The sequence below is a fragment of the Lepidochelys olivacea genome (assembly GCF_965140295.1).
Source record: "Lepidochelys olivacea isolate rLepOli2 genome assembly, chromosome: 20".
Taxonomy (NCBI): Eukaryota; Metazoa; Chordata; order Testudines; family Cheloniidae; genus Lepidochelys; species Lepidochelys olivacea.
This window is the reverse complement of record NC_140430.1, coordinates 21,948,769-22,189,605: the sequence shown is the minus strand read 5'-3', so window position 1 is coordinate 22,189,605 and position 240,837 is coordinate 21,948,769. Positions and strand designations below refer to the sequence as shown.

Below are 240,837 nucleotides of genomic sequence, written 5' to 3'. Positions count from 1 at the left end.
AATCTCTCTGGTCACGCAATCACAGACATGAAGGTCGCTATCTTACAACAAAAAAACTTCAAATTCAGACTCCAGCGAGAAACTGCTGAATTGGAATTCATTTGCAAATTGGATACTATTAATTTAGGCTTAAATAGAGACTGGGAGTGGCTAAGTCATTATGCAAGGTAGCCTATTTCCCCTTGTTTTTTCCTACCCCCTATCCCCCCCCCCCACGTTCTGGTTAAACTTGGAGAGTAGTCAGTTTGGATGAGCTATTGCCAGCAGGAGAGTGAGTTTGTGTGTGTGTGTGTGTCCGTCCCCGGGGGCGGGGGGGGGGGGTGAGAAGGCCCACCTTGATTACCATGCACGTTGTAGGGAGGGTGGTCACTTTGGATGAGCTATTACCAGCAGGAGAATGAGTTTGTGTGGGTGGTTTTTAGAGGGGAGTGAGGGAACCTGGATTTGTGCAGGAAATGGCCCACCTTGATTATCATACACATTGTGAAGAGAGTGGTCACTTTGGATGGGCTATTACCAGCAGAAGAGTGAGTTTGTGTGGGGGGGGGGAGGGCGGGGGCGGAGGGTGAGAAAACCTGGATTTGTGCTGGAAATGGCCCAACTTGATGATCACTTTAGATAAGCTATTACCAGCAGAACAGTGGAGCGGGAGGAGGTATTGTTTCATGGTCTCTGTGTGTATACAATGTCTTCTGCAGTTTCCATGGTATACATCCGATGAAGTGAGCTGTAGCTCACGAAAGCTCATGCTCAAATAAATTGGTTAGTCTCTAAGGTGCCACAAGTCCTCCTTTTCTTTTTGCTAATCTATCTGGCCTGTCCCGGAGAGGGCTGGACAGCACACAGCATGTTTAGGGGTAAAGGTCAGGACAGGGAGTGTTGGAATCACCCTGCATGTGGTAGCCTAGGTCCGATGGAAGCTGAAGTGTGACTGGTGAGTGCTGACAAGGTCCTGGGATCAGGAGTCGTAGCTATACACAGACACTTGTGGGGAGAGCGGGGGAGCTGCACGCTGACAGGCTGTTTGTGAGCTACCCAAGTCAGAGGCTACAACAGCAAAGCATGGTGAGGCACCCCCCATTGCAGGTCAGGTGACAGCCCCCCACTAGTCAGGATTATACCCTGGAACATCATACCTGGCTCATAGTAAGAGCCCCCCAGCTGTTGTAGTGTTATAAAATGCTCCCCAGCAGAATCTGTTACTTTGCTGTTGAGGGTGCTGGAGCAAGCTGACCATGTACAGTAACAGGGGCAAAAGGAAGGTGAGCTGGGGGGGGGGTAGGAAGATCTAGACAAGGCTACTCTTCCCTCTCTGAAATGGAATAAGCTTCCAACCCCCCTCCAAAAAATACACCCCACTCTTTAAATACTCACAGTCTTCATTCCACACCTTTGGCTCAATAAGATTGGAGTTTGGGCCTTTTAGGTTCAACCTGTGTCTTCCCTTTGCAAAAGTAAGTTCTCTTTTTCCTCCTTGTCCTGAAGGATCAAACCCGGATTGCTTTTGCTTAACAGAATTCACTGGCTGATTGGGTGTGCTTTGGGTGTGCTTTGTGCACGTCTTCTCCCAGTCAGCAAGGTAATTTTCATCGACACAAACAGAAGCCTGTTTATCAGTTTTTAGATCCTTAACCGCTACCAATTCTAAGGCTGGACTGTCTTAAAGAGATACCATCCATTTTCACCAGCAAGCTAGACTCAAAGTTCTGGTGTCCTTCCCTTACCAACCTCCACTTCCACATGGAATCAGATGTTAAGTTCACTGAGCCCCCACTTCTGCTTCTTGTGAGCTGGAGGTCTGGAGTTGATGGGGTGCGTGTTCAGGGATCAATTTATTGTGTCTAGAGGAGATGCGATAAATCTATCCCAATCCGGTGAGTAATGAAGACCTGCCCTGAGAGACTACAAGTCATATCCGAAGTGTCTAGAGATAAGAGTATACCTGCCATCTCCCACATTCTCAAGAAATTAACTGCAGCTGTTCTGCTCTGCAGACTTAGCTACTCAGTCTTCCCTCTGAACCGGAGGCACAGACTACTCACTTACAGAATCAGCATGGAGACATTTCTCTCTCAACAACCTTGTCTCCCCAATAAGCTAGCCAAACACAGCCACTTAGTTATAGGGGCTGTTCAACAACAGCTTTTACTCCATCTGAGACCTTTTCAAAGCTATTCACACTGGCTCTTTCTAAAGGAGAGACAGTGGATCCATTCACCACAGAAAATTTCTTGCTGTTAGGAACTGAAACTTTCTTGATTAAATCACTTTCACACCCTTCAGTTGCAGTAAACTGCTTGCAAAGACTACCATGAGGATTCCTTTCCCAAGGAGCTTTTCTAATCAACAGTTCACCCCCTCACAGAAATTCTGCCCTTACTCTCTTCACCTAGGGCTTGCTCTAAAGCAGTGGTTCTTAACCTAGGGTGCACACACCCCCTGGGGGGCAAGATGCCCTTTCTGGGGGTGTGAGACATGCCAGATTTTTTTTAGAAGGTAAATCATCAAAAACACAAATTAAGCACATGCCCGTAAGTACAACTACTTTGTTTCATCAAACCTATGTATTTATTATACATTTAACGATTACTGTGATATACAAATTGTTAAGCTAATTGTAGTGAAAATATCTTGCTACAAAATACAGCGTACTGCCAGGTTGTGGGGTGTTTCTTGATGCATGCACAGATGACGATGGGGTAGCGCTGCACCTCTGTCTGAATTCAGTTAGTCACTAACTGTTCGCGTGCCAGTTACAGTTTACTTCCACAGCAAAACTCTGCAAGGTCTCTGGGTAGTATGTGCGTATGTGTGTGTGCCTATTGTACTGTTATTTGTGGTGAACAACAACACTATTTTACATATATTTAATATGCATTTAAAAGTGTATAGGCCCTCCTATCTCCAATTATATATTTTTTTCATTTCAGTAACCCTTGCCATGTCGAAGAAATGCAAATGGAACGAGGACTATATTCGTTACAGGTTCACTTGTACGACAGAGGATGGAAATCAATGACCGCAATGTGTACTGTGCAGCTCGTTATTTTCAAACGCCAATCTCAAACCATCGAAGCTGTCTGAACATTTCAACAAACAGCATGGGGGTGCAGCTGCTGGACATGACATTGACGCCTTGAAGTCTACAAGGGCATGATTTGATCGTAGCAGAACCTTGAGGACGTTTGGGTTTGCGTCACTTGAGAAGCCCTTGTTACAAGCATTCTATCAAGTTGCATATTTGCGTGCCAAGGAAAAGAAGCCTCATACAATAGCGGAGGAATTAGTGGAACCCTGTGCATTGGAAATGGCAATAGTATTGGGACCAGATGCACAAAAGCAGCTTCAGCAGGTTCCCTTGTCAAATGATGTGATCCGTTCTAGAATTCATGACATGAGCCAGGATATCTTGCAGCAAGTTATAGAAGATATCAAGGCCAGTCCTCTTAAAAAGTGTGTATTCAGTTGATTTGTCAAGCTGACATTGATGGCTGCAGTCAGCTGTTGGTGTTTGTGCAGTATGTAAAGGAGAAAAATCTTAGAAAAATTCTTGTTCTGTGAACCATTGCAATTAACTATGAAAGGAATCGATGTGTTCAATCTTGTCAAAGACTTCTTTTGAAGCATAACGCTTGATGTGTGTGGATCAATTTGCACCGATGTTGCCCCTGCCATGCTAGGAAAAAATTCAGGATTTGTTGCTTATGTAAAGAAATAAGTACCTCATATCATGATCACACATTGTATGTTGCACCATCGTGCACTTGCTGCAAAGACTTTGCCTACAAAATTGAAGGATACTTTGTCTACTGCGGTGAGCACAGTAAACTTCATCAGAGGACATAGTCTCAATCATCACCTCTTCCATGCTTTTTGAGAAGAAATTGGTGCCAAGCACACTGTCCTTTCCCATACAGAAGTGAGGTGGCTTACTGATATTTTTGAAATGTGTGAAGAAATAAGTCAGTTTCTTTGTAACCAAAGCAGTAATTTAGTTGATGACTTCGAAAATAGAGTTTATCCTTTGCCTTGCGTACATGGCAGGTGTATTCACACACCTAAATTAACTCAACACATCTAAGCAAGGAACTGGGATGAACACAGTAATGGTCAGCGAGACGTTATCTGCTTTTATTCGGAAACTTCCAGTTTGGATAAAGCGTGCTGAGAAAAGAAATTTCACTAACTTTCCTTTTCTTGAAGAAACAGTTGTTTCAGAAAATGAAGGAATGACCATCGCAACTGAAGTGACAAAAGCATTTGCAACAGTTGAGTGACTCTTTCCAAGGATATATTTCCACTGGAGAGCTTGATGTGGCAAAGAAATGCATACTGGATCCATTTCTTTTTAACCTGGATTCCATCAATGACAGTGATTTGATGAAAGATGAAGAGCAGAAGAGTCAGCCACACTATCAGAGGCTCGTTCACCTGCACATCCACCAATGTGATATATGCCATCATGTGCCAGCAATGCCCCTCTGCCATGTACATTGGTCAAACTGGACAGTCTCTACGTAAAAGAATAAATGGACACAAATCAGATGTCAAGAATTATAACATTCATAAACCAGTCGGAGAACACTTCAATCTCTCTGGTCACGCGATCACAGACATGAAGGTCGCTATCTTAAAACAAAAAAACTTCAAATCCAGACTCCAGCGAGAAACTGCTGAATTGGAATTCATTTGCAAATTGGATACTATTAATTTAGGCTTAAATAGAGACTTGGAGTGGCTAAGTCATTATGCAAGGTAGCCTGTTTCCTCTTGTTTTTTCCTACCCCCCCCCCCCGATGTTCTGGTTTAACTTGGATTTTAACTTGAAGAGTGGTCAGTTTGGATGAGCTATTACCAGCAGGAGAGTGAGTTTGTGTGTGTATGGGGGTGGGGGGGATGTGAGAACCTGGATTTATGCAGGAAATAGCCCAGCTTGATTGTCATGCACATTGTGTAAAGAGTTGTCACTTTGGATGGGCTATCACCAGCAGGAGAGTGAATTTGTGTGGGGGGGTGGAGGGTGAGAAAACCTGGATTTGTGCTGGAAATCACTTTAGATAAGCTATTACCAGCAGGACAGTGGGGTGGGAATAGGTATTGTTTCATATTCTCTGTGTATATATAAAGCCTGCTGCAGTTTCCACGATATGCATCTGAGGAAGTGAGCTGTAGCTCACGAAAGCTCATGCTCTAATAAATTGGTTAGTCTCTAAGGTGCCACAAGTCCTCCTTTTCTTTTTGCGAATACAGACTAACACGGCTGTTACTCTGAAACCTAATGAGAGTAATTTTTTATGTATTCTTAATTTTACTGCAAAATTAAAATATATAATTTTCTTTCATTCTATAGTTATGATATATCTAGGTTTAAAGAACTGACCTACTTCAATGATTTTTTGATAAGGGGTGCGAGAACATATTTTGAGAACCAAAGGGGTGCAGGCTGCAGTGAAGGTTAAGAACCACTGCTTTAAAGGAACACTTTCCTGAGCAACAACAGACTTTCTGGGTCTTACTCACATCCAGGATCACCTCTGGCTCATCAGGCAGATTTCTACACAATCCCCTTTCAGGCAAACTGCTAGATTCCATAGTCAAAAGGTTAGAAGCATTTCTCTTTCCTTTGCCACTCACAACCTTAGGAATCTTTTCCTTCTTGCTACAAATGTCCAAACTATCAGTAGGTAACAATTAAATTACCTTTATGCTCTTCTTGTGACCTGGCTAGGATATCACCCTGATTGGATCGAGTTGCTACATCCTTTTCCAACCACACATTAGTGACAGGCAAAATACAAGCATCAGAATTGTTTGGTCTCTGGGATTTTGCTATGACGCTAACTGGACGCAACCTAGTTACAGTGCCATTCTCCCTAGCAGACATAAGCTTAGGACCATTCCCTTCCTGGACTTTAGTTGAATCCAGAACCAACTCTGAGTCAACTGCACTACCCTCAACCATCACAGGGTGAAAGGCACCTTCTGTCTGCTTTACAGACAAAGAAGAGCTAGAGACACATTCTCCTTTATCAGCCACACAGTTTGGGATCTCACTTTCCTTGTCCTAGCACACAGGGCTGTTCACAGACAACTGCTTGGAGACCAGAGTAGCTCCCTCCATAGGCAAGTCAATATCCCCAACAGACACAGGCACATTTCCTTCACTGTCACAATTCTCCACACAGGGAACAGGTAAGGTATAGGGACACTCATTTTTCCACTATCCTTGCCTTCCCAAACTGCTGACTAGATAAAGCCATCAGCTCACAAGGCAGCCTAGACTCATCCAAACTTTCCTTACCAGGCACATTGCCACTCCCAACAGATAAACTGCTGCTTTTCTCACTACACTGAGCTACTTCCAGCAAATCAGAGTTACCCTTTTCAGGTTCACTTTTATCAGCTGTATTAGCCAATAATCCATCAGCCATCAAAAATCTACCCTTTCCTTCCCCAGCTAGGGCTTTAACTTGACCATCCACTTTACTCTGCTCCTGAGAAACATTTTCCTGACCAACGAGCTCTCTGTGCTTGACCTAATTCCAGATTCACTTCTGAGACATTAAACAGACATCCAGAAACTTCATCACAGACAAACTGCTTTTTTGCACAGAAAAACATTTGGAGAAACCCTCCCCAGGAAAATCATTGCCCATAATAGACACAGGTTTAAGATAATTCCTTTCCTGTGACTGGTTACCTGGACTGAGCAAAGCTTTAACATTTTCCCCAAGCAAAAGATCCTTAGGCAATAACTTCCTTACACCAGCTATAACTTCATGTTTAGTACCATTCCATTCAAGGTGGATTCTAGCTAAAGGCACACAAAGTAAACTCAGGACAACATTCACACCTTGATTTGGTAAGTAGTCTTCCTCTGACAAGATCAGCTTTAACAAAAGTGATGTTAGAAGCTATAATTTGCCCTAAACAGCTTTTACCATTGACTTTTACACTCTATGAATTTTCCATCATCACTTTCATAGATAGCATTGACATAGTTTATGGGGTCACCATCTACTGAATTCACAGTAACAGCATTTACATAAAAGGTGGCAGTGTTGGGATACGTTTGGTTACACCCAGACAACTGCTCAGTTATACAACATACCAACATTTTCAAGATGATGTAATTTCAGCTGTTCTTCCCCTGCTTTTTTGACTTGGAGCCTGTCTGGCAACCCTTTCCTCAGCAGCCAGTAGCTCAACATGCTCCCAACAAGCCCTTTCCTCTCTTATACCAGCTTCTTTTTCCAATTCAGCCAATCTTTCACAGCAGCTTCCTTCTCCAGCTGGGCCAATGCTTGCTCTCTCTCATTCAAATTTCTGTCAGTTTTTGTCCATGTTCAAACTGCAGGCTGTCTCTCAGGGCTGCAGTTTCATTGCTTCCGCTGATGCTTTCTGGCTCATGATCATTGATCTTTAACCAACAAAACTCCCAATACCAAAATTCAAATTTGGATAGTGTGGGGTTCTGACCCAAAGCTTAATTGACCTGGTTCTGTGGATCCTGCTGACTACGCCAACGTAATGATGCTGGCTTTGGTGGGACCTAACTGAGAATATCAATTCAGGACAAATTGCTTAGAGCAGGGCAGTTACAGCCCAAAACCGGAGTTCCTTTACTATTAAGGCAAACCAAACCAGCCAAACAGAGAGGACTTTGATTTTACCCCACTGGCTAACCACAAGTCACACAAGTAATTCCCTTAGACACTCCCGTTTCCCCAGTATCACCACCAGTGCCACTTGTTATGGGGATGGTTAAGAAAAAAAAAAAAAAAAAGGTTCTCCCGATCCCAAAGGACCAAGCCCCAGATCCAGGTCAATATACAAATCAGATCTTACCCACAAACCACACTGTTGCCAATCCTTTAGAATCTAAAATCTAAAGGTTTATTCATAAAAAGAAAAAGATATAGATGAGAGCTAGAATTGGTTAAATGGACTCAATTACTTACAGTAATGGCAAAGTTCTTGGTTTCAGGCTTGTAGCAGTGATAGAATACATTGCAGGTTCAAATCAAGTCTCTGGAGTACATCCACAGCTGGGATGGGTCATTCAGTCCTTTGTTTAGATCTTCAGTTTGTAGCAAAGTCCTTCCAGAAATAAGAAGCTGGATTGAAGACAAGATGGAGGAGTCTTCCAGGTCTTTTATATCCTCTGCCCTGTGGAAGATCACAGCAGCAAGATGGAGCCTGGAGTTACATGGGCAAGTCACATGTCCATGCATGACTCAGTTCTTTACAGGTGGCAGCCACTGCCCACCATGAACGTCCCCAGGAAGACTTCTTATGTGGATTGGAGCCTTCAAAGGTCTATTGTCAGTTAAGTGTTTCTTGATTGGGCACTTAACTTGCAAGTTCCTTTCTCAAGAAGCTGACCAAATGCTTTACTAAGACTACTTAGAACCAAAATACATTGATATACAACGTACATAGCCAATATTCATAACTTCAGCTACAAAAATGATACACACAGATAGCATAATCATAATTAGCAAATCATAACCTTTCCATAGACACCTTACATGACAAAATACATCGGAAGGACAGAACAGGTCATGCTGGTGGGGGAGTGGCACTATATATGAAAGAAAGTATAGAATCAAATGAAGTTAAAATCTTAAATGAACAAAGCTGGACCACAGAATATATCTATTCTATATATAGAATAGCAGTAGGGATATATTACCAACCAGGATGGTGATAGTGAAAATGCTCAGGAAGATTAGAGAGGCTATTAAAATAAAAGAATCAATAATAATAATAATAATAATGGGGGATTTCAACTATCCCCATATTGACTGGGTACATGTCACTTCAGGACGGGATGCAGAGAAAGTTTCTTCACACCTTAAATTACTGCTTCTTGGAGCAGCTAGTCCTGGAACCTACAAGAGGAGAGGCAATTCTTGATTTAGTCGTAAGTGGAGCACAGGATCTGGTCCAAGAGGTGAATATAGCTAGACCGCTTGATAACAGCGATCATAATAATTAAATTTAAAATACCTGTGGCAGGAAAACCACCACAGCAGCCCAACACTGTAGCATTTAATTGCAGAAAGGGGAACTACACAAAAATGAGGAGGCTAGTTAAACAGAAATTAAAAAGGGAAGTGCCAGAAGTGAAATCCCTGCCAGCTGCACGGAAACTTTTTAAAGACACCATAATAGAGGCTCAACTTAGATGTACACCCCAAATTAAAAAACATAGTAAGAGAACCAAAAAAGTGCCATGATGGCTAAACAACAAAGTAAAAGAATCAGTGAAAGGCAAAAAGGCATCCTTTAAAAAGTGGAAGTTAAATCCTAGCGAGGAAAATAGAAAGGAGCATAAATTCTGGCAAATGAAGTATAAAATATAATTAGGAAGGTCAAAAAAGACTTTGAAGAACAGCTAGCCAAAGACTCAAAAAGTAATAGGAAAAAAAAATTTAAGTATATCAGAAGCAGGAAGACTGCTAAACAACCAGTGGGTCCACTGGATGATCACAATGCTAAAGGTTCACTCAAGTCCCCCACCGAAGAAGAAAAATGGATACACATGAAAGCAGGCAGCCACTCTCTCCCTGTAAGAGGACAGCACAGCTCCTTTTCTAGAGGATTCCTCAAGCCAGCACAGTGGAAGCAGCACTGGAACATGGAGGCACTTCTTAGTGTTCTAGAAGTAGGTCTAATTACACTTCAGGATGGAACTGATTGGTTCAGTACTGGAAATGCCAAACAAGGGTTCAACCTCTCTTCTGGTCAGATACAAATGCACCCCAACAATGACCATATATTTATTAGTCTATGGGAAAAATCAGCATTCTCACTCCAGCTCCTAGGACAGGGACCCACAGTGCAACTGCCAGTACCACACCTCCCTCAGCAGAAACCATGGAGTGAAAGGGCCATGGGGAATCAGGCTCCACTCATTTCTAGGGCTCCTCCAGGTCAGGGAGGAGGTACATGGGTTAGGCAGTGCAAGCAAGTTTGTACCACTGCTGCCAAGTTGATCAAAAGAAGACTTTACTCTCCAGGGCTGTGAAGCCAGCACTAGATTACAATACAAGTTGGTGCTTGAAGAAGTCAGCTCTTGCTGTGCTCCTTCCCCAGCACTCTGGGCTGTTTGTGAAGAAGCAAGAGACAGTTCAAATCATAGCCAAAGATTTTATAAAAACAGGAAAAGTTTTGGTTTTACAGAAAGAGAAGACTTCAGCTTATATTAGGGCACATCATAAGCAGGAACTGCAGGATCTGGCAGCATTTCACCCCTCCTCCCCACATACCCCAAGAGAACATTCAAGGGTCATGAGCAGGGATCCCAGAAATCCATTTGCCAGGGAAAAAAATACATACTGTGTTTTTATAGAGAATCTTTGTTTTTTTCCTCAATGTAAAATTAACTAAATTTTACTGAAAGTACCAGTAGCACTTTTTCAATGTGCACAACCTCCCGCTCTTGTGGTTGATTTTTGAACGTGCTTTAAATACACATAGCTAAACACACTCCAATAAATGCTTGCGGTGTATAGAGGTTACTCAATGCCAAATAGGGTGTTGCATTTTAATGCATCTCAAATTTCACTTCAGCCTCCACACATGAGTAATTAAAGTTATAAAAAGATGCTAAAAACTTTAAAAGTCATCCCAAAGACCATGTCACTGAGTTTGGTAAGGACAAATTTAATGTTGATGGTAACCTGCTGTTCTGTACTGTATGCAGCAAGGCTGTAGGTGAAGTTTGAAGGCAGACAATCACAAAACACATGGAAAGAGCTAAACTGACTGAAAAGAAATGAAAGGCTGAAACAGCAGGGCCCTTGACAACAGTAAAGAAACAATGCACTGTGACTGGATCATTCCAGTGTTTTACAACTGTAAATATATCAATAAAACATTGTGTTCAACTGATACCTATATATTTTGTGGCTAGGGAAAAGAACGTTAAGTGTTTCATTTTAAAAATCCATGCCCCCTCCCCCCCCCATTATGGTTTTTTATTGGATAATTTTTTTGTTTTTTTAAATCAGAGAAAACTAGGATCCCTGGTCATGAGATACATTCCTAGCACAGATACACACATGGCAACAGAGGCAGGAAGACCAATGTCTTATCCCGTTTCAATTTCCTAAACCAAAGAATAAAACTTCTCCACTACAACGAGCAACCGTGTAAAGATCTGTGCTGAACCACAGAGCAGTGGCTGAATTGAGGGACAAGGCAAACCTGACTTTCTCCAGCATTCTCTCTCACACAGAGTCCTGCAATAGCAGAGGTCAGCAGGTCTTCAGCCATGACACTCATTGGCTTTGTCATCTAAGTGACTTTACCATTATATTCTTGGACAGAACGAAGCCCCAGTAATCCCCAGGGAAGGATGTTGCTATACCCCTTTCCCTGCTTTCTACCCCTGCTCCAACACACACCCTTCCTTATCACGGTCAGTCCCTTCATCCATTTCCTAGAAGGGGCCTGCTTTGGTCATAGCTCATCCCGGGCTGTACTGTCAAGAGGTGATTGGAGCACATCTGAGTTCTTGGCCTCCTTGCTGAGCTCCTGCTGTTCTTTCATTTTCTGGGATTTGGCACGGTCCCAGTCAGTTTTTACTCTCTCATTATTCCAAACCACAGAGGTCTCAGTGTCGCTGATGTAGCCATCATCACCAGTGTAATGTGTTGGGTAAACCAGCAGTGGTTCCACTGAAAAGGCCAGCAAATTCCGGTTTTCAAAATGTTCCATGTATTCAGAGCTGTTCAGAAAAGGAAAAAAAAAGTGGTGGTGGTGGGGAAAGGTGTCATGTCTTCTGCATTTACCCTACAATCCATCTTCAGCCTCCCGCACCAGTGCATTAATCCCTCCATCTACCCTGCTTCACTCCAGACACTCCTCATCCTCCCACTGCACACTGTGGCATTCAAACCACACATCAACTTACTTAATCTTCTAACCCACAATCCTTCCAGCCCGCTCCCAAGAGGGGGACATTCATCTTCCAGAAGTGTTTGTCTTTCCCTAAAAGAACAGCAGCTGTGGAAAAACATGGCAGCTCCAACAATTCCTAAGAAATGAGTGTTTTAGAGCCCTCTCCAACCCCCACCCAAGTAGCTCCAACCAGATCTCAGCCTCCTGGGGCATAACCAGGCTACAAAAGCCAGAAGCCATCTTGTTACTACTGTCATGTGGGAATGAGCCTAGGATAGTCAGGAAAAATACTGCTTGAACCAGGCAGTGTTGAGCAAGATGGTCTGAAGGTGTGATGTCAGCTCTCACTGACAGGGCTGGGTGGCCCATTTGATCCTCAGTAAAGTGGCAGATTTTAGAAGCTGTATCACGGAGCAGACTGGACTGCAAGTCCCTTCACAGAAATTCCAGTACGGTGATCAAGTCAGTCAACAGTAAAGGGCTACAGCAGGCTCGTGCCCTTGCTGTGCAGGAACCCCAGTGGCCTCCTTGGATTAGAATTAGAACCAGCCAAAGTTTTTGGCATTTAACAAATGGCTTTTTTGTCAAAACAGAAAATTCTGCAGGAAGTGTCTGATTTCACCCACGTTTCTCAGGTATTCATTAAAAAACCCCATGGGTGCTGAAGACAAACATTTCTGGTTGTTCAATAAAAATATCAAAAAGCTTTAAGAAAAATTAAGAAAAAATATAGGTATGTCAATCACAGTTAACTCACATGATTAACTCAAAAAAATTAATCACAATTAATTGCACTTGTTCTATAATACCAGTTGAAATTTATTAATTTTTTTAATCGCATGACAGCCCTAGAAAAATGTTTTCATTCAAATTTTTCATAGGAACGGTGATGTGTCATTCCATATTCTTATTAAATTATGCTTATGATACAAATATGACATAACTGAGATACACTTTATGTCAGATGGCTCATGTGAGATATCATTAGAGGTTATGATTTATTGAATGCAATTATCCAATCTGTATGCCTGTATCATTTCTGTATCTGAAGTTAGGAATATTGACTATGTATCCGTATTTCAACCATGCTACTTTGGGTGACACTCACTGCTAACAGTTCAGATACAACAATGGAAAAGCCAGACAGGGCAGATGGCCCATCAGCAAGGGCAATAAGCTGTGAAAAACTTGGCCTTCCTGTGGATGTTCCATACTGCCATTGACTCATGGACGCTGTGATCCTACAGAGTCAGGGGGTCTTGCCGCCGATACTAAACATTACCTGGGACGACTTGTAATTTTTCACTGTAAGGGAAGGGGGTGCCAAGTTTGGGAAAAAAGGATTCCTGCCTTATGTAAATCCTATTTAAGGGTGGGGAGGAAGGCAAACAAGACTCCTCCCCCTTCATGGCCTGTCTGCCCAAGAAGAAAGACTGCAAAATGTAAGGCAAGGTGGGAGTCCAGACTGAGACAGGGGTCTAGTCTGAAAAGAACTATAACTGGAACTCTGAACCACAGAAGCTTTGCAAACTGCCCGCAACAATATCTAGGGTGAGAAATACTATTTGTAACCAATTTCTTAGTGAAACTAGCTTAGTTTGCGTATTTGATTTCGTTTGCTTATTCTACTTTGTTTTGTTTGTTACCCCTTTTAACACTTAAAATCTGCCTTTTATAGTTAATAAAATTTGTTTATTATTAAACCCAGATTCTGTAATTTCTAACGGGATGGGGACGGGGAGAAGTGTGCACATCTCTCTCCACATTGAGGGATGGGGCAAATTTCATAATATATCTTTAGGTCTGCACTCCAAGGGAGGTTGACATCTGAGTACTGGAGCAAGTCTCTTAAGCTCATCTTCCTAGAGCTGATCTGCAGCTGTGTGTGAGTGACACCGACAGACACGCAGTTTTAAGTTCCTGGCTCAGCAAGACAGGCTAAAGGGGGCCCATGCTGGCAGAACAGGTAGACTCAGTGGTTTCTAGGCACATCAGGTGGCTTCCCAAGGGGTCCAACCCATCACAGGAACAATAACCATTTCCTCAATCAGCTCTAGTTAGAATCTCTCATAACAAGTTCTCATGCTGCTTCCAGGGACAAGCAGGAAAGCTCTGCAGTACCCTCACACCCACTCCATATGCTACTACTGGGATAGGTGAGGCTTCACTGCCAAGTTCAGAACACAGGGGTTATTCCCTGTTCAGCTACAGCAGCTGACTACAGACTCCATCTCCGACCACCGCTGAAGCAGCAGCAAAGAGTTTTTTCAAAGCTCTGCCTGCAACAGGCTTCTCACTTCAGAATACAATGCTTCAGGATCCCTTCCCCCTCGCACCCACCCTTCCTATAGGCTGATACACCCTTCTTTCCACAGCACTAGGCCCCAGAGGATGCAGTCCAGACTCACACAGGGTGTTTGTCAAACATGACAGGAAGAAATTCATCCACCGGTAACATCTTGGAGAGTGGCTCAGCCGCCAGCAGCTTCTGGGCACCCTGCAGTGAAATCACATAGGCTAGAGTCCAGTAGGAATAATCTGCCTCCACCAGGTTCCGCACGTGAGGCACAGACTTCTCTGGATGCTCCACCTGCATTCGCTTCCTCCCAATGTAACTGGGGGAGACAGACAGCAGCACAAGATTATCTTTTAGAAAGAGACTCACATTCTAGCTCAGGGGTCTCAAACTTCATTGCACTGCGACCCCCTTCTGACAACAAAAATTACTACAGGACCCCAGGAGGGGGACAAAGCCTGAACCCATCTAAGCCCCACCACGGGAGGGGAGGGAAGGGGGCAAAGCCAAAGCCTCACTACCCCAGGCTGGGGGGGCCAAAGTCCAAGGGCTTCAGCCCCAGGCAGGGGGCCTGTAATCTTAGCCCTGCCACCCATGGCTGAAGCCCTCGGGCTTGGGGCCTGGGCCCCAGCAAGTCTAAGACAGCCCTGGAGACCCGATTAAAATGGGGTCCCGACCCACAGATTGAGAACTGCTGCAAGCAGCAGTTAGGGTGGAATTCTCTGGTCAGCTTTATGCAGGAGGTCAGATCAGATGATCTAATAGCAGTGGCCTTAAAAAAAAAAAAAAAAAAAAAAAAGAAAAGAAAATCTATGAAATCCCCATGCCTGGAATCAGTCAACATAGGTGGAGAGCAGAGGTGGCAGGTATCCTTGTAGCATAGGGCAGCAACTTCTGGCATAAAACAAACCCACTGTTTGGTTAACATGGTACATGGTCCTCTCTGATGTTGTGTTTGTGCATGGTAGAGAAATCTTGTGTAGTCATTAGTGGGTGAGCCTATGCTCTGAACAGAGTGCAGCTCAGCCTTCTCACCAGCACCCAGGCTCTACCAGAATTGTTCCATTGGAGCTGTTGGTAACAGGGAAATCAATGACCCCTCTGTTCCCAGTCTGCCAAGTCATCAAAGTATCACTCTCTCCTTATTCAAATCCCTTTCAAAAAGCCACTTCTTCCTAATGCCTACAAAAAGCAAGTTTTTAATAATCAACGGGTAGGTTCTCGCTCTTTTAGACTGCAAGCTCTTTGGGGCAGGATTTATGTATTGTATAACACAGTGCGTACTGCCAGAGATAAACAGATAATTAAAGACAAGTGCCCAGGGAAGCTGAGTAGAACATCAGTATAATGTTCTGATCTTCTGCACTTACATCAAGTCCCAGTCCAGACCCTCTTCTTCGAGGTCATACATCAGATTCATTAGCCGTCGTTTAAAGAATATTTCAAACCGCAGGTCATCCTCAAACACGACTGATTTCTCCAGCCCTCTCTCCACAATCTAGCAGAACAGAAGCCAAGTCAGAGAACCTGAAATGCCTGCCCCTCCTTCGCACCACCCCCCGTGACATGTAATTTATCTCCCCTTCTTTCACAGCACTGGTATCTATTTTAGTGCTGAGGAATTAGCTCTCTTTTGCCCCCCAACCTCTTCCATGTGTATTCCCTTTTACCACCTCTAGGGCACATCAAGGCATCAAGAGGAAGGTTCAGATTGTCAGTTATTTTTAGTAAAAGTCACAGACAGGTTGTAGGCAACAAACAAAAATTCACGGAAGCCCGTGGCCTGTCTGACTTTCACTAAAAATAATGGGACGAGGCCTGACGAGGGGATGACTGAAGCCTGAGCACTGGGGTGGGGGAAGAAGAGATGAGAGTCTGAACCCCGCTGCAGGGCCTCCTGCCACTCATGGTGGCTGAAGAGGAAAACGTCATGGAGGTCTCTGAAAGTCACGGAATCCGTGACCTCCATGACATAATCTTACCCTTAATCATGAGATCTGCAAGACTGCTCCCAACCTGATGTGTATAAATATACCCATTGTGGCTCACACAGTAACCCAAAAAACTAGAGGAGGGCACCACCCTGCTACCTACACACTCCTCTCACCCAACTGAACAGCATCAGCATGTGAATTCCTGCTCAATGCAGGGGTTATGCAAATCTCTGGATGGTCCTGAGCATAAATCCCCACCACCTCCCACAAGACTGTACGTCCCTGCTTATCTTTTGTGCAACTGAAAACCCCCTGCCAAGAGCAGTGGGAATGCTGGAAATGGTAGAACCATGGCAGGAGCACAAACTGAAAAGGTTCTTGTTTGGCCATCACACCCACACTGAACAAGTGTTCTGAAGGGGTCAGAAGCACCAAGATTCCTGGAGCTCTCCTGAGAATGCAGACTCTCTCACCTCCTTCCAGATCTTGTAGTGACTGAGGAAGCAGCCCAGCTCCCCTTTGGTGAGTGGACGGCCGTGGTATGGATCCTTATATCCTGGCAGCATCTGAATCCCCATGGCTTCCACCTCACTGCTGTTCATGGCTCTGCAAACAAGCACAATGTGGTTAATGCCTCCGTCAGCACAGAGCAGCAGCTGGCTTTGGAGTCTCTGCTAATGCTCATAAATGCAGCTTCTCTCCCCAAGAAATCTCCAGGCCACTTTATTTTAAGACTCTCTCTTTGCAGAAAAGATGAGAAACAGAACAGAAAATGCTAGGATTACTCATTCTCACAGTCATTTTAGAAAGAATGCAGGTAGTTTAGGTCAATACAACAGCTGTTCTGGCAACAGCTCAAGGCACTAGACAGCCATTGTCTTGTTTCCTCACCCTGAGGGAGCTTGTGTCCACATGCAGGGAAGGCATTATTAGAGGAACTATACAGGCTATTCACTCAGCAGCCTCTTTGTCCATTGACAGGGTGGGATGAAGGGAGACAAAGCCTTACAATCCACAAGGGGCTTCTGACAGCAGAGAACTTTGGGTGTCAGTGCTTCCCAGTCACTTCATAGAGAGTCTAGCTCCTCCTTCTTCCCTCCACCAAGCAATGGAGTTGCCCTACTTCCCTGCATCTCCAAGAGACAACATCAGCTCCTCCCAATAAGTCCACCCTCCAGGAACCCTCATTGGAATATTCCAGTTCCTTATTATCAGGTGCTGGACTGGGCACATGCGTGTTCTCTGGATGCACTCACTTTCCATCCACAGCCTCAATGATTTTGCAGTCGATCTGCTGCTCGTACAGCGTCCGCAGCATTCGCTCTCGTCGATCTGCCCTGCGCTTTAAGTTAATCATGAAAACCTGAGGAAATAAAATCCATGGCCATGATTGTGCAGGGAGGTCCCTACCACACCCAGGGAGGCAAGAACTCAAGTGCAACCTTGCTGCATCTTGCACTGAACACAAGGGAAGAGATACCCTGTGCTTTATTAAGACCTAGCAATGAAGCTCAGGCATTAGAGAGTCTGAAGTGACCACAGGAGGAAGCTCAGCTTGTGCAAACTAAACACTATTCTTCATCTCAGTAACGTGCCTGTATGGAGCAAAGTCCTGACTCACCTCATCAAAGCTCATCTTGTCAGGGACCTTGGGCAGGACGGACAGGTATTGTGAAGGTTCCACCGGAGGGTTCTTCACTAAGGGAAAACCGAGAAATGGAACGTAAATGGGTTTCTGTAAGACATTATCTTCCAGGCATAAGGCCAAGGGAACCCTCTTAGCCCCCACAACTCCAAATGGGGCACAGCTACTGCCCCACTAGGAACAGCCCTCCAAACAAACCACCACAGAGTAACCAGGTACAAACAATCCACTGAGGCGTGAGAAAGAAAAGGATCCTCTAATTTTCTGTTCCACGACTGATCTCCTATATCCCTTCTCGCTGCTAGCCTTTGGTCAGTGCCCCACAAGTGCCTGACATGGATGTTTACGCTTATTAGTCCTGTTGACTGACGTGTTGCGCTCTCGTTTATTATTTACTTCAGGTTTTTGCTCTTGTTGGGAGGAGATTCTCCAGCCTCAAGGAGTGAGCAAAGAGTACTCAACAAATTAATTAGAGAACGTTTGCAGGCAGATCTGAACAGGAAACCACTGTCTAGAGCTGCATTTACAGAAATATTCTGCCTCTAAAGACAAGGAGAATGCAAGCTTGTGCAGCTGAAGCCATGCTCTGTGTGCAGCCAATAAAAAAAAAAAAAATCAAAGGAATAAACCTCTGGCATCAAACTCTCAGATACATAAAACTATTTTAAAACAGTTAGTATTATCCTATGATCTGGGCTCTCCCTCTTGCATTACTCAAATTTACAGAGATGTGTTTTTAAATGGCTAGGAATCAGTCCCCATCCCTTTAAGTGTTGATAGGGAATGGTCAGTAAAGGAATCTCTGTGCAGCCAGGACCAATATAGAGAGATACTGTGAACCGTACCTAGGAATATACCCAGGGGAGAAAACATGGAGTCTAACACACTCCCTATACCATACACACCAGAATTCAGACCACCACACACACACACACACACAGAGCAGAGTGGCTGGGCACTGCCATACAGGCCTTGCAGACACCAGAGGCCAAGAGGGGGAAAAACTGAAAGAGGCCTGTGTGGCAAACTGCAGTCACAGGAGACGAGGGGCCCTAAAGGTTAGTGGAAAAAGCAACATAGTCAAATCAGGAAGAAACGCTCTCTGTTTTTAAGTGGTACAAACAGCAACCACAGGAGCTGAACAATTTACCCAGATGTCAACAGGCAAGACACCATGCTGCTCCCTCACTACCTGCAGCTCCAAGCATGGCCAAGGGAACTGTGGAATCATTTGAGGTAGAGCTTCCATAGAAACTACCATTCTAGCCATTCTGCTTTAACAATTCCTCAATACATTTTCCTCCTTCCATCCAACCACCAGCTTTGAGGAAGCTGTGGCTGAATCCCCAGGACAGAGACAGGTCCCAAATTCAGAATGTCAGAAGTAAGAGGGAAGAAGGAAAACTCTCTAAGCAATTCCCAGTCCAAGCCTATGAATGTTCTGTTTCTGTTGGCATCCAGCACTTACCCATAATCTCCAGCTGCACGTGCATGAAGCTTTCCACCTCATCCCGCATGGTGCTGTGGGCTCTCAGTGGCACCGGCAGGAAGCCATAAACCTCTTTGTTGCATACAAACATCTGGACCTCTGAAGTTAATATACAGAGAAGATGCTAGTAGGACACTGCTCGAAACCCACTCAGTGGCAAACCCAGCCCACATCATGGAACTGCATAAGGCACCCATGTCCCTGGCTTTCATAAGTCAGCCCAATAAGACCTCACATGGTCTGCATGAGACAACTGCATTAGAGGGGCATATTGTGCAGTGGCCTGTACTCTAAGCTGTCCAAAATAACAAAAATGCCAACCCAGTCCATTATATACAATTGTTTACATAAGTACAAGAGAATGACACTCACTGGATTGTTAAACTGAAAGAGCTGTGCTAAAGTCACAGGGTGGCTTGAGTTAGGAAAGGAAATGTTTGCAGTTGAAATCACTTAAATGGGGTTTTCTTGGTTACTGTATCATGGAATGATGTCTCCTTTCCTTTTTGAACATTGCTTCTTCACTATGTCACTAAAAAGGTCAGGGGGACAGGGGAGCAAGCTTCTCCATCCTGGTTGCAGCTCCCCTACCATTTCCTGGAACCCTGGGATCCGCCATGACACCATTGGGCCTTTGTCATCTTGATCCTGAAAGATGATGTGACCAGGCCAGGCCAGAGAAAGGGAACCAAATGACATCATCCCCTCCATCGGCTTTGCCTAAACCTTGAATGTCTGAGATGTGAGCATTGGGTTCCAGCTATCGTTCCTCCCTCATGTCATTTTCCTTCCTTGCCTTATTTCTTCTGTTTCTAACTTCTCTTTTTGCCTTTGGCCTAATAAGAGTCTGGCTTTAGCTGGCCAAGACAACTCCACATTTGCACACTGGTATGACAGGAGAAGCAACTAAACGCAATTCTTTAAACAGACCAACACTGGTAAAAGTTTGCCATGTCTCAGAGTAGCTGATAAGATCATTTACTGGTCCTATAGTTTCCCAGCAGCAAGGTTGCAAGCCAAAAACAAAACCCTCACAAAACCTAGCAGAGACAGATGCTGTATTTTCTATCTTTTCTACTCTTCTCTTTCCATTTGTGTGCATTTATCTTGTTTGGTATTAAAGGAAACAGGACTTTCAACAGCAGCAGCTGCTCCAGACCATCTAAACTAACTTTCCTCTCTTCTCCCTCATCTCCCGACAAGAGGGCAGCTAATACCATCTAAAAAACTATAAAGCAAGTGTTCCCCCCCCCATAAAATACTCTATACAACTAAAAGGAATAAGGAAAGCTATTAAAATGAAAGCCTGTGTTAATGCAGTACATTTCAAATCCTTCAATTGTTTTTAATTCTTTTTCTGACTTTAAATGGTTAAAAAGATTTTATAATGGTGAGCATTACAACAATAGGAGTCATAGCAATTACTTGATATGAGACGCCAAACCATGCCTAACTGAACTATTGAGCACTGCAACAGTAAACAAGGATTTTGTTTATATCTTATCCCTTGTTGGGCCCAAGGCATCCCCTTACCAACACAGCAGACAACCTAATCCCCCTTCGGAAAAGGATGGCTGCAGGCTCCTCATCTCTCAATCCAGAGCAGTGCTACAAACCCAGCCTATGCTAGCAAGAAGTGCATAAGCAGCAATATCCATTAACTCACCTGCCTGCTTGCAGGCAAATGCAAACACAATGATGTCATCAAAAGACCAAGTGTAATCTCGGTGTGGTGGGTAGAAGGCAAGGTCCTGGGAGGCCTCTTTCCGCAGGTCAATCAGGAAAGTGGAGTGCACCATGGGGACAGCAAAGCAGCCACGGCGATCTCGTTTTCGAATGGGAATGTAGGCAGGAGTGCGTTTGTAATAACCCTAAAAAGGGAAAAAGGAGCCTCTTGCAGGAGCCTTTATGAGGGGGGCAGCTGGGAGCTGCTCATGCACACAATGGATCCTGTATGCAAAGTCCTACTGTACACAGGGACTGGAGGAGGAACGTATGTCAGAACCCCAGGCCTCCTCCTACCTGCGAGGTCATTCCACACCAGAAGTTAGAATAGGCAGCACGAGAGTCCAACATGGGTGCCACTACAGTCTTGTTCTCTGCCATCAGCAGGCCCAGGGTGTCTGGGTTTGTCAGGAGATTATCTGCATCCACAAACTGCAAACAGCAAAGAGAGACAACAAGTACAGTCAATTCCAATGCAGCTAGTCCGGTCCCTGCGTCAGCCTGGTGTGCTCCACCCTGAGCCATTCCTATGTAAACCCTGTGAATGCTTTCTAACTGCTCCCAAAGACACTCTCAGAATGTCCACTGACCCTAGGAGCTCCACACTAACTAGATATTATTGCTTTCGTTTTGATAAACACAGGTATTTCTGTTCCTCATTCTCAGTGCTGACAGGCAGGATCCATCAGCCAAGCCTGGAAACACATGGACTGCTGAGCCACAAAATATCCCATGCCAGCACATCAGTATAACACAGGCAGTATTTGAGTCCAAATGGATTTCTATTACCTAAAGCCCAGTCACAAAATTCTCTTAAAGGCAGCTGCTATTCCAAATAGAGAAAAAGAGACCCCTCTCAGAAGAAGTGCACCCTCAAGGGAGAGGTTCCTTAAATTCAACTACAGTCCTTCCTGTTTGGACGTGAGAAACACAAAGATAGGTTTCAGAGTAACAGCCGTGTTAGTCTGTATTCGCAAAAAGAAAAGGAGTACTTGTGGCACCTTAGAGACTAACCAATTTATTAGAGCATAAGCTTTCGTGAGCTACAGCTCACTTCCTCAGATGCATATCGTGGAAACTGCAGCAGGCTTTATATATACACAGAGAATATGAAACAATACCTCCTCCCACCCCGCTGTCCTGCTGGTAATAGCTTATCTAAAGTGATCATCAGGTTGATGATCACTTTAGATAAGCTATTACCAGCAGGACAGCGGGGTGGGAGGAGGTATTGTTTCATATTCTCTGTGTATATATAAAGCCTGCTGCAGTTTCCACGATATGCATCTGAGGAAGTGAGCTGTAGCTCACGAAAGCTTATGCTCTAATAAATTGGTTAGTCTCTAAGGTGCCACAAGTACTCCTTTTCTTTTTACAAAGATAGGTGTGACAGACATTTATATGTACATTAACTACATTCATACCTAAGCCAGTTAGATCATAAAGCTACTAAAGAAGGCTACAGCCTCCAAGCCCTCCTGGTTTGGAGCAACATCTTCACAACAGCAATATTTTAAAGATGCTTCCACTTCTCCAAGCAGGCAGGAAAATACTCATTTTCATGCCACTGTCACCAGCATAGTTACTGCATGACACTGCATTGATAGCAATTCATTGGTCAAAGAGAGGCACCAGCAGAGCCCAGCTTCATGCATCTGAGGGACACAGAGTGCTTGCAGGGATCCAGTCAAGGACATCATATGGATTATTCCCACCCACTAGGTTATCACCATATATTGGTCGCTGCCAAAAGCGGAACACCGAAGTACGTAGATAATGGGCCATGGACTGCCTGGATGCAGTCTGGCTATTCCTGTGCTGATGTAGCTCTGGTGTGCAGGGCCAGGCTAGTGTAATCAGCAGCATTAGCCCAGGTGAGAGGCAAACAGAAACCTGCACAACTGATCTTGGATTTGGTTTGAAAATGGAAAATGACTGGACATAAACATAGCATCTGCCACCACAGTACCAAAGGCAGGGAGATTTTCTTACCAAGATGTAGTCAGCCCACATGTCCCTGGCAGATTTCAAGGCTGCTTGTCTGAGCTTCATCACGTGCTCATAGCGAGAATTTGACCAGTGCTTCAGGCCTTCCTCATCCAGATAGGACCTGCCAGGGATTAGTCTTTGTTAAAGTCCCAGCTGGGTTTATCCCTCCTTACTGCTTTTCCCAAAAGTTACATGATGTGAATATGTAGCTGGAATGAACTCAGCACAAGTGTCAAATCTGAGAGGTGAAAGGCAAGCTAGTTGCAAAAGCCGCCCAGCCCTCCCCTTTAGCCACACCACAATCCAAGAGGTCAGTAATGTCATGGAGGCCCCGAGACTCTACAGAAAAAGGAAGGCATTTGATAGACAGACATGTCTTGTTGGTCTCTATGGACTCAATTAAACCCTTGGGCTAACAGAATACCCTCTATATGTTGTGGAGACCATTGATGCAGCAGAGTCAATTGCTCTGACACACCAGTTTATGAGCATCTCTGAACAATCTTGTCTACAACTGCAGCCAATCCAATCCTGCCACAAACAGTGACTTCTATCAGAACCCTGACCTGCTCTCCAGCACACTGCTCCCAAGTGACAAGCATGCTGAATGGTCTAAAACAAGGAAGATCAGATAAGGCAGAATTTAATGCTGTCTCCTTGGTGTCTGCAGATTTTGAAAGGGAAACAGATTTTTTTTTTCTTATACATTCAAAAAATGAGAATATTGAAGAATTTACATGGGATTCTCGATAGCACTTGGAGACCAGCTCTGTTCAGTAATTTGCAGGTAGGTCTGCAAGGCTGTATGACCTGGGTGAGCTTCTGACTGTATGACCTGGGTGAGCAGCTTGACTTTCCTATCTGGAGCAAACACTGCAGCAATCATCCTCCCATCCCTGGCACCCCCTCCCACCATTTGAGTGCATGTCTGTGAGGTCAAGGGAGGTCATTGATGGGAAGGAAGCCAGTGCTTAGAATGGAGCCAGTGCACTTGCTGGGGGGAAAAGGGGTTCAGTCATTCACCCATCCTCACTTTGAGAGTTCAGCAGGGCTAAGATGAAACTTAACAAAATCACATGCCCCAGAGAAACAAGGATCATCAATAAACCCTATCTGCTCTCTGGCCCTGGGACAGTCTTTTACAATGAATGCCTACCCCTCCCACAGAGGTTAACTCCACCTTTAACCTTTTAATTTACCCTTTTACTGAGGAAATCAATAAACCTGAGCAGCTGTCTCTCTTCCCACTGAATGCAGATTCATTGGCAGGCAAGTTTAGCCAGGTGCTGGTAACAGTCTCTGAGGCAGGGTCTCACCTGGGCTCCTCCATCGGCCTCCACTCCACATAGTGATACAAGGTCTGAACATTTATCAGCCATTCTCGTAGCACAGCCGTTGTGTTGTCAGTGTTGTGGTCTGTTGCCACCCTGAAAAACACCCAACAGTGACACACTGCTAAGTAGGGACATGAACCCTCCTGGCGCTTTCCCCCATGCCCTGCAGGGGAAGCTGGAGCAATGCTCTTGGTTAAGGCTACGATTCAATTGTGAGTATTTTTAGTAAAAGTAATGGACAGATCACGGGGGAGAGGAGAAAATCACAGTCCCATGACCTGCGGGCACTATGGGGGCAAAGCTGGGAACCCGCCACTGCCAGTGAGGGGATAAGGAGCCCCATGGGGGGAGAGGCAGGGAGGACACCGGCGGAGAGGGGGGGAAGCCCTGCAGGGCATCGCTCTGGCTGCTACCCAGGGGGTGAGGGCATGGAGTCCCGGGAGGCCCACTGCTGCTCCGGTCACCGCCAGGGATGAGGGAGCCCTGGGGCCAGACACATTGGCAGCTACTCAGGCGGTCCCTGGGGCCAGCTGCCAAGGGCCACCAGAGCAGTGGCCAGTGCCGCTGGCTGTAAGACTGCCCAACTGCCTGACTGCAGAACTGCTATAGCAGTGGCCAGTGAGGCTGACCCAGGCTGCCTGAACATCTGGCTCCGGGGCCAGCTGCATGGGTGGCCCTGGGGTCAGCAACACTGGCCACTGCAGAAGTCATGGAATCTGTGACTTCCATGACAGACATGGAGCCCTACTCTTGGTCCATGCTGCCTCCCGTCACACCCTGCAGGAGAGTCTGAGGTAAATCCCACCATCTCATATAGTTTTGCATCTGCAAAGCTGCTCATTTCCCCTCTAGGTTCCACTCAGCCCACAGGAGACACCCATGTTCCCAGAATTCTGGGCTCTCCATTCTAACCCTGCTCCTCCTCATACCCTATTGAATCAGGAGCCTCTTGTCCTCTCTCATCCTCTCTAGTGCAAGGTTTTGCTCTAATGTAAGAAAACCAGGCAATCAGCATCCCAGACACCCTATTCTAACCCAGTCTCGTTGAGAATGGATCCCCAACACAAGAGGCACAGTTGTCTTTAACCATAGTAGCAAACAGGGGTGGGAGGTGGGCATACCTTCACTCTCCACTTTCTAAGCATACAATTCACCCACCAGGGAAAAGGGGCTCACTGAGCCCTGGGACCACTCCTTCAGCCACCATGAGGTGGCAGGAAAAGTTCTCTTCCTCAGTCTATACTTAACTCAAAGTGGTAGAGAGTCTGCAGTAATGCCTTTCGTTCCTGCTGCTGTAACGCAAGCTCCAGTGGGAATTTCAAAGCAGGTACTAAATCCCTTGGGTAAGATACCTTCCCTGTTGACAACACTACCCACCCAGCTCATCCATGTAACAGCCACATTATTTCTCTAGTCGCACAGAGTGCTGGCTACATGCACTTGAAGCTGTTAAAGCCCAGACACTTGGGGCAAGTTGGCAAGTATTTCATTTGGGCCAAGGTGGCTTTAAAGTGCTAATCAGCAACCTAGAAAAGGTAACAGGACTCTCCCATCCAACAATACCCAGATTGGCCCAGGGTCTCACTAGAATCCTGTCTGTTCTCAAGAAAGGCCCCAGGCCCACAGCGTGGGACTGCAGGGAGCAGGCAAAGGGAATTGTCTGAATCTCACCAACCCCCAGAGCCACTAAATGGCCCGCAGTGCGGCAGTGGGAGAAAATCACAGGCGGGTCCCGAGCCCCATCAGCTCCTTCCGGGGCCAGGGAAGGGAACAAATATGTGTGGAGAGAAGCCAAGATCCTAAGTACCTGGGTGGGGAGGGAGAAAGTCCTGCGGTGGCAGGGTGGGTCCTGGTAATGTGTGTGAGAGATTCCCAGAGATAGGAGTCCTGCGAGGGCTGGGCAGGGATGCCCGGGGCAGATACCAGGGGGGATGCCCGGGGTTGAGGGGGATGGGCAGATACCAGGGAGGATGCCATGGGGACAAGATGCCCTGGGGCAGATGCCGGGGGGCAGGGGAGAGAGGGGAATGCCCTAGGCAGGTGCCGGGGGCAGATGCTGTGGGGGGGATGCCTGGGGATGGATACTGGGGAGGATGCTTGGGGTAGGGGGGATGGGCAGGTCTCGGGGGCAGATGCTGGGGCAGGGGGGAGATGCGCGGGCATGGATACTGAGTAGGATGCCCAGGGGTAGGGAGGGCTGGCCAGGTCCTGGGGGCGGAAGCTAGGCAGGTCCCGGGGGCGATGCCTGGGGGTGGGGGGCTCAGCGGGGATGCCAAGGGACAGATACCAGGAGGGATGCCTGAGGGTGAGGGGCTGGGCGGGTCCCGGGGGCGGATACCAGGAGGGATGCCCGGGGGTGGGGGGGCTAGGCGGGTCCTGGGGACGATGCCCAGGGGCGTGGGGCAGATACCAGGGGGGCAGGTCCCAAGGGCGATGCCCGGGGATAGGTGGACTGAGTGGAACCCGGGTCGATGCCCGAGGGCGGGAGGACCAGGCAGGGATGCCAAGCGACAGATACGGGGGGGTGATGGCAGGGAGTATGGGGGCGATGCCCAGGGGCAAAAGGACTAGGCAGGGATGCCAAGGGGCGGACACGAGGGGGGGCGATGCCTGGGGGTGGGAGGTCCCGGGGGCGAAGCCTGGGGGTGGGGAGAACTAGGCAGGGATTCCAAGGGGCAGATACGGGGGGGCGATGCCTGGGAACGGGGGGGGGGGGGGGGGAACTAGGCAGGGATGCCAAGGGGCAGATATGGGGGCAGGGATACCTGGGGACGGACTAGGCAGGGATGCCAAGGGAGATACCAGGTGGTGGGGGTCCTGTGGTTAGCAGGGCTGGGCAGGTCCTGGGGACAGGAGAACTAGGCAGGGATGCCAAGGGGCAGATACGGGGGGGGGGGGAGCGATGCCCGGGGGTAGCGGGGCTAGGCGGGTCCTGGGGGTGGGGAGACTAGGCAGGGATGCCAAGGGGCAGATACGGGGGGGCGGGGATCCCGGGGGTAGCAGGGCTGGGCGGGTCCCGGGGGTGGGGGGGACTAGGCAGGAATGCCAAGGGGCAGATACGGGGGGCGGGGGAGGATGCCCAGGGGGGTGGGGAGTCGCGGGGGAAGGGGGGGGACTAGGCAGGGATGCCAAGGGGCAGATACGGGGGGGGGGACGATGCCCGGGGGGCGGGGAGTCCCGGGTGGGGGGGACTAGGCAGGGATGCCAAGGGAGATACGGGGGGGCGATGCCCGGGGGCGGGTAGGGGACTAGGCAGGGATACCAAGGGGCAGATACGGGGGGGGGGACGATGCCCAGGGGGCGGGGAGTCCCGGGGGGGACTAGGCAGGGATGCCAAGGGAGATATAGGGGGGCGATGCCTGGGGGGCGGGTAGGGGACTAGGCAGGGATGCCAAGGGGCAGATACGGGGGGGCGATGGGTCCCGGGGGGGACTAGACAGGGATGCCAAGGGAGATACGGGGGGGTGATGGGTCCCGGGGGGCGGGTAGGGGACTAGGCAGGGATGCCAAGGGAGATACGGGGGGGCGATGCCCGGGGGGCGGGTAGGGGATTAGGCAGGGATGCCAAGGGGCAGATACGGGGGGGCGATGCCCGGGGGGGGACTAGGCAGGGATGCCAAGGGAGATACGGGGGGGGGCGATGGGTCCCGGGGGGGGGGGACTAGGCAGGGATGCCAAGGGAGATACGGGGGGGCGACGCCCGGGGGGGGACTAGGCAGGGATGCCAAGGGGCAGATACGGGGGGGCGGGGGTCCCGGGGGCGGGGGGGGATTAGGCAGGGATGCCAAGGGGCAGATACGGGGGGGGAGATGGGTCCCGGGGGGGGGATTAGGCAGCGATGCCAAGGGGCAGATACGGGGGGGCGGGGGTCCCGGGGGCGGGGGGGACTAGGCAGGGATGCCAAGGGAGATACGGGGGGGCGATGGGTCCCGGGGGCGGGGGGGGGACTAGGCAGGGATGCCAAGGGGCAGATACGGGGGGGCGGGGGTCCCGGGGGGGGACTAGGCAGGGATGCCAAGGGAGATACGGGGGGGCGGGGGTCCCGGGGGCAGGGGTGGGGACTAGGCAGGGATGCCAAGGGAGATACGGGGGGGCGATGCCCGGGGGGGGACTAGGCAGGGATGCCAAGGGGCAGATACGGGGGGGCGATGGGTCCCGGGGGCGGTGGGGGGGGACTAGGCAGGGATGCCAAGGGAGATACGGGGGGGCGAAAGGTCCCGGGGGCGGGGGGGGGACTAGGCAGGGATGCCAAGGGGCAGATACAGGGGGGGATGATGCCCAGTGGGCGGGGAGTCCCGGGGGGGGACTAGGCAGGGATGCCAAGGGAGATACAGGGGGGCGATGCCCGGGGGGGGGACTAGGCAGGGATGCCAAGGGGCAGATACGGGGGGGCGATGGGTCCCGGGGGGGGACTAGGCAGGGATGCCAAGGGAGATACGGGGGGGTGACGGGTCCCGGGCGGGGGACTAGGCAGGGATGCCAAGGGGCAGATACGGGGGGGCGATGGGTCCCGGGGGCGGGGGGGGGGGGACTAGGCAGGGATGCCAAGGGGCAGATACGGGGGGGCGATGGGTCCCGGGGGCGGGGGGGGGGGACTAGGCAGGGATGCCAAGGGGCAGATACGGGGGGGCGATGGGTCCCGGGGGCGGGGGGGGGGGACTAGGCAGGGATGCCAAGGGGCAGACACGGGGGGGCGATGGGTCCCGGGGGCGGGGGGGGGACTAGGCAGGGATGCCAAGGGGCAGACACGGGGGGGCGATGGGTCCCGGGGGCGGGGGGGGGGACTAGGCAGGGATGCCAAGGGGCAGACACGCGGGGGCGGGGGTCCCGGGGGGGGACTAGGCAGGGATGCCAAGGGAGATACGGGGGGGCGATGGGTCCCGGGGGCGGGGGGGACTAGGCAGGGATGCCAAGGGGCAGATACGGGGGGGCGGGGGTCCCGGGGGCGGGGGGGGGACTAGGCAGGGATGCCAAGGGGCAGATACGGGGGGGCGGGGGGGGACTAGGCAGGGATGCCAAGGGGCAGACACGGGGGGGCGGGGGGGGACTAGGCAGGGATGCCAAGGGGCAGATACGGGTCCCGGGGGTCCCGGGGGGGGACTAGGCAGGGATGCCAAGGGAGATACGGGGGGGCGGGGGTCCCGGGGGCGGGGGGGGGATTAGGCAGGGATGCCAAGGGGCAGATACGGGGGGCGGGGGTCCCGGGGGGGGACTAGGCAGAGATGCCAAGGGAGATACGGGGGGGCGATGGGTCCCGGGGGGGGACTAGGCAGGGATGCCAAGGGGCAGATACGGGGGGGCGGGGGTCCCGGGGGGGGACTAGGCAGGGATCCCAAGGGGCAGATACGGGGGGGCGGGGGTCCCGGGGGGGGACTAGGCAGGGATGCCAAGGGGCAGATACGGGGGGGCGGGGGTCCCGGGGGCGGGGGGGGGACTAGGCAGGGATGCCAAGGGGCAGATACGGGGGGCGGGGGTCCCAGGGGCGGGGGTCCCGGGGGGGACTAGGCAGGGATGCCAAGGGAGATACGGGGGGCGGGGGTCCCGGGGTGGGACTAGGCAGGGATGCCAAGGGAGATACGGGGGCGCGGGGGTCCCGGGGTGGGGACTAGGCAGGGATGCCAAGGGGCAGATACGGGGGGGCGGGGGTCCCGGGGGCAGGGGGGGGACTAGGCAGGGATGCCAAGGGGCAGATACGGGGGGGCGGGGGGGGGGACTAGGCAGGGATGCCAAGGGAGATACGGGGGGGCGATGGGTCCCGGGGGCGGGGGGGGGACTAGGCAGGGATGCCAAGGGGCAGATACGGGGGGGCGGGGGTCCCGGGGGGGGACTAGGCAGGGATGCCAAGGGGCAGATACGGGGGGGCGGGGGTCCCGGGGGGGGACTAGGCAGGGATGCCAAGGGGCAGATACGGGGGGGCGGGGGTCCCGGGGGCGGGGGGGGACTAGGCAGGGATGCCAAGGGGCAGATACGGGGCGCGGGGGTCCCGGGGGGGGACTAGGCAGGGATGCCAAGGGGCAGATACGGGGGGGGCGATGGGTCCCGGGGGGGGACTAGGCAGGGATGCCAAGGGGCAGATACGGGGGGGCGGGGGTCCCGGGGGGGGACTAGGCAGGGATGCCAAGGGGCAGATACGGGGGGGCGGGGGTCCCGGGGGCGGGGGGGGGGGGACTAGGCAGGGATGCCAAGGGGCAGATACGGGGGGGCGGGGGTCCCGGGGGGGGACTAGGCAGGGATGCCAAGGGGCAGATACGGGGGGGCGGGGGTCCCGGGGGGGGACTAGGCAGGGATGCCAAGGGGCAGATACGGGGGGGCGGGGGTCCCGGGGGGGGACTAGGCAGGGATGCCAAGGGGCAGATACGGGGGGGCGGGGGGGGGACTAGGCAGGGATGCCAAGGGAGATACGGGGCGCGGGGGTCCCGGGGGCGGGGGGGGGGACTAGGCAGGGATGCCAAGGGGCAGATACGGGGGGGCGGGGGTCCCGGGGGGGGACTAGGCAGGGATGCCAAGGGAGATACGGGGCGCGGGGGTCCCGGGGCTGGGCGGGTCCCGGGGGCGGCTCTCACCACAGCGCCGTTCGCTTCTTCGGGTGCCGCAGCCGCTCCAGGGTCCCCAGCACCGGCGGCAGCGCGTGCGCCGCGTTCCGGGCGAGCAGCGCGATCAGCACCCGGGGCGCCTGCAGCGGCGACTCCGGGCTCCACCGCTCCTCGGGGAAATAGGCGCCGCCCGGGGCCGCCAGCAGCAGCAGCAGCAGCAGCCGCCGCCAGAGCCCGGCGGCCGGGGCCATGGTGGGTCCGGACGACCTACACAGCTGCCCTCCGACAGGAAATGGAAATTAAAGGCAAAGGGAAGATGAGCCCGGTACTCGCCACAGTCTCCCCCTAGGGGCACCTCCCCTTTAACAAGCATTCTTACACGCCGACAGGAAAGGGTCCGAGGACGGACGGACACCCCCTCGCCTTTCCCGGCGGCTGGAGAGAGCCCACACGTAGCACCTTAAAGGGATGGGGCCAGGCTCCGCCCCACGTGAGCCACGTGCCGCTTCCGTGCAGCGCGCGCGGGCTGGCGGGTGGGGCACGAGCCCCCGCCCCGGCCGCTGCTCGGGGGCCGCTCCCAGCCCGGCGCGGTGCCGCGCCCCGGACGGCGCGCACGTGGCTGCCGCTGGGCGAGCCGCGCTCCCGCCCCGGCCCCGGCCCCGGCCCCGGCGTTTCTCTCCCGCGGTTCTCCATCGTGGGTCACGGATCCCGTGGAACGGGGGCCCCTGATCCCGCGTGAGACTGGCCGGTTCGGTTCCCTCCCTCCGCAGCTTCTGGCAGCAGCTGCCCGCAGGCAGGAGCCTGGGCTAGATGGAGGTTCGGCCTGACCCAGGCTCGCTCTTATGCCTAGTAAGGAATCCATAGGCCAAAAAACATTTCCTGGATCCTTCTTTGTTCTCCGTGTTGTTACAGACCTGCTGGTGGACAGGTATTTTGAAATTACCTAAGTAATTGAAACTGGCATGATTATATTATTTGGCAAAAAAATGTGGAATTTTAAAATAGCGTGCAGAATTTAATTTTGGCACAGCATTCCCCCAGGGGTACACAGTGAGAATAAAGCTTATCTGTGCAGGAGACAGATTTCTGGAGGTCCCAGCCAAGAGTGTAGAACAGGGGCTCTCAAACAGTGGGTCGGGACCCCTTAGGGCATCACGAGGTTATTACATGGGGGAGTCACGCGCTGTCAACCTCCACCCCAAATCCCACTTTGCCTCTAGCATTTATAATGGTGTTAAATATATAAAAAGGTGTTTTTAATTTGTAAGGGGGGAGGGTCGCACTCAGAGGCTTGCTCGGTGAAAGGGGTCAAAAAAAGTTTGAGAACCACTGCTGTAGAATTAACTCCCCCACAAACAAGGACCATCACAAACGGAGTACCTTCTCCAATGGCAAAGACCGTTTCTTTGTCCCTGCCTTCTCTGAGAGAATACAACCACCCAGGTGGTGCTTTGTTTAATTTAGATGGAATAAATGCACCAGAGATGTTAACATAACCCAGACAGTGTACAACATTAAACATGCTTAAATAGGTCCAGAACTTGGAAATACAGTCATCAGCCTACTTAGTACTATGGCAAAAACACCATTAAAAATCATGTTAACCTTTTATTAAAGCTAGAGAAAAGAAGAAAAAACAGTTAAAAGTATTTGAAATTTAAAATGTGTTAAGGGAGGCTTTAGTTTTAACAATATTCCCTTTTTCTTTAGCTGTATCTAGCGTTCAGAAGGAAAAAGTCCATGTTGCTTGACAGTATCTTGGATTTTACCAAAGATAGTACTGTAATAACTGTCCTTTTGAGGAAAAGAGCAGAAGTAGCTGAGATTGGCTGGAGATGTCTTTGCTGCTGCTGCTGTTAAAGTCCAATCTTAGAAGGAAAAGCCCCCTTGTTTGACAGCCTCTCCAAAGATGATGGTACAGTAACTGTTATCCGAGGTGGTGTTTGGGATTCATGTGGAGCTTGTTGGGGTGATGATCTAGGTCCCCGTCCCCCCCTCAGGATCAGGGTGACTTCCTGTTTGTTTTAAACCTGCTGCCTATTAATTTCATTTTGTGACCTTGTGGTTCTTGTGTTATGAGAAGAAGTAACACTTGCCTATTTACTTTCTCCACACCAGTCATGAGTTTATAGACCTATCCTATCGCCCCTTAACTTTCCAAGCTGAAAAGTCCTTATTAATCATTCCTCCTATGGAAGCTGTTCCATACCCCTGATAATTTTTGTTGCCCTTTTCTGAACCTTTCCCAATTCCAAAATATCCTTTTTGATGGGGTGACCACATCTGCATGCAGTATTCAAGATGTAGGTGTACTATGGATCTAAACAGGCAATATTTATGATTCCTTATGGCACCTTAGAGACTAACCAATTTATTTGAGCAAGAGCTTTCGTGAGCTACAGCTCACTTCATCGGATGCATACCGTGGAAACTGCAGCAGACTTTATATACACACAGAGAATATGAAACAATACCTCCTCCCACCCCACTGTCCTGCTGGTAATAGCTTATCTAAAGTGATCATCAAGTTGGGCCACTTCCAGCACAAATCCAGGGTTTCTCGCCCTCCACCCCACCACACAAATTCAATCTCCTGCTGGTGATAGCCCATCCAAAGTGTCATTTTGTCACTTAGGGGAATGAGGCTAGGCTTCACACACTTTGCACTGCCTGAGTCACAAAGGGAGTGGAACAGGACAGAAACTGTATCAGTGTATGGTGTTTGAAGAAACTGGGAAGGAGTTATTAGTGAAGTCTTTGTAGCTGCAGAATGTTTGTTGTCTCTCTCTGAAACACTTTTCCAGGACATCAGTACCATGAGAAAACCACAGAATACTGTATTGTGTACACACCCTGACTTGAAGGCCCCTTATAAACACCTTCAGTATTATCACTTACAAATAGAATGAAAAGCCACACCAGGACGAAGGGCAGAAAGGTGAGAATTAAGAGCCTAAGGATATTAAGAGTAACAGCCGTGTTAGTCTGTATTCGCAAAAAGAAAAGGAGTACTTGTGGCACCTTAGAGGTGCCACAAGTACTCCTTCTCTTTTTAAGGGTATTAAGATACACATAAATATTACGTCTTACATAAAATGTTCACAAAGGAGCAGTTCATTCCTTTCCAATCCCTCAGCTTTTTCTCAGTTTTCTGCTCTGAGAAGCAAGATCAATTCCAGTTCTTTCAGTTCACATTCGTAAAGCTTTGAGACTGAAAATCTCTGCATCTCCCACTAAGTCTTGGTTAGTGCTGCTGAACCGCCTGCCATGCAACTGGCAGCCCCTTCACAGCCTCAGTTGCCTTGGCACTCTCCATTATTTGCTAATATAGGGATATGAAATATCTATCATTGTATCAGGAAAGTTGAATGTGTGTATTAAGCTTTGCCATCCCTCTGCTCCATGATGGTCAATGTCAGTTAGATCTTGCTCCTCATACTTCTATTTCAGAGGTTCAGTTTGAGGACAACCACTTCCCTGGTCTCTGTTGTCTTCGAGATCCATTTCCAGCAGATCTGTTTGGAAGATTTCCATTTCAATAGCTATGGACAGACACTCTAGAAAAACAGTCTTATCTGTCTCATTGAAGTCTTCCTCTGTCATCTCCTCCTTGTTCATTTCTGGGACAGGACCCTCATGCACATCTTCGTGTCTCAGGCTTCCAGTGAGTAAAAAGGGAACAGACTTACCTTCAGCCAGTCCACCTACATGCCTACGCCCCTTGAATTCCTGCTGAGCATTGTACCCTAGCTCCAGCTGACAGACCTTTCTTTCCAGACCCTCCGCAGGAACCAACTTTTGGACATGTAATTCTGCAATCATTTCATCACCATGTTCCTGAAGTCGGTGTGTCCAAGTGGCATCCCCTGTTTCTTTCACAGAAAATGGACAGTGTGAGATCATTTGCCCATTGCAAGCTTCCCCCACCCTGCATTTGCCTTCACCCACTGATATTGTATGCATTTCCCAACTGCTCCGATTTTCTCTTAACTTGTCTCCATCCCACTCAATTGATGCCACATGATTTGTTGCAGATCTTTGTAATTTTCCCTCTGTTAAACCTCCATCGTCCCTATATGTATCTCTGTCCAAACCCATAACCTGCAATGAATTGGTATTAGGCCAACAGTTAGCCTGAGAGTTGTCAGAATTTGTACTATCTGGGGTTGGACTCTGGTTCTTGGACATGCTTGTATTTGCAAAAAAAAAAAAAGTATAGTTACAAGATTCCTTCCAGGGACTTTCTTGATCCTGCAATAACTCTCTGTATTCTTGGTTATTCTTACCACTTTGTCCTGTTCCTTTAATCCAAGCTAGATTTAACTCCAATTCTCCATCCTGCCCTTGACTGCCTTGCTCAAACATCACCCTCCCCCATTCCTCTTGTATTTTCTCTACAGCAACTTTGTCTACTGAATGTTCATTTATGATGTTCTGTGGCTCTTGTAGATCTTTGCTCCTTGCAAAAGGGCTCCATGACTTGTCATTACATTTGTTTTTATTTCGGTCTCCTGTGCACATATTGTTTTCAGCCTCAGACACAAATTCAGTCTTCTCTGCAACATGTCCTGCAGGTTCAGTAATACAGCTGCTTCGCATGTCTGGTTCCAAGGCCTTCTTGTGTCTCCAATTCCTACCATCAGGCAACACCCTCAAATATTTTTCTGCTTCTTTATGGCAATGGGAAGTTACTGGGCAGATTTGCCCTTTATCTTTGGGAGGATTTGCAGCCCCAGCTGAGCCTCCTTCATATTTCCATGCTTTCTTGTCTGAAATCGTCTCACTGTCTTGACAGGAGATGAGGTTCATGGTGTCTGATGTGGCATTGCAACCTAAGGCTCCTGTCCTTATTTCAGAGTGTTCCTGGGCTCTGTCCTGCTGCAGCAAGTTGTCCACACTATCCAGAACACAGGAGAAGCTGTCACTGTAAAGATGATGTCTGTTTTGACTTGAAGCCTCTTTCAAGGCTGAAACAAAGAACAGAAAGTAAGACAAAGAAATACCAAATCTTGCTTTGCTCTCTGTCCCTGTTCCCTCCCTACTGCATGTGTCTATATAGTCACAGTCCTTGTGCAGCACACACCCCTACATTAATATTCCATCTGTCCTGTGTCCTAGTTCTTATGAGCCCTTCTTGACATTTTTCTTTCCACGGCGGAAGCCAGGTTATCCCCAGTTCTAGTGTGGTAGCCAGGAGCAAGTCCCTGTGACTGTTCTTTGAAAGCTCTGTCACATGCTCCCTCTGGCTTATCCCCAACAAAAAAACATATTTGAAGAGTTAAAAATGGCCTTTGGGGCTGGTTTGATCAGAGGAGCCAAAGCAAGCAGATGGGCAGGATGCCTGGCTTTAAAATGAGCACATTAACGATTTGTCCTGAACATAAAAGCTCTTTTGTTTTTAACACTTGAAAAGCAACAACTAACATGCAGCCCTGAGATGACATCACGGCTGTAAAATGGGATTTTATTTCCACCACACTAGCCAGTGGGAAATGTTTGGCCTACAATCAGATCGGGAAGAGAGAGAGAATGCGGAGACAGGCAGAAGTAAGATATTTCAACATAGGAATACTGGAATTTACCACAAACAACATATGGAAAGTTGTTTGAACAGGAAAGCATAAAGATGCCTATAGATGTGAGAGACCATAAGAGCATTCCCATGCCAGAAGGCAACTGGCTCCCTGGTATCGAGCAGTGAGTTTCAGCTGGCCTCACCAGCTCAGGTTTACTCTAACTCTTCATTGTAATAATCTGTATCTAAAAGGTGTCACGTTATAGGTCATTGGAAAACCAATAACACTCTCATCACTAATATTTTTGCATGATGTTTGTAAAGTAAACCCAGAAAGGATTATTCAGCTATGCTGAAATTATGACTAAAATGCATTTAAATCAAGCATGTCAAGGGGAGATGAAAAACAGTTTTTTCCCCAGACAAAGGAATGCGGTGCCACTTGTTTGAATGCATCTCCCATATAAATTGAGCAACGTGTGACCAATGAAAAGTACATTTGTATGCCAGGCAAACAAAATCATCAGAAGAGCAAGTATGGGGGAAATGATTACTTAATTTCAACGAAAAGGAGTACTTGTGGCACCTTAGAGACTAACCAATTTATTTGAGCATAGGCTTTTGTGAGGTACAGCTCACTTCATCGGATGCATAAAGTGGGAAGTACAGTGAGATTTTATATACACACAGACCATGAAAAAATACACATTGTAAGGAGAGCGATCACTTAAGATGAGCTATTACCAGCAGGAGAGTGGGGTGGGGGGGAGAGAAAACCTTTTGAAGTGGAAAGAAAAGGAGTACTTGTGGCACCTTAGAGACTAACCAATTTATTTGACAGGTTTCAGAGTAACAGCCGTGTTAGTCTGTATTCACAAAAAGAAAAGGAGTACTTGTGGCACCTTAGAGACTAACCAATTTATTAGAGCATAAGCTTTCGTGAGCTACAGCTCACTTCCTCAGATGCATATCGTGGAAACTGCAGCAGGCTTTATATATACACAGAGAATATGAAACAATACCTACTCCCACCCCACTGTCCTGCTGGTAATAGCTTATCTAAAGTGATCATCAGGTGGGCCATTTCCAGCACAAATCCAGGTTTTCTCACCCTCCACCCCCCCACACAAATTCACTCTCCTGCTGGTGATAGCCCATAGTTGGGCTATTTATTGATAATAAAGTTCCTGCAGGAAATGGCCCAACTTTATTATCATGCACATTGTGTAAAGAGTTGTCACTTTGGATGGGCTATCACCAGCAGGAGAGTGAATTTGTGTGGGGGGGTGGAGGGTGAGAAAACCTGGATTTGTGCTGGAAATGGCCCAACCTGATGATCACTTTAGATAAGCTATTACCAGCTGGACAGTGGGGTGGGAGGAGGTATTTTTTCATATTCTCTGTGTATATATAAAGTCTGCTGCAGTTTCCACTGCATGCATCTGAGGAAGTGAGCTGTAGCTCACGAAAGCTCATGCTCAAATAAATTGGTTAGTCTCTAAGGTGCCACAAGTACTCCTTTTCTTTTTGCGAATACAGACTAACACGGCTGTTACTCTGAAACCTTTTGAAGTGATAATCAAGGTGGGCCGTTTCCAGGAGTTAACAAGAATGTCTGAGGAACAGTGGGAGGGAAGAGAGGGATAAAGAAGGGGCTGAAGACAACATCCCAGGAAGACTTTCTGCCTCATGAAGCAGGGTCAATGAACTTTGAGAGAGACTTTTCAAAGTTTTACTGGACTATACAGAGAGGTGAAAAGAGCCCCTAAGTTATTCTTCACCTGAAGAGACAAGGAAAACCCCAGCACCTTGGACTCTGTGGGGATCGTGACTAAGAGCTAGTGAGCTGTTGCAGGAAAAGGAAGACTGGTGAGAAAACTGGTATCAGGACTGTGAGCCACAGCAACCCAGCATTTAAGGCACGCAAAGTTCCAAGGCAGGCGGTAACAACCCCTTATTGATCTGGACTGAACCCCAAAACATCACAAAATGCTTTAAAAAAAGCCAACAGCAGTCAACAGAGGGGAAGTTACAGGCCTGGCGACTGTAAACATTTTTGGTGAAGATAATCTGTCCTCTCTTTAGTAGAGGATAAGGACCTAACAGTGCTGACTTTGGTCTGTTTTAGGATGGAACCCAGTTTCTACTCACCTTTGGTGACTGCCTGCTGCAGAACAGCCAGAACCATTTCTTCATAAATATTTTCAACATTGATGATGCCACTGAAGTCAGCAAACACGTAATTTTCATACTTGGGCAGCTCCTACCAAAGGAGGTAGAAGAGAGGGAAATCAGCCAGCATCAGTTACCACACACACACACACACACACACACAGACAGAGATAGGCAGGGCCAGCCTTGGATTACACAGCACCTGAAGTGAGCCAAGATATGGTGTTCTGCCCCCACCTCGGAATAAATAGTCACCTGAAATTCCAATGGCACCCTGTAGTTTCTGGCACCTGAACTGCCTGTCCAACCTTTAATGCTGGTCCTGCACAATGTTTTATGTGTATTTACAGGTTCAGAAGGAAAGTGGAGCCTCATGGTTAAACAGCCAGAATGGAAAGTGTTCAATGGAATTAGTTCAAACTCCCCAGAAGTCTGGGGGAAAGTTAACCAAGTTTAGGATCAAGCTTCCCAGACTCCTGATCACTAGAGACAAAGTTTAAATCTCATCAGGACACAGTGCCCTGTACCACCAATAGCCCACTGACATGCACCAGGACTACCTTCAAAGGGAGTCAAACTTACCATTGTCCTAGTACAAGGTACTGAGTTAGGCTGGTAGCAGAGCAGAAAAATGATAAAACGAAATGGAAAATTTTGGGGAAACATTTACATGGTAGTAAGAGTCATGATGTGAAATAAAAATAGATTCATGGCCCTCTGGAGGGAGTTTATTGGCTGCCTGGTGAGAGTGGCCTGCATTTTGGTGGCACTGAAGAACCTGTAATATTGCTTAAAGCCTCTCCTCTCTTTGGAGTCACAGTCCAGCCCTGCCACTCTGGAACGCTATAATGAAAGGTCAGACTAAATGATCTAATGATCCCTTCTGGTCTTAAATTCTATGAAAGTCACTGAGGGGAAGGGGATCTCCTATCAGCCCCCTGAAGTTCACTGAGCTAGCAAAGCTTTTCTGAAGAATAAAATGGAATAGTTTGATAAGATAAAATCAGCTCGTATGAGCTTCATCAGTTCACTATGGGGTTTGGGTCCCTTCACCTTCATTCAGAATCAGGCCTCACCAGTTTACATCTGGGCTCCAGATTCTTCAGCAGAAAGGGAAGAAAGATCTGAACCAGCCACTCTTGTGCAAACTGCTTCCTGGTGGAACTGCTGTCATAGTCAAATTTCTGAAAACCAACCACAACCAAATTGAAAAAGGAATCAGCGCAACAGTCAGGAAACTTCCCCACAACAACTTCTGCATTTGTCCACCTAGAGCAGCTCAGGACTGGATCATGTGAGGAACACAGTGTCCAAGGCAGCACACAGAGCAGAAAAGCCAACAAGTGCAGGGAGAATATGATCCAAAGAAATAGGACTTTATACAAAGAGAAGGTAAGAATATCACACACCTTACCTTCAGCACACGAGTTTTGATCTTTTCCAGAGTCTGGGTGATTTGGCTGTGGTTGGTTGCCAAGCTCAGATGTTGCTCTGAAAGCTGATGGAATGTATGGACCGAATTCTGCATTAGCTACAAAAGAAAAAAATTGTTAGATGAGTAGGGGAGCCAGCACATTCAGAGACCACAGTCAGGACTCAGTTCCACGTCTTCAGCAGCCACCCTCTGGATAATGCAGCCTGCTTTCTCTCTAAGATTGGTTAAATAATCTCTTCATACCCTGCTGATGCCCAAGGGAAAAAGCAGACCCCACACAAATTAAAGGTAAAAATAGATCAGCTCAGAGCTTAACACTCAGGGAATGAATGCACTGCCCCTTCCCTTCATCTCCGCTAAGAGGTTGCTTCACCCCAATCTGTTCTCTCAAAGTATCACCACTTACCTGCTGCATGAGGTTTTGGGCTCTGAGGACTAAACTTGCCACACCATGAAAGCCAAATCTTTCCTTCAGTCCCTGCAGACTGTCTTTGTAGAGATTAGCCTTCTCGTAACATGGCTCCATGAATTCAGGTTTCCAGGGCATTTCCCCAAGTGTGAGAATCTGCATCAGACAAGTAGTCAGCTAGTTAAGGTCTGTACAGTGCCTAGAGGCAGTGAAAGCTTACCTACATGCTAAGAATTAATATTTTATGGGAAAGGATCTGAGTTAAAGCCATTATCCATGTCCAAGCAATATAAAACTGAAAAGAAGGCATCTCTTTGCAGAAGGACATTGACTACTTGTCTCTGGAGCCATGTTTGTCCCACAAAACCTGTTTATGGGTGATCCATGAACAGGCAGTGGAATATCGAGCAGACTCTGAGACAAGTTCAGAAGCCATATTCTTGTCTAACAAAGTTGCCTCCCTTTATCAAGCTGCCTCTGTGGTGTAGTCACATTCAAAACAGCATGTGGCACTGACCTGAATGAATTGCACTGTGCAGTTACAACAGCAGCTAGGTGAAAGTTACAAGAGCTCACAATCTGCATAGTTCAGGGCATAATCTCCTCTCTAGCTGGGGGTCAGGGAGAATTTTCCTCCCATTGTACAGACCTGCACAATTCAGAGACATCATTGTGATGAGGAGATTACAAGTTATTATACATTGGTTACTGTTGGAGGCAGGATACTGGAGTAGGTGGATCACTGGTGTTCCGGGGTCTATGGGACAGATGGAATTAAGTTGCCATCCACAATACTGAAAGCAGACATGTAATGTGGTCTCCAGGGGAATAAGACAAAATGGTCCCTCTGTCATATCGTCTATATCTTACCTCTTCCTGGAAGACAGTGGTAGGCCAACTCTGCACATGTCTGATCATCTCATCAATTCTGTCTGTGAAGAGCGAACGCACCACATCAAATCCTAAACTGATGGGGCATATGAGCTCCTCCATCACACAGTCCAGGTCAGGCTCTACTCCTTGGCGACAGCAGGATTCCACTGAGCTCTGGACCACCACTGCCAAGGTAGAAACCCCTCAATTAGCCTGACAGAGTCACAGCGGAAATCAGGTTGCCCTGGATTAATCAGGCTCAAGGAGACAACTGCAGGGTCTTGGAATGTGAAATACTCATCCATCCACCTATCCTTTATTTTGGATGTGCCCATCCCCGCAGTTTCTGTGAATCTAGGGTACCCATCAAATAGCATCTAATCATAAATACTGTAATCAAGATTCACATAAAACAGTAAGACATAATGAACTCATCCCCCAATCCAACCTCTCCAGTGGCAGATAATGCTGCACACGCTGCTTAAAATTTCACATACAATTGAGAGAGTTAGAATTCTAAAGCAAAGTAAATCCCGTGGATTAACAGAAGAGAACCAAACACCCCATCCCTTCACCCCCTTTCCTCTAACCTTGGAGTTTTATAGATATCTGATCCTTTAAAATCAGCATCTGATCCAGATCAGGGCGAATCTTCTTTTCCAATTGAATGTGGAGTTTCTCATTTTCCCTCTGAAAATCCAGGAATTCGCTGGAGACCTGGCTGAGGACCAATGTATAAACCTCCTCTAGGAACTGACCACCCAGAGCAGGGACCAGATCAGCAAAAGGGGAGGAGAAAACAGGAAAAATAAGAGGCATCATACAGGCCAGGTGCAGAGATCAGGAGAAGTTTCTGGTTGTGCTGCTGGGTGCACAGTCTTTGTCAGGTCATTCTGCTTGTAGCTGATTAGTGCACTGTCTTCTACCTATATTACATCTGTAAGCATGGGGCTCTAATTGACTCTTACAGAGCCAGCTGACCCAACTCAAAGGCCAGTCCAATCACTCCTGGGGCATCATTTACTTGGTAGCTACATGTAGACAGCAGGACGCTCTTCACTCCCCACAAATACCCCGTTTAAATTTTGCACAACACACTACATCAAAGGCAGCAGTTTCACAGGATACATGAAAGGCAGAGGCTGTGGGTTGGATTTTGAGAGCAGTAGCTAGTGGAGCTGTTCTTTGTGTTTATTTGTCTGTCGCAGAGCAAAGTACAAACTCCTAATGTGCTCTCCGAAACCATAGTCTAAAAAGTTAGCTGAGTGTCACTCATTAGTTCCTGAAACATCACTGTTTGGGTTTAGATGTAAGCATTGCTCTGTGGACTTACCTGGCACCAGATCTGTTTCTTCCTACTTTCTGACCCTTTGAGATTTGGGGGGACCTGAGACTGCAGCACTGGAAGCAAATCCTCCATCAGCACATTACTGAGAATCTAAACCCAAAGAAAAAGACCATCTTCATCAAGTTACCAGCACAGAGCATGTATTAAATACTCCAGCTTTGGAATGCTCAGCACTTTACAAACCTCAGGCTCTGTTCCCAGGAGGAGATCCCCTGCTCCGTAACTACTTTTCTCTTGCCTATAAAATCGCACAGCTTCCAGGAAAGCCTCTACTTCAAAGGAGTCCTGTCTCTGTAAAACTGAACCCGAAATACAAGTTAGTCCCAGCAACATAGCTGAGGTTAATCAGAAAAGTCCAATCCATTCTTAGCACATCCAAATCTGGCTATATGTAACTAAGCTTGCTGGTTACAAGCAGTGCTTAAATGCTATGGCAATAAGTGCTATATAAAACCTATGATAGAGACTAACATTACACAAATAACAAAGAATGGGGAAGAACCTCTGGAAATCTCTGTGGATCTGAATGCACAAGCCTCTCCCTTTAAAGAAATGAAAGCCTAACTGCCTGAACTTGCTCAAATTTAAAAACCATAAATTCAATCCAGGGAAGAATAGAAAATGTAGGAAATTTTTACACTCTTTGGACTTTCATCAGTATCACATTCGTATCTGATTCACTGGGCCCTCAATTCACAGGTGATGCCTCACTGAATGGACTCCACACGATTTTAGGAAAGGATCCTCATGTCAGTAGCGAACTCCTGTGGTCAGCCCCATTTGCAGATGTTGCCTCAGGTCTAGTGATGCAGGAGCTTCCAGGTGTTACCTGTGCTGCAATATCGGATCCCATCTTGAAGGATGGCTTTCCAGGTGTGCTGGGATTTTGCAGAGTTTGTGCAGAAACAGAAGGACTTTCGGAACGGATGGTAAAGGAACAGCAGAAACTCTTCTGGAGGCCCATTTAAGGGGTCTTGGTCTTGGTGGGTGTAGTCAACTTGAAAAGAAAAGCACAGAACATGCTTCCAACGAGTTAGAATTATTTCTAGAAATACTGTGTAATGTCTCCACAGCTCTTAATGATCCTAGTGTCTCTCACTGACAGCTGCCATTTTACTGCCAGAAAGAAATCCTGTCTGCTGACAGACACCTGAGCACCAGCAACTTCTAAGATGTCAGAGGGAACTACATGTGATCATTACCTGCTAAGATTCGGCCCATAATTTGAGACATAATTTGGGAGGTTTAGATTGGATATTAGGAAAAACTTTTTCACTAAGAGGGTGGTGAAACACTGGAATGCGTTACCTAGGGAGGTGGTAGAATCTCCTTCCTTAGAGGTTTTTAAGGTCAGGCTTGACAAAGCCCTGGCTGGGATGATTTAACTGGGAATTGGTCCTGCTTTGAGCAGGGGGTTGGACTAGATGACCTTCTGGGGTCCCTTCCAACCCTGATATTCTATGATTCTACATCTGAATGCACTGAGTTAGGCTAGAGACTTGCACAGTCACTTTAAGGCATGTTCATTTTTGTAGTTAGTATTTACTAGAAAATATTGTGCCAAAATTGTACACTAGGGATTTTTTCTATTCTGCCATTAACAAAATCTGTTCTGTTCTGAAAGTGATTATTGAAGTCTCACTTCCTTTCTTCAGCAGACAGGAAAAATTCCTGCTTCATTAGAAATTTTTAATTTGTATTGTATGAAATAAAAAGATTTTACATATCGTTACAAATAGATGGAACTTTTAGGGCACATTGCCACTTTCTTTTCAGAGCTGGCAAGTAGCACTGAGAAATGGAACAGAGCAGCTGTCTCAAATGAGTTCAGGGATTGGCAACATCTCTCTGCATCTGCTTCTAATTTCATGTCACTTCACTGTGAAACCTGGGTTCTTCATCTGGCTGAATAAAGCCCTGTAACCCACCAACAGTACTAAATGTACTCCTTCTAAAGAGAGAAAAAGGAGGGACAGAACAGCATGGCAAAAAGGAAACAGGTTTAAACAGCATGAGGTCCTGAAAACCTTATGTTTTAGAGACATCAGCATGTTCAATTTATTTTGTGGTCTCTAACTTTGAACAGTACAGCAGCCCCATGAGCAATGGAGCCTCTGTGTATGTATAATCAATATTCTTTCTATATGTTGGACTTTGCCAGCCTTACAACAAAAAAGAGAAAGTCCAGAATTCAGACATGGAGCCCTTTCTATTTAGAGGTGGTGTTGCTGAAGAGTTCTTGAAGTCGCTGTTTTGTGTAATGCTGTGAGGGGCCAGTAAGACACTGTTCCCTTCTGGGTTGCGGCACATTTCTCAAATGGGGCACATCACAGACCTACCTACTAATCCCTGGCAGAGACTGTCAATCAGCCTGGTATATTCGCTCAGTGAGGTCACCAGCAAGTATCCAGACAGAGTGGTGGATCCTCTGGGCTTATATCCTCTCCCCTGGGCCTGGAAAAGAAATCCAGACAGAACTATCTTAATGAGGGCTCAAGGGCAGAATTCCTCACACACACCTTGCTGCTAGTATTTAGGGTCAGCAAGTCTCTTTCTCTAAACTGCACTCACTGACAGTATACAGCCACCTCTGGAGGTAGAATTCAGTAGCTGTGTAACAAACACCACACATTCATTTTGGAGAGGAAATGAAGGAGGAGAATGTAATCCTATAAGCCAGAAGGAGGAATTTGGGCAAGGAGGGGGCGCAGAACATAAACTTTCTGAAACAGTGGGACACACTGTCAGATGTCTGGGTGTACGTGTGTCTGCAGGAAACACACCTGAATGGGGTAAGAGTATGTAAGATCCATATACATTTTACAACCCATAAAGTGGGGACAAACGCAGCTGAAGTAGCACATTTACCTCTTTACTATCAAACCACTCCAGGGTATAGTTTCCCAGCAAAATTAAATAACTCTTCTTCCACTTGCAGGTGTCCCCAGTATACTGCATCAGGAATCCCTCATGCAGAAGAGCATCAGGTGGCTTCTGGAGCTGAGAATGGATAAGAGAGGACAGGAAACAAGTCCCAGTGAAAGTGCAGATGCAATTGTAAACTCTTTGGGACAGAGACCATGTCATCTGTGTCTCTGCAGTGCTTAGCACAAGGGGACCCTGACTGGGGACTTTGGCTGCTACCACAATAAAAATAATGGGACAACTGAACGATGACAGCTAGCAGACACTGAAAGCAAATAAAACACCTACATTAACACACAGACACACACACGCCCTGTAATTACAGTCAGTAGCTCTGAAGGGGACTTACAAGGTCTTTCAGTCTAACCAGAGGAGAGGTCACAGTTTATCGGCTCCATCTGTGTATATAAAATTATAAAACTGTACGTAGTGTGGAATTGCAGTGCTATAGCCACGTTCATCCCAGGATTATTAGAGAGATATGCAGAGGTGTTAACAGCCCACTTCACCATGAATGGTCTCTTGCAACATGTGTTAACTCCTTATGCTTAACAATCTGTTCCACCTTGTATTTGTCTGTAATGCTCTGAGTACCCTTCCCAGACCTGAAGAAGAGCTCTGTGTAAGCTTGGAAACTTCTCTCTTTCACCAGCAGATGTAGGTCCAGTAAAATATATTACCTCACCCACCTTGTTTCTTTAGTATGGAATGAAAGATAGCAAGTAACACAGAGTGGCAATTTTTAAACCTTCCTAGTGGCAGCAGGGCAGCAGTGAAGATTAGAATTTGGGAGTTGCCACCTCCTATTCCCATGCTCGGGCCACCAGGGCATGTATCCTCATGCTTGATTCATTCAGCAACACACACAATTATGTGTCAGATTAATAGCCCTAAAGAATCTCAAGATGCTAGAGAGAATGAGGGAGGAAGACAAAGTTGTCTTCAGATCAGGGAGAAGACAACAGCTCAGGGGTGTGTGGGAAAAAGAAAGCTCCCAGAACACTAGTAACAGCCATTCATTGTCCTCTCTCCAAGCTCACAGCTCCTACAGGAGTCAGTGGGGATCAGTGAGGGAGGGAAAAAGAGGGGGTGGTGTGCAGGAAGAGAAGGCCTTTTGAATTATCTGAAACTTTAGTCAGTCCCTCAAAAGTGAACTGAGCCATCCCACCACTGGCCTCCGACATGCAGAAATTGCCCCTACACACACACAGATCAACCATTGTAATCTGCATTTTAAAATATGTCCCTAAAGACCTATTTCCAGGGCATGAGAAGCCAAAGAAGCCCCTATTGTTAGGTCAGTGATCCAATAAGCTATTACCAACAGGAGAGTGGGGTTTTGGGAGGGAGGGGGGGTAGAAAACCTGGATTTGTGCTGGAAATGGCCCACCTTGATTATCATACACATTGTAAAGAGAGGGATCACTTTAGATAAGCTATTACCAGCAGGAGAGTGGGGTAGGGGGAGAGAAAACCTTTTGTAGCGATAAACACCCATTTTTTCATGGTCTGTGTGTATAAAAACATCTTCTGTATTTTCCACGGTATGCATCCGATGAAGTGAGCTGTAGCTCACGAAAGCTTATGCTCAAATAAATTGGTTAGTAGCTAAGGTGCCACAAGTACTCCTTTTCTTTTTACACCCTAGCAAATAATTACATGAGACTGCTAGAGTCTAGGAAGAAGCAGCTGTAGTTTCCATATTACAGCAACTGCTAAGAGAACGTTTGTTTCTGGGGGAATGGAGCCATGAAAAGGTGCCCTTGGGATCAGGTGTTTGTAGTAGGGGCAGTGTGTCATGTACAGGAAGTGTGATACTTACTTTGCTCTGCAGCAGCTGTAGAGCAGGTTTGCCTTGCGGGTCCAGCTCCTTTGAGACCCGTCTCAGAAAGGTGGTTGCAAGTTGCCTCTGATAATAGGGCATGAAATTCTTCACTGTGGCATCTGTGCGACCTGGGAAGCGAGAACAGAGATGACCATGGTGTTTCAGTGCTCTCCCAAGTGAGGTAATGCAAGCTTCTATGTCTGATTAGCATTGTTCCTTCACCCAGTAGCTTGTGAATTACCAGTGTGGGCCGCCAAGGATAAGGCCAACAAGTTCAAATCCAGATCCAAACTTATCCAAAGTTCATGAGCACCCCAATGTGGGAGTTCTAATCTGGGCTCTCTCTACACAAATTCTAGACTCATAGGTTCACTGTAAGGCTACAACCAGATTCTAACAGCTACTTATGCTCATCAGAGGAGGAATCAGAACAAACAACATGCAGACAGCCAATGCTGGGGAACCCTTTGACTCTAAAAGTGCCTGGGAGATGCATGCTACAGGCCTTTATGTCCCTCTATTCACTGATGCGTACAGTGTGCCTACCAAACATAAGGAGGAGCATGTTCAGCTGGCATGGGGGAAGGAAACTTGTGTCACCCTGCAATGACTTCTGCAGCTGAGCAAGGAGCAGCAGCACTGATAGGTTCTGACAAGAGATTCCATCTAACCTTCTTTGACCAAGGAACACTGACATGATGCACGGTGTGCAGATGCGGGGCAGGAATCTTCTACTTCCATTGAGGAATGTGGGGAGCACCACAACAGAGGAGCCAGACTTGAGATATAAGATTTACTATAGCATCTCTGATGTTATTACATTTATATTATGGTAGCACCCAAGGACCCCAGTCAAGACTGGGACCCCATTGTGGTAGCTGTTGTACAAATGTAGAAAGGAGATGCTCCCCATCCTGGAAAGCTTACAGGCCCTGGCCTGACAGTAAGTTTATTTTGGAAGAGTCTTGCCACTGCCCCACCAGTATCTAGTATGGGAAGAACCAGAAGGTTTCTTCCAACCTACAGTCACAGATCATAGAATATCAGGGTTGGAAGGGACCTCAGGAGGTCATCTAGTCCCACCCCCTGCTCAAAAGCAGGACCAATCCCCAATTAAATCATTAAATCATAATATGATTGCCAGACATTTTAGCTTCACACTGTCCTAAGAGGTAGCTTAGTGTGATTTTGCAGTAGGGAAACTGAAGCAGAGAAATATGAAGAAACCTTCCCATGGTCAACCACAGCCTGGAGAACCCAGGTACCCCCACTGCCAGTTCCCTATTGTAACCACTAGATCACACTCCTGAACTGCTGTACTTCTACACTGCGGGAAGCAAAAGCCAACCAAAATAGCCTGTGAAAATGGCAAACAGTGAAGCACCCACAAAAGCTTATGCTCTAATCAATTTGTTAGTCTCTAAGGTGCCACAAGTACTCCTGTTCTTTTTGTGGATACAGACTAACACGGCTGCTCCTCTAAAACCAGTGAAGCATTAGAAAGATGGCTCTGAATGTTAGAGGGTCTGATGCAATTAAAAGATAAAAGATTCCTATGTGCCATTGCTTTTCCAAACAGATTCTCTCTATAGTCTAGAAGAGGAGATTAAAACGAGAGAGCAAATTCACTAATAACTGAGAAGCTGTTGAAAGGTCATGCCTGCATTCTATTGTGACCTCAGGCAAAGCGGACAATGCTGTCACAGTATGAATTTCTGAAGATTTCCTGTGATACATTCCCCAGCCCACCCCCCTTTAGCCTGGAGACTCATGAAGAGGCAAAGAGAAAAATGTGGCTCAAACAGTGAGCGGGGGAAAGAATGACGAAAGTATAAAAACAAGACATTTCCCATCTTTCTCTCTCTCTCTCTCTCTCACACACACACACACACACACATATATAGGAGGGGGACAAGAGAAAGGCACTCAGAGGCCATTCCCACTGTCAGACTAATTGTGTGTGTGTTGCCTGCATATTCTAATGCCTTTAAACTGTTGGCTGATTTACTATGGAAAAGAAAAGTAATCAAACCCTAAATTAGATTTTGTATTTCACAGCCCAAATGTGAGCTCAGTGAGCACTCAGCCAGCATTAGTAGCTTTCCAAAAATTCATAACAAGTTGTGGGATGTGCTCATACTGACCGCTGGAAAAGTCTGCCAGCTTGTGGGAGGAAAGACAATGTATGCTACTGCACTACCCTCTTTATGGAGTCCTGGATTGAATTTGATGGTACCACTAAAGCTGCTTAAACAGACTTGATGGTGGAATTTCCAGTAAAGCCAATGATTGCAGTGGAGATTTCAAGTTCCTTTTGCCACAGCTACTCCGCCCAAGTAACACAAACAGCTTTAGCTGGAGTAACCACATCTGTGACCCAGCATAGCTGATGACCAATCAACCTCCTTTTCCATCACCATGCACCAATATGTGTTGTCATCTGCAGCTCTGCAAAATGAATGCAAACTACTACCAAATCAGAATAGCAGCATTTTACAACTACTTTGCACAGGTGTAAAGGACAACACAAGGTACCAGGCAGGGGACTTTCAGGGCCAACAGATGCAGTCAGTTAAACAGACCTCCCGTGCCCCGCCCTCTACCTCAAATGCAAAAATATGAAAAGTGTGCACCTGAAATAAGCGTGGAAGAGCTTGACACCACTGTACTAAGGCCAGCAAAATGGGCCTCAGGAAGATGCTCTTAATAGTGCAAATAAGGCAACCACTTCCAAGGACCTAGGAGACTGATAAGTCAAAACCTTGGGGGACTGTCTTATTTTTTATCACACCAAATCATTACAGCAAGTTGCACAGAAAAATAGAAGCTGAGATTGAGTCCTCACTCACTCCAACACTTTATGGGAAGGCTCCTCATTTTTTAAAAATTTCCTGTGGGCTCATTCACCCTGCCCAGGGAGATGATGATGCAACAGCAGAAATTTCACCAGAGGTTAGAAGGACTTATCTGTGAGAGTTCACTAACAAAGTGACTCATTGATAAATTGGAGAGGATTCAGAGAAGAGCCATGATAATGATTAAAGGATTAGAAAAAAATGCATTACAGTGACAGACTAAAAGAACACAATCTATTCAGCTTAATGAAGAGATTAAAGGATGACTTGATTACAGTCTATAAGTATCAATATGGGGAACAAATATTTAATAATAAGCTCTTCAGTCTACCAGAGAAAAGTCTAACATGATCCAATGGCTGGAAGTTGAAGCTAGACAAATTCCAGCTGACAATAAAGTGTAAAACTTGAACAGTGAGAGTAATTAACCATTGGAACAATTTACCAAGGGTCGTGGTAGATTCTCCACACTAACAATTTGTAAATCAAGATCAGATATTTTTCTAAATGATCTCCTCTAAAAATTATTTTTGGGAAGTTCTATTGCCTGTTTTATAGGGGGACAGATGATTATCACAATGGCCTTAGAATCTATACATCTACGAATGTGCTAGTGTTTAGTGAAACCATAATAAATACCTCAGGATAGTCATGTCTCTCTTATAAGCATCTCTCACCTGACCTAGATACCCTGTACATGCATTGGCAGCAGTGCCTAATGATCTAGATAGAGATTACGAACTAGTCTCGTCTCCCTGGCCCAGAATTCAGTAATGACTGCTGATGTGCAAACGCACCCTATGTAACAAATACACAAGTTAATTAAAGTTGGGACCCAGGAGAATACTCAACCTGTTGTGGAGCAAAAGGCATCTCCTGTTCTTATTTCCTGCCCACACTGGGTGTTTTTCCCATTTTACTTGTTTAACCTTGTACGGTCCCTTAAAAATGGCTGTGACCCATGCAGTCAGCTACATTTTGTTTTCCCTGTGGTTCCACACACTTATTACCAGGATGATGGTGGTTATGGATAATATTTTGAAGTAAACCATCACTGGCTAATTTCAGAAGAAACTAGATAAAGGCTCCTGGGGGATGCTGGGCACTGAACTCGCACTGAAGTTATTGGGAGTGGCAGGTGCTCAGCACCTCCCAGCAAAGTGCCCAGCAAAACAAAAGCCACTGAGTACATCCAAGTGATTTTAAACAGAGACTGTAGCTCCTGCAGCGCCACTGTAAGTCAGTCAGTGAGAGGGCAAGCAAGGTACCTGGCCTCGAGTCTATGCTAGCCAGGGTTGCTGCCCAACAGAAAAAGAACAGAGCTCCATGACAGGTGAACTTAAGCCAGCAACTTCAGCTGGTTAATTCACACTGCAACTCTGCTGTCAGCCTTAGAGGTGGCTATTGCCTAGATGGGAAAGGGATCCACTGAGGAAGACAGTGATCTCCATAAGTGAGGTGATCGAGGAATTATGTTTGGATGACAGAATCCTTTTGGAAAGAGGAGGCTACACCCATGTCAGAGAAGAAACACCACCCCACAAGACAAACAACTTGGCCATAGCTGTCCCTGTTGTATCTAAGAAGGAGTTAATCAAATTGCATTAGGGGTATATTTTGCCCCTTGATGTTTGACATCTGTGTTTTTACATTAGGTAAATACCACCCTAGTCACTTCAGCTGACTTCTTTCTCTCTCTCTTGCTGTATCCTTCACTCACCCTCTACAAGCCAGAGGTTTTTAAAGGTAATCTGAGAACTAACAGTTGTTCGGATTAGACATACAAAACCAAAGTTCTGTCCAGCCATGGTCACTAAAGGTCCTGTGTGCTGTTTGCATGAGCCCAGGCATTAACAATAGCGTCCTGGCCAAACTGCAGCTCAGACCATTACACCCTGTCTGCTCAAACTCGCTCAGGTAGGATCACAGAAATATAAAATGAGAAGAACAGATGCTCCAATACCTGCACCCCTACAGTCACAGGCAGTTACATGGGATACTCCCACCTGGTCCTAAGGTGCTACTTTTCAATGCTCCAGAGGGAACCAAATAACCCAAAGGTCGCTGCCAGGTCTTTTCTTTCTGTCCTAAACCATTGTGTCTAGTTGTGCTGTGAAACTCTGATTCTCAGTTTCCCCATCTGTAAAATAATAAAAGTAATTTTAGTACTAATACCACCAACCTTTCAAGGGAGTTATGGGGCTTATACAAGCCTATCTTACAAGGAGCTGTAAGGCTTAATGAATACTTAAAAAGCACTAAAAGAAAAGGAGTACTTGTGGCACCTTAGAGACTAACAAATTTATTTGAGCATAAGCTTTCGTGAGCTACAGCTCACTTCAAATAAATTTGTTAGTCTCTAAAGTGCCACAAGTACTATGCTCAAATACATTTGTTAGTCTCTACAGTGCCACAAGTACTCCTTTTCTTTTTGCGAATACAGACTAACACGGCTGCTACTCTGAAACCTGTCATTAAAAAGCACTGTACTTTTAAAGCCAACTATCATTACGCTCGCTTTGTTTCACCCATAGGTGCTTGTCCTGGCCCAGTGGAGAATGGATTCTTCTATATATAGTTTGTAAAACACTTTGGAGCTTGGAACACACCTGAAAGAGTCTCCGACACTACAGTAGAGAAATGGCCATGGGCAGAATAGGGCTGCAGCACAATTATTGCACAATTAAAAATGTGGTTCCAGTTCCTGTCTACAAGATGAAAGTTTGTCTTAGTTGCATTGTAACCAGATTCTCTGACATGGTAGTTTTGTAGTGTAGACAGGCCCTAAAAACAAAGATGAGTTGTTGGCTCAGATTACGACTCAGCTATTTTCAGACAAATTCTCCTGCTGCCCTTGTGAGCAGAGGCAAACTGGACTGATACCAGGATGGGAACCTTAGTGATTCAGTATCAGATAGATACTCGCATATGGTGCCAGGTTGTGATGTACAGCTGGAGCAATGTAGACAGATGTGATAACTTTACTGGTGCCTCTGTGCTCATAAAAGACTCATCAGCTCTGCTGGCAAGCATGGATTCTCAGCACCATATTATAGCTTGGCATAAATGTGAGTGCTGATATCTAACTGATGGCCAGGCTCCAACTTTTGAATTCCCATACGACACTAAGACTCACAAGTTACGTTACAGAGGTTCACCTGACTGTCATGTCATGTCAAGTTAGATTTGACCACTGTGTAGAACATTGTTGATCCATATTTCTTTCCAGCCTTAATGTTGTGATCAAATAAGCAACAGTTCAAACACGGGGGCAGGATCTTTTAACTGTCCCTCCCAACATGGTTGTAGGACTTGTGCATTTTCATTCCTGGTTTGTTTTTTTTTAAAATGTGGTTGCACTTCTGAAAACAGGTGGGGAAAGTCTTCTTTCCTTATTGTAGCAAATCTCTTTGCCATAAGCTTCCCTGCACAGAAGTCAGAGTAAGTAGTAACCACTATATCTGAAAGATCTGTAACATAACTTGTTTGGGACATTTATGTTTCAACTTGCTGTTGTCCACTAGATGAATCTTGAACCCCCTTCTCCAGTCCTCTTTATACAGCATCCCTGCCCCAGGGTTGGATTTATGGTAATCTACCATATCCCATGTCAGGCAACAACCTGCAGATACATCCACCTCAGATTACATGTTTATACACTGAACTAATTGTATGGTTTTATTTTTAAAAGGAACCATCACTCTGGAAATGGTAATCATCAAAGCTTTTCCTTACCTCTCAGGTACCTGCGCTGTCTTCCATCCAGTGGACTTGAATACCTTCCTCCCATCTTCCACTTTAATATCTTGCCTGTTTCCAATTCTTCCAGTCAGAGTCATGGGCAGAGAGGAGCTGCCTGGTAAAGTGATTTTTAGGCTCCAAGAGCAGCAGGGATTGTCTTTTTCTGTCACACTCGCCTTCAGATCATCAGCTCATAAATATTCAAATAATGTTTCTGTCTCACAGCAGTCCCTGCACCCACACCCCTACACACAAACAGGCCTTAAAGGGGCAGCAGCACTTAGTCCATGAACCCACACCCTGACACAGAAAGAGGCCTCAAAATATCCTTAAGCCTTTAATGTTAAAAAGGCTGTTTGGAGGTTCTGTTTTTGTTAACCGTGTGGTGTCTTTTGTGTCTGTGCTTGATATAACCCAAGCTCATACAGACTCCCTCCCTCTTGTAACAGGGTGGAACAAGCTCACAGAACATGGACATGATGGAACCTTGATTACACTGAAGAATGCAAATCCCAGATTGATTCAATAAACTGCAAAGTGCAAATTGCAATTTCTGTCCTAGCAAATCCTCTGCTTACAGACCTGAATAAGAGCTCTGCATAAGCTTGAAAGCTCGTCTCTTTCACCATCAGAAATTGGTCCAATAAAAAAATAACCTTACCCATTTTGTCTCCACTTACTATAAAGTAATGCTATGCAAAGGAAACAAAAAAGAATTTCTCTATCAAAGTCCTATTGCACCAAAATTTGGATTTCAGATGCTGAAGAGTCAAGAGCTATAAACTAACAGGCTGTAATGAACTAATTTATCCACGAATGTCCTACGCTCACTTAGGGCATCCTCCCGCTCTATAGCCTTCTATACACCATCCATACAGAGCATTTCACATGGGCTTCCTCCAACTGCACCAAAAGCCAGAGATAGTTCATCTGCAAATAAAGCACCAGTGACTGAATCTAGCAGTGCCACTGTGGGACTTTTCTGAAGTATTTCTGAACCCGAAAGCAACATTTATTTAAAGACTGATTTCGCATAGAAATACCACAGGTCAGTGCTCAGCACCTGCTCTCAACTCTCAGTTCCCTTCTGTACTTTGTTTCTCCTGATTAAGATTAATTCAGTAACCTTCCACTTTTAACATTATGTGACAGCCAGTTTCAGTGATACCCTCCAGGATATGTAGAAATAGGAAATCTTCCACCCTCTCTTTAAGCTGAAGCATTCAGCACTTACATTAGCTCCTGTGCTAGATAAAAAGCAAGATAACCCTTTATGCATGACAGAGCAGTAGGGATGATTAAATGAACAAATATAAAAGGGGCCTGAGAATCACCCAAAAGGTGATCCAGGACCACACAGCAAATGTGAAGAAAAGACATGCTTACAATGTTCTATAAAAAACATCACACACAACATCGGAGGGTAAGATGAAACAAACTTGCTTCTTCAGTATATTAGAGGAATTGTTTCCAGACACTTTCTGAGAACTCGGGTAGCTCAAAAACTGCTTATTAAAACATCCAGCTTGTAAGAGTCCTGAGCAAGGACATGCGCATTTCATATGTCTGAAGAGATGTGCGTTAGCAGTAACCAGGATTCTGGATGTTCAAAGTCCCATTCTGCACACATGCTCTATGTTAGTTTCCAAGTTTAATATGAATAAAATATGACTTCAGTTCTTTTTTATTCAGACCCAATTCCAAGGAGATCCCCACTTTCTCATGCTGCTTAAATAAATCCATGGCGAAATAGGTAGTTGCATCTTTTCTGTGAAGGATGCGCAATAAGAACCCTACTAATGGGGGTGGGATTGTTATTTAAAATAGTATTAAGGGAGTCTGAAAAATGACTTAACACAGCTGCATAAAGGTACCAGGTGCTTTACAAGGACAGCAAGTCTCATCCTCTGCGCCTAAGAGCGTCTATCCTCCGTGCCTAATCCTGGAAGGTGCTGTGTGCCTTCCAGTCCAACAAAAGGCGATAGGAATTCAGCACCTCACAGACATAACATTTGGTAAGATATTTGGTAGATACAGAGGGGGAGACTGCTCAAGGCACAGGGGGAAGCATGAGGTGAACCCACACCCTGAGTGAGAGAAAGATGAAAGCAGCAGTAAAGCAAGAGGATTGACCTTAAAGGCTGGGGGAAAAAACAAAACAAAAAAGCTTCCAAGTCCCCCAACCCAGCTTTCACTCAGAGTCAGAAGCAGCAGCAAAGTACAGGTGCATTTCCTCCTCACAGTACTGTTAGTAAATCTGTTTCCTGTTCTAGTGTGTTCACTGCAGCTGCCTTCAGACAAGAGAGTCTGAGCAAAGGAGTGGTAAGAACCCCAGGTATGAATATTTTTTATTCAGTGTGTTAGAATCTATCTGGATCTCTGTAACTAACTTTAACAACTTAATGGAAGGGTAAAGAGTACGGCTCACTAACAAGCCCCACAGTCTGCCCAGCCTACTGGAATTCATGCCCAAAAAGAGAAGATTGTGGAACACAAATCGGGGAGAAGCCCCAGAACCATGCAGGAGATGCATGGAGGTTTTTTTGGGGGGAGAAGGTGGCATGTTTATACAGGACTGGTTGATGAGAAGGGACATTGAACTGTGGGTTTGATCCATTAATGGAGGTATAAAGACTTGTCATCCTAATCCCCTGGCAGTGCTCTCTCTCTCAGCTCTACCTGGATGAAAGGAAAGGAATACATCCATGGAAGGAGAAGACGTAGATGTTCTGGATCATAGTACTGGTTTCAATCTCTCTTTGCTTGCAGACAAATGCCCATCAAAGTTCTGTCCAGCTTCTGCATATCACATTTACATAATATGTATGATATCTAAGGTTTAGAAATCCTAACTCCTACGTTCTATTCCCAGCTCTGCCAGTTTTGCTGTGGATCTAAGGCAAGTCACTTACCTTCATTGCCTCAGTTTCTCCAACTGTAAAATGGGACTAAATAATATTTATTCCCCTTTGTAAATCACTTGGAGACTCTTGGATGCTATATATGCGTGAAGCAGTAGCAGTATTATCACCAGCGTCTAGCCTTGGTTCCAGAGAACAAAAAGCATGAGCGGCAGCTCTAAGGCCAATGTAACATTCATCAGCTCTGTGGCGGATTATTCTTCCTCCTGGACTGACTGCAGTCCTAGGAGTATGTTCCTGAGAATTTAATGCTGACATCAGCGGAAATAGTCACAGAAGGACACAAGGCCATGACTGACTGAAATGCAAGATGACAAGAAGCTAAAAAGTATGGTTCTCTCATATCTCACTAACACAAAGTGCATCTATGAGGATCTTCAACATATACGATCCTGTAGCACCCAGATTTATGGACAACATAATGGAACCAATCAAACAGGGTAACTCTGGCCAGTAGCCAGCGCAAACCTGAGGAGAGAACCTCTCCACAGAGAATCCATTCACAAACAGTGTAACCAGGGGCCAAAAACATGCAAGTAGTACTGATGTCCATGTTCTATGATGGACCAGGTCCACTGGACAATGAAAAGATAACAGTGGAGAGAGAACAAATCCTGAAAAGGGTCCACAAAACTGTCAAGTGAAACAAAAATTAATCCTGACTCCAAAGTTGTTTGGAGTATTTCCAAGGAAACATTTGTTAGCAGACCTCTGACTTCATCTCCTTACCTGCATCACTTCCCCTAAAGGAGTATAAATAGAGTCAAGGGTTTCCCAAATCACAAGGCTGTTCCTGCAGCCTCTCCTCACAAGAATAAGGACTGAAAGATCATGCCTTTAGTTGATATTTAAGCAAGAAGTACTACCTGAAGATAAAACAAGCAAGAGCCAAAAAACTGAAATGTACATCTTTAATATTGTGCATTCACTTTACACCACATTAACCATTCACAAGACAGACTGCATCATACTGTCCACCTCTGCAATCTCCAACATTTCCATTTGCAGCTAGAGACCAGCTTTGAGAGTCTTATAGCTCCCCTCCCCGACCACTGATTATTACAGTGCTCCACAAAGTACCACTTGCTTAAAAAAAGAGAAACAAAAGACAGTGTTAGTTTAGTGCCACATTCAAGTACTATGACCAGAGTCCTCAATCTGGAATGTTGTAGAGCTGGCTCTATGCAGGAACTGCAGCCAGTGCTCCTGAATCGCCACCCTGAAATCCAGCCAAGTATTTGGTTCTACAAGATAGAGTGCTTCTCAAAGGGAACAGTCAACTCCCTGGCTGCAGACTCATCCAGAAACCAGTGCAGCTTCCCAGTATGAGGCTGGACAAGAGCAGCAGGGAGAGGGTTCTCCTCATCGCCTTCCAAAATACGCTGTGCAAAGAAACAGGGCATTAGCACTGCCAGTCCCACTAATCCAGGGAGATCATAGTGCAATGAGACAGTCATGGAAGCGTTCACCATGCCAAACAAACTCTCTAGAACTGGCCAAAAATTTTCCATTATAATGTTTTTTCAGTGGGAAATAGCTTTAACTAAATGGATGGATTGTTTTTGTTAAATTTTGGGTTTTCATCAATCAACAATTTTCTTCATTTTTAAACCTTACCTTTAAGATGGCAGCTTTACTTTCCCCTGTAGCAACGAACACAACAGTACGTGCTGCATTCAGAACAGGCAATGTTAGAGTTATCCGCTCAGGTGGTGGCTTCGGAGAATCACTAATAGAGGCAACTATCTTCTCTTTTTCCTGCCATGAAAAATAAAGCTGAAGTGTGAAAATTGATCAGAGTAGTGCAGAGATAGGAGTCAAAGCAAAGGACAGCCTCACCAAACTCAAGCTTGTGCTATTTGACTATGACTAAGCAGCCAGTAAAAGGAGACCAAAGATCATTATCAGGCCTCAGATCCTGGTCAGCATTAATCAACATTAAAGTTTTCTAGGCAGACTCATGCATCCATGTATAGCTCCACTGAAGTCAACAGGGCTCCATATGGGCACCGGGTTACACCCATATGAATCAGATTGCAGGATCAGGGCTAAGTGAAGAGGAAAGAGTCAAAGTCCATCTGCTTTTCCTCTTGTTCCCACTTTCCTTTTTTAAAAATCACATTCCAAATACTGGCAACTGCCAAGTTCTAATGCCATAACTCAGAGCTGTTCATCAAACTCTTAAAACAACCACATACGCATGCACTCAGACTTACCACCTAGAGACAAACTAAAATGGAAAAAAAGCCCTGTCACAGTTGTGAACAAAATGCACATTCTTATCCCAGTATACAGTATCCGCTCCCTGGGTCTGTAAAATCACCTGCAGAAGGGGATGGTCTGGAAATAGGGAGCAGGTGTGACCATCTGGCCCTATTCCCAAAATCAGCAGATCAAAGACAGGCATGTTTTCACCTTGAAAAGCCTGCAAGAAGGAACAAAAACCCAGACAGAGGAAAGCATAAATTAGGACACTGAACAGAAAAAGGAGATATCACTGCAAAAGTATAAATCACATCAGGAATAAGGGTGTACAGCTGCTGAACACAGGGCGCTCATACGCTGCAATGAATTTCTGTTCACATATACAGCTTTCTGGCATCTCACAACTGAACACACTGTCACAGAATGCAGCTGGGTTACAATGGCAGAAGTTCAGCAGTAGGTTGTACACCTTTGATTTAGCAACCAAACACATTATACATCATTAGTTTAAAAACAGCATACACATTCCACTAGAAAGTCTCCCCACTAACACACACCATCTTCACCAGCTAAAGAGTCCCCTCCCTGAGTACAAGCACCACATATACACCACAGTAAACACATCTCATCCACAGAGATATTTTTTAAAAAAATCATATAGAACATAAAAATGAACAACTTAAATTTCTTTAATCTTATCAGCATTCCAGTCTATGCAAGTGGACACCAATTCCTGGGTTCCCAAGATGGCCTCCCCAGTTTCTTTTGGGAATTCAACATCTTGGTCAACTCAGGAGTGATCTTGTTAAATTAAAAAAATGAGGAGTCCTTGTGGCACCTTTGAGACTAACAAATTTATTTGGGTATAAGCTCTCGTGGGCTAGAACCCACTTCATCAGATGCATGGAGTGGAAAATACAGGAGCAGGTATAAATACATGAAAAGATGTGATTTGCCTTATCAAGTGTGAGGTCAGTCTAACAAGATAATTCAATTGATAGCAGGATACCAAGGGTGGAAAAATAACTTTTGAAGTGGTAATGACAGTGGCCCATTTCAGACAGTTGACAAGAAGGTGTGAGTAGTAGGTGGAAATTAGTATTGGGGAAATTAGGTTTAGGTTTTGTCATGACCCACCACTCCCAGTCTTTATTCAGAAGGCCACTAGCTGTCACCTACAGCCACCAACTAAAACCTCTCCAGTGCATCATCAGGGATCTACAGCCTATCCTGAAGGACGATCCTTCACTCTCACAGACCTTGGGGGACAAGCCAGTCCTCGCTTACAAACAGCCCCCCAACCTGAAGCAAATACTCTCCAGCAACCACACATCACAAAACAAAAACACCAACCCAGGAACGAAACCCTGCAACAAACCACGATGCCAACTCTGTCCACATATCTATTCAAGGGACACCATGGCCCACCTTGATTATCATGCACATTGTGAAGAGAGTTGTCACTTTGGATGGGCTATTACCAGCAGGAGAGTGAGTTTGTGTGTAGGGGGTGGAGGGTGAGAAAACCTGGATTTGTGCTGGAAATGGCCCAACTTGATGATCACTTTAGATAAGCTATTACCAGCAGGACAGTGGGGTGGGAGGAGGTATTGTTTCATGATCTCTGTGTGTATATAATATCTGCTGCAGTTTCCACGGTATGCATCCGATGAAGTGAGCTGTAGCTCACGAAAGCTCATGCTCAAATAAATTGGTTAGTCTCTAAGGTGCCACAAGTACTCCTTTTCTTTTTGCGAATACAGACTAACACGGCTGTTACTCTGAAACCCATCATAGGACCTAACCACATCAGCCACACTATCAGAGGCTCGTTCACCTGCACATCTACCAATGTGATATATGCCATCATGTGCCAGCAATGCCCCTCTGCCATGTACATTGACCAAACCGGACAGTCTCTGTGCAAAAGAATAAATGGACACAAATCTGACATCAGGAATCATAACATTCAAAAACCAATAGGAGAACACTTCAATCTCCCTGATCATTCAATAACAGACCTGAAAGTGGCAATTCTTCAACAAAAAACCTTCAGAAACAGACTCCAACATGAAACTGCAGAACTGGAATTAATTTGCAAACTGGACACCATCAGATTAGGCCTGAATAAAGACTGGGAGTGGTTGGGTCACTACAAAACCTAAACCTAATTTCCCCCTACTGTTACTCACACCTTCTTGTCAACTGTCTGAAATGGGCCACTCTCATTACCACTTCAAAAGTTATTTTTCCTCCCTGGATATCCTGCTGTCAATTGAATCATCTCTTAGACTGACCTCACACTAGGTGTTTGTTAGTCTCTAAGGTGCCACAAGGACTCCTTTTGTTTTTGCTGATACAGACTAACACAGCTACCACTCTGAAACTTGTATAAGTTTGTTCCAACAGTATTATGTGGGGACTTTTGGGAAGATTATTAGCAGTCCATCACTTTGGAGCACAAGGATTATTACAGAAAGATAATTTTGGACAATAGGACTGAATTTAGGTTTTGTACTCGCAAAAAATAAAGGTTTTACGGATTCTATGATTAACAAACATTTTACTGACTTTTCTGCATTTTAAGTAGCACATTCCTGGGTGTGTGAGGAACATTAACATTAACATTCCCCTCCAGCGTTGCCAATTCAGAAACAAAAACTTCATGTTAATACGTGAAAACTAGTCTGAATTAATTCTCCTAGCTAACTGAAGTGCAGGAAGAAAGCAAGTAACATTAGCAATAAAAAGAAAATTGTTTAAAATTCTCTGTTTGAATACCAGCAAGAGTTATTGGTAACACAGCCGGGGAACTTATTTAGTAAATTAGTGACTTTCACTCCTACTTGAAGAAGTTGGATATACAAAACAAAAACTTTCCACTGAACCTCTTTTAACTTCTCAGCATAGTCTGAAGCAGCCTCTTCTACAGGTAGTGAGGGGTTAATTATAACCACTTGATTTTCTGGGATGGAGATCTTGGAGAGGAGGTGAGTCTGAAATAAATAATTAAAATTCTCAAAATTCTAACCAAGAAGTTGAGTTATATTGTTTTACACAATGGGATTTTTCCCTACTCTCAATTAACAAAATCAGAGTACATTTACTTTCATAACTTTTGGAGACAACAGCATCTGCTGGTGAATGGGAATGTCAACAGGAACCAAAGATCCTAAGGCCTGATCTACACTTAAAAGTTAAGCTGACATAGCCAGGTTGGTCAGGGTGTGGGGAAAAAGCACACACCTGAGCACTATATTAAAACCCAGTGCAGACACAGCTTTGTCCATGGAAAAATGTGTTCCCTCGGTCTTAGCAGGAAAATCTAGAATTGTTGCAACAAACGTCTTCTCCACATTCCTGCCCCGGTATCTCCCCAGGGGGTTTTCCCGCGGGCGGGGCGGGGCGGGTCCCCGCAGCCCCCTCACCTTGTAGGCACCGTACGTGCTCTCCGGGTCCTCCACGGGCACCAGCCGCTCGTCGCAGAAGGCCAGGACCCAGCGGGCGGGGGCAGCGGGGCCGGAGAGGGCGGCGGCCGCGGGCAGCTCCTGGGACAGGATCCGCACCAGGCTCCCGCCCGACAGCCCCAGCGAGAAGCGGCCGCCGGACTCGGCCGCCCGCTGGGCCACGAGCTGCGCCAGGGAGGAGCCCAGCTCCTGCGGGGAGGGGAACACCGAGATGTGGCGGGGCACGAAGCCAGGCATGGCAGGGCCGGAGGCGGCGGGAGCAGGGGACGGGGCGAGGCAGCAGTCGGGCCGGAGGGTGCTGGGCGCAGCGGAAGTTTGGGCAGTTACCGAGAGACAGCCGGAAGGGGGGAAAGGAACCAGGAACACGGTGCGGAGAGGGACGAACATCACGGGCAACACCAGGAAGCGGGCACGGAAGGGGAGTACTTAGAGCGCGCACAACACCGGAAGTGATGTGTGGAAACGCTGCCAAGATGCGAGACTCGGTCGTAGGCGAGGGGCGCCTCAGGCGGGAACGGGGCCCTACCCCGTGCGAGTCTCCAGGGCCCGGGGGCAGCTTCGCCCGTAGCGGCGGCGAGGTTTCTCCGTCCCCACCAGGGCAGGCGCGGCAGCCCTAGTTGTTCCAAGCAACGGCGGGCGTCTGAGTGCCCAGCTTGGACTCGTTCGACGCTTGCAAGCTTTTCTCCACCCTCACACAGGCTAGAAACTTATTTCAAACGGCAAAACTCTCATGTCGAGAGCTGGGGCTTTACCGAAAACACAAAATATCACCAGACTCCCTGTCCCCAGGTATTGCTTAGTCCTCAGAACGGGCCGTGCCACCCACAGGGTCCATCTGAGGCAGTGAATAGTTCCTCAAGAAGGCCCCCACCTCCGCCATCCAGACAGACTCCCCTACCCCACATGCACCTGTTCTCACCCCTTCTCATCCCCCTCAATCCATCGAAAATACTGTTGTGAAAATCATCTTTCTAGGCTATCGCTTTGAACCCCTCTCACCTCTACGCTGCCCTCTTCAATTATAAACAGTAAAAGTCAGCAGTCAATTTAATGGATTGGATGTTCTGGTACAGAAGAGCCCATCACACCAAATGGAAACGAATGAAAGTTACACTGATTCTAAGTTTGTTTTAATGTGTTTGTTTTTATTTCTGAGTTTGGTAAAACAAATAATAGTTAGACAATATAGTGATCAGACTGAAAAAAATTTTGTTTTAAGAGTTTAATTAGTCAATACATGGTCCTTTAAACTACAAGAAACTTTAGTATATTTAAAGTTATAGCCTGCGGCTGGTCAGCTCAGTTCCCAAGTTGCAGACTCCCTCATTTTCTTTTTGAGCATGTTATAGTTCCAGATAACTAGGTTCATTCTTACCATGAATGACTTTTTTTAGTGCCTGTCCTGATAAAAAGGCACATTCCAGATTTTAAAAAATCAGTATTTAAACCAGTTTCAGAGTAGCAGCCATGTTAGTCTGTATTCACAAAAAGAAAAGGAGGACTTGTGGCATCTTAGAGACTAACAAATTTATTTGAGCATAAGCTTTTGTGAGCTACAGCTCACTTCATCGGATGCATTCAGTATTTAAACCATTAGTGATGGTCCAGTTTCTTGAGTGCATTAAACATTAAAACAATGTGTTTCAAAAGCATCCGCAAGACTTTATAAAAATATTTTAGATGAAGCATTAACTCCACCAGAGAAAGGGCAGAATGAAATTTTTTCTTATGTTTCATGTAGTGTTATTGAAGTACTGTAATTGGAACTGCCCAGGGTGAAACAGAACAGAATGACAGGTTTCAGAGTAACAGCCGTGTTAGTCTGTATTCGCAAAAAGAAAAGGAGTACTTGTGGCACCTTGGAGACTAACCCATTTATTTGAGCATAAGCTTTCGTGAGCTGCAGCTCACGATTGAGCTGCAGCTCACAAAAGCTTATGCTCAAATAAATTGGTTAGTCTCTAAGGTGCCACAAGTACTCCTTTTCTTTTTACAGAACAGAATATGGTCCTTCCAGTATAAATTGCATAAAAGGTACTAGTCCACTGAAAGTTCCTTAAAGGCATCACATCGCTGGATACACCAGCAGTAGCTGCCACTACCAGATATGGTAAGTTCAAATGCCTCTAAAACAAGGGAATAATCAGCTGCTCGGGACGACACGATTAGTCCCAAAGCCCTGAGGTAAGTGGGGAAGTGGGATACCGGAAGGAAGCACGAGCAGGAGCGCGCGAGAGGGGAGGGCTCCTGCCTCATACTGAGAAAGAGGGACGATCAGCGAGTTATCTCAAGTGCCTACACACAAATGCAAGAAGCCTGGGAAACAAGCAGAGAACTGGAAGTCCTGGCACAGTCAAGGAATTATGATGTGATTGGAATAACAGAGACTTGGTGGGATAACTCACATGACTGGAGTACTGTCATGGATGGATATAAACTGGAAGGACAAGCAGGGCAGAAAAGGTGGGGGAGTTGCATTATATGTAAAGGAGCAGTATGACTGCTCAGAGCTCCGGTATGAAACTGCAGAAAAACCCGAGAGTCTCTGGATTAAGTTTAGAAGCGTGAGCAACAAGGGTGATGTCATGGTGGGAGTCTGCTATAGACCACCGGACCAGGGGGATAAGGTGGACGAGCCTTTCTTCCGGCAACTCACAGAAGTTACTAGATCGCGGGCCCTGGTTCTTATGGGAGACTTCAATCACCCTGATATGTGCTGGGAGAGCAATACACCAGTGCACAGACAATCCAGGAAGTTTTTGGAAAGTGTAGGGGACAATTTCCTGATGCAAGTACTAGAGGAACCAACTAGGGGAAGAGCTCTTCTTGACCTGCTGCTCACAAAAAAGGAAGAATTAGTAGGGGAAGCAAAAGTGGATGGGAACCTGGGAGGCAGTGACCATGAGATGGTCGAGTTCAGGATCCTGACACAAGGAAGAAAGGAGAGCAGCAGAATACGGACCCTGGATTTCAGAAAAGCAGACTTTGACTCCCTCAGGGAACTGATGGGCAGGATCCCCTGGGAGAATAACATGAGGAGGAAAGGAGTCCAGGAGAGCTGGCTGTAATTTAAAGAATCCTTATTGAGGTTACAGGGACAAATCATCCCGATGTGTCAAAAGAACAGTAAATATGGCAGGCGACCAGCTTGGCTTAACAGTGAAATCCTTGCTGATCTGAACACAAAAAAGAAGCTTACAAGAAGTGGAAGATTGGACAAATGAGCAGGGAAGAGTATAAAAATATTGCTCGGGCATGCAGGAGTGAAATCAGGAAGGCCAAATCACACCTGGAGTTGCAGCTAGCAAGAGATGTTAAGAGTAACAAGAAGGGTTTCTTCAGGTATGTTAGCAACAAGAAGAAAGTCAAGGAAAGTGTGAGCCCCTTACTGAATGAGGGAGGCAACCTAGTGACAGAAGATGTGGAAAAAGCTAATATACTCAATGCTTTTTTTGCCTGTGTCTTCACGAACAAGGTCAGTTCCCAGACTATTGCACTGGGCAGCACAGCCTGGGGAGGTGGTGACCAGCCGTCTGTGGAGAAAGAATTGGTTTGGGACTATTTAGAAAAGCTGAATGAGCACAAGTCCATAGGGCCGGATGCGTTGCATCTGAGAGTGCTAAAGGAGCTGGCAGATGTGAGTGCAGAGCCATTGGCCATTATCTTTGAAAACTCATGGTGATCGGGGGAGGTCCTGGACAACTGGAAAAAGGCTAATGTAGTGCCCATCTTTAAAAAAGGGAAGAAGGAGGATCCTGCGAACTACAGGCCAGTCAGCCTCACCTCAGTCCCTGGAAAAATCATGGAGCAGGTCCTCAAGGAATCAATTCTAAAGCGCTTAGAGGAGAGGAAAGTGATCAGGAACAGTCAGCATGGATTCACCAAGGGCAAGTCATGCCTGACTAATCTAACTGCCTTTATGACGAGATAACTGGCTCTGTGGATGAGGGGAAAGCAGTGGACGTGTTGTTCCTTGACTTTGGCAAAGCTTTTGACACGGTCTCCCACAGTATTCTTGCCAGCAAGTTAAAGCAGTATGGGCTGGATGAATGGACTATAAGGTGGACAGAAAGCTGGCTAGATTGTTGGACTCAACGGGTAGTGATCAATGGTTCCATGTCTAGTTGGCAGCCGGTATCAAGTGGAGTGCCCCAAGGGTCAGTCCTTGGGCCAGTTTTGTTCAATCTCTTCATTAATGATCTGGAGGATGGTGTGGATTGCACCTTCAGCAAGTTTGCAGATGACACTAAACTGGGAGGAGAGGTAGATACGCTGGAGGGTAGGGATAGGATACAGAGGGCTCTAGACAAATTAGAGGATTGGGCCAAGAAATCTGATGAGGTTCAACAAGGACAAGTGCAGAGACCTGCACTTAGGACGGAAGAATCCCATGCACAGCTACAGACCAGGGACCGAATGGCTAGGCAGCAGTTCTGCAGAAAAGGACCTAGGGGTTACAGTGGACGAGAAGCTGGATATGAGTCAACAGTGTGCCGTTGTTGCCAAGGCGGCCAATGGCATTTTGGGCTGTATAAGTAGGGGCATTGCCAGCAGATCGAGGGACGTGATCATTCCCATCTATTCGACATTGGTGAGGCCTCATCTGGAGTACTGTGTCCAGTTTTGGGCCCTACACTATAAGAAGGATGTGGAAAAATTGGAAAATGTCCAGCGGAGGGCAACAAAAATGATTAGGGGACTGGAACACATGACTTATGAGGAGAGGCTGAGGGAACTGGGGCTGTTTAGACTTCAGAAGAGAAGAATGAGGGGGGATTTGATAGCTGCTTTCAACTACCTGAAAGGGGGTTCCAAAGAGGATGGATCTAGACTGTTCTCAATGGTAGCAGATGACAGAACAAGGAGTAATGGTCTCAAGTTGCAGTGGGGGAGGTTTAGGTTGGATATTAGGAAAAACTTTTTCACTAGGAGGGTGGTGAAACACTGGAATGCGTTACCTAGAGAGGTGGTGAAATCTCCTTCCTTAGAAGTTTTTAAGGTCAGGCTTGACAAAGCCCTGGCTGGGATGATTTAGTTGGGGATTGGTCCTGCTTTGAGCAGGGGGTTGGACTAGATGACCTTTTGAGGTCCCTTCCAACCCTGATATTCTATGATTCTATGATTAAAATGAGAAAATAATCCATTGTTAGGACAGGTGGAGTACAGCACACATGCACCTGTGAAAGTCAATCCCTTTAATTCTCCAATTTTAAGAGTTACATTTAGTTCTAATTGTGGTAGAAGCTCAAGGAAAACAAGTACATCAGAAATGTCTGTTAATGGACTTGCCCACATTAAACAGAAAATAAAATTGTAATTGAGGTTGGAGTAGACATTAAAATTATTATGTTCCTATTTGTCTTGTCATATGTGGCCTTCATTGGTGTTCAACAATTGCCACTCATTTCCAGCAGAGGGCAGCACAATTTAAAGATGAAAACTACCAGTAAATATAAAAATAAAATTAAAGAAAATACACAGCAACATTACAATTAACTTTTCCTAAGACCTCACATTAGCATTAAAAGGTGTAACATTACCATGTGACTCCTCTGTCAAGACCTGCCATTTACCTCATTGTTACCTAGCCCAGTAACAAGTTTAAATACATTGTTTGTTCACTGGCATAATGTCCCTAGGCAGAGTTTCAGAGTAACAGCCATGTTAGTCTGTATTCGCAAAAAGAAAAGGAGTACTTGTGGCACCTTAGAGACTAACCAATTTATTTGAGCATGAGCTTTTGTGCTGTGCCCCTAATTATGCTTTTTAGCCATTTACACCCAATCTACTTTCTTCAGTGAACTAACAACCTATTTATTCTGCAGACCACAGTTTGTGAAGATTCACAGACTGCACTCCAGGGGTCAACAATCTGATTAATTCCCAGTCCTATTTTTATTTATTATTGTAATGCCTAGAGCCCCAGTCATGGACCAGGACCCCATTGTGCTAGGCCCCATTATACAAACAGAATACTTTAGGTAAATGAATGATAGACACTTCAGAGTGAGACTTCCCACTACAGCGATATGTGTAGTTAAAAAAGAGAAATGTGAGGTGGGACAATCAAAGGCTCTACCTGAAGAAAATAATGCTACTAACTAAAGGTCTATAGATAGCAACATAAAGTTGAGAGATAAAGCAGAAGGAAACTTGCTCAGGGCATATCATTTCTGTTCAGTTACATCCTCAGGATGTTACAATAAATAATTCAGACCATAAACACCTCCCATGTTGCACAGAGTCCCTCAGTTTGTAGTGGTTACAAAGAGAAAAAAATATCTCTAGATACAGAACTGTAGAGAAATGGCATGTCTATGCCCAGGATAGGAATAGCTCACAAATTAATGTGCTTAAGACATGTGAGGACATCATCCTACACCCCAATGAATTTGTCACGGTTGCCAATGCATTGCAAGAGGGCCTTGCACTACTTATCTAGCCGGAATCCCTCGCTTTCACAGGCAGGGTCCCTTCTTAAACTAGTCAGTAGCATTTCCTGCAAGACACACATCCCAGACCAGATCACAGAGTGACCTTTCTGGCACGGATCCTCTCAAAGAGGCACTCATTCAATGGAACATATTTTCCCAACTTTAGATCAAGAAAATATAACCGGTCTGATGTTTGATGAGGGTCAAATCCTTCTCTCTGTAAACGGGTTTTCTGGATTTTGAACGTGCCTTGGAAAAGAGAAAGAAAACACTAAAGTAAAAATGTTCAGAGCTGGAAACCCATGGAAATGGAGTTATGAAGATAAATGTGAACCAACATAGTACTTGTTATTAGCGTTAAACCTAGGAGCCAGATACTTCTCACCACCATAAACCAGAAGTAACTCCACTAGCTGGTATAAGACACGATGAATCAGGCCCTAGATCCCTTGGGATCAGTACAAAAGACAAATCACAATCCATTCATGGTATACGTGCTACAAACCCCATAGCTTTTGTTTCTTCTTTCTCCACCAACCTCTGACAGTACAGGATCTGTGCAATTTCAGTTGTGCATTGTGTTCTTGACCTAAGTTAGTGGTCACCAAACTGTGGGGCATGCACTTCTGAGGGGGGCATGGAGGAATGTTCAGGGGTTGGGGGGGGGGGGTAGCATGGTAGAGCCTGGGCCAGCCGCCATGGTGGTTGGGAAGGGAGTACCACCCAGCTCTGCTCTGCCCTAGCCCCAGCTGCACGTCCAGTCCCAGCTCCCAGCTGCAGGCCCCTGGCTGCAGGCCCCCAGCAGAGGCCCCAGCCAGGGGTGGCAGGTTTGTAGAAATTTTGGTGGTGCCCAGAACCTGCCCCTTCCAAACTCCAACCCCCACCTGCCTAAGGCTCTGAGAGGAAGTTTGGGTGGGGGGAGGAGGTTTGGGGTGCAGGCCCTGGGCTAGGGCAGGGGAGTGGGGTGCAGGAGGGGTGCAGGCTCTGGGAGGGAGTTTGGGTGCAAAAGGGGTGAGAGGTTGGGCTCTGGGAGGGAGTTTGGGTGGGGGAGGGGGTCTAGGGTTCATGATGCAGGACGGGGCTCAGGGCTGGAGCAGAGGGTTGTGGCGGGTGAGGGCTCTGGCTGGGGCTGTGGGCTCTGGGGTGGGGCAGGGCTGGGGATGAGCTTGGGGTGCAGACAGGCTGCCCTGGGGCTGGGGACAGAGAGGACGACTCCCCCAGCCCTCTCCCCACCGGCAGCAGTGAGCTCTGGGGGAGGGGCCCCCCTCTCCCCCCTGGCAGCACACTCATCTTGTACCACTGTCATTGCACGTGTTCCATGGGCCCCTCTCAGGTCCAGGAAGCCCCCTTGCCTTCCCTGTGGTGGGTGCCGGGAGGGCTGCCATCACATGTGCCCCTCCTCCCCTGCTGCTGCCCCTCATTGTAGCCTCAATGGGGGTGAGGGATGGGTCTGCCCCTTGCCCAGCGTGGGGCAGGAGTGGTGACTGAAGGCAGGGGGGCCCTCTGTGCTGGTGGAGGGTCCCGCTGGAAAAGGGAAGGGTCCTAGGCAGAAGGGCAGGGGCAGGGCAGCCTGCCCTGCCACTGGTGGATGGGGGGCACTAGGACCCTGAATCAGCAATTGATGCCAGAAGCCAGCAGGGCGGAGTCAGCCTGGGCTGCAGGGGAGAGGCCAGGAGGCTCTGGGGGCCAGGGGAGGTGCGCGGGGGCAGCAAGTGGGGGCCAGGGGACACTTGGGGGAGGTGCGGGGGCGGGGGGGATTGCAGTCAGGGCCGGGGGAGAGACCTGGCCCCAAACATGGGTGGAGCTGGGCCCCAAATATTGCTGGAGCCCGGACACCACAGGCCCATACAACTCGCCGCCCCTGGCCCCAGCTCCAGTGCTGGCCCTGCTCCTGGCCAACGCCCAGCCACCGACTCCCAACCGTGGCGGGGGAGAAACTAGGTAAGGGGAGGGGCATGCAAACAAAAAATTTGGGGACCACTGCTATAGCCCAAACCTTCATTACAGGGACATTGTGAGACATTGTTCATGTTTGTAAAAAGACCTCAAGATGCAATGTGCAGTATATTGCAGGTGTTGTAAAAATGTAATATTTGGACTCCTCTAAGTGCTGTCCGTAGCACTGAATCCAAGTGGCAATGTTTTGAGGCATTCAGTGGCTCAGTTAAACCTATTTGCTGCTTTAAAGATTATGGTAGGTGGAAAGAGTGGAGGTGGGAACCCTGATGCTTTAATTACAAGGTCAGTCTTTAGCTGTCACGTTGAAAATCTAACCAACATCTTCCTGGCTGCAATGACTGACAGCACATCCCTTAGAATAAGGCTGAGATACACCAGGAAGATCAGCCTTTTGATGCAGCTGGTAGTTACTGCACAGTGGTATTTAATTTTGCCATTTAATTTTCAGTTTGCAAGTCCATGTAGCTTCCGTCTAATAATTAATAAAGGCTCTTATTCAGGTTTGTAACTATTTCACAATCTCAATCTTGTGTCATACTGGTCTGTTGTTTCTGCCATCTAGAGTTGGTTGATATTTACTACGTGTGAGCTATGTAATTTCTTGCTTCCACTTCTGCAAAAGACTAAAAAAGAATTCTCCTGGAAAATAGACAACAGCCACCTCTAAAGCTGTTTAATCAGCTGACCAGGCAGTTAGTCAGAGTATGAGAAAGCGTGAATGTTTGCAAAATCTCCATCATGAATGAGGGCAGATGATCAAGACAGTAAATAGTCTGTGCAAGATGGAGTAACTAGGGCAATTATACTTCACACCTCAGTGGTTCAGGAGCCAAATTAGCAATCAACATTACCCAAAAGAGCCAGAGTCATGTGAATTCACTGTTTCATTTACTATAGTACTAGTCATATTCAAAAAGTATGACAGTGGAAATATTTAGTTTATATATGGAGGTAGTCAAACTGTTGCTTGGGAGCCTCATGCGGTTCTTTTACAGTTAAAGTGCAGCTCACAGAGCTCCCCATGCCCTCACTCCATTCTCCACTTACCAGACTAGGGCCGGAGGGAGTCTCGGGGCTTCTGCCCTTTGGGGAGAGGAGTCTCGGGGCTTCTGCCCCACAGAAGGTGACTGCCGGGGCTCGGGGGTTTCAGCAGGCGCAAGACTGAAGCCCCGAGCCTTGGCAGGTGCACCCTATGGGGCTGAAGCCCGGCTCTCAAACTTCTGAAGATTATCGCACGTGGCTCAGAATGTCACTAAGTTTGGCCATCCCAGGTATGTATGTATATGTTATTCTCACAGCAAATAAGTTAATAACTTAAGCTGAAAACTTAATTGGTTAATAACATAGTAAAAGCATTCTGATTGGCTAATAATTAAATCACACAGTGTTTTAATATCAGGTGCTGCAAAGAGCTGCAGGAGACACATTAAAGAGCCACTTGCAGCTTACGAGCCGCAGTCTGAGTATCTCTGAGCAAGAGGGTTGCGAGAGCCCCAGTGTGTGTTTAAATTCCATCAGCAGATTACAAGGACCCTTTCAATTGTTTAATAGGTAGTTATATTTATATTCCCAAGCACTCTACTGTTGGCAAAAGGCTCCCACTGACCCATATATAGAGAGCTGGCCTATACTACAGCACTGAATTCAGAACAAGTATTAGAAAGCACAAAAATCATTTCCTCTGCAAAGGTCTCTTCAGTTAATGGCCTTGGTCCAGGTATTCTCTTGTATAAAACTCAACTACAGACATTATATCACTCATAGGGTTTATGAATCACAAGAAATCCATGAAAGAAAGGAAGACAGACACATGGCAGCAGCCAATTAACTCCAAATAAAACCAGCTGACTAAGTGCAGGTTTCTTATTGCTACAGAGCACAATTAAAAGAGAGGCAACTTTGACACTTTCCAAGTTTGAGTTGAGTTCTGGGGTCTGAAAGTTACTGACACATGCACTGCTAACAAGGAAAGAACTTGCAAGCGACCCATCAGTACCTGTGGTATCAACTTGGGGCAGGAGACGAAGAAAGATGGGCCGTGCATAGGGAGGCAGCTCCTTCTGTAGTTCCTGATACAAAGCATTAGGACTCAGTTTAGCTTTTGGATCTGCTATTGCTGCCATTCCAGCTTTCCCTTCCACCCCTGAAATAAAACAATAGAACTCAATGTATAGGACAGAGAGAATGGTGCTGGATTGGGCTTTAGACACTGAGTACAGGTGTAAATACAGATAGCCACCCAAACCTTACCCTTTGCTCCCTCAGTTGCAAGTGAGGGCAGCATGGCAGAGGCACCATGCTTTAACCACTGTGGTAGGGAACTCCTTGCAATTCTGATGGACTTGGAAGGAAACCACTTCCAGCCCTCCTCAGTCAAAAGTAAGGTCACAATGTCCTTATCTCAGAAAGCTAATCCAACTCAATCTTATTAAGATTCCTCCTCCACCCAGACTCAGTATGCGATAAAACCAAGGAGACTGAACCGCTATTTAATGGGAACTTTTCCAACCAGACACTTGCTTGAAACAGGTTTCAGAGTAGCAGCCGTGTTAGTCTGTATTCGCAAAAAGAAAAGGAATACTTGTGGCACCTTAGAGACTAACAAATTTATTTGAGCATAAGCTAGCTGTAGCTCACGAAAGCTTATGCTCAGATAAATTTGTTAGTCTCCAAGGTGCCACAAGTACTCCTTTTCTTTTTGCTTGAAACAGTTTCCCTTTTCATAAAGGGCCTTTTCCTCTTGCTCATTGTAGCTTTCTCCAGACCTTTTATTTGTGCCCAGAGAATTTAAGAGCCATTTATGCTTTATAAATGCTCATTCTGTTCTGTATCAGTTCCCCACACCAGAGACCCAGACTTCATGATTGAGAGCTATGGGGAGAGAAAGCAGACAAGTCTCTCAGCATTGGAGTGGCAGCTCCCAAAGTTAGCCCAGTGACATCCCCATCCATCTCCAACCCCATCCTCCCCCCCGGGGATTATACTAAGATGCATGTTCCTGTGTGGAATCAAACAGGAGCCTCAATGGAATCCTGAAGATTACTTTCACCAAGAGTTTCTGCTGAGCACAAATTATAAACAGGCTAAGACATCAAACACATGAGTCTCCTTCTTCCTATTTCTCCTCCTTAAAAAAAGCTCTTTCTTTTTAAGAACAAGTCATTATAAACCAAGGTGGAGAGCTTGCACTGAACACTCCAACACTGAGCTGCATTATCTGGAGATCAGAGCTCCCTGGGCACCCAGACAGATTACTTCTTAGCTGGATTCAACCACTAATGATCACACCTTTCCCCATGTGTATGGATCTCACCACAGCAGCATAAGTTACAAGTACTCATTAGTGAATTATCTCTGGGGCCTTCATTTCACTGCTCAGGATGAGTGCTGGCCAAATCAGACCACTCTGTTGCCCACCTATCTTCCCCCATTTTGGGGCACCCTACTCCAGCAGAGATGGTCAATTTCAAATTGTCCTAGGGAAGGAGATACAAACTTGTATATCTGCCTGACTTGCCCCCCCACCCGAAAAGCTTGGAAGTTCTGGGTCTCCAGTTACCTGGTACCTCCACTCCATACACTGCAACATCTGTTTGACTGAGGATGTGACTCAGGATTCCCTCTACTTCCGTGGTGGAGACATTTTCCCCTCGCCACCGAAATGTGTCCCCACTGCGGTCTTTGAAGTACATGTAACCAAGTTCATCCATCACTAACACGTCTCCTGTGGGGGATAGAAGCCACAATCAATCTCAGTACTTGATTAAGGAGCACTAGGCCCTGCCTTTCAGCCCTTGAATATGCCATCTAGGTACAGCACATACAGTTAAAGAGAAGACTATTCCTACCTACCTCCCAAGGGTGTGGAGCTAAATCAGTGGCCATTTCCCCAGTGCCTACAGGATCTGCAGCTGGACCAGGATGAGGGAAAGAAACGAGAGAGAAAAGCTAAAGCAGTAAGGGGTGGGGTAGAGAGAAACCATCTCTATGGGTTTTCTGTTTGTAGTTCATACATTCTATATTGAATCTAGAATACGACACAGATGGCAGCAGAACAAAACCCTAAGGTAAGATTTCTTGTCAGCCCCTACAAAGAGCTGATTAAACCCTGGGAGCTCTAAGAGCCATTTCCCCTGCCCAGTGACTGAAACATATTTGTGTCTAACACTGGTGAAGCCAGCACTTGTTCTGACAGTACCTGAAAGGTATGCCCGGTCCCCTTTTTGGAACACATTGCATGCTATCTTCTTATTGGTGGCACTCTCATTGACATAGCCATCAAACCTGCGCAAGGGGTCCTGCTGGTTTATTCTACCCACAAGGAGGCCTGGCTCCCCTAGAAAAAACAGGACAAGACCCCAAGAGATCACAACTGCTAACAAGACTGGCCATTGTGCTGGCAGTTTTTGCAACACAGACTTACTTAATGCAGGTTACTATACTGATGTATGATGTATTTAGTTGAGCGGGGCTACTTTTGAAACAGAGACCTGGAGGTGAAAGGCTTCATATCCCACCATTCGTTCCTTGAACCAGCTAGTGCCCATTTGTTATTCCTGTATAACAGTTAAAGCTTTGAGCATTTCGTGTACACAGTAACACTCACCTGGGCAGCAGGGGATGCAGAGCCCACTGGAGTCACGGATCAGCTCCATGGTGTCTTCATTTACCTTCACCAAGCGAATGGGATAAACATTGGGCAAAATCCGGCTGTTGAAACCACAGGCTCCAACCTTTCAAGAGATGGACCAAGACACATGAGGAAGTGAAGGGCTAACATGAATCATTTAGCCTCAGAGTTGCATGTTCTTTGTTATATCTGGCTGTCTACCTTCTCCTAAAAAAGGTGTGGGTGGGAATTTTCTAATCATTCCCTATTAAAAAAGGAAATCATCCCCCACCACCAAGATGAGAATTTGTCCTGTAAAAGTGGTGCACACAAAAACAATCACAGCTTTAGCTCCCTGCAGCCCAGTGATAGGTCCCAAAAGACACTATGTAGAACAGCCAAAAAAAAGGCAGAAAGTACATCTCTCTCTGTACTGTATCCCTCTTAGTATATATTTCTCTCCTTGCACTGTAGTCACCCACTGCGTACCTTTCCATCCAAGTTAGCAATGCTGCAATTACACTCTGTGGCTCCATAGAACTCCCCAATCTGTTTAATTCTGAAGCGCCTTGTAAAGTCTTCCCATATGGTAGGTCTCAATCCATTTCCCAGTGCTAGTCGTACGTGATGTTGTACTTCTGCCTCCCGTACTGGTTGGTTCAGAAGATACCTGCAGATCTCCCCAATATACTGAATAATCTGAGGAAGCAAACACAAATATAGATCAGTCTCCAGGAGATCTTTATGATGCCCTGGGAACAACTGAAACATGGATATAGAAAGGTAATCCCATAAATAATGTAGCTATCTCATCGCCTCCATTATTAAATTTATTGTGGTAATGCCCAGAAGCCTTAATCACAATTCGGTATCCTTGTGCTGGGTACTGCACAAATATAAAATAAAAGTCCATGCCCCAAAGTGCTTACACTCTAAACAGACCAAAGACAATGACAAGGAGTGAGGAGACAGGTACTGCATGCAAGCAAAGTGACTAGGGTGATGGGGGCATAGTGCTGGAGCCATTTCCTGAATACTGATTATGGTTCCTGGCGTGGAGCAAGGAAAGGAGTTAATATGATCAAAGCCATACAGAAATGGAAGGAAGGGGGATAATGTGTGGTAGGGAGGGAAGGATGGAGAAGAGCACAGAGGGTGAGGAAGTGGCAAGGCTGGCAGTAGAGGGACTGCCAAGAAGGGTGGGGAATGGAGGTTGGGCCAACAACCAATCAGCAGAGGGGAAATAATATCCAGCATTCAAATAAAGTGCAGTGTGCTGACAATACTGGTGTCCAAAGACCCTGCACGTACCACCCATTCTTACAGCTGCTGCTGAGCAGCCCTGGCTGGCCTCACCCCAGAAAGTCCTGTTCTGCTTCCCCTAGCCATAGTTTGCATCAGAGGATCTCAGATAAGCCCCTCTCTCCTCACCCCTGGAGGAACCTGCTCTGCTCCTCCCCTACATTTGTTATCCTGAACTCCAGCGAAGCTCATGCCTGTCCAAAAAACGGGCTGCTCCTAATCATAAGGTCCCTTTAAGAGCAGGAGCTCATGGGAATGCTGCTTTTTGGGGTCAGAATGCAGTTAAAACTAGTTCAGAACAAGCATCTGGAGCCCTGGCAATATGCAAAGAACTTTTAATACCAGCCTCTGAGACACGTAACAGTAATGCCAATGTGGGAGAAGAAAGATTTGTGATCAGTCCAGTCCTCCCCGTATTGTGCCTGTCGTGCTACGTATCAAGCAAAGATCCTCCTGTAACAGATCTGCCTGCTATTAGAAGAGAGACAGTCATGTGTTTAAAGCCAGGATTTATCTTCTCTCTTAAGCTTCCACACAGCATCCAAAATAGACATCTGGAACAGGCTTTCTGTCCTTTCTCCTCCTCTTCATGTGCCAGCAACCCATTCTCTGATTGTCTAGCTCCAAAGAATATTTGAAGTCACTTCATGTGTGTATTATTAATTGCATTATTGCAAAAGTCAGAGGTATTAGGGCTGGTGCTCTCATGTTTTATATCTATATGGAGGTTATGAATCTTATAATTCATTTTTCTATGTTGCATTTTAACAGGACTGTAGATAAAACTCCAGTGGCAAATTAAGCTCACTGGAATTGTGAAGTGCAGGAGCATAATTTACCATGTCATCTCTATGCACCATATTTCCTGATATTCCTCTTTTGCTCATTTAGGAATGGACTGGCTAAAGATGTTAGACTGGTTGATGTTAGTCCAGCGGGTTAGTAAGCATGCTCTATATCATCCGGTGGGAAACTCAGATTCCACTTCTTGTCTTTGTCTCCTGTAGCCATCAGGACTTGAAAGCAACATAGATTTGGCAATGAAGGGCTTACAGTCTAATGTCTCATGGGTGGTGGAGGAGGTGAGGTGTGATGCTAACTGGAGAAGTAAGAGGGGCTACAGTTGAATGCTTGAGGTGGATGGCAGGGAAAAGTCAGAGCTGAGACCTGGAGATTCCCTGCTGAAGCTAGAAATAATCCCACTGCCCAAATCAATTTGCTTCCATAAACTCCAGGCTGCAGAGACATGGCAGAATTCAAGACACTGCTTACTGTGCATTTGTATTTTGTACAATCATCCCAAAAGCGACTGGCTGAGAATTTCTTCCTGATAACCACAGTGATGCCATGGATTAGACACTGGCCGACTCCCATGATGTTACCTGGAAGACAAAGAGGGGCAGAATATCAGTGCTGGCTCTGGCTTCAAACACTTTGGATAAATTCATTTACAACAGTACTTGAAGGTCCTCAACAGCACCAGAAGCAACCTGGGCCCTGGAATAGGCAGCAATATTGTGAACTTTTGCATCCTAGGGAGGAAGCATACCTGCTGAGTGATATAGTGGCAGGCAGTTGTAGAGGATATCTTCAGGGTGCATTCTGTAGGCACAGTACCCAAAGGCAGCTATGCGGTAGTACCTGCAAGAACACAAGGGATGTTAAGGAATGGAAATGAACACAGCACTGAGTATCACTGAATGAAGAGCAGCTTCTCTTCAGCTCCTCACCTGCTGTGCACCACAATGGCAGCCTTTGGCATTCCTGTCGTGCCAGATGTGTAGATATAGAAGAGCCGATCTAGAGAACAGAAACACGAGCCAGGCATATGACAGATTCTCTTCAGCTGTTTAATCCCTTTTTCTGTGCAAGGCTAGGTTTTAGCTTTGCTCCTATCAGTGATCTGCTGATCACGAGTGACTGCTTTGATTTAGTGCTGGCACAGGAGAGTGTAAACTGATATGGTTGGCACAGAAGCCATATTACAGCCCTAGCGGAGAGAACCCTTGATGCCAGTAAACTTCACGCATAAAAACAAAGAGGGTGAAAGGCAGCCTCAATTCTAACCTTTAAATCAAGAATGCAGGGCCCTAAGGGCATGCACTTTTCTTCTCCCTTCTCCAGACTGCCTTGGAATTAGGACAGCTGCCTGACTCAGATGCTACTGGGGAGATGAATCTAGAGGAAAGGTCACTTCAAATGGGGGCAGGATTGTCTAAGGCAAGCTACACTGTGAGGAGAAAGAGAATAGCACAGAGCAAGATTTTGGGGATTTTGTTAAGAATCCAGCAAGCTTGCATTACAAAACATCACGTTTCTCCATGCAGCAGGAGTTATTGATCCTACCGTAACAGTTACTGAAATGGGAGGAACACACTCACCAACAGTGTTACACATCTCACAGGTGTTACATAGCCTATTTCTGATTCTATTAAACATGAAACACTACTATCTAGCCAGTTCCCTTCCTCTCTTTCCTCCTCTTCTCCACAAGTAAAATAAAAAAAATATAGAGGGCTGAGGTCATTAGTAATGAAACCAAACCGCACAGCCTACATATTAGGGGAAAACTGAGGAAATCTCTATAAACAGGAAAACCCTTCTTCACCTTTCCTAAATACGAGCAGGCTGCTCATCTGGTTTCTCTTGGGTTTTTAGACACACACAGTTATAGCAAGTCCTTTCTCTTTCATCTGGATCTGGTACCAGCAATACTGATTGGAATTAAGCATCATGAGTAGCAGCACCCTCCTTCCCTCAGTTAGTAAGATGTATCCATTCTCTAAACCTAGGAAACCCTAAGAAGCCAATGAACTCCAGTGACAGATATTCACCCAGAATATATTAGTTAGGATGCTGCCTTTTGCCAACTTTTAGCCTCACTTTTCTCTTTTATACCTGGTGGTTCAAGTGGTGTTAGGATTACTCTCTCCTTCACTGCTTGCTTAGTTGCCCATTCAGTCATTACCATGTCCCAAAAGGAAGACTCCTTGAGTTTCAGGTCTCTCACTTATACATGCATCACAGGAAAATAAGCTCACTGAGAAACTTACCATCTAAACCTTTGGCTTCAATCTGATCTGGAGGAGATTTCGATGCAGTACTCAGAAGAGGATCAAGGTATTTAGTCTCCACAGGGACAGAATCTGGGTTAAAATCTCCAGAGCAGAACTTCACCATGTTCTTGCCCAGCATCCCATTCACTTCAGATATTGCTGCAACACACAACTACCTCGGTTACAACAAGAACAATACTCTGGGCCACAACAACAACATTGCCAGTACTGACTCTTATTCTTTCTTTGCATCTAATAAGACATCTGCAATGCCAACACCAGAAAAGCCAGAGACTTAATTGAAATACTGAGATACCTATCCAAGTAATGATCAAATTAACATGACCTTGGTGTCCTAGATCCAACATGAGACCTTACTGCAAATTTAGGCAAAATTATCTTTTTATCCATTTTTGTTGCATGAACTGCAGTTCAGCAGTCTAGAAGGATTTCAAGGCCAATGGTTCAAAGACACATTCAGAATCCCCGAATTAGATGTTAATAAACCGTGGAAGAAAGTTTAGTTCAACAGCAATATAATGCACCGTGTCCAATATAAAGAACAGCGTCCATAAACTTAAACTCATTGTATAGAGCAGTGGTTCTGAAATGAATTTTTGCTGTGGCTGCATGTGCAGCCACTGCAAATTCACAATGGCTGCAGTTTTTGACAGTTAAAATTATACTAGTGACACTCTAATCATGTTATTTGGAAGTGTCATGTAAATAAAATAATAAATCTTTTCAATGTAAAGAGTACGTACTATTAATACCACAAAAGTTACACAGTTATTACAAAGTATGTCAAAGTATTTTTTTAAAAAGTTTGTTGCTGCATGCCCCCAAAAGTTGTGGAGGCCACAGACGAAGTCCTTGGTGCTGCATTTGAGAACCACTGGCGTAGAGGACACACAATGTGAAGTTAACCAGAGATTATAAAACACAACAGGACAAGAAATGAATAAACCTAACATTACAGCAGTATATATGCCCAATGGCCTCTGATGGGATGTTAGATGGGGTGGGATCTGAGTTACTACAGAGAATTCTTTCCTGGATGTCTGGCTGGTGAGTCTTACTCACATGCTCAGGGTTTAGCTGATCGCCTTTTTTTGAAGTCAGGAAGGAATTTTCCTCCAGGGCAGATTGGCAGAGGCCCTGAGGGTTTTTTGCCTTCCTCTCCAGCATGGGGCACAGGTCACTTGCTTGAGGATTCTCTGCACTCTGAAGTCATTAAACCACGATTTGAGGACTTCAATAACTCAGACATAGGTTAGGGGTTTGTTACAGGAGTGGGTGGGTGAGATTCTGTGGCCTGCATTGTGCAGGAGGTCAGACTAGACGATCATAATGGTCCCTTCTGACCTTAAAGTCTATGATTTTAGGATACAGATAACCTTCCTTTTCTGTGTGCACAGATGCAGAGCTCCTGGAGTGGGGAGTTTCTAATCCTCTTTACAGCTCCAAGGAGACCACACCTGACTAATGAACTCAGACGTGGGCAACTCAATACTAGGAAGACACTGACATAAGAGCAGAAGTAATATTTGTAGCTTCCCACAATACTACTCCTATCATATTACAGACTTCTCCCCCTTTAGTAACTGATCAGCAGTGACTCAGTTTTCCCATTTTGTTCCCAGTGAAACCCAAATGAGGGAGGAAAGGAACCTCTCTAGGAAACATGCCCTAAGTCAGGGGTGTCCAACCTGAGCCTGAGGAGCCAGAATTTACTAATGTACATTGCCAAAGAGCCACAGTGATACGTCAGCATCCCCCCATCAACTCCCCCCAACCCCCTGCTCCCAATGCCTCCTGCCCATCGGCAGCCCTGCCAATCAGCGCCTCCCCAAACCTTCTGATCAGCTGTTTCGTGGCATGCAGGAGGTTTGGGGGGGATGGGGGAGGAGCGAGGGCACGGCAGGCTCAGGGGAGGGTTCAGGAAGGGATGGAGCGGGGGCAGGGCCTGTGGCAGACCCAGGGGTGGAGCAGTGAGTACCCCACAGCACATTGGAAAGTTGGCGCCTGTAGCTCCAGCCCCGGAGTCGGTGCCTAGACAAGGAGCCGTATATTAACTTCTGAAGAGCCGCATGCGGCTCCGGAGCCACAGGTTGGCCACCCCTGCCCTAAGTCTTTACTCAGAACTACTCCTAATTTCAGTGAGAACTTGCCTCAATCAGGACTAAGTAAGAACTTCAGGAGTTAGTCCTTAATGTGTGCCAACTCTCAGGTGTCTCACCTGCAGCCAGCTCTCCTCCAAAGATCACAGCCTTTGCCCCTGAGGTTGTCACACAGTAAACCAGAGAATCCAGACGCAAATTGAAGTTAATGAGAGCTGCCTCAATACCAACTTTTGCCATTCCAAGCCAGAGGCCCACGTACTCGGGACGGCTCTCCATGAAGATGGCAATGACATCACCCAGACGGAACCCCTGCTGGTAGAAGAAGTTAGCCACGGCATTGGAATACTCATCCAGCTGCCGGAATGTCCATTTCTCATCATTGGACTCATAGATCAGAGCCACTTTGTCAGGGTGCCTGCGGACGACATCGTGGAAGATCTTTGGAATAGTGTTTTTGGCTCGCTGATGCTTTCGCAACTCATACTTGACACGTATCAGCACTGAGAGACCACTGCAGCAAGGAGAGGAAAGTCATAATTCCAGCAGAAAGTACAACACCCCTCACATAGTTTAACATACAATCTGATATATTTTGACTCATGCTTCTACACTGCCGTATGCAACTTGAAAATTTCACTCACTCACGAGGGGAAAAAAATTTTTTTCCTGAAGAGTCGGGAGCCCCAATCTATTAATTTCTGCAGAATCTAAGGCTTGATGTTAAATAAAGCAAGTTTCTTTCTAGCCCTTATAGTTCAGCACTTCCAAATGTGACCAAGTGCAGTGCCATGTTCCTACAGTTCCTGGGCCTCTGCTGCCCCCAGGGCTTCTCCTGCAACTTCAGACTCTCATCAGAGAGACAAGGTGGGAGAGGTAATATCTTTTATTGGACCAACTTCTGTTGGTGAGAGAGACAAGCTTTCAAGCGTACACGGCTCTTCCTCAGGTCTGGGAAACATACAGAGTTTCATAGCTAAACACAAGGTGGAACAGTTTGTTTAGCATAAGTAGTTAACACACTTCAAGGGACCTTTCAAGATGAAGTGGCCAGTTAACACCTTTCCAGTCATGGAAGGGAAGTGGGGGGGGGGAGGGAGGAGTGTCAGTTGATTATATATTGTTGTAATAAATCATAATTCCTGTGTGTCTATTGAGTCCAGGATTTCTGGTGTCTAGCGGAGTAAAGAATTTAAATTCCCAGGCTCCTCTTTTGTAGGTGTTGTGCAGGTTTCCTTTGAGGATGGGGACTGAGAGTTCAGTGCATTAAAATGCCCCAACAATTACTATGTGGGTGAAATGAGACAAATCACTACACTCTGGAATGAACTCACAGAAAAATTATAAAAGACAAACACCATATCATCTATAGGTGAACACTTTTCACAAAGCTGTCACTCTATATCTGACCTCTCAGTCCTCATCTAGTGATGGCAAAAATCTAGTGAGCCATGAAATATCCTTACAAAATTAGGAGGATGCATAACAACACAAAATGAAAATCTCTATTGGTTATTTAGCTGATGGGAACAGATTATATATTTATACACCAGTTTTATTTGACCTCAAGCCTCAAGACTTCTTGGGTCTGACTTGTCTATTTCTCTTTGTTATTCTGGATGCCAATAAAGTGGGAGATTTTTATCAGGATAAACACTGAGGCTACCTCTACACTGCAGACTTACAGCTGCGCCGCTATAAGGTCTCCCACGAAGCCACTTTTTGACGGCAGGAGAGAGCTCTCCTGCCAGTATAATTAAACCAACCCCAACGAGCAGCCTTCTGCCTGCATAGCACTGTTCACACCAGCACTTTTGTCAGTGAAACTTATGTCAGTCAGGGGTGTGTTTTTTCACATCCTTGACCGACAAAAGTTTTGCTGACAAAAGTGCTAGTGTAGGCAAGCATGAGTTCATAGCGGAACTCTATAGTTTCTCTCAGAGATGCCTCCGGATCCTAAGGCCAGTCTTCCAAAAAGAAAGAAAAACACACATTCCACGGAGGAGCCTGACTCATAGGCTATTGGCCTGAGCCAGCTAAAGCACTGTTCTCTAATTGAAAGTCTGGACCACTGCTGTCCCATACAGAACGATTGCTGGCTATATTTCTGTTATGTTGGAGAGACAGAGAGCACCACAGCCAGCCTCTTTAGACACTTAGATACACACAGACCCCCCCACACACAATCCACAGCAAAGTTAATTTGAATACCTTAACCAAATTAAAAAAAGACATGTTGACAGAAGACATGGATGAGACGACATTACAGATCCTTATTTTAAGGATTTCATTTAGGGGGACTAGAAAACAGGAAGCTTGCTTGCTTTCTCAACAAGGAAATAATTGCAAATACATTTTGTTTTAGAACAACTCTTGCTTCCCATAACATGCTTTGCTATGTCCTAGTGTTATGGTATCTGCTCAGTAATTTGCAGATCCTGTGGGAACACATAAAAGTATTTCCATAATTTCATAAAGAAAGTTTAAAAACAAAACCACAGCTTGGACATGTAGCATTAACTCATAGTCTGAGCTTTAACAGAACAGAGGCAGACTTCCCATGTAGAAAAGCCATACAATTGTGATTGGGGATGTTGTTTCTTGTCAGAGAAAAGCCTCCAGTGTATTGCTCTTCGTATGCAATCTTCTTACCATTCAGACCCCTAAACTGTTCCAGGAATGGTGGTGAAAGATGGTCTCTTGATGCTGCCAAATTAAGACTGTGAGGGAGGGAGAGGATAAAACAATAGTCTACAAATAACTGGAGGAAGCAAACACTAAAGGGGGGAGGGAAGAGATTGTTTAATGATTTATGAGGGAGCTTAACTAGAAGTTAATGGATAAAATGAACAGAGGAAAAATTTAGGCAGAGTAACTGAAAATCCACGGACTGTGAAATCTACTAGACCTTGGAATAGTCTCTACTAGACCTTGGAATAGTCTCTCAAGGAAAGGAGTGGTCTTTTCTGATTTCTCTAGTTTCTATTACATCGGTTACGGGGCAGGAATTCATTTCCTAAAATGAACAGGAGTACTTGTGGCACCTTAAAGACGAACAAATTTATTAGAGCATAAGCTTTCGTGCCCACGAAAGCTTATGCTCTAATAAATTTGTTCATCTCTAAGGTGCCACAAGTACTCCTGTTCTTTTTGCAGATACAGACTAACATGGCTGCTACTCTGAAACATTTCCTAAAATGTAACTCTGGATTCTTCACACTTATATTGTTTTGTTTCTGTTGAAGACACTCATGGTTTGTCTCAATTTCTGTACTTATTGTAATTTCTCAATAGGAAGAGAATTAAATATGCTAACATACTACCATAGCATCAACACCCAAATGAGAATACCCACCTGGACCCTGCTTTCCTAAGGGGGAGGAAGGTGGTGGCTGTATTTTCTCTACCATCAAATAGGAAATAGTTGTGCAACAGGAGTTTGCAAGAAGCCCCAAAAAGTTGAAAGGTAATTTATTACCAGCACTGTAAAAGCCTTACATCCCCATGACTGTCAACAGCAGGAACCCTGGTCAGCAAAGCCGTAGGATGGAGGAAGGGGTTGTTTTAGAAACAAGCTGCAGGCATTTTGTGAGACTGAGCTGGCCTTTCATGGTGACCCTATACTGAGCTGTGCCAGAGACAGAACAGAAGAGCCTTTTCACTTGTTAGCTACCCTTTTCACATTTTGAAGGGGCTTTATTCTCTCTATTTATTTTCTGCCATTATTCCTCACTTGCCATGCAATCAGGAGGAAACAGTCCTTCAAAAGTCCAGTGACAGCCACAGTAAAGCTAGGCAGTCTCTGGTGATCACAAAAGCCCTAAATCCTTTAGCACAAAGGAGTTCCCTCACAGAAGCCCAAGAGGCACAGAACTAAGTGAGACACTCATTAGAGTGTCTCTGGCTGCCCCAGGAGGTAGGGGAGAGACTAGAGACTGATGTATGAATCACAAATTATTATTTTTTACAATCTATTAACTTAATATTGACTGACTGTCCCTTTAACTTTAGCAAGAACAAGATATTTTGCTTCTGTAACACTTTCCACGCACTTTAACAAATGTTTTACAAACCTCGTTACATTTCACAATCAGAACATTTCCTTAGTGCAAGTCCTCATTTTGAGCCATTCAACTTATCTGTGTTTCTAGATAAACTAAGGTTTCAGAGTAGCAGCCCTGTTAGTCTGTATTCGCAAAAAGAAAAGGAGTACTTGTGGCACCTTAGAGACTAACAAATTTATTTGAGCATAAGCTTCCGTGAGCTACAGCTCACTTCATCGGATGCATTCACAATGGAAAATACAGTGGGGAGATTTATATACATAGAGAACATGAAACAATGGGTGCTACCATACACACTGTAGCCAGAAAGAAAAGGAGTACTTGTGGCACCTTAGAGACTAACAAATTTATTTGAGCAAAAGTTTATGCTCAAATAAATTTGCTAGTCTCTAAGGTGCCACAAGTACTCCTTTTCTTTTTGCGAATACAGACTAACAGGGCTGCTACTCTGAAAACTGTAACCAGAGTGATCACTTAAGGTGAGCTATTACCAGCAGGACAGCGGGGGACAGGGGGGCGGGGGGAACCTTTTGTAGTGATAATCAAGGTGAGCCATTTCCAGCAGTTGACAAGAACAAAGCCCTTTGGTAGATGTGCAGGTGAACGAGCCTCTGATGGTGTGGCTGATGTGATTAGGCCCTGTGATGGTGTCCCCTGAACAGATACGTGGACACAATTGGCAAAGGGCTTTGTTACAAGGATAGGTTCCTGGGTTAGTGGTTCTGTTGTGTGGTTGCTGTTGAGTATTTGTTTCAGGTTGGGGGGCTGTCTGTAAGCAAGGACTGGCCTGTCTCCCAAGATCTGTGAGAGTGACGGGTCGTCCTTCAGGATAGGTTGTAGATCCTTGATGATGCGTTGGAGAGGTTTTAGTTGGGGGCTGAAGGTGATGGCTAGTGGCGTTCTGTTATTTTCTTTGTTGGGCCTGTCCTGTAGTAGGTGACTTTTGGGTACGCTTCTGGCTCTGTCAGTCTGTTTCTTCACTTCAGCAGGTGGGTATTGTAGTTGTAAGAATGCTTGATAGAGATCTTGTAGGTGTTTGTCTCTGTCTAAGGGGTTGGAGCAAGTGCGGTTGTATCGTAGAGCTTGGCTGTAGACAATGGATCGTGTGGTGTGGTCTGGATGAAAGCTGGAGGCATGTAGGTAGGAATAGCAGTTAGTAGGTTTCTGGTACAGGGTGGTGTTTATGTGACTATCGCTTATTAGCACCGTAGCGTCCAGGAAGTGGATCTCTTGTGTGGACTGGTCCAGGCTGAGGTTGATGGTGGGATGGAAATTGTTGAAATCATGGTGGAATTGCAACAAAGCCCGTTGCCAACTGTGTCCACGTATCTGTTCAGGGGACACCATCATAGGGCCTAATCACATCAGCCACACCATCAGAGGCTCGTTCACCTGCACATCTACCAATGTGATATATGCCATCATGTGCCAGCAATGCCCCTCTGCCATGTACATTGGTCAAACTGGACAGTCTCTACGTAAAAGAATAAATGGACACAAATCAGATGTCAAGAATTAGAACATTAAAAAACCAGTTGGAGAACACTTCAATCTCTCTGGTCGCTCGATTACAGACCTAAAAGTGGCAATATTTCAACAAAAAACCTTCAAAAACAGAGTCCAACGAGAGCCTGCTGAATTGGAATTAATTTGCAAACTGGATACAATTAACTTAGGCTTGAATAGAGACTGGGAGTGGATGGGTCATTACACAAAGTAAAACTATTTCCCCATGTTTATCCCCCCCCCCCCACACACACACACACACATACTCTTCCTCAGAGTTCTTGTCAACTGCTGGAAATGGCCCACCTTGATTATCACTACAAAAGGTTCCCCACCCCCGCTGGTAATAGCTCACCTTAAGTGATCACTCTGGTTACAGTGTGTATGGTAACACCTATTGTTTCATGTTCTCTATGTATATAAATCTCCCCACTGTATTTTCTTCCACTGAATGCAAATTAAACCTTGAAACATTCAAACTTAATGACACAAAACCAATTTATTATAAGTTCTTACTCTAAGCACCTTTCCTAACATTTCAGGAATTATAAGGTGGAAAGGTTTCAGCTAGGGTCCAGGAACATTATAGTCTCCGCAGGTATGTTTCCAACACTCTAGGTCATAATTCTCCTGCTATGCTGCTAATGCAAGTTGTTAGAGTTGAAATAGATACAGATTTATTGTTAGTAGTGAAAGGTTATTTTATGGAAACACAAAACCAACACATTACAGAATAAGATTAAGGCCCACAAAGCAATACTTACAAGAGATCCCTCAGAGCTGTCTTAAAGATGATACGGAGAAACCTCCATCCTCCGCTGCCAATGTAAACACCCAATGTGGCTGCCAGACTCCATGACCAGGGCACACCAAAAAAACGCATAAGCCCAAGCGAGCCCAGGGAAGCAGTGCAAACCCCAATCATGTGCATTCTAGAAAGAGAGAGAAGTTTAAATATGATCACTGCCAGACTCGACCCAGACCCCCTAACTGACCACAAACAAAAGTGCAGGGATACATCCCAGAAAGCAGATGCACAGAGCACTGTCCCCTCTAAGCTGTGCACGTGTGCGCACACACTCAGATCCTAAACCCTGCGCACACAGCGAAGCACCAAGCACACAAAAAATGAAATACTACATTGGAGCCAGGCCAAAATATCATTTACGGACGACTTGACAGTGTTCAAAAGTATTTTGTTCTAGCTACTACTAGATTCTACTAGCTGGCAAGGGGGGGAAAGGAAAGGTGGTTAAATTTCTTTTTTTCTAAGTATTTAAAAATTACATTTATAAAATAACATGGTGTAAAACTATTATTATCACAAATTGCAAATAAAAACTTTTTAAATGCATAAGCATTTTACTCGCTTGGGCACATCTGCCTCATGGTGCACAAATTTGAACTCTGCTTCAAAAATTTGCACAGAAGAAATTTTTTCCGCACACAGCCCCGGTTACCTGCTGCGGTGCGGGCGGACCTCCTCACACCCCCTGCCCAGCTCCCCTCCGCTCCGCCTCCCTGGGCCTGAGCATGAAGCCACCACTTGCTTCTCAGCCCCACCCCCGGCTTCCCACACGAACAGCTGATTTGCAGGAAGCCAGGAGTGGGGGGGCGGAGCGTTCAGGGGAGGAGGCAGAAGCGGAGCGGAGGTGAGCTGGGGCCGGGTGCGGGGCTGCCGGTAGGCGCTCTGCACCCACCAAATTCTCCCCGTGGGGACTCCAGCCTCAGAGCACCCATGGAGTTAGTGCCTAAGGGGCCACTTTTGATGTGATCAGTGGGGGCAGCGGCCGCTCCCCCTGCTCCTCCCTAGCTATGCTACCCCACTCCTAGGAGCCAGAGGGACCTGCCGGATGCTTCCTGGGAGCCGCCCCAGGTAAGCACCACAGGGACTCCCCACCTCGCCCCCTGGCAGGTCCCTCTGGCTCTTAGGGGCAGGGTGGGGTGGGCATCCACTACGGTGGCCCACGAGACCCTCCTGCCCAGTTCTGGGGGCAGTCGGGGGATGGGGTGGATGGGGCAGGGGTCCCAGGTGGGGGGCGTCAAGGAACATGGGAGGTTGGATGGGGCAGGAGTCCCGGGGGGCGGGGGTAGGCCACGACCCCTTTGTGCGGTGAGGAGGGAACCAGACGTTAAGATTTTGGCAGCTCATCACTGGTCACAGGCCAAAATTATTACAACCCAGAACAGCTTTGAAATAGCAGTTTTCCAAACTAAATGAGGACATTTTGATACAGAATCTGGATTTAATTATATTTATTTCAATTACCAAAAAGACAAAAAATCATCACCAAACAAAATATTTTCTATGTGTCTAAAACTTGGTAAAAGTGGATGGCTTAAATGTATACCCCAAATTAAAAAACACAGTAAAAGAACTAAAAGAGAGCCAGCGTGGCTTATCAACCATGTAAAAGAAGCAGTGAGAGAGAAAAAGGCATCTTTTAAAAAGTGGAAGTCAAATCCTAGTGAGGTAAATAGAAAAGCGCATAAACACTGCCAAATTAAATGTAAAAATGTAATAAGAAAAGCCAAAAAGGAGTTTGAAGAACAGCTAGCCAAAAACTCAAAAGGTAATAAAATGTTTTTTAAGTACATCAGAAGCAGGAAGCCTGCTAAACAACCAGTGTGGCCCCTGGACGATCGAGATACAAAAGGAGCACTTAAAGACGATAAAGTCATCGCAGAGAAACTAAACGAATTCTTTGCTTCAGTCTTCACAGCTGAGGATGTTAGGGAGAATCCCAAACCTGAGCCATCTTTTATAGGTGACAAATCTGAGGAATTGTCACAGACTGAAGTGTCACTAGAGGAGGTTCTGGAATTAATTGAGAAACTTAACAGTAACAAGTCACTGGGATCAGATGGCATTCACCCAAGAGTTCTGAAAGAACTCAGTTGTGAAATTCTGAAACTATTAACTATGGTTTGTAACCTGTCCTTTAAATCAGCTACTGTACCCAATGACTGGAAGATAGCAAATGTAACGCCAATATTTAAGAAGGGCTCTAGAGGTGATCCTGGCAATTACAGACCAGTAAGTCTAACATCAGTACTGGGCAAATTAGTTGAAACAATAGTAAAGAATAAAATTATCAGACACATAGAAGAACATAAACGGTTGTGCAAAAGTCAACATGGTTTCTGTAAAGGGAGGTCATGTCTTACTAATCTATTAGAGTTCTTTGAGGGTGTCATGAATATAAAGGGAAGGGTAAACCCCTTTGAAATCCCTCCTGGCCAGGGGAAAGCTCCTCTCACCTGTAAAGGGTTAAGAAGCTAAAGGTAACCTCGCTGGCACCTGACCAAAATGACCAATGAGGAGACAAGATACTTTCAAAAGCTGGGAGGAGGGAGAGAAACAAAGGGTCGGGGTCTGTCTGTATGCTGCTCTTGCCAGGGACAGAACAGGAATGGAGTCTTAGAACGTTTAGTAAGTAATCTAGCTAGGTATGTGTTAGATTATGATTTCTTTAAATGGCTGAGAAAAGAATTGTGCTGAATAGAATAACTATTTCTGTCTGTGCATCTTTTTTGTAACTTAAGGTTTTGCCTAGAGGGGTTCTCTATGTTTTGAATCTAATTACCCTGTAAGATATCTACCATCCTGATTTTACAGGGGGGATTTCTTTATTTCTATTTACTTCTATTTTTATTAAAAGTCTTCTTGTAAGAAAACTGAATGCTTTTTCATTGTTCTCAGATCCAAGGGTTTGGATCTGTGGTCACCTATGCAAATTAGTGAGGCTTTTTATCCAACATTTCCCAGGAAAAGGGGGGTGCAAGTGTTGGGAGGATTGTTCATTGTTCTTAAGATCCAAGGGTTTGGGTCTGTAGTCACCTAGGCAAATTGGTGAGGCTTTTTACCAAACCTTGTCCAGGAAGTGGGGTGCAAGGTTTTGGGAAGTATTTTGGGGGGAAGGACGCGTCCAAACAGCTCTTCCCCAGTAACCAGTATTAGTTTGGTGGTGGTAGCAGCCAGTCCAAGGACAACGGGGGGAATATTTTGTACCTTGGGGAAGTTTTGACCTAAGCTGGTAAAGATAAGCTTAGGAGGTTTTTTCATGCAGGTCCCCACATCTGTACCCTAGAGTTCAGAGTGGGGGAGGAACCTTGACAGAGGGGGTCAACAAACATGTTGGATCCAAGGGGGATCCCAGTGGACATAGTGTATTTAGATTTCCAGAAAGCCAAGGTCCCTCACCAAAGGCTGTTCTATAAATTAAGTTGTCATGGGATAAGAGGGAAGATCCTTTCATGGATTGAGAACTGGTTAAAAGAGAGGGAAAAAAAGGTTTAGGAACAAACAGTAAATTTTCAGAATGGAGAGGGGTAACTAGTGGTTCCCCAAGGGTCAGTCCTAAGATCAATCCTATTCAATTTATTCATAAATGATCTGGAGAAAGGGGTAAACAGTGAGGTGGCAAAGTTTGCAGATGATACTAAGCTGCTCAAGACAGTTAAGACTAGGGGTCTCAAACATGAGGCCCACTGGGCTATTTCCTGCAGCCCGCCAAGCAGCCTGCACCCCTGGGCCTACTTCCAGGCCAGGGGTGGGCAAACTACAGCCTGCAGGCCGAATCCGGCCTGCGTGATTGCCCCCCGTGGCCCCGCCAGCCCCGCGCTGCTCCCTGAAGCGGCCGGCACAACGTCCCTGCAGCGGGGTGGGTGGGGAGGGGCTCCTTGCATTGCCATGGCTTCCAGACACCGCCCCCCGCATCTCCCATTGGCCGGGAACAGGGAACCATGGCCAATGGGAACTTCGGGGGAGGTATCTGGAGGAGCAGCAAGGCAGAGCACTGAGCCTTGTGCCCTCGCAGGGACATGGTTCTGGCTGCTTCCAGGAGCAGACCAGCGCAGGGGCCAGGGTCCAGGGCAGGGAGGCAGGGAGCCTGCCCTGGTCCCAGTGCGTGCCGCTGCCACCCCGGAGCCCGCACCCCAAACTCCTCCTGCACCCCACACCCCAACTCCCTGCCCTGAGTCCCCTGCACCCCACCCCCGCCGCACTCCACACCCCTCCTGCACCCCAACCCCATGCTCTGAGCCCCCCGCCACACCCTTCACCCTGACCCCCTGCTGCACCCCAAACCCCTGTCCTGAGCCCCCTGCCACACCCCGCACCTCTCCTGCACCCCCTGGGGGCAGGGAGGGGGCAGAGTTAGGGTGGGGATTTAAGGGAAGGGGTGGGAAGGAATGGGGGCAGGGAAGGGGTGGGAAGAGGCGGGCCCTCATGGAAGGCTTGGGGGTCAGTGATGTGGCCCTCGGGCCAATGCACTAGTCCTCATGTGGCCCTCATGCTCATTTGAGTTTGAGACCCCTGGTTAAGACCAAAGCAGACTGTGAAGAACTCCAAAAAGATCTCACAAAACTAAGTGACTGGGCAACAAAATGGCAAATGAAATTTAATGTGGATAAATGTAAAGTAATGCACATTGGAAAATATAACCCCTACTATACATACAATATGATGGGGGCTAATTTAGCTACAACTAATCAGGAGAAAGATCTTGGAGTCATTGTGGATAGTCCTCTGAAGACGTCCATGCAGTGTGCAGCAGTGGTCAAAAAAGGAAATGGGATGTTAGGAATCATTTAAAAAGGGATAGAGAATAAGACGGAGAATATCTTATTGCCGTTATATAAATCCATGGAACACCCACATCTTGAATACTGTGTACAGATGTGGTCCCCTCATCTCAAAAAAGATAGACTGGCATTAGAAAAGGTTCAGAAAAGGGCAACTAAAATGATTAGGGGGTTGGAACGGGTCCCATATGAGGAGAGATTAAAGAGGCCAGAACTTTTCAGCTTGGAAAAGAGGAGACGGGGGGGGGGGTATGATAGAGGTCTATAAAATCATGAGTGATGTGGAGAAAGTGACTAAGGAAAAGTTATTTACTTGTTCCCATAATATAAGAACTAGGGGCCACCAAATGAAATTAATGGGTAGCAGGTTTAAAACAAATAAAAGGATATTCTTCTTCACTCAGCACACAGTCAACCTGCGGACCTCCTTGCCTGAGGAGGTTGTGAAGACTAGAACTATAACAGGGTTTAAAAGAGAACTGGATAAATTCATGGAGATTAAGTCCATTAATGGTTATTAGCCAGGATGGGTAAGGAATGGTGTCCCTAGCCCCTGTTTGTCAGAGGGTGAAGATGGATGGCAGGAGAGAGATCACTTGATCATTACCTGTTAGGTTCACTCCCTCTGGGGCACCTGGCATTGGCCACTGTCGATAGACAGGATACTGGGCTGGATGAACCTTTGGTCTGACCCAGTATGGCCATTATTATGTTCTTATGCTATTAGTCAATGAATTTGGGATGGGATTGGTGTGCCTATCATCTTGTGATGAAGGAGTCTCAGAAACATGTATATCTTAGAGTTTTATATTGCCACCCACTACCACAGTAACTGAGCACCTTTCATGTGAAGTCAATAGCAACAGCAAAATCCCTATTATACTTCATGGAATCTCTCACACTTCTCCCTTCTCAAGGTAAAAACTCTGCTTGAGGTAGGATTTGTTGAGATTTTTTTTTAGGTTTTATGAATTCCCACTATATATTGATGGCAAGGGTTTACGTAAGAATGACCATACTGGGTCAGACCAATGGCCCATCTAGCCTGGTATCCTATCTTCCGACAGTAGCCAATGCCAGGTGCTTCAGTGTGGATGAACAGAACAGGCAATCATCAAGTGATCCAGCTATTGGATCGAAAGCAGTGTCAGAGTTGCAAGTGTCCTCCTTATAGTGAAAAAGCACTAGGAACTTTTGTAGTACCATGAATAGGGGGGAAAAATCCCATTGTAGCACCCATCCCATCCCCCAGTGCAGATGAGGAGCAGGAATGTGCATTATTTCCACCACGGGGTGGGCGGGGGGTAGGCGGGTGCAGGGAAAGTTTCCAGCATCTAGAAGAGGCAGAGTAAGAGGGACATGTGAGAAAAATCCTCTCCAGTGCCAATGGGAAACATCATCCAGACATTCATGTGGCTGCTTACACAATTCCAGGATGCTTCTTGCCCATCATAGGTACTGGTCTAATCCCTAGTATGGTCCACTCCTCACAGGTACCCTAGTCACTGCCCTAGACCGTTCAGGCATCTTACCACCCTCTCCGAGACACCACATGGGATCTCTCAGACTTCACACCCAGAAACTATGCCTCACAACCTTCCCCACATCCACCACTGCGTCAGCCCCTTCAGGTTATATCCCCCCTCCCAAAGGGGTATGTCAGCACCCCTCAGATCTCACATACCTCTAGACATCATGCCAGCCCTACTCCTTCACAATCTCAAACCTCATCCATGCACCCTGCCACTATGTTAGGGCCCTCCCACACCTTCCCTCCTAAGATCATGTCAGTTGGATTACTGAGCCTACCCCCATACTCGATTCCCTAGGGACCATGCCAAACCCCAACCCTCAAACTCAAACCCCTCCAGACCCACAGAGCCACCCACCCAGGGACACCATGTCCAGACCCACAGAGCCAGCCCTAAAGAAACTGCCACTTCTCCCTGATCTCGACCCCCACCCACTACTGTATCAACTACAGTGCCCAGGCCCCTGACATTTACCCACTAGGGTTCCTAGGTCAGCCCCGCCACCTCTACCCCCAAACCTCTACCCACCGCCCCCGGGGCAGCCCCGCCACCTCTATCCCCGGCCCTGTGCCAGCCCCCCCCCCCGACATCCACCCGCCACCCCCGGGGCAGCCCCGCCACCTCTATCCCGGCCCTGTGCCAGCCCCAACCCCCCCCCGACATCCACCCCCATCCCCGGCCCTGTGCCAGCCCCACCATCCACCCGCCACCCCCGGGGCAGCCCTGCCACCTCTATCCCCGGCCCTGTGCCAGCCCCCACCCCCCCGACATCCACCCCCATCCCCGGCCCTGTGCCAGCCCCCCCCCCCCGACATCCACCCGCCACCCCCGGGGCAGCCCTGCCACCTCTATCCCCGGCCCTGTGCCAGCCCACCTGACATCCACCCGCCACCCCCGGGGCAGCCCCGCCACCTCTATCCCCGGCCCTGTGCCAGCCCCCACCCCCCAAACATCCACCCGCCACCCCCATCCCCGGTCCTGTTCCAGCCCCCCCGACATCCACCCGCCACCCCCGGGGCAGCCCCGCCACCTCTATCCCCAGCCCTGTGCCAGCCCCCCCCCCCGACATCCACCCGCCGCCCCCGGGGCTGCCCCGCCACCTCTATCCCGGCCCTGTGCCAGCCCCCCCCCCCCCGACATCCACCCCCATCCCCGGCCCTGTGCCAGCCCCGCCATCCACCCGCCACCCCCGGGGCAGCCCTGCCACCTCTATCCCCGATCCTGTGCCAACCCACCTGACATCCACCCGCCACCCCCGGGGCAGCCCCGCCACCTCTATCCCCGGCCCTGTGCCAGCCCCCACCCCCCCGACATCCACCCGCCACCCCCATCCCCGGCCCTGTGCCAGCCCCCCCCGACATCCACCCACTACCCCCGGGGCAGCCCCGCCACCTCTATCCCCGGCCCTGTGCCAGCCCCCCCCACCCCGACATCCACCCCCATCCCCGGCCCTGTGCCAGCCCCCCCCCCAACATCCACCCGCCGCCCCCGGGGCAGCCCCGCCACCTCTATCCCGGCCCTGTGCCAGCCCCCACCCCCCCCGACATCCACCCCCATCCCCGGCCCTGTGCCAGCCCCCCCCCCCCAACATCCACCCGCCACCCCCGGGGCAGCCCCGCCACCTCTATCCCCGGCCCTGTGCCAGCCCCCACCCCCCCGACATCCACCCGCCACCCCCATCCCCGGCCCTGTGCCAGCCCCCCCCGACATCCACCCACTACCCCCGGGGCAGCCCCGCCACCTCTATCCCCGGCCCTGTGCCAGCCCCCCCCACCCCGACATCCACCCCCATCCCCGGCCCTGTGCCAGCCCCCCCCCCCGACATCCACCCGCCGCCCCCGGGGCAGCCCCGCCACCTCTATCCCGGCCCTGTGCCAGCCCCCACCCCCCCCGACATCCACCCCCATCCCCGGCCCTGTGCCAGCCCCGCCATCCACCCCCATCCCCGGCCCTGTGCCAGCCCCCCCCCCCCCGACATCCACCCGCCACCCCCGGGGCAGCCCCGCCACCTCTATCCCCGGCCCTGTGCCAGCCCCCACCCCCCCCGACATCCACCCCCATCCCCGTGCCAGCCCCGCCCCCCCCCCCGACATCCACCCGCCACCCCCGGGGCAGCCCCGCCACCTCTATCCCCGGCCCTGTGCCAGCCCCCCCCGGGGCAGCCCCGCCACCTCCATACCCTGCCCTGTGCCAGCCCCCCCCCCCGACACCCACCCGCCGCCCCCAACCCGGGGGACACCGCGCTCACCCGAACCTTTGCCGAGCTCCGACTCCCCCTCCCCGCTACCTGGCCACACTCCGACGGCTTCTGCCCGCGCGCCAGCCGCAGCCCCGCCCCGGAAACAGCCCGAGCTCCGCCCGCGAAGGGCGGCCCCGAGAGGCGCACAGCCAGGCCATAGAGAGGGCGGCTAGAGGGGCCGGTGAGGGCTCACCGAGAGCCGCGGGCAGCGCGAGCTCGGGACGGGAGGAGCACAAGAGCCGGGGGAGGGGAATGGGGATAGAGGGGCCGGAAGGAGGAGCATGGAGAGCCGAGGGAAGGGGACAGAGGAGGGGGGAACATAGTGAGCCTGGGGGTTAGTGGGGCTGCAAGGAGGGGATAGAGAGGTTGGAGGGCGGAGCATAGAGAGCTGGCGTGGTGGGGATAGAAGGGCTTGAGGGAGGAGCATAGAGAGCTGGCGTGATGGGGGATAGAAGGGCTGGAGGGAGGTGCATGGAGAGCTAGGGGCGAGGATAGAGGGAGGAGCATGGGGAGGGGATAGAAGGGCTGGAGGGAGGAGCATGGGGAGGGGTAGGAGGGAACATAGAGAGCTGGCGGGGGAGGGATAGAGAGGTTGGAGGGCGGAGCATAGAGAGCTGGCGTGGTGGGGGATAGAAGGGCTGGAGGGAGGTGCATGGAGAGCCAGGGGCGAGGATAGAGGTTGGAGGGAGGAGCATGGGGAGGGGTAGGAGGGAACATAGAGAGCTAGCGGGGGAGGGATAGAGAGGTTGGAGGGCGGAGCATAGAGAGCTGGCGTGATGGGGGATAGAAGGGCTGGAGGGAGGTGCATGGAGAGCTAGGGGCGAGGATAGAGGTTGGAGGGAGGAGCATGGGGAGGGGTAGGAGGGAACATAGAGAGCTAGCGGGGGAGGGATAGAGAGGTTGGAGGGCGGAGCATAGAGAGCTGGCGTGGTGGGGGATAGAAGGGCTGGAGGGAGGTGCATGGAGAGCCAGGGGCGAGGATAGAGGTTGGAGGGAGGAGCATGGGGAGGGGATAGAAGGGCTGGAGGGAGGAACATAGAGAACTGGCATGGTCGGGGATAGAGAGGTTGCAGGGAGGAGCTTGGGGCGGGGCTAGAGTAGTTATCTCCAAAATCACTTTTTGAATTTAAGGGCAACCCTGGATCTATTCCACCCCTTCCCTGAAGCCCCTCCACACTCGCTCCATCCCTCTCTCTCCATCACTTGCTCTCCCCTACCCTCACTCACTTTCACCAGGCTGGCAGAGGAGGGGGTGCAGGCTCTGAGCTGGAACCAAGGGGTTTGCAGTGTGGGAGGGGGCTCTGGGCTGAGCCTGGGGCAGGGGTTTGGAGAGCAGGAGGGGGCTCTGGGCTGGGGCAGAGTGTTGGGGTGCAGGAGTGGGTGGTGGTGCTTGCTCTGGGAGGGAGGTGAGCGCTTGGGGTGCAGGAGGGAGTTTGGGGTGCTGGCACCTGGAGGGGGCTCAGGGCTGGTTTGGGGTGCTGGGTCTGGGAGGCTGCCATTAAGTCTAACTTCCTGCCTACCCCGTCCACACGCCGCTCCCGGAAGGGGCCAATACACCCCTTGGGGGGAGGGAGGAACGGCACGTGGCTCCGCACACTACCCTTCTCTGCAAGCGCTGCCTCCGCAGGTCCCACTGGCCACAGCTCCCCGTTCCCGGCCAGTGGGAGCTGCGGGGGCGGTGCTTGCAGGCAGGAGCAGTGTGTGGATGGAGATCCCTGTCACCCTGGCTACGGGGCTGCGCTGGCCGCTTCAGGGAGCAGTGTGGGGCCGGGGCAAGTAGGGAGCCTCTCTTAGCAGCAGCCCCGCTGCGCTGCGGGAGATCACGATCGACTGGGAGATCCTCTAGGATCGACCCATCAGTGGCCACTGGGATAGAGGGACTGGAAGGAGGAGCATAAAGGGGCTGGAGGGAGAAAGGGCTGAAAGGAGGAGCACAGAGAACCTGGTGGGCGGGGCTGGAGGGAGGACTATACAGGGGCGAGCTGGGATAGCGTTTTTGGTTTTCCTGGGTCAGGCCTTTCTGCTGGAAATGGCACTTGCTCCAGACACACTGCAGTAACCCTTCCCCTTGGCCTAGCTCTACAGGCCTGTGTACAGGCATCTGGCAGGGCCCAAAGCTAATGCAGAGCAGAGGTGCATCATGCGCTTCTGGTGGGCACCCCAAGCTGGTGATGCACATAGCAAACAATGGGACCTTTTCCAAAGGTCACTGAAATAATCCAGAACAGAGTTACAGCTAGGAAAACAAAAAAGCTTAAAACATTTTGTGGGCTGTGTATTTGTGGTGAGTTTAGGTGTTCCCCTTATCAGATTCCCCCAGAGCTACACTGATTCCCTTTCATTCTCAAACACAAAATATATGAATATGCAGAGCTCATAGGACCAGATTCTGATATCAAAATGGAATAAATGAAGAGTAATTCCATCTAAATTAGTGACTTTACTTCTGAGTTACACAGATATAATTGCATTCAGAATCTGGTCTGTGGGGGATTTCCTTTTTTTGTTTAAAAATGGGAGTAACGATGCTGCCTCTGGTGGGACACAACTGAGAGTATCAATTCAGGACAAATTACTTAGAGCAGGGCAGTTACAGCCCAAGGCTGGGTTTCCTTTACCATTAAGGCACACCAAACCAGCCAAACAGAGAGGACTTCGGTCTCACCCCACTGGCTAACCATAAGTACAAGCAGTTCCCTTAGACACTCCAGTTTCCCAGTATCACCACCAGTACCACTTGTTATGGGGATAAATGGTTATGAAAACCAATACCCCAGTAAAAGAAAAAAAAACGTTCTCCAGATCCCAAAGGACCAAGCCCCAGACCCAGGTCAATATACAAGTCAGATCTTACTGACAATCATGCTGTTGCCAATTCTTTAGAATCTAAAATCTAAAGGTTTATGCATAAAAGAAATATAGATGAGAGCTAAAATTGATTGTGCTTTCTTTGTTCCAACCAAAAAACTGTTGTAGCCAGCATTGCAAGGTATTTACATGCCAGATATGCTAAACATTCGTATGCCCCTTCATGCTTTGGCCACCATTCCAGAGGGCATGCTTCCATGCTGATGACGCTTGTTAAAAAATAATGCGTTAATTAAATTTGTGACTGAACTCCTTGGGGGAGAATTGTATGTCTCCTGTTCTGTGTTTTATCCACATTCTGCCATATATTCCATGTTATAGCAGTCTCTGATGACGACCCAGCATGTTGTTCATTTTAAGAACATTTTCACTGCAGATCTGACAACATGCAAAGAAGATACCAATGTGAGATTTCTAGAGATAGCTACAGCATTCGACCCAACATTTAAGAATCTGAAATGCCTTCCAAAATGTGAGAGGGACCAGGTGTAGAGCATGCTTTTTAAAAGAACAACACTCTGATGCAGGAACTAAAGAACCCAAACCACCAAAAAAGAAAATCAGCATTCTGCTGCTGGCATCTGACTCGGATGGTGAAAATGAACATCCAGCTTTGGATTGTTATTGAGCAGAACCCATCATCAGCATGGACACATGTCCTCTGGAATGGTGGTTGAAGCATGAAGGGACATATGAATCTTTAGCGCATCTGGCATGTAAATATCTTGCAATGCCGGCTACAACAATGCCCTGTGAACGCTTGTTCTCACTTTCAGGTGACGTAAACAAGAAGCGGGCAGCATTGTCTCCTGAACATGTAAACACACTTGTTTGTCTGAGCGATTGGCTGAACAAGAAGTAGGACTGAGTGGACTTGTAGGCTCTAAAGTTTATCATTGTTTTATTTTGAATGCAGTTATTTTTTGTGCATAATTTACATTTGTAAATTCAACTTTCATGATAAAGAGATTGCACTACAGTACTTGTATTAAGTGAACTGAAAAATACTATTTCTTATTTTTACAGTGCAAATATTTATAATAAAAAAATAAAGTGAGCACTGTATACTTTGTATTCTGTGTTGAAATTAAAATATATTTGAAAATGTGGAAAACATGCAACAATATTTAAATAAATGGTATTCTATTGTTTAACAGTGCGATTAATCACAATTGGTTTCTTTAATCGCTTGACAGCCCTAACTGTATGTATTAAACAGTATTTGAAAATCAGTTATTTTTACCTGCCAAATCTTGAGTCTAGGGTTCTTTGTTTTCCTGCCAGAACAACTGATATCATAATCACCTAAAACAAATATTTCTCTGCAGTTCCACCTTTACTTTAGGTGTTTGTGATCTCAGTAGCAAGAGCAACAACTCTGAGGTCAAGATTTTGCAAGTGGATATAAAACAGATTCTCTAATATTTTATTTTACGAGGTATTAAACTCCATATATCTTTGGCATAAGCTTATCATATAGCACTGAACACAGCTGGAGCTTACCTATTATATACAATATTGTATAAACTTATTAGGCTAGCATGTTATTGATTTGAGATCTTAAAACAGTTTTTCATGTTAATACTAATTCCTCTTTAAAGATCATGAGCATAGTGGACCCAAACTCTTTTTTCTCTTTTTAAATAGAGAATTTTTCTGTCCTCTTGAAGAGAGGTTATATGCAAGTACAGTTGACGGAAATCAGATTCGCAAAAGCAATGCACAGGGTTGTCATTGAATATCTTCATTTAAGAATATCCTCAGTGGCATACCAGAGATTGTAAAGATGCTCCCCTTCTCTCCTGCTTCCTTTAGCAACAACCATCCCCCCATCCTGCTTTCCTACCAGGGAATTGTTACAGCTTGTACCAATGACAGATCCTGGTGCATTTCTGTGATCGTTTAACAGCTGCTCTGAATGGCCCCACAGGAGCAGGTCAACAGTTTAAGAAGATTAAAGAAGTCTTTGCAGAGTTTGATGTGTCAGATACTATTAATAGGCTGGGAGATGAAGCACAACAGGAAGACTATTGGATTTACTGTAAACCCAGGCAGAGCCTAAGCAGCAGCAGGACTGGTGCATTTTCTGACAGCATTGTGAAGGGAACAGTATGTAGAAGGAATGATCTTACTGACAAACTCCTGGAGGCAAACAAATTTCATGAGAGGACCCTGAAGAGGCTGTGCAATCTTTCCTCACACTGAATTCCCAGACATAGGGATGGAATCCTGCCTTCATTGCAAAAGAGTCTCAAATTGATCAGTTGTAATTACTTATTAACTAACCTTTTATCAGCCTGATCTCCTAGGCTTAGCTAGCCATGGTTTCCCTTTTCATTGGGAAGATCCTGATTACAAACAACAAGGACTGTGATGAAGTGGACACTGAGAGTGAACTTAGCCAGAGACTGGATAACAAAGTGATGCTGCTGTATTTTGGATCTGGTGAATGTACTCGATGCCAGGAGTTTTCACCTGTCCTCAAAGATTTCTTTGTGAGACTCACGGATGAATTTTATGTGGAAAGGGCTTCCCAGCTGGTCCTGGTATACGTGTCTCAGGATGAGACAGAGGAGAAGCAAGAAAAGTTCCTGAAGACTATGCCCAAAAGGTGGCTGTTCTTACCCTTCCAGGATGAGTTCAAAAGGTAAGATCTTAATAAACCAACAAGACAGATAATTTAATCTAATCAGACACAGATAACAGTTCACAACAGACACACAGATGATAGCATAGTACTTTGCACTTATCTAGCACTCTTTATCTGTAGAAGGAGTTGGGTCCCCATTATTATAGATGGAGAAACTGAAGCTCAGCAAGGGGAAGTGAGTTGTCTAAGGCCACACAGTGAGTCAAAGGGGCATAGCCAGAATTAGAAATCAGGAGTTCTGACTCCCAGTCCCAAGATCACACTGCTAGATCCAGCTGTCCCTAGGTTGAGGTTTCAGATTCACGGTAGCACATGTATTTTAAAAGTCTGTTTGGTGGATTATTATTGGCAATCTTTGTGAAAGGAGTGAGTTTTAAGGGTGGTTTGAACAAAGAGTGGGGAGAGATTCCAGTCGTACGAGAGGGAAAAGAATACAAAGTGGGTGTAATGAGAAGGGAGGCTTTGGAGAAATATAGACAGCAGGAATAAATAAAGCTGGATCAGCATCAGTGCAGTTTGTCTACAACAAACTCTTCTCTGTGAGAACCAGTATTGTCCAAAGGACTTAGCATCAGAGTACCTTGATTCTATTCTTATCTCTGCCACTGACTCGCTGTGTGGTCTTTGCCAAGTTTTTCAACCCTCCTGCCTATTTGTTGCTTTGCAAAATGGAGATAATACTGTACTTTATCATTTTGCAAAGCTCATTGTTACCTGGGTGAAGTGAGCTAGGTATGTACAGGGAGCTAGATAAGTACAAAGTGTTTTGTTATAGTTGTTTTTAAGCAGCTTTTTGATATATTCCTAAGGAGTCAGAGCCATAAAGGCTCATCTAGTGCTGTGATTTCCAGATCCTCAAAGCTTTGTTACAATTGGTGTTTTCTGGCAATCTGGATACTGAGTGTTTTGTGTTCTTTTACAGTGCCTGTTTATTTCTTGCTCTTAAAAGGATCCAACACAGTGATTGTCCCACTGGGCTGCTTGTGAGACACTAGAAAACATGTAAAGCAAAATATTGTACCCACATTAGTGGCAGAATAAGCAGCAATGTAAATAGTAGTTGATTTCGAATGCTCCCTGCCCACTTGACAATAAACCTGAGCATGTTACAGCTTAAACGCTTCCTATGAATTTTAACTATTTAGTTCTTACTTCCCTCTGTGTGGCGGGTCATTGAAATTAGCCCCATTTGCTGGCACAGAGAGGGGAAGTGACCTGCTCAAGTCTGTACACAGAGTCATTATGAGAAGTAGAACAAGAAAGCAGGATTTCTAGCTCACGTCCAGTTCATAGACCCATTCCCATGTTGCCCATAAGGGTCAGGAGTGTTTTCCTTCCCAGAGAAGATACTGTACACATCATGCAATTAATCACCTAAAAAGGAGGTTTGGAAACTCACCCCACAATGCGGTAGCAGGAGGGGCAGCAGCAGCATGGGTATCCCCAGCAGCATGGATATCCCCAGCACTCTTCCCAGCAGAAGGGATATAATGTCTTCAGTGGCTTGCCATGGAGCTCTGGGCTTTGTGATTTAAGGTTTCTTCCCTTGTTGATTTCCAGGGAGCTGGAGTTGAGGTTTGCTGTGTCCAACACACCTGTAGTGGTGGTGCTGAAGCCAAGCGGGGAGGTGATTGCTGGGAATGCTGTGGAGGAGATCAGGTGCTTGGGCACTGCCTGTTTCAAGAACTGGCAAGAGGCCGCTGAGCTAGTTGACAGGAGCTTTCTCTTGGCAGAGGACTTTGATGACTTGGCCAAGAGGAGCATCACCGATCCCATCCGCCGCCTCAAGTACAAGCTGGACAAGAAGACAAGGAAAAAGAAGGAGAAAGAGGAAGTGCTCTGTCCTGATATGGAATTATGAAGTTACAGCAGTACATACATTTGCTAGGCTTTTGGTTATCCTAAAACAGGAGCCTAGAGACTCGCTGTCAAAACTCTCCAGACTCAAGGGGGTAGCTTTACTGGAGCACAAGTTAGTATAGACATTTGTATCTTCACAAAGTCTCAGGATCTCAGTGGCAACTGGAGGATTCTGAACAGGGAACAACATGTGGCTGGGGAGATGAGAGAGCCATGCCAGGATTAAAGATGCAGCCTGAGGAGAGGTTTCAGAGTGGTAGCAAAAAGAACGAGGAGTACTTGTGGCACCTTAGAGACTAACAAATTTATTTGAACATAAGCTTTTGTGAGCTAAAGCCCACTTCATCAGATGCATGCAGGAGAGAATAGGCATTTCCTTTTCCTCACTGACATCTATTCATATAATAATAGGTCTGTTTATATTATAACGGGGATATTATTGGACAGAAATGCCCCAGAGAACATTTCCTCCTGTTCTCACACTCTCTTTTTTCCCTTTATTGCCTAGAGAGTTTCTGTTAGCAGCAAGCACATTAATGACAGTCTGGCTGTATCAGCTCTCACATTTTGATTTCTTGACCTAAAGAATCTAAACCTACCTTAGTGAAAGTCTCACATTGAGATCTCAGCCATTCATTTACCTAGAAATTAGCCAGAAAATGAACTACTACAGAAGAGCAGACTGGCTTTCAGAAATACTGCTCTGCACAATAAAGCAATTGGTAATTCACCAAAAAAAGTGAGGAAGACATTTTAATTTTTAAAAACAATAGTGTATATATGGATTGCTCTTAATGTGTTATGCACAGACCACTAAAAGGACTATGAACCAAATCCTCCTGTGAAACAGGTGAACTGACCAACACATTTTACTTGTTATGGACCCAGGTGATACTGGTGTGAGTGACAGTTTCTGATTCACCTTGCATATCACTGGTAACATTATGCAGTTTAAAGTTCTAGAACATGTTAATTTCAGTGCTGCTGAATGGATTTTTTCCCCACCATCATTGTTTGATTTTTATGTTCAGTGATGCTGATGCACCCCTACAGGGCTATGTGAAATAATAAATAAACCATAGTTTTAGTCTCTAATCTGTGTTGCCATCTACTGGTAGTAAGTAGCAATTGCTGAATACCTGTCTGTCACAAAAAGAAAAGGAGTACTTGTGGCACCTTAGAGACTAACCAATTTATTTGAAATGAGGGCATGACTGACAATTTACAATCATTTTAGCATCTTTTAGGCAACTCCTTTTACTCTTTTGTGCTAACTAGAACCTCATTCAAAATTGAGGCATTTCATTACTATGGGTCTAATAAGGGATTAGAAACTACTTTTCTTTTTTTGCCACAGGAGCAACTAGGACTGAATCCTGTTTTAGTTAGCCCATGATTTAACAAGGCACAGTCTCAAGGAAGCCTGCAATGAGAGATCTTTGACTGCCCCTTTCCAAATTACTACCTGTGGCCTCACTCATTAACTACCCAGGTTGAATTAAAATAGTTTTGTGTGCAGGCAATTGCTTTAGACAGCTAGGCTAATAAATAACCTAGTCCCTATTATCTCAGTTCTAATACATAGGATAACTCAAGACTTCAGCAGCTGAGTCAGCAGAGAGAATGGACACAACTCCAATCCTGCTATCTGGTTGCACCCATAACTCCAACTGCTCGGCACCTCTGGAAATCAAGCCACTTAGATAGCTGTGTAAATAAAAACTTAGGTGCCTAAATTTAGGCATCAGTGTTTGAAAATTTTGGCCTAAGTGACCTGACCACAATAAACTCATGGAAGAGCAGGGAATAGAACCCAGTAATCTTGCATTTCAGTCCCCTGATTTTATATTCTTAAATTGCCCAGCAGGCCAGTTTAAATAGCCTGAATGAATAAATGAAAGAATTGAAAGAAGGTGTGTTTCTAGTGAAGACAGAGAGAGGCATAAGGCAGGACCAGCCTGTTCAACTTGTTTTCTCTTTTAATCCTCCCTCTATTTACCTAGCAAGGCTGGCAGGTAGAAGGGAAAAGGGGGAGGAAAAATGTAAACTGAAGGGGTGCCACCCTCAGCTCTAACACTATGCAAGTCCTGCCTGGTCTGTAAAAGGAGTGTATCTGTAGACTTGCTATATTTCTGATACTCTAGGATACAAAGAGGAAAATAATGAAACAGAATATCATGTGCGTTTTGATATTCTGTGTAAATGACCTGTTGCATCTTATTATTTCTCAACTGTCTGGTCATCAGCAGGGCCAGAGTATCTCACAAAATGTATCTGAAAAGGAAACCATTTCAAAGTGTGATTAAAGGTTACTTGAGAGAACAATATGTTCAGCATCCAGTTCACTGTCTTTGGGACATTTTCTGTGTTCTGTACAGCACTTTGGTGCTTAATAAATAGATAAAAATAAAAACATTTGGGATGAAGTAGCTTTGGGATGAGAGATACTGGACTTCCTGATCCACTCCAAGTCTCAGATAAAGCAATGTACCAAGTTACTTAGGTCACTGTACAACAACAGGTGATTATACCAATATAATTTTAAACCCCTCTAAATTAAAAATCAAGAAACAAAAATATTACTGTATGGGAGGAGGAAAAGGATAATGGTTTTATACACAGACCCACACCTACCTATCTAAAGACTGCCAGTATTAGTGTTATGGCTACTAATTAGCATCCATAGTGCTTCCCATTCTCCAAGCATTGTGATGCTATTGAAAAGACACTCTCCACTTGAATTCATGTCAGCTTAAAAAAATAGTAAAAAACATTTTCAAGTGCTGTACCGACTCATGACTCCCTCTGCTAATTTTTGCAGTTTTACAATCATATTTTCCAATGTTTCTTTCCTTTGTTACTGTTTGAAAAAAGGACAAGTACAACTATACAATGGAAATGGAACAACTATACAAAAGAAAAGTGAACCTGACAAAAGGCAAAGTGCTGGCATGCTGATGAAGAGAACCATTTGTTTGCTCTAACCTTTTTCTGTTACAGGCTCTGAGGAGTTACTTGTGACAATAGCAGGGGCACAGTTTTCTGAGAGAAGTGTGATTTAAGTGAACAGTGCCACTTTAACTAATGACTCCTTCTGGCACAGCCTGGAGAGCTGTCAACACTGTATTTCAAAAATAAGGGACTGTTTCTTAGCACCCCACCCCTCCTCCTGATATTATCATTATTATTATTATTATTAAGAAGAAGAACTCATCTACATTTGCTAGGAGTGTTTCTTGCTGCTTTTTGCAGCATTCGGCAACTCCCGATCTTGTTGTACATAGATGAAAAATAAGGGACATCCCTTGTAATAAGGGACTGTTGGCAACCCTAGGCACAGGGCCAACTTTAAATCAACCTGCCACTGTCTAGACAGCAGCCAAGGTACAGAATTGACTGTGGATGCTCCACCTACTGAGCAAACATGCTATTGCACCCTGTACCCACTCCGAAACAGCAGAGAAGCCTGGCTGCAAATCCTGCTAAAATGAGATTACAGTAGTTGAGCCTCATGGGCATAAGCATGTGTGTTGTTGTGTGAGGTCATCTCAGGATAATTAGGGTTCAGCTCACACAAGTTAGTGGGAAAGACACTTTCATGCTAAGTTTGGCTCATGGGAGCTTTCCAGGGAAAGAGTGTGACTGCAAGTGACGCCAAGATCCAACTACTGTACTTGACACCTCAGTTAAGCTATCCAAGATCCAGAAAGACAACAAGGGTACAAAAACTCTGTGAAGGAAGTCATCAGGTGTATACAGATGTCAGATCCAGTGATGCCTAGTTCTGTGTTTCCAAAGTGGGCCAAAAAGAAGCTTAAGTCCTAACAGCACCAATTACTGAGGGTGCAACAGGGATCTGGGCACATACTCAAAGTTAACATGCACCCATTTGACAAGCTTTTTATATTATTGGTAATATAAATGATGAAGAATGCTGTATGAAATAGTTGTACAACTAAGATGGAGTGTTATGGGTAAGTCCTTCAACACTGGACTAGCACTGTGTACAAATAAGTCTGGATATCTACATTTTTTAAAAGACAGTACAGTGATCTAGAAGTTTGATGAGAAAAGCAGTAAGTAGAGAGGTAGAAAGCTAAAGAAGTATAAACATGAGTATGCTTTGTACCCCTATAAAATGCTCATTGAATACTTTAAATATATTATTACAGAAGTTTAGTATTATCAGCACACATGGCATATAAGTACTCTATTAAAGGCAGTGCTCATTAGTGGCTAGAGCACAGGATTAGAAGCAGGGAGTTCCTGCATTCTAATGCTGGCTCTAATATTCTCTCCATCTGTGGCCATGGGCAAGTCACTTAACTTCTCTGCATCTCCACTTCTCCATCAATGAAATGAAAACAATACTGTTTGACTGACCCAGATCACGGGTGTTGCAAGGACCGATTTCCTAATGTCTGTAAACTTTTTTAAGTTTAAAAGCACTATATAAAATTCTGAGTATTATATGAGTGAATGTGTATATAAACTAAACTTTTTATTATATGTGTGTAGTGCACATAGGGCATCCCAATCGCTTATTGGGGCATCTCGGTGCTACCATAATACAATAATAATACATTTCTGAGCAATTCATTTTCCAAACTCTCCACCTGCTGGCTTGTCTGCATAACTCATTTTTCTTTTTGAACTATACATTAATCTTCTTATAAAAGATCTTGTTATGCTTGTGTAATTCAATTTGCTAATAATTTTTACTACGAAGGCTGTTTGCAGATCTTCAGGTAGTAAAGGGGTTAACAAAAGAGTGGTAGCAGGATCAGTTTGCTCCTATAGATGGTATAGATACTCTGGGAAATGAGTGATTTCATAAGTTGCAGCAGGAATGTGGAAAATCCACATAGCCTGACACTTGTCTGGAGTTTGAGAGACTCATCCCACACAGACAACACGTAGTGAGACTTCCAGGACTGGTTCCCTCTGAAAGGATTCAGACTGAGGGGCGTATCAGTTGAGTTCAGAAACTGGCTGCAAACATCAAGAGCTGTTGCTGCACAAAGGACTGAGTCAGGACAACTACTTGATTTTCCATTTTTATCAGCCAAGAGTGAGGTGCCTTTAAACGCGGGACAGTCGGCAAATTGATTTTTCAAACAGGTTGTCATTTTTGTTTTCCCCCTACCCCCAACTTAAATAGGGAAGGAGAATGAAGGTGATTCATAACATTCTAGCATCAGAGGGGTAGCCGTGTTAGTCTGTATCCACAAAAACAACAAGGAGTCCGGTGGCACCTTAAAGACGAACAAATAAATCTGTTAGTCTTTGAAGTGCCACTGGACTCCTCGTTAACATTCTAGCAGTGCACCTAGAACACAAATACTTCTACTTTTAAAAAAATCTGACTTTAATTAAAAGACCTCACATGAAAACACAGTGCTGCTGCATGTGGATATTTGAGTTTCACTTTGATATCAGTCTCTCTGAGGAAAATCTGAACTTGGGTCTCCAACCTTCCTGAACTTGGGTCTCCATTTGCTGAAATGTGCAGGAGGAGGAGTTTTTATAATGGTATTTACTACACGTTTGAAGTGATTAAAGTCTCGTTTGCTAGACCGTCAAAAGGCAGCAGCAACAGATTAGAAAATTATATTTAAATAAATGCTCACAGCAATGATTCATGAGAATTAATCTCAAACCCTCAGTTATTCCAGGCATTTTGTATTGAATTTTGAGGCCTTGTACAGAATGTTTCTTCTACTTATTTTAGGAACAGCAAGCTGTGCAGAAGTCTGTAGGACTGCAGAAATGTGTAACAGAAAACATGGTTTGTGAGAAAGAGGTTCTCCTTTGTGCTTACTAATACCTCTGACATTACCATGAGTCGCACAGGAGTACAGGACAATGCCAGTTACATTCAGATCGGAGGCAAATCACCAGATAATGGGCACTTCACTCCTGAGCATGACTCTGGGTTCCTGACTGCTGTTTGGGCTTCTGTCCAGAAACCTACCTCTGGTAACTGCATTGGCCAAATGGACCTGTGTACCAACAAGCTGCAGCATGTTACTGGACATCTGAGAAACATCGATGGCAAATTCCAGAGCCTCCGGGAGCTTTTCCAAAGAGAAGGTAAATATCTAATATTTAAGTTTGTTCATTTACAAGAAAGGCTAGCATAAAAGTTAACATCATACCAAATCTAGGCTGCACTTGAAAAGGTCTGGACAGGACCCAGGATCTTTGTTCTGTGAAGCACCCAGCATTCTTTTTACCACATATAAAAAACAATGAAGTCAGATGACCCTCAGACCTTTCAGACCAGACTTTCAATGCTTACTTCCCTTTTTTAGCAGGCACTTAATAATGTTTACTCTTATTTGTATTAATTGCACCCATATTTATTGCACCTGTAAATAACTGCAGGCACTTTTTATAGCACTTCCGCATATAAGAACCCAGTTGCTTCATCAAATGAAAAGCGAAGGCTCCTAAGTGCTATAGATGGCACCTGCAATTACTGGTGGATGAAAAATCTGGTTTACAGCAGTTCTAAACAGTAGTGTTAGTGACTGCAATGAATAACACCCACTGAAAGGAAGCAGATGCTGACAATCTAGCCTGCATTGCTAACAGCAGCGTTGTCTAACTATATCCTGCATCTTAAAGACTAACAGATTTATTTGGGCATAAGTTTTTGTGGGTAAAAAACCCACTTCTTCAGATGCATGGAGGGAAAATTACAGATGCAGGCATTATTCATAGAATCATAGAATATCAGGGTTGGAAGGGACCTCAGGAGGTCAATTATTATACTGACACATGAAGAGAAGGGAGTTACCTTACAACTGTTTTTGTGGATACAGACTAACATGGCTATCCCCTGATACTTATATCCCGCATAGGGATGGATGGTATCCAGGGAGGGTCCTATCTACATTTATGCTACATGGCAAAGTGGGTCTTTGTTTAATGGCCTATCACATCAGCATGGGGGAAAGCTGACAGGTGTGCAGGAGCAAACAGTGTGGTACAAGACATCCCTTAAAGGAGGATTTACTAAAGGGGATACTCTATATCCTAGTAAAGAAGAGAGGATGGAAGTTAATAAAGTAGAGGTAGGAACTGAAGAGAAACAGTCAAATGAAAAGGAGTCTCCTTTGATTACATCACATGAAGGCAGACAACTAAATATTGACTAATTTTATAAATGCGTATATACAAATGCAAGAAGTCTAAATACTAAGATGTTGAACTTGAGTCCCTCGTATCAGACAAGGATATTTATATAATAGGCATCATAGAAACTTGGTGGAACGATGATAATCAATGGGACACAGTAATATCAGGTACAAAATATACAGAACAGAGTAGGTCACTTTGGTGCACGAGTGGCACGATATGGGAAAGAAAGCATAGAGTCAAACATAGTAAAAAAAATCTTAAATGAATCAAACTTTAACTCTGTGGATGGAAATTCCATGCTTGAATAATAAGAGTATTGCATTAGGATTTTACTACCAACCACCTGCCCAGGATGGTGACAGTGATTGTGAAATGCTCAGGAAGACTAGAGAGGCTACAAAAAAAGAGAAAACCCAATAATAATTGGGGATTTCAACTGTCCCCATATTGACTGGGTACATATCACCTCAGGATAAGATGCAGAAATAAAATTTCTAGATACCATTAATGACTGCTTCTTGGAGCAACTACTGCTGGAGCTCACAAGGGGAGAGGGAACGCTTGATTTAGTCCTCAGTGGAGTACAGGATCTGGTCCAAGAGGGGAATATAGCTGAAGCACTTGGTTATAGCAACCATAATGCAATTAAATTTAACATCCTTGTATTGGGGAAAATATCAAAGAAACCCAGTATAGTCGCATTTAATTTTAAAAAGGGAAACTACACAAAAACAAAGAAGCTCGTTAAATGGAAATTAAAAGGAACAATCACAAGAGAGAAATGCCTGTAAACTATTTCAAAACACCATATAAAGTCTCAGACTGAACATATACTCCAAATTAAAAAAAACAAACAGTAAGAGGACCAAAAAAAGTGCCACTATGACTAAACAGAGCAAAGAGGTGGTTGGAGACAAAGACATCCTTTAAAAATTGGAAGTCAAACCCCACGGAGAAAAATAGAAAGGAGTAGAAACACTAGCAAATCAAGTATAATTAGGAAAGCCAAAATATAATTGGAAGCGCAACTAGCAAAAGACACAAAAACTAACAGCAAAACAAAATTTAAGTATATCAGAAGCAGGAAGCCTGCCAAACAATCAGTGGGGCCACTGGATGATTGAAGTACTAAAGGAGCCCTCAAGGAAGAAAAGGCCATTGCGGAGAAACTTAAATTAATTCTTTGCATCAGTCTTCATGCCAGAGGATGTGAGGGAAATTCCCACACCTGAGCCATTCTTTTTAGGTAACAGATCTGAGGAAATGTCCCAGATTTAGGTGTCATTAGAGGAGGATTTGGAGCATATTGATAAATTAAACAGTAATAAATCACCATGACCAGATGGTATCACCCAAAAATGATGAAGAAATTCAGATATGAAATTGCAAAACTACTAATTGTGGTATGTTAAATCAGCCCCTGTTCCAGATGACTGAAGGACAGTTACTCTGATTTTTAAAAAGGCTCTAGAGGTGAGCCTGGCAGTTACAGGCCGGTAAGCCTAACTTCAGTACTAGGCAAATTAGTTAAAACAATAGTGAGGAACAGAATTATCAGACCCATAAAGGAACACGTTATGTTGGGAAAGAGTCAAAATGCCTTTTGCAAGAATCATGCCCCACCAATCTAGTAGAATTCTTTGAGGGTGTCAACAAGCTTGTGGACAAGCATGATCCAGCTGATATTGCATACTTGAATTTTCAGAGAGCCTTTGAAAAAGTTCTATACCAAAGACTCTTAAGAGGGAAGGTCCTCTTATGAATCAGTAACTGGTTAAAAAAGAAGCAAGTGTAGGAATAAACGGTCAGTATTCACAATGGAAAGAGGTAAATCGGTTCCCCAAGGATCTGTGCTAGGACCTATGCTGTTCAATTCGACATTGGTGAGACATTCTATTCGACATTGGTGAGGCCTCATCTGGAGTACTGTGTCCAGTTTTGGGCCCCACACTTCAAGAAGGATGTGGATAAATTGGAGAGAGTCCAGCGAAGGGCAACAAAAATGATTAGGGGACTGGAACACATGAGTTATGAGGAGAGGCTGAGGGAGCTGGGATTGTTTAGCCTGCAGAAGAGAAGAATGAGGGGGGATTTGATAGCTGCTTTCAACTACCTGAAAGGGGGTTCCAAAGAGGATGGCTCTAGACTGTTCTCAATGGTAGCAGATGACAGAACGAGGAGTAATGGTCTCAAGTTGCAGTGGGGGAGGTTTAGATTGGATATTAGGAAAAACTTTTTCACTAAGAGGGTGGTGAAACACTGGAATGCGTTACCTAGGGAGGTGGTAGAATCTCCTTCCTTAGAGGTTTTTAAGGTCAGGCTTGACAAAGCCCTGGCTGGGATGATTTAACTGGGAATTGGTCCTGCTTTGAGCAGGGGGTTGGACTAGATGACCTTCTGGGGTCCCTTCCAACCCTGATATTCTATGATTCTATGATTCTATGATTCAATGTAAGAACGTAATATAAAAATGGCCACACTGGGTCAGACCAATGGTTCACCTAGCCCAGTATCCTGTCTTCAGACAGTGGCCGGTGCCAGATGCTTCAGAGGCAATGAATGGGGCAACTATTGAGTGATTCATCCCCTGTCATCCAGTCCCACCTTCTACCAGTTAGAGGTTTAGGGACACCCAGAGCATGGGGCTGCATCCCTGACCATCTTGGCTAACAGCCATTGATGGACCAACCCTCCATGAACTTGTCTAGTTCTTTTTTTAATCCAGTTATACTTTTGACCTTCACAGCATCCCAGGGCAACAAGTTCCACACAGTGAACCTGTGTTTTGTGAAGTATTTGTTTTAAACCTGCTGCCTATTAATTTCATTGGGTGACCTCTGATCCATGTGCTATGTGAAGGGGAAATAACACTTTAATACATTTTCTCCACATTATCCATGATTTTACAGACCTCTATCATATTCCGCTTTAGTCATCTCTTGTCTAAGCTGAATAGTCCCAGTCTTTTTAATCTCGCCTCATACAGAAGCTGTTCCATCCCCCTTATTATTTTTGTTGCCTTTCTCTGTACTTTTTCCAATTCTAATATATCTTTTTGAGATGGGGTGACCAGAACTGCACCCACTATTCGAGGTGTGGGCACACCTTGGATTTGGGTCAGGTTCCAAGGGTCTACTTCCTGGCTCCATTCCACCTAGTACATTGTGGTTTTCACGTATGGGGGAAATGCTTTTCTCTTGGATGTTAATTCTTTTCTCTTTTGCATGCTTCTCTTGTGTGTGGGAGCAATAAGGTGTCAGTGCCCCTAAAGAGGGGATTTAGCTCTGTCTGGGGGGCAGAGAGATACTTACTGTGGAGGGGGAGGGGGGGAAATTATGTAGTGAAACACTAGTCATCTATTTTTTCCCCTTTCACTTTTTCAGTTATCCCTCAATATTAAATCATGTGGATGTTTTCTTTTTTAAAATAAATAGCCTCTATTACTTAGAATTGTTTATTACTATTCTTATTTCAGGAGCTGTTATTTCAGGAGCTGTTGAAGCTAAATTGGCAGAATTGCTGCAGGCAATCTCTTCCCTCCTGAGCAAGTATCCTGCTTTGAACTGTGCGGTTATCCAGCTTGCCACATCAGCCCTCATCACCAGCGTGAATGGTAAATCACCAACCCGAAAGAGTCAGAAGTGTGTGTTAGTTATTGTTTGTACTGGGGTAGTGCTCTAAAGCTCTGGTCAGGATCAGGGTCTCATTGTACTGGTGCTGCACATATGGAGGCAGGTATCTGGTCATGCGTAGAATGTATGTTATGACAGATGTCATGAAGCAGAAAGTAAGGAATTGTCCATATTTATTCCCATTAAAAGTTCTATTTTGGGGAAGAAGCTGCTGCTAAAACTTATAAAGACAGGAAAGTTCAGAGTTGAGGCATCTTCTTTCTTTTTCCTCCCACATCTGCAAGTGCCTAGGGCATCCACCAGTTTCCGCTGTTTATTTTCGTACTGTGCTAGTAGATGATGTCTTATTTGTTTCTCTGAAGTACAGTTTGTTCAAGGCATCTGGACCTTATTTAACTTGGCTGTTACACTAACATGTTGCTAACATGACTGTATTTTCACTATGAAAGAGGTGCCAGGGTGTAATGGTTAACCCAGGGAACAGTAATCAGGATGCCTAGGTTCTACTTCTAACTCACATCTAGTTGCTAGAGGGACTGGCTGGAAGTCAGGACTCCTAGGTTCTGTTCCCAGCACTAACGTGCTGTGCAACTTTAGGCAAGTCATTTTACATCTGTCTCTGTTCCCCCATCAGCGCTTAATTAAATAATCTTTATAAAGTGCATGGAAAATTAGAAGAGGTAGATGGCATCATTACTCTTAGGCACTGACGTAGCCCTGCAATAACCTAGCATTGGGGTAAATGGAGGAGGAAGTGTCCACCTTCGTTATGGATTTGCTGGCATTGGGAGATTGGAAACAAATCCTTAATATTTTTTTATCCTCCTGTTGTGTGTAGTAGTTACCTTCCAGGGAGCTCAGGATTCAATTTCTCCTTTGGGTCACTTAAAGCAAGCAGAGAGTTACTCAATTTGAGAAATACAATCTCCCTCTCGCTTAGAAGCGAATAGCAAAGCCACAGTAGACCCCAGGCACCAGAATATAAGTTTTCTCCCGACAAACCCTTCCTGTGGTACGGGCAAGGAACACTTGCCCAGTCATTATGGCCATTCTTCTTTTAAAAACTGCATTTTCTTCTGCCTCTTCCTTGTGAAAAGAAAACGTGTGAGATGCAGCTGCCTGCAAATCCCTCACTGTCAGTGTCAATTCCATAAAAGCAGTTGTTCTTAGAGCTTGCTAAACAGCTAATCCTCACACCCCCTCTGTGAGGAGGTAACTAACTATCCCCACATTACAAGTAGGGAAGCAGAGCGCCTGAGAGGTGAAGTAACCCGCCCAAGGTTACAGAGGGAACATAGTAATTGTCAGAACCAGGATTATCACACGCTAGTTTTAGTACTTCGTCCCATGCCCAAGCCACTAAACTACAGCTCTTTCACTCTGAGGCCAGTTCAGCAAGAGTACTGAAGGGGAGACTAGGAATTCTTAGAGGAGGAGTTTAGAGCACTTTATTTGCGGAGGGCTGGGGAGCCTCTCAGGGAAGGTCCTACCAGAAGCTGTGACTAGCAGACTTCATTAGGGACTCTTCTCAGGCTGGCCCATACCTGTTCCGACTATTCTGCATCCTGGCGGCCTGCCTGATTCAGTTCAGTTTGGATGATGGTGGCTTTGGCTATTATTACCACCTGGTCATTTCTACCCCACACAGGAACAGAACCCAAACCACAGCCTTCCATACCACAGGGGAATAGTGAGACCCTACAGCATTGTATTTCAGGCAATTTTTTTTTATCCTAGCACTCTGCTAGCAAAAGTAAATTTGTTTGAAAATGAAGAACCCAGTGTTTTCCTAGTTTAAGACAGTAAATGCAATTCAGGAACATGTACAAGAGAACATGCTAGGCTGTCTCTCCAGGAACCTAAGGATATGCACCCCCATCTGGAAGGAAGGAAGATGCAGCAGCTTTAGAGCAGCAGCAACAGCGCCTCTCTGCCACATTGAAAAGGCCTGCTTCCCACTCCCCCATCCCCTGAAAGGCATGCTGGGGAAAAAGTTCTTATAAAAAGGCTGGTGCTTTTCCCAAAGGGAAAGGTCAACAGGAAACATAGAAGGGGCTGCTCTGCAATGTAGCACTTAACTTTTTCTAATGCAGTCACTGAATGTGCAGTCACTGAATGTACAGCTGTTAATTAGAAAAGCAATAAGGAGATGCACCAACTGTCTTATAGGAGATCTCAGTGTTGGGTGCAAATGAAAAGGCTTTCTGGTCTAGGGATAAAATATAATCTTGCTTCAACCACAAGTGGGGGCTGTGGGGAGAGACAGGGACAATTTATGAGATTAAATGTCTAGGGGGTATGAGTCTCTATTACTCCCTGTATGTTGATGTGAATGTAGAAGCTGATCCATTTCTGAAGAATTCCTGTACTTACTTTCTGTGGGCATCTCCCCAAAGAAAGCTCAGGATTCTGCTTTCTGTGCTTTAACAAAACAAACACAGTAAGAAAAGCTGAGTGGTTAAACTCATGAGGCTGGGAGTCAGGACTCCTGGGTTCTACACTACACTTCCCTATTTTTGGTGTACTTGAACCACTATCTGAAAAGTTCCTCCCATGGGGATTAGATTCCTCCTGGGAATATTCCTTGTATTCTTTCTACATAGTTAAGAGTTGCAGATTTGCTAAGAATAAAATCCAAGCAGCCAAACAATCCTTCCCCAGTGCTGTCCTACCTCCTTCTCTCCCCTGGAACACTACTTTTCCCCCTCTAGAAGAGTAACTGAAAACAATTGGATTGTAAAGGAAATAATGTTCTCATTATCTAATCACCTGTCTCTCGCTACTTCTGTTTGGTAAAGGTCATGCAGAAGTTAGTAATTAAAGGAAATTAGCTGAAGAAGCTGCCAGTTCAGAATTGATGCTCCTAGTTCAGCTCCTTTTGGAGTCCTGTAGAAATTTGGAATAGGCCTGAATTGCAAATTTAATTTTCAAACTTCCCCAAAGTTCATTGTGCTTGGGTCTAGGGTTCTGGTTTGGCTCCATGTCCAACAGCCATGTGTGTTGTGTTTTTCTAATGCTACAGTAGCAGGCTCAGATATGACCACTGGCTCTAGGCATGTGAATTCAGAAATACACGAAATGTAAATATTTACTACTTTACCCAAACTTTCAATAGCTTACATCTCCCACAGCTCCTTGCAATGATCTTGGTTCCAATAAATCTGTGGTATTAGTTCTTCCTTTCTGAAAATGTTCAGTTTCCTCAGGCTTTGCACCCACTGGCTTGTACATTTCAGAGTGATTTATTTAGAAAAGACTTGGTAGTGAGCCTGAGTTTCGTGTTGAAACTGGGAGGTGAGCAGAAACTGCTAGGTGTGGAAGGCAGAAATGAGTTGGCAGCAGAGTGAGTCAAAGCACTGGCCTCTCCCCTCTGACTGACTGAGATGGGAGAGGAGATCAGGGATTTCAGGATCTCTGGTGTGATGTTTCCACTAAGACCTTATTGGGCACTGACTGAATTGGGTACAATAGGTTCTGATTAAGGAAAGTTTTACTAATAATCCAAATAATTTGAGGTTGGAGGCATTGATATCCAGATAATTGCGTGAATAGCTCAGAGACCTGAGCGTGGGAAATCACATTTAAAATGTCAGAAGGATATGACACTTAATCCAGATTAGAAATTTGATATAAACTTCTATTAGGCACTATTTTATACGGTATGATGGAGACACTGTGACTGAATTTAATTGGTTTTAAAAGCAGCCTTGTTATATTAAGAACTTTTATAGTGCAGGAAGTGAAACCAGATATTATAGGGATAACAGAAACATGGTGGAATAGTAGTCATGACTGGAGTACAGGCATTGAAGGGTATGTCCTGTTTAGGAAAGACAGAAATAAAGGCAAAGGTAGTGGAGTAGCATTGTCTATCAATGATGAGAAGAATGTAAAGAAATAAGAAGTGATGGAATGGATAAGACAGAATCTGTCTGGGCAAAAATCGCACTGGGGAAAAAAGCTACTAGAGCCTCCCCTGAGCTAGTGCTCGGGGTGTGCTATAGACCACCGGGATCCGATGTGGATATGGATAGATACCTCTTTAATGTTTTAATGAAGTAAATACTAATGGGAACTGTGTGATCATGGGAGACTTTAACTTCCTAGATATAGACTGGAGGACAAGTGCTAGTAATAATAAGATGGCTCAGATTTTCCTGGATGCGATAGCTGATGGATTCCTTCACCAAGTAGTTGCTGAACCAACAAGAGGGGATGCCATTTTAGATTTGGTTTTGGTGAGTAGTGAGGATCTCATAGAAGAAATGGTTGTAGGGGACACCCTTGGTTTGAGTGATCATGAACTAATTCAGTTCAAACCAAATGGAAGGATAAACAAAAATAGATCTGTGAGTAGGATTTTTGATTTCAAAAGAGCTAACTTCAAAAAATTAAGGAAATTAGTTAGGGAAGTGGATTGGACTAAAGAACTTGTGGATCTAAAGGTGGAGGAGGCCTGGAATTATTTCAAGTCAAAGTTGCAGAAACTATCAGAAGTCTGCATCCCAAGAAAGGGGAAAAAATTCATAGGCAGGAGTTGTAGACCAAGCTGGATGAGTAAGCATCTCAGAGAGGTGATTAAGAAAAAGCAGAAAGCCTACAAGGAGTGGAAGATGGGAGGGATTAGCAAGGAAAGTTACCTTATTGAGGTCAGAACATGTAGGGATAAAGTGAGAAAGGCCAAAAGCCATGTAGAGTTGGACCTTGCAAAGGGAATTGAAACCAATAGTAAAAGGTTCTATAGCCATATAAATAAGAAGAAAACAAAGAAAGAAGTGGGACCGCTAAACACTGAGGATGGAGTGGAGGTTAAGGATAATCTAGGCATGGCCCAATATCTAAACAAATACTTTGCTTCAGTCTTTAATGAGGCTAATGAGGAGCTTAGGGATAATGGTAGGACAACAAATGGGAAGGAGGATATGGAGGTAGATATTACCACATCCAAGGTAGAAGCTAAACTTGAACATCTTAATGGGACTAAATCGGGGGGCCCAGATAATCTTCATCCAAGAACATTAAAGGAACTGACACATGAAATTGCAAGCCCATTAGCAAAAATTTTTAATGAATCTGTAAACTCAGGGATTGTACCGTATTACTGGAGAATTGCTAACATAGTTCCTATTTTTAAGAAAGGGGAAAAAAAAGTGATCCGGGTAACTACAGACCTGTTAATTTGACATCTGTAGTATGCAAGGTGTTGGAAAAATTTTTGAAGGAGAAAGTAGTTAGGGACATTGAGGTTAATGGCAATTGGGACAAAATACAACATAGTTTTACAAAAGGTATATCATGTCAAACCAACCTGATCTCCTTCTTTGAGAAGGTAACAGATTTTTTCGACAAAGGAAACACAGTGGATCTAATTTACCTCAATTTCAGTAAGGCATTTGATACGGTTCCACATAGGGAATTATTACCTAAATTGGAAAAGATGGGGATCAATATGAAAATTGAAAGGTGGATAAGGAACTGGTTAAAGGGGAGACTACAACGGGGCATACTGAAAGGTGAACTGGCAGGCTGGAAGAAGGTTACTAGTGGAGTTCCTCAGGGTTCAGTTTTGGGACCAACCTTATTTAATCTTTTTATTACTGACCTTGGCACAAAAAGTGGGAATGAGCTAATAAAGTTTGCGGATGACACAAAGCTGGGAGGTATTGCCAATACAGAGAAGGACCGGGATATCATACAGGAAGATCTGGATGACCTTGTAAACTGGAGTAATTGTAATAGGATGACAGGTTTCAGAGTAACAGCCATGTTAGTCTGTATTCGCAAAAAGAAAAGGAGTACTTGTGGCACCTTAGAGACTAACCAATTTATTTGAGCATAAGCTTTCGTGAGCTACAGCTCACTTCATCGGAGGCATACTGTGGAAAGTATAGAAGATCTTTTTATACACACAAAGCATGGGGTGGGGGGAGAGAAAACCTTTTGTAATAGGATGAAATTTAATAGTGCAAAGTGCAAGGTCATGCATTTAGGGATTAATAACAAGAATTTTTGTTATAAACTGGGGACGCATCAGTTGGAAGTAACAGAGGAGGAGAAGGACCTTGGAGTATTGATTGATCACAGGATGACTATGAGCCGCCAATGTGATATGTCCGGGAAAAAAGCTAATGCGGTCTTGGGATGCATCAGGCGAGGTATTTCCAGTAGAGATAAGGAGGTGTTAGTACCATTAGACAAGGCACTGGTGAGACCTCACCTGGAATATTGTATGCAGTTCTGGTCTCCCATGTTTAAGAAAGATGAATTCAAACTGGAACAGGTACAGAGAAGGGCTACTAGGATGATCCAAGGAATGGAAAACCTGTCTTATGAAAGGAGACTCAAAGAGCTTGGCTTGTTAGCCTAACCAAAAGAAGGCTGAGGGGAGATATGTTGCGCTCTATAAATATATCAGAGGGATAAATACCACAGAGGGAGAAGAATTATTTAAGCTCAGTACCAATGTGGACACAAGAACAAATGGATATAAACTGGCCATCAGGAAGTTTAGACTTGAAATTAGAGGAAGATTTCTAACCATCAGAGGAGTGAAGTTCTGGAACTGCCTTCCAAGGGAAGCAGTGGGAGCAAAAGACATAACTGGCTTCAAGACTAAGCTTGATAAATTTATGGAAGGGATGATATGATGGGATAGCCTAATTTTGGCAATTAATTGATCTTCATCTATTAGTGGTAGATATGCCCAATGACCTGTGATGGCATGTCAGATGGAGTGGCTGGTGAGTCTTGCCCATATGCTCAGGGTTTAGCTCATCGCCATATTTGGGGTTGGGAAGGAATTTTCCTCCAGGGCAGATTGGCAGAGGCCCTTGGGGTTTTTTCGCCTTCCTTTGCAGCGTGGGGCACGCGTCACTTGCTGGAGGATTCTCTGCACCTTGAAGTCTTTAAACCACAATTTGAGGACTTCAATAGCTCAGACATAGGTTAGAGGTTTGTTACAGGAGTGGGTGGGTGAGATCCTGTTGCCTGCGTTGTGCAGGAGGTTAGACTAGATGATCATAATGGTCCCTTCTGACCTTAAAGTCTATGATTCTATAGTGCCTAGGAAGTTCTTAAGAATTAAAGCCTCGAGTGCCTAAGCTTTATTAACATTTATCTGTTGTATTACATTGCAGCCCTGTTTGCTATAAATGTCTTTGCACAACATAAAACACTTCAATAGCACTTTTTATCTATAAATATCAAAATGCTTTACAAAGCTGGGTAGATATAATTATCCCCAGTTAACAGAGGGAAACTGATGCATACAGCGGTTAAGTAGTCACACAGTTAGTCAGTGGTACATTTATTGGAAATATAATTCAGTCCTGTGTTCTAGCCACTGATGTATGTGGCCTGAATCTGAAGTCAAGAGACTTTCACCAAACAGCAAACCAGACCTTAGAAAAGAAACAGAACATGTGGATACTGGTTTATTTTCTCTTTTCCTTTGCTGTGTTTATCAGAAAAGTTGGACAATGGGTCTAAAACTCGCTAGTTCTGGAATCTGTTCTGAATAAGCGCAGAACCTGTTGCCACCACAAACAGGTGGAGGAGTTGCGCTGCAGCTGCTATCCTGAAGCTGAGCTTTTGGTTTTAGGTAGCAAAAGGAGAAAATGTTCAGGAAACAAAGGTAATGCCACATTAGGGAGAAAAGGGAAAATAAGAACAAACCCCCCACAGCCTGCTTGGAGAAGATGTGACTGAGAGCTGAATATTGGTGAGGGCACCAGAAGGAGGAGGGAGAATTGCTAGCCACCAGCATAGGAATCCAAGGGTCTAAGGCCTTCTTTGTTCCCACTGAGGAACTAGAGCAGTGGTTCTCAATGTTTCCAGACCACTGTATCCCTTTCGGGAGTCTGATTTGTCTTGCATACTCCAAGTTTCACCTCACTTAAACACTACTTGCTTATAAAATCAGACCTAAAAATACAAAAGTGTTACAGCACACTATTACTGAAAAATTGCTTACTTTCTCATTTTTGCCATATAATTTCACAATAAAATAAATGTAAAAATAAATCGATTAGAATATATATATTGTACTTATATATCTGATATTTGAGACTAGTTTGAAGCCCAAGCCTTGCTGCCCATGATTGAAGCCCTGTTTGCCACCCCCTGATGCCAGCCCTGCACTTGCAATCCCCCATAACCCATCCCATGACCCCCTGGGGGCTGCAACCCCCAGGTTGAGAAACACTGATCTAGATGATTTGAGTACCCCCTAGAAACCTCTGAGCACCCCTGGTTGAGAACCACTGAACTAGAAAACTCTTTGACCTCCATGTGCTGGTACTTCATCTTGTGTATGTGGGCAAGGATATGTGGGGCACATGAGGGTGGGTATAGAGGATAGAGATAGGCCTTTATCTCCACTGCAGCTCTTAGCACCTCCAAGCTTTGTAGACCTTGATTTGCACACAAAGTTGCCATTTAGGCCCTTCTTTCATAGGAGGACTGCAGGAGTGTGAGGCTCAGTGAGCCATCTGGGCATGAGGGTACATGTGGGGAAACAGGGAAAGCTTTCCATCCTGTGTTTCACATGTCTGGAGATGTTTCATGTTTGACTGATACAAGGAGATGGGGCGGAGCCAAAGGGAGTGCTGGCATTAGTGATAGAAGGTGCCCGTGAGACCTAGTTCTGGTCAGGTTTTTGAGCAGAGGGAGATTTCAGTGTGACTGCTTCATTTAATGAATTAACCACCCCCGCAAATAGCTATTTAAATTAGAGGTGGACCTGAGCCCTAGTTCACCCACCCCAGATGCTGAAGGTTTCTAAATACAAATGTTGAGGTTTAGACCTATCTTGTGCAGACGCTTAAACAGCTGGTGAGCAGCAACATACATGTACCCAGCCAAGTCCTTCCATAACTTGTAACCTGGCTTTTCATACTCTTCCTCCTTCTGCTGTTTGCACTGATGTAAACCAGGAGAAATGCCTTTGAAATCAATACAGTATCTCCAGTGTGCGTGTGGGGAGATTCAGACCCATAATGTCACCTAGTTTTTTTTTTTTTATTACCAGTATACAAACAATCCCAAACCCCAAAGGAATATGACAGACATTTCTGTACCTGTATAATAACGAACACAGAATGTTCACATGAGAATGAAAAATTTCAACCCAAAAGGTAATTTTCTTTTTAGGTTAGATGTTTATAAAAGGTAGGTGTTTAGGATGGAAATGCTGCCGCGGCCTTAACTCCCATAAGTCCTCCAGCAATGCTGTAATCCTGACTCTCTGTGGGTAGTGTATGTGGTGGGAGAGACAGGGTTCTATGCTTGTGGTTAAGAGGCTGCCACAGGAACAATGATGCAGCTGAAGTGAGAATTCTAACAGACTGTATTTCCATAGCAATTGGCAGAGAGGGGTGAAAGAGAAATCATGCTTCTTACGGCTTCTGTGAACCACAAGCCACAAAAATTCTGGAGTGCCTGCAACAACTGCTTTTCCAACCAGCATTGTACATTGTCACAATGACTCTGGATCAGGCTTCCCACCCAGGAATTTAGTTACTGTATTGGTCTAGAAGAGTCAACCCAATGAGAGAGAGATCACAAGATTGAGTCAGAACAAGGAAGAAGGCTGATGAGTTAAAGGAAATGAAATGTTTTGTGTCCACAGTTCTGCATTTTAACCACAGAAACTTGTCAACACCACTTACCCTAAAGCTCTCAACCAATAACGTTCATGCTCATAGCTGCAGGATGCCCTTTTATACCCACCCAGAAACAGCCACATGAATAGAAATAAGTGAGCAGCTCTGAACTTCATCACTGGGTCTGGTTACCTCATCACACATGTGGCATATATCCTGCCTACTGTGGAAAGTGGAGAAGCAATTGGTTCTGGCGTGTATTACTCATGGGAGCAGGTAATAAGTCCCTTAATTTCCCTAGTCTGACAACCCCAGAGTTCTGAGATTCAGCTATCAATTCATATTCATGAGGAAAGCTAAAAAACAGAGTATTTATTATTGTGATTCAAACACATTTGAACCTGGGATGCTCTCATGGCCTGCTGTGAGCAAGCAGAGCCGTGGGGTTTGAGGTCAGGGCTGCTGATCACGTGTTGATGCACATGGTTGGCAACAGCCAGGCCTTGCCGAAAGATCATGGAGGGGTAGCTTCATAGTCCATGGTGAAGCAAGTCAGCAGCCAGGACCATTAGTTGGTGGGAGGAGGGTAATCAGTGCATATGCAAGGTGCAGGGGCAGTCTGGTTAGCGTAGGTAGCAGGCACATCCAGGTTTGGGCATGGCAGGATAGTGTACAGCCAGGTCAGAAGACTGGTTTGGGTAGCCGGAGTTTGTTCTCCAGGGGGTCTGGGCAACAACAGGCCTAAGAGACTAGTTGCTCAGACAAAAGATGGTGCAAGAATAGGAAGCTGTAAAATTAAGTGGTGTCCAGTAAGTCTGCTGTCATCTGACCCAACTGAGTCAGCAGATGTAGCTTCTGGTTGTGAAATATTAGCTGCAATTCTCTTGTCCAACCTTGCAGTGGTGTGAAGGTATGGCTATCACTCACCAACCCTGCAGACCTGGGTTTGTGATCTGTGGCACCTGACAGAGGCTGAAGTTATAGGTAAGAGCCTTTCTCTGGTTGTATAGAGCAAACAACTGTGTCTTTTATAACTAATTATTTGTGAGTCAATGAAAGAAAATTAATTGTTTCACTGCTGAACATGAGAGACCTATGGTTACGCCATGAGACTGGTTCACCTGACTTTTATAATAAGAATTTCTGTAAAACACTTTATATTATGATCAGTAATTGCAGTGGAAGCCACTGAAGTTTACTCTTGCTGTAAAGTGAACCCTAGAGTTCACAACTCACTTTATGTAGGTAAATCCATAGTTTTTGAATAAATGTGTCCTATATTTCCTGTATCACTGGTTTTCAAACAAATAAGTGTTTCTACATTGAGGATGAGATTCATAGGTTTTAAGACAGAAGGGACCTTTATGATCATCTAATCTGACCTCCTCATCACATAGGCCATAAAATTCCACCCAGTGATTGAACTAGAGCATATCTATTAAGAAGACATCCAATCCTGATGTAAAGACTTCAAGCAAAGTTTAGTTGTCTTCAAGATGGTTTCAATCTGAGAAACCTCCTCATGGGTTTTAGGGTATGTCTACACTTTGAGCTGGGAATTACACTCTCAACTCGAGGAGACATACCCACACTAGCTCCAATTGAGCAAGTGTCTCAGTTCCAGTTTGTCCAAACCACCAAAGCGTGGAACAAGAGTTTCAGATAAGAGTTTGAGCAAGTATGCTAAAAACAGAGCATGGCTGAAGTGAATTATACCCCCAGCTTGCAGTGTAAATGTACCCTAACAAATACTGACTCAAGCAAGGAGCATTTGTGTCATATTAGAGGTGAGCTGGGGAAACCAGAGCTCAACTTCGAAAATCCTTGGTCAGGTTTGGGTTTTGAAAAACCAAAATCTTGAGGGGTGGGGCAGGGGGAGTGTCTCAGTTCCAGTTTGTCCAAACCACCAAAGCGTGGAACAAGAGTTTCAGATAATTGTGGGGTTTTGGTCAATTTCTACTATTCTCCCACTGTCCCAAACCAATCCCTCTTCTCTTGGTATGACTGAATATATTATTCTGGAGTAAGTGCTGCTACATGGTGCTCTACTGAAATATTTTAAGAAGAGTCTTTTAAACCAATGGCCACATTCTCTGTGCATCTATGGTAATATATTTTATAAATATGGGAAAACCTAGCATCCCTAGAAGCACCAGTCACATGTTCCCACATAAATGTGCACAGACTCATATACCCCAGGAGTTTGGAATTGTGAGTTAAGTTTTCCTGGGGTGAGAGTGAAGGTTAGCTGTGAGAGTTTGTGCTGCTGTAGGCACTGAAGCCAACAGAGTTGTAAAATGGGCCCTTCTTTGTTCACAGACAGATCTGAATGTATGCAAATTGAACGATCAAACAAATGTACACTGCGCACAGTTTCCTTACACGGAAATGTGTCTGCAGGAAGTAGATTGGTTAAAGCGGCTGCACTTAGACCAGGGCTTCTCTGTCAATTCCCTTAGCATACAACTCATATGGACTCTCTGGCTAACCAGATAACATCAGAATTGGTCAAGGATTTGTGTTTTACTCAACTTGGCTGCGATCCAGAGCTGGGTAAACCGGGACCCTGCTGCTTTCAGACCAAAACACAGAAGACCCAGTCATGGGAGACCCTGAACCAAGTGGTATGTGTTGGCATTTGAAATAACCTTGTGAATGGTTTATAACGTAAGCTCTGTGGGATAGGGGCCATCTATTGTGTCAGTTTGAAATGCCTAGCAGGCTGTGGTAGCTCAATGGTAAACTAACGTTTCTGTGTCTTTGCCTTTTCATGAAGACCTGGCCTGTTCCATGCGCTTTACTACAGCTCTTTCTTGCCTCCAGATGCAGCTGTGGGTTACTTTGTAGTGCAAGCTAAACTCTTAGTGAGAGAAAAGAATGCAGAGTCTCCATTACCAGGAGTCACAGGCTCCAGTGTTCTCTCTGAGAATGTGGATGCATCTCCTGCAGTACACAGTGCCACTCTTCTGGGTTGAGGTTCTTTAAACATTTTTTGTTATAACCCCTATTTTTAAGAGTCTCTTCGTCAACCATAAACATCCTCAGGCCACATGGCATTTTCCTATTCTCAAAAGTGCAGAAATAACCAGTTCAAGATTTCACATGCTTTTTTCTAACTAAAAAAAAAGCCAGCTTTGTTTACCAAACGCAACACTCCAGGTGACTTCCCATTCAGGGAGACAAAGCTCTGCTAATTGGAGAAAGAGAGAAAAGTGTGGAACAATTACTTTATTTTTATTTTGCAAACAGGCTATTGCGCACGTGCTCAATTTCCACCATTAAAGATTTCAGCAGCATTTTGAGCCTGTAGGGACTTTTTGACCGTAAACAGTATGAAGAGATCTTTAGGGTAAAAAAAATGCTCTTTGTGGTATAACATGCTAGTATTGCTGATTGTTGTGATGTGAGAGTGAGGGGTGTGTGTGTGTGATGCTTTTACTAGAGAGGAGCAGCTCTGCCTGATGGGAAACAGGCTGGAAATGCCAAGTCTGTCACGAGTATTTGATTCAACATTAGCCAGTGACCCAGTGTCATTCCATGCAACTGAAAGCCTGGCCCAAATAGTTTCGGAAAGAGACGGGGTTTAATGGTCGCAGCAGGAGGTGGGGAGTTAGGACTCCTGGGTTCTATTACAATATCCGCAGCTGATTGTGTGACGCCTTGAATGTCTCAGGTCACCTCTCTCTGTGCCTCAGCTTCCCACTTTGCAAAACTGGGATAATTATGCTGACCACAGTTCCTGGGAGCCATATAGGTACCTTGATAGGGAAGATCTCATTGGGGGTTGAGTGGCTAAGTTCATTAACATTCATAAAGCACTTTGAACACCTCAGTAAAGGGCAGAGTATTATGATGTAGTATTGACATTACCCTGGGTACTGCACATTAGCTGTGTTACCTATATTTTGACCAAGTTGGCTGCTTTTTGAATTTCTGCAGAACTGTTCAATATTTCTCTGTATTACACCCAAATCTGTCATTGTGGCTGCTCCCCACAGGTTTGGGACCTAAGGGTATCTTAAAAGGGCTGTCTCCTTCTTGGAACGGGAGTAAAATTTTGTCTAATTTTTTTTTTTTTGCTATATTATACTCGTGTCAGGTATCACCCCTTGCTGAGAAAGTTTGACTTAGCCAGTCCTCTGTTTCCTATCAGCTATGTATAATTTGCTTTAGTGCTTTTGCTTGGGGTGATGCACACACGAAAGTAGGTGGAGAATGTGAGAAATACGGAGGAGATTATAGGAAATGGTCTTGTGTCTATAAAACAGTTTGGTTCTGACTTTTCCAAGAAATCTGTGAAGCACTGTGTTGTAAAACACACGTCCCACAGGCACACACAGAGACATTGCGCTTTGAGCAGATAGCTTATTCTTGCTCCCTTTATCACCACGGCCATCCATAGGCATACGCAACATACATGACGGCATAGGGAACCCAAAAATTTGGGGCACCATTCCTGTCGCAGGCCGCAGCTAGAATCCTCTCTTCTCCAGCCCCTCCCCTGTGCTGGGCTGGTGGACTTCTCCCCGACCCCAACCCCACCCCCTCCCTCACTAGCTCCAGCCCACCACTGCCCAGAGCGGAGTCCCTCCCTGGACCCTGCCAGCCTGTGCCGGTCTCCGGCAGGGGCCGTGCCAGGGCCAGGACAGGAGGAACAAAACTTCCAGATGAGTCAGTGGGAGGGGCAGAGGGAGTCCCACTGCGTAGGGGAAGGAGGGAGGGACTTAAAGTGACACTGCACTCACCGTCTCTCACACTTCCCTAACACACACACACACACACACACACACAGCCTCTCATGAGTCACAGTCCCCCAATACAGTCTCTCTCTCTCTCTCATACACACTCACACACTCACACACACATACACGTATTATTATTGTTATTACTGCTTGGTAGTTCCTGTCAAAATTCTCGTGGTGAGCCAGGAGTGGCGAGGAGCTGCAGGAGGGCCATGGGCTTTGGCAAGATGCAGCCCCCACGTGACAGCATGAAGCCTGCCTTGAACCACTGCTGCAGCATCTGCTGTGTACAAAGCTTGGTTTGTGTCAGCAAGTGGGGGGCGGGTTCTGGGGATCCATAGGCAGGGGAGGTGGCTGTGCCCCCTCGACACATTGGGGTCAGCAGCGCAGGCTGGGGCCCACCTTCAGGGAAGCATAGGGGCACAAGTTTAATAATACTGTGTAGGGCCCTGTTTATCACCTCTCCAACTTCAGCTCAGTCTTCCCTCTCACAACTGGCAGCTTGAGCTGCTTTTTCTGTTAATAATAGGAGGATGAGGTGTGAGGAGATGTCTAGGTTGCAAAAAGTAGAGAAGCTTTCACAGAGGAGAGTAGCAAGACTTGAGAGAGCTTCTGACTAGTTTATTTGGATCAGACTGCAGTGCAGACAGTGGATTTTGAGTTACTGCCCCTGAGATTCATATGTCCTTATGTGGAGAACAGATTCAGTTCCCAGCAATACTTAAAAGATGAACATGGACTGAGAACTGAGGTCCTGTGCAGTTGGAGTGCTTGGACCAACTCTGCAGACTGTATTGCAGCCAAAGGGAGAAGTGATCTGGTAGGAAAGAATAGTTCTTTGAGTCTGTGATCAGTATCAAGAGCAGGGAAAGCAGGCACCACTGGGAATTCCTGCAGCAGCCCGAGACTCTGGAAGGCTGGTACCAAACCAAAGAGTCAGCTGTTCTAGGATTTGAAATTATACACTTACTGTGAAATGAGGTGTCAGTGGCTGAAAGGGAAGTGGTGCTTCTGCCATTCTGCAGAGCAACAACAACTCCCTCTAAAAATATCCACCCTGCTCTGCACACCCACTACTAGGGGAGCCTGCCTTTCCCGCAACAAGAGTGAATGGAAAACAAGGCTAATGGGCCTTTTGCAGGGTAGATGTAGATCAGATTACTTTTGGTCTAGTTATCTATGGAGGCCAGGAGCGTGACAGGCCTTTGCTGACACTAGCTCTTGAGAGTTGGACAGCTGTGCCCCAGCACTAGCCTTGCACAGCAGTCCCCTTTCTTTATCCTGCATGTTGTAAACCAATATGCATAGCTGGTGCTGGAAGGGTTTCATTACTCTCTGTTGCAGCGATGGAGCAGACTAGTGTTGCCAGTGGTCTGGTTTTCGACTGGGAACGCCTGCTTGAAAAGGGACCCTGGCGGCTCCGATCAGCACCACCGACTGGGCCGTTAAAGTCCAGTGGTGCTGCAGCTCTAAGGCAGGCTAGTCCCTACCTGTCCTGGCACCCCGCTGTGCCCCAGAAGCAGCCAGCAGGTCTGGCTCTGGGGTGGGGAGGAAGAGGCACAGGATTCCATACGCTGCCCTTGCCCTGTGCACTGGCTCCACACTCCTATTAGCCAGGAACCACAGCAAATGAGAACTGGGGGGCAGTACCTGTGGGCGAGAGCAGCGCACAGAGCCTCCTGGCCCCCTCGCTTAGGAGCCCCCTCGCTTAGGAGCTGGACCTCCTAGCTGCTTCTGGCTACGCCACTGACGGGAAGCCGCCCGTGGTAAGCCTGTGCCCCAACCCCCTGCCCCAGCCCTGAGCCCCACACCCAAACCCAGAGCCCTCTCCTGTACCCCAAATCCCTCACCCCCCTGCACCCCAACCCCCTGTCCAGACCAGAACCCCCTCACAGACCCTGAATGTGCAAGGATATTCTAGATAATAGGGTTGCTAGAGATGTCACAAATCTACTTCAGCCTTTTGTATCAGGTATGAAAGACCCTTCTTGCCCATAAACTTATTTAACTTCTCCATGATCCCTCCGCTACCAGACTGCTGCACTCCCTGATCATCCACGTGGTGTCTCCGTTTCCCCACCTATAAAATAGGGATAATAATATTTCCCTGCCTCACATGAGTGTTATGGGGCTTAAGTAATATTTGTGAAGGGGTTTGGGGGCCTCAGATGGAACGTGCCACAGAAGAGCAACACATTATTAATTATTATAATATCTAAATGACATTTATCCTGTTTCACCTTTAGCCCACTATTCTTTTCCCCAGAGCAAGTATTCTTTGTGAAAAATTATTCCTCTTCTCTGGTACTGACCAGCGTATTTGTTTACTTATATAGTGTTAAGATCTCTCATAAGACTCAAGGTAGTTTATGGCTACACAAATTAATGTATTAGTAGTACCTAGGAGTTGCAGTAATGGACATGAGGCCCATTGTTCTAAGTACTTTGCAAACACAGAACTAGGAAGTCCCTGCCCCAAAGAGGTTACAATAAGAGACAAAAGGTGAATAAAAACAGACTGACGTGGAAGTGCTAGAAAACAGTGAGACCATATTGGGCAGTAGCCTCAATGCACCCATTGCCTAACTATTGTCAAGTTTTTTGTAGGCTTACAGTAAAGGAGTTTTAAAGAATTATTTGAAGTATAATGAGGTAGCTTTGTAGATGTTTCTGAGGAGCTACTTCAAATCATGAGGGACAACATGGGAGAAAGCACAAAGATGACTGTGAAAATTTAACAAGTGAATAACTGAGGCTGGCACCATGGGGCAATTCAAGGTGAGAATCAACATCTTGATAGCGAGAGAGAAACTATCATAGAAATGTAGGGCTGGAAGAGACCTCAAGAGGTCATCTAGTCCATTCCCCTGTGTTGAAAAAGGGTCAGGTATATCTAGACCCATCCCCAACAGGTGTTTATCTAACCTGTTCTTTAAAACCAACAATGATGGGGATTCTACAGCCTCCTTAGGACAGCTGTTCAAGTGCTTAATTATCCTTATAGTTAGAAAGGATAATAGTTAACCTAACTCTTCCTTGCTGTAAAGCCAATTCCTTCTCAGCCTGCCCTTGATCCTGGAGGTTGATCACTGTTTTCTTAATAACAACCATATAAATATAAGATTTGTACAGTGTCCCCTCAGTCTTCTTCTGTAGACCAAGCATGCCTAATTCTCTCCACCTTTTCCCATAGGTCACGTTTTCTAAGCTTCTTATAATTTTTGTTGTTCTCCTCTGGATTCTCTCCAATTTGTTCACATCTTTCTTAAAGTGTGATTCTCAAAACTGGACACAGCACTGCAGCTGAGGCCTCACCAGTGCTGAAGAGAAAGGAATGATTACCTTCCATGTCTTACATATAACACTCCTGTTAATACATCCAGAATGACATTTGCCTTTTTTGCAACAGTGGACTATGGTCGGTGATGAGCCATGAAAGTGAATACAAGTAGCTTATGTTTAAATGGGATGACGTTCCTTTATCAGAGATTCTTGGGCATGTAAAGAGTTTGGTCTGGACCTGTATGTGCTGAAAGGCCACTTGGAGGCTGACAGCCGGTTAGGACAGATGGGCGTTCTTGCTAGATAAGAAAGGGACTATCTGTATCCCTATGAATGTATGTTTTGTCTACACAGCTGGGTGCTTAATGGAGCTGGCATTTGCTAGGACAGGAAAACGTCTTAAATCCAATTTCTTTCTGCTTTAAGTTGAAATTTTAATGATAAATACAGTGAAGGAACCTGAGTGACTGAGGCTATTTCTATTTTATATTCCATTTCAATCAAGCCTCACTTTCAAAAGCATAATCTATCATTTTGCCCGTCGCCATTTGTGCTAAGAAGATCAAATACCCTGATGAATCACTTCCTCCTGTTTTACAATATCTTTTATTTCTACAACTCTGTAAATAAAGGAGAAGGGAAGGTGACCACTCAAGAAAGAAAACAAGATTTTAGGAATCTAACTTCCTAACCAGACCGCTTGTGACTCTAATTTTTCCAGTTTCAGCTGATTTGTTAGATATGTTGTGCCTCACTTTACGAAGTGACTATTTCTCCCAGAATGCCAAAATCAGAAAAGAGGTTTTTTAACTTGGCTATGACTTCTGGTTGTATTCTCTGATGCTTCTAGTTCTACATAGAGGGCCAGTGAAACAGGCAGAATTGCAGGATCTCAATGCTTGGAGGAGATGGTGTTCAGAGGAGGGATTTAGGTTTATTAGGAACTGAGGAATTTTTTGGGAAAGGAGGAGCTATACAGGAAGCATGGGCTCAGCCTAAACCAAAATAGAACAAGATTACAAAATTTTTAATTTTACATGCCAGCAAAGGGGTTTTTAAAACTAAAGGCTAGAGGAAAGCTGACAGTGCGGAGGAAGCACATGGTTTGGACAGACACATCCCTGAGTGGAGGATTTATTAAAGGGAATACTGAATATCCTAGTAAAAAGGAGAGGATAGAAGTTCATAAAGTGCAGTAGGAAGTAAGATGACACAATCAACCAAAAATGAGTACCCTTCAATTATGTCACATGAAAGCAGACAACTAAATATGAAATGTTATAAGTGCTTGTATACAAATGCAAGAAGTCTAAATACTAAGATGGGTGAACTTGAGTGCCTGGTCTTAAAATGAAGATATTGCTACAATAGGCATCACAGAAACTTGGTGGAATGATAAACAATGGGACACAGTAATACCATGGTACAAAATATATAGGACTGTGAGTTGGTTGCACTGATGGGGGAGTGGCACTATTTTTGAAAGAAAGCATAGAGTCAAATATAATAAAAATCTTAAATCTAAACAGTACCAGAGAATCTCTATGAATACAAATTCCATGCTTGAACAAGAGTATAGCAGTAGAAATATGTTGGGCAAGAGTCACCACAGCTTTTGCAAAGGGAAATCATGCCTCAATCTATTAGAATTTGTAGGGTGTCAACAAACATGTAGATGAGGGTGATCCATTGGATATAAGAAAAGGAGGAGTACTTGTGGCACCTTAGAGACTAATAAATTTATTTGAACATAAGCTTTCGCGAGCTACATCTCACTTCATCGGATGCATGCAGTGGAAAAGACAGTATTTTCCACTGCATGCATCTGATGAAGTGAGCTGTAGCTCACGAAAGCTTATGCCTAAATAAATTTGTTAGTCTCTAAGGTGCCACAAGTACTCCTTTTCTTTTTGCGGATACAGACTAACATGGCTGCTACTCTGAAACCATTGGATATAGTGTACTTGGACTTTGAGAAAGCCTTTGATGAGGTCCAGTCACCAAAGGCTTTCAAGCAGAGTGGGCAATCATGAGATAAGAGGGAAGGTCCTCTCGGCTCATTAACAGGTTAAAAGATAGGAAACAAAGGTTAGGCATAAACGGTCAATTTGCCCACTTGAAAAGTAAACAGTGGGGTCCTCCAAGGATCTGTACTGGGATCAGTGCTGTTCAACATACTCGATGTAGGAAAAGGGGTAAACAGTGAGGTGGCAAAGTTTGCAGACTATACAAAATTACTCAAGATAGTTAAATCTTAAACAGACTGCAATGAGTTACAAGGGGATCTCGTTACTGGGCAAGAAAATGGCAGATGAAATTCAGTGTTGATAATTGCAAAGTAAGGCACACTAGAAAACAATCCCAGTAGTGTATACAAAATGGAATCTAAATTAGTTATTACCAGTCATGGAAAGATCCTGGAATCATCAAGGATAGTTCTCTGAAAAACATCTGCTCGATGTGCTGCACACAAAAGAAAAGCTAACAATGTTAGGAAACATTAGGAAATGGATAAATCTGTGGTACGCCCACACCTTGAATACTGCATGTAGTTCTGGTCACTCCATCTCAAAAAGGTTATTAGAACTGGAAAGTACAGAAAAGGGCAACAACAATGATTAGGCATATGACAGAGCAGCCATATGAAGAGATTAAAAAATGGACTGTTCAGCTTGGAAAAGAGACAGCTGAGGGGTCTATAAACTCATGTGGAGAAAGGGTAAAGAACACTTATTCACTTTCACATACCACATGAACCAGAGGTCACCCAATTAAATTAATAGGCAGCAGGTTTAAAGCAAACATAAGGAAGTAGTTCTTCACATGACACGCAGTCAACCTGTGGAATTCATTGCCAGGGGATATTGTAAAGGCTAAAAGTATAACTGGATTCAGAAATGAACTAGATAAATTGATGGAGGATAGGTCTATCAATTAGTCAAGAGGGTTATGGATACAGCCCCTTGCTCTGGGTGTCCCTAAACCTCTGACTGGTAGAAGTGATGACTGGATGATAGTGGATGGATCACTTGATAAAATTGTCCTGTTCTGTTCTCACCCTCTGAAGCAGCTGGCATTGGCCGCTGTCAGAAGACAGAATACGGGGCTAGATGGACTGTTGTTCTGACCCAGTATTGCCATACTTATGCTCTTATGACCAATTGAGTTGTGGGTCTAGTGAGGAGCAGAATTTCTACAAATCTAAAAAAAAAAAAAAAAAAAAACAGTCAATGACTGCGAGATAGATGTGCCCCTTCTCTTTGCAGTGGTCTAGTTCACAATTCCCAAGGTAGGACAGATGAAGCAATGTAAATTAGACTCTTTGGGTTGTGTCTTTCTGGTCATTCTGCAAGAGTAACATGATTCTACCTTACATTTTAGGTCCCGCTCTCTGTTGGGGCCACTCATTGACATTCGGGCTCACTCCTGGCATTTTATGGGAGGCTCTGGTGTTACTTATGTATCCTTGCCAACATGTAACCCAACTGTACTTGCAGGGCCACAATAGGTTTGCTATAGGTGATCAGACTTTTCACCTTTGGAGAGGTTTCAGAGTAACAGCCGTGTTAGTCTGTATTTGCAAAAAGAAAAGGAGTACTTGTGGCACTTTAGAGACTAACCAATTTATTTGAGCATAAGCTTTTGTGAGCTACAGCTCACTTCATCGGATGTAGCTTTCATCTTTTCACCTTTGGAGAGTTCCTCTCTCGTGACATGGAAGTCACAGGCTGGATGTGGGACCACTGAGAGGTAACTGGGCAAGCAATAGGATACAATTTACAATGGTATATTAGCATCAATGGTAATTTTAATCAGCTCTAATTTCTTTCATGAGGCTGGCAGGCAAGTCCAAATGACCTCTACACTTCCTCCTGGCCTTTGGTAAAAGCACTCCTGGGTTACATTCCCTGTTGGGATGAAATGCTCAGACTTTTGAAGAATGATGTCACCATTAATCTCAGTTTCTTGCTCAGCAAAGACAAATAAGGTATAAACGTTCCCATCTTTGTGCTCCATTGCATAGAAGAGGTGCCTGCACTGTGTTGAACTTCGTTGCAGCTTGGAAACTGGCCATGCTCCTTTAACCCAGGCTGTTCCATGGCCCATCAAATGGATAGGCTTGGGGTGGGCTGCATTGGCCTTTTTCCTTTACTCTTAATGATGCTTTTTTAAAATGAGTTGGCCTCTGACACAGCGTGACAGACACAGAGTCACTTTCACCTGACCCAGGACCCATATTTCTTAGAATATGGAAGCAAGATTATCTCTAAAGCTGCTCTGTCTTTCTCTGCTTCGCTGTAAAGCTTCTGTCCAGAACCTTCACAGCCTCCTCACTTCCTGCCAGACAATTCTGCTTCAAATTTAAAGAAAGTTTGTGAGAATAGGTGTACTCTATCTATGATCTTGCAGGCACAGGCCACCTTAAAGGGGGGTCATGTCCTGTTCCTTTCCTCTCACCCATCTCCTTTTGTATCAGACTGAGGGAAAAGGCTGGCTTGCAGTGGATAGTATACAGCACCTCTGGAGGGGCATAACAGCAGGTGCCTTCCTCCTGCACACTGGGGAGTTCAGACAGGCAGAATTCCCCACTCCCTGGACTCCCCAGGGGCAGTGTGGCTGTGCAATGGACCTTACGATGTGGGCTGTGTGTGGGTTCCACAGTCCACTCCTCACTGAGGAGCTGCCAGAGCAGCCAACCTTCTAATAAAAACCTGACTTGAAAATCTGCATATTTCAGCTGTGACACAGACCAGCTGTACTGTAGTCAGATTAACAAGAAAAGACACTGACTTTTCCATCAAGCACCATTAAGTGACATTTGCAAGTGCTTGCTCACCGACTGCACCTCTCAGCTACAAGTGAAGTAACTCTTGATTTAGGTCAACCACATCCTGTTTCCTGGAATGTCAGGGGGACCAAAAAAAAGAAGAGTGAAGTTCACTTCTGTTTATACCAAATATGCCGAGTTCTCTATTTTAAAAAATGCCGTTGCTTTTCTGCAGTAGGACAAGTCTAGTTTCTGTCCATAGTCGTAACTGAATGTATCTGAGTAGGAAGCAAAATTTGCCTACTGTACATCCTGCATAAAACACATGTGCTCACAACCACCCTTGTGTTTGTGCAATTTACTCAGGCCTTTGGAAGATCAGTGGCAGGAATTTATTGCTGTTATGAATGCTTGTCATGAAATACAGCACATATAGTATTTCAGCAGCTAGAGTATCACCAGAAACAAGCATGTATGGTATTGAGAAATGGTTACTACACACAACAAATTGCAACACAGGATAGCATGTGTTGTTCAAGCAATGGACAACTTCCACAACTCAGCCCTGCCCATGCATCTTGATCCCAATCTGCAGTGCTACATACATACTCAGCTCTGCCAATGCACGTTACGAATCATATGCACCACTAACTGATACACAAGACTCGAGCTCCAAAGTAGAGGCCAATTACTAACTTGATCCAAGTGTCGTGCAGACAGGTACTATGTGCAAGCATCTCACACACAGCACTCCAATGCACATTAGCACCAATACGCAGTGCTTCTGCTATTTCAGTTCAGAACCTGTTCGAGAGAGTTCCTGCTAATTTACCTATCTGATCTTGGGCCTGTTCCCTCGCCCAATGGAGCTGGTGGAAAGTCTCCTATTTACATTAGTGGGCTCTGGATCTGGCTTCCCGTTTCCAAGAGGCTCAGTCACCCAAGCAGCCTTGGAAAATGTCTGGTTTTCCCACAGTTTTATCTCCTCCCATCTGTGGCCTCCCATTATTACCCTCCTGTTAGCCCACCATGGTTTGCTACTTTCCTCACCATTCTCTGTATATTGGACCTGATCCAAAGCTCACTGCAATGCACAGGGCTCCCAGTGACTTCGGTGGACATTGGATCAGGCCCATTGGGATTTCTTAGCAAAACTGTTTCTCTTTCCTATTTATCTCCAGGTCTCAACCATCAAGTGAGAGGGTCTGAAAACAAGAAGCGGTACAGTGAGATTTTCCGGAGTCTGGACGCCTTAGAAATCTCGCTTGGAAATGCGTATGTACACAAACAAGATGGGTCTGGTTCCAGTTCCATGGGGCCTTAACCATTCATATCTGCTTTTTCCCTTTCCTTTTTTACGTGTTTGCACATTCACTGTATATATTATTTGTGACTCATTACCTCCATTGCCTATTAATACCCTTTTCATGTTTAGAAAAATCATCAGAGTCCCCTCCCTGCTTCTTTTTCTCTAGGTTCAAGATTTTCTGCCTATAACTTGGATTTACTTTACTATCTTCCAGGCTTCCTAAGATAGTCAATCACGTACCTTTCTTCTGAACTTTGCAGCACCTTACTAGAGAGGATGTTTTCAGGGAGCTCTGGATTTACACCAGGGATAGCAGAGTCTGGCCCATTGTTGTTGTAGTAATTTAATATGTATATCGTAGTAGCACCTAGAGGCCAACCTGATTCAGGGTCCCATTGTGCTAGGTGCTGTCCAGAGCTAATGACAATCTCTGCTCTGAAGATCTTGTCTTTCAGCCTTAATCCACACACATTCTGAGAGAGATTGTGGAATCCTCCCTTGTGATGGTGATCACTTGAAGTGAATGGGGCTATTTATGTGAGTCAGTGCTCACTAGTGTAAATTCCACACTTGGCCCTATATTATATAATCAAACACTGAAGGACATGTCTGTCTTCTCTCAAGTGTTTTATGTTTGCCCACTACAGTGCACCATCTCCAATAAAATTATTTAATTTGTAAAAGAAAAACTCACATGAAATAAAAGCAGATAAAATGGCAGAGAAGGTTTTATTTAGGTAATCTCTATTGCTTTGTAGCATATTAAATGGTGGGGTTTATAAGAACAACAATTCTATTAAAATTCAAACAGATAAAAGGTGGAGAGCTTATTCTGCTGGGTATATTTGTTCTGTTGCTCTAGTTAACTCTGGGATAGGCGCAGACACCCACCGATGGCTTCAGCTGGGTATGCAATAGCTATAGTTGCACTATAAACCCTCCTTTGTGTATGCTCCATAAGCTTGGTCTCAGTTATATCTACGAAACCCAATGAACTAATTGAGATTAAATGGGTTTAACAGAGCAGAATTTGGGCATCTCTTTCTTATAACTACCTTCAGCTGAGACATGGATCCCCTGACTCTGCTAAAGGCTACAATGATCATTTCTGGTTAGATTCTTAAATAATAATAATTTGGACTAAGTCAGGTCAAAAACCAGCTGGTTACAGATTGACCTCTCTCTTAGTCATATTCTGCCTTTTAGACCCCAGAAGAGATGGGCTCAGCAATAAATTAAGTGCCATGGTTCTAATCCTGCATTTTGCAGCTTCCAATAGCGTTAAGTCTTTATTATTTAATCAGTTTATTTACTTTACAGGACAGTTGACATGTTCATAGATGACACAGACAGCACGGACACTACAGACTTGATCCCAGAGAGCAAGATGCTTCCAGTAAGCGAAAAGAAGAGAACCCTTTTCAATAGAGATTAAGTAACGTTTATTCTAGCAAGGGAAATGAAGTTGTTTTTTGGTTAGAATTCTTACCAAAGGAGAGAGACATGCTAGGTGCACAGATACAGTGATGGTGTTAGAACAGTGGTGGGCAACCTGTGGCCCGTCAGAGTAATCTGCTGGCAGGCCGCAAGACAGTTTGTTTACATCGACCGTCTGCAGACATGGCCACCCGCAGCTCCCAGTGACTGCGCTTCCCTGTTCCCGGCCACTGGGAGCTGTGGGGGGCTGTGCCTGCGGATGGTCGATGTAAACAAACCGTCTCCCAGCCCACCAGCAGATTATCCTGATAGGCCGCAGGTTGCCCACCACTGTGCTAGAAGAACCTGTACAGAATAGAAAGTGAGAAGCGTGGCTAATTTTATTTTGGGGGCTAAAGAACAAATAATACTTCATGGAATTTTCAAATGCATGCAGTTTGGATTCACTCTTGCTGATTAAGAAAAAGTAATTTCCTCCATGCCAGGAATCACTGGGTAAAGTTCTAGGACCTACGCTATGCAAAAAGGTGGACAAGATGGCAGTACTGTCAACCCAAAGAGCTCAGAAATCATGAATCTGGCAGCAAAAATCCATGAGATTTGCTTAAAAGCTCAAAATTGCCTTAAGAAAAGGAGTACTTGTGGCACCTTAGAGACTAACCAATTTATTTGAGCATGAGCTTTCGTGAGCTACAGCTCACTTCATCGGATGCATACCGTGGAAACTGCAGAAGACATTATATACACACAGAGACCATGAAACAATACCCCCTCCCACCCCACTGTCCTGCTGGTAATAGCTTATCTAAAGTGATCATCAAGTTGGGCCATTTCCAGCACAAATCCAGGTTCTCACCCTCCGCCCTCCCCCCCGCACAAACTCACTCTCCTGCTGGTAATAGCCCATCCAAAGTGACCACTCTTCACAATGTGTATGATAATCAAGGTGGGTCATTTCCAGCACAAATCCAGGGGGGTTAGGGAGTGAGAGAACCTGGATTTGTGCTGGAGATGACCCACCTTGATTATCATACACATTGTGAAGAGAGTGGTCACTTTGGATGGGCTATTACCAGCAGGAGAGTGAGTTTGGGGGGGGGCGGAGGGTGAGAAAACCTGGATTTGTGCTGGAAATGGCCCAACTTGATGATCACTTTAGATAAGCTATTACCAGCAGGACAGTGGGGTGGGAGGGGGTATTGTTTCATGGTCTCTGTGTGTATATAATGTCTTCTGCAGTTTCCATGGTATGCATCCGATGAAGTGAGCTGTAGCTCACGAAAGCTCATGCTCAAATAAATTGGTTAGTCTCTAAGGTGCCACAAGTACTCCTTTTCTTTTTGCAAAGACAGACTAACACGGCTGTTACTCTGAAAATTGCCTTAGTCACTGCAAATTAGTGTCTTAGTGAAATTTAATGCCATATAGAGGGTCAGACTAGATCCAATGTTCCCTTCTAGCCCTAATTTATACAAATCTATAAAAACCCATGAGATTTTTGAAAATAGACTTGGGGTTTTTTATTTGCGTTCAGATTTTGAGCCTTTAGGCTGCACTCATGTTACGTTTCCAGGCTTTTCTCCAGAGCTAACAGGGTTAGAAGCTTATTTGTCCCTGTCACGGATCATGCACACCCCATCCCCTTTTGGGATGGGGCATGGGTCATTATAGGCCCATGGGCAACTCTGCACGACCCCTCTGGGTCTTGGAGTAATGTGGCCTAACAACCAAAGTCACTCTACCTGCTCTTGCAATCAGGGCTGTGCGGCCTAGCTGCCTGAGTTAGGGGTGGTGAGCCAGGCCACCACTCGAAGGTGGGCGGCGGCCAGGATAGGGAGACCCGGGCCTTCCCTCTCCACTGGGTCCCAACCCAGGGCCCTGTTGGTGGCAGGGTTGCCCACCACCAGCTCGGCAGGGATCCAGCCAAAACACGCTGAGCTAGTCTCCGGGTCTCCGACCACCTCCCTGGGTTACTTCCTACCCACTTCTCTGCGGCTTGGAGTCTCAGGGTTCCCCCAGTCTCTCCTCCCTCTGTGGCATCTGGAGCCTGGGAGGTCGGGGTGGGGGGTGGTGTCGCTGCCATCTGGCTGACCTCTGCATCGTGACGTGCCGGCAGTTCTTCAGCAGGAGTCTGCAGAACACCTCCTTCCTCTCCAGCAGTCAGCCCCAAATTAATTGGGTTGCTCCCTTTTATACCTGGCCTGCACATGCCCAACAGGGGCGAGGGGGCGTGGCCTCCTCAGCCTAAAGAGAGGAATTAACCCCGCAGTCCCAGTGCAGGGTGTGCACACCCTGTCACAGTTCCCACATTCCTGTAAATTGTGGAGTTTTATATTATGCTACTAGCCTTCTGTCAAGTCTTTAGTTACCTTCCTCACTACATAAAACTTCCCAGGAAAGAAGACGACAACTCTAAGACCAGCTCTTAGTAAATTCCTCTAAACATCTGGATAATATTTTTCTTCCTTTTTTTTCCCATAGGTGGATGAAAATTTCTACAAGAGCAAAAGCAATTTGGAGGGGCAGGTGCAGATGAAAATCACAGGTAATTTAAGAGAAGCAAAGTAAAATATATAGATGACTCAAGAATAGTTGATCCATTTTCTGTCATTGGCTCTTGTTCCCCACCTATGAACAAGAATGTACAATTCAGATGTCCCCTGGTTGCCATTACCTTATATGGCCATGGCAGATTCCAGCAGAGATGAATATAGTCATATGTGTCCATTTGGGGCTCTAAAGCTCAGTATTCACATTGCTCCCTATAAACCCTTGAGATGAGGTGCTCTATTCACCACCAGGATAACACCTCCTCTTGGACACTCTGGGAATTAGCTCTGCAAGGCCAGCACCCCTTTCTGCACTTGCACATCATCTCTCCATCCTCTCTGGCTTGTCTGCAGCCTCTATCTTGCTCCAAGAGTTGCCTCTTCATGACTCAGCCCTCCAGCCAGTCCCTTTCAGGCTTGTGTATCAAAGTCCCTTCTCACCAGCAGTCTTCCCTTCCACTGCCCCTCCCTCAGTGGCTGGTAGGGGAACCAGGCCCACCCTCTTCTCTGGGTTCTAGCTCAGCAGCTAAAGTCTATTCCCTCACAGACCTTGCTACCTTTTCCTGAACCTTCTCCTTCCTACCTTCCCCCTCTCTGAGTTCGCCAGCCTCTCAACTGCTTACTCCCAGGGAGTAACTGTGGGCTACTTGTCTTTATCCCAACCCTGCTCCTTCTTCCTCATATGGGCTGCCTCATGCAGTCAGGGGATTACTTAGCCACTTGATTCCCCTCAGCTGCGGCCTGTTGGGTTAATTAGCCCCATTCTCAATCTATATTAACCCTTTCCAGGTAAGTGTGGGATGAATACCCATCATACCCCCTCTGAGCCCCTTGTTTACACATGTTTTCACCTGTTATCCCACTAACAGCCTATCTTCGTACACTGACTTTGACTTTTGAGCACTGGGACGTTAATTCTCTATATTTCTATAGCTGCCTGTCAATTTTTAGTGCAATAAATATTTTCCCAATAATAAAAATCAGTTACTGTATTTGAAATGCTGTTGTTGCTCACTTTTCATAGACTCATCAGTTCTGTATTCATCACTGGCATCATAAAGTCCCATATAAAACCACGTCTCCCCTCATGAGAATCTTACATTGAAGAGAAGCCATTTTCTAATTTGTGTGATGACAACTTTTGGCTTGAAGTTCTGTCAGAATTGCTAACTTCAGTGCTGTGAGTCGGTCTCAGCATCCTCAAGGAGCAGAGAGGGAGCATAACTGCAATTCGTCACTCCCATTACCATCACACAATGGGTCCTGGCCTCTAATTTACAAAAAATAAACTTAATAAAAGTTCTATTTTAAATGCATTTGGTCCCCAATAAAATGTATCTAAATTGCCTAAAACTCATATGGCTGTGCTGGGGAGTTGGTGTGAGATTGCTGATTGCGGTGAAATAGCTTGTATAGCCTTGTTGTTCCATGAAAGATCTCTTCTATGACCTGTTGTTATGTGAAGATGGCACAAGCCAAAATATCAGAGAGATTCACCCTGGGGGAGCCTCTGAAGCCCTTCTGAGTCTGGATTTATTTTTGCAGTTGAAGAGGCTGATGAGATGCTGATAAAATGCGAAGGTGGTGTTGATGCAGCACTTGAATATGCCAAAACGTGGTGTAAATATGTCAAAGAACTGCTGAGCTGGATTGATAAACGCCTGAATTATGGTGAGTCCCATTAGCAGAATCCATAATCTCTCCACTGCTTCCACTTATGGTACCAAATTCTCTCATTGCATAAGGGTGAACTAGGGCCAGCTTTAAGACCTTGTACTCTCATAGCTTGGTGTTTCTCTGCAGAGCCAGCAGGGGGGTCACTGCAGGCAGCAGTGGATTCAAATAAGCTAACAAGGAACAGGTGAAAGGTTGCTTTTCTAACTTGGGTCTGAACCAGATATTAAAATGCAGAATCATTTCTTAGCAGAAAAGGCCGGGCTATAAATTCTTCTAGTCCTAAAACCTCCTTTAGGATGATGCTAATTCACATACTGGCTGAGCAATACCTCTGTTCTTGGGAGACATCCCCCTGCCACTGAAGATCTAGACACTAACCTGTTCTTCCCTTTCACAGAAATAGAGTTTGCCAAAAGCATTGTGAAGATAGCAGAATCAGGCCGATATACCATTAACCAACAGGTATGATTTCTTTTGGATTTTCCTTCTTGGATTGCTTTCACTGTACAAGAGGGTTTATTGTGCCGCTGTGTATACATCACTCATGGAGCTAAATCAGCTCTGTTTTGAATCATGCTGAAGCCTACAGGACATGATTTCCCATTTGTTAAAAGTACAATACTGTAAAGAAGTTCAGTAATTTGCTGGGTACAAGTCTAAGCAAGGGCATTAAGGATATTCCAAATACCGACATAACATAAGAACATGGGAATTCCCAGACTGGATTAGACCCATTATTCATCTCGCCCAGTATCCCGTCTCTGCCAGTGGCCAATACCAGAAGCCTCAGGGGAAGGTGCAAAAAACTGCACAGTAGGCAGCTGTGGGTAATCTGCCTCCTATGAAAGTTCATCCTAATTCCTAATAGTTAGAGATTGGTTTAAGTCCTGAAGCAGGAGGTTTTATATTCCTTCCAAAAGTTCTGTCTAGCATTAACTGTCACAGTTAATAAAGCTCTCAGAGCTGGGACAATTCCCTTTTTCTTCCATACGGTTATAAAGGGAACAAAGATTGTTCTATGCAGTAGACAAAGGGATGCATTCGTAATATGTCAAAGGAGTGGAACAGAGAATAAATACTCCCTTTGATGCTGCTTTGTGATGTGCAGTGTGTGTTTGTTATAGCTGTAATCAACATGGACAACCATTTCAGTTCATAATAAGCAAAAGCTCTTTAACCTGGAGAAGCTGTTGTGGCTACCTGGTATATATGATGCACACTCTCTGCCTCTCCAGGTCTGCATGCCACTCCAGCTGCTCTACACCATGGTCCTGGAACATGACATAAAGATTGGGAGTTTAGCCATTGAGACTGCAGGGGCTTTGCAGCTGAGAGAATACTGCCAGGTACTGTATTTCCTGCTTAGGTCAGACAGTTTAATCTCACTGGTTAGCCAAAGGCAGCAGCCAGGGTAGTTCAAGGGCGGGCCCTTTAATCTTTTGGGAGCTAGATGCTCTCTCTGATTTGACTGAGAGAAACGGGAAGGAAGTCCACACTCAGCTTCTGGGAAAGGGAAGTTACTTCCCAACAGAGCAGCATTCTGGGAGCTTTGGTTTCTGATGTCATAGCCTCAGATGCCAGAGCTGGTGCTGTTCTCAAACCATGTCTCTCTCCACCTTCCCATGACCAGCATCCATATGGTACCTCAGCTCTCTTGGGTCAACAGTGACAGTGAGAGCCAGAAAGACCCCAGCTTGCCTCTCAGGGGCCAGGTGGAATCTGTGGTTCCTTCTTACTAAAGAATTGCACACATTTGATCTGGAGTTGCTGGGAGGCAACAAACACAGGGACTTTACACAGTCCCTTTCCAGAGCAGAACCTTGCTGTGGCTCATCCTACCCATTCTTCCATGCCTGTGAAGAGTGTTTCTGCTCTGCTGAACTGGCAGGATGCCAGGACCTGTGCAGGGGGATCACATGCTATAGCATGGAGTGCCACTCTGCAGGGGCTCCTGGCATATCTGTGTGTAACAGTGTATTGGGAGCTAAATGGGCTGGGAGGATCTGTACCTACTCCTCTCAATGGTGTGCATGTGTGTGTGCGAGGGAGGGAGAGAGAGACACACACAGTCTGGAACCTAGTCTAGCTTTAGGCTGCAGTGGAAGCTGCAGAGCAGCTCGGGGTATGTCTACACTGCAGTTAAACACCCACTGCTAGCCTGTGCCCACTGACTTGGGCTTGTGGGGCTCAGGCTATGGGGCTGTTTAGTTGCGTTGTAGATGTCCAGGCTCAGGCTGGAGCCCCAGCCGGAACATGTACACCACAGTTAAACAGCCCCACAGCCCAAGCCCCTGCAGCTCAAGTCAGGTGGCCTGGGCCAGCCATGGGTGTCTAATTCCAGTGTAAACATACTCTGAGTGATCCGGAAGGCATTTTTCTGCCTCCCCACTAGTTTGCCCAGTTACTCAGGCCGAGGCAGGGCAGATGCTTCAGACTTTCCCCTCTTGCAATTTTGATGACATGAAGTGACTTGGTTTAATGTAACCCTTTACTGTCTGGGTATGAAAAGAGGCTGCAGCAGTAGAGGGGTAGGGTTAGCATCCTGACACTGATCCTTAAACAGCTCCAGCCTTTGTAACACAGGGTGAGGGGTGACATTAGGGGCTCAGAAATGTTAAGGCCAGAAGAGACCATTGTGACCATTTCATGTGACTTCCTGTCTAACATAGGGTTCTCAGTGGTGTCTGCATCAATAGCTTCTGGCTGAGCTAGAGTATAGCTAAGCTGTTTTCACCTGCACCTTTATTCCCTTGCAGCCTCTCACAGCCAAGAGGAATGAAATTGAGAAGTGGCGGAAAGAATTCAAAGATCAATGGCTAAAGGAACAGAAAAGAATGGTAAGAGACCAAGAGGTGGAAAATGGTGAGAGATCCAGGCCATCTTGACAGCTACAGGCCCAGAACACTGAGAACACAGGGCCTCTCAGAGCACATAGGGAGAAGTGCTAACAGCAGCCTTACTGGGAACCCTTTACCCTGCCCTACACTGCTCTGCAAGGTGGGAGGGTCCCAGAGCTTGGGTTGCAGTCTGAGCCCTAACATCTACACTGCAATTAAACATCCCCTTAGGCTAAGCCCTGTGATCCTTAGTCAACTGGCATGGGCCAGCCGCAGGTCTCTAATTGCAGTGTAGAGATACCCATTCATCTCAATGGGGTACATGCTCTAAAGCCTAATGACAGTCATCATTAATATGAAAATAATTAGTTGGAGGTGTGCAGTGAGGATGATCATAGAATCATAGAATCATAGAATATCAGGGTTGGAAGGGACCCCAGAAGGTCATCTAGTCCAACCCCCTGCTTGAAGCAGGACCAATTCCCAGTTAAATCATCCCAGCCAGGGCTTTGTCAAGCCTGACCTTAAAAACCTCTAAGGAAGGAGATTCTACCACCTCCCTAGGTAACGCATTCCAGTGTTTCACCACCCTCTTAGTGAAAAAGTTTTTCCTAATATCCAATCTAAACCTCCCCCACTGCAACTTGAGTGTGATGATGAGTCAGGGCAGTGTGGTCAGGAGCAGTGAGCCAGGAGATGCTGAGTTCTAGTCCTACTCTTTGGTCTTGTAAGTGATACTTGCATAGAGTCCTCTCCACAGTCTGACACTGGCTAGCAGTGGCCTTAGAGTAAGTGACATCGGCACCCAAGAAACAGATGCTTTTATGACTAGCAGACTTGTGGTCCCAGTCTCCTTCCAGCCTGACGATGTGCCCTAAATGCCCTCCTTCTCGGATTCCAGAATGATTCACTGTCATCCTTGCGCAAGTCCCGCCTGCACTACATACAACGCTGCGAGGATTTGGAGAAAGCCAAGCTGCTGAGTGCCAAGGCAGAAGATGAGTACCAGGGCATAGCAGCAACCCACCCTGGCAGCGCCAACAAGCAGCTGGAAAAACGGCGCCGCACTCGTGAGGAGGCACAATTGAAGGTGATGCGTCCGATGAAGTGAGCTGTAGCTCACGAAAGCTTATGCTCAGATAAATTGATTAGACTCTAAGGTGCCACAAGTACTCCTTTTCTTTTTGCAAATACAGACTAACACGGCTGCTACTCTGAAACCTGGGCTTATATCACTTCTCTCTTATACAGATAACTGGGGAACAGACTCAACGAACTAGAAGCCACTTGAAATATTGTGCTCAAAGTAAAATATTATGAGGCTACCAGGTTCATCCTTTGCTGCTGGGATGTGGGGTTGAGCAGGGCTAGGTCTTGAGTTTTCAGCCTTTAATCATTTTGGATATCCTCTGCTCTTTCCCATTTTTGGCACCCACAAAGGCACCTGTGCCCAGAAGAGTTTGGGACCCTGAAGTAGCTTGTTCCTCATGTAAAGAGGAATATTCAATGCTCAGTGGCTTTACCATGCTGGGCTAGATACCCCTGTAGGCTGAACACCTAGCATTACAACTGAATGTGCTGCAGAGCAACGCAGAATGCTCCAGTGACACAGATGGGTTTTGAATTCACTAGCCTTATGGAGAGTTTGCAGCCTTACTAAAATTTTAAATTTTTCACAAAAATATTTGTCCAATCTTTGATTTTTTTAAAATGTATCAACAAAAGTTTTGAAAATCAGCACTGACTTAATATAAACACTTAACAAACAAGCCGATAGCCCCATCCAGCTCATCTCCCTTTGTGTTCTGCGTTATCACATGTCACCCTCACTCCTGGCTGCACTGTGGTTGCCTGCCTGTGATTTCCAGGGTTCCCAGCCTGGCATTGCTGCTTCTTCATTCTTTATTTTGCTGCACCCAGGTTCAGGAAACAGAAGTTTCTTACAAGACGTGCATCAGTGATGCCAACTCTCGTCGGCAGGAGCTGGAAAAGGTGCGGGAGAGGATTGTCTCCCATATCCGGAAACTCATTTACCAAGGAGATGAGGTGCTGACACGGGTGAGTATGACACTGCTGTGCCACTTGCCCCAGTCACAGGGAAGTCATCATTCAGGACAGAGCCACCTGATCTTTCTCTACTATACAGATAATTAATGTGATGGTTCTCAAGCAATCGGAACTCAGATCACATCCTGAGCATCACTTTAGTGCTGACTTTGCAAGGATCAGTGGTCACATACATAGCTATAGTGACCACAGACCTCCTAGTTTACCAGGGGAGTCTGTGGGACAAGGCTCAATCTGGTGACAGACGATGTGGAGACAAACACAGAGGCTAGAGAGCAGGCTCAGAGCCAGTGAGCAAAGCTCGTCCTGTATATGATTCAGCATAGAGGAGGTGAAGTCCTCTCTTGGCTTCCCAGAGGAGCCCCAGTGCCTGGTTTACAATGGCACCAATGGTGCCTTAGAGCCGGGCCCACGTTCAGGACGGGCCCCAGCCTGCTCTGTTTGCACTGCGCCCTGAGACCCCACCAGCCCCTGGGTCTGGGGGGTTCTGGCCATAGGGAATCAGGGGCGGCGGGGAGGCTGTGTGGCATGGCATGGGCCCACCCCCGAGGGGAAGGGGCACGCTGGCAGCACAGATCCGGGCAGGCCATTGTGCATCTGGCAACTGCTGGTTTGTAAATAGGGCCCTCTCACTGGGCTGGGCGGAGCAGGGCCACCCCTGCCATGCCATGCCCAACGGCCCTGGCTGGCCCGTCGCTCCGGGGAACGACCCCCACCGCGCCATGCTCCATTGCCCCTATAGGGGGCCCACAAGAGGTTAATCCGGCCCCGAGGAGCCCTCACCAGCTTCACCTGACCATGACTGAAGTACAGTTCCTAGAGCAGCTGGATATGGGGTAGGGGTCTGTGTTTTGACTGGCTAATGGGCTTGTATGCAGGTTTATTTAAATTAAATGCAATTCTTTGTGTAATTTCATTAACAAAGTGAAACTAAAATGCTAGGCAGATATATCAATAAGCAGGAAAGTGTGGGTAACAGTGGGGCCTGTGCAGGAGGCTGAACTGAACTGAGAGCCTGGGGGACACACCTGAGATTCAAGAGAAAGAGGGTCACCTAGGCCTAGGGGTGTTTCATGCTTTTTGGGATTTCCATAAGGTCACCTTGAGGATGTTCAAGTTGCAGCAGACTCAGGCAGAGAAGATTCCAGTGGGGTACGAGAACATGACTGAGTACTGCAAGCCCTACAAAGTGGGTGAGAAATATCTGGAATTCATTCAGAAGTTGCAGAAGAAAGAGGTCCCCATGGAGGTGTTTGAATTTGAAGCATTTATTCCTGCAGGGCGGAGGTAAAGAAATGTAGAACCACAGCTGGTGACTTCAGGGCTTGAAATGTATAATAAGCTGAATAAAAGGACTCATTCAAAACATTTTACGCTATAAAGTCACTTGTGATGCTGCAGGGTTATTAATGTTGAGAAGACATGGAATAGGCTAGCTGATCACTTTGAGAAGTACCACAAGCCAAAGTCCAGAAGGGTCTGTTCTCTCCTTGAGGTCTCTGCATAGCTTCCATTAACATTAGCAGAGAACAGACTCCCAAAGATCATTTGCTTTCCTTGTGACGATCAGTAAGTGTTAGAGGCTGCACAAGGATAACTTGGCCCAGCTGTCTGTCCCAAGTCAGGAGTTATTTCTCCCACTTGTTTAATGTATTGATCCTCATTATCTCATATGTATGATGTTTGATTTCCAAACTACCCATCTTTATATACTTCCTGTAGACAGAAAATATATGGGAAATTATATTAAACTTACTTATATTGAAATTAATGGGCAACAGGTTTATAACAAACATAAGGAAGTATTTCTTCACACAATGCACAGTTGACCTGCAGAACTCATTGCCAGGGGATAGTGTGGAAGCCAAGAGTATAACTAGGTTCAAAACAGAATTAGATGAGTTCATGGAGGATAGGTCCATCTATGGCTATTAGCCAAGATTGTCAGGGATCCAAGTCCATGCTCTGGTGTCCCTAAACCTTTGACTGCCAGAAGCTGGGACTGGACAACAGGGGCTAGATCACTCAATAATTGCCTTGTTCTGTTCATTCCCTCACAAGCATCTGCCACCAGCCACTGTCAGAAGATAGATACTGGGCTAGATGGACCATTGTTCTGACCTAGTATGGCCATTCTTATGTTCTTAGTATTGACTCTCAATCTAGTTTGCACTTGTCCCTGGCTTCTTTGAAAAGACCAGCATACAAATACCTGTAAACTCCCGGAGGCCAGGACCTGGTCCCCTTATATGGCTCTAAAGCACCATGTACATCTATGGGGCAATAATATTTGAACTAATTAAAGACATTTTAAAAAAAACAAAACACAAAATGCCCCTGCTTGTGTATTTCATTTGAAGCATTGTTGTAGTCATGGTGGTCCCAGACCTGAATAAGTCTGTGTTGTTCAAAAGTTTGTCTCTTTCACAATAAAAAATATTTCCTCATCTCTGTAAAAAGAAAAGGAGGACTTGTGGCACCTTAGAGACTAACAAATTTATTTGAGCATAAGCTTCCACTGAATCCATCTGATGCAGTGAGCTGTAGCCCACGAAAGCTTATGTTCAAATAAATTTGTTAGTCTCTAAGGTGCCACAAGTCCTCCTGTTTTTTTGGTAAATACAGACTCACAGGGCTGCTACTCTGAAACTTGTTTCTCTGTGTTTGTCGGTCTCAGGTCTCCCCCTAGTGGCAGAAAAAAGAATGCAGTGCAATACTCCTGCATCTCATCCTCGGCCGCTGATCTGAGCACATCTGCGGAAGATGCATCAGGAAAGCAGTTTTCCACAAACAGTGAACAAAGTGGGTTTAATTTAACAAGGAAAAGTTAACTCTCTGTTGTGTCACTGCTGCTTGATTCCTATATATATGTAGCCAAGCGTAGCAAGGAGAGGTTAGGTTATTAATAACCTAAAAAGAGTCAGAGCCCAGGGCTTTCTCTAGACTGGAACTGTGTCTGGTTTGGCTGCTGCCATTTTATGGAAAGGGATTCAGGGTCATGAAAATTTGTTCCCTGATTGAATCAGAAAATTTTACTTTTATCTCACAAAGTGTCAGGTTTTATTCACTCCACATCCACAGGCATCTTAGACAACAGGTATGTTCCAAAAAAAAAAAAAAAAAAAAAAGGCTGTGAAGGTCATTCTGAGCTTTAACCAGGAGATGCTGTCATGGATAAGGCAGGTGTAGTCTATTTGCATGGTACATAAGCCTTACAGCATTTTAATAAAGGTACAAACAAGCTGGTTCATGGCCTGAATGCCTTGGAAGCTCTTGTCCATCTCCTGGTGTGTGACCTGAAATGGAGATTTTTTTTCTGAAACTTTGTTGTTTCTCTTTCCTGTGAAAACATTTATGGATTTTCTGGCAGTTTGGGGACTGGGGACATCCAGTGTACCCTCAGACCCCTTTACTTGCAGCATCAGACCGCTTTACTTGTATCTGGCTGGTGAATCTTGCCCATATGCTCAGGGTTTAGCTGATCGCCCTATTTGGGGTCAGAAAGGAATTTTCCTCCAGGGCAGATTGGAAGAGGCCCTGAAGGTTTTTCGCCTTCCTCTGTAGCATGGGGCACGGGTCACTTGCTGGAGGATTCTCCGCTCCTTGAAGTCTTTAAACCACGATTTGAGGACTTCAGTAGCTCAGACATAGGTGAGAGGTTTTTCACAGGAGTGGTGGGTGAGATTCTGTGGCCTGCGTTGTGCAGGAGGTCAGACTAGATGATCATAATGGTCCCTTCTGACCTAAATATCTATGAATCACTTTTATAACCTCATGTTTGATTTCATGCTTGACTATACTCTGTATGCAAGCCACCTTAGAGTGGGCTGTGACAGGCAGTGCAGCCAGTAAGCCTTCTCTTGTTATTCCTTCAGTTCAGGCCCGAGTGGTATTTTATATTTTCAAGTTTTTCATGCTCCTTCCACAGATCATCGCCTTTCATTGCACATTTAACATCCCATTTCACCATCTTAAAATTTCTCTCAAAGACATTTTGGAAATCTCATTACGGTAGAAAATAATTGTCATTAAACTTTTCTGGCACAAAAGGACATTTCCTAAAGGTCTTCAAAAAGCATGGCATGATTCAGCAAAAATGCCTCCAGATTGCTCTTTGGATTACCAGGCTCTCATTGTGCCTATGTTTCTGTTTTAAAAGATATTAGCAGAAAGGTCAGTTGTTGTGAAGCATTGTCGGTAAGAGTAAAGACCCCAGCAGATGAGATTGTACATTTAGAAACTGCTGCTGAGACATTAGTCAGGGTGTTGAGATGATCTGTCTTTTTTACTTCACCTTTACAGGTGTAAACAAATCCTTCTACAGTGACACAGAAAGCCTGGGTGGGAGTTGCGAATCCCGCTCCCTGGACTCTCCCACCTCTAGCCCAGGTGAGAAGAATGGCACTTTCTGCCTAATATTCATACTAACAAAAAAACTTCAATAGAAATTAAATGTGATTTGGAGCTTTTTTTATTTTTTCTATAATGTGCAACACATAAATAAAAGAAAGAATGAGGAGTACTTGTGGCACCTTAGAGATCAACAAATTTATTTGAGCATAAGCTTTCGTGGGCTAAAACCCACTTCATCAGAAGCATGCAGTGAAAAATACAGTAGGAAGAGATCTATATAGACACACACACACAGGCAGGTTGAAGTGTTCTCTGACTGGTTTTTGAATGTTATATTTCTTGTCTGATTTGTGTCCATTTATTTTCTTTTGCATAGAGACTGTCCGGTTTGGCCAATGTACATGGCAAAAGGGCATTGCTGGCACATGATGGCAACGGGCTTTGCTGCAAGGATAGGTTCCTGGGTTAGTGTTTTTGTTGTGTGGTTGCTGGGGAGTATTTGCTTCAGGCTGGGGGGCTGTCTGTAAGCGAGGACTCCGTCCTTCAAGAGGATGATCCCTCACTCTCACAGATCTTGGGAGACAGGCCAGTGCTCGCTGACAGACAGCCCCCCCAACTTGAAGCAAATACTCACCAGCAACCACACACCACACAACAAAAACACTAATCCAGGAACCTATCCTTGTAGCAAAGCCCGTTGCCAACTCTGTCCACATATCTATTCAAGGGACACCATCATAGGATCTCACATCAGCCACATTATCAGAGACTTGTTCACCTACACATCTACCAGTGTGATATATGCCAGCAATGCCCCTCTGCCATGTACATTGGCCAAACCGGACAGTCTCTACGCAAAAGAATAAATGGACACAAATCAGACGTCAAGGATTATAACATTCAGAAACTAGTCAGAGAACACTTCAGCCTCCCTGGACACTCAGTTACAGACCTACAAGTCGCAATTATTCAACAATAAAACTTCAAAAAAAGACTCCAATGCAAAACAGCAGAACTGGAATTAAACTGCAAACTGGACACCATTAAATTAGGCTTGAATAAAGACTGGGAGTGGATGAGTCATTACACTATTTCCCCTTGCTAATTTTCCCCCTACTGTTACTCACACTTTCTTGTCAACTGTTTGACATGGGCCATCCTGATTATCACTACAAAAGTTTTTTTCTCCTGATGATAACAAGACCAACTGATTAAGGTTGGCTATTAAGAGTTGGTATGGCAACCCTCATTTTTTCATGTTCTCTGTGTATATGTGTATATCTCTTCCTACTGTATTTTCCACTGCATGCATCTGATGAAGTAGGCTTTAGCCCACGACAGCTTATGCTCAAATAAATTTGTTAGTCTAAGGTGCCACAAGTACTCCTCGTTCTTTCTGCTGATACAGACTAACACGGCTACCACTCTGAAACCTGTCACGTAAATAAAGTACATCTTGTATTTTGTATAATGTAAAACCTTCCTCCTTGTCTCCAGGGCACCAAAGTAGGATGTTGCTAAAAGCTTCATCCACAGGCACCATGTCCTCCTCGGATGATTTTGAAGAGAGAGATTCATCTCAAACATATGAAAATGGTGAGCAATAAACAAACCTACATGACTGATAAAAAGAAACAGCAGGAGAGCATCCTGCGTCCCATGTGCTTCCCCATTCTGTTAGGCTTATGAAAGGGAGCTTTCCATACACAGCCCTGTCAATGCATGTAAATCCCAACGGGCAGCGCCCCTGCTATTCCAGTTCTGGACCCACATACAGCTCTGCTGATGCCCCTCAATTTGGACCTGCAGCCCCCCCGCCCCGATTGCTATTCCAGCTCTGGGCTCCCCACCCAACATATACAGCTCTGCTGATGCTCCTCAATCCAAAACCACAGGCCCCTGCTATTCTAAACCTGGGCTCCCCACAGCAGCTCTGTTGATGCCCCTTCCAATCCACAACGCCCCATGGTATTCCAGCCCTGAACCTCAGTAGAGCTATGCTACTGCTGCTCACTTACATATGGCAGCAATGTCCCAAATTCTATTTCAGGCCCCCTCCAGTTAAGCCAATAACCGTCAGTCATTATGTTGAGCACCCCTTATCATCCCCAATGGATAGCAGGACAAGAGAACTGCCCAGCTGTCTAGAGAAATGGGCTGCTAAGTCTTTTGCATTTCTAGATGGCATGAATGACTTTTTATAATGTCTTCTTGTTATTTACATGGTTGCTGCACCAGAAAATGGATCATCCCAGTGTCAGTTTAAGAACATCTCTCTGTCAAGTGCAGCACAGACCCACCGGCTGCGGAAATTGCGGGGTCCGTCCAAGTGCAGGGAGTGTGAAACCTTTATGGTCAGTGGCACCGAGTGTGAAGAGGTGAGAAAGCTCAGAACACCCTGGACTGTAGATAACCAGCTCTCCCTGGTCCCTGTGCAAGGTATCTCACTGCAGGCATGTCCCCGGTGCAAAACTATGTGAATGGGCCCCACACTGTGAGGCCAACAACTCAGTGCATGACCATCTCCCTGTCTCTTACCCCAGGCTGCTCTGCCATAACAGCGGAGGAAAGGGAGGCAAAGGGGAAGTATCTCCCAATGATGCGCTTCTGCAGAGAGGTGTAGAACAGGGAATGGAGGGAACAGGAGAAGGGAGAGCCTGTGACGTGCCCCGGGGGAGACACTTTCCGCAGCTTCTGGACACTTTCCCCTTGCTGAACTGTAATTAGTGCCTAACTGCAAGATCGTCCTACCCTTGCAGTGCTACCTGACCTGCCACAGGAAGTGCCTGGAGAACCTCCTGATCACCTGTGGCCACAAGAAGCTGCCCAGCCGAGTGCCCCTCTTTGGCATCGACTTCACACAGGTCCCACGGGATTTCCCAGAAGAGGTTCCATTCATAGTTGTGAAATGCACCTCAGAAATCGAGGCACGTGCCCTCGGAGTGCAGGTGAGCAGCCCTGGGGTTGAGTCCAGCACAGGGCTTGGTCCTGCTCCCGCTGGGGACCAGGATTATGCTCCATTTGACTTTGACAGGAACTCCAATGAAGTGAGCTGTAGCTCACGAAAGCTCATGCTCAAATAAATTGGTTAGTCTCTAAGGTGCCACAAGTCCTCCTTTTCTTTTTTCACAAAGGGGGTTTCCCTGGTGAACCATTGATGGTGGCCCAGGCAGCTGGCACAGGTCACCTGGCATCAAGACAGACTAACTAAAATTCTCTCTGGTTTCCTCTAGCTCTGGTATTTCTAATGGCCCATTATGGGGGTGGCTGAGTACCGAGTCTCTGCATATCACCCTTTGTTGCCTGTCCACAGGGGGAAAGAGAATGTCACATCCCTTCTTGGCCTTAGCTGCAGAAATTAAGCTGTCCTGTTAGTTCCTGGCCCTTGCCTCCCCACTCCTCTCACATTATCTAACCAGGATCCCTTGCCCTTTCCCCATTTCAATAATGCAGGGGATCTATCGGATAAGTGGGGCCAAGGCCCGGGTGGAGAAGCTCTGCCAGGCATTTGAAAATGGGAGGGAGCTGGTGGAGCTCTCAGAACATTCTCCCCATGACATCACTGGCGTCCTGAAGCATTTCCTGAAGGAGGTGGGTAGCAAATCCCTAGGAGGAGCCAGGATCAATCTCTGGTCCTGGCTACTTGCAGGCTCCTGGCTTCAGTTTCTGGTGCATCTCTGGGAGGGTGGCAACCCCTGTTCCTGGCTTGCTCTTAGCTGGGTTTTTGAAGCACTGGGATGTGTTGATGTCTGTTTGTTTACTGTAGAATCAGGGATTAATTCCAGGCACTGATCTCCTAACTTTCACCTTCTGTGGTGCCATGGGAGTGACTGTCTAAGATGGTCCCTGGGAAGTTTCCTGACCTCACCAGGCCTCATGGCTTGCAGTGATAAAGGGCAGATGAGACCCAATGCTTCCCTGAGCAGTAGCAGGCCTGGGTTATTTCTGAGCTTCCCCAAATATTAATTCCATGTGAAAGGCAATTCTGGCGAGGCCTGGGCCTTCTCTGCAGGCGCTAGAAGTTCATGTGAAATCAGGGAGCCAATCACTAGTTTGCACATCATGGGGATAAGAGTTGGTATGAGCCTGGGAGCATGTGGCTGAAGGGGGCCACGACTGCGGGGCCACTGACACCAGCAAAGGTCCTTCATGGGACTTTCCCCAGAGCATCAAATAGGCAGGCTGCAGTAACACAATCTCCCTCATCTCACCGCAGCTGTCAGGACCAGTGCTCCTGTATGAGCTCTACGATGAATTAATCGCACTTGCCAAGGACCTACAGAGACCTGGGGAAGGGAAGAGAGACAGCTCAGGGTTCTCAGCAGATCCCATTCAAAGCATGAAGGACTTGCTGAGCAAACTGCCTGGGACTAACTACAACACCCTGCGACACCTCATTGCACATCTGTACAGGTGATGGGGACAAGGGGCTGGCTCGCTGATTAGCGTTACCTGGATGGGGAGGGGGTCTGTTAGACGCTAGTGCTGCAAAGAGATTGCTGCAGAGATCTTGCTCCCCAGATGAGCATCTGGCACAATGGCAGGTCAGTATCAGAACAAGTTCTTAGAACACATCTACACTTGGAGTTGGCGTATAATTTCCAGCTTGAGAAAACATACTCGAGCTAGCTCTCCGTGAGGTAGCATGCTAAAAATAGCATGTAGCCACAGCAGCACAAGCGGCGGGAGGGGCCAGCTGCCCCGAGGACGAGTCTGGCATCGGTGGCTCAGTACAGCTAGCCTCTCCTGCCATTGCACTACTGCCACAGCCATGTTCCGTGTTTAGCACACTAGCTGGGAATTACACCCTCAGCTTGAAGTGCTGACATGTCTGTAGCCTCCTTCGCCAGCGAAAGGGCAGGGTTAGACCCAAAGGGACAGCCATGAGGGAAAAGCCTATTCAGAAGAAAGGTGAGACCCTCGCAGCTCCCAACAAGGGAGAAGGAAAAGGCCCTGGTCCCAGATGAGCTGGCTGGCCACTCCTTAACTGATGGCACTTTACAGTTAAACTAGGTGCAGAGCCAGAATCCCCATTAGGGCAATGGGAGACATGGGCCTATGTCCCCAAGCTCCTTTCATTCAGCGCTGACCAAGCATCTTCTCTTAGAGCTAGACTTTTCACTCAGCTCAGAGCAGTTTCTTGGGTCACAGTCAATGTTCCCTCTAATTTTTGACAGGCTGTGTGTGCAAAAAATCTCTTCTATGCAAATTTTTGTGCGCACAGTGTTTCGCTGTGTGCGTGGGGTTTAGGATCAGTGTATACATGCACACGTGCACAGCTTAGAGGGAACAGTGGAGTCTGAGCGTTGGAAACCAGAACCTCATCCCCTCCCTCACTCATCCAGTTCCTACCAGGGTCAGGATGTATATCTGTGCCAGGAAATGGTGCTATCAGCTCCCCCACTACCTGCCCATTCCGTCCCTCCCCGCTCACTGCAATGGGTTTGAGAGCTGGGAAGCCCCTAACCATGATGTTTCCCTTTCCCAGGGTGGCTCAGAGATACGAAGAGAACAAGATGTCTCCCAACAACCTGGGGATAATCTTTGGGCCAACGCTGATCCGGCCTGGCTCAGGGTGTGATGTCTCCATGTCATGCCTCGTAGACTCTGGGTACCAGGCCCAGATTGTGGAGTTTCTCATTCTGAGCTACGAGAGGGTCTTTGGGATGGATGACTTGCCTCCATCTTTGGATGAAAACACTTCGCAAGAGGCCTTGGCAGAGAAGGACAAAGAGGAGCAGCAGAGCGCTGAGAAAGCCCAGGGTGTGACCACAGAGGTACAGCTCGGAGACACTGAGCTGGGCCCCGTGACCCTGTTATAGTCCCAGGGAGTTGGATTAGCGAGGAAGACGGGATCTTACAGAAAGTGAAGCCACTTGGCATCTGTGGGTTATTCAGAGAGCAAATGGGCGACTGAACAGGAAGAAATTCCAAGCTACGGATCCCTCAGCAGCTCCCCAGACAGCTCTGGAGAGTGTTTTGCTGTCCATTTTAAAGAATCCGATTCCTGCAGAAAAGACATGGGTTTCTCCAGATTACGTTACTCAGGACATTGCTGCGTCTCTCAGTAGATAGTTTTATAGCTCGTGGAATGGACGATTGTATAAATAGCGAAGGATACAGCAGGATCCCCAGCTCAGACCTGCTGGGCTTGCCTCCCTCAGAGGCGTAGTTCAGCTGTGCCTAGATAGGCTGTGTTTCTGTGCTGCTGAGGGCTAAGCACCTCTCCAGCCCTCCCCATCTCTCACGATAAGGCCTAGCACCCTTCCTCTTCAAAGCACTTTAAAACTTGAGGTAATGGGCAATACCTCCTGGGAGCCAAGTCAGGGGTGTTACCCACATTTTATAATTGAGGTAACTGAGGCAGAGAGAGGGAAAGTGGCTTTCCCAAGGTCACAGGGAGAGTCGAAGCCTGAATGATCAGTATCTGTGTCCCAGTCCTGTGCTCAGGCCACTGAGAAGGGTGTGGGGGGGCACTTCTTTTTCTTAATTGTCACATTCATGTCTTGTTGGCAGTGGTACTGCTTTCCCTGTGGTTCCCAGTCACTGAGGCCTAAGGAATTATCGTGACTGTGATCCCAGCTGAAAGCAGGTATTAATCTGACAGTGCACCTGACTTCCATTCCCCATATGGAAAAGTCCAATATAATCTAATAGGTATGACTCTAATAGGGAATCAGCACCTTTCCATAGTTTGAGTTTGTTTTTTTTAAACCATCTGTCACAGAGTCACTCACCGCACTGACGCCCTCCTGCTGGCCATTTTGGGAATTAGCTCTGGTCAGCAGGTGTGCCCTCCAGTGGTGGTGGTGGCTCTCCCGTCCTTGTCTCCACTTGCAGACCCACTACAGTTCCAGTCTCACTGCCTCTGCGTCAGGGCACAGCCCTCCGGCCATGTCACAATCCAGGTTCCCCCTTCCAGGGGCCTCCTTCTGCAACAATTTAGTGGCTCCTTGCAGCAGCTTGGCAGTCCATAGCCTGGCTGCTTCTTCAGCAGCGAGTGGGGGAGGAAGGGACCCAGGCCCACCCACTATTCTGGGTCCCAGCCCAGGGACCCTGTAAATAACAGCTTCCCGCTGTCCCGCCTTTCATTCTCCACCAGTCTGTCTCAAGTCCCTGGACCACTTCCCCAGCACCTTCGGCTCCTGCTTCTGGCTCCTTCACCCTCTTCCAGGGCCTTGGGCCTGCAAGTGCTAGCAGCCCTATTCACAGTGCTAGTCTCTGCAGCCCTCTAGGAAGCCAGTCCCCTCCCTTGGGCTTCCTGCAGCAGACAACCTTGCTCTAGCCTGCAGCTTCCTTTTTATATGGGCCAGCTGGGCCCTGATTGGCTGGTCCAGCCTTGCAGCCACAGCCCTAATTGTCTGTTTCCTTGTAGCCCTCCAGGCTGGGTTTTAACCCTATCGGGGCTTGTGCAGGGCAGATGCCCCGTCACAGCATCCTATATAATTCTACAGCAGGGATGGTTACTAAATTCTACAGGAAAGGTAAAAAATTATTGCGGGGTGGGGAATTAAGTTCTATAGGAGTTCTCAATATAATAATAAAGCCAAATCGTGAAGTCCCTGCTCAGATTTTGATCAATCTCTGTACAAACTCCCACTGACTTCCATGGGGAATTGGGCCCATAAGAGCAATGATGTTCGGGCCCCACTGTAGCAGCCATCTCAGGCTCTCATTTGTTTCAATCTAATAGTAATTACTTTGCTGTAATTAATGGTTATGTTTCCGTTGCTTCCCCCCACTTTGTCCATCTGCACAAGGACTCACAAAGGAATCACTAAGCGAGGCTGCAGCATGACAGATAATATGGCTGCTGCCCATTAATGCTGCGCATCGTGACCTATCCAGAGGGAACCAGGGAGGTGACATGAATTTAGTGCCATTTTCATAATCAGTCCTTCACCAAGCTTTTAATTGGCTTATTCCTGATTTATATCGAGCATAAAGAACAGGTGGCTCTAAATAAGGGGCCTGTGCTTCCATGCAGGGTTTTCTGAAGGTGCCATAAACCCAGGGAGTGAACCTTGTCTCCCCACAACTCCAGGGCAGAGCTACCGCCCCTTCATTCTAAAATGGTCTGTTTTAATAGTATGTAGAATACCTGGATGTAAACCTCAGCACAGGTCTCGTTTCTCCTGCCAGAAAGCAACCCCTGCTCCTGTGGTGCCTTTTGTGGCAGGCAGTATGGTTCAATGGGCAGAGTGCTGATTTGGCACTTGGGACACCTGGGTTCTGTTGTTGGTTCTGACCAGTTGTGTGACCTTGGGCAAATCACCTCCCCATTGTTTCACCTCACAGCCTTTCTCTAGTTAGATTCTTCAGGGCGGGACTGTCCCACATTCTGTGTCTGTGCAGCACCCAGTGAAATAGGGTCCTAACCCCAGCTGTAAGAGGCCTCTCCCTCTCTTGCTGAGCCAGCTTTAGCACTGTGCTTTTGCATTGGGCAAGCTGAAATGGAGTCTTGGAGATCAAGATACTTTTGCCATTAGCCAATTATCTTTGTTCCCTTGGCTATTGCAACATTCAGGGAATTGCATATTGTAATTAATCTGAAAGGAGAGCCCTGTCTAAAGAGGTTCACAAAACTCGGCTTTTTCCAACAGAGTTTCTCCTTCAAGCATGATTCAAGTGAGGGCTACGTGTCTGATAAGTCATCTTCCAGTGAAGCCATCAATGAGCTGACAATGGAGGGAGCACACAGTCCCCTGAGCACAGATCCCCTAGGTAAATGTCAAGCAGGGGCACATGTTCATGGAGCAGGTTTTGGGTTGGCTTGATCTGTGTTTACTGAACTTTCACAACTTCTTTGTGTCTGCCTGTCTCTGCGTGTGTCCCTGTGTATGGGGTAAGGCATGGCATCGCTCTGCCACTTTCCTGTCTAGGCAGCCCACTCCATCACAGTCACCGGGCTAGCATGCCACCAAGTTTCAATGTATTATGAGCCCTTCTCGGGAAGGGGTTTTCCTTTACTCCGCACAAGCCCTGCTGCTAGAGGCCAGGAGGCCTAGAGTTACCTGCCAGAGTCGATTCTCTAAGGTGCTGTAAGCAGGATTCACAGGCTTGAGAACACAGCGCCTGATCTCCCCTCACTTGCACCCATTTCCCACCATGTCTCTGAAATTACTCCTGATTTACACCAGCATTAAGAGTGGCAGCTCAGTCCCCAGGACTGAACAGGGGAATGGCCTCCACTTGTATGTTTGTCCAGGGATTTGTACTAGTCCAATTTGTCACATTAGCTAGGCCGCATGCTTTAGGCCAGTGGTGGGCAACCTGCGGCCCGTCAGCCACAGGTTGCCCACCACTGCTCTAGGTTGAGGGGGAACCTCATCTTAAAATAACTCTCTAATGTTTTGTTCAGATTTGAATAGAAATGACGGCTCTGAGCTGGAGGACCTTGAGGAATCAGTGCACGAAAAGCCAGACTCAGATTCTGATTCAGTTCTAGGGACGCAACCCAGGGGGTACTTCAGCCGGCAGCCTGTGAAGTATTCTCGACCTGCACAGGCCAAAATGAGGCCAGTCATTCACAAACCTTCCAGCTTGTCCTTGATGGCTGCTGCTCTGTCTAGCCCTCTGATGGAGGCTGATGCAGAAGGCAATCCTGCAGACTGCAGCCCCATGACAAAGGAAGTCCTGGAGAAGAAAGGCAGCAGCAGGAGTAGCTCACCAGAGCCCAGCACACTGCAGCGACGTTCTGGAGGAAAACAGCAACTCAGACATTTTGAGATCACCCAGGAAACTGCCAGGATGGTCTCCAAGTTTCAAACCAACAACAGTTCCACAGGGTCCCCTCAAGTTTCTCTGGAAAGGACAAGCACAGACTGCACTGAACCCGAACCAAACCCTCACCTGGGGACACCATCCCAGGAAAACCTTTGCGAACAATGAGGAGTGCACTGCTGGAAAGTGAGACAGACCTGCACTGCCGCCAAGTGCTGCCTGCTGAATGGTGGGGACAGAGAAGGGGATGAGATGAGGACCCAATCCTAGCTTTCTGTTAGGGATGGAGCCTGCAGGAAAGACCTCTGCTATGAATCATCAGGCAGGCTGTGGGTCAGCCCAGAATTTCCTTTTTTTTTACTGTTTAGCAAACTCCAAGAGACCGTTCAGAAATAAGTCCAGAGGACTTACTGCTCTGTTCATGGAAAGCAAACATCTGTCAGTGGTGCCAGGAGTTTTCTGCAAGGGATGGGTTCGGTGTGATACACATTTTAGCACAGTGTGATGAATAATCTAGGCAGTACAGAGAGAGCACAGATTACTTGGCCGCGGATACCTAGACAGAGAGGAAATGACTGTAAAGATTAGGCCATTGGAGGAAACACTCACAAATGGTCACTTTCTTGAAGCTACAGGCCTCCACTGATTTGTTTAATTCCCAACATCCCTCATTTTTCAGCACAAATCCAGTGAAGCAGTGTGTGTTGATATGGTTTGGGGGTCCTGGGGCTTCTACTGCTGCAATTTCTATTTTCTATAAACACAGATAAAAAGCATGTATCTTTTAGGAAAGAGAAGAGATTGTGCCACCCAGTGAGCAGCCTCAGTGTGTTTCTTTATCTTAATTCCATCTCTCTGCTTTTCCAACAGACCCCTCACTCTCTAGCATCTCTAACTGTTGTGTCACAAACATAATCCCTTGAACCCATTACAGAAGGGCACATTTTCACTAATCCAAAGCAAGACTAGTCTGTATTTTGGTGGTTCTCAACATCTTCCATATCAGGATCACATTAAGACAACACCCTCCCCCTCCTGCCCTGCACATTGATTATTCACCATGGAGCCCTATTCTGATGGTGTCAGAACCAAACTAAGTCCATGTGATGTTTGTTTGAGTAAAGATCTCAAGATTAGGCCCCAGATGAATACATGAATATTATGTAATGAGCTAACACTGAAATATGTAAAATAAAATGATGGGTAGCTACGTGGGGTGATTTATTGTAATAGGGTGCACACTGCGATCCACAGATATGGATTTTCTTGGTTTCTGGTTATGTACAGGGTGAAATTCACCCCTGTGCAGAGGGCAGTGCAAGGACTGGCCACCAATTTAAGCTCCTTTTGCATAAGGGTGAATTTCTCCAATAGTGAGCAGCTGTTGAGCTACTTGTGTCTGAACCAGGAAGCCATTAGCAAATGGTTAAAGCTAATATTACATCTCTCCAAGTCTGCTCAGCATCTCTCTCTTTTTTCTGATAATGTTGGCCACCTTCTTTTTTCTCTTTCCTCATCCCTGATCTTTTTATTTGTTCCTGTTTCTTAACAAGATCCTAAAAGAAACGCTAAGGATTTACTCCCAGTAGTTGTAGAGCTTGGGCCAGAAAATGGGGGAAATCACCCACTCACTCCACATCATGCCTCAAAAGATGTATATTTAATGTTAATATGTTGCTTTGTATTCTTGAATATTAAATTATCTTTTAATAAAATTTCTGTAGTAAGTGTTAGGGAGCTTTATTACAAGTTCTTTGTGTCCTGTTTGTTTGTTAAATGAGCATTTGTGAAATCCCTGGCTGGACGTTTGTTGGCCTGTTGTCATTATTTGGTTTGTGCCAACAGTGCCCTCAACCCTTTATAAGACAAAAATTAAAGACAGTCTCTATGCTGAAGAGCTCACCATCTAAGGGACTGAAACAGATAAGTCAAGACATGCTGCAAGAGCTGGAAGAGGAAGGTAACCCAGATTTTCCTTTCTTGCCTCACGTTTGAATTGAATTTTACAGGATGAGGTGCTGCCTCCACAGCCCTCCTACACCATGAGAGCAAAAGGCTAAATCTCCAGTCTGAGCTAGGATACCCTGTATGACACATACAGGTTGCCCTCAGGCTGCACCTTATGAATTCTGTACTTTACAAATCTGTCAAATAGATTCCAGTAAACAAGAGCCACAAGGCAGCTCACATCTGCCCAGACAATTTTTTTATCTAACAACGTTTAAATACATTAAGCCCATTTTGATCGTGGTAGGATTTAAATCCAGAAAATATGCCACTGAGTGAATTTTTACATGGACTCTGTGGAACAGATCTTTAGCCAATGTAAATTGTCATCACTTCAATGGAACTATGACAATTAACTCCAGCTAAGGATCTGCCCTCATGTCCACCAGATGGCACCCAAGAGTCAACATGACCATTTAACTGCTAGTGCAGTGAGCTGTAGCTCACGAAAGCTTATGCTCAAATAAATTGGTTAGTCTCTAAGGTGCCACAAGTACTCCTTTTCTTTTTGCGAATACAGACTAACACGGCTGCTACTCTGAAACCTGCTAGTGTTCTATTTCCCTGCAGCTACTGTGTCTATTGGCTGCCTATGCTGCTCTGAACAAATGCAGCTTTTCTACAGCACTACTTCATACTGATTTCCTAACACACACAGACCTTCTGACCTCAGTGTTTATTTTTAATAAATTAAATTATTCTATTTTGCACTTTTCATTCTAGGATCTGCAAGTACTTTGCAAAGACAGGTCACTATAATTTAATCCATTTTACAGATGGGTAAACTGAGGCACACCCAAACGCTAGACCCAGGAAAATAGTAATACAGCCAATTCCCTAGACTCCTATTACAGCTTTTGAAGATTCACTCTCTCTCTGGGAACATGGAAATTGCCAGACCAGGAGTCCAACTAGACAAGTATCCCATATCTGACAGTAGCCCAAACCAGCTGCTTCAGAGGGAAATGCAGGAACCCTTCAGAAGGCAGCAATGGTATAACCTGCCCCCAGGGGAAGTACCCTCCTGACAGAGAGATGTTGAGGCTCCTGCCTGAAAAAAGACACTTTATAGCCCTTCCACAAGTCTTGGTTATTTTTAATCCACGCTATAATGCTGGTTATTCTTGTTATCCCTGTAAATGTCCAAGATTTTCCTTATATGCAGTGTTGTTGTAGCCGTGTTGGTCCCAGGAAATTAGGAGACCAGGTGGGTGAGGTAATATATTTTATTGGACCAACTTCTGTTAGTGAGAGAGACAAGCTTTCAAGTTACACAGAGCTCTTCCTCAGGTCTGGAAAAGGCACTCAATGTCACAGCTAAATACAAGGCTGAACAGATAGTCTAGCATAACTAGCTGGCACATATTCTTAAGGGATCAACCTTTTCCTTAGTCCTATTAAACTCTTGACCTCAAATATATCATGTGGCAGTGAGCTCCACAGGTTACTTGGGCATTGTGTGAAAAAGCATATGCTACTCCTTGTAGGGGAAGCTTTGAAGCCTTTGCCTAATCGAAACGGTACAATTTCTGCCATCCAGCTATGCCCTCTGCTTTTCCTTCAGGCATTCCAATAAATACAACAATGCTGCTTGTGAAAATGTGCTCACTAAGTAAATCGACATTGCTCACTGCTTTCTGCAGGGCTGATATTTATTCAGTAAAATCAGTGTCAGGGCTGTCTTTCCATCCAGGGCTCCAGCACTGCCAAAACTCTCATACGTGGAGGGAGAATCCTTCAGTATGGATGGATGGTCAGGCAAATCTTTCCCACTTGTGGTGGGTTTGCTGCATGCCTTAGAGAAACATTTAAAAAGCTATTCACTCCATGATGTTTTAAGTTTTCCCAGTTAGCATCCCTGGAGATGCAGTCAGTTCTTACTGTGATGTGTCTATGGGATTGCCTTTGTTCCCTGTCTGATCAAATTACAGGAATAAAAGGAAATGACCCCTAAGAACATAAGAATGGCCACACTGGTTCAGATCAATGGTCCATTTAGCTCAGTATTCTGTCTTGTGACAATGGCTGGTGCCAGATGCTTCAGAGGAAATGAACAGAACAGGACTCCATATCATGTCATCCTGTCCCAGTTTTTGTCAGTCATGAGCTAAGGACATCCAGAGCATGTGGTTGCATCCCTGACCATCTTGGCTAATAGCCATTGATGGACCAACCCTGCCTGAATTTATCTAATTAATTTTTTAACCCAGTTATATTTTTGGCCTTCACAACATCCTCTGGCAATGAGTTCTACAGGTTGACTATACATTGTGTGAAGTAGTACTTCCTTTTGTTTGTTTTAAACCTGCTGGTGCTTGTGCTATGTGAAGGGGGTAAATAACACTTCCTTATTCACTTTCTCCACACCATTCATGATTTTCCTCACAATTGCATGATGTTAAAGAATGGAGGTCACAAGTAAAGGCCTGGAGCAGCTGACTGTCTCTTGCGTTTTGGGGCAAAAATCCAGCTTATCTTTGTTTCTTCCTTATTCAGTGTAACCAAAAAACAAGCTGCAAATGACCCATGACAGCTGCAGTGGAGGGAAGGGCAGCAGTGTATATCTTTTAGAGATGCTGCAGGGATCTCTAGGCGTTGATTCCATGGGGACAAATTAATCTAAATTCAAGGTTTCCATCTTAAATCATTAATCACACAAAAAAAAGATCCTGCCCAAATTCCCCCACTATCCAGCTACCAAAGCCCTTCTGACAAACAAGTGAAGCATCTAAATCAGTATTTTGCCTCTTCTCCCTGTGGGGTGCGAAGAGTGATCGTTCCAGTCCCATCCCCCACAGCATTACTCTGAGCTAACAAACCAGCAGATTAGAGCATTAATTGCAATAGCCTTTCCAGCACAGACAGGAAGCAGAATGCATTACCAAAGGCAGCCTGAAGATGCTGTGCATTTCCCCCTCAACTACCATCCGCAGCCCACATAATTTAAACCAGTTAGCTGTAATCACTGCCACATGCAGGCATTTTCTTCATAGTCTCCCCTCACAGGATGAGTCACTCAGTTTAAATATGGTTTCAGAGTAGCAGCCATATTCAGTCGGTATCCATCAAAAGAAAAGGAGGACTTGTGGCACCTTACAGACTAACAAATTTATTTGAGCATAAGCTTTCGTGAGCTACAGCTCACTTGATCAGATGCATGTAGTGGAAAATACAGTGGGGAGATTTTATATAGATAGAGAACATGAAACAGTGGGTGTTACCATACACACTCTAAGGAGAGTGATCAGGCAAGGTGAGCTATTACCAGCAGGAGAGCAGGGGTGGGGGAGGAACCTTTTGCAGTGATAATCAAGTTGGGCCATTTTCAGCAGTTGACAAGAATGTCTGAGGAACAGCGGGGGGAGCAGTTTAAATATGTTGCTACAGAGAAGCGTTTTCTAATTAAACTTATCTGCCTCTCACTGGGGATCTGAGAGGGTCTGAACACAGTTGGACAAACTCCCAGACAGAAAGAGGGGTCCAAAATCATTCTAGCTAATCTGTCTATCCATCCATCCCTGTCATTGTGGTATCTAAGTGCTTGCATTTTTTGTGTTAGGCCTCTTTGACTATGGATGCTGACCCAGCCATGTGACATTGACCCAGGTCAGGTGACTGAGTCCAAGCAACACATATCCATCTTTTACAGTTTTTTGGTGAGTCACACTTTTATTACAACCCAACAGAGACTGGGGAGAGAAGGCAGAGTATGCAATTTCCTTTCCTTTGAGACTGAGGCCCATCCTCTGCCTTGATTTACCTCTCACAGAACTCCAGCAGGGGCTGCGAGTGGCACTTATTCTGCTTTTGAAACTGAGTAATGGAGAATCCAGGCTGAGTGAGCTATCACAGGCACCACTTCCTAGCAGAGAGATTGAACTTGCTAGGGAACAGCATCCCGTGGGTGGTGATGGAAGCCTCTTCCCCATTGTGGTGGAGTTCTGATTAAGGCAAGAAGATTTTTGTCTTTTGTAACCACTTTATTTTTTAAAATATATTACATAAAACAGTAATGGCAGCCTGCTGTCAGCTGCGGGCACCATTGTCTCCTCTCCTCTACCTCAGACGCTTCCCTCAAAAAATGGAAGATGCGCTTTCCTGCCAGCTATCTCACACAACGGTGTCAGCTACTGCATGCAATAAGTCATTTGAAACTCAGACTAGCCAAAACCCTGGTGAACAGATGGCAGAGAACAGACCATCCTCAAATTCCTATGGTGATAAAGTGCTTTGAGATCTACTGCTGAAAAGAGTTGTATAAATGCTAGGATTTTGTTAAAAGAAAAGGAGTACTTGTGGCACCTTAGAGACTAACCAATTTATTTGAGCATGAGCATGAGCATAAATTAACCAATTTATTTGTGCATCCGATGAAGTGAGCTGTAGCTCACGAAAGCTTATGCTCAAATAAATTGGTTAGTCTCTAAGGTGCCACAAGTCCTCCTTTTCTTTTTGCGAATACAGACTAACACGGCTGTTACTCTGAAACCTAGGATTTTGTTGGTTGTGGTGGTTGTTTTTTTTTCTTCTTTCTAGTACAGGGGATTTTCAAAGGGGACTAAGGCAAGCTCCAGCCCTCGAAATATCTGCCCTCAGCTGGGAAAGTCTGGTATAACAAGATGGCGCTAAAGCATGCTGGTTTTAACGGTAGACCCCATAACAGGACACACACAGGCTAGTCTGGCAATGGGCTTTAACTCAGTCTTTTTCATACAGCCCCAAGGGCCATTTTGAGGTCTTACTGTTTTAACAACTAGATTGATTGTGAGGGCATCAATGGTTGCGGCTGCAGGGAAATCTTGCAAAAAGAAAAGGAGTACTTGTGGCACCTTAGAGACTAACCAATTTATTTGAGCATGAGCTTTCGTGAGCTACAGCTCACTTCATCGGATGCACAAATAAATTGGTTAATTTATGCTCATGCTCATGCTCAAATAAATTGGTTAGTCTCTAAGGTGCCACAAGTACTCCTTTTCTTTTTGCAAAGACAGACTAACACGGCTGTTACTCTGAAACCTGTCATTATGCAAGGGAAATCTTGATTATTCTGGGCCAGCAAGCTTGGGGGCCTTGGGTGTCCTCCAGACTTTGTTTTTTCAGATGTATCTAATATTTTATTTATTTTGTTCTTTGAAGTTGAAATGTAAGAGCTCAAACTAATTCACACAGGGAAACATTGTGCTCCTAGGCTCCTTCCTGTCTTTGGTGCCTTATTTCTACTTTAAAGGACTGGTCCTCAAGTGTGTATTGCAGGACATAATTCACAGTCCTGGATAAGTCTATGAAGTGGAATTATCCCCAGCCAGGTCTCATGCTCATGTCCCATTTCAAAGCAGGGGCAGAGAATCCCTTGTTTATTGGCCTATCTGCTGCTAGCTGTTTTCCAGGCAGCTGCTCTCTGACCCTGTGGCTCTGAGCTGGTTCCTAGGGGATGCAGTTATGATAGGTTTACAGATCATGGGAAGGTAAAGCCCTAGTAACCTTAACAAGGAGACTTTTATCAGCCAAACCATCAAGAAACAAACCGCTTGCTTTGAGCTTGTTTTCATCAGTCAATATTAATTCAGGATAATACAACCACCTAATCCAGCCAATGAAGACACTTCTGAGTCTCAGCAGTGCTCAATGACCCTCTTATCATAAAGTGAATTAAAGGCCTGAGGGTTTCACAACTGGAGACCTTGATTCCAGGCTGGGTGCCTCCTGGCACCATCATTGTGAGGCAACAATTGGGTTAAAGAAACTGAATCTGATAGATTAGGAAAATTCAACTATCCATTAAAATTGTGAGGTTAAATAGAAGGTGAAATGTGTACAAAAAGGGGCCATAGTTCTGAGACTTGGTGTCAGGAATCAGGAAACTCAGTTTCCCAGCAACCTAACCAGCACAGCTGGCCTGTAGTGGACTGTTTGATTGGCCACCCTGCCTGATTGGTGGGCAGAGTCCACAGATCAGCTTACACCCGGCAGCTGGAGCAGTGGTGGTTGTTCAAAGCCTTTGTTCCTGGCTGTTAGCTGCTTGTTCCAGCCTTGCCTTGTTCCAGGTAACCTGGCCCTGACCCTTGACTCTGGTTCCTGACCTGGGGCTCCTATTCCTGGCTACTGACTCCTGCTGTGATGGGGGGAGGGATTTTATCAGCAAAAAGTAAAAAAAAATTTTTGTTTCTGCCTGGCACATTTCCCCTTCCCCAAACCCCTAACACAGTTATGTCTTGACATATTCAGCAAATGTCGGCTACTAAACCTTTCAATGGAAGGGAAAGCAGCTAGTAACTGGCTCAGATAAAGTTAATTATCCATATAATAGCAGGGTTTTTTAAAAAAAAATTTCCAATTAACTATTTATTTTAAAACAATTACAACCCAATCTCTGTGATCATGGTGCCATCACTACTGGATCCTCTGTTAAGTACAAGATCCTTAAACAGGGGGGTAGTTGGATCCCTATTGGGGGGCCAGAACCCCCTCTTCCCACCAGAATCCATTCCTGATGGGAAGAGTTGTCCCATGCAGGCACTGCTTCCCACTAGAGCTGAGAGAGGCTGGATGTGGATTCCAAGGCCATCAGGAAGGGAGCCCCGCGCACCAGGGCCTGTGAGAGAGGCAGACACACACAAGGGGCTGCTCACTTGATGAGCTTCTTGGCCTTGAAGCGGTGGTGCAGGTAACAGTTGCTAGGCAGCTATAACTTCCTGTGTTCCTCAGGCTTCCTCTCTTTACACATCTCACCTGGAAATCTGAGTTTTCTCCCTCTGCCATTGACATTGAGTGAGTGCATTAGGGGCCTGGATTAAATGCCCATTGAATAAATGGGACTCCCTCCCTTGGTTCTAGTGGGTCGAGGATCAGGCCCTAATTCTATTTTCCCCTACCCAGAGGGCCAAATTCTGCTCTCATTGAGACCAGTGTAAATGTGAAGCAACTCCACAATCTACGGGGGCAGAGCCTGGGCCTGTGTTATTTGGATTTTACTTTGGGATCAGTATTTGTGTGTGGGGTATGATTGAGCAGATTAATGACCTTTTAAACTTAATACTCCATTAGTAGCTGCTGTGTGCAGCAGAAAAATGTGGATTGTGTGCCAAATCCTCCCCTCAGTTACACGTGTTCCCATCTTCCATGAATATCAACTAGACCAAAGGTTTTCAACCTTCTTTCATTTATGGACCCCTAAAAAATTTCAAATGTACATGCAGACTCCTTTGGAAATCTTAGAGATAGTCTGAGGACCCTCAGGGTGCGTGGACCACAGGTTGAAAACCACTGAACTAGAGTCACTTACATTAAACCAGTAACAGGATCCCATAGAAACTAGAGCTAGATGGGAAGGATCTAGCAGGGCATGTAGCCAGGATTTTCAAAGCAGCCTCTGCCATCCACTTTCATTCAAACTGGGCACCTAAATCCTTCAGGCTTGGTTGAAAATTCCGTTCTCCTGCCAGGGGCCGCTGCAGGCATGTTCCGGACGAGGTCCTCTCCAGGGCCAACCTTTTCCCAGGCCAGTTTTAAATGTCTCAATGCCAGACTGAATTTCACCATCTTTCCCTCTTCATGTTCAGCTTAAGTGGGCAGGCAGGGACACTTCAGAATGAGCTGGTATTTGTAGTTTCTCATGGTCTTGCTGCCTACTGCTTTGTTGTTTATTCTCTGGCATTTGTGTTTAAATAAATTAAGGCTCTGCCTCCTGTTCCGGAAGGAGCATCTGTGAGTTAATTGAGGCAGGGATCAGGGAAGCTCAGTCAGAGTTTCCTGACTTATCTTCTGATAGTCAGGTCTTTAATTGTCAGCAGGAAGGGTTGGAGCAGATCCGTACCTGGGGCTTCAGGGGGGCTATCCCTGTGTCACTTCCTTCAAAGAAAGGGGCTCTCCAGGCAGTCTGTCCAATCTGACTGTGTTCCCTTGTGGAGATACCTTGATACCACCACCTTGAGAGCAAAGCCCTGTGGGGTTTGCCAAAGGGGCTATCAAGGATCCCAGATCCTTCTCAGATATAACAGTTCCTACAAAGCAGGGTCCAGGGGAAACAAAATCCTGCAGCTCTCTTTGGGCGCTCAGGGCTCTGTGGGGCTCAGAACCTTCTTTCTTCTGGCCCCTGCTATATGTCACTATTTCTTGTTATCTGCATGGACCAGCTGAGAGTCTGGCTTACATACGGGATATTTTCTAAAACTGCCTAAAAGAAGGGGCCTTGGAAATGGGCAGCTCAGCTTCTTACATTACCTATGAACCTACTTCATTCAAAAGTAAGGTCCTTGAAACCATTAGCACTTCTAAGCCGTTTGCCTTTAACACCCTCATCCCCTCTACGTAAAGCAGAGAGCTGCTATCTGATCAGAACCTGGGGCTTTAACAGGAATATCTTAATCTGTTGGTGTTTGGTACCTAGAAGCCAGCAGAGACCCTGCCAGTATGGACCCATACTCCATACTGCACCCAACAATGGCACTGACAGAGACTCATAGGCAAGGGGCCTCTTAGACAATCTACTGCTGACTTCAGTGGGAGCAGCACCAGGCCTCCTGGGCTCATGTCAGCCCATCTCTGACCTAGCTACTGCACACGCACATGCACCACATGTCAAGTGGGTGCTTACAGGAGTAAGAGCTGTTGTTTAAATAACACTGTCTGTCTCCCGCCCCCCCCCCCCCGAATATGTTTAAAATGCCTTTGAGAGCGTCATGCACAAAAGATCCTAACACTGAGACATTAATGCAACATTATGGCCCAGAAGGTTTCCCTCCTACAATAAAAGTGAATTTAGAAGTCTCAGCTCTAATGCTCTAAATGCTCAGATGGTAGTAGAGTCTTAGCTAACTAAGGTGCCAACTGCAGCATTCACTTTTTTTCTTTGTAGAGACAAAGAGCTAGCAGTTCTTCCCTCATGGATTCTTTGGCAAGGAGGGACTCAGCTCTCTTCCTAAAAGGAAAAGGAGGACTTGTGGCACCTTAGAGACGAACCAATTTATTTGAGCATAAGCTGTAGCTCACAAAAGCTTATACTCAAATAAATTGGTTCATCTCTAAGGTACCACAAGTACTCCTTTTCTTTTTGCGAATACAGACTAACACGGCTGTTACTCTGAAAGCTCTCTTCCTGTCGCCAGGAAAGAGAAAATTGTAAAAGGCTTTATAAGACCTTTAGTCTGCCCAGCACCCCCTTAGAATGGCAGGAACACTTTCTTCTTCCCAAGGATATTTGATTCTCACTATAGCTAGAAGTCTGTGAGCAAGGCTAAATGGTTATTGCAGGAGCTGGTTGAATTATTTGCTGTGGAATAACGAACTTGCTCCTATTGAAATAAATGGCAATCCTCCCACTGGCTTCAGAGGTACAGCATCAGGCTGAATGTGCATTGGAAAGGTCGACCTTTTTTTCTCTTTGCAAGCCATTTGCAACTTGATCCAAACTTTCTTATTCATACTTTGCCAGGTGGTTCATGCAAATAATTTTCAGCCTCTGGGAATTTGTTCTTTGACTAATCACTATTCTTGATGTGTGTCTGGTCACCTGACTCATGGGGTATTGGTTCTGCTCCCTCTGACATGTTTAAAACTGGGGATTACTGGATAACAAATAGTGCACTTCCAAAATGCATTTTTTGATGAATAATTGTAATGCACTGTGCCACTGCATGTGATCGGGATTCCCTCTAGCAGACCCAGGGAGGATCAAACCTGCTGTGTATTCATAGCTAAAAGAGTTACTCTTTTTTAACCAAACTGCTAGGGCAGGGGTGGGCAAACTTTTGGCCCGAGGGCCATATCTGAGTTGCAAAACTTTATGGAGGGCCAGGTAGGGAAGGCTGTGCCTCCCCAAACAACCTGGACCCCACCCCTATCTGCCCCCTGACTGCCCCCCTCAGAACCCCTGCCACATCCAACCCCCTGCTCCTTGTCCCCTGACTGCCCCCTCCTGGGACCCCTGCCCCTAACTGCTCCCCGGGACCCCACCCCCTATACACCCCCTGACCCTTATCCACACCCCTGCCCCCTGACAGGCCCCCTGGGACTCCCACCCCCTATCCAACCCCCCTGTTCCTGGTCCCCTAACTGCCCCGACCCCTATCCACACCCCCGCCCCCCGGGACCCCAACCCTTATCCAACCTCCCCGTCCCCTGACTACCCACCCCCCAGAAACTCCGCCTCATCCAACTGCCCCCTGTCCTCTGACTGCCCCCCGGCGCCCCCTGCCTCCTTACCATGCCGCTCAGAGCAGGAGTGGCGGGCCAGAGCACCGGCGGCGCAGCGCACTGAGGCTGCGGGAAAGGGGGGACAGCAGAGGAGGGGTCGGGGTCTAGTCTCCCCAGCCAGGAGCTCAGGTGCCTGGCAGGACCGTCCTGCAGGTTGGCTGTGGCCCGCAGGCCATAGTTTGTCCACCTCTGTGTTAGGGTGTTGTTATTTTGTAAGTCTCGCTTGCACCCAGCAATCTTAACTCTGCCCTCTTGGCTGGCCAAGATGAATCAATCTCTAATGGTGACTCCATTGTCTGCAGTGACGGAGTGAAGTTGATTATTATGGTGTGTATTAATAAGCTGGATTTCACAGTAAGCAAGTGAATGCTAAGGGGGGTTCGTGAGGTTTATGCTGTACAGGAGTGACTTTCATCCTTGGTCATGAATGCCCTGCATTCAGTCCTTCCTGACATCCATGGTATCTGTGTGGATGCAGCCACAGTTCATTAAATAATAATTTGCCCAACAATAATTAATACCCAGCAAATGGCCAAATCCTCTCAAGCAATGAATGCCATAGTACCATCAATAGCAGCCCTAGCTTGCCAGTTGATACATTAATCCTTTTATGTGTAGTTTTGTGTCCACTATCTTTGCCCATCTTGGAGCTGGCACGTGGGGATGCTCCTTGAGTTGGTCTCCCTGGGAAATGTATCAACTTGCTCCAGTTTCATTTTCCCTGGAGGCTGCAGATGTGATGAGAAACTAGTGATAGCCCTGCATTTCAGTGTGGTTAGGAGCAGGGTCAGATGCAGGGATGATGCAGTCACTTAGCACCTCCCATCTGAGGAACTTAAAGCATTCTGCAAATGTGAACTAAATGAGCCCAATTCAGCCATGAGACAGGGGCATGTTGTTCTCTCTAGTTTAAAGAGGGAGAATATGGGGGTAAGGGAAAGAAATGGGGGTTCTGATAAGCTGTTACAATTATTAAAGAAGTTGAATGTCCTCTACAGTAAAATACATAAACCCAAATGTTTTCTATTTGATGTTTAAATGTATTTATTGACTTGTTTGAAATGGGTGTAATAAACTTCAAAAAGAAAAGGAGTACTTGTGGCACCTTAGAGACTAACCAATTTATTTGAGCATGAGCTTTCGTGAGCTACAGCTCACTTCATCGGATGCATACCGTGGAAACTGCAGAAGACATTATATACACACAGAGACCATGAAACAATACCTCCTCACATCAGGACAGTGGGGTGGGAGGAGGTATTGTTTCATGGTCTCTGTGTGTATATAATGCCTTCTGCAGTTTCCACGGTATGCATCCAATGAAGTGAGCTGTAACTCACGAAAGCTCATGCTCAAATAAATTGGTTAGTCTCTAAGGTGCCACAAGTACTCCTTTTCTTTTTGCGAATACAGACTAACACGGCTGTTACTCTGAAACCTGTCATAAACTTCAAAAGGCTTCTTGCTGCAGCCATGAGTTCAGCGGAATCCATTCCAGAGTGCTAAGCACTTCCAAAGGATTGCATATCTATGTGCACTGCAATTCCTGCAGAATTCATGAACTGAGCTGGATCAGTTCTCGATTTCCAAGTTGCACCACCTAGGTGCTCAAAGAAGTGGCAGTGGTGTTATGCCAAGTAACAGACATAGAAATCACTCTAATACGGGATATGGTACTCAGTATATGAATAGTTTTGTCTTTTTACCTTTAAAAAAAATTGCTAATGTCACCCTTATGCACCACGCTTCCTTGGTTTCAAGTTCCTTAGCTCTAGCAAATACTAGATCAGAAAATTACATTAATTACTCCTGCAGTTTCCATTGGTTACAATATTTGCTTTTACTTCCTGTCCTAAATTGTTGTGTAGCGCTGCTGTGTGCTGTATCCTGTAAGATAGTTGCTATGTTTCACGCCAGAGGTGGCTCGATATTTTCAGTGGTCAGTGAAGTGATCCACAGCTATGGTTTGTATATTAGCTTGTAACCAGCTTTGGGATCCTGCAGGGTGTTATATGAATGCAATATATGGACAATGTTCTCATTTAATTGTTAAATGTTCTGTTCTAATAAATTCAAAAATCTGCTAGCAGATCAGAGGAGGAAGTATGTTGGGTGGAAGATGCAGCGGAACGTGAGTGTTTCTCTGAATTTCTTGTTGGGTCCAAAAAAGACATCAGGAACAAAAATGGATGATGTGGTTTCTATTCTTGTTTTTGTTTCTTTTAAGTTTTATGTTACACTGATTTATTCCTCTCTTGTGGACACATGGAGCCAACGGCGCTTGTAGCAACACAGAGAGCAAGAGCATGAATTAGCTGAATATATGAATATCAAATGTTTAGCCAAGCCTTGCACATTTCAAACTTTAGAAGAATATTGTACTCACTGGACTGAATGCTCAGACCGTGGGTGACAATCTGCTTCTGCCCTTTAATTTGCAACATGGCACAGACACACCCTTGGGTGTTGCACACCTTAATATACACAAGTCAAGTGCATGCAACAGAGAAAATCTGGAACAAATTAAATTAAATGTGCACGTCTGGGCATTTAGATCAACTGTTTGTGGCTGGAATCCTTTCAGAGCACTGGCTGCCCTCCTCTATCATTTATTTTAAAAAAAGATTTGTAGAGCTGTAATTCAGTCTGTGCTTAAACAGTCAGTTTGAGATATTTAGCAGTGAGGGCCTGCGTGACCATCAGCTTTGTTGCCCTTTTAAACTAATTTAAAATACATATAAATGTTTTTAATATATAACAGTTCTGTAAATGTAACTGGCAGGCTTCCTACTCTCCAGACGTGAAGGGCTTAGTTATAAGTAAGGCTGGGTGTTTGTCAGGGTAAAAGTCAGCTTTTTCGTGGCAAAAAAAAAGCTGAAAAAAAAGGAAAATGACTTGGTCTGTAATGTTTTTAATTATGATTATGTTTATTTTCCATTGAAAAAAGGGCTAAATGCTTGATATCAAAGCTTATAGGAGTATAAAGTTAACAAAATTCTAGGGAGGTGGTAGAATCTCCTTCCTTAGAGGTTTTTAAGGTCAGGCTTGACAAAGCCCTGGCTGGGATGATTTAACTGGGAATTGGTCCTGCTTTGAGCTGGGGGTTGGACTAGATGACCTTCTGGGGTCCCTTCCAACCCTGATATTCTATGATTCTATGATTCTATGAAAATGGCACAAAAAAGAACCAAATGTGTAAAAATGAATGGGAGAGAATTGCAAACCAGGTTACAAAGACTGCCTTTTTAGGAAAAAACCCGAAATGTCACAGGGCCAGATGAAGTCTCAGTTGTGTAGTAACTCCATTGAAGCTATCGCAGCTCTGCCTTTTCCACATACAATGGAGATCAGAATCTGCCCCCTGGAAATCTTGTCATGTGAAAAACGAAAAGTCTTGGACCCTGATTCCTATATTTGGATCTGCTGGAGCAGACCACTGTGCCGAGCCCCGAGGAGCCAATTACAGGATCAGGGCCCAAGAGGGTTGCCAATTTTGGTTGGACGGATTCCTGGAGGTTTCACCTCATGGCATAATATTTAATTAAAGATTAATCTTTAGTTCCTGTGGACTCCAGGACAATCCTGGAGGATTGGCAACCTTAGGACCCAAGTGAGGAGGTTTTATGACTGACTCCAAACCCTTTTGTAAAATGTTTGCTTCCAGGCAGATGCTGTGGTGAGGCTCTCACTCTGCTGCAGCCACCTGACACCTGCCCTGTAGGTGGGGAGAGGGCTGCAGCATGGAGCGGGCAACGCTGTGAAATGTTTTGACCCGTGCTAGTGAAACCTGCCACTGACTGGGCCGGATCCTGAAGTCTATATCTATATACTAGGCAGTGCTGTCTAGTGGCTAGAGCATTCGATTCCCAACTCAGGAGACCGAGGTTCTGTTTCTGGCTCTGCTACTGTCCGCTTCAGTGACCTGGGGTAAGTCACTTTCACCTCTCAATTTCCCCATCTATAAAATGGGGATAATGGTATTTTGTAAAGTGGTTTGAGATCTGCTGATGAAAAGTGCTATATAAGAACAAGGTATTCTTATTAGTCAAGCAAAGATCCTGTTGGCTTCACTGTGAGCGTTGCCTGAGTTAGGAGGTCAGGATTTGGCCCTAGGGCAGTTTGATGCAAGATGTCACTTCGGGTTAGAGTTGGGTGCTTTGTTCAGGATAAAGCTGCAGTCCTGCTGTAGCCACTCATTCTCCAGCTGGAGGCCTTTGGGAATTGATTTTGTGTTTTATTTCCAGACTTAAGCAGAAAGGCATGCTAAACAGTTTTTGTGACTCTCCAGCCATAAGCGGCAGGCATCTGACACCAAACTGAACAGAGACCTGGGGGAAATGGCTTTTCAGAGAGAATTCCTATAAAAGCAAAGGCAAAGACTGAGGTGTGTGGAGTCCTTGTCAGATTCCCTTCCTTTCCAGTGAGTGCCAGCTAAACAGGGAGCCTTCATCTCCCGGGGCTGCAGCCAAGTCCAGAGTGAAGCAGGGTGCAGCCTCCCAGTGAAAGGAGCCGGTGCCCAGGGCTGCCCGCATGCAGCTCGCAGAGAGGGAGCTTCCACCTCGTTTTGTTTGTATTAACAATAGTGCAAAGTGCCAGATAAAATTCTCTTTGGTTAAAAACCGAGTCCGGGTTCATAAACACAGTGACCCAACTTGAGCTTAACCTTAATGTGGCTTCCCATAACGTGACATCACGCAGGGGCCAGGTTACCCTCCTATTCCAAAGGGCTGCTTCTGCCTGCAAAAATGCCTCCCCCCCCCTGCCCCCCTCCTGCCGAGGATAATCTCCTTCTTCCTGTGTGAATTAGGAGAAGAGATGCAGGGCCCCTGGACCATCCTGTCTCCAAACAAAACGGCCTCAATAACAACCCTCTCCACCCCCCGCTCTGTTTCCTCTGAACTGCTGCAGAACAAATGCTTTCTGCTTAGAGGGTGCTGGGGTGTCCAGGAATTGTGCAAAGTGCTATCAAATTGCTGCACCTTTTTAAATCACTCCTAGGGTATTTACCTAATGGATGTCACAAGGCTCTGGGTCAGGAACCTAGCAGCATTTGAGTCACTCGTGTCCAGTCCAGTCCATTCTTATGCTCATTTATTCCTTGTGCTTTCAACAGTTTCTCCAACAAGATCATCGTGACCGGATTCTAATCTGGACTGATTGTGTTCTGCTGAACTTAATTCCCCCTGGAATTTTAGGCCTTGTCTGCAATGGGAATTTGTCCTGATTCCAGCCATCAAAACCAGCCACAGATGCAACTACTGCAGTGCTAACCCCAAGTGCAGGCAAGGCAATTTCTAATCACATCTGTCCTTGGGATTTTGTCCTGGAGTAACTACAGCAATGGATGGCTGTTGATTGCTGGAACCAAAGCAAATTTCCGTTGCAGATAAGGTTACAGTTGAGCATAACATTCTTTGTCACTTCCCGTCCTAAACTGCCATGCAGTGCTATTGTACTCTGGCAAATAGTTGCTGTGTTCCACCCCAGAGGCAGCTGCATTTCAATGACAATGGGTGGTGTGATTCCCATACTTCTAAAACACTTTCAGATGGAAGGTGATATAAAGGTTGGCTATTATCCTAAGGAGGTAAGGTGCATTTGTGACTTCCTCTTAGGGTTGGGAATCCCAGGGCCATTTGGACTTTGGGAAGCTTTCATTTGAGCTGAGTTATTTGTAGAGTTGGGGTGGGGGGTCCTCTTCCAGGAGATTTCCAACATTCCTAGGATTCCAGGAGAGGGGTTCAGTGGTAGGTAACTGCAGTTTGCCATGAACAGGAACAATCACAGCTATGAGGCTTGAACAAAAATCTTGGCTTTAAGGTTGTTTGAAAATGCAAAATCTATTAAAACAACTAACGTTGCTTTGAAAAATAAGAGAGTAATAAAAGGGATGCAAACATCTATTATTTTTGGAAACATTTCTCCACTGGTTCTCTGCTGGGCACCAGAATGTGATCACATCTGCAGTCCGCTCTGAGATCAGGTTACTGAGTGCTTCTCAACTGAGCAGCTTTGTTGGTGTAGGCTGTGAGGAAAAACTACACAACATGCTAAAAACCTGCCCTGAGCCAGTGAAACTGGAATAACCCATCAGACTAAAGTGGTGCAATTTGTGGAATGGACTGTAATGTCCCTCTAGTCTTCTTGGCCTTGTCTACGCTAAATGATTTTTGCATCTTTTTTTTTTTTTTTTTAAGTAGTGGTGCAAATGAGGTGCTGAAGTGTGCTAGCTGAAAATGCTGGAGCCCTGTATGTACTACAGCGTGAACAAATGATAGGGAAACTGGTGGAAGATTTTCAAATGCAGCCCTTGGGAAGAAGGGTGGCCTTGGGGTTCAGGAATGGGAGTCAGGAGACCTGGGTTCTTTCCTGGGTCTGTCATAGACCTTACTTACTTGGGTAAGTTTCAGAGTAACAGCCGTGTTAGTCTGTATTCGCAAAAAGAAAAGGAGTACTTGTGGCACCTTAGAGACTAACCAATTTATTTGAGCATGAGCTTTCGTGAGCTACAGCTCACTTCATCAGATGCATGCCGTGGAAACTGCAGCAGACTTTATATATACACAGAGAATATGAAAAAATACCTCCTCCCACCCCATTGTCCAGCTGGTAATAGCTTATCTAAAGTGATCATCAGGTGGGCCATTTCCAGCACAAATCCAGGTTTTCTCACCCTCCACCCCCCCACACACAAATTCACTCTCCTGCTGGTGATAGCCCATCCAAAGTGACAACTCTTTACACAATGTGCATGATAATAAAGTTGGGCCATTTCCTGCACAAATCCAGGTTCTCTCACCCCCTCACCCCCCTCCCAAAAACCACACACACAAACTCACTATCCTGCTGGTAATAGCTCATCCAAAGTGACCATTCTCCCTACAATGTGCATAATTAAGGTGGGCCATTTCCAGCACAAATCCAGGTTTTCTCACATCCCCCCACCCCCATACACACACAAACTCACTCTCCTGCTGGTAATAGCTCATCCAAACTGACCACTCTCCAAGTTTAAATCCAAGTTAAACCAGAACATCGGGGGGGGGGGGGGGGGAGGAAAAAACAAGAGGAAATAGGCTAATTGGGTAAGTGACCTGAGCTCATCATGCCTCATTTTCTTCATCTGGGATTTTCAAGAGTCAGGTTCCTTTTGAAAATCCCAACATCCATCTGTGAAGCGGGGATAATACTTCCCTGCCTCACAGAGGGGCTTGTGAGGGTTAGTTAACTATTGTCTAAGAGACTCTGACAAAGGGGGTAGAGAAATGCAAGATCTGTTATATTAGTTTGTATTATAAAAGCCGGAGCACTGAGTTCTTGACTATCTTTGCACCTTCCTATTAAGCAGCTGACCCTGGCCACTGTCCGTCTAGACATGGAGTTACTCCACAATTGCTGAATAATTCCATTTGTGGGTCAGGGTGGGGCCTTCTTCTGGTGTAGCTGGACCTGGGTCAAGCTAAACAGGAACACAGCGCTTTTATTCCGGAATAAGAGTGGCCAATGTATGGAGTTATTCAGGAATAGCTATTGTGCTTAAACAAACCTGAATTAACTTTCAAGCGTAGACACAGCCTGACAAAGGTCCAGCTGGACACTTGGTGCGAGCCCGTCTAATTCCTATGGTCCTGTTCTTTGTACAGAAAATCCTCTGTGGACACAGACCGGCGGGACCTCAAACACACTCCTGACCCTTATATACTCTTCAGGTCTATGTCCGAGGTGTGGCTCTGTTGTAATGAGACATTGACCGTTCATCTAAAACCAGTTATGCTGGGTGGTTTTTGCTGATTGCAGTGGAATCTGAGAGCCCTCCCCCCCACACCTCTTCATGTAATCAGAGCTACCAAGGGTCCCACATTAGGATTCCGAGCTGCGATGCTTTCTCCAGAGCAGCCCATGCTCTGCACGCACAGTTGCCAACTTTCAGGTGGTAAATAAGCCCCCTGACTTTCACAATAAGCCGACAACCAAGCTAATCCCATTTCAAAACGGGGCTGAAACAAGACGACCCCTAAGAACTCCAACACTCTGTGTCTAGATTTTCCCCCCGCACCTCGCGTGCAGTCTGGGACTGTGGTGGGCCTGCTGTGCCCCCCTGACGCCGCTGCTTGCCAGGAGCTGATCCAAAAGAAAGAAGCTACAAGCCAAAAACTAGCCAACAAGGAACTCACAAACCAATTAAGGCAAAACCAAGCCCCGTTTTTTTGTTTTTTGTTTTCCACTGGTTTAGCATGTCTGTAACACTGTTCTTCCTGCTGCTGCTTGTTTGTGGATTTCCTCCGTTCTCTTAAGAGAGCAAGATGACTCCAGATCCTGGCTCATCTCTATTGTTATGGACTGGAGGGAATTTGCAATGCACACACCTTTCTGATATTTTTTTTATTGTGCTGCAGTATGCAAAGCAGAAATGCTAGCAGAGTAAACATGGTTCTGGAGAAAGGCCAATTTAGGATGCATTCTGCCTCTGATGCCCCTTTGCCTGTTATCTCTACGTGGACTGGGACCTCACTGGGTCAGGGATTCTTCTCTTGTGTCTGTGCAATGCCCAGCACAGTGGGGCTCTGGGATCAGTGGTTTAGAAGACAAACATGGAAGGAATAAGGGTGTAAAATGCTACAGTGACACCGCGGTGCTGCTGTAGTTCATCAGTGTAGATGCTATGTATGCTGGTGGGAGGGGTTCTCCCATCAGCACAGGGAACCCACCTCCCCAAGAGGCAGTAGTTAGGGTGATGGAAGAATTATTCCGTGGACCAAATGGTATCTCTACAAGGATTTAGATCAGCTTATCTACGCTGCTCAGGGGCCTGGATTTTTCACACTGCTGACAGAAATAGTTAAACCAACCGAATTTTCTTGTGTAGACCTGGTCTAGGTTTCCCTCTGGGAAGACACTCATGCAGTCAAGTCACAGTGTTCTTTCTCTCTCTGTTTTAAACAAATCACTGTCAGATCTCCTGAAATTAAGAAGGTTTCAGAGTAGCAGCCGTGTTAGTCTGTATTCACAAAAAGAAAAGGAGTACTTGTGGCACATTAGAGACTAACCAATTTATTTGAGCATAATTAAGAAGTGAGGTCTGCCTCATGGGAGCTTCCCACTGAGAGGTGCAAAGGGAAGAAATCACCTGTGAGTCTCCCCTGCTGCAGGAGGTGCATTTCCCCCTCCCCCTGTTAAATCTGTCACCACAGGGGTCATGTGTTTCCTCCTCCCTTAGGCAGGTTTCAGAGTAACAGCCGTGTTAGTCTGTATTCGCAAAAAGAAAAGGAGGACTTGTGGCACCTTAGAGACTAACCAATTTATTTGAGCATGAGCTTTTGTGAGCTACAGCTCACTTCATCGGATGCATCTGAGGAAGTGAGCTGTAGCTCACGAAAGCTTATGCTCTAATAAATTGGTTAGTCTCTAAGGTGCCACAAGTCCTCCTTTTCTTATTGGGGTTGTAGCAGAGCAAGTTAGCCAGGAAAGGGAGCTGTCCCAGGTCAGGCCCTGTGCTCTGCCTCTGGGGCAGAGACCACCTCCGGGCATGTCTACACTTGCCATTTAAAGCGGAAAAAGTCCGTTTTTTGTAGAAAAACTGTCGGAGCATCTATGCTTGCCAATGACTTTTTGTGGTGAAACTCAGAAGTTTCACCGCAGAAAGAAAACCCCCTCCACAAGAGGCATACAGCTCTTGCCGGTGATGCTTTTGCAGTGATGTGCAAGTGAAGACACGTTCTTCCTGTTTACAGAGCTTTTAGCCTCCGTAGGATCTCCCACAGTGCCGAGGTGACCACTCTGGTCAGCAGCTCTGCTGCTCTGATGCCAGGTAAACAGACATTCACCCCTCCCCTGTAAAGCCCCAAGAACTTTGAAACTCCCCTTCCTGTTTTCTTGGCAAGTGCTCACCTGTCCTCTGGCCAGGTGACAATGGCTGTTCCACAGAGCAAAGGATCCCCTGCTTGGAGCAATGCTGAGCTCCTGGAGCTGATCAGTGTCTGGGGAGAGGAGGCTGTGCAGGGACCCAGGATGCCCCGCGATCACCCCCCCTTCCCATAAGACCTATCGTCAAAATGGAGAGAGCTGCACTGTGGGATAGCTGCCCTTAGTGTGCTGCTCTCATCAGGGCTGGTCTTAGTCTCTAAAGGTTTCAGAGTAGCAGACATGTTAGTCTGTATTCGCAAAAAGAAAAGGAGTACTTGTGGCACCTTAGAGACTAACCAATTTATTTGAGCATGAGCTTTATTATTATTCGGATGCATCCGATGAAGTGAGCTGTAGCTCACGAAAGCTCGTGCTCAAATAAATTGGTTAGTCTCTAAGGTGCCACTAGTATGCCTTTTCTTTTAGTCTCTAAAGCAGCTGGTTCCTCTGGTGGAAGCTCTCCAGAGGACAGTCTGTACCACTCCTGATTTTGGAGGGATCAGAGTCCAGCACTCGAATGAAATGAAGGTTACCATTAGGTGAGGCCTTGGGGGTGGGAATGGAGAGAACTCCCCCCCACACCTTAATTGCTGTTCGCTGTGCCCATTCATACAGTGAGCAAAATCACAGAGCCACGAGTGCAGATCTGAGCAACTTCTCCCCTCCAGTGCCAGACCAGAGCCTCCAGAAGTGGAGGTGCTCAGAGAATGGTGTTGCAGCCTAGATCAAGCTAGTAAAAGACTCAGATTACAGTTCCTGGGTGAATCAAGTCTCCTGCTTGGCAGATGTCTGTGGCTTGGTAAGGCCCGCCTAGGGGAGGGCACAAAGAAGGATGGGCTCTTTGCAGAGAGCTCTTACAAAGTTGCCTCTCAGGAGTCAGTGTTTCAGAGATGCCTGTGACAGACTTTGGAGGTATAGCATTTGTCTTAAACTTTTCTATTGGCACAGGCCTCCTCCTTGCCTGGAGGAGCCTCTCTCTGTCTTCCAGGGATGAGGTCGTCCATCTCCTTGCTGAATAGCAGCTCTGTCTTTCTGTGCTGGGGAGACCAATGCTAATTGTCACATTTGGAGGCAGTAGCTGTGCTTTCAGGTAAGAACGTTCTTTGGAGTAAAACACTGTAGTGACTAAGGTTTTTTTAAAAATTGGCTTTTTGAATTTCTGACAACATAGGTTTGTATTGTAGTGGGCTCTGTGTGAGGAGAATACTAGTTCTGTACTAGCTCCATTGTTCAGGTTTGATCAGTATTGATTGTGATTATTAGTTGGAGCAGAATTTCAGCTATTCATCGCTGCTCATTGCCATACTACATTGGCTATCAGTGGTCCAGTCATGTGCACCAAATGCCTTCCCAGACCCGAAGGAGAAAGGCAGTACCTTCCAGTGTCACTGAACATTAAGAAATGAAAAGCCAGGATGTGTAGGCATTTTTATTTTTTGTTAAAAGAATGAGTCTGAACTTGCTGTGAACCTGTCACAGCTTTAACTGTGAGAGTAAAGGAGGAGGTATGTGTAGGGATAGCAGCTCAGGTGAGGAATTCCTATGTGATGCAAGGAAATAAGGTGCACTGTGCACTTCTTTAACAGGAAGAGCTCCCAGTGACATCCCACAGGACAGTGGGTATGGAGTGAGAATTTCTCTTCCCCAGCATTGCCTACAAGGTCGGTTACTAGCAATGGGTGATTAAAGGGAGGGAACTGCATAATGAGTTCTCCATGATGTGATGGGGGAAGAGGCTTTGAGGATAAACAATGGTCAGCTGCAGCTTCTTTTTACCAATAAGTGAACACCAAGCTTTGCAAGGCCCTGCCTGGAAAGGGAATGGCCATGCACTCAGCAACAGAATCAGACTCTCTCCTTTGTGCATCATGGCACTGGCCTGATTGTCCATTTGCTTGCTGCTGGGTGCCTTTTGTTTGTCTGTTTTGTATAATGCTGGTTTGTGGTGATCTCCGCCACTGATGTCGTGCGCCAAGGTCAGTTTCCTAATTGCAAAGCTGCGCATGAGATGTCAGGGAAGCTCCCAGGAACAGAAGCAATTACTTGGCAGCACCTGGACCACACCCTGGTCACCAGTTTGCCGAGGGTTAACCTGTAACTTCCTTATAAAGAACAAGAGGAATTGTGGTATCTTAGAGACTAACAAATTTATTCTAGCATAAACTTTCGTGGGCTACAGCTCACTTCATCGGATGCAGTGAAGTAGCTCACGAAAGCTTATGGTCAAATAAATTTGTTAGTCTCTAAGGTGCCACAAGTCCTCCTGTTCTTTTTGCAGATACAGACTAGCACAGCTGCTACTCTGAAACGTAACTTCCTTGTGTTTCAGGGGGAGTTGGCAAAACTCTCTGAAACTTTCCATGTTCTCCAGCTGGGTGTTTGTCTGAAGCCATGTTTAAGACCCTATCATTTAGGTGAATGCTGATAAACTGGTTTTCCATTCTTAGATACTACACATACAGACCGTGTCTCTTTTCTACTTATGCAGCTGAGTAAAGAGAAACTGAGGCTTTGCTCACTTGCAGAGATTTTCTCAGTGAAGGGGAAGTGGAGGCAAACTGATACAATTTCAGTGCTGCTGGAAAGAAACTTTTGCAATTCCCTGGGGAACCATGAAAGCATGCAGTGTGCATAGCAAAGTTTATTGGGCCTGTCAAATAGTTGCTGAAGAGACGAGCAGGGGGCGGTAATATCTTTTATCGGAGACAAGCTTTCTCACCGACACAAGTGGGCCCTATAAAAGGTATTACCCTCACCCAGCTTGTCTCTCTAAAAGCCTGGGATCGGAGTAGTCAATAGGTGGACCACCAGAGACTTTTGAACAGACCCTGAAATCTTTTTATTTTCTTCTTATTATTTATTTATTAATATCATTATTATTATTTTCTCTGGAGTCCGGACCTTGACAAAAAAGAGACAACCCCTGTCTGGGACCAATAGCAATACAAGAGCACTGCTTATAAGTAGTTGCTGAAATTTTAATCCTCTGAACAACATGCGATTGGTCTCCATTATCTGGTGGAAATTCAAGACAGCATTATCTCAGTATGCTTTTTGTCTCTCAGGCTTGAAAAAGACTGAAACTGGATGCCACATGGATTAACACACGTGTAGTTTTATTATTTTCAGTATCCTTCTGATAAAATTAATCTGCGCTGGGTGTATGAGTTGGTGTGTTCAATGAATATTGCTTAGAGGCCAGTATGTATGGATCTGTCTCGCACTCATCATAGTATCTAAGCACCTATGTTGTTGTTCAGTATGGAAAAAATAAGGATAGACTGAAACCATTTCACAGCAAAATGTTGATTGAATCAAATGTATTTGAAACCTGCTTCCTGTGCATACAGCTGTTATAAAGTGCTATGTGCATGGCTGATGCCCTTTTATCCCTCTGTCCCAGGGCCCTGGTGCCAGGGGCCTGACCCTCTGCAGAGAAATGTATCGTTATTTCTCCTGCTAAAGTTTCCCCGTTTGTTTTGGCTGGTTTAAGGTTTTGCAAATGGCTGAGGAGGGAGATGCTGACAGGCCCGGCCTTGCTGGTGTGTTAAGTAACATGTGTGAGCCCCTAACCAATTCCATTCCCTAAGAGACTCCTCCCACCCCCCCATCCTCCCCCAGGGAGCTCTCTAGCTGTCTGGTTTCAGAGTAGCAGCCGTGTTAGTCTGTATTCGCAAAAAGAAAAGGAGGACTTGTGGCACCTTAGAGACTAACCAATTTATTAGAGCATAAGCTTTCGTGAGCTACAGCTCACTTCCTCAGATGCATCTGAGGAAGTGAGCTGTAGCTCACGAAAGCTTATGCTCTAATAAATTGGTTAGTCTCTAAGGTGCCACAAGTCCTCCTTTTCTCTAGCTGTCTGTTACCCCCAGTGGTTTTCTCTGGCTATCCCTAATCTTTCTTCCTATCTTTCCTTCCTCTTGCTGATCAAGACTTTAGTTGTCTTAAGATTTCCTCTGCCCTTGCAGATTGTAATGGGCTCCCACCCCCACCTGAGCTGTGGTTGGACCCGATGGTGCCCTGGAACGACTGCATGGTGGTGTGTAAGGTCGGCGTACACCTCAGCTTCCTGCTGCTGGCTCCGAGGGGAGAAGCACAGGCTTGTGGTTACACCGTTTATGACTCTACCACAGGCTACCTCTGGGACAGGCCACACCTCTGTGCGTCAGTTTCCCCATTTGTAAAAATGGGGATGAGCACACCCCAGGGAGGTAGGGGAGTATTATAAGTTAAATTCACCAATGTTTCTGCTGCACCAAGGCTCTCTGGGAATCGGAGCCATGTGTATAACGACACGTCTTCACAAGCAACGTTTAAGCGTGCAGCACTTTAACGTGGCTGTGTAATCTCTCCCAGCGCTGTAAAAACCATCTCCACCAGGGGAGTAGCTCCCAGCACTGGGAGTGCGGGTCCCCAGTGCTGTACCACGGTCTGCATTGCCACTTTACAGCGCTGAAACTTGCAGCACATGGGCGGGGGGCGGGGGGGGGTTCCACACCCCTGAGCGAGAAAGTTGCAGCACTGTAAAGTGGCAGTGTAGACAAGGCCCAAGTGGATAGATCAAGAGACTGTCTTTAGCTGAGCTTTTGAATCTGGCTGCTTCTGTGTTGTGCTTTCAAATTCCAGGCCAGTTCATGCTGCATGTTTGCACAATTAGCAAGGTGCGTGGGGAGAGGCAGGTGGGGCACAGGTGATAACCAGGTTGGACTGGCTATAGTAACCTCATTACTGGGTTACCAACAATATTGTGAGCAGAGCAAATTCTGCTGTCCTGCGTGGGTAGACTCTGAAACATCCGGGAAAAGGAGACAGTATTGTTTGCTGGAGTGGGATACCATGAATGAGGACTCCTGGGTTCTGCTCTCAGCCTTGGGTAGCAGCCTCATTAAAGGGAATGACTCATGCAAGGGAACTGCAAGTCAGGACTCATGGGGGTTCTGTTCCTTTCTCCGTCAGGCTTGCTGTATGGTTTTAAGTGAGCCATTTACCTTTGCATGGTGTTAAGTATCAGGGGGGTAGCCGTGTTAGTCTGTATCCACAAAAACAACAAGGAGTCTGGTGTCACCTTAAAGACTAACCGATTTATTTGGGCATAAGCTTTCGTGGGTAAAACACCACTTCTTCAGATGCATGGAATGAAAATTACAGATGCAGGCATTATGTACTGACACATGAAGGGAAGGGAGTTACCTCACAAGTGGAGAACCAGTTTTGACAGGGCCAATTTGATCAGGGTGGATGTAGTCCACTCCCAATAATAGATGAGGAGGTGTCAATTCCAAGAGAGGCAAAGCTGCTTTGTAATGAGCCAGCCACTCCCAGTCCCTATTCAAGCCCAAATTAATGGTGTTAAATTTGCAAATTAATTTTAGTTCTGCTGCTTCTCTTTGAAGTCTGTTTCTAAAGTTTTTTTGTTCAAGTATAGCTACTTTTAAATCTGTTCTAGAATGTCCAGGAAGATTGAAGTGTTCTACTGGCTAAAGCACTTCAATCTTCCTGGACATTCTGTAACAGAAGTGGTGTTTTACTCACGAAAGCTTATGCCCAAATAAATCTCAGTGAAGTTTCAATGAAGTCACACAAATGAGGGTCATTCTTGTCAGTTGCCAGCTTGTGCAGATCAAGGAGTGACTGGTTCACATTCTTTTCCTGGTGCAAGGCACACTCCATTGCTGTCGACCCATTCTCCTAATCATCACGATCTGGTTTCTTGATGTCCTGCAAAAAGATGCGACCGCCCCTCTAGTTCTGCAGCTTCATGAGTTTTTCAGCATGCTCACACTCCTCCTCCTTTAAGGTGCCACCAGACTCCTTGTCATTTTTCCCTCTGTGTTTCCATTACTCTCATCTGCAAAATGGGGATAGCAATAGCCTAAGAGGGCAATGAGTATTAGTGAGTTCATGTCTAATAAGCCTGACCTTAGAACCTTGAGATGGAAGGTGCTAGAGAAGGAAAAATAAATGGAAAAATTGGGGCAGATGTTAATGGCCTCTCTCTGGCTCTGAGCTGAGCTTCCCTCCACCCTTCGCTCCACTGCAGGGCGGTGCTGACTCCCAATTTTCATGCAGGCAGATGCCAGGGAAGAGCTTCTGAATAGCTGCAAAACACAAACGCTGGTTTCTCCAATGCAAATGTTTTGTGCCACTCAGCATGGGATGTTGGCTGCAAAAGGAAATGATGATGGGGCTTGAAATTACATTAGGTGCCATGTACCTTCATCTTGTACAGCTTCTCCCTTTGCAAACTGCAACTCAGATACCTCATATGGCTAAATAGCAGCAAGTAATGTGGGGGACGACGACGAAGAGGCTTAGGCCAAGGCAAAAGTGGTTGTTTCATATTTGTTTTGGAAAATAATGGAGGAGAGGCAGGGAGGCTGCTCTGGATCGCTGTAGCTCCAGAGGAGAGGACTCTTGTACCCACAGTGGTGAGGAAGAGCTGAAACCCACCCTATGTAGGGAAGGGTAACAGGCAGGGGAGGGGAGTATGAAAAGGCCTGTGAGGTCAGGTGGACTCCCAATGGTCCTCAACCAGGCGTTTGTGTACCCCTGGGGGTACCTCAACTCCTCTAGATATTTGCCTAGTTTTACAACAGGCAACATAAAAATCCTAGCAAAGTCCATACAAACTAAAATTTCATACAGACAATGACTTGTTTATACTGCTCTGTGAACATAAACTGAAATGTAAGTAAAATATTTATATTCCAATTGATTTATTTTATAATATGGTAAACATGAGAAAATAAGCAATCTTTCAGTAATAGTGTGCTGTGACACTTGTATTTTTATGTCTGATTTTGTAAGCACATTGTTTTTAAATTAGGTGAATCTTGTGGCACGCAAGACAAATCAGCCTTCTGAAAGGGGTACAGGAGTCTGGAAAGGTTGAGTACCACTGAGCTGGAGGGATTTAAAATCAAGGCTTGAATATGGGGAGCTGGAATCCTTCTGAGCAGGAGATGGAGCTCTAGACTTCCCATTGTTGCTTGGGCTCAGTCCCTGCGTGCCAGAGTCACTTTCTGGTTCTGAGGGATTAGGGGGTACCCTTCTGGATGTACAATGCACAATTGCATGTCTGATGGCATTTGGGAAATCCAGTGCAAGCGTAGTTGCTGACTCTTCCCTGCAGCTGTACTGATTCTGCTATCACCTTGGAGACCATAGCCCAGCTAGTCCCATACCCTGCTTCCACCAGCAGCATGTACCTGATGCTTCAAGGAAAGGTGAACAGCCTTTCCCAACACTAGAGTGCACCTGGAGCCCCTGAGTCTTTCCAGGGACTTCAGTGGCTTTGGCTCAGGCTCCTGCTCAATTGTGACTACTCAGCGTGGCTGTGGGGAGGGGGAGAGTCGCTCCCTGACCCAGGCAGGGGATTAGCTGATACCCTGGAGTATGAGATTCGATTGCCCAGACTCTCAGTACTCATCTGCCCCTTGGCAGACTAGTCTTGCAGCGCCCACCCCCTCTGGAAGGATTAGTAGGACCTGGGAACAGAGTGGAGTTCAGGACCAGCCAGGAGTTACCTTCAGGCATTGAGTAGCAAAATAAATTCAACCAATTTAAGAGCTGTGCACTCAAGCCAGGAGCCACGGTGCTGGGGGTGGGTGACAGCTGCAGGGAATCAAAGGTTCTGTCAGATTTTTGCTTGGTGTTTGACTGATAAACGCCTGTGTTGTGCGCTTTATTTTACATTTCTGAAGTAGAGTGGCTGGAGCAACAAGAACAATTGCAGTTCTGTCTCCCACACGTAGCTGCTTGGTCGGGAAGCAGATATTCCTGAGGAGGAATCCCTTATCAGATCAGGGCAAATCTCTGAGGCCTGATCTGTTTCCGGAGTTGTGCTGCATCCTCTGCATCCTCTTCCTGGAGTCGATAATACTCTCGGGCCCCTGTGGCCCAGCATCTTGTGCAGTCACTCACAGGAGTGCAGCGTCAGACGCCCAATTTGTCTTCACCGTGCACTGCAGTGAACGACTGCATGAGGCAAAGGAGAAGCAGGCACCTGGTTTACAGGACATGGGGGAAGGGCTGTCATGGCTTCCGGTTCTCGTTCACCCTATTTCACTTTCATTAGACTCGTGTCTGTAGCAAATGGTGAAGTGATCTGGAGGATGGTGTGGATTGCACACTCAGCAAATTTGCGGATGATACTAAACTGGGAGGAGTGGTAGATACACTGGAGGGGAGGGATAGGATACAGAAGGACCTAGACAAATTGGAGGATTGGGACAAAAGAAATCTGATGAGGTTCAATAAGGAGAAGTGCAGGGTCCTGCACTTAGGATGGAAGAATCCAATGCACCGCTACAGACTAGGGACCGAATGGCTAGGCAGCAGTTCTGCGGAAAAGGACCTAGGGGTGACAGTGGACGAGAAGCTGGATATGAGTCAGCAGTGTGCCCTTGTTGCCAAGAAGGCCAATGGCATTTTGGGATGTATAAGTAGGGGCATAGCGAGCAGATCGAGGGACGTGATCGTTCCCCTCTATTTGACATTGGTGAGGCCTCATCTGGAGTACTGTGTCCAGTTTTGGGCCCCACACTTCAAGAAGGATGTGGAAAAATTGGAAAGAGTCCAGCAGAGGGCAACAAAAATGATTAGGGGACTGGAACACATGAGTTATGAGGAGAGGCTGAGGGAGCTGGGATTGTTTAGCCTGCAGAAGAGAAGAATGAGGGGGGATTTGATAGCTGCTTTCAACTACCTGAAAGGGGGTTCCAAAGAGGATGGCTCTAGACTGTTCTCAATGGTAGCAGATGACAGAACGAGGAGTAATGGTCTCAAGTTGCAGTGGGGGAGGTTTAGATTGGATATTAGGAAAAACTTTTTCACTAAGAGGGTGGTGAAACACTGGAATGCGTTACCTAAGGAGATGGTAGAATCTCCTTCCTTAGAGGTTTTTAAGGTCAGGCTTGATAAAGCCCTGGCTGGGATGATTTAACTGGGAATTGGTCCTGCTTCGAGCAGGGGGTTGGACTAGATGACCTTCTGGGGTCCCTTCCAACCCTGATATTCTATGATTCTAAGTTTGTCCTACCTACGCTGTTTCCTGTTCTGTGTCTCAGGCTCGGTCTGCTCTAGAAACGCTAGAGAGGCAGAGCTGTGCTGCTGCGGTGGAGACACTGGCTACAGCCGCCGTTCTTTCGTCACTGTGGTATGGCCACCTCTCCGCGAGCAGTGATAGATCAATGGAAGAGTTCTTCTGTCGACTTACCTGTGTCTGCACCAGGGGTTCAGTCAACCTAACCGTGGCGCTGAGGGCGCAAACGTTTTCCCAACTGAGTGCTGTGTGCAGTGTCGACCAGGCTGTAGAGTATTAGCTCAGTGTGTCTCTCGGGGGCTGTAAATGGGGGCTGCTTTGCATGCTAGTGGTTGAACTAACATGACTCTCTCCTGTCCTCAGGGACTATAAAGATGAGGCACTGCTACTACAACGAGAGCGTGGGGTTCTTCTACAACAACAGCCACAAGGAGCTGACCTCCTACTGGAGGACCAAGGACGTCCTGGTCGTTGCCCTGGGCCTGACAGTCAGCGTCATTGTGCTCCTGACCAATCTGCTGGTCATCAGCGCCATCGTTATCAACCGGCGCTTCCACTACCCCATCTACTACCTGCTGGGGAACCTGGCGGCGGCGGACCTCTTCGCGGGCATTGCCTACATGTTCCTCATGTTCCACACGGGGCCCAGGACAGCAGGGCTCTCCCTCCAGACCTGGTTCATCCGGCAGAGCCTCCTGGACACCAGCCTGACTGCCTCAGTGGTGAACCTGCTGGCCATCGCAGTGGAGAGGCACCAGACTGTCTTCACCATGCAGCTGCACAGCTCCATGTCCAACCAGCGCGTGGTGATCCTGATCATCTGCATTTGGGTCACAGCCCTGCTGCTGGGCCTCATTCCGTCCTATGGCTGGCACTGCCTGTGCGACCTGGGCAACTGCTCCAGGATGGCGCCCCTCTACAGCAGGAGCTACTTGACCTTTTGGGCCCTCTCCAACCTGGTCATCTTCCTGATCATGGTGGTCGTCTACACTCACATCTTTGTCTATGTCAAGCGGAAGATGACGCGCATGTCCAAGCACACTAGCTTCCACCCCCGCTACAAGGAGACCATGATCAATCTCATCAAAACTGTCATCATCATTCTCAGTAAGTTGCTTCCTGCTCTGCATGGTGCCATGTGGCTCCTTCCCTTGTCTGCCCAGGTGCTGGGGAGTAAGAGAGGGAAGGAGGTGTCCAGTACAGCTGAGATGGGGGGAGGTGGTTTTGAGCCACCCTCCTGTTCCCCTGGGGCTCCGGGGGGATGGTTTGGCCTCTGGTGTAACTTAGAATCATAGAACATCAGGGTTCTGATGGGATCTCGGGAGGTCATCTAGTCCAACCCCCTGCTCAAAGCAGGACCAATCCCAACTAAATCATCCCAGCCGGGGCTTTGTCAAGCCTGACCTTAAAAACTTCTAAGGAAAGAGATTCCACCAGGACTGCTCTAACCTACATGCAACTGCAGTGGCTCCCATGGGGGTGTTTTGGGGAACACTGACTTGCCAGTACACTATGGCTGTCTCACCTTTTCCAGGCTCTCCCCCAGCGCCTCCACCACACCCTGGGGCTGCAAGGGGGGCGCATAGATCCAGCTGTGCCATCCGTATGCCACCGGGGGCTTCCTTCAGGCTGGGAGAGTCCTCAGACCTGCTGGCTTTTCAGTTAAAGGGGCAGTTGAGGGGCTAAGAATCCAGCCCGCTGCCCTGTAAAAAGAGGGCTGTTGCTTTTTATTAGTTTCCTAAATGTGTTTCAGTGACACAGCCAGAATTGTGTAGAGGAGTTGATCACCAGCTGTCTATCGCAACCGTCTGTCTCGGAAGACTGGTGTCCGTGCCAAAGCAGCTCTCGTACTGAGTGTCATGCTGCAACATCACGAGTGACTGAGGACGTCCCGTTCACAGGTGACCGTCCTTGCCACAAATAGTGCAGGTGTAAAGCACAGGGCCCGAGGGTGGAGCTGGGGCACTACTAACCCTTGAGACCGGTTGCACTTCGCTCTCTTTGCGGATGACACTAAACGGGGAGGAGAGGCAGATATGCTGGAGGGTAGGGATAGGATACAGAGGGACCTAGACAACTTAGAGGATTGGGCCAAAAGAAATCTGATGAGGTTCAACAAGGACAAGTGCAGGGTCCTGCACTTAGGACGGAAGAACCCAATGCACAGCTACAGACTAGGGACCGAATGGCTCGGCAGCAGTTCTGCGGAAAAGGACCTAGGGGTGACAGTGGACGAGAAGCTGGATATGAGTCAGCAGTGTGCCCTTGTTGCCAAGAAGGCCAATGGCATTTTGGGATGTATAAGTAGGGGCATAGCAAGCAGATCGAGGGACGTGATCGTTCCCCTCTATTCAACATTGGTGAGGCCTCATCTGGAGTACTGTGTCCAGTTTTGGGCCCCACACTACAAGAAGGATGTGGATAAATTGGAGAGAGTCCAGCGAAGGGCAACAAAAATGATTAGGGGTCTGGAACACATGAGTTATGAGGAGAGGCTGAGGGAGCTGGGATTGTTTAGTCTGCAGAAGAGAAGAATGAGGTGGGATTTGATAGCTGCTTTCAACTACCTGAAAGGGGGTTCCAAAGAGGATGGTTCTAGACTATTCTCAGTGGTAGAAGAGGACAGCACAAGGAGTAATGGTCTCAAGTTGCAGTGGGGGAGGGTTAGGTTGGATATTAGGAAAAACTTTTTCACTAGGAGGGTGGTGAAACACTGGAATGCGTTACCTAGGGAGGTGGTAGAATCTCCTTCCTTAGAAGTTTTTAAGGTCAGGCTTGACAAAGCCCTGGCTGGGATGATTTAGTTGGGATTGGTCCTGCTTTGAGCAGGGGGTTGGACTAGTCGACCTCCTGAGGTCCCTTCCAACCCTGATATTCTATGATTCTATGATTCTCTCTCCACCATCCCTCTTCAGCCTCTTTGACTCCAGAGTAGCCTGTTCCCTGCTGCATCTTCCCAGCTTGGGATGTTGATTTTGAAGGGTTTCAAGTCCCTCTTGCAAATGTCTGTGAACCTGAGCCTAGGTTGGCCGAGTGGCCTCGGAGCATCTGCAGATCCTTCATACAGGAGATCCTCTGGAATGTGTCAATCATCCATCCGGTGAAGATGTCCAGAGTAGTGATTAGACTTGGCAATTTTGGCATCAGGAACCTTGGTGTCTCACTTGATATTTAGAATATGGCGAAGGTGGTGGGTGTGAAAGGTATTTAGCCTTCTCTCACACTTGCTGTAGGTGGTCTAGGTCTCACCGTCAAGACGTCATGCTTGAAACGCACGTCTGGTAGATATGTATCTGGGTGTTCACTGTTCGTTTTCTGTTATCTCCCACACATTGTCAGTTGGCTGAATGTGGTAGCTGCCTTTCCAATTCGAGAATTCAGCTCCTTATCTAGAGTTAAGTTATCCGATACAGTTGATCCTAGATAGCAGAACTTATGCACCACTTGTAGCGTGGTGTTAGTTATTGAAACGTCTGGGGCAGTCACCGTACCTTGTTCCATAACCATTGGACTAACCATCCGTCTAAAGAAAATAAATCCATTGCAAGCTCCACCGACGCTGTAGCATCTGAATGCTTTCCAGAATCACCACGCACAGTATAAAATCCATCACGGGGTCCACTCAGCTTCCTTCCTCCTGACAGCCACGCGGAGAAATGATCCTTTATTTCTTCTTCCTTTCACTCCTTGTCTCACCCCTGTCTCTCCCTTTCCTTCTACCTTTCTTTTCTTTGCTGTTGTTGAGGGAAGGCCCAGCTAAAGGGGTGAGTTTGGCATTTGGCTTCTAATTGGAGCACTTGGAGGAGATACTTAGGAGGGTCGTGCAACCCTCCAGTTCTCTTATCTCCATTTTCTGTGAACATGGCCAGCAGCTGTGGCTCTTAAAAGAGCTTGAGGTGGTGGGGGAAGAAGATGGGATGTTCCATCAGAAAGCAAAGGCTGAGCTTTGCCCAGCGCAGACCGGGAACGTGAGCTGTGTATTGACACCACACCCCATGTCTGGCTGTCTGGGGGTGGGGGTGCGCTTTGGCAGGCACATGCTCTGCTCAACGTGTTCTGCTCTCCTAAGGGGGGCGTTGCCTGTGGACGCCAGTGGAGCTGGGAGCAGCTGTACTGGTGTGGAGGCTTCTAGAGAAGCAGTCACGGGCACCGACTTTCAGCTTTCCCTGGGTGTACTCCAGCCCCGCCCGGCGTGGAGGCCCCGCCCCCACCCTGCTCCTTCCCATGAGGCTCCACCCCCTATTCTGCTTCTTCTCACCCCCATTCCTCCCCCTCCCCCCAGCATCTTCTGCCCGCCACCAAACAGCTGATCAGCGGTGGGCAAAAGGCTCTGGAGGGGGAGGAGCTGGTCGGCGTGTGGCCACTGGTGGGCGGTGAGCATCCACTCTTTTTTTATTTTTATTTTTTTCCCTTGGAGCACCCACGGAGTCGGCACCTACATCTCCTGCAATACAAGGGGATAAGGATGATGAAACCAGATTTCACTCAGGTATTTTCAAATGGGCCAGGGGAGATTTGTGCACCACTCTGGTCCAAAGTCGGTGGGATTTGGGCATGTAACTCTCATGGGGTCTTTGACACACCTGACTTGGGTCCTGCCTGAAGTTTGTACTGAAACTGCTCTGAGAATTATATCACTGCAGAGACCCTGAAACACCAGGTACTGTCTGCTCTACAGAAACATTAAAGCCGCCAGGCGGAGCTCTCTGTGAGACCCCCATGGGCTAAACTCCCTGTTGGTATAAATTGGTGAAGCTCCATTGAATGCAGCACAGGTCTGGCAAAGTACACCAAGATAATCTGCCCAAGGTTTGTCCCAGTCTCCTGGCCCAGTGTTGTGCATTGTGGCTGCTGCCCTGCACCCCAGAGGCAGCTGCATGTTAGTGTTTTTGCGTGTATATGGTCTCTAAAGGTCATTAGGGAGTGTGGGTGAAAGGCGTCAGACACAGGTGGAATATTATTTGTAATTATGACCATTCAGGCTGCAGCGCCCGTACCTCAGTGCCGTGTAACAGTATCGCAGTGCCAGGGCTTCCCTGCAGCGTTCACAGCTATTGCAGCCCAGGACCTTGGTGTAGAGTGCCTGGCGACTGCAGGGCCAGTGCAGGGCAATTTTCTGATTTTTTTTTTTTAATTACTTGCTGTCCCATCCTTCATGATACAAAGTGCTTAATGAAAATGAAATAAACATGTTAAGTGCCTCTGCTAGGGTGACCAGATGTCCTGCTTTTATTGGGACAGTCCGGGTATTTGGGGCTTTGCCTTATATAGGTGCCTATTATCCCCCATCCCAATTTTTCACACTTGCTGTCTTGTCATCCTAACCTCTGTAGCCCAGCTCACATCTGAGCCTATGGTCACGCTCCCCAGCTTGCAGTTCTCTCCTGATAAGTGCAGAATTTGCTCAGTCAGGGAAACCTTCAAGCTGCAAACAAAGAAGCTACTCCCTGGAAACTTCTGCTGGCAGAGCTGGGGAGGGGGCGGGGGCAGCAGGAATCTGAGTTGTGTGGTTCCTTGGTGTCTCCCTGCTGGAGGAGAATGAGCACTCGCATCCTGTTGCAACTTGCTAACACAGTGCTACGGTTTTGTGTGTTTTCCTGCCTTAGCTCAGTCGTTCTCAGACTTTAACAGCTCACGAACCCCTTTCACTAAATTGTGAAATCTCGTGAACCGCCTCCTAAAAATGAATATGTCCAGGGATTTAAGTTTAAATTTTGTCCGCAATCCGTGGGGCTCCTGCTGCTGGACGCTGTTGACTGCCCCGGTCAACTGAGCTCCACTGAGCTTGGGTTGCAGGTCCCGCTGACCACCGGGGCTCAGGCTGCAGCCCCAACTGCCCGGCCCCACTCTCGCTGGGGCTCGGGCTGCCAGCCCCATGCAGAGCGTTGGGGCTTGGGCTGTTAGCCCAAACTGCCTGGCCCCGCTCTCGCTGGGGCTCGGGCTGCCAGCCCCATGCAGAGCGTTGGGGCTTGGGCTGTTAGCCCAAACTGCCTGGCCCCGCTCTCGCTGGGGCTCGGGCTGCCAGCCCCATGCAGAGCGTTGGGGCTTGGGCTGTTAACCCAAACTGCCTGGCCCCGCTCTCGCTGGGGCTCGGGCTGCCAGCCCCATGCAGAGCGTTGGGGCTTGGGCTATTAGCCCAAACTGCCTGGCCCCGCTCTCGCTGGGGCTCGGGCTGCCAGCCCCATGCAGAGCGTTGGGGCTTGGGCTGTTAACCCAAACTGCCTGGCCCCGCTCTCGCTGGGGCTCGGGCTGCCAGCCCCATGCAGAGCGTTGGGGCTTGGGCTATTAGCCCAAACTGCCTGGCCCCGCTCTCGCTAGGGCTCGGGCTGCCAGCCCCATGCAGAGCGTTGGGGCTTGGGCTGTTAGCCCAAACTGCCTGGCCCCGCTCTCGCTGGGGCTCGGGCTGCCAGCCCCATGCAGAGCGTTGGGGCTTGGGCTGTTAACCCAAACTGCCTGGCCCCGCTCTCGCTGGGGCTCGGGCTGCCAGCCCCATGCAGAGCGTTGGGGCTTGGGCTATTAGCCCAAACTGCCTGGCCCCGCTCTCGCTAGGGCTCGGGCTGCCAGCCCCATGCAGAGCGTTGGGGCTTGGGCTGTTAGCCCAAACTGCCTGGCCCCGCTCTCGCTGGGGCTCGGGCTGCCAGCCCCATGCAGAGCGTTGGGGCTTGGGCTGTTAACCCAAACTGCCTGGCCCCGCTCTCACTAGGGCTCGGGCTGCCAGCCCCATGCAGAGCGTTGGGGCTTGGGCTGTTAACCCAAACTGCCTGGCCCCGCTCTCGCTGGGGCTCGGGCTGCCAGCCCCATGCAGAGCGTTGGGGCTTGGGCTATTAGCCCAAACTGCCTGGCCCCGCTCTCGCTGGGGCTCGGGCTGCCAGCCCCATGCAGAGCGTTGGGGCTTGGGCTGTTAACCCTAACTGCCTGGCCCCGCTCTCGCTGGGGCTCGGGCTGCCAGCCCCATGCAGAGCGTTGGGGCTTGGGCTGTTAGCTCAAACTGCCTGGCCCCGCTCTCGCTAGGGCTCGGGCTGCCAGCCCCATGCAGAGCGTTGGGGCTTGGGCTGTTAACCCAAACTGCCTGGCCCCGCTCTCGCTGGGGCTCGGGCTGTCTGCCCTGCAACCGGGTCCCACCTGCTGCCTCTAAGGCCCGGGGTCCCCTGGCTGCCATGACTGAAATTTTTCTGGCGAACCCCCTGTAACGTTCTGCGAACCCCAGCTTGGGAACCACTGCCTTAGCTGCATGCGTCCCCCTGCCCCCATTATGTTCTGCTGCCAGCAGCATGCCCATGGTTGCCTGGAAATCAATCAGGTGCTGTAGACAAGTTCAGCAGGGCTGGAACACGTTTTATTTGTTTTGTGCAGTCAGTAACAGGGCACATTATTTCCCACCCCCCTTAGAACAGTAGCTAACTCCACTGTGGGTGGAGGTTACTGGGACCAGCTAATTTCAGTGCGACTTCGAGGCATCATGCTGGGAAGGAGGAAGGATTTCTGGCTGCTGGCAGGGATGCTTACCTGGGTGTCTAAGCTGGTGGTGGGGAAAAATCCAGACCTGACCCTTCTTTCTGCTGCTAGGATCCCCTTTCCTCCTCTTTCAAGCCTTTCCTTGCTCCTTGAACTGGAAACCAGCAGGGGAGAGCAAGGTGAGCCTGGAGGAGTGGCTCTGTGCAGGTTTGCAGGGAGCTGGGACAGGTGGCCAAGAAGAGACGATCGGCTCTTTGTGAGGAGTGGGGGCCTTCTGCCCATCACATGGGGGCTGTATGCAGGCAGACGGAGAGGAATTGGCCAAAGCCCTTGGAATCTCTGCAGTGAAACCCTGGGTTCTGCCATCACCATGGGACTGACATCAGGGAGAAAATGGCAGAGCCAGCTCTTCACCCAGACATCTGAGAAAGTTGGGGAAGGGAAGACCTTTTTTTACTACTCAAAGCTGGGAAATACCCATTCATGATACGGCTCAGCAGGGTACCGCCAGAGCAGCTAATGCAGAAATTTTCTGCTCTGTTAAAACCCTGGGATAATTTCCATCCCCTTAGCCCGGCTCCACAGCCTTCTGCAAACTTGGACTGTGCACAGAGACATATTTTGCCCCTTACGAATTGGCGGGTGTGGTGGCTGGTAGGTGTGTTAACAAGGAGGGAGGTTAGAGACCTGCAGGGGCAGCAAGTGTGTGACAGACTCATGTAGGACACAGATGTTAAAAATGGGGTACAAAGGTCTTAGGATGAAACCACTCAGAAGGGGGCAGGGGGGACTGGAGGAGACAGGAAAGATGCAGGATAAGGAAAGGCCCAGTCCAACATTTCCCCTGAGTCCAGGCCCCTGGCCCTGAGCAGATTCATCGCTGACCAGACTCCCCTGTGTGCTCAAACTGAGAGCCCAAGGGGAGGCTGGGCAGCAGGAGACATTATCCCTCGGTCCAGACAATGTGGATGAAAGCCATGTCCTAATGGGGCCGTGGCAGATAACAGACTCTGTAGAGTCTGTACTGCCAGAGCCCTTGGGGGATTTCAGTGGAGTCAGGACGGGGTCAAAGCTGTTTGCATGGCTCTGACAGCGAGACAGCCCATTCTTGTTTAGGCTTGTGGGCGCGTGTGTGCATGACGCATGGTCCCTTGGGTGCCCTGGAAGTCTCGGCCCTGGCCTGAGCACAAGGATGGAGGGGCGGATGGTGTGAGGCACTCGCATCATGTTTGTGGGCCAGGGCAAAGTGATGGGAGGAGGGCTTCCTCGGCCTTCCATTGCCTGATCCTGCCCCATGTGCCTCCAAAGACAGACCTGCAACTGCACGTGAGCAGATCCCAGCAGCCGCAGAGGGCACCAGGTGGTTCATAACTGGGCCATATTCTCTGCTGTTGTAACTCTATTGACTGTACTCGAGTTGCATCAACGGAGACTTGGCTCAGTAATTAACACCCCTGTGCTTGCTCTGTAAAATCTGGGGAAACAGCAAAACTGAGACAACTTATTGCTCAATAAAGGAAGCCAAAAGCATCTGGTTAATGTCAGTGTTCAGGAGTTCTGTGTGGGGAAAGGGGGTGTGTGTGTGTGGGTGATGATGATGAAGAGAGAAAGCTTCTGAAATGGATAATCTTCAGGGAACTCTCAATATGGGGTATGTGAAAGATGCTTTTGGGTTGGAAAAGTGTTTCGTTTTGTATTAGAGGGAGCAAGGTGAATGGGTGGGATGGCAAATATGGACTTTCCTAAAGCTCGTGGATTTCTGTCTTCTCGATGACATTTAAGGGCTTGGATTACCAATAGCTACCCAGAAGAGCTCTCTGTGTGAACACTCTTATTCCAGATTGAGTGTCCCATGCAAGCTCTTATCCCAGAACAGAGATAGTGAGTTAAATGCACACCCTACCTTTTGCTGAAATAACTTTCCTATGGTATGAGCCCCTAGACAGAGCTTTTGTAACTGGGGGATGAGAATGAGATCACAGGAGAGGGCCCAACAGCCTCAAAGAGGTTGTTGGCGGGCCACTATGGGGAATTAGATTTTCCAAAGAACTTAGCTCCCATTTAGGCACTAAAACATGGGTGCGGGTGTTCAGACGCAAGAGGCTGGTGCATTGGGTGCAGCACACCTTTGAGAGTCCAGCCCCTTTGTTTAGGTGCTGAAGAGGCAACAGAGCTCTTCAGGGAACTTGGCTCCAGTTGTGGGCACTCAGCCCTGGAGAATTTGGCGCAGCGTGCATGGGCTGGAGACACAGTGGAGACTGCTCTCTCACAAGCTGGGGGCATCAGCCCTGCCTTAGTGATGCACTGGTGCGCATTCTTCTCTAAAGGCTAATATTCAGCTGAGTGCAGAATTTCTTTTTGTCCCCCCTCCTCCCTCTGAAATTAGGACCAAAGCAGTGACCCTGGAAGGAAGTTTATTGGAGTTGCAGAGAAACCCAGCCTTGCCCAGAAAGCAGCTGCTGGTGCCCTGACCCCCCACCAGTGCTGCCTTTTTCTTTGTTTCTTTTAATGAAAGGTTTTGGAGTCAGTCTCTCATTTTGCAGCACCCTTGTGGCAGTTTTTCTTCCTAGCAGATGATTTCCAGTAAAGGGTGTAGTTGAGAAACTCCCAGTGAGCACTGTTCCTCCTGCTCCAACCCTCCTCCAGGAGGCAGGCCAGGATAAACCCCTGGTGTAACAAGACACATCCTTGAATGCTAGCAGGGGAGTGCATGGTTTACGGCAGCCTCAGAACTAAAAGCACAACTGCAAATACCAGGGGGTTCAGAATGCACAATAATCATCCTAGAAATTTCTTCCGTCTCCCCCCTCTGCCTCATTCATCGACAGAATGGCCATCCTTTGTCCTTCGAAATCCTTCTGCTAAAGGATTTCCCAAACAGTAGTTTGCAGTGGTGTTGTAGTCATGTTGGCCCCAGGATATTAGAGAGACAAGGTGGGTGAGGTAATATCTTTTATTGGACCAACTTCTGTTGGTGAAGGAGACAAGCTTTCGAGCAACATGGATCTCTTCAGAAGACCTTCAGAAAGCATATGGGAATTGCCAGGAACAGACAGACCTAGGTGCCCAGCCAGCCCTGTCTTCCATCTCTGACTATGGCAAGATGCAAGAAGCTCTGCAGAAGGAAGTGATGGGATAACCTACCCCCAGGGGAAGTTATTGACTCATTACAGCCAGAGGATTGGGCTCATGTCCTAAAACAGGAGAGTTTAGATCGCTTCCAAAATGCTTGGTTATTTATTTAATCCTCACTATTATAATTATGGATATCCTTGTTATGCCTTTCATGGCCAACCCTTTTTTTTGAATCCTGCTGAGCTCTTATCTTCAATGAAATTTTGTAGGAATGAGTTCCATTAGATTGTGTGTGAAAAAGTATATACTTTTCTCAGTTTTGAATTTGCCACCATTCAGTTTTCCTGAATATCCCCCAGTTCTTGTGTTACGAGACAGGATGAATAGATATTTCTGAGTTACTGTCCCTATGTGTACAGAATGTGTCTATAATTTGAGTCCCCAAACAAATGTCTTTGTTCCCAGTCTGATCAAATTACAGGAATAAAGGGAAATGACCCTTAAGAACAAAAGAATGGCCATACTGGGTCAGACCAATGGTCCATCTAGCCCAGTATCCTGTCTTCTGACAGAGGCTGGTGCCAGGTGCTTCAGAGGGAATGAACAAACCGGGGCACTTTGAGTGATCCTTCCCCTGTTGTCCAGTCCCAGTTTCTGGCAGTTGGAGGTTTAGGGACTCACGGAGTATGGGGTTGTCTTGGGTAATAGCCAATGATGGACCTGTCCTCCATGAACTTATCTAATCTTTTTTTTGAACCCAGTTATGCTTTTGGCCTTCAGACTTTCTCACTGGCAAGAAGTTTCACAGGTTGACTGTGTTGTGTGAAGTACTTCCTTTAGTTTATTTTAAAATCTGCTGCTTATTTATTTCATTGGGTGACTTCTAGTTCTTGTGTTAGGTGAAGGGGTAAATAACACTTCCTTATTCGCTTTCTCCAAATCATTCATGATTTTATGGACCTCTGTCATTATCTCCCCTTAATTGTCTCTTTTCTAAGCTAAACAGTTCCAGTGTTTTTAATCTCTCCTCGTATGGAAGCTGTTCCATACCTCTAAACGTAGTTTTCCTTCTCTGCCTCTTTTCCAAATCACATATATCTTTTTGAAAGGATGCGACCAGAACTGCATACAGTATTCAAGGTGTGGGCATATCACATCCTCTCTTCTCTTAGGGAAACAATGCCAAGCTTTTCAATCTCTCTTCAGAACAGAATTTTCCAGGCCTTTGATCATGCTCCTCACCCTTCTCTGAACCCCTTCTAATTCTGCAATGTTGTTTTTTGATATGGGGTGACCAGTACTGCACCCAGGATTTCAGATAATGAACCATTGATTTATATAATTGTGTTGGGATATTTTCCAGATTATTACTTCATGATCCTATTTTGTTTGCTTTTTTCACTGAAGCTGCATATTTGAGCAGAGATCTTCATTGAGCTGCACACAATGACGCCCAGGTCTTTCCTCAGAGTTGACAGAGTTACTGTAGAAACCTGTAAGGTATATAAATAGTTCTGTTGTTTCCTCCTATGCGCATTTCTTTGCATTTGTCAATTTAGCATTAATTAACTGCGTTTAGTAACCTGCTCTCCTTCCCATGGTGGGTAAGTCAGTTCGTCATATAGATAGCAAAACTGAGATAAAAGCTAGCTGAAAATTTTCCACCTAAAATGACTTTTTGTCAGAAAGTCTTTTTTGTAGAAACAGCATTTCTGTCGGAAATAACCTGCTATAGTTAACCACCTCTTTCAGGTTTTCTATGAAAACCAAAAATTTGAATATATCTTTTTAATCTCATTCTCTTTGTTTTGTTGGAGTGGGGGGGAACATTTCCTGACCAGCTGTGGAGGCAGGAGACTCACCCAAGGCCCTGACCCCCCAGCAAGTCAGAGGCAGGAGTCCTGGTGCCTCACTTTCTTCTTACAGCTTTTCTTCTCTTCCCAGGTGCCTTCGTTATCTGCTGGACTCCAGGCCAGGTGCTGCTCCTGCTGGATGGCCTGGCCTGCGAGAGCTGTAATGTGCTGGCAATGGAGAAGTATGTCCTCTTGCTGGCAGAGATCAATTCGCTCATCAACGCCATTGTCTACTCCTATCGGGACAATGAGATGCGCAGCACCTTCCGGAGGATCCTCTGCTTTATCTGCTACAGGAATCCCAAATACTCTCCCGCGTCGGTCAAGTCCAACGTCCCGAAACGCAGGATTCTCTCTCAGAATGGCCATTCTACCATGGATTCCTCGCTGTAGGAGCCTAGCTCAGGGTTCATCCTCATGGCTCCATAGTGACCAGCCGAGAACAGAGACCTGGGGTGACCTGTTTGTCAAGCAGAAGAACCTTTTAAAAAAAACTAAACTTGTTTGAAAGCATAAATGTTTGGATAAAGAGTAGGGTCCGCAGAATAGGGCAAAAAGCTGTTAAGGCAGAGCCAAGCAGTGCCTGGCTTGGCACCGACAGACTTGGAGTTACATACCCACTATTAAAGAGGTGCTGTTTTTAACAGCACTGTTGATTTAATCTAGTAGCCTCTAAAAGACATGCTGCTTGTTAACCAAGATGCTTGTACAAGTATTTCTACATGAGACACGTATTGTCTTAGTTCTTCAGTATTACTACCTACAGGAATGGTCGTTCCAATGCTGTGGTATTCCAGGGCCAAAGCCCAAAGTCCTTTTGCTTAATCTGTCCTTACTTATTGATATCAGCAAGAGCTTTGCTTGAGACTTTTGCCTGAGAGACTTCTGACCCACAGATTTTGAAAATCCTGTTCTCTTCAAGGTGTCTCTAGGAGAAGATCTAGTTTATGTGAATTCCTTTATGAGAAGCAGTTTGTTACTGAATTTCCAAGTCTTGTGGGCTTTTCCAGATTGCCCAAAGAACACCTCCCACTTTCCTGAGCTAGAGAGTTAAGCTGCAGCTAAAAGCTCCAAGAGCATTGTGTTTTGTTACATGTACTACACAGTACTTCATAGTCTTGACTGCAAATTCATTGCCTTTCATGAAGATGCAGTGAGTCATGTTCCCATGAAACTAACCCTTTCCACTCACTAAGAGCCCTTTCGACAGCTTTGTGTTGGAGTCTGAGGCAATCAGCACTTTCCCCTAGTTTTTAATGTGCAGATTGTAGCTTAACCCTCAATTGTTCAAATAGCGTGTAAACACCATCATTTCAAATGTGGTCTGAAAGGTGAACCAAGACCTCTTTTTGTCTCCGCGCAGCACAGAAACAAGAAGCATTTCTCACCATCAATATGCTTAGAGCCAAATTCTCTGCTGGAGTAACTCCACTGATTTCAGTGGGTTTATGGCACCAGAGTATTTGCCTCTTGAAATGTATGTGAACCCTGTGATAATATGCGTTGTGTGATTGTCATTTTGGTGCCCCCTACTGGAGGCAGACATTTTGCTATAGAGAGAATATTTATGACACTGGCTGTGTGGTAGACTAAACAATTCTCCGAACTTCTTCCATGTCATTAACAAAACTTTAGGATGAGATTTGCAAAAGCACGCAGTGTTCGCCTGAGTCTGCTCCCACAGTAGCAATGGGGGTTTTACCCTTGGCTCCACTGGGGGCGGTGGTAGACCAACACCTATAACCTTTAACACAAAATATTTAAATTTTTAAAAATTAAAGAGCCTGATCCTTTCAGGTGCTGAGCTCCCTCAACTCCCACTAACATCCGCATTTCTCAGGATCGGGTCCAATGTTGTTTGGGGGATTGCCAATGTTACAATTGTAGTTACTTCTGTTTAGCTAGATGACTGTCACGAGCAGTGGCTCAGAAATCCAGATACAACTAAGAAACAGCTTTCAGACATGTTGCATAGCTTAGTCATGCTTGGAAAGCTTTTACCTTTTAAACTTCCGTGTCATGGGGCTGAGAGAAAATGGGCAGTGCTTTGCTTGATTGGCAGAGGATTTTTGTATCTAAGTATTTTCCACCAAAAAGAAAAGAGATTAACCCTGTAGAACAGCTGCAGTTGCACCCAAGGACTTTACGGGCTAAATTCTCTACTGGTGCAGATTCGCACAGCTCTGTTGAAGTCAGTGGCCAATTTCCACTAGCAATGAGGTGGATCCTATATTTGTAGACTCCTGGGTTTTGTCACTGGTGATCTGCTGTGCCCAGTTCAAACCTAACAATTTTTCTACAGCTTCTGCAAAAAGCCTTGAAGCAGCAAGGCAATAAAAGTTTCCTCTGTCAGAAAAGCAAAGCAAAATTATATTTGAAATATTTGTCCAGGCTTCCTCTTTTATTAACAGGGTAAAATAATTAAAAGTGTGCATTAGTTGTGGTGTTTAGCTATGGGATTGGTACCAAAATTATTTCCAGGGGAAAACCATTGGCTGTGTGCTGGTTATGAATTAATCTTTGTAGCGGATGAAATGACATGCAGCCCTTCAAGAACTGCAGTTGGCTTTTATGCCCAATTGGGCCTTTAATACGTTGTGCACATTCCTCCCAGAGAGCTCAGCTAACTAGCCTGACCTCACCCAGTCTGCTGAGCTGCAGCTGTTGCACTGTTACAGAGAGCAATTAAGTCCACTCTTACAAGTAGTTTCCTGCAGGTGTCTCAGTGGAGGAAGGGAAGTTGTTAATAATAATTAATAATAATTTTCCTTTATTTGACACTTTACTGCCACCATATAGAAGATCATCTTTGTTTTTCTGTATTTTTAACTAGTTTATTTAAAACTAGCCTCAGAGCCGAACCTGTATTAGCAGTGACAGATTGTTGTACGTGAGTTCTTGTTGGTTCTAATGGCTTGTGCCAGCCAGACACTCCCCTCTGATTGCCCTGCCTTAGAGCTTGTCGGTACGTTATCTGTAACAATGGAGTTGGAGGGTTGAGTAATGACTATGCAAAAATTCAGCCTATGATTTATTCTTCTTCTTCAGAATGCACCTCCCCAACCCAATAAAGACAGTGACTATAAAGAGAGAGACATGGCCCATATCTCCTCTGAATGACAGCTGTCACTCATTCTGAATGGAAAGAGAGTGGCTTGAGTCTTTAATGAGGTTTCTCTTCTTGAGTGACTTAACCCTTAGAAATCGAGCTGATTTCCAAGTAGATCTAATAGATCAGGGAGAGGGAAAATAAGCGTAGAAGCAGTAGTGGAAATGTCAGATGAAACTTGAAAGGAAAGGGACAGTCAGTGAGTCAAGATTGGCAGGTGCAGACACAAACCACCTAGCAATGGAGATAAATGGTGTATATGGAGTCCACATGATTAAAAGAGGACCGGAGGCTGTTCAGTACTCAGTACAAGAAATTCACTTTCCAGGAAACACAAAGCCCTTACCTAATTACATGGAGACAGGAAGTACCCTTTTATGTTAAATTTCCCATTCTTCGTGGTGAGTCTAACGACATGCTTTGCAGAGCAGGTTGTAATGTTTTCTACTAAAATGTTAGCTTCGTAGAGGCTACTTACAGACTCCAGAAATAACTTTCTCATTGCACATGAATGAGATGCTGTAAAGTGCATGTGAATTTTGTTCTTTATTGTCACACTGGATTCATGACACACTGTACCTGTGCTGTTCATTTCACCTCGGTTGTCTTAGCTCAGTGTTCAAGACAAAAAAGGAGGCAATATTGACAGCAAAGCTAGCATCCCTTACTCTCTTCATCTCAAGAAGAAAAATAATGGATTTCTAATGTTGAAGTATGAACCTCCCTTTGAAGTTTCATCATCTACTTTTTCAAACTTCTAATGAGAAAATCTTCCTGCAGCCTGAAATTGGCCAGCATTGTATTGCTCTAGATGTCAGAGATGCATGTGGCTATTACAGACTCATTGACCATTGGGTAGAAGGAAGGAAAAGACACCTAGGAGCTGTTTTTAAAGGATCAGATATGGGATATGTGAGAACACACAGCTTGATCAAAGCTAGGCCACGTGGTTCCAGGAATGAGGGGTCGTGCCTGCTGGCAGGCTGGAATCTTTTAAGCAATTTACTGCCTAAAGTCATACAAGGGCAATTCTGAAAGGAGGCTAACACTGAAGGTGTGGTTCAAGTTTTGTTTGTTGGAACAAACACTGGAAGAAGTGGGAGAGATGAGGAATTGTTTAATAAGGGGAAATTATTTGTGAAGATCCCAAAGGCTCACCCATCCTTCTGCAACTCAGTGACTTGGGTGATGGCTGGATAGTAAAACAGCTGTAGTATTGTGGGCAGGGCCAACTGAAAGGGAGAACCCTAGCAGGCCAAACTCTCCAGATACACCTCTGCTCCTCTAAGAGGGTAGTAGGTATTTTCAGTTCTCATCTATTGTTGCTCAGTATCAAGCAGCTGGGAGCAATAGAAGTCTAGCGTTATTTTTAACAAGTAGAGAACACTTGGGCTAGGCAGAGGGAAGTTGTCTAAGGCTAGCCAGGAGACAGCCAGTGCTTAGAGGATTATGGGGTCAGTAAAGCAATGGCTCAAAAAGCTTTTTCTTTCTTTGTGACATGTTTTAATATAGTTGCAAAGCCTGGCTTCTTTCTGCCACGGAAAGTGCGTGCCCAACAGAGGTAATTCAGGAAAGAAAGATCACATTGACTTTACATCAGGTCTTTCCTGCAGTATTTCTGTGTGTAAGAAGCTTTCCATTGTGCGCTGTAAGTCATACAGGCAATATTTGTTTTGGCTGATATAAACATACATACACACTAGTTGCAGACATCAGTTGAGTTTCCTGAATACAGGTTGCTCAGGGAATCACAGGTAAAGTCATTTGACAGTTGCTCTAGTGCACAGCATATGGGTGTGAATGCTACATGGGGAGCGGAAGTAAAAGAGATCATCCAGGGCTTGCATGCTACAGCTCAAGAGCCCAACTTCCAAAGGAGCTTTTGAATGGAGCCCCTTTGCAGCCAGGTTTGGCTCTGGGCACCTTGAAACTGTGCTGGGAAGGAAGATTAATGACATCAATTCAATTAGCAGAAACCTTAAGCCAGGGCCAAAATTTCCTAACTTTCAAGCCTAAAGTTAGATACTGAGCTGGTGGATAAGTAGTCTCATTTTCAGATGGGCTTAGCCCATGCAGCTCCCATTGGTGCCTGACCTTAGGCATGCAAATTTGAAAAAATTGGCCCAAAATCTTATCTGCTCTGCATGAACAGTAAGCTCCTGATTCCCATTCAAGTAAGGCCCCTCTGCATGCTAGAGGGGCGCAGAGGGACCCTGGTGTAAATAAAGTGATCATATGAGGCAGTGATTGCAAGAGGGGTGGCCTTGGCCTAGCTCCCTGCACTTTTTTGCAGTTTGCAGTGTCCCTGCTTGCACTGTAATTGTTACTGTTAGTAAAGAAATCTTATGGGAATGTCTCCATTGCTGTATCTTAGACAGTTGTTCTAATACTATCTGCCATAAGCCAACCTACAACTCCTGGGAGTTAGGAGGAGCTTTCCAGCGGGCAGTTTATCTCATAACAGCCACTGCAGGGTCGCTGGTGCCTTCACCAGCCACCATTTGAGACTGGGCTGGCTGGATGCTTGCTCTGAGCTGGGCTGGCTGTTCCTGTGTTTCTGCATTCCTAGAACCCCACAGAGACCGTGTCACTGGGCTGATTGTGAAAGGAGAACCGACAGCTACATTTAAAGTGTCAGAGCTATTGTTTTTAAAAGCGCTCAGATACCAAGCCTATGGGTGTAGTACAAAACGATAGACAGGCAGAGTCAGTGCTGCTGTTGGTCTGTTCATGACTATCCCCAAGTGATTCAATAACTGACAGTGCAATGGGAAGGTGGAGACTTCGCGCTTGAGAATTGCGTGTTATGTCCATGTGAAAAACAGCCATGTGAATAAACTGGTAATTCACATATTCTATGAGCTGACCTCTTGTCCAAAGTTGGTTTTCATAGATTCGTAGATATTAAGGTCAGAAGGGACCATTATGATCATCTAGTCCGACCTCCTGCACAACGCAGGCCACAGAATCTCACCCACCCACTCCTGCGAAAAACCTCTCACCTATGTCTGAGCTATTGAAGTCCTCAAATCATGGTTTAAAGTCTTCAAGAAAGAGAATCCTCCAGCAAGTGACCCGTGCCCCATGCTACAGAGGAGGGCGAAAAACCTCCAGGGCCTCTTCCAATCTGCCCTGGAGGAAAATTCCTTCCTGACCCCAAATATGGCGATCAGCTAAATCCTGAGCGTATGGGCAAGATTCACCAGCCAGATACCCAGGAAAGAATTTTCTGTGGTAACTCAGATCCCACCCCATCTAACATCCCATCACAGGCCATTGGGCCTATTTACCATGAATATTTAAGGATCAATTAATTGCCAAAATCATGTTATCCCATCATACCATCTCCTCCGTAAATTTATCGAGTCTAATCTTAAAGCCAGATAGTTCTTTTGCCCCCACTGCTTCCCTTGGAAGGCTGTTCCAGAACTTCACTCCTCTGATGGTTAGAAACCTTTGTCTAATTTCAAGTCTAAACTTCCCAATGACCAGTTTATATCCATTTGCTCTTGTGTCCACATTGGTACTGAACTTAAATAATTTCTCTCCCTCTCTGGTATTTATCCCTCTGGTATATTTATAGAGAGCAATCATATCTCCCCTCAACCTTCTTTTGGTTAGGCTAAACACGCCAAGCTCCTTGAGTCTCCTTTCATAAGACAGGTTTTCCATTCCTTGGATCATCTTAGTAGCCCTTCTCTGTACCTGTTCCAGTTTGAATTCATCCTTCTTACACATGGGAGACCAGAACTGCACACAGTATTCCAGGTGAGGTCTCACCAGTGCCTTGTATAACAGTACTAACACCTCCTTATCTCTGCTGGAAATACCTCGCCTGATGCATCCCAAGACCGCATTAGCTTTTTTCACAGCCATATCACATTGGTGGCTCATAGTCATCCTATGATCAACCAATACTCCAAGGTCCTTCTCCTCAGTTACTTCTAATTGATGCGTCCCCAGTTTATAACTAAAATTCTTGTTATTAATCCCTAAATGCATGACCTTACACTTCTCACTATTAAATTTCATCGTATTACTGTTACTCCAGTTTACAAGGTCATCCAGCTCCTCCTGTAGGATATCCCAGTCTCTCTCTAAATTGGCAAAACCTCCCAGCTTTGTATCATCTGCAAACTTTATTAGCACACTCCCACTTTTTGTGCCGAGATCAGTAATAAGTTTTGAAAGCCTTTGATCCTCCTTTCAGGCCACAATGCAAACTGTCAAGCATTGAAGTTTTAGTTGGATGGTTTAGTTCTACATTTGCCTCTGAGTCATGGAGTTGCATCTTTCTTTTTTTTTAAAATCAGATTTTTATAAAAGGTAATACCCATCCATCCTACAGCAATTAGACCAATGAGAGTGCACGTCTCCAAGTTACACTCCTCTAGAGCATTACATTATCCATCCAAATGTATCTTTTAACATAACTCTGTATATGTGACACAGAGCTTAGATTAAACACCCAGAATAATGAATAGCAATGCCCAGGCATTAAGAAACTAAATAATAAAATAATTCACACCCCCATCTCCTCACTCCCCACCCTGGTGCTGTATATAATGAAACAAACCTACAAGTGCAGAAGACTTTTCCCCTCTAGTCCCCTGACACTGGACCCTCAAAAACTCTTAACTCCGAATACTGAGTTGTCTTGGCATTCTTGTGCCATGTGAGCACTCTCCATGTCTGTTGGCGCCAGTGAGAGCTGTGAATGTTCAGCCTAACTTGGCGCCTCCCGATTTTAGCCTGGCCTTACGATTTCCAGCTTCTCACATGGTTTTATGAACAGGGAAAAGTAAACAGTGAAAAACTAGTTCTAAATTCTAGTTCTAGTTCTAAATGTTCCTTTGGTGGTGGAGTTGGGATGAGGGGGGGCGGTTCACAAGCACCCACCGGTGCCAGGAGAAGTTGGGGCCTATGCTTACCAGCTCCTCCAATTCTCACACGGAGGGTCTCCATCGGATTGGCATCGCAGCATCTGCAATGGGCCGTTTACAACAGATATGGAATCAACATCATCTTAGTATGACAATCAAGTTCAGGTTTTATTCGAGTTGTATCCTTCCCATATTGTTGTATGGCTGCAAAACATGGATGTAGTCTGCAAGGGGCTCTTAGACTTAGAGGGTGTCATGAGGCTGTTTGTGTCAGGCTGGCCAAAGAAATAAAATCATCTGTCTGTAAAATGTGGCGTTCAAAGCCCAAAATGGGGCACGGACCAGCCGTATTTGGAAAAGTTTGTTAGAAACTAGTGGAAAATGTGCCTTAAAAAGAACAGGAGTCCTTGTGGCACCTTAGAGACTAACAAATTTATTAGAGCATAAGCTTTCGTGGGCTACAACCCACTTCATCAGCTGCATAGAATGGAACATATAGTAAGAAGATATATATACATACAGGGAAGTTTAGAAGTTTCCATACAAACTGTAAGGGGCTAATTAGTTAAGATGAGCTATTATCAGCAGGAGAAAAAAACTTTTGTCGTGATAATCAAGATGGCCCATTTAGACAGTTGACAAGAAGGTGTGAGCATACTTAACTTAGGGAAATAGATTCAATATGTGTAATGACCCAGCCACTCCCAGTCTCTATTCAAACCCAAGTTAATGGTATCTAGTTTGCATATTAATTCAAGCTCAGCAGTTTCTCATTGGAGTCTGTTTTTGAAGCTTTTCTGTTGCAACATTGCAACCCTTAAACCTTTTACTGAGTGGCCAGAGAGGTTGAAGTATTCTCCTACCGGTTTTTGAATGTTCTGATTCCTGATGTCAGATTTGTGTCTATTTATTCTGTTGCGGAGAGACTGTCCGGTTTGGCCAATGTACATGGCAGAGGGGCATTGCTGGCACATGATGGCATATATCACATTGGTAGATATGCAGGTGAACGAGCCCCTGATGGCGTGACTAATGTGATAAGGTCCTATGATGGTGTCACTTGAATAAATATGTGGACAGAGTAGGTTTCTGGCTTTGTTGCAAGGGTAGGTTCCTGGGTTAGTGTTTTTGGTGTGTGGTTGCTGGAGAGTATTTGCTTCAGGTTGTGGGGCTGTCTGTAAGCGAGGACTGGTCTGTCTCCCAAGATCTGTGAGAGTGAGGGATCATTTTTCAGGATAGGTTGTAAATCTTTGATGCTCTGGAGAGGTTTTAATTGCGGGATGAAGGTGACAACTAGTGGTGTTCTGTTATTTCCGGATCCAGCCCATCAGGGCTTTGGTTCCAGCCTGCAGGATTGCCACCCCCGTGGCGCTGCGGAGCTAAGGCAGACTCCCTGCCTGCCCTGGCCCCGTGCCACTCCTGGAAGTGGCTGGCACCACGTCCCTGAGGTCCTGGGGGGGAAGGGAGGCAGAGGACTCCACGTGCTGCCCTCACCTGCAGGCACCGTCCCCTGCAGCTTAAAAGTGAGTCCATGTGACAGCTTCTGCAATGCCACAGATGCCCACAGGGTGGCATCACAATAGTTCAGTGGATCATGCCTCAGAACTTAAGCACAGATTGTGCAGAATGAAAGGTGGAGGTACTGACTGAAAGTCCGTAAGGAATGCGAAGACCAAAGCCAGGAGGATCCCAGTGATGCGCAAAGGATGAGCAGTACGTTTTGTCATATTGTCATGTTCCAACGTGTGACTGTCTTGGGCTTCTAACATCCAGACAAAAGTTGGGTAGTGAGCAAGTTACTGTAGCACCTGGAAAGAAGTGGCAAAGCCATTCTGAAGGGAGTCAGGACATGATTCATATCTAAAAATAAAACTCAGGGATGACATGCAGCGGTGATGCTCCCATGACAGGGAAAGCTGCTACCTAAACCCCACAAAGTGCTCTGCAGCCTGGGACTTGCCGTTTGGCACCGTGTCAAGCTGGGACGTTTTTTATGTACAGCGTTGTTTTCTCCATTAAAAAGCCAGATTGAGTGTTTCTACATGGTGCAATCAGTCGCTCCTGTCTCTGAGGCATTGATTGCGCATTATGCATGTTGACAAGTGTGGAAGAATCCTGTAACAGCTATTACTGTTCATATCAGAAATGTGTAGAGCTTACAACAGGGGTGGGCAAACCTACAGCCCCCCAGGCCAGATCCGGCCCATCAGAGCTTTGGTTCTGGCCTGCAGGATTGCCACCCCCGTGGCACCGCAGAGCTAAGGTGAGCTCCCTGCCTGCCCTGGCCCCATGCTGCTCCCAGAAATGGCTGGCACCACGTCCCTGTGGCCCTGGGGGGGAAAGGGGGGCAGGGCTCCACGCGCTGCCCACACCTGCAGGCACTGTCCCCCACAGCTCCCATTGGCCGGGAACAGGGAACTGCGGCCAGTGGGAGCTTCGGGGGAGGTACCTGCAGGAGAGGGCAGCCCTCAGAGCCCTCTGCCCCTCCTCCCCCAAGGGCCGTCAGGGATGTGGTGCCGGCTGCTTCTGGGAGTGGTGCGGGGCCAGGGCAGGCAGGGAACCTGCCTTAGCCCCGCTGCACGCCACTGCCACGTCGGAGCCGCTCAAGGTAAGTGGAGCCAGGCCAGAGCCTGCACCCCAACTCGCTGCCCTAAGCCCCCTCCCACACTCCGTACCCACTCCTGCGCCCCAACCCCTAGCCCTGAGCCCCTTCCTGCACATCGCACCCACACCCTGCACTCCCTCCCGCATCCCAGCCCCCTGCCCCAGGCCTACATTCATGGCCCTGCATGCAATTTCCCCACCCAGATGTGGCCCTCAGGCCAAAATGTTTGCCCATCCCTGGCTTACGAGGTAAGCAACTCTGCAGCGCAATGGAGCCGTGTGTCCACTAGGGGCATCAAAGCTTCATTCATTCATTGGTTCTCCCTGGGCCTGGCCTGGCGCCTGGTTCTTTCTGAAATCATTTATGGTATGCAAAGCGGGTGCAGCATTCTCGCAGGAGGGTGCCTGAGGGAAGATGTCTGATTTTTGCATCCAATTTGCTTTAATAGGAGTAAATTACTCTAAAGTGTGCAGGGCAGCAAGGAATTAAAGCCTGGTTCTGCAAGGTTAAGTTAGGGCTTTAACACACAAGGCTTAAGTGTATTTGGTGACAATGTTTTGGAATTGAATCTAGGTGACACCACCTTATAGTACGGCAGAAAACCTCAGGGGGCAGCATTGCTTATGAGTGTAGATCTGATTCTGATTTCACCAACAGCAAAGTGACGCCATTGGCTTTAGTGGACTCCTGATTAACACAGGAATAAATGAGATCAGAATGAGACTTGGTAGGCAAAGCAGCCCCCTCTCTGTTGATTTGACAGCAGCAAATTCTAATACGTCTGTTTGCCTAAATCAGACCTTTAATACACACCGATGGATTTACAGGGTCTCAGCAAGCACCCTGGTAGCTAGCAGGTGAGCAATTTCCCTCTAACAAACTAAAAGAGACTAAACAACATGGAGATAGTGGAGAAGATTTTCAAAGGTACAAATAGGAGGCAGCTAGGACTAGATTTTTAAAATTATTTAGGCATCTAGTGGGATTTTCAGAAGTTCCTCAGTGCCTAACTCCCAGTCGATCTGCATCTTTAGATGCTTCAGTATCTTTAAAAATCTGTTGCTTGCTGCCCTTTGTGCTGTTGAAAATCTCCCCCTGTGAAACTGACTGGGCCTGATTCTCCGCTGCACTGCACTTTATACAATTATTTATATCCATGAAAAGCGAGCACCAAAGTGGGTGTTAAAACAGTGCTAAATCAGAATGGAAGAGCTTTGTACCCACTTTGGGCGGGTGTAGATGATGGCACAGAGTGCTGGGCAGTGGAGAATCAGTCCCTCAGTATGCTGGAGGTTTCCCTACAGGTATTTGTTGCGTACAGGGACTGTAAGCCATAGGTCTCTGCTCTGCAGACTGTTCTTATCCCTTTGCAGGATGAGCTGGAATGCTGCTGCTCATGCAAAGCAGATGTCCTTGGGGCTGCTGTGTTTTTTGAGGGGTTGTCTTGCCTCCGCTTCTTGGAACTTGCATTTCCGTGCTGGTGAAGGGAGAGAAAGTCCACCTTTCATGTGTGCCAGACCCAGTTTACCCTGAAATGCAGCTTTCTGTCTCTCTTGGGATGCCTGGATTCTGCTGGAGCTGAATTTCTCAGCACCATCACAAGAAGGACTAAGGAGGTTGCTTTCTCAGCATTTGTCAGTGAAAACAACTAGTGGCAGGGAACTTAGGGGGTAGGTGTCAAATCCAGTTCCTCCTCTCCCTGACCACAGCTCAGCTGGTATTTGACAGTTATTGTCCCTCTAGTGTGGACAGAGCCACCTAAGTTCAGCACCCTTTGGCCTTGGCTTTTTGAGAACAGAGGCCGCCAACAGAGTTTCAAGAGGGAGTTTGGGAGGGGAGTGGGAAGGAGGCGAGGTACACTTGCCATTCTTAAAACGTTTACGCTAAACTATAATAAAAACTTCTTGATTTAAACAAAAACCCTATCATTAACCTAGGTAGCTGTAGGAGAAAATGCAGGCAGAAGCCCAGCAACAGAGTGGGAGCTATCCTGTTTATTGCACTCAGTGTAGCATGTATGATTACCTGTCCTGTGGGTGGGTGGCATATGTGTGCATTCGGTGCAAGGAGCTCCTGGCCCTCAGAGACCGCGTACGGGCTTTGGAGGCCAGGGTGGCAGAACTGGAGGAGCTAAGGGAGGCAGAGAGGTATTTCCGGGACACTGTAGATTTGTCCCACCTCTGGTCAGACAACCCCTGCGCTGTTAAGGAGCATGAAAGGCCCAGGGAAGGAGAGCAGTCAATGTGAACAGAGGGAAACCTTCCCATAGTTGGGACTCTCCTTCCAGATGATGTTGGGGTATCCTCTCGCACTGAGGTTACCTCTACGGGGCAGGAAACTCCAGTCATTAGGAAAGGGCAGGTGTTAGTAATAGGAGGTTCAAGCATTAGAAACACAGATAGCTGGGTTTGTGATGACCGGGAGAAATGTATGGTGACTTGCCTGCCTGGTGCAAAGGTTGCGGATCTCTCGAGGCATCTAGATAGACTTACGTGTAGTGCTGGGGAGGAGCCAGTGGTCGTGGTACATGTAGGTACCAATGACATAGGGAAGGGTAGTAGAGACGTCCTGGAGGCCAAATTTAGGCTGCTAGGAAAGAGACCTGAAATCCAGGACCTCTATGGTGGCATTCTCAGAAATGCTTCCAGTTCCAGGCGCAGGGCCAGGTGGGCAGGCAGAGCTTCGGAATCTCAATGCGTGGATGAGATGATGGTGTAGAGAGGAAGGGTTTAGATTTATTAGGAACTAGAGAAACTTTTGGGATAGGGGAGCCTATACAGGAAGGATGGGCTCCACCTAAACCAAAGTGGATCCAGACTGCTGCTAGCACTTCACATTAAAAAGGTTGCAGAGCAGTTTTTAAACTAAGAGATGGGGAAAGCCGACTGCTGCAGAGGCGCACGTGGATCGGACAGAGACTTCTCTTAGAGGAGAGTCTATTGATAGAGAGACTCTAGGTTTTAGTCCGGAGGAGGGGATGAAAGAGGATAAAGTATGGGCCAGATCAGATGAGAAACATTCATATAAAGAATCTGACACATCAGAAAATGGCATTTAATTTCAGAAAGGGGAACTATGCAAAAATGAGGAGGTTAGTTACACAGAAATTAAAAGGTACCGTGACTAGAGTGAAATCCCTGCAAGCTGCATGGACACTTTTCAAAGACACCATCATAGAGGCTCAACTTAAATGTATACCCCAAATTAAAAAACACAGTAAAAGAAATAAAAGAGAGCCAGCGTGGCTTAACAACCATGTAAAAGAAGCAGTGAGAGAGAAAAAGGCATCTTTTAAAAAGTGGAAGTCGGATCCTAGTGAGGTAAATATAAAGGAGCGTAAACGCTGCCAAATTAAATGTAAAAATGTAATAAGAAAAGCAAAAAAGGAGTTTGAAGAACAGCTAGCCAAAAACTCAAAAGGTAATAACAAAATGTTTTTTAAGTACATCAGAAGCAGGAAGCCTGCTAAACAACCAGTGGGGCCCCAAGATGATCGAGATACAAAAGGAGCACTTAAAGACGATGAAGTCATCATGGAGAAACTAAATGAATTCTTTGCTTCTGTCTTCATGGCTGAGGATTTTATGGAGACTCCCAAACCTGAGCCGTCTTTTATAGGTGACAAATCTGAGGAATTGTCACAGATTGAAGTGTCACTAGATGAGGTTTTGGAATTAATTGAGAAACTTAACAGTAACAAGTCACTGGGATCAGATGGCATTCACCCAAGAGTTCTGAAAGAACTCAAATGTGAAATTCCGGAACTATTAACTATGGTTTGTAACCTGTCCTTTAAATTAGCTACTGTACCCAATGACTGGAAAATAGCTAATGTAACGCCAATATTTAAGAAGGGCTCTAGAGGTGATCCCGGCAATTACAGACCGGTAAGTCTAATGTCAGTACTGGGCAAATTAGTTGAAACAATAGTAAAGAATAAAATTCAGACACATAGAAGAACATAAATTGTTTTGTAAAGGGAGATCATGGGGGAGGTTTAGATTGGATATTAGGAAAAACTTTTTCACTAAGAGGGTGGTGAAACACTGGAATGCGTTATCTAGGGAGGTGGTGGAATCTCCTTCCTTGGAGGTTTTTAAGGTCAGGCTTGACAAAGCCCTGGCTGGGATGATTTAACTGGGAATTGGTCCTGCTTCAAGCAGGGGGTTGGACTAGATGACCTTCTGGGGTCCCTTCCAACCCTGATATTCTATGATTCTATGATTCTATGTCTTACTAATCTATTAGAGTTCTTTGAGGGGGTCAACAAACATGTGGACAAGGGGGATTGAGTGGACATAGTGTACTTAGATTTCCAGAAAGCCTTTGACAAGGTCCCTCACCAAAGGCTCTTAGGTAAATTAAGTTGTCATGGGATAAGAAGGAAGATCCTTTCATGGATTGAGAACTGGTTAAAAGATGGGGAACAAAGGGTAGGAATAAAGGTAAATTTTCAGAATGGAGAGGGGTAACTAGTGTGTTCCCCAAGGGTCAGTCCTAAGACCAATCCTATTCAACCTATTCATAAATGATCTGGAGAAAGGCATAAACAGCGAGGTGGCAAAGTTTGCAGATGCTCAAGATAGTTAAGACCAAAGCAGACTGTGAAGAACTTCAAAAAGATCTCACAAAACTAAGTGATTGAGCAACAAGATGGCAAATGAAATTTCATGTGGATAAATGTAAAGTAATGCACATTGGAAAAAATAACCCCAACTATACATACAATATGATGGGAGCTAATTTAGCTACAACTAATCAGGAGAAGGATCTTGGAGTCATCATGGATAGTTCTCTGAAGATGTTCACGCAGTGTGCAGCAGCAGTCAATAAAGCAAACGGGATGTTAGGAATCATTAAAAAAGAGATAGAGAATAAGACGGAGAATATCTTATTGCCCTTATATAAATCCATGGAACGCCCACATCTTGAATGCTGCGTACAGATGTGGTCCCCTCATCTCAAAAAAGATAGACTGGCATTAGAAAAGGGCAACTAAAATGATTCGGGGTTTGGAACGGGTCCCATATGAGGTGAGATTAAAGAGGCTAGGACTTTTCAGCTTGGAAAAGAGGAGACTAAGGGGGGTATGATAGAGGTCTATAAAATCATGAGTGGTGTGGAGAAAGTAAATAAGGAAAAGTTATTTACTTGTTCCCATAATATAAGAACTAGGGGCCACCAATTGAAATTAATGGGTAGCAGGTTTAAAGTTCTTCACTCAGCGCACAGTCAACCCGTGGAACTCCTTGCCTGAGGAGGTTGTGAAGGCTAGAACTATAACAGGGTTTAAAAGAGAACTGGATAAATTCATGGAGGTTAAGTCCATTAATGGCTATTAGCCAGGATGGGTAAGGAATGGTGTCCCCAGCCTCTGTTTGTCAGAGGGTGAAGATGGATGGCAGGAGAGAGATCACTGATCATTAACTGTTAAGTTCACTCCCTCTGGGGCACCTGGCATTGGCCACGGTCGGTAGACAGGATACTGGGCTGGATGGACCTTTGGTCTGACCCAGTATGGCCCCTCTTACGTTCTTATGTTGGCTACAGTAGACTTTGTCCTAAAATTTCCCACCATTGCTAGTCGTGATATAGCTTCTCCATTAGGAATGGTAACATAGCGAAGGAGCTGGCAGTGTTTTAACCACTGTGCTGTCTGGATTTGCAGTTAGCTAGGTTATGCCACGTGATGGTTAAAGCCATTGCTACCAATTGTGCAGCAGTAGCCTGGAGAAACGTCTGTTGCCAACACCGCTGTCGTAGCAAAGTGTAGTCAAGGCCCTGGAGTTGGCCAGGCTTTCTACCAAAGCTGCAGACTTTGGGTGACTCCATCCTGCACCAGCAGGACAATGGTTTTAAACACTGGGTGAGTGAATGATGAACAGAGCTGTATTTGCCACCCTTCATCAAGCATGCAGGATTTTCATAGCTTCATAGGAATTAAGGCCAGAAGGGTCCATGATGATCATCTAGTCTGACATCCTCCATAACACAGACCCCTGAATTCCACCCAGTAATTGCTGCATAGAGCCCATAACTTCTGGCTGAGCTACAGTGTACCATTTGAAAAGAAATCCAATTGTGATTTAAAGATTTCAAGTGCTGGAGAAGCCATTTCACCCCTTGGTAAGCTGCGCCAATGGTTAATTCTCATCCCTGTAGCTTGCAATTGTTTAACTTCAACTGCCAGTCATTGGATCTTGGTCTGCCTTCTTCCATCAAACCCCTCCCTGCATTGGTACTGATAGACTGTGAACAAGCCACAGGCGCTGTTGTTTTTCCTGGTTGGTGCTCTGCCTCATCTCCCGAGGGCCTGCCCTCACTCCACCTCTTCCTGTCCATGCTCTCCCACTTCCCTTCCCTGAGACCCCTGCCCACTCGCTGCTCTCTGCCCTTCCCTGAGCATCTCCACCAGCGGCCAAACAACTGATCGGCGGCCAGCCCCGGGGCCTGCCAAACAGCTGATGGGGGGCCTGCCAAACAGCTGTGGCGAGTGGGTGCTGAGCACCCCCTACTTTTGTTCTATGGGTGCTTGTGCCCCGGAGCACCCCAGGAGTCGGTGCCTATGGATCAAGCCGCCACCTCTTACCTTCTCTTCAATACGATTATTTTCTAGCCTTTGCCCCGAGGATGTGTTTTACAAACTGCTTTAGCAGCATTACACGTGTCCCTGCAGGAGTCACAGCTATGTCACCAGTTCTGTAACAGTGTTTTTTTGCTGTGTAGATGGGTCCTGACACAGCTTCTTCCTAAGCTCAGAGCAGAGGATCTGATCCATGTCTCTCTGCCATTGATCTCACTCTCAACCCTTATTATATTAATAATACTCACATATTTCCAACATATAAAAAGGCCTAGAAAATGTTCTCTTGATGGCTTCATCTGCATCAAATGTGTATAGAGTGTGTGAGCCACAATATTGGAGACATTTATTGCAATGCATCATCTGAACATAAAACATCTCTTTGGATACAGTAAGAAACTATTTTTCATTATTTTTCCATTAAATAGATTTTTTTTTCCCTAGAAAAGCACATTATCCACCACCCAAGCTGCCAGCTTCCACCATAAATCTTGTCATTTTTGTACTGGCCTTCTTGTAAAATTCTGCAGTCGAAGCCAAAAAGGAGACAGACAGAGATAATTAAGTTGTTGTTTTATGTTTCTGGAACTGATAGCAAGTTGAGGAATAATACAGTTGTTGAACTGTTGCTACTTTATTGGCCCTTGCTAGTGCTTGTGCTTTGCATTTCCGTGCTCCGGGGGAGGCTGCATGCTCTGTACGCTCCCAGGCAGCAGCTCGCAGTGGAGCCCTGGAGTTGAGCAGTGTTAATCCTAGTGAGGAATACAGGGAATGAGGTCCTGTGTGAGGAAATTGTGAGCAGCAAGAGGCCAACACCTAGATCTCTCATGAAAAGTCACTGAGCTGTGAAAATGAGACTCTGGGACTGGAGTACCTCTGGATGAATGGTCGCCAGTAGGTCTCTGGCATCTGTCTAGGCCTGGCCAGATTGCTGGCCTGGTGAGTTATTGCTCATGGTCTGGTCCTACCCCTGCAGGGTGAACCTGGGGTGGTTGATGTTGCAAATTAGCTCTGGACCATGTCTGGCATGGCAAGTGGTTTTGGATAGTCCTGCATCAGCCTGTGCTGGGGAAGGAGGTGCTCAAATCCCACAGTGATAAGGATAGCTAGCGAGCTAGATTAGATTACAAGTAGTGATCGGAGATGAAAATTAAAACCTACGCAGGAGAGTAAATCCCTGGTGTGAACATGCAAGGCAGCAGCCAGGGCCCATCAGTGGAAGTATTAAAACCAGCAGAGTTACAACAGCACAAGATGAGTAAGGCAGCGGTGACTCAGGCTCACAGAATCCTGACTGCTGTGATTCTAATGTTTCTCCATGTAATTTCACTGACGGAAATATGTTCTACGCTTTTGTGGCATGTACCACCCCTCCCTCCCAGACTCAGTCATCTGCTGTCGCATGGGGATTCAGCAACACCCAGGGTGAGGCAGTTTTACCAACCTTGGATCAACAGGCTGAGAGCTAGGAGAAAATACTATAGTATTATCCATAAAAATAACAAGTATCTTCCTCCTTGGCGCTGGGAGAATGGTGGCTTTGCTCGGGGCAGCTGCTAATAATCATTCTTTGCATTTCTACATTGCATGTTAGCTAAGGAGTTTGGATCGCTTTACAGATATGTGTAAAGAACTCCCTGCGCCTCTTGTGTGAGAAGTAAGAATTATTACCCCTTATACTGAAACACAGAGGTGTGAAGCAAGTCAGCGGCAGAGCTAGGACTAGACCTGAGGTGGCCTGACTCCCATATTGACATGCCAGCAACTACCATACTTCTTTCTCAAGAGCATGGTGTACTTCTCTAGTCAGAAAAGCCTATCTCCTGTTAGGGAATTTCATAGCTACAGTGCCATTCAATAGTTGTTCCAGCTGGCAAGCAATTATACATGTAATGGCACCATGCATTACAGTAGTGCACACTAGCTATAATTGGTACTCCTGGAGGAATTCAGTGCCACTGCAGATTTCTTTGCTTCCCCGCACAAAAATGATTTTCTGACAGGGAAGCAAAGGGACACTGCAAGAGCAGTCACACACCATTCCCTAGCTCTGCAGGTATGTTGTTTCAGGCTCTCGGAGCAGCTGGGGGAGAGGTAAATCACCACCGGGCTGGGCAAACCCCAGCCAGTGGCTCCCACCCTGAGCCGGAATCAGCTGCTAATCCTGGCTGGGCTGAAGGTAGGAGAGGACGGGACTTCCTCTTCCCTCGTAAGGAGTGGCTGTGTCTGTGTCAGACCCACCCCCAGAAACATCCCCCAGCTCCAGGAAGCTCAGCATCCTCCCCTGCTTCCTGCCCTCATTGCTCCTCATCTGTGGTGGGAGGGGTCACTGTATGGGGAAGTGCTCCCCCATCCACCCAAGCTCTGTGCATCTGGACCTCCCATACACAGACTCCCCTGCCAAGCCTGACCCTCACCCAGCACCCCCCTCGCCATCCCTACCTGAACCTCATCCCATTAAACCTCAACCCCTACATCTAGAACCTCTCTGCACACAGACCCCATGTCTCCGGACTCCCACACCTGCAGCCAGACCACCCCTCACTAAGGTCCCTGCACTCAAACTCCCACCCTGATGAGCCTGAGCCCCCAGAACCCAGGCCCCCGTGTGGAGACCCCCACACCCAGACTCCTCGCTGAGCCCCAACCACTTTCACCTTGACTGGAAGACCCTGCAGAGTCCCATTGCCCCTACACCTGGACCCCCGCCAACGAGCCTTTGTGCATCCAGATCCCTCCACACCTAGACTCCCCACTGAGCTGCCGGGTTGATCCTGCCTGCCCCACACCTGGTGTGCCTGGGGCAGAGGGGCAGGGCCCCAGGATGTTTCTGGGGCAGGCCCAGGCCTTGTGCTGTGTTCGGGTCAGGTGCAGCCTCACCGAGTCCGTGTCCTGGGGGTGAGGAGGCTGCAGGGTGATCTCCCACCTTCATACAGCCAGTGGCCTGTGCTCCCCACTGCCATGCTGGAGCCTCTGCGTTTATTTATTGACAAATAAAACTTGCAGAATTTTAAAATATTGTGTGCATAATTTTTAATTTTTGGTGCATAATTTTTAATTTTTTGGTGCAGAATGCCCTCAGGAGTAAATTGGTCATTAGCAGGGCTTGACTGAGCTCTCCAGCACTGTAAAACAGACCTTGTCACTTGAGCTAAAGGAGTCATTTCATTAAGTAGTAGCTGTAGTAGGTTGTTATCCTCTGTATTCCCCAGCCACTGTGGGAGACACAGCACACTTAGACTGTGTGTTATTCTAATACAGAGGTTCCCAAACATTATGTTAATATGACACCTCTTACTAGAGACAATCTCATGGCTACTGCCTATTTCAATCACCCAGCAACCCTTTAGTAATTCCTAACATGCAACTGTGTGTTGAATTGTTCATACACATCTATGAAATGTGCATGAGTTTGTGTGTATGTAAAGTGCTCCTTGGGGTTGCAGGGAAAAGAAAGGTAACCACCAAACATAAAAGCTCTCTTGCACACAAAATCCAGTACCCTCCTGTCAAAAAACAATTGTATTTCACCCACCAAATGATCTCAACACTCCTACCTGAGCGTGTGCGTGGCATACACACAAACACATACAGTGCAAAATAGAAATTATATATGAATGAAAAATCATTTGCAGTTCATCCCAAAGAGTTAGTTTTGTAACGTAACATCAGGACAGTTTGGTGCACATTTTACATAAAGCTGCATTACACTGGACCTGGGTCTGTGCTCACTGTTGCTGCTTCTGCATCAGCATCAGTAAGATCAGGCTCCTTTTAGAAAACGAGCTGCTATCCATGAAACACTCAAGCTTGTGTAGTACTAATAGGACAGCCACAAGTGCACAACAGTCACAGCAGACACTTCAACAGCTCCACGTACTCCTTCCAGCAGGGGCGGTGGTCGCACACCCAACACATTCACTCACAGAGAGTGAGAGAGTATGAAAACTCTCTGAGAAACAGCTGTGGGGAATCTACATTTCCTTCTGAGACTGTGCAGTTCTCTCTCCAGATGGAACCCCTCACTTTTGTGCAGCATATTATCTCCCTGGATCGCAAAGGCAGCAATCACTGGCTGACAGCTAATCTAATCCCATCACTGTGCAAACATTTATTGAAGCTCTAGCCCTTACCACTGCCATTCCTGGAGATAATGCATGGCTTGGAGGTGGGGAATGAATCGGTGCAGATTTATGGCTCTGTGGCTTCTATCTCAGCACAAACACTTGCCAATCAGGTTCTAAAGTTCTGTCTTGAATTTTAAAATTAACTTTCCTTTCCCTTTTTCTTTTTTGCTGACAGGAGAGAATTCACTTGCTAATTATGCCTTCATCCATTTCCTATAGAAATGTGTGGGGCGATTTGTCAGAGGGCTGCAGACAGCTTTCCCTTGGCTGCATCAGCAAGAACATTCACAATACAATTTAATTTCTTGTCATCTTTTAATCCTGCTCCTTTCCCCCACAGGCATCTTTTGAATGAGAAAAGCTGGTTTATTAATCATTTTTACTAAAAGGTGGAAAAATATGATTCTTCCTCCATGGTGCTTGCACTATATCACATCACTCACTATTCCCAGGGCCCACTGAATAGTATTGACAGCTATGGGGGTCGTAAACACTCAGCCCTTTGACATGGGAAAATTAGCTCCAGCTTGGTGAAATCCTTTCAACTGTAAACATAGAATCATAGACTTTAAGATCAGAAGGGACCATTATGATCGTCTAGTCTGACCTCCTGCACAACGCAGGCCACGGAATCTCACCCACCAACTCCTGTAACAAACCCCTAACTTATGTCTGAGCTATTGAAGTCCTCAAATCATGGTTTAAAGACTTCAAGGTGCAGAGAATCCTCCAGCAAGTGACCCGTGCCCCATGCTGATGAACCAGATTCTGCCTTGACTTACTGTACTACTCAGGATTTAAAATGGTCTAACTGAGAGCCAGGATCTGATCCACAGCTTGTAGGAAAGATGCTGTATAAAAGAAGGACCCCCCCTGAAAAGAGTTACATGTGTGCTTAACTTTGAACGCTGGGGGTAGTCACCCTGTTGATTTCAGTGAGACTCCTTCCAGTGTATAGAGCTAAGCATATGTAAGTCTTTGCAGGATCAGGGCCTAATGTTGTATTGTAATGGTGCAATAGATGGACGGTTCTAGGACTCTGCATAGGAATGCAGGATCCTCTGCTAAGTCAGGGTAAGGGCAGTTGCTAGAACCTGCCTGAAGATGCAGAGTAAATACTACTGACATGTATTTTTCTTTAAGGATGATCTAATTTAAAAATAAAACCACATTGAATACAAAAACACAACACCACGAAAATTTATTTAGTTTGAAAGGAGGCCCAAGTATCCTCAGTGCCAGAGGCAGCTATGCACTGGAGGTGAGGTTGTTAGCAGGAGATGGACCAGGTAATGTGCTCTCTCAAAGGGCCAGAATCTGTGTCCGCCTCCAGACAGCAATTTATTTCCTTTACCACAGAAGATTCCCACCCATCTCCATCCTCCCATTAAAAAATCAGACGAGATGGCTGCAGAGAGTTTCCTATGGAGCGTCCAGTTCACCACAAAGCAGGTGAAAAGCGGGCTCATCACAAACTCAGGTGGCAGTTCACTCCGGCGTGGCGGGGTCAGGGGCGACAGGAGCAGACCCTCCCCATGCATTGATCATTTGCATTGGCTGCTGGTTACTGGGAATATTTTAAGGTGATCAAGCTACAGAGAAGAACTCGGGTTCAAATAATTAGTCTGGCAATGTTTCGTGGCATTTTGTCCCAGTGAGGATCCGTAGTCATCAACACTAATACAATTTGAGGCTCTCAGCACCACACAACTTCAGGTATTGGCAGGTAGATCTTGCTAGCTCCATCCAGAATAGGAGTGGTTAGACTGCCCCTCTGACACATACTGGGACAGGGGAGGTCCTTCAGGGAAATCTTAGGACCAGTCCCAATAGGGAGAAAGCTTCAACTGGGATTTCTGTTCATTATTGGGATTATGACTAAAGTCAAACCCCAGGGAGTGTATAAATTTGGGCCATCTACAGCATGTGCGGTGTCCATATTCTTCGTTTGTTCCCCTTCTCACTTGCACTGGTTTTACCTCAGTATATTTACATTAACTTCAATAGGTTTACTCCTGATTGATGCTGGTGTAAATACACGGAGATCAGGACCTGTGTTGGAAATAGGGTTGACGCTGCACAAATGCGTACAAATGTACTGTACATGTGCATTATCTGTATATAGCAGGGGTGGGAAAACTACAGCCCGCGGGCCACATCTGGTCCACAGGACTGTCCTGCCTGGCCCCTGAGCTCCCGGCCAGGGAGGTTATTCCCCGGCTCCTCCCCTGCTGTCCCCCCTCTCCGCACGGGTAGCACAGCTTGCGCCCACCCACCTCCCAGGCTGTCCAACAAGTCTGTCCTGATGCTCTGAGCAGCAGGGTAAGGGTAAGAGGGTTGGATAAGGGGCAGGAGGCCCTGGGGGGCAGTCAGGGGACAGGGAGCAGTTGGATGGGGCAGAGGTTCGGGGGGTGGTGGTCAGGAGACAGGGAACAGGGGGGGTTGGATACGGGGTGGGGTTGGGGGGACAGGGAGCAGGGGGGGTTGGATGGGGTGGGGTTCCAGGGGGCAGTCAGGGGACAGGGAGCAGGGGGGTTTGATAGGCATGGGAGTCCCGGGAGGCCTGTCAGGGGGTGGGGGTGTGGATAGGGGTCGGGGAAGTCAGGGGGACAGGGAGCGGGGGGGAGTTGGATAGGGTGTGGGGTCCTGGGGGTGGTCAGGGGACAAGGAGCAGGGGGGGTTGGATGGGTCGGGAGTTCTGAGGGGGGCAGTCATGGGGTGGGAAGTGGGAGGAGGTGGATGGGGGCGGGGGCCAGGCTGTTTGGGGAGGCACAGCCTTCCCTACCCAGCCCTCCATACCATTTTGCAACACCGATGTGGCCCTTGGGGCAAAAAGTTTGCCCACCTCTGGTATATAGTGTGCATAATACATCATACCTTTTATTGGAACTACTTTGCAAACATGGATACATATGATTATCATTCCCCATTTTACAAATGGTGAACATGAGATAGAAAGAGGTGAAGTGACTTGACCAAGGTTACTCAGTGACTCGGTGGTAGAGCTGGGAGTAGAACGCAGGTTTCCTAAGTCCCAGCCTGTGCTCGAGCCACACGACCACCAGTCTGTGTGAGCGTGCAGTAGGTTGTAGGCACGGAGGGCTACATTCACAAAGATGCTTAGGCAGTGTGATAGGCAGTGTCACCACGCCTAACTTTTAGGTGCCTAGAAAGTCACTGAGACAAGGTGGGTGAGGTAATATCACGACATTGAGCCTATGTCACCACATATCAATACAGCTACACTGCAGACAGAAAATCACTGGGGTTCACAAAGCCTGATTTGGGTGCCTAGGCTCCCTATGCAACGAATGAGGAGAGATGGGTGCCAGACTGTGTGACAGGGTGGGCAAGGCCCAGAGGCCCCCTGCTGGAGGCCTGGGGGTACTACCACACTCTGTCCCAGAAAGGAGCCGTAGAGAGGGCCTTCAAGTGGCCTAGAGCAGCTGCAGGGGAAGCAGCCAATCAGGGCCCAAAAGGGCCATATAAAAGAAGCTGTGGCAGAGTCAGGCAGTTGCTGCTTGGGGTGGAGGAGTGTGGCTGATGTTCCTGGGGGAGTGGGCTGGCTGGCTGGCTGGCTGAGGACACAGCAGTTGCTATCAGGGACGGGGGCTGCAAGAAGGAGCTCTTGGCTGGCTGCTGGGACTGAATACCAGACTTCAGGCCACCGTAAGGGTGAAGAGTTGGGGAAGTGGCCCATGGAATCATAGCAGCATAGTGAGCAGTTAAAGGGCACAGTAGCATGTGTCTGGGACCAGAAGGACCTGGAGAGGGTGAAATCATTGCTCCCAAGGTGGAACCCCTAGGGATATGGCTTGATACTGCCAAGCCTAGAAGCGCCAGACTGTGACTGTGAAACTGCTTAAAGACTGAGAGGCCTTGTGATAGGTCTCTGTTGGACTGTCCACCCTGGAAGGTGTTTGTTTTGTTTGCATTATCCACAGACTGTGTGGCACTTGGCTGGAGGGCTGAGTCACTGAAACTGTTGATTGGGGTCACCACAGACTGAGAGAGGTGGAGACACACCTGACCGGTGGGTGCCACCCTGTTACAGACTGCGATTCACGAAAGTTAGCATGGGGGACAGTTGCTCTGCTGAGGTAGCCAATGGGAGGTGCTAAGCTGTGTCCCAAAGTTCAGCAGTGGTAGGGAAGGGTGGGCTAGCACACCCACAATAGAAATTTAGTGGGGGGCTCTGTCCCATGCAAACACAGGCATGCATGTGGGGGTGGGGGTTGGAGAGATGAGAGCAGGACCAGATGGGATGGTGGGGCCCAGGAAGCAGAGGACCAGTGCTTAATTTGTGCCAGGGCTTGCCAGGGTTGAGCCCTGGCACTTCTAGGCTTGACTGTTCATAGCCCTACCACCTCTGGGCTTGCTGCATCAATTATGAATGTAAAAAAAATTGCTTGGGCCCTGGCACCTCTTTCATTACCAACTGTGCACTGCAGAGGACCCTCCTGTAACTTTTAGTCTGGTGGTTGGGGTACTCACTTGGGGTGTGGTTCATGTCCCCCTCTCCCACAGTGGGAGAAGGGATTTACACTGCCAGCTGGCACTACTTAGGTGAGTGCTCTAACTATGGGTTATGGGATATTGGAATGTGGGGTTCCCTCAGTCCCTCCTGTTGAAGCTCTTCTCTATGGATAAATAATTAAGAAAAAGTCATTGGCATGGGATACTGGATTCTGGGTCTCCTACCTCCCATCTAAGGGCTCTCACTATCCGACTGCAGAGTCATTGTCATGTTTGTTCTCTTTCTGTCTCTGGACCAATGATTCTGCATAACTTATTCACAGTAGAACAGCTTGGACAGGAGAGACAGAGCCTATGGTTAGCCTATGAGCTAGGGGTGTTGTTCCCAGCCCTTGTATGCGTACTTCACTAGCTCAGTGAGTGCTAACATGAGTATAAATAGTAGTCAGGTTTCAGAGTAGCAGCCGTGTTAGTCTGTATTTGCAAAAAGAAAAGGAGTACTTGTGGCACCTTAGAGACAAACCAATTTATTTGAGCATAAGCTTTCGTGAGCTACAGCTCACTTCATTGGATGCATGCAGTGGAAAATACAATGGGGAGATTTTATATACACAGAGAACACGAAACAATGGGTATTACCATACACACTGAAACTAGAGTGATCAAGTAAGGTGAGCTATTACCAGCAGGAGAGAGGGGAAAAAACAACAAAAACCCTTGTAGTGATAATCAAGGTGGGCCATTTCCAGCAGTTGACAAGAACCTGTGAGGAACGAGGGGGAAGGGGAATAAACATGGGGAAATAGTTTTACTTTGTGTAATGACACATCCACTCCCAGTCTTTATTCAAGCCTAAATTAAGGGTGTCCAGTTCGCAAATTAATTCCAGTGCAGCAGTATCTCATTGGAGTCTGTTTCTGAAGTTTTTTTTGTTGAATTGCCACTTTTAGGTCGGTAATCGAGTTGCACCGAGCACAAACCTGCCTGAATCATAGAATATCAGGGTTGGAAGGGACCTCAGAAGGTCATCTAGTCCAACCCCCTGCTCAAAGCAGGACCAATCCCCAATTTTTGCCCTGATCCCAAATGGCCCCCTCAAGGATTGAACTCACAATCCTGGGTTTAGCAGGCCAATGCTCAAACCACTGAGCTATCCCTCCCCCCCACATAGACTGTGGCTATGTACTCAACATGGCTAAGCAGGCCTGCTGACAGTGGGGGGGAAAGGGGACAATTGCTCGGAGGGGGCAGGCAATTTAAAAGGACCTGGGTGGGCCTCAGGGCCCGCTCTGCAGAAGTGGGCCCCTCCCAGCGCCAGGCAAGTAGGGCTGGGAGGGGCCCCGGAGGATGGGACTGTTCTGGGCTCCCAAGCTTCAGCTATTCTGCTTCCTAGGACTGTGCTCGGAGGGGGATCCCAGCTCTGCGCTGGCTTAGCAGGGCTGGTGAGTGCGGCAGGGGGCCAGGGCATGGGGGAGTGGTTCTCTGGGGGGGGGGGTGCTGGGCAGTGGAGGAGGTTTGTGTGTTTTAGCGTGCTAGGCAGTTTGGAGGGGGGGTGCTGGCAGTGGGGTGGCCTGTGCGACGTACTGTGTAGTTGTAATGGTAGGGCTGTGGAGGAGGACACTGGGTAGTTCAGGGTGCGGGACATCTGTGTGTTGGGGTGCTGGGCAGTTGTGGTGGGGCTGTGGGCGGGGTGTGTGTGCTCAGCATAAAGGGTCTGGGGGAGGCTGGGCACAGGGAGTTGGGGAATGTTGTTGGGGGGTGGGTGCGGCATGGCATGGGCCCGCCCCAGAGGGGAAGGGACACGCTGGCAGCAGAGGGCTGGGTGGGCTAATGTGCGTCTGGCAGCTGCTGGTTTGTAAACAGTGCCCTCACACTGGGTTGGGCAGAGTGGGGCCACCCCCTCCGTACCATGCCCCATTGCCCCTGGCCAGCCCCTCACTCCGGGTACTGACCTCCCTGCACCATACTCCATTGCCCTCATGGGGGCCCACACACATGTTTGGCACCAGGCTCACAAGGTTAACCCAGCCCTGGCTCAAAGGTCTCGGGTGGGCAGGTCCTTTCTAGACATGGTGCCAATGCTTGTGAAATTGCATCTTAACCACCATTGAGGCGGCGTGAGCGTGTGTGCAGGGGCTTGGCATCTCACAGCCAGCTGTTTTTGTAAGCTCACTTACAGGGGCCCAATCCAGTAGAGGAGCTCAGACCTTGCCTACCAGATCAAGTCCTGCAGGTGAGTTAGGCAGAGGAATGTCTGTCTGTCCCCCAGTTCATACATCGCTCTGGGGCATAGGCATACGGATGCCTTTTGTGCTCTGAGGCAGAACCATAGGCATGGAGGGAGCTTTTAGTGGAAAATCTAGGTGCTGAGTGATTTTTAGGTGCCTCGGCGAGCAGCAAGGGTTTTGTGAATCCTAGTGGGGTCTGGTTCTAAAGTGGCAGTCAAGTGCCTAAGTCCTTTTGTAAATCTAGCTGTGGAGTGCTTGTTTGGAGTGCGTACAAGGGCACAGAAAGGAGGAGGTGGCTTGTCCCACTGCAGGAATTCTGCCATATTACACAATGGAACATCTCCCATTCTCTGGGATCATAGGGCAACATTTTAAAAATGTTGCATTAGAGGAAAATGTATGTGTGACTCCTCATGAGGAATTGCCTGTGCCCGGGAAATGACCCCCGGCCCAGGAATAAACCCTCTGTGTAGTTTGCTTCCTCTGTCAGATGGGGTCAGAGACTCACTGTTTACTTCCTCTTTCCTTTTTCTATTGCTGCCCTCATCATCTTGGTTCCCCCTCCGCTTTCCTAGCGCAAAGCTTTTCCAAACAAGTAGTCCCTAGGGTCTGAATCTGGAAGTGTTTTAAGGGGTCACTTTCTGTCTCTGGAAAGATCATGTATAAAATTAGAATGTTGTTAAAATAAGCTCATCAGGACAGATTTCCATTAAGTTTTCATGGGATGAAAGTAAGCAAGAGCTAGTCGGGGCCTTGGAAAACCATTTTAGTAACTTATTTTTAACTCCATAAGTTCTAGTTATGCTCACGTGCTAGTGACACTGGAAAAAATCTAACCTACTCTACGCAAAATGGACAGAATTCATCTAGGTACCTTCTTTTGCCATTAAAAACAGCACTGGGAAAACTACACTTATTTCTGCAATTGTACAGCCCTACAAACACTTAAGGAAACACTAGGGTTTTTTCTGTTCCTTGTGCTCACTACAGAATTTTATTGTGTTAGAATACAACTACAGAGAATGGAGTCAGTTTAAAACATTGACAGGTTTCAGAGTGGTAGCCGTGTTAATCTGTATCAGCAAAAACAACGAGGAGTCCTTGTGGCATCTTAGAGACTAACAAATTTATTTGGGCATAAGCTTTTGTGGGCTAAAACCCACTTGAAAGTCCCAGAAAACTTATGCCCAAATAAATTTGTTAGTCTCTAAGGTGCACAAGGACTCCTTGTTGTTTAGTTAAAATATTGGGTCTCAGAAAGTGGCTGGCCCTTTAAAGGGAGTTGAATCTCAGACCCACCTGTGACACAGTTAACTCACCTCCTTAGGTAGGGAAAATGAAGACTGTCATATGGCAGCTCAGTCATGTGACTCAATCAGCCCCCTGGAGTAGATAAGGGGGAGGGCTTCTACTATCCCTGATTTCAGAAGACACTAGCTGGAGAAGGCTGCGTGTGTATCCTGGCGGCTAAGCTGTGGAGGAACCCTGGAAGAGATGCCATGGAGGAAACACTCTTATGAAGGTTTTTGTTCAGGGTTCTGTTTCTTGACTTTGTTGCCAGTCTAGGTGGATGCAGTGGAAGGCAATATAAAGGGACCATGGAGAACCACAACACAAGCCCTGGAAGGAGAGCTGTGGAATTGCTTAGCTACATGAAAAGGGTTTGGGCTTAGCTGGCTGTTGGAAGCTGTGTGTAAAAACTCAGTAAATTAGACCCCGGAAGGGCACTGTTTTTAATACATTTAGGTGGTGAAAGGCTACTGGCAGATGCAAGGAGGGACTGAGGTTGGGTTGTCTGCAGGGCTACTGCATGCCATGAGGGTGTACTTTAGAGGAGTGTTTCTGTTACCTTGGGCATCACAAATTTGCAGTTAGCGTACACAGTGATGGATCATGTTCAGCATTGTCAGCTAGTCATGGTTAAACTCTCTGGGACCAGGCTTCAACCATAATGCTAAACCTGGCTTCTCTCTGTCTATGCTGGCTGTAAAGCCCTGACCAGCATTGTGTTCGCTAACTCAAACACAATTTTTAACGCTTAAGTAGAACAGTATTTCTTAATGTGACAATGCCATAGAAATCCTCAAAGGTGAACTTTATGGGCTACACTTAATTATTGGCCTCTCTGTTTTGGCACCCAAAACTTTACAAGTGCAATCAACTGTTAATATTTACAAAACTGGCCAAAATTAGATAACAAAATTACCTTCTTAGGATATGGCAGAAATAGAGATTGTGTCTGGGAGAGGAGAGAGGGGCACAGAAGTATAGTTCTGGAATGAATCTCAAGAGGTCATCTGTTGCACTGAGGCAGGACTGAGTGCATCTATACTATTTGATATCTCACCTATACATTACAATCTTTTAATGATACCTGGAGTACGTGACACATTGTCTGGGAACTGGACAGTGGGGCTATTAACAAAATCACCTTGCTTCCTGTACACGGTTCCCTTCCTCTTCCATGGATGGTGTAACCTGCTATGGGGTCAGGGAGAGGTTGTTCTATGGAAAGGAGTCCAGAATGTGCACTACAAGGGGTAATTGAGAGGGAGGGTTTTTTTGGTAACACTTCATAAAATAGTTTTAGGGGTTTTATTGATAAAACCAATTAAATTGACGGACCAGAGACCAAGGTTTTCATACCTGGATACCTAAAAGGAGGTTTGTAAATCTATATTCAGACACCTAAATAGATCTTTGTAGTTGTTTAAAGTTAGACTCTTAAATCTGCATTTAGTTATGCTGGTTTGAAAACTTTGGCCGGAGTGCTGCAGTTCTGCCTTCTAATTCCCTTAAAGTACTTGTAGTGATAGACAATTGTCAGGTAAGCGAAAGTATTGTTTTGAAACACAGGCATCAACTATGCAGTGTCAGATCCAGAGAGAGCATTAGGGGTAGAGACATCATCACCTACGTTTCCTATCAATCATAAACAGGACAGTGTAAAGGAGGAGAGAGAGCAACAAGCTTTTCTGTTTCTAGGCATCAGTATAGATTCTGGTCCAGCCACTGCACAGAAAATAATAAAAAAAACCAACCAGTAAATATGAGGATCAGATCAATTTGAGAGTGTTACTGGGGTTATTGTGTTCCCTGCAGATTTAAAGCCTCAGTCAGTTCAATCAATAAATGCACCAATGCTAATAGAAAGGTAACGCTCTGCTTGGAAACATTTCATTGAAGCCAGCAGAGTTCTGGGAACTCTCAGCTGTATATTTGTGTTTGCTGATACTAGCAAGTGCCTTGAAGTTCTCTACAGACAAAATCTCTCAGCCTATTTGCTTGACACAGTAATTGTCCCCAATAACTGCAGTGTTAGTCTTATTTTGACTGTGAATGTATGTTGATTCTGGCTGTGTCGGTGTCTGTAAATGCTAGTGAGTGTAAGAAGCTCTCTGGTTAACGAAAGAGCCAGTGCTGTATTTGGGATGGGATGAGAGTTTTTCCCCAGTTTCTATAGGTGGAAGGCTTTCTTTTCTGCATCAGGTATGCAGCCTGGAGCCCTAACCACTAGGCCATCCTTCCTTTCTATAACAAAACTTGGTCAGTTGTGATTCCTTGCTTTCTTCCTTAGGTGATCATGCCTGTCATGTGACAGATATATAGGTAAGATGTAAGGATGTTTTTTCTTCACTAAAAACATCACTGTACAAAGGACATGTAAGCTCTGTAGGATTGGGACCAAGTAGCATCCTACATATGAGTACAGACATTAAAGAGGGAGCAACTCAGGGGGCAGAATGGAAGCCCACAATGAAAGGGGCCGTAATTCTCACAAGCCTAGTAAGCTTGAGTGCCTGCCCCAGAGAAAGTGTCTTGTTTACATATGTCCTTCTTGGTCAGGGGAAATTTGCACCCAGGTGTCAGGGTTCTTCATAATAAATTAATGCACCAGATTACTCTTAATTTCATCCATCTAAATTTATAGGGAATCTCTTCCTAGGGGAAGGCAGTGCAGATTGCTTTCTTCAAAGAGAAGTATTGTGGCATCTACCATGGGGTGGGGTTCAAAGTGCTCATGATTCTTAATTGAGTCAAGTTTGCAAGAATGCAACTCATGAATCCAGACCCCCAGAGAGACAAGTGCATTCATCATTTAACAGGTGATGAAATAAATACATTTTGAGCATGGTTCAAAATCCACAGAAAAGCAGTTTAATGTGTGCATATTATTCATTATCTTATTATTTGGTTAATTCCAAAAATGCACAATATTTTGTGTATAAAATACATGGTTTCTGCCCTAATCTTGCAGCCAAGGAGAAAAAAATGTAATTGGCCAAATTTTCAAAAGTGCCCTGCCAATCCCATTGAGAAGACTGGAGAATTCCCCCTGCTTCCCACCTTCTGAACAATGGGTTCTTAGCAATTTTTAAAAAGCTGGTTGCTAGAAGATGGCCTGAAAAAATAAGAATAGAATTTTAAGAGGGAAATGAAAAAAGGGTGGCGGTGTGGGGAACTGTGCTGGGATGGAGTTGATCATACAGCAACGATTATTGGTGGAGCAGAGAGGATCAAGGTGTACAAATGGTACATTGAAAAATAAACCCATAATAGCTACACTTATTTCCCACATGCATGTAACTGCTTGGAACAGTCCTGGAAACCTTAAGATAAGAAAGAAGCTTTTCCACATATAGAGAGTGAAATGTAAATGAATCAATAATGAATGAGAATAGATCACATTTCTGCAGAATCTTTCATTGAAAAGGGCTTTCCAAAATGATATGTACCAGAATCACTTCTCTACTGCCACCCAGCTACCTGGTACTCAGCAATAATCATATAGGAAGAGAAATTGTGAATAGGGACATTGAGAAATTAATAAAAGTGCCCAAAGATTTTTTTTAACCTCTTAATTCCAGATTCCTCTCTAACCATGTATAGAACATGCCAGTTTATGAACCCTTAGGAATTAAGGGTTCAAGCTCATAGAGAGGGGAGAGCATGTTGAAGGTCTCACTAAAAGACATTCTCACCCCCAACCATCACCATAAACTTGCATAAATCAAGTAATGTATGCAATGTTGTAGCTGTGTTGGTCCTAGGATACTAGAGCAAGAAAGTGGGTGAGGTAATATCTCACCCACCTTGTCTATAAATCAAGTAATTCACCGCCAAAGCATTGCTAAATGGAACAGGGGTTCCTGTCCTGCTTCCACTGAAATCAGTGGAAAAATTTGATGTCAATAGAACCAAAATTGCTTTTCTGATTACTAAATGGTGTCAAAGGTGGATAGAACAGGTATCACAAATTATTTTGGCTTTCTACAGCTACACCTTGTGAGAGAGGTTGAGTCTCATGTAGTATCAATAGCTGGAGTCACTCGTAAAAATAAATGGCAACAAGGCACTCCTTGCACAAAATCCATTTTCATCCTGGTTAACAAGACTTCCCTTTGACAATAAAAAGTCCTGGACTAGGAGGCTTCTGCAAGACTAAAACAATGTCACTGTTGTTGAACTGCTAAAGCTACAAACAAGCAGGCAGGGCTGAGCTCAGGTCTTTCAGCAGGATGACAGGAAGGGCCTACAAGTTACCGGGCTTGTCATTTCTAATTAAGTTTTTGCTCATAGGCTCTTGTGAGTTTGCTATTGAAAGGGAAAATGCAATTTCATGCTGACACAGCATAATTCCATTAGCTGAACAATTGCCCATATGCCGCACTTACTCTGTACAGAAAATCCCTAGGGGGGAAGCCCCATATTATTTCTCAGCATATTCACTGTCATCTTGAATATGATGATTGTCTAGAAGTCTCGTATGATAGACCAGGACCATGACCATTAGGTCCCTGCTTTGGAACCTGAGTACATGTTTTAACATGTAAAACAGATGTT

General features: G+C 46.3%; 7 protein-coding genes across 19 annotated transcripts; 3 read left to right on the top strand and 4 right to left on the bottom strand.

Annotated features, from left to right (window-relative positions):
• Positions 1–2,545: 2,545 nt before the first annotated feature.
• COLGALT1 (collagen beta(1-O)galactosyltransferase 1) lies at positions 2,546–31,192 on the bottom strand. Of its 2 annotated transcripts, XR_014709070.1 has the most exons (13): positions 30,886–31,192; positions 24,305–24,415; positions 22,992–23,109; positions 21,297–21,431; positions 20,941–21,145; positions 19,254–19,373; positions 17,762–17,838; positions 17,397–17,503; positions 16,614–16,746; positions 15,577–15,704; positions 14,319–14,525; positions 7,962–11,737; positions 2,546–4,513 (listed from the first exon to the last, which is right to left on the bottom strand). XR_014709070.1 is itself a non-coding variant. In XM_084609867.1 (12 exons), exons 1-12 carry the CDS (start codon positions 31,104–31,106, stop codon positions 11,470–11,472), a joined length of 1,830 nt encoding a protein of 609 aa, XP_084465993.1. In that variant the 5' UTR covers positions 31,107–31,192; the 3' UTR covers positions 7,874–11,469. The 2 variants fall into 2 exon arrangements, 1 of the variants encoding a protein (XP_084465993.1); XM_084609867.1 differs by lacking the exon at positions 2,546–4,513 and having other exon boundaries at positions 7,874–11,737.
• A 2,685-nt stretch (positions 31,193–33,877) lies between these two features.
• NIBAN3 (niban apoptosis regulator 3) lies at positions 33,878–54,383 on the bottom strand. The gene is made up of 14 exons (XM_084609868.1): positions 53,948–54,383; positions 47,355–47,485; positions 45,476–45,607; positions 44,947–45,061; positions 43,437–43,604; positions 42,791–42,906; positions 42,593–42,697; positions 41,850–42,012; positions 41,257–41,444; positions 40,384–40,542; positions 39,957–40,073; positions 39,619–39,726; positions 38,522–38,633; positions 33,878–35,822 (listed from the first exon to the last, which is right to left on the bottom strand). Exons 1-14 carry the CDS (start codon positions 54,000–54,002, stop codon positions 34,297–34,299), a joined length of 3,195 nt encoding a protein of 1,064 aa, XP_084465994.1. The 5' UTR covers positions 54,003–54,383; the 3' UTR covers positions 33,878–34,296.
• Positions 54,384–57,771: 3,388 nt separating this feature from the next.
• Positions 57,772–62,948, bottom strand: PGLS (6-phosphogluconolactonase). The gene is made up of 5 exons (XM_084610672.1): positions 62,508–62,948; positions 61,968–62,075; positions 59,198–59,299; positions 58,492–58,632; positions 57,772–58,256 (listed from the first exon to the last, which is right to left on the bottom strand). The coding sequence occupies exons 1-5, from the start codon at positions 62,931–62,933 to the stop codon at positions 58,119–58,121; spliced, it is 915 nt and encodes a 304-aa protein (XP_084466798.1). The 5' UTR covers positions 62,934–62,948; the 3' UTR covers positions 57,772–58,118.
• Positions 62,949–64,491: 1,543 nt separating this feature from the next.
• SLC27A1 (solute carrier family 27 member 1) lies at positions 64,492–97,109 on the bottom strand. Of its 6 annotated transcripts, none has more exons than XM_084610552.1 (12): positions 88,361–88,528; positions 82,146–82,540; positions 79,904–80,065; positions 78,581–78,650; positions 78,400–78,491; positions 78,123–78,232; positions 76,038–76,247; positions 75,546–75,672; positions 75,138–75,275; positions 74,499–74,663; positions 72,936–73,082; positions 64,492–69,229 (listed from the first exon to the last, which is right to left on the bottom strand). In XM_084610552.1, the coding sequence occupies exons 1-12, from the start codon at positions 88,525–88,527 to the stop codon at positions 69,072–69,074; spliced, it is 1,941 nt and encodes a 646-aa protein (XP_084466678.1). In that variant the 5' UTR covers position 88,528; the 3' UTR covers positions 64,492–69,071. The 6 variants fall into 6 exon arrangements, with proteins under 6 accessions (XP_084466678.1, XP_084466680.1, XP_084466683.1 ...); XM_084610554.1 differs by lacking the exon at positions 64,492–69,229 and adding an exon at positions 97,002–97,108 and having other exon boundaries at positions 70,831–73,082; positions 82,146–82,444; XM_084610553.1 differs by lacking the exon at positions 64,492–69,229 and adding an exon at positions 97,002–97,108 and having other exon boundaries at positions 70,832–73,082.
• NXNL1 (nucleoredoxin like 1) lies at positions 97,074–105,505 on the top strand. 2 transcript variants are annotated; one of them, XM_084610558.1, is made up of 3 exons: positions 97,074–97,134; positions 101,469–102,468; positions 104,032–105,505. In XM_084610558.1, exons 2-3 carry the CDS (start codon positions 102,143–102,145, stop codon positions 104,330–104,332), a joined length of 627 nt encoding a protein of 208 aa, XP_084466684.1. In that variant the 5' UTR covers positions 97,074–97,134; positions 101,469–102,142; the 3' UTR covers positions 104,333–105,505. The 2 variants fall into 2 exon arrangements, with proteins under 2 accessions (XP_084466684.1, XP_084466685.1); XM_084610559.1 differs by having other exon boundaries at positions 97,081–97,134; positions 101,752–102,468.
• Positions 105,506–109,369: 3,864 nt separating this feature from the next.
• GMIP (GEM interacting protein) lies at positions 109,370–165,192 on the top strand. Its single transcript, XM_084609986.1, has 23 exons — positions 109,370–109,452; positions 110,063–110,424; positions 114,953–115,090; positions 138,685–138,778; positions 140,133–140,208; positions 142,731–142,794; positions 144,344–144,469; positions 144,873–144,937; positions 145,711–145,821; positions 147,232–147,312; positions 148,214–148,402; positions 149,233–149,370; positions 150,476–150,666; positions 152,057–152,181; positions 153,682–153,768; positions 155,230–155,328; positions 155,971–156,110; positions 156,492–156,680; positions 157,186–157,323; positions 157,949–158,145; positions 159,221–159,509; positions 162,336–162,456; positions 163,094–165,192. Exons 2-23 carry the CDS (start codon positions 110,172–110,174, stop codon positions 163,621–163,623), a joined length of 3,441 nt encoding a protein of 1,146 aa, XP_084466112.1. The 5' UTR covers positions 109,370–109,452; positions 110,063–110,171; the 3' UTR covers positions 163,624–165,192.
• Positions 165,193–171,434: 6,242 nt separating this feature from the next.
• LPAR2 (lysophosphatidic acid receptor 2) lies at positions 171,435–217,020 on the top strand. 6 transcript variants are annotated; one of them, XM_084609832.1, is made up of 4 exons: positions 171,435–171,506; positions 186,505–186,646; positions 194,963–195,706; positions 207,074–217,020. In XM_084609832.1, exons 3-4 carry the CDS (start codon positions 194,974–194,976, stop codon positions 207,373–207,375), a joined length of 1,035 nt encoding a protein of 344 aa, XP_084465958.1. In that variant the 5' UTR covers positions 171,435–171,506; positions 186,505–186,646; positions 194,963–194,973; the 3' UTR covers positions 207,376–217,020. The 6 variants fall into 6 exon arrangements, with proteins under 6 accessions (XP_084465958.1, XP_084465961.1, XP_084465957.1 ...); XM_084609835.1 differs by lacking the exon at positions 186,505–186,646 and having other exon boundaries at positions 171,444–171,506; XM_084609831.1 differs by lacking the exons at positions 171,435–171,506; positions 186,505–186,646 and adding an exon at positions 186,395–186,468.
• The last annotated feature ends 23,817 nt before the right edge of the window (positions 217,021–240,837 follow it).

What these genes read in the sequence shown, in the direction of transcription:
- SLC27A1 (XM_084610553.1), bottom strand. Translation starts at nt 88,527, where the DNA reads ATGCACATGATTGGGGTTTGCACTGCTTCCCTGGGCTCGCTTGGGCTT. An exon ending in GCCACTATATCACTCAGCAG is followed by an intron (nt 78,233 to 78,399) that starts GTATGCTTCCTC and finishes TTTGTCTTCCAG; the next exon opens with GTAACATCATGGGAGTCGGC. An exon ending in GGACCGGGCATACCTTTCAG is followed by an intron (nt 74,664 to 75,137) that starts GTACTGTCAGAA and finishes TATCCCCCACAG; the next exon opens with GAGACGTGTTAGTGATGGAT.
- LPAR2 (XM_084609830.1), top strand. Translation starts at nt 189,743, where the DNA reads ATGGGGATGAGCACACCCCAGGGAG. An exon ending in GATGAGCACACCCCAGGGAG is followed by an intron (nt 189,768 to 194,962) that starts GTAGGGGAGTAT and finishes TCCTGTCCTCAG; the next exon opens with GGACTATAAAGATGAGGCAC. An exon ending in AACTGTCATCATCATTCTCA is followed by an intron (nt 195,707 to 207,073) that starts GTAAGTTGCTTC and finishes TTCTCTTCCCAG; the next exon opens with GTGCCTTCGTTATCTGCTGG.
- NIBAN3 (XM_084609868.1), bottom strand. Translation starts at nt 54,002, where the DNA reads ATGGGAGGAAGGTATTCAAGTCCACTGGATGGAAGACAGCGCAGGTAC. An exon ending in CCACTGTCTTCCAGGAAGAG is followed by an intron (nt 40,543 to 41,256) that starts GTAAGATATAGA and finishes TGTCTGATGCAG; the next exon opens with ATTCTCACACTTGGGGAAAT. An exon ending in TCAAAACTCGTGTGCTGAAG is followed by an intron (nt 39,727 to 39,956) that starts GTAAGGTGTGTG and finishes GTTGGTTTTCAG; the next exon opens with AAATTTGACTATGACAGCAG.
- PGLS (XM_084610672.1), bottom strand. Translation starts at nt 62,933, where the DNA reads ATGTTCGTCCCTCTCCGCACCGTGTTCCTGGTTCCTTTCCCCCCTTCC. An exon ending in GCACGTACGGTGCCTACAAG is followed by an intron (nt 62,076 to 62,507) that starts GTGAGGGGGCTG and finishes TATTTATTTCAG; the next exon opens with ACTCACCTCCTCTCCAAGAT. An exon ending in GTAAAGCTGCCATCTTAAAG is followed by an intron (nt 58,257 to 58,491) that starts GTAAGGTTTAAA and finishes TTCTTTGCACAG; the next exon opens with CGTATTTTGGAAGGCGATGA.
- GMIP (XM_084609986.1), top strand. Translation starts at nt 110,172, where the DNA reads ATGAGTCGCACAGGAGTACAGGACAATGCCAGTTACATTCAGATCGGA. An exon ending in TAAAGGAACAGAAAAGAATG is followed by an intron (nt 147,313 to 148,213) that starts GTAAGAGACCAA and finishes CTCGGATTCCAG; the next exon opens with AATGATTCACTGTCATCCTT. An exon ending in GTGGCACCGAGTGTGAAGAG is followed by an intron (nt 156,111 to 156,491) that starts GTGAGAAAGCTC and finishes CTACCCTTGCAG; the next exon opens with TGCTACCTGACCTGCCACAG.
- COLGALT1 (XM_084609867.1), bottom strand. Translation starts at nt 31,106, where the DNA reads ATGGCCCCGGCCGCCGGGCTCTGGCGGCGGCTGCTGCTGCTGCTGCTG. An exon ending in TGTGGGCTGACTACATCTTG is followed by an intron (nt 21,432 to 22,991) that starts GTAAGAAAATCT and finishes TGCTGTTTGCAG; the next exon opens with TTTGTGGATGCAGATAATCT. An exon ending in GGTGTGGAATGACCTCGCAG is followed by an intron (nt 21,146 to 21,296) that starts GTAGGAGGAGGC and finishes TTCCCTTTTTAG; the next exon opens with GGTTATTACAAACGCACTCC.
- NXNL1 (XM_084610558.1), top strand. Translation starts at nt 102,143, where the DNA reads ATGGTTTCCCTTTTCATTGGGAAGATCCTGATTACAAACAACAAGGAC. An exon ending in TTCCAGGATGAGTTCAAAAG is followed by an intron (nt 102,469 to 104,031) that starts GTAAGATCTTAA and finishes GTTGATTTCCAG; the next exon opens with GGAGCTGGAGTTGAGGTTTG.